Raw genomic sequence first — 288,358 nt, 5'->3', positions numbered from 1 at the left:
CGGACCCCCACAGGGCCCCCCAGCCCCCAGCAGACCTCCAGTGAGACCACCTGGCAGCTAGAGCCCCCCTCCCCCAGGGAGCCTGCAGCTTCGTCTGGCGAGTCGGGCCGGGTGTCCCCCGCCTTGCGGAGGGATGGAAGCTGGTTCATGCAGCTGCTCCACGCAGAGACCAAGAGGATGGAGGGATGGTGTAAAGAGATGGAGGCGGAGGCGGAGGAGAACGACCTCTCTGAGGAAAGTGAGTGGGATAGGAGTCAGAATGTACAGTCAATTAGGAAACGTTTTATTCTAAAGAGACTCGCAAGACTTTTAGGTAACAGAGGTTGAGTTAATTTTCTGTCTTTCAGTCCTAGGTAAAATCAGGAGTGCGGTGGGCAGTGCTCAGCTCCTCATGTCTCAGAAATTCCAGCAGTTTTACTGGCTTTGTCAGCAGAACCTGGTGAGTAATGTCACTGAAACGTTGACCCTGTGTGTGTCTGTGTACATACAGTATGTGAGTGTGTTTAAAAATATATATTCACTACCAGTCAAAAGTTTGGACACACCTACTCATTCAAGGGTTTTTCTTTATTTTTACTATTTTTTACATTGTAGAATAATAATGAAGACAAATTAACTTTTAAGAAGGCACACCTGTTAATTGAAATGCATTCCAGGTGACTACCTCAAGAAGCTGGTAGAGAGAATGCCAAGAGTGTGCAAAGCTGTCATCAAGGCAAAGGGTGGCTATTTGAAGAATCTCAAATATAACATATATTTTGATTTGTTTAACACTTTTTTGGTTACTACATGATTCCATATGTGTTATTTCATAGTTTTGATGTCTTCATTATTATTCTACAATGTAGAAAATAGTAAAAATAAAGAAAAACCCTTGAATGAGTAGGTGTGTCCAAACTTTTGACTGGTAATGTATATTGTGCTACGCTGATCTATGAAAGGAAAGAACACAGTTACATGAGCATTCCTGCATCCGCCTCTACTGTTATCATGTCTCTTACATAGAATAGCTTAGCAGTACAAGCCCAACAGGTCAGAAGCTACTGAATTCGCCATAAGAAATCTAGCACTTCTGAGATGATAGCATCTTGAACAATAAGAGACTGTGAATGTCTGTGTCACCAATGATGCACTCACAGCTCTGACTAGAATAATGAGACGCCCGCCGTTTAAATTAAGAACTATCTCCGCAGTCCACTATCTCTTCATACTTGTTTACCTCTATTCTTACTCCTCTTTATTGATCTCAGCCAAATATCCAATATTTGAGATTAAGCCGGTCTGGAGTCATGACAAATTGTATTGCTATTTTTTGCCATATGCAGCAGAAATGGCAGTATTCAGAAAAGACTGAAAAGTGCACAGGGGATTATTTAGTTTGAACTAGTCTTTTATATAGAGATTTTCTGCCTCTATTTCCCAGATAGACATTTTCCAAATAATACAGCATACACTTTCTGAACATGGATTTGAGTCCATTTGAAGAAGTGGTGTCCGGCAAATAAGAAAGAGGCTTAAGGAGATGTGTAATTGTGCTCCATTTGTCTTCCCCCCTTTTCTCTCCTGGGTAACTTAAGCCTGACTTGAACAAGCTTCCAAAGACAGCCGCAGACTCTAGCAGCTTTTTATTGTGGGAGGGGCTACAGGATTAAGTCATACTGGCACAGGCAGGGCTTATATTTCCCAGAATCCTTTAATGTGTCGGGCTTTCTAAACCACAAGAGAATCTGTATTTTAAAAAGCCAAAGGTCAAAGGTCACATAAGAGTTGAGTTGATGACCTCTGGAGTGGTATACCCTGCATGATACACTGCAGTATTGTTATGTGAATTTTTTAACAAACTATTTCAGTTTCTCTGTGCGTCTCCCAAAAGGTTGTAAGTCTTTTGGGATTTAAGTAACGGCCAGAGTCCCGGTCTGCATAGTCAGAGATATTTTGTTAGGCCTACTGCTGCTAGGTAGCTCTCTCTCTGCTCTCCCCCTCCCCTCTGTCTGTCCTTGATTGCAGGAGTGAAGTCTGGTGTGCGGGAGTCAGGGTTCCAGCTGCAGCTCATTCACCATAATCACCTCAGCCTTTAAGACCGGGTCAAACTTTCCCTCATGTCAGATCATAGTCAAGACAACCATATTTTGGAACCTGACTCCTGCCTCCGCTTCCTCCTGCCACCACCATCCTGCTCTCCACTATCGGGCCTCTCCTTTGGACTCACCACGGACACTAGGACATTACGGTACCACACCTGCCCTGACCTGGATCTGTACCCTCCCTGTAACCTGGACTTGCTCTTCCCCATTTATTGGAAACCTGGGCTATATTGAACATTATAATAAACCTGTTAAAACTTCTCTGGCTTGGTGTACTTGTCTGCATTTGGGTTCTATCCAGTTAAATCATAACAGTATGATCTGACCAACATGAACCCAGCAGACAGTAGCTCGGATACCACCCCAGAGTGCACTCAAATTTGGACTGCCATAGCCAATCAGGGCATTCTACTTGGCCAACATGATACCCTGTTTAAGACGATTGCTGAGGACAGTCAGGTGCTGCTTAATCAGGTTCAATTACTCACCAATCAAGTGTCTGCCCTTACTACCCCTTCAGCCCAGATCAGAGAGCCTTTTGTTCCTGCTCCAGAGCGCTATGACGGAACATGGGAACGTGTGGCGATTTTTGACTCAATGCTGGTTAGTGTTTGAACAACACCCCTCACCTACGCCTCAGAAAGAGCCCGTATTGCCTACCTTATCAACTCTACTAGCGGTTCCGCTCGTGCCTGGGGATCCGCGGTCTGGGAGAGTCAGTCGGACATTTGCAACGCTTACGTGGCCTTCACCACGGAGATGAGGAAGGTTTTTGACCACCCCGTACGAGGCAAGGAGGCTGCGAAGCGGTTTTTCTCTTCGGCAGGGGGCTCGTAGTGTGGCGGAGATGGCAGTGGAGTTTCGGACTTTAGCAGCAGTGAGTGGTTGGAATGACGAGGCATTACAAGGAGTGTTCATCAATGCTTTGTCTGAGACTTTAAAAGATGAATTGGTGTCATATGATGAATCGCCTACGCTGGATAATCTTATTTCACTCACTATCAGGTTGGATAATCGGATTCGGGAGCGCCGCCGGGAGAGGAGTGTTAGTTCCAAGCAACCTGTCTGTCATCAACAAACTCCTCCCTGCATCGTCCCTACGGAGAGAGCCGTGTCTTCCCGAGTCGATACGAGGAGCACTGAACCCGAAGCCATGGAGGTGGGTGGGTGCCGGTTGTCCTCAGAGGAGCGTGCACGTCGTATTCAGGCTCGGGTCTGCCTGTGTATTGTGGAGAAGCTGGTCATTTCGTTCCTTCCTGCCCAGTTCGTCCGGGAAAAGGGCCGACTCATCATTTATGGGAGAAGTTTTGGTGAGCCGAGCAGCGGATTCTTCCTCTTCTCCCCGCATTCTGCTCCAGGCATCCCTCCAGTGGCAGTCCCAGAATTTCTCTGTTAGTGCGCTGATTGACTCTGGTGCCGGAAAAGCTTTTGGATAGAGAGTGGGGCTCAACAAATGGATTTGGAGACTGTTCCTATGGACTGTCCGCTGCAGGCTAAGGGTCTAAATGGACAATTGTTGACCACGCATTACCCATCAGACTGTTCCTGTTTGTCTTAGAGTGTCGGGAAATCATCAGGAGAACATTCAATTCCATATTATCGACTGCCCACAGACTCCCCTGGTCCTTGGTATCCCTGGCTCATAAAACACAATCCACACATTGATTGGGTGACAGGTAGCATTGTTTCATGGAGCACATTTTGTCATGTGAATTGTTTGTGTTCTGCTCAGACTCCTGCCAGTACTGTGCCTCAACCTCCACTGGAGTCCATGGATCTTTCTGCTGTTCCTGACGTGTATCATGACCTGGCATCCGTTTTCTGCAAACACAGAGCTACTTCTCTTCCTCCTCACCGGCTTACGACTGCGCCATTGACCTCCAGCCAGGAGCCCCGCTCCCCAGCAGTCGCCTGTACAATCTCTCCCGGCCGGAGACGGAGGCTATGGAGAACTACATTCGGGACTCCTTGGCGGCAGGTATTATGCGTCCTTCCTGTCACCTGTAGGAGCGGGATTCTTTTTGTTGCTAAGAAGGATAAGACCCTCAGACCCTGTATTGATTACCGTGGACTTAACAACATCACCATTAAGAACAAGTATTCTCTGCCTTTGATTAATTCTGCTTTTCCCCTCCTTCATGGTGCTACCATCTTTACGAAACTGGATCTACGAAATGCGTATCACCTGGTGCGCATTCGTAAGGGTGATGAATGGAAGACTGCCTTCAACACACCCTTGGGACATTTTGAGTATCGGGTTATGCCTTTTGGGTTGTCTAATGCCCCTGCTGTTTTTCAGGCACTAGTCAATGATGTCCTTCGGGACATGTTGAATCGGTTTGTTTTTGTCTATCTGGATGATATCTTGATTTTCTCAGAGTCCTCCCAGGAACATGAACTGCATGTGCGCCAGGTGTTGCAAAGGTTGTTGGAGAACAAACTGTTTGTGAAGATGGAGAAATGTGAATTTCATGTGTCTGAGACCTCTTTTGGGGTTACATCATAGCTCAGGGGGAGCTGCGGATGGACCCAGCTAAGATCTCTGCTGTCACGGACTGGCCGGCTCCCTCTACCCGCAAACAACTTCAACGATTCCTGGGGTTTGCGAACTTCTAGGAGGTTCATCAAGGACTACAGCCGCATTGCGTGCCACTCCCCGCTCTCACCTCCATCTCACGACCGTTCGCTTGGAATGAAGGGGCCGAATCAGCGTTCGAAGAACTGAAACAGCTTCGCCTCGGCTCCCATTCTGATGCAGCGGACCCCGACCGCCAGTTTGTCGTGGAGGTGGATGCATCCGACACTGGGGTAGGTGCAGTGTTGTCACAACGTTCTCCTGAAGATAACAAACTGCATCCCTGTGCTTTTCTCTCAAGGAAACTTTCTCAGGCAGAGAGGAATTATGATGTTGGAAAAGTCGTGAACTGCTCGCGCGTTAAGCTGGCTCTCGAGGAGTGGCGACATTGGTTGAGGGGGGCGGAACAACCCTTCATCGTTTGGACGGATCATAAGAATCTGGCTTACCTCCAGTCAGCGAAGCAGCTCAACCCCCGTCAAGCCAGGTGGGCACTATTTTTTGGGAGATTCAATTTTTCTCTGTCTTACCGTCCTGGGTCACGCAACGTCAAGCCTGACGCCCTGTCTCGTGTTCATTCGGCTGTTGATACTGGTAGAACCCTGAACCCATTTGCCTCCTACCTGCAGTATTGCAGTCATCACATGTGACATCGAGGGGATTGTTAGACAGGCTCAACATCATCAAGCTGACCCTGGGAGGGGTCCTCCTAACCGGATGTTTGTCCCTGAGTCTGCTCGCTCCCAGGTACTTCAGTGGGCTCACTCGTCTCCCCTTACCTGTCACCCTGGAGTTTCGCGGACCCTTGACTTTGTGCGACGGAAGTTCTGGTGGGCCACGATGGAGGCGGACACTCGAGCCTTCATTGCTGCTTGTGCGGTATGTGCACGAAGTAAAAACTCCACCCAGGCCAGCGCTGGTCATCTACGACCTCTACCTATACCCGGCCCTGGTCGCATATCGCTATGGATTTTGTCACTGGACTTCCCCCCTCATCTGGTAAGACTGTCATTCTTACGGTGATTGATCGTTTTTCTAAGTTCGCTCATTTTTTGGCCCTACCTAAACTGCCCACTGCCAGAGAGACGGCTGATATTTTGGTTGAACATGTGTTCGCGCTCTCATGGTCTACCCACGGATATTGTCTCTGACAGGGGTCCCCAGTTTGTCTCCCAGGTGTGGAAAGCTTTCTGTAAAGCTTTGGGCATTACATCCAGCCTGTCCTCTGGATATCACCCCCAGACCAACGGGCAAGCCGAGAGAGCGAACCAGGAGATGGAGACCGCACTTGGCTGTGTCACTGGGTCTAACCCTGGGTCATGGAGCTCCATGCTCCCCTGGGTGGAATATGCTCATAACACCTTGACTAACGCTTCCTCTGGTTTGTCTCCTTTTCTGTGTGCTCTGGGTTATCAACCTCCCTGTTCCCTTCCCAAGGAGAGGGAACTTGCGGTACCCCTCGGTGCAGTCCCACATGCGCCGCTGCTGCAAGGTCTGGAGGAAGGCCAGGGTAGCTCTGTCCCGAGCTTCGGCGTACATGCAGAGGCAAGCCAGCCGTCACCGGTCCCAGGCTCCCGGTTACTCTCCTGGTCAAGAGGTATGGCTGAAGTCACGGGACCTTCCATTGAAGGTGGAGTCGAAGAAGATGGCGCCTCGGTTTATAGGACCGTTCAAGATACTGTCTATTGTTAACCCATGCGCGGTTAAGCTACAGCTTCCTGCCTCCCTACGGGTTCATTCCACCTTTCATGTTTCCCAGATTAAGCCTGTGTCGGTTAGCCCTTTGTGCCCGCCCTCTCGTCCCCCTCTCGCCCAAGATGGGTGGTGGGGTCCGGTCTACACTGTCCGGCGACTTCTGGATGTTCGCCGCCGGGTCGTGGTTTCCAGTACCTGGTGGATTGGGAGGGTTATGGTCCTGAGGAACGTTCCTGGGTGCCCAGGAGCTTCATTGTGGATCCTGCTCTGGTTCGTGAGTTTCATAGGTTACATCCTGATAAACCCTGTCGGCCGCCAGGTGGCGTCCGTGAGGGGGGTACTGTTAGGCCTACTGCTGCTAGGTAGCTCTCTCTCTGCTCTCCCCTCCCCTCTGTCTGTCCTTGATTGCAGGAGTGAAGTCTGTGTGCGGGAGTCAGGGTTCCAGCTGCAGCTCATTCACCATAATCACCTCAGCCTTTAAGACCCGGTCAAACTTTCCACTCATCGTCAGATCATAGTCAAGACAACCATATATTTGGAACCTGACTCCTGCCTCCGCTTCACTCCTGCCACCACCATCCTGCTCTCCACTATCGGGCCTCTCCTTTGGACTCACCACGGACACTAGGACATTACGGTACCACACCTGCCCTGACCTGGATCTGTACCCTCCCTGTAACCTGGACTTGCTCTTCCCCATTTATTGGAAACCTGGACTATTGAACATTATAATAAACCTGTTAAAACTTCTCTGGCTTGGTGTACTTGTCTGCATTTGGGTTCTATCCAGTTAAATCATAACATATTTATTCATTGAGAATTCTGCCATCACAATTTCAGAGTCCATCTTTTATACTCATACGTCATACAAAAAGAAATCCCTCCCCTCTGTAGGCGGGCTGTAGTTTTCCACTCTAAAACTGCTCTACTGACCTTCAGTTCACACACACACACACATATACACACATACATACACACATACATACACACACACACATATCCTACTCCCTGCATTACTCAGTTATTGCCGTTCTCACAATATTCTGCACCATGTTTTCATAACAGTTTCTCCCCTCCCTAAATTGGGAGGCCTCTTTATCTTAGTTTCTCAGTTGTCTTTGTTGTCTGGCCTAACTCTTACTCACATTGCTAAATAGTGGCTCAATGCCATAGCCTTTACTGGTCCTACACTCACACATTTCTAACACAATATACACAGTTTCAGGGTGTAATAATTAGTCATTAATAATTAATCTATCAAGTATACGTATGCTTTTGTGTATTTGTTTGCTTATACTGTCTTCTTTTTGAACCCCCAATATTGATTAAATGAGCCCAGTGCTGTCTTCTGCTATTTCCCCTCTGGGTCTCTGTGTATCTCCCCTGTGAAGTTTAAGACAGAGAGGATAAATGAGGTAGCTCTCTGTGACAGAGTGAAATCTCAGCCTGCCACAGCCTCTCCACACTGCTATGAGTCACCCATCAGGCCTGATCTGGTGCTGTGCATTCTGAACACTACCTCAGTGCCCCCCCCTCCCCCACACACACTCCCTCTACTTCCAGACCTGCCCCACCACTCAGGTAGTATTCCTGGGTTGCATGTTTCGTCACAATATTGTTTTGAATATTCGTTTTGAACTGATGCCCGACTGAACATTCTACTCAATGCATCGTCAATGACAGCTGATAAAGATTTCTTCAAAAGTGCATTACAGTGGCTTGGAAATACAATGACATTCAAAAAGAGGCAAATAATTAATAGGAAAACCTTTTGTCATCATTTTGATGTTACCAGATTGACTTTAGTATAACGTTAGCTAGCAAGCTAAGATTGAGGGGAGGCCACCGGATTTTAGCTGGCTAATGTTAGCATTGCTAGCTATTTTTGACGAACTTTGCTAGCTAATGACAACATTGCCATCTGTCTAAAGTAAATTTGACGGCAAAGTTGTTTCCGACTAAATATTTGACTACTTTAGCAATGTCATCGTATTTCCAGGCACTGTAGTGTAATTTAAACGAAACAGTAGTTAGCCTCCGTCCAGAATGACTGGATTTATCACCACTTTAGGGCACCACTATGACGCCGCCGATAGAGTACGGCTTGAGAACGTTCATAACAATGTCATGACGCGACCGAGTGACGGGGGTGCAACCTATCAATCCGGCAGCCGAATACTTTATGAATTATAGAACTACCAAAGCTTTACCTGGTATGTATGTACACGTGTACTGTAGCTCTTTGCACCACTTTATAGTGATAGTGGCCTAAACTATTGCGTTAATAACATGCAATTAACCTTTACCATGTACAGTACATGTAGTTCTGAACACTTAGTAAGTACTGCTTACTCTTTTTCCTTTCCAAGACCTTCCACTATATTAACTTCATTGTAATTCAAAGAGTGACCCAGGCCTTTACTTCAGAGCCTATATATTTAGATCTACATTCAGAATGCAGCAGTCTGAAACTCCCCCAGACAGTCGGCTGTGATATTTTTGTGCCCTCCAGCCATCCAATATATGGAGCACATCAAGTCACTGAATTAATGGGGGGAGATGGTGAGCCGGGGTCCAATGGGATGCTATGGATCTTATTTCTCAACTCTTAACTTCATAACAGAGTTGGAGATATGGATTTAGGCTATAGTCTCACTAGTATCATCTGTTGTGTCAATAGTGTGTCTGAGACACTGGCGCTCCAGCTGATTGGGACTCTGGCCGATGTGATGTGATGAATAAGACTGACTGGCAGTGAATGAAATGTGAGCCCTCTTCATGATTTCCCATCCTCAGGGGGGTTAGGAGAGATTGCCATGGATCACATTTTGTTGTGGCTCATTTCAATGAAGTGTCCTCCAAGTCCTGTAGTCTAACCATGAGATGACGATTGGAGAAAAACCTGAAATGATTGTCTTTTTGAAGTTTGACCTTCCTGCTACCATAACTTTGCTGAAACTGTATTTTTATAAAAAAAATTATATACCATAAATCCTTGCAGTTTCCTCTGTTGAGTTCTGATAAGGACATCTAGTGGAAGTTATCAGAAGTGCAACAAATAACTTACAGTCTAAAGCTTCACTGTTTTTACAGTGAACATAGAATATGATCTTGGTCTCAGTCTTAAAGTATCTGTAATTCAGGCACTGATGTGATCATCTATAACCCTTTCAGGACCCCAGTGCCATGCCCCGCCCCACCTCTCAGGACCTGGCTGGATTCTGGGACCTCCTGCAGCTGTCCATCAATGACGTCACCACCAAGTTTGACAAGCTGCAGCAGATGAAGAACAACGACTGGAGGCCCTTAGAGAATAGCCCAGAGAAGAAGGTGGGTAGCACTGAGGTATAGAGAATACAATCTATTCTTATTCTGTTGTCTATGGTGGGTAGTCTCAGTGACTGGTGAGACACATACACAGAATTAGAATCATTGTATTTCTATGGAAACAGATACAGCTACATAACGCACAGTCAGAGCCTTATTAGAGAGAGATGTGAGATTACTCAGAGCCACATTGTAGTAGTGTGGAGTGGTGCTGTTCGGTATGTGAGGTCAAATGCTTAGTTAAGCACCACTGGGTGTCATTGACATGGTGCTTAACTATGCTGATTTATACCACTGGGTGTCATTGACATGGTGCTTAACTACAATGATTTATTTTAAACCACTCAAATGGATGATATGTCAACTACTGCTTATACATGTTGAATTACAGAATAGTTTTTGATACAGTTCAGATTTTGGTTGGTCTAGTTCGTCTCTCTTTCTTCCTATGTCCAGTTGCCACCTGTCGTACCAAAGAAGTCCATGATCGGGAAGAGAGGCGTGACGCGGGAGAAGTCCCTGGACCTTCCAGACCGCCACCGCCAGGAGGCACGCAGGAGGCTCATGGCGGCCAAGCGTGCGGCTTCCTTCCGTCAGAACTCAGTGTCAGAGAGAGCAGACAGCATCGAGATCTACATCCCTGAGGCCCAGACTCGCCTTTGAGAGGATGGGAACAGGGGTCAGGGGTGAGGGGCGTCTCCCCCCTCAGACTTCCCCTCAACTAGACTCTCCTTTAACTAGCCTTTTTCTAGACTATCTACTGTACACTTCCCTCCTTTATCTGTCTCCTCATGACTTCACTGTCATCATCTTCTGAGTTCATCTCCACTCCTCGCTAAGTACGATATCGCAGAACCCCCCTCATCCATTACCAAATATGTATTAGTAAATATATATCTAAGAATTGGTTCATCATTGGTTTATCTTCTCCTTGGTTTTCCCATTATTATTATTTTTTGTTAGTTTAATAGTGTTACATGACGGAATACACAACTCCAAAAGCTCTCATTGAATCATCCTGGAATGGTATATCTGTATTTTTCAAAATTTCCAAAGTGCAGCTTTGAAACCTACCAGCAACTAGAGAGAATACAAACCCGGTTACAAATTGATGACTCCATGAAACCCCTGCAATTATCCTACTTTTGTTTCCAATTGTGTTCATAAGCTAACAAACACACAAAATGATTCAAGTGAACCTATTTGAAAGTGCAGTGCTTGAAATACCTCAACTGTGCATACCACACTGTAGCTTCTGACCAAGGGGCAGGTCATCCTTGTCTGAAATGTCTGTTTTGTGAAGTCACAGTAAGCTCTGGTTTGGTCAATGTTGTCAATGTTGGAAAATGCAGCTTTCTACCAAGTCAGGTAGAGGTCAAAGGTTCAAGTGAGCCTCATGGTAGAACATTTTATTTAAAGATTTCTGAATCAAGCTCATTACCTTTCTCCATTCCAGACTATCCCCTAGAGTTCCCGATACTGTTGACATTTCACATGTAACGACATTTACTTGAAGCAGACAACATGCACATTTTTTAAGAAGATAATTTCATTGCAGTGGGGGAAAAAATGCTGTGGAAGGTTTGCATAGAATAATGCACTTTTGCACTTCTTATAATTCTCTGTATTTCAAAGGGAAATGTACAAAGTTCACAACAGTATTGTTGTATTTGGATTGCAAGAGACTAAATTAATATTCTTAATCACATGGTTGATTTTTCACCTCGTCTCTCCATCCCTTCCTACATATCATGTTGCATCAAAATAGTACTTTTGTCATTTTTTCAAACATCTATCCCTTCCCCTAGCTGTCAACCCAGTAATAACAGTTTCTAAACAAACAACACTCAAACACACAGTAGTGACATAGTTTCATTGATTAGAACACAGCTTGAACAGTCTTGGAGACCATTTTCTTTTGTTGATTATCTACCAGACACGTGCAGTGTGTGACTGTTTCACGTTATTACCTTGTAACGGTTACTCCAAAAGGTAAATACCAAATCAAATCAAATTTGATTTGCCACATGCGCCGAATACAACAAGTGTAGACATTACAGTGAAATGCTTACTTACAACCCCTTAACCAACAATGCAGTTTTTAAGAAAATATGTTAAGTAAAAAATAGATAAGTAAAAAATAAATAAAAAATAATAATTAAAGAGCAGCAGTAAAATAAAATAACAGTAGGGAGGCTATATACAGGGGGTACCGGTACAGAGTCAATGTGCGGGGGCAATGGTTAGTCGAGGTAATTGAGGTAATATGTACATGTGGGTAGAGTTAAAGTGACTATGCGTAAATAATAAACAGAGTAGCAGCAGCGTAAAAGAGAGGGTTGGGGTGGGGTGGGGGGGGCAATACAAATAGTCTGGGTAGCCATGATTAGCTGTTCAGGAGTCTTATGGCTTGGGGGTATAAACTGTTAAGAAGCCTTTTGGACCTAGACTTGGCGCTCCGGTACCGCTTGCTGTGCGGTAGCAGAGAGAGTAGTCTATGACTAGGGTGGCTGGAGTATTTGATAATATTTAGGGCCTTCCTCTGACACCGCCTGGTATAGAGGTCCTGAATGGCAGGAAGCTTGGCCCCAGTGATGTACTGGGCCGTACGCACTACCCTCTGTAGTGCCTTGCGGTCGGAGGCCGAGCAGTTGCCATACCAGGCGGTGAGGCAACCAGTCAGGATGCTCTCGATGGTGCAGCTGTAGAACTTTTTGAGGATCCATGCCAAATATTTTCAGTCTCCTGAGGGGGAATAGGCTTTGTTGGTGCCCTCTTCACGACTGTCTTGGTGTGTTTGGACCATGGTAGTTTGTTGGTGATGTGGACACAAGGAACCTGAAGCTCTCAACCTGTTCCACTACAGCCCCGTCGATGGGAATAGGGGCGTGCTCAGTCCTCTTTTTTTTCCTGTAGTCCACAATCATCTCCTTTGTCTTCATCACGTTGAGGGAGAGGTTGTTATCCTGGCACCACACGGCCAGGTCTCTGACCTCCTCCCTATAGGCTGTCTCATCATTGTCTGTGATCAGGCCTACCACTGTTGTGTCATCTGCAAACTTAATGATGTTGTTGGAGTCGTGCCTGGCCATGCAGTCATGGGTGAACAGGGAGTACAGGAGGGACTGAGCACGCACCCCTGAGGGGCCCCCATGTTGAGGATCAGCATGGCAGATGTGTTGTTACCTACCGTTACCACTTGGGGGCGGCCCTTTTGGAGTAACCATTACAAGGTAATAATGTGAAACTGTCCCAGAGTGAAGAGATATGAGGGAAGAAATGTATCCAGCAATTTGATTTAGTGACTAATGCTTTTTGATCCCCGGCTGATAGCAAAGACATGGCAAATGTGAAGTTGGAGAGACTGAGTTGTTGAGGATGGTACTGTAAGGAATATGAGTCAATGTTACACTGGGGTTATTTTCCCCTCACTCAGCTCAGACTTGCAATCCAGGGGCCTAATATGATACTGTGATGTAGAAGTGGAGGGGACTGTAGGGTCCCTGGTTAATAATGGCAGTGACCAGGGTTTGGATCAGTTCCCATAAGAGGCTAGAGGAGTTCTGAAAAGCCTTGGGACTGGAGTTGTTGGGGTGAGGGATGAGGTGTGTTGATTTGAGGGGCTCTCTGTCTGATACTGTGCACGGTAGTGGAGACTAAAAACGTCATTACTCATGATGACAGGCTATCACATACTTGAAAAACTCTGAAACCCCTCTGCTGCTATAGGATATGGTAAAAGTCATATTACACCGATAGCCACAAGGCTGTGTCAGCATTGCCAGTCTCATTGTCGTTGAGTTATCTAATGTTACCAAGACATCAGTCATCAGGACAGGCTGATTCTGCTGCAGACTGATGTCTATTTGAGGTTGTTTAACTAATATACCTTTATTGGTTATATTTTGGGGTTATGAACCAAGTCAATGGTGTTGCTTTTTACTCCGTCGATCCAGTACTGGTTAAACAATCAATGCAACACTTACAGTAGCACTCTCTTATCTAATTGATACAATTCAAGTCTAAATTATCTATTTTTGTGACTGAGAAAATTATGATTGTTTAGATTTGCTAATAGGCTGCCTACGCCTGTCTTCTATTGTAACTGGTGCAGAGAGAGAGAGAGAGAGAGAGAGAGAGAGAGAGAGAGAGAGAGAGAGAGAGAGAGAGAGAGAGAGAGAGAGAGAGAGAGAGAGAGAGAGAGAGAGAGAGAGAGAGAGAGAGAGAGAGAGAGAGAGAGAGAGAGAGAGAGAGAGAGAGAGAGAGAGAGAGAGAGAGAGAGAGAGAGAGAGAGAGAGAGAGAGAGAGAGAGAGAGAGAGAGAGAGAGAGAGAGAGGGATTCGTTATATTGCAGTCAGAGTACTGTAATGTACCTTTCAGCAGACTGGAGTCCCTTTGTGTCCTGTTTGTATTGGAGGAACGGTCTTGTTTCGCCACTTTGCTGACGGCTTCAGAAACATGGAGTGACTGGAGGGTCACCGCGCCTCCAAGTCCACTCGCCTATAGCTCCGCAGAGACATAACCCAACTGTCACCCCCTTAGTGTCCTCCAGTCACAGTGTCCCCCAGTCACCCCCAGTCACAGTGTGGCTCAGCAGGGACTCTGACACACACGCACACGTGAACACACACACACGCACACGTGTACACACACACATACTGTTATCTCTGTCATCCTAAAATATAATGTTTTGATAGCCTTGTCCTGGGGGTCAGTTCAATTATAGAAGTTTGGAAACAACACAAATCAGATGGACATTATGACTTGTATTGCAGCATATCACAGTTGGTTGCAGGATACAGAAAAGGGTTGGATTTCCTTTCAAAATCATATCATTTAATCTTTACCTCATATTTGAATCAGTTATCTTTCTCTTCCATGGCTTAATTTTGTATAGTGACAAGTTAGCGAGTGTGAATGTAGAAACATTCCTTTCCATTGTAAGTGAAGATCTAGCTTCTGTCTGCATAAATCTATCTGAGGGATGTGATGTCATATTGTTGGAGGGAGGGAACCAACCTAGCCAAAATTACAGTGCTGCAGCTGTAGTGCACCATTGTCTGTCCCGTAGGAAGCCAGGATCTCTGTTGGCAGGTTAGCGATGTTCCCCTGCTGTTCCTACAGTTGTACGCAGACAGACGTGCAACAGTGGCAGAGAAAGACTCACACTGACACATGCTGACCTAGGGGAGGCTGGGGTCTCTGCTTTGAAGTCTAACTGCTGTTGTTCTATCATGCTGCGAGGCTGTTCTGTAGTTATAGAATCTGACAGTGGTGGTGGGCTTTTCTCATATACTGCAGTATGTGGTGACAGAGAAAAGGGCGCTTACGTAAGTGTCATCCCTTAAAGGTCCTTGGAAAGATCAACCAGACAGCCTCAAAGGCCATTGGAAGCAAAAGTGCTGATGATTGTACTCTACTGCCTCTACTGTTGAGGATGACAGGGTAAAGTACATGGTGATCACAGCACTGTATGGATTATATAGATCCGGTTTGGCTCCATATCAGCCCTGGCATCCCTGGAGGATACACACTCTGACATGAGCTCTGCTTCTTTTACAGTGTGTCGCTGAAATGACAGAGGTGTGTGTGTGTGTACTTATATGCAAATTCATCAGGGTTGGTGTGTGTGCGTGCAAGAGTGTGCGTTTGCTTCTATGAGTCTCTTGTTTGCTTTGATGGGACAGCTACTCTACTTTGGTGTTTCCTCCTCCACTCTACAGTACCATTTCCAGTTGGATTCCATCCAGACAACCCTCAATGCTCATAGAACCATTATGAATGGTGACATGGCCTAAGGTATGACAAGTAGCTCAGGCAGCGAGCTAGCAACTCACATTGAAAGCTCAAATTCAATCTAAACACAATGGCTTTAGCAGCATATTCATGCATAGCTTAGATTTTTTCAATAGTTTTTATGTCTGTGTGATGAGTGTTTGAAAGATTGAGGAAATGAAAAGTTGAATACAAAAATGTACAAGAAGGATCGGAGGAGTTATAGTGGATGTTCAGTATTGAAAAGCAGGCTGCATATTTTTTACTACCATTCCATTTATGAGAATAATTATTTCTGTACTCTGCATTTTAATTACTCATTACAGAGTTACATTTTATACATTCCACTACCAGTGCCATTTATAGAATAACAAATTGTGCCATATTCTAAAATCGTATTCTCAATCCTGCCACAGACAACCATTGGTTCTCTACTGTTGGTTAACCTTAGACCAGATCTATTTAGGGTAAGCTCCCTCTCTGAGCCCGGTCCACTGTTACAAAACTGTAACCAATGGGTTGTATTTCTCTTTATCTGGCTACATTTGCTATACTTGATCACTTGTAAGTATAACAGTACCAATTCAGTCCATTAGATGGCCCCCAAGTTCTTTTTTCGGTTATTAATGTATCATTATTTTTAACATGGGATTTATAATATTGTTTCCCCTTGATTTGTTACGCCATATCCTTTCCATGCCCACATATTGTTTCCACTGCATGTCCAAATGTGTAACCCTTGCAGAACACACACAACCAAACAGATCCAGTCTATCAGCTATAACCAGCCAAACAATGCAACCCTGTGTTCTTCCAGGCTTTAATGTCTATGGGACATTGTGTTAGCTGGTTTGGTTGAGGGTATAAAATGGCTGCTCATTGGGCATGAATTCAGAGGGAAACAAAGTATCTGGTAAATGTGGCATGTAGTTTGTTTTACATTTTATTTTATTTTGTCATCTTCATTTTGACTTCAGATAAAACCGTCTGAAACTGATACCACAGATAAAAGTAGTATTTTGTTTAGCTTCATTCTAATGAAGGCAGCAGAAAAATAACTGCCATATTCTTTAAGAAAATGTGGAACCCCCACCTACTGTAGTTTGCCTCTCTCCCCAACATGATGTATCAGTGTCTAGGACAGTTCCTCTTCATCGATGGCCACACTACTTGTTTGGCCTTGTTTTGTCTATCTGCTTTGGGACCCTAGTATTTATGAGGGGTCTTTTTTTTGCCACATTGTGGAGAAAATACGAAGATGACACACTGATACACCACTTCCTGGATCTCGGAATGTGAAATGACTAGACAAATTCAAAAGGTAGTTGTTTAGCTAAAAACTATTTTCATCTCTTGTATATCATATCTATAGTGAGGATGAATATAATGCCAAATATTCTTTATTTGTAAAGAAATATATATATATATATAATAAATATATTAATATATGATATATGCCTCATTGAAACATTTTTTTTGGGCTTTTACTCGTGTTTTGTTATCAATTTGTTCCTTTGTTGGGGTTATTTTGAAAAGCTGTTATGATAGCATGCAAAATACTGATACTGAATGTATGATTAGTTTATTCATAGTCTTTTTGTATTGACACTGTTACATTGATATGTGTATTTATTCACCTGTTTAGAAAAGATGCATTTATATATGTTTTATATGTTAAAATGTTTACTGATTTTGTCATTGTTATTATTTTTAAATCTCTGTTATTTTAAACACATCACAACTGTATTTCTGTATTTTACTAAATTTTTTCCAAATGAACACTTTGAAGATTTTGCCTCTTAAAAGTAGTTTAATCATTGCTGATATCATCTGATGTAAATACTTCTGCAATTAAATTTTTTGATGAAAAACATTTAAAAGTTTGAGAGGGACTGGGTGGTGTCTCATTATTTGCTTTTCTTCACTCCATGTAAACTAGTAAGTAGGCTACTGCATGCAGTGTAATTCAATAATTCACTAATTACTGAACTATATGATAACAATATTTTGTCAAAGGCTGGATAACTTAAACCTCAAAACGTTGCAGATGAGATGCCACCACATAAATTAGGGATTAATAACATTATGTTCTCAGGGCCAATAGAAACACAGTAATACACTTGCCTGAGTAGTGTTGACCAATAGGAGAGCATGGAAACTCATAGGGCGGGATTTCCTGTTTTCTTGCCAGCGACCAAATTGATCCCAGTGTCTGCACTACAGGTGGAGATGGGGGATATGCCATTGCAGATTAGGAGACAGCAGCTGGCAATGAATTATTGGGTCAACCTACAGGGACATGGGGTGTCTCATCCTGCGAAAGGGATTTTACAGGCATGCTGGGAACATGAGCGAAGACAGAATATGAGCTTTGGGTGGGTGGGTAATACCCAGACGAAGGAGATGGGACTGTATGGAAGGGAGTTTAGTCCAACGGTAGCTATTCCTGTAAATCCACCATGGCTACTCCTGCCTCCAGTAGTTGATCTAGAAGTGTTGGAGAGACTACAGAAAGATAGGGAGGGTGTTGATCCATCTGATTTGTTTAAGAGATGTCTGGATACTGTGTATCAGGATGTTTTGTGGCCATTTACACAGATGGTTCAAAAGATCAAAGGACAGGACGTACTGGGTCAGCATATGTAGTGCAGGAATGTGGGGTGGAAGTCAGGAAATGTATTACAGATCATCTGGCTGTATATACGGCGGAGGTTATGGCCATACTGTTGGCCCTGCAGTGTTGTGGAGGAAGTCAAGCTGGACAGAGTAGTTATTTACTCTGATTCATATGCAGTGTTGAGGGGTCTCCAGTCCTTTAGCTCACGTAGCAGACAAGACCTGCTTTATGAGGTGCTACAAACCCATGGCAGGATTAGACAGATGGGTATACAGATAAGATTTACTTGGTCCCAGCCCATGTGGGGGTGGAGGTGAACGAGGCAGTTGATGTACTGGCTAAACAAGCACTTAGTAGTGGGGATGTTGATGTTATAGTTTCAATGAGCAAGGCAGAGGCAAAAAGCCTGATATGGACAGTGATGGTTCAGAGATGGCAGGAGCAGTGGAATAGAGATACTAAGGGCAGGCATTTATTTCAAGTACAGACGAAAGTCGGGGAGGGGAGGACGGCAGGAAGGGACAGAAGAGAGTAGGCTATTTTTACTACAGTATTGCTACAGTATGGGCAGTATCAGAGAGAAAGAGAAAGGCTGAGATCTAGTATGAGGGAGAAGGCGATACAGGAAATTAGTTTAAAGAGTATATTGAGTAGAACGTCATTAGATATAGTCTAAAATATTTTGTTATCTTTTTTAAGAGCAACAGGGCTCCCTATCGTTGGCCCACACACCAGTACAGTAGGTGGCAGTAATGCACCATAACATTGGATGCCAACCGCCGATAAACCCCACCAAAGAAGAAGCAGAAGCAGAAGAAGAAGCAGAAGCAGAAGAAGAAGAAGAAATTCATAACAAGCCCGTTGCTGATCGGATCGAATATCTTCTTTGATTTCACAGTCCAACAAACTGATGTTTGCCAAGAATGAACGAATAAGGTAAGTAATTATTCTTGCTACAATGGCGATGAGTAGGCATATATGTTGGCTAGTTAGCTCGTTAGCCAAAGCCACAAACAGTCGTTTGTTTGTTTTGTGTCAGGACATTCTGTTCTGTTACAGATGAGAAACAGCATGCAATAATGTTGCAGCAAAGGTATCGCAATTGTGCCTGAGTGGACATTTTTTACAGTGTAAACAATGGTGCAATGTTTCAGATTTTAGTAAACTGGCCTCTGTTTTTCTCTGCCATGTATCAACGTATCTAGCTGATTTAGCCACGTTGTTGCATTTATCAGATTGAATTTCACTTGACACACCATGGTCAGACGATTTTCCTCGAGGAAAAAAGGTGCCCGATATCTTATGTTATCGTCTGTCAAACGAAAGAAGGTGTGAAGTCACTCACTTCTCCTTTCTTGTGCCTCTGTGTTATTTCAAACAGACAGAAGTTAACACACCGACATCACTTATCTTGGGTCAACAATAACTGATCATGTTTTTGGCTAGGTATAGAGGGTAATGTTCAAACGCCATCTAGCACATGTTGACATGTCATAACTATTTTATGAACATTGACCAATGTGTTTTGGCTTTAATTCCTTTTGCAGGGTGGTTGGCTTTAATTCCTGTCTGTTTTCCATGAGTTTGTCTACAACTCCAGCACCTGCGGAAAGTACCTGGATGTGCCTATGTTCTTCAGCTTTTGTGGTTGATGACTAACCAGTAACTAGTCCTTTCAATGATCACCGGGTCACTCAACTCTGAGAACTCCCAACAGACATCATCCATCCACTCACACAAACTAACATGACCTCCGAGCAGGCCAGCACCCTGCATGCATTCAAGGGCCCCGGCGACCCCAGTCCGGGCTACTTCTCCTGGGGCCTTCGCTTCCAGGTCATCGGCCTGGGTTTTGCCTTCTACACGGCCGTGTTCCTCCTCTCCCACCTGGTGTCCACGGCTCTCTCTCAGACCTACCGCTCTCTGCTGGCTAAGGAGAAGGTGTTCTGGAACCTGGCGGCCACACGGGCTGCGTTCGGCCTCCAGAGCATGGTGGCGGGCCTACGGGCGCTGACCGAGGACTCGGCCATGTCCAGGGACAGGGTCAGAGGTCAGGAGGACTGGTCTTGGTTCACTGTGCTCACCGCCACAGGCTTCTTTCTGTTTGAGAATGTGGCGCTGCATGCCTCCAGTGTGGTGTTCAGGTCCTTCGACCTCCCCCTGGCTGCCCATCATTTCTTTGCCCTGTCAGGGTTCGCTGGGGCGGTGGTCTGGGACTCACTAGGACATTACCTGCCCATGGTCACTCTGCTGCTGGAGATGAGCACACCCTTCACCTGCATCTCCTGGATGTTACTAAAGGTAAAGGAGTGTTTGTGTCTGTCTGGTGCCTTTCATCATATTCTCTATAAAGTATGTTTCTGTTTTGTAGTTGTTGATTGACTCCATTTGTGACACTGTACTGTTTTTTTATTTAACCTTTATTTAACCAGGTAAGCCAGTTGAGGACAAGTTCTCATTTACAACTGCGACCTGGCCAAGATAAAGCAAAGCAGTGCAATAAAAACAACAACAACACAGAGTTACATACAGTGAGGGAAAAAAGTATTTTATCCCCTGCTGATTTTGTACGTTTGCCCACTGACAAAGAAATGATCAGTCTATAACTTTAATGGTAGGTTTATTTGAACAGTGAGAGAGAGAATAACAACAAAACAATCCAGAAAAACGCATGTCAAAAATGTTATAAATTGACTTGCATGTTAATGAGGGAAATAAGTATTTGACCCCCTCTCAATCAGAAGGATTTCTGGTTCCCAGGTGTCTTTTATACAGGTAACGAGCTGAGATTAGGAGCACACTCTTAAAGGGAGTGCTCCTAATCTCATCTTGTTACCTGTATAAAAGACACCTGTCCACAGAAGCAATCAATCAATCAGATTCCAAACTCTCCACCATGGCCAAGACCAGATAGCTCTCCAAGGATGTCAGGGACAAGATTGTAGACCTACACAAGGCTGGAATGGGCTACAAGACCATCGCCAAGCAGCTTGGTGAGAAGGTGACAACAGTTGGTGCGATTATTCGCAAATGGAAGAAACACAAAATAACTGTCAATCTCCTTCGGCCTGGGGCTCCATGCAAGATCTCACCTCGTGGAGTTGCAATGATCATGAGAACGGTGAGGAATCAGCCCAGAACTACACGGGAGGATCTTGTTAATGATCTCACGGCAGCTGGGACCATAGTCACCAAGAAAACAATTGGTAACACACTACGCCGTGAAGGACTGAAATCCTGCAGTGCCCGCAAGGTCCCCCTGCTCAAGAAGCCACGTATACAGGCCGTCTGAAGTTTGCCAATGAACATCTGAATGATTCAGAGGAGAACTGGGTGAAAGTGTTGTGGTCGGATGAGACCAAAATCGAGCTCTTTGGCATCAACTCAACTCGCCGTGTTTGGAGGAGGAGGAATGCTGCCTATGAACCCAAGAACACCATCCCCACCGTCAAACATGGAGGTGGAAACATTATGCTTTGGGGGTGTTTTTCTGCTAAGGGGACAGGACAACTTCACCGCATCAAAGGGACGATGGACGGGGCCATGTACCGTCAAATCTTGGGTGAGAACCTCCTTCCCTCAGCCAGGGCATTGAAAATTGGTCGTGGATGGGTATTCCAGCATGACAATGACCCAAAACACACGGCCAAGGCAACAAAGGAGTGGCTCAAGAAGAAGCACATTAAGGTCCTGGAGTGGCCTAGCCAGTCTCCAGACCTTAATCCCATAGAAAATCTGTGGAGGGAGCTGAAGGTTTGAGTTGCCAAACGTCAGCCTCAAAACCTTAATGATTTGGAGAAGATCTGCAAAGAGGAGTGGGACAAAATCCCTCCTGAGATGTGTGCAAACCTGGTGGCCAACTACAAGAAACGTCTGACCTCAGTGATTGCCAACAAGGGTTTTGCCACCAAGTACTAAGTCATGTTTTGCAGAGGGGTCAAATACTTATTTCCCTCATTAAAATGGAAATCAATTTATAACATTTTTGACATGCGTTTTTCTGGATTTTCTTGTTGTTATTCTGTCTCTCACTGTTCAAATAAACCTACCATTAAAATTATAGACTGATCATGTCTTTGTCAGTGGGAAAACGTACAAAATCAGCAGGGGATCAAATACTTTTTTCCCTCACTGTATGGAATAAACAAAATGTACAGTCAATAACACAATAGAAAATCTATATACATGTGTGCAAATGTTGTAAGTTATGGAGGTAAGGAAATAAATATGCCATGGTGCAAAATAATTACAATTTAGTATTAACACTGGAGTGATAGATGTGCAGAAGATGATGTGCAAATAGAGATACTGGGGTGCAAATGAGCAAAATAAATAACAATATGGGTATGAGGTAGTTGGGTGGGCTAATTACAGATGAGCTGTGTACAGGTGCAGTGATCGGTAAGCTGCTGTGACAACTGATGCTTAACGTTAGTGAGGGAGATAAGTGTCTCCAGCTTCAGAGGTTTTTGCAGTTCGTTCTAGTCATTTGCAGCAGAGAACTGGAAGGAATGGCGGCCAAAGGAGGTGTTGGCTTTGGGAATGACCAGTGAGATATACCTGCTGGAATGCATACTACGGGTGGGTGTTGCTATGGTGACCAATGAGCTAAGATAAGGCGGGGATTTGCCTAGAAGTGATTTATAGATGACCTGGAGCCAGTGGGTTTAGCGACAAATATGTAGTGAGGGCCAGCCAACGAGAGCATACATGTCACAATGGTGGGTTGTATATTGGGCTTTGGTGACAAAACGGATGGCACTGTGATAGACTACATCCAATTTGCTGAGTAGAGTGTTGGAGGCTATTTTGTAAATGACATCGCCGAAGTCAAGGATCGGTAGGATAGTCAGTTTTACGAGGGCATGTTTAGCAGCATGAGTGAAGGAGGCTTTGTTGCGAAATAGGAAGCCGATTCTAGATTTAATTTTGGATTGGAGATGCTTAATGTGAGTCTGGAAGGAGAGTTTACGGTCTAACCAGACACCTAGGTATTTGTAGTTGTCCACATATTCTAAGTCAGACCCGCCGAGAGTAGTGATTCTAGTCGGGCGGGCGGGTGCAAGCAGTGTTCGATTGAAGAGCATGCATTTACTTTTACTAGTGTTTAAGAGCAGTTGGAGGCCACGGAAGGAGTGTTGTATGGCATTGAAGCTCGTTTGGAGGTTTGTTAACAGTGTCCAATGAAGGGCCAGATGTATACAAAATGGTGTCGTCTGCGTAGAGGTGGATCTGAGAGTCACCAGCAGCAAGAGCGACATCGTTTAATATAAACAGAGAATAGAGTCAGCCCGAGAATTGAACCCTGTGGCACCCCCATAGAGACTGCCAGAGGTCCAGACAACAGGCCCTCCGATTTGACACATTGAACTCTATCTGAGAAGTAGTTGGTGAACCAGTCGAGGTAGTCATTTGAGACATTTGACAATTTCGGCGGCTAATTTTTTGAAAGAAAGGGTCCAGATTGTCTAGCCCAGCTGATTTGTAGGGGTCCAGATTTTGCAGCTCTTTCAGGACATCAGCTGTCTGAATTTGGGTGAAGAAGAAGGGGGGATTTATCTGTGGTGACAGTTTCCTCGCCTCAGTGCAGTGGGCAGCTGGGAGGAGGTGCTCTTATTCTCCATGGACTTTACAGTGTCCCAAAACTTTTTGGAGTTAGTGCAACAGGATGCACATTTCAGTTTGAAAAAGCTAGCCTTTGCTTTCCTAACTGATTGTGTATATTGGTTCCTGACTTACCTGAAAAGTTGCATATTGCGTGGGCTGTTCGATGCTAATGCAGTACGCCACAGGATATTTTTGTGCTGGTCAAGGGCAGTCAAGTCTGGGGTGAACCAGGGGCTATATCTGTTCTTAGTTCTGAATTTTTTGAGTGGGGCATGCTTATTTAAGATGGAGAGGAAAGACTTTTGAAGAACATCCAGGCATCCTCTACTGACAGAATGAGGTCAATATCCATCCAGGATACTTATTATCATAGCTTATTCATTTTCTTATAGTTCAGTTGTTTTACTGGCGGACTAGACATAGAAAGCACAGATGGATTTCAGTTCCCCTTTTCTGTTTACATACTCGACACTGAGACCAGCACCTTGACATGATTTGCAACGGTGATAAATGTACAGATGGCCATTCTGAGAAAGGGGAATTTCTAAGGAGAAATAGACCCAAGTCACATGAGATTTCACATGTCACTTTTGTTCTATTTCCCAAGATGTTTTACAGTGCCTTCAGAAAGTATTCACAAAGTGGGATTAAAATGGATTTAATTGTCACTTTTGGTCAACGATCTACACAAAATACTCAACTGGCGACAGGGGTCAGCCCGCAGGCACCCGGCCCGTTGCTAGAGCGCGATGAGCCAAGGAAAGCCCTCACTGGCCAAACCCTCTCCTAACCCGGACGACGCTGGGCCAATTGTGGGCCGTCCTATGGGACACCCGGCCACGGCCGGTTGTGGAACAGCCCGGGAATGAACCTGGGTCTGTAGTAACGCCTTTATCACTGCGATGCAGTGCCTTAGACCGCTGCGCCCCTCGGGAGGCCCTCAAGACGATTTTAAGTCAAAATTATAACTAGGCCACTCAGGAACATTCAATATCATCTTGGTAAGCAACTCCAGTGTAGATTTGGCCTTGTGTTTTAGGTTATTGTCCTGCTGAAAGGTGAATTCGTCTCCGTGTCTTTTGGAAAGCAGATTGAACCAGGTTTTCCTCTAAGATTTTGCCTGTGCTTAGCTTTATTCTGTTTCTTTTTATCCTAAAAAAACTCCCTAGTCCTTACCGATGACAAGCATACCCATAACAGGATGCAGCTACCACCATGCTTGAAAATATGAAGAGTGGTACACTGTGATGTTGGATTTGACCCAAACAAAACACTGTATGAAAAAAAAAAAAAAGTATGAAAAATGTATGCACTCACCAACTAAGTCGCTCTGGATAAGAGCGTCTGCTAAATTAATATGTAAATGTATTCAGGAGAAAAAGTTAATTTCTTTGCCACATTTTTTGCAGTATTACTTAAGTGCCTTGTTGCAAACAGGATGCATGTTTTATATTTCTATTCAGTACAGGCTTCACTCTTTTCACTCTGTCATTTAGGTTAGTATTGTGGACAAACTACAAAGTTGTTGATCCATCCTCAGTTCTCTCATATCACAACTATTAAACTCTGTAACTGTTTTAAAATCACCATTGGCCTCATGGTGAAATCCCTGAGCAGTTTCCTTCCTCTCTGGCAACTGAGTTAGGAAGGACACCTGTATATTTGTAGTGACTGGGTTTATTGATACACCATCCAAAGCCTAATTAATAACTTCACCATGCTCAAAGGGATATATTCAGTGTCAGATTTTGTATTTATTTTATTTTTACACAGTTACCAATAGCTGCCCTTCTTTGCGAGGCTTTGGAAAACCTTCCTGGTCTTTGTGATTGAATATGTGCTTGAAATTCACTACTCAATTGAGGGACCTTACAGATAATTGTATGTGTGGGGTCAGAGATGGGGTAGTCATTCCAAAATCAATGTTAACTACTATTATTGAACACAGAATGAGTAAATGCTACTTATTATGTGACTTGTGAAGCACATTTTTACTCCTGAACTTATTTAGGCTTGCCATAACAAAGGTGTTGTATACTTATTGACTCAAGACATTTCATTTTTTATTAATTTAGAAAATGTTCCACAAACAAAATTAGACTTTTACATTATGGGGTATTGTGTCAGATCAGTGACACAATCTCAATTTACAAAATGTAGAAAAGGTAAAGAGGTGTGAATACTTTCTGAAGGCGCTGTACATTTGTTATAGATGACGAGGACCCCAAACACTGTGACAGTCTTTATCCCCTGCCCAATCAGTACATTTCCTTCACTAAGTATCCCTCTTCTCTCCCCTCCAGGCTGGCTGGGCGAGGACCCTCTTCTGGAAGGCCAACCAGTGGGTGATGATCCACATGTTCCACTGCCGCATGGTGCTCACGTACTACATGTGGTGGGTGAGCTGGAGCCACTGGGGGGAGATGAACATGTACGTTGCCCTGCCTCAGCGCATCCTCTTCTATACCGGCCTGGCCCTGCTCACAGTGATCATCAACCCCATCTGGACACACAAGAAGACCATGCAGCTCCTCAACCCTGTCGACTGGAACTTCAGCAACAAGCCGCCGTCCAACGGCCCAAGTGGGGAGCAGGAGGAAAAACCTCATGCGAGATAAACGAGCCAAGAACTGTCAACCTGTTTGGAGAGTTATGGGGCTCTTTTACTATGCTTGTAAAGGAGATTCATTTCTCACGAACTCTTTAGCTTTTAGTGCTTGAGGTTTTTTGAAGATTAAGTTGAACTAAACTAGTGTGTTTTAAAGGTTCTCAGTACAGGTTTTAGGTCTGCTGTGTCTCTACAAGATGTGGATGAAAGAGCTCTTGGTCTTTGGAAGAAATGTTATATTTACATTTAGCAGACGCTCTTATCCAGAGCGACTTACAGTTAGTGAGTGCATACATTATTGTTATTTTCATTTATAAAAAAATGTCATACCCCCCCCGTGGGAATCGAACCCACAACCCTGGCGTTGCAAACGCCATGCTCTACCAACTGAGCTACATCCCCTGCCGGCCATTCCCTCCCCTACCCTAGACGACGCTGGGCCAATTGTGCGCCGCCCCATGGGTCTCCCGGTCGCGGCCGGCTACGACAGAGCCTGGATTCGAACCAGGATCTCTAGTGGCACAGCTAGCACTGCGATGCAGTGCCTTAGACCACTGCGCCACTCGGGAGATAATAAGTCATCTTAATAAGTCATCATTATAAGTCATCTTACAGTTTTATAGTCTTTGCCTGACCCCTATGCCTTTGGTTAAAATTTGCTGTTTTGGTTAGTGTTGTTTTATTGCGAGGGAGTGCAGACGAACAGGGAGAAAGGTATATTATTGTTCTGTTTACTCTGTTCAGCTTCCAGCAGCAAGGTGTGAATGTGTTAGTTGGGGTGTTGGCTGGTTTGAAGTGCCCTGAGGCACCAGTGGTGTTTGCATTTACTGGTACAGTGTGTGTGGTCACTCAACCACTATGTGCTGAGCACAGACAGGTCCATGAGGCAGCAGATTTACTTGCCGAGAAGAAACACAGTGACAGACTGGGTCATTGGATCTGGCAGATGAGGAAAGTCTCACAGCTTTCAAAGGTCATTGGAAGGCAAGCAACTTTTTTCTGTATCATAAAAAAAATGCTTCCTGACTTGTTTGAGATTAGACCGTAATGTGTGCCGGTAGTGTTGCATGCTCTAATTGAATCTTTATCAATTCTTCTCATCTTGAAGAAATGGTTCCTGTGCTCCGTGGCTGTCAGAGTAGTATCTTTGATAGTGGGGTTGACTTGACTCACGTAGACTCTAATACTAAGACAGTGGATGGACGCTAACGGAGCTGTGAGAAGCATTGCTGTTTTCAAAGGATGCACCGTAGGGAGTAGACTAATAACAAGCACCACCGTGCAGGCCAAACAGACGGGCATGTTGCTTCCCTTTCTAATGGAACTACTCTCTCTACCACTGATCTGCCTGAAAACAAAGTTAGGGGATCATTCTTTACAGTCTCCTTTATGTTACGTATCTCACTGGACCTTCTGTATGCCTGCAAATTAGTCTTGAGTGGACAATTAAATCAGGTTCATTCAAGAGTCACGTGAGATGGAGTGAGTGAGTTTGAACCCTTATCCTGGTCATTTGTGTACAAAGATGTATTTCATGAATATTCTCATGGAAAATTCAGTCCTGCAGTCTAGCATTGAGTTCTTTGGAGTCAACTCGCCCACATTGAACTGCATCCAGACCGCCTTACTGTATTTCACAAAGGCTCTCTTGACTAAATGTACAAATGGAGAGGCATGGAAAACATAGAAATAGAATAAGAATCTCAATGGTTGGAACAATTGTATTTATGACACCAAGGCCTTTTGGTTGGTTTAAACAAGTTTTAATATGCATAGGTTCATGTTATGTCCAATTCCATTAAAATGTATTGCATTAGAAATTTGTATACAAATCAGTATTACATTACAGTCCCAGATCCTAGAACTCAGGCTGTTGGTTATACATAATAAGGGATGACACAAGTCATTTACATGGGAAAACCTCAACAACATCATGACAGTATTTTAGCATTCTTAATAGCTGATGTCAGACTCAGAGGGTAAAGCCCACACTGAGGAAAAGGGGCCATAGGCATCTTCTCTTATGTTTAGTTTTCTTTTATATTTTTTATTACAATATTATTTTATTCAAATTGTTGCAGGACTGAGGGCCTTTATAGACATAATTAACCTAAACTTTACTAGTTTTACTAATATTTTGAATTCGGGTTGTATTATTACAGTTATGAATTAAAAAAGTATTGCTGTTCGGTCAACTTTTGACAGTGGCACTCATAACACCATGGTGATACAAGTAATGTGGCATTGGTCACCTTTAATGGGAAGATGACTACTTATCAAGGGTGACAAGTCATTGTGGCACAGTTCCATTTGTTTCTCTAGTCCTTTCCCCTAGGTCCTAGCCTATGGCCTAGCCCTTCTGTGTTCTTTATGGTTTCTAGACATGATGCAAGTGTATGTGTGTGTGTATATATATGTATATATATATATATATATATATATATATATATATATATATATATATATATATCATGTTTTTCCCCCAATTATTTTCTACTTCAGTTTCAACATTTGAAACTTTTCTGAACTTAAATTGGCACAGTGTTGGATTTCCTTACTTAAATATATTTTACATTTCTTCTCAAGAAACCATTATGTTATGCACACTGACACATGGGTACTGTCAGACTGTCTGTCACAAATTATTAACTATAACATGAAATGCCAATAAAACATTTTAACACCAGCAGTATCTTGTAGTTTAGTAGAAAATGTATTTTATTTCTGCCTAAACCTCTCACCTACAAACACCTCGTTATATCATGCAACATTACATTTACGTCATTTAGCAGACGCTCTTATCCAGAGCGACTTACAAATTGGTGCATTCACCTTATAGCCAGTGGGATAACCACTTTACAATGTTTTTTTTTCTTTCTTTGGGGTGGGGTAAGGGGGAGTAGAAGGATTACTTTATCCTATCCCAGGTATTCCTTCAAGAGGTGGGGTTTCAAGTGTCTCCGGAAGGTGGTGAGTGACTCCGCTGTCCTGGCGTTGTGAGGGAGCTTGTTCCACCATTGGGGTGCCAGAGCAGCGAACAGTTTTGACTGGGCTGAGCGGGAACTGTACTTCAGCAGAGGTAGGGGGGCCAGCAGGCCAGAGGTGGATGAACGCAATGCCCTCGTTTGGGTGTAGGGACTGATCAGAGCCTGAAGGTACGGAGGTGCCGTTCCCCTCACAGCTCCGTAGGCAAGCACCATGATCTTGTAGCAGATGCAAGCTTCAACTGGAAGCCAGTGGAGTGTGCGGAGGAGCGGGGTGACGTGAGAGAACTTGGGAAGGTTGAACACCAGACGGGCTGCGGCATTCTGGATGATTTGTAGGGGTTTAATGGCACAGGCAGCGAGCCCAGCCAACAGCGAGTTGCAGTAATCCAGACGGGAGTTGACAAGTGCCTGGATTAGGACCTGTGTAAGGCAGGGTCGTACTCTCCGAATGTTGTAGAGCATGAACCTCAGGATTGGGTCACCGCCTTGATGTTAGCGGAGAACGACAGGGTGTTGTCCAGGGTCACGCCAAGGCTCTTCACACTCTGGGAGGAGGACACAACGGAGTTGTCAACCGTGATGGCGAGATCATGGAACGGGCAGTCCTTCCCCGGGAGGAAGAGCAGCTCCGTTTTGCCGAGGTTCAATTTGAGGTGGTGATCCGTCATCCACACTGATATGTCTGCCAGACATGCAGAGATGCGATTCGCCACCTGGTTATCAGAAGGGGGAAAGGAGAAGATTAGTTGTGTAATATATAAATCAAACATGGTGTAGGTCAGCGAGAGGTGTGCTTTACCAAGGTAGACAGAGATGCTGGAAGTAGCTGTTTATTTTAAATTGTGTAGGAGCTAAAGTCTACGATTGCATAAAAATCTGTCGTCACTTTGTCTCCTCCTATTCATAAAAACAGGAAATACTTGGGAGGTTAAAAAACGATATGGTGGAAGCTCATTAGGCTGGCTTTCACTGTCTGTTCGATCAGAGCAATGAAGGAGAGGACACGAGGAGATTACCGATTTTGTTAACGAAAAAAAAACATTATGTAACATAATTGCTACACTGATTTCTCTATGCTCTTCTTATTGGCATTGCCCCACTCACTGTGGAACAACACAACAACAAGATCACCTTCAGGGAACTCTAATACTTTTTTGTAATTACATCTTTCTTTCACATAATGACCAGTAGAATTGTATGAAAAAAACAATGTTTTGAGAAATCCTCAATCAAAAATGTATAGTTATGAACAAGTTTTAAGTTTTGCATAACATGTCCTATATTCGAACTCTCAATTTGATCATACAGGTATGTTTTCAAAATGGAATCCAATGCAATGAAGGAGAGGACAGTAGAGGAAGACATGATGTAACACACGTGCTGCATTCTTCTGTTACTGGATTAACCAGAATAATACTAACTTTCTGGAGGAAGCAACTGATTGCTCCCTGCTCTTCTTATTGCTGCTGATACTGCTGATACTGCACTCCATCTCTTCTTGACATTTGAGTACCTGTCCTTTTCATTTTGCTGAAACACTTCTGTGTTTCCTGCCACCATCTCCTCTATCTTCTCCAGCAGTTCACCCCTGTTCTCATTGATGAGAACATGATACCTGTTTCCACATTTCTCAACAAGCCACTGGAGGGCCTTCCCTTCACTCTCAATGTGCTGCTCAATGGTTGTGTCTCCCAGCCGGGCTCCATGAGTGAACAGCACTATAGTTTGACTTCAGACTCTCTCACTGAGAAGATCCAGGTGTTCCTCTACTACTCTTTTGTGTTCCTCAATTAATGAAGAATCCACTGCTATGACCAGAAGGAGAGTGTGGGGTCTTGGAGGACACAGAGACACACTGAGCACAATCTCCTGTTTAACCAGCTCAGGCGTCTTCTCTACAGGGAAATTCTTCAACCAGCCTGGAGTGTTGACCACAGTAACCTGCCTCCCTGCTACTTCTAGTCATCGTCAGGTCAAACTCTGCCCAGGAAGATGTTTCCTGCTGAACTCTTCATGCTATATCTATTTCCTAGAAGCACTATCCTCAGCTCTGAGAGATGGAGAGAGTCACCTGTCATAGAGAGAGATATTTCCACTCTGTAAAGGAGTTTATTATACATAGAATGTAAATTGTAGACATTGTTATGTGTTTGTTTGCCATTTAGGTCATCTCTACCTAAATGGCATTTTATTGTCTGTATATCTTCCCCTCTCTCTTTTCTTGTGCTGCTTAACATTTGTACCTTCACAGTCTGCTCTACCGTGTCACACTCAAAACAAAAAGTACATTTTTCAGGAGTGGTCTACCCATTATGTAGTGATATGAGGGAGTGTAATTCTGTTAATCTCTAGTTGTGTGTACACAAACAACCAAGTCTGATTTCCTCATTACACTCAGATCTTGTTTGATAAGTGAGGGGCAATAACAACAAAAACCATCCTGCATTATGTCACTCAGTCTGCTCTCTTTCACAAAACCTGCATTTTGCATGATTTTGCAGACTCTCAAAAAGCTACTGGTGAGCAGCTTTTACTCGTACCTGCAACTATGCAGGTTAGTGTGTTGCATCACTGTAGTTGGTGTTTACTGCACTGCAACACAGTTGAATAATCAAAATGCCCTAAACAGAGACTGACAGAAACTCACCCATTCTGTTTCTGCACCTTCATCAGTCCCTGTTTTGCTCTCTCTTCTTTCTTTCTCTTTTCTGTATTCTCCAGTATCTCTCTCTTTATCTCATAATGTCCTCTGTTTCCTGTCACCATCTTCTCCAGGAGCTCTGTGACCTGAGTGACATCACCCTTGTTCTCATTGTTGAGGACATGATACCTCTTTCCACATTTCTCAACAAGCCACTTGAGGTCCTCCTCTTCACTCTCAATATGCTGCTAAATGGTTGTGTCTTGCAGACAGTCCCCATAGGTGAACAGCAGTATAGTGTGACTCCAGACTCTCTCACTGAGGAGCTCCAGTTGTCTTCTACTGACGTTCTGAATTCCTCAGTGAATGAAGCATCTAACCGTATGACGAGGAGGAGAGTTTGGGCTCCTGGAGGACACAGGACACACTGAGCATCATTTCCTGTTTAAGAAGCTCAGGAGTGTTCTTTGCAGGGAAATTCTTCCACCAGCCTGGAGTGTCGACCACAGTGACCTGCCTCTCTGCTACTTCTCCCTGTCTCTTCACAGTGACCTGCCTCTCTGCTACTTCTCCCTGTCTCTTCACAGTGACCTGCCTCTCTGCTACTTCTCCCTGTCTCTTCACAGTGACCTGCCTCTCTGCTACTTCTCCCTGTCTCTTCACAGTGACCTGCCTCTCTGCTACTTCTCCCTGTCTCTTCACAGTGACCTGCCTCTCTGCTACTTCTCCCTGTCTCTTCACAGTGACCTGCCTCTCTGCTACTTCTCCCTGTCTCTTCACACACTGAGTAGTCATTGTCAAACTCCTCACTGCCCAGGATGGTGTTTCCTGCTGAACTCTTCCCACTATATCTATTTCGTAGAAGCACAATCCTCAGCTCTGAGAGAGCGAGAGAGAGAAAGAGAGATTTTTAGAGTTTAAATCACTTGTGGAAAACCATTGATTTCAAAGTTAAATAAACCATACAACTGTATGTACAAGGACTACTTTTAACAATTTACATTGCATTTATTTGACAAAAACACGTTTACTGACAGAACTGTGCAGATGCAAAGTTTCGTAGCAGAATTTCGGTAAACAGATATCTCTTGCTTAAATATGGGGATGTTTTTACTATGCTAATTAAATTGACATGTGTCAATCGAATGTAGGGTGTTTTAATCTCAGCATGACCAGTGAGACTATCCACTTGAAGCATGATGCTGTGCACAATGAATTTAATGCAATATGTAATGTATCCATGAGATGGTGCTATAGGATTAGATGAATGCTCAAGGCCTCTGGAATGATCTCAGTGATGGGTGCTCACTCATTCCAGGCAACTCTAGGGATCCAATATGGATGATGGATTAATTTGTGGTATTTTGCAGATGTAAGGGGAGCTGTCTATGACCTCATTTAATGTATTACAGATTTTGGATTATTGGTTTATGGAGAGGCTTGGCACTCGGGGAAATCACATTTTTGTCTAGACTAGATGGACATCAGCATGGAGTTAATAAATTGTTGGGAACAGGTCCTAATCCAGGCACTTGTCATCTCCCGTCTGGATTACTGCAACTCGCTATTGGCTGGGCTCCCGGCCTGTGCCATTAAACCCCTACAACTCATCCAGAATGCCGCAGCCCGTCTGGTGTTCAACCTTCCCAAGTTCTCTCACGTCACCCCGCTCCTTCGCACACTACACTGGCTTCCAGTTGAAGCTCGCATCTGCTACAAGACCATGGTGCTTGCCTACGGAGCTGTGAGGGGAACGGCACCTCCGTACCTTCAGGCTCTGATCAGTCCCTACACCCAAACGAGGGCATTGCGTTCATCCACCTCTGGCCTGCTGGCTCCCCCACCTCTGCTGAAGCACAGATCCCGCTCAGCCCAGTCAAAACTGTTCGCTGCTCTGGCACCCCAATGGTGGAACAAGCTCCCTCACGACGCCAGGACAGCGGAGTCACTCACCACCTTCCGGAGACACTTGAAACCCCACCTCTTGAAGGAATACCTGGGATAGGATAAAGTAATCATTCTACTCCCCCTTAAACATTGTAAAGTGGTTATCCCACTGGCTATAAAGTGAATGCACCAATATGTAAGTCGCTCTGGATAAGAGCGTCTGCTAAATGACGTAAATGTAATGTAAATGGGAATTGTTTATTAATTCAAACAAGAATAAATACTTTTGACTTCAATGCAATGTTGACTCTGTGAACTTACCATAGACCTATAGAATTCACGCATGTGTGAAGGAATCAACAAATGAGTATGTGTGTGTGTGTGTTTGTGTGTGTGTGTGTGTGCGTGTGTGTAGTACCTCAACTTCAAGTTTGACGTGGCAAAGTCAGTTTATGATTAGACTGTAAAGTTGGAATACTTCACACTGATAGGGACATGAAATAATATACACCAATAGTGGATCATAGTGGATAGTGGATCATTTGAAAGACAGTTTGTAAGTATGAGATTTGTATGCTTCTCTACATCCACACTGATGAAGGACTGATGCCCAGCTGGGGGAGCCGCCTAACTGATCACGTGGTACACACTGGAGCGCATGTACTTCTGCTGCGTTCATAACCAAGTAGCAAGGTGGTAGAGGTCAGCATGTGGAAGAAGTCGTAGCTCAGTGACGATAGACGAGTTTTCCACTAGTAATTACGAATTGGAGGGGCATTTAAGTGGTAAATACCACCTTCCCACTTGGTTATCAACGTATTATAAATCCGAGGAGGACCTCAGGAATGTGATTGAGGGCCTCTTGAGCCAATTAAGGCTTCGCACCGCATCTCCACCAATGACTGAGAAGGAGGCGAGGTCTTGGATGGAGTCAGATTGCATTGGGAAAAGTTTGGTTAATTTCAGTAGATAAAAAACGAAAAAGGGACAATTAATTTATAGGAGCAAAATAAGTTCATCCTCAATGTTTGACAGGGATTTGTTTGCACATATTTACTGTGGAACTAGGATAAATAACGATATTCATCAGGATTCGAAATATGGTGAGTTGTAGGTGTTGTGGAAAATATTCCCGAATTTCAAGAATGTTTGAAAGTGGAATGTCATTTTTATGATTTACAATACAGTAAATAACCAGTACATTATGTTCAGCTGTATTTGGACGGTATGCAGCGAGTGGAAGACATCTAACTTAGATGTTTTCTCTGCAAACAAAGTGAGTGGTCGTTCGTCCGGTTGCGCTGTTATAACGTGGCGAGTTGTCTTTGCCAGCATGTAAAGTTATCGGTTTGTCAATTCAGAGGCGGGTGTCTCATAATAATGTATCCTTGTGGGTTTTATTAGTTCGGCTACTATTGTAAACCTTTATGCTTGGAAACATGCAAGGACAATACAAATGAATGTATAATTGTATCTTTCTCATGCACACAGTCTTTAGTCTCTCACGGATTTCAATGTACGAAATTGGCAGGAACGTGGTTGTCACACCAATGACAAACTTGTGATGAATTGCTAGATGTTGTGTACAAACTCAATGCCGAAAGTTATGGTGCCCCTCTGTTCATTTTCAAGGGTACATGTGCATTATATTAAGATAGATTGCATAGTATCAAGTGCAACCTAAATGTAATTATGATTTTTATCCACTCTTGACCAAGACAATTAAGACTTGACAATATAAACAATACTTTCCATCAGAGTTATCACAGGTTCACTGTTTATTACTGAGTATAAACTAGTCTATAAACTAATAAACCAGGCTACTAATTATAAACTCTTTGTGAATCATAAAGTAGTTTTCTGTAGCAGTACTGTATAATACATTACCCTTTAGATTCTGATTAAGTCTAGTTTATAGATTTTTAGACTAGTCCAAAATAGTATTGGAATTCTTGAAAGATCACCAAATATAGCCAAACGTTGTACAGTGTATCATGAAGTTTGATTAAAACAGTGACTTCTTCTTTAGAAAGTGTTCGAGAGCACTCACCCCCTAACTCCATTTCAACAAATTCACTTAGTCATGTATAGCATTCCTCAATAAAGCAAGTGCATGACTCCAATTAACTGAAACTTTCTTTGGTAACACTTGTATTAATCAGAAAAGTCTAATTTTAATCAATCTGTTTGGCCAAGTTGTTAGAGTAGCCTGCCACCACGTCCGATCAAACAGTATTCCAGGAATCTATGCGCCTCGGGCCAGGCTGCTAAAAGATGGTTTAGATACGGTGAGCGCTTTGATCTGCTCTTGTATTGTCTGGCTCCATGCTTGTCCAGTTCACTTTGCATCAGCATGGGGGATAGAGTTTGGAGCCTGTGAGATTTGTACACACTATTGGTAATTCGCCAGGTCACTTGGCTGCTGTGAGTATAGATGCCCCCACCCCCGGTAATGACTCCTAAAAAGGGGTCTCTGGTATTTGGGGAGTGTGAGGACTCTTGGCTGTACCCAGGTCTACTGCAGTAAGTGGTTCTCTTGCTGAGCAGTCAGGTGAAGTGACCCTGGGCCTGTAGACAGCATGCTCTACTATGTATGACACTTCCTCCTGTAGAACAAACACCACAGGTACATCACCATCATGCCCTAAACTTCCATCTTTATTTTGGCTCAGCAGCTCTGGTTACTGGCTTAACCTTGCATGCTAAGAATGAAACCATAACTCCTTCAGCATCCCACCTAGTTTGTCCTCAGCTTCATACCAGAGGGTTTATTTCAGATTGGGGAGCCTCTGTTGCTGTTCTTTTCCTGGTTGTTATTGTCGCTCACAGATGCAGCTGGACAGAATCACTAATTTCCCAAAGTTTGTGTGTCGGGTCTGTAAGTCCATCCAGTGGGTAGGGGCTTATGGGAAAGCCTCAGAGTGTCTGGCGGAGGGTGAGAGTCAGGCCAGAGTACATAGCAGTCTGCAGAGAGGAGCATACTCCCAATTTTTCAGAGGACTGTGCGATCATGCACTAAATCCTCCCATTCACCACTGAGGAACCACTGAGATATAATGTGGATCAACACATCGCACAGCCATAGCTGGGTGTGAAACTGACTGACTGGGACTTCCTTCCTTCGTTCCGGAGGTGGACATGGGACATTTGTCACCAAAATACAGTACCAGTCAAAAGTTTGGACACACCTACTCATTCAAGGGTTTTTCTTAATTTTTTACTATTTTCTACTTTGTAGAATAATAGTGAAGACATCAAAACTATGAAATAACACATATGGAATCATGTAGTGACCAAACAAGTGTTAAACAAATATATTTTATATTTCAGATTCTTCAAAGTAGCCACCCTTTGTCTTTATGACAGCTTTGCACACTCTTGGCATTCTCTCAACCAGCTTCATGAGGAATGCTTTTCCAACAGTCTTGAAGGAGTTCCCACATATGCTGAGCACTTGTTGGCTGTTTTCCTTCACTCTGCGGTCCAACTCATCCCAAACCATCTCAATTGGGGTGAGGTCAGGTGATTGTGGAGGCCAGGTCATCTGATGCAGTACTCCATCACTCTCCTTCTTGGTCAAATAGCCCTTACACAGCCTAGAGGTGTGTTTTGGGTCATTGTCCTGTTGAAAAACAAATGATAGTCCCACTAAGCGCAAACCAGATGGGATGGCGTATCGCTGCAGAATGCTGTGGTAGCCATGCTGGTTAAGTGTGCCTTGAATTCTAAATAAATCACAGACAGTGTCACCAGCAAAGCACCCCCACACCATCACACCTCCTCCTCCATGCTTCACGGTGGGAACCACACATGCGGAGATCATCTGTTCACCTACTCTGCTTGTGTTTCTTGGCCCAAGCAAGTCTCTTCTTCTTATTGGTGTCCTTCAGTAGTGGTTTCTTTGCAGCAATTCGACCATGAAGGCCAGATTCACACAGTCTCCTCTGAATAATTGATGTTGAGATGTCTGTTACTTGAACTCTGTGAAGCATTTATTTGGGCTGCAATTTCTGAGGCTGGTAACTCTAATGAACTTATCCTCTGCAGCAGAGGTAACTCTGGGTCTTCCGTTCCTGTGGCGGTCCTCATGAGAGCCAGTTTCATGGTTTTTCGAAGTTCTTGAAATGTTCCGGATTGACTGACCTTCATGTCTTAAGGTAATGATGGACTGTCATTTCTCTTTGCTTATTTGAGCTGTTCTTGCCATAATATGGACTTGGTCTTTTACCAAATAGGGCTATCTTCTGTATACCACCCCTACCTTGTCACAACACAACTGATTGGCTCAAACGCATTAAGAAGGAAAAAATTCCACAAATTAACTTTTAACAAGGCACACCTGTTAATTGAAATGCATTCCAGGTGACTACCTCATGAAGCTGGTTGAGAGAATGCCAAGAGTGTGCAAAGCTGTCATCAAGGCAAAGGGTGGCTACATTGAAGAATCTCAAATATAAAATATTTAACACTTTTTTAGGTTACTACATGATTCCATATGTGTCATTTCATAGTTTTGATTTCTTCACTATTATTCTACAATGTAGAAAATAGTCAAAATAAAGAAAAAACATGGAATGAGTAGGTGTGTCCTAAAGTTTGACTGGTACTGTATGTATTTACCAGCTGTGAACATCTGTGTTCAGAATTGGACTCGAGGTGTGAAGCTTGTAGTTCCTTTGTCAATATTACACACAAACCACACTGGACACGTTGTGTGCGCGAGTGTTGCGAAATAAATGTACACACACTTTATTCAATCATTTGACCCACACCGCTCGCGCACATGAACGAGTGTTTGTGTAGCCAAGCGCTAAAGTAGAACTTGGTTTTATTTTAGATGCTCCACGCGCTGCAAGTCAAATAAAATAAATAAAATAATCAAATAAAATTGTATTTGTCACATGCACCGAATACAACAGGTACAGCCCAAATCAAGACTTACCGTGAAATGCTTACTTACAAGCCCTTAACCAACAACGCAGTTCAAGAAATAGAGTCAAGAAAATATTTACTAAATAAACTAAAGTCATTTTTAAAATAAAAAGTAACACAAGAAAATGACATAACAATAACAAGGCTATTTACAGGGGGTATCGGTACCGAGTCAATGTGCAGGGGTACAGGTTAGTCGAGGCAATTGGTACATGTAGGTAGGGGTAAAGTGACTATGCATAGATAATAAACAGCGAGTAGCAGCAGTGTAAAAACAAAGAGGGGGAGGGGGGGGGTTGTCAATGTAAATAGTCCGGGTGGCCATTTGATTAATTGTTCAGCAGTCTTATGGCTTGGGGGTAAAAGCTGTTAAGGAGCCTTTTGGACCTAGACTTGGCGCTCCTGTACCACTTGCCGTGCGGTAGCAGAGAGCACAGTCTATGACTTGGGTGACTGGAGTCTTTGACATTTTTTTAGGCCTTCCTTTGACACCGCCTAGTGTATAGGTCCTGGATGGCAGGGAGTTTTGCCCCAGTGATGTACTGGGCCGTACGCACTACCCTCTGTAGCGCCTTACGGTCAGATGCCGAGCAGTTGCCGGTGATGCAACCGGTCAGGATGCTCTCGAATGGTGCAGCTGTAGAACCTTTTGAGGATCTGGGGACCCATGCCAAATCTTTTCAGTCTCCTGAGGGGGAAAAGGTGTTGTCTTGCCCTCTTCATGACTGTCTTGGTGTGTTTGGGCCATGATAGTTTGTTGGTGATGTGGACACCAAGGAACTTGAATCTCTTGACCCGCTCCACTACAGCCCCGTCGATGTTAATGGGGGCCTGTTCGGCCATCCTTTTCCTATAGTACACGATCAGCTCCTTTGTCTTGCTCACGTTGAGGGAGAGGTTGTTGTCCTGGAACCACACTGCCAAGTCCCCTCCTTATTGGATATCAGGAAGATACAAACCCAAGTGGATGCTTGAAAGACAAACAAGGAGAGATTAATCAAAGATAACTAACTAAAAACAAACTAGGTTTCCCTTTTTATCTGTGGATTATTCGTTGGAGTAGAGAAACTCACGATTTTGTATGACTCCGGGTCAAAGTTGTAGGTATTTTAAACCTGCGTGTCATAATCATGTCTGGTGTGGATGGACAAAATCAACATGTGCACGATGACGCACAGGGACGCACAGGCGTGGCCGATGTAGTCAGCATGTTAGGGTGACTAACAAAACTCCTAAACACTATCTCCAGTACCAACTCTGAAGTCCGCATAATGTGTATTACTGTAAATGACTAAATACTATTGCTTCACACACTGACCTAGTGTTCTGTACTTCTGAGGACATGTTGGACTCTCGAGGCCCCAGTCTGCACTGGGTGGGTGGGGACCCTCTTTCTGAGTGACTGTGGCTGTTGTGATGGCCTCTGTCTTTAATGGGACGTTACATACTATAGCAACTCCAGTGGTACACTGTCATTTTGCCCAACAACTGCTGTGTTCAAAGGCCTAGACTGGGAGGGTTAGCCTATTTAGAAGGGAATGATTTCATCCACCTCTTCTGTGAAAATGTGTCAAATGAGTAAGATGGCTGGCCTTGCTTAGATCGTATTGGGAGACACAAAAATCAAGTAAAAAGGTATTCTGTATTTTCAGAAAAGGTCTACCGTATTTTCCGCACTATAAGGCGCACCGGAGTATAAGCCGCAGCAGCTAAATTGAATGATATTGAATGATGTGTACATATATAAGCCGCACTGGACTATAAGCCGCAGGTGTTTTAATGTTTAATTACCATATGTAAGGGTTCGTGCACAGAGGGGATTGTCGGGAAAGAGACAAACTGTCTCGCTCTCGTAATGTCTGTCTGTCTTGCTCTTGTTCTGTCTCTCGTACCACACTCGGTTCCACTTTTACTTTTGCGCGCTACCTGTCTCACTCTTTTCCGGCCTCCAGCTTTTCCTGCTGGAGCCCGCCGCTTAAAGGTGGGTGGCGCGGACCGGTCATAGAGCCCATAGAGTTAAAGTTGGTGGACTGTAACCTGTAAAATCCATATATTTAGGAGGTCTTCTAGTGGCCATTAGCTGTAAAAATCCATAGATTAGCCGCACCGTTATATAAGCCGCAGGGTCGAAAAATTGGAAAAAAGGCGCGGCTTATAGTCCGAAAATTACGGTACTTTAATATTCTGCCAGAGGTACTCTTTCTAAAGGTTAGTCACATCCTTTAAAGCACTCTCTGAGGGAGGACAAGGTCTGACATGCACTGCAATTTGTCAAAAGCTTGCTGTGTTCTTCAGTGATGGGTGTGTGTTACCTAGCACTGTTGATGACACCACAGGAGTGGATCGCTGCTGTTGTTCTGGACTACACTTCAATTTGGGGATCTCTGATTCATACTCATTCGCAGTGTAGACACTCAATAGTGCCTGATCCCTCCACGTGTCCAAATGTCTATACACCAGGGACCTACCCTAAAAAAGCCAGTGCTGCTTTAACCCTAACCCCAGGGCATGCTATTGAAGTGTATTTCCCACACCCGACACCCATATAGTGTAATTACAGCTGCTGATGTGAAACGCCATACTGCTCCTCTAGCTTAAATTGATCCCTGCATCTAGGCCAGCTAACATGTCAGAGGCTTTAGAAAGCAGCTATGAACATGATATTCAGCTAGGCAATGGTATACATTGAGTTACTGCTAACTTGCTCTGTAGATCTATTTAATTTCACCTTATGGACCCTTATTTCACAGTGTATGCAAACTGCTCTGCTATATCATCTGTTATTGCTGACAAATTAGCATCCCTAAAGTGCGTTGCAACTCTAGATTTCTAATGAGATAAATATCCAATATCCTTTAAGTTCCACTCCTTGAGGGCTGACAGACTGCATGCTGCTCTCTCATCCTCTCTCTCACGGTGGTGTTCCAAGCGCTCCTCCTCAGCATGTCATAAAACTGGCTCTGCCTGGGCCCTTGTCAACACACACAGACAGAGAGAGATAAATACAGAGAGGGGAGAAGGACAGAGAGAGCCTGGCCATTTTAGTATGCTGCAGGGCACTGTCCTCCCCAGCACAAGTGTCTTTGTCATCCCTGCCTGTTGAGTATAATGGACCACTGATTACAGTAATGCTGGCAATGGGAGATCATGACACACTGCCAATAACACAGCCATGCAGAGAGCCCAAGAAGGTGTGTCTGTGTCTGTGTGGGTGGGTCTGTGGGCTTGTATTACTATCCTCGTGGGTACCGGAAGTCCCCACAAGGATAGGACAATTCTCTCAGGTCCCCACGAGGAAAAAGGCTATTTTAGGCATAGGAGTTAGGGTTACGATGAGGGTTAGGGAAATAGGATTTTGAATGGAAATCAATTTTAGGTCCACACAAGGATAGTAATACCAAATGTGTCTGTGTCTGTGTGGAGAAGGAGAGCTGGGCCTAGAGGATTCTCTCTGCTCTCTACTGGTGCAGATGTGCGCTCCAAAGCAGGCTCTGGGTTTTGTTTGTGACTGTCGTACAATTTATAGAATGCCACTTCTCATTTAAGAGCGTTTCAGATGTTTTTGGCTTCATACAAGTATCAAAAATCTGCTTTGTCGCCTGGCTGGCTGCAGTCTTGGTTTAAAGTCTCCTAGATTGAGCTTTTATTATTATGTAGTAGTGTACTGTATGTATACGTGATAATTCCTCACGCTTTGAGAACATGTTTATTATTACTGTCATGACTGGTGTTATTACCAATGCTTTAGTGACAATTGTTGTGACTGCACTGTGAACACACTGGGAACAAAACGGCAGCATTATCTGCAGGCCCTAGATGACAGTTTTTCTGTCTGTGCATAGCTAACTACAGCGGTTTACCTGAGTGTTGCTGACTTGTAAAGACATGCTTGGCCAAGTCTGTCATCAGATGGTTCTCTTTTTTCACCCTCTGGTGTCTACAGACCAGTGGCGGCCACTGATTGTCTGAATACCCGGGGCACGAAGTGGTTGGAGTTGTCGACAAAGCAGCATGACAGAAATATGATACCAAGTTTTCGAACTACTGGTAGTTTCTTTGAGAAGATGTATAAAGCGATCTGTGCATTTGAGCAACAGCATAAATACAGCTATCTCACTCACTTTTGCATTCAAAAACGGAATGACCACTGTTGCACATGCTGCCACTGTTTTGAACAGATTATATTATATTATTTAGAACGAGCAGTCAGCTCACGAACGAATGAGTGCACCAGGGAGAATACAACAAGCATGCAATAAGTGAAAGCACATTATCTGGAGATACAGTAACTGGAGATAGCTAGCTAACATAATGTCGCAAAGCATGATGCGCTAGCCAGTAAACTTTCATTTTGAATTAACTTCATATTGAAAGACTTGAAATTGGCATGGGAGCTAACTGGCTAGCAAGCTACCAGCTAGCTGCTTATTCAAGGTAGATAACTGGTTCATTTATCCAAAATATCCAAACTATTTGTTTCTCAAAATTACTGTAGTTAGCTAATTCATTTGATCACACCTGGTTTTATGCTGTTTTAGTCCACACAACATGTCACCCTGTCATCTACAGTACAACCTGTTGAACAACATGGGAGGAGGGGGACAATAAGCCACCGTCCTACCAGATCCATGATGAGAAGGTTCTAGCTAGTGTATTCCTCTATCCTTCGACTCTTGTTTGACGTAGATGTCTGGTTTTAGGGCTGTCCCCGACAAAAAAAAAATATTGGTCGACCAGCAGTCGTCTGTTCTTTCAACCAATCGACTGGTCCACGTTTTCTATGTGTATTTTTCCATATATAGACACACCCTATGTGTTTTTAATAAAATCAACTATATGTAGGCTGCTGAGCTTGTCTGATGCTTTAAGCACACTGTGATTTAAATAATTAAGACACACAAATAACTCGAGGGAGCCAGAGATCAAGATGGCCTAACCAGAAGGAAAAATCTGTTCCCGAACCACCACCTCCCGCTGCTGCTGGCCTTCGCAGATTCTGCCATTATGTTCCTGAAGTTGTTTCATTTCTTTTATAGTAAAGTCTTCGTATCTCAAAATCATTGTAATCTGTTTAATAAAAATTATATCTAAATGAAAATTATACATCTAAAAGTACATTGCCAACTATGTATAAATAGCCTACATAAAGCCAATAAATGAAAACATTGCACACTGAAGGTAGAAAATATCCTGATAAAAATTTATCACATTGGCTACCCATGGCCTATCTGCAAGGAACTTGAAACATTGTATCAACTATCAACTTGGTCCAGCCCAAAGCTTGTGCTAACAAACTTGCAACATTGTATAAAATATCCTGGACCCTCAGGGTTTTCCAGCCCTGAGCTGAGCTCCGGCGAGACACAACTGTAGGCTATTTTGTGCAAGGGATAAGAAGTAATCAGGTAGGCCTATTTTATGATGTTTCCACCGGATCAGAACATTACATTTTTTCCCCCTTTCATGCTGAGTGGTAATCGAAAGGGAGAGAGCTGGAAAGATTTTTCAAATAGGCTACATTGAGGAACTATTGTCATTCTCAATGGATGTAAATACAGACTTTGTTTACTTGCTGTTTAAGGTGAAGAAAAAATTACTTTGAGAAGCTCCACAGTTCATTAGTGGTGGTGAGTTAAGGCGATCAGAAATACTATCACATCCCCAAATGGGCACATTTATAGGCCTACATTTATAGGCCTACATTTATAAGCCTACATTTATAGGCCTACATTTATAGGCCTACATTTGCACGCAGGCCAGGTAGCCTAGGTCTACTTGCGGAATCAGGTATGCGTCCTTACTCAACATTGACAGGAGCGCTCCAAACAAAACGCAATTAATAAATTGACAACTCGTAAATAGAATGAAATAAACCAAAATGTATTTCTCACAAGTGTAGCCTAGGTTGTGCGCTCTGCAAACAACGTGTCCATTACAGTAAAAGACTGTAATAATAATATTTTTATTTAATTATGGTAACCAAACAAACATTGTAGATGACAAATGATGGGAATTAAGGGTAAATGTACTACTGGTGATATTGGTGTGCCATCCCCACGGCCTCCGCAATGGATTAGTCCACTGAGACAGGGTGTGCCATAAGATTTAATTTTTGTTGTTGAAACTGCTCAACAATAATTTTTTAGGTCGACCAACTGCCTATCGACCAAACAATCGACCAGTCGACTAAATGGGGTCAGCCCTATCTGGTTTATCAGGTCCCAGGCTCCCATTATTATTTATTTACAAGTTCATTACAATTAGCTTTTTGCTTGTACCTGATAGAGCAGATCTAGTCTCACATGCGGAACTAAGCCATCTGGCGCGAGAGACATATTGGGAGGGAGACTAGAGCAGACCCAGAAGTTCTGACTGAACGCACATTTGACCGCCCCAGGATGGTCCATTTACTTTGTGCTGTTATAATTTATGCTAGCAGTTCCCCCTCATAGCAAATAACTGGCTAAACAATTCAAGCAATGTTCGCAAGGCTTATGAGCCTGTGGAGGCGGAGCTGCTGCTGCTGCTGGCAGTCTCTGAGGGGCAGAGTAGAGAGTAACTGATCAGCTTGTTTTACACTATGTGTACAGGTAATTGTGTATTTTCTTTGACCAATCAGAAGTGGAGTGCTGCCCCTAACGCCCTAATGGGTGGGCCGCCGCTGGCTCAGCTGCCTGCCTGCCTGCCTGCCACCGAGACCTACTTTAAAGGAATGTTTGGAGGCATCCAATAGGCCTGATGCTGTGTACTAAGCCTAGGGTGCTTACAGACAGACAAGCAGTGAGTGGTTGTATGTATATGAGAGGACTCCCCCCTTCCCCAGGGAACACGGACTAGATGCCACTAGAGGCCAGGCATGATGTCATTTGGCCGAGGTGCGTCTCGTTTCCGCCCAGCAACTAAAAGAGCTGGGAAGAATAATTCTAGGAGTCAACGGGAGGTAAATGGAGGAATCTCCAGACTTTTTAAAAAGCTGTAATGTCATTATGAGAAAGGCTGTCTGTCTGGACTTAAGTCTGTTGAGTCCTTCATTTTAAGGATTTCTGTAAAAATGAGACAATAGGTTTCATTTAAACGTCACGTTAATCAAATAGAAGACATGGGCCATCAGAATAACCATATTAAAGGTATTAATTTGGGAAATGTTTAATGCCAGAAAGGGATGTATTTATCTTTCTGCTTGAGGAAGCCCAGAGGATGAGAGCACACCTGATTGCTGCATTTTGTCTTTACCCCCTCCCTCCCCCATCTCTCCCTCCCTGCCTCCCTTCCTTCCTCGGTCACAGCTCATACAGTACTCCTGAGGATAGCAATGATGAATCATTTTATTAGCCAAATTAAGGGTGTATCCCATTCTTTTAGGATTTTTATACGTGTCTAGATCTGTCCAGTTAATCACGTCTAGTTCTTAACTTAGGCCAGTTATATTTTGTCTCCAGGACAAAGATATTCTACCTGACTGTACTCTCTGACATACAGTACAGAAGAAAACGCTGGTCTTGTGGTGTTCACATCCACTGTACTGTACTGCCCTGACCCCGTGCTGCTCTGTACTCTGGGTGGAGACAAACAGAGGAGCTGACATTATTCATAGACAAAACAAGCTTTGAGTCGCTTGTAAATGGTTTAACTTTTGGCTCTTGTTGGCATCAGTGGAATGGAGCAGTATTATTCACAGATTATTTTATTGTACTGTAAGCTTGTTTTATTATGGTGTGAATTGAATTTGAGAGCAGAAGATCTGTAACAGTATGGAACTCACTAGAACTCTACAACGAGACCTCTTATTTTATGGAATGACATCACTGCTATTTCACCCACCCTTGAGGGGAGACTGACAGACTAGTTGTATTTGATAGAAGTAGGCTAATGCAGGACTTGTTGACCCACTTCAACCTAAACTTGAAGTTTATTTTGTTTGATCTTCCATGTGTCCATTATCTATTTGTCAGACAGTGGAAGAATACACTGTCTCTCTGGTCTCATGTCTGTGCATGTCAGTGAGTTTCCTGCCTTAGCATGCATGTGACATTTCCCACCAGATGTAAAATAAGCCCTCTGTTGTTAACCCCACCCTCACTTTGACTCCTGACCCCATATACCTCTGCAAACCTGTCACTCTACCCTGTATCTGTCAGCAAATATTATGCCTTTTACAGGCTAAAAAGTATTGATCTGTAATGTGTACATGTGAACAGTACTGTACATGCAGAAGTTTATTAGAAAATAATGTTACGCTAGCCTAGAATAAGCAAACTATATTTCATAACATTCTACTGAACATCAGATAACAGCTGTTTGCAATGAATAATTGTAGCTGTTATTTACATTGAGTCATTTCCAGCTCTCATCAACAAAAACAGAGTCTAATTGACAACTGGATTATTTGTAAACTAAATGGGCCTAGTTATTCTGTGAGGAAAACTGGCTTTAAAACAATGAAAACAACTGCTAAATTTGGACAGCTGTTATCAGATGTTAATTAGAGTTGAACCTTGTAGCCGTTAACCCTGGGTTATTGCATGAGTGATCAGAGGGTGTTAAAGGTACGGTAGTAGATTATTGACTATCACTATTTGAATCAACAGGTGACCAGCTGCTTGAGAGCAGCATGGAAGCCTGAATCTAAGCCTGCTTTGAATCCTAAAGGAAGGGATGTTGAACACTCACGCAAACACACACACACACACACACACACACACACACTGGTAATGATGACCTCCCAGGGTTTTCTGTCTCCATTCGTTTTCAATCTTCCCTGCAACCTGCCCAGTCTGAAACTGCGAGGAGTAACGTCGTAACCTACAGTGGCTTGCGAAAGTATTCGCCCCCCCTTGGCATTTTTCCTATTTTGTTGCCTTACAACCTGGAATTTAAAATTGATTTTTGGGGGATTTGTATCATTTGATTTACACAACATGGTGTCAATGGTGTCCTTTAGTAGTGGTTGCTTTGCAGCAATTCGACCATGAAGGACTGATTCACACAGTCTCCTCTGAACAGTTGATGTTGAGATGTGTCTGTTACTTGAACTCTGTGAAGCATTTATTTGGGCTGCAATTTCTGAGGCTGGTAACTCTAATGAACCTATCTTCTGCAGCAGAGGTAACTCTGGGTCTTCCATTCCTGTGGCGGTCCTCATGAGAGCCAGTTTCATCATAGCACTTGATGGTTTTTGCACCTGCACTTGAAGAAACTTTAAAAGTTATTTAAATGTTCCATATTGACTGACCTTCATGTCTTAAAGTAACGATGGACTGTCGTTTCTCTTTGCTTATATGGACTTAGTCTTTTACCAAATATGGTTATCTTCTGTATACCCCCCTACCTTGTCACAACACAACTGATTGGCTCAAACGCGTTAAGAAGGAAAGAAATTCCACAAATTAACTTTTAAGAAGGAACACCTGTTATTTGAAATGCATTCCAGGTGACTACCTCATGAAGCTGGTTGAGAGAATGCCAAGAGTGTGCAAAGCTGTCATCAAGGCAAAGGGTGGCTATTTGAAGAATCTCAAATATAAAATATATTTTGATTTGTTTAACACTTTTTTGGTTACTACATGATTCCATATGTGTTTTTTCATAGTTTTGATGTCTTCACTATTATTCTACAATGTAAAAAAATAGTAAAAATAAAGAAAAACCCTTGAATGAGTAGGTGTGTCCAAACTTTTGACTGGTAGTATAGATTGAATGGTTGTAAAGATGGGGAGAGGTCTGTCCTTAATAAAGTTATGCTCTGCTTTTTTGACACCACACTCCAAAAAGCAAGTCCTGTAGGCTCTAGTTTAGTCTTACCTTGTCCGGTCATGTGTTCGAGTGCTGTAAGGAAAGACATATAGTGAGCAATATGTTTGGAACATCAAATCGCATTATCGAATCTCAATACATATAGAATGTGAGAATTGTGAGAATCGCAATACATATCGTATCGGCACCGAAGTATCGTGATAATATCGGATCATGAGGTCCCTGGCAATTCTAAGCCCTAACTTATACCATGTGACCTTACCAGGCAAAACTCTAGTTAGGCTAAAACTTGGCCATGATGCCCGGAATACCTCTGGACCAGGTGATGCTTAGGAACATTCTTCTATGCTTAGCTAATTGAATAAGTGTACAGTATATCATAGCGTGCCACCTCTGACATTCCTCCATGTGTGTGTTTCCTCCAGGGCTATGTGTGAGTGTAGAGGACCACCACCACCACCACCAGGCTGCTGAGTGAACCTGTATGCCCAGAGAAACAGCACCCAGTATGGACATCGTGGAAGACTTCCCTCCCCCGCCTCCTGAAAGTAAGTAACGCCAACATCCTCCTCTCCTCCCCTCTTTCTCGCTCTCTCTCTGACTCAATCTCTCCCAGCTCTTGTAAATCCCCCCACAGCCAATGAGAACACATGCTCTGTTTATTGTTTTCCATTCTGAGATGAGTGTGAGGCGCTACTTGGTGATGTCATTATGTCATGTCCGTTGGTGGATTTAGCTTGTCGTCCTGAGATGTTATCAGACAGTGACCGTCTCTACTTGTCCCTTTGTTACTCCCAGTGCAGTATGTGTATTATTGTTAATGTTTTTGAGTAGTCAGCTAATGTTGCTCAAACTAACAGGTCTTAAAGGCTGTTTTGGCTGATGATGATGGGGATCTATGTATAATTTTTCCGCTAGTCCTGTTGATGGTAACAGGTTTGAAAGGTCTGTTTCAGCTGACACATTGATGGTCAGTTTAGCTCCCAGAGGGCCTTTTCATGATGGGCAGAGCATGTAAACAACACATTCCTCTCCTCTGGAGCTCGTGGGCCATGGAACGAAGGAGTGAGGAGGAGGAGGACGAGGACAAGGAAGAGGAGGAGAAATGTGCCACAACTGCGAAGGGCAGACAATGTGCCTCAGTATCCAAGCCCTGGTTGAATATTGCAGCATCAGGCACACACACACACAAACGCACCGCAGGGAATGGAGCAGGCCAGAGAAATGCCTAGTCTCCAGCTGGGCAGCCACTTGCCTTGTTGCCATGGCGATGCTGGAGCACATTGTAAGCCAGTGACTCATTGAGCGGAGCAGTGTGGCGGAGCGGAGAGGAGGCACGGGAACAGAATCCATATTGTGGTTATGAATTGACAATGGGCGTTCGGGACAGGCCTAGTTCTCTCTCTGTGTGTGTGTGTGTGTGTGGTGTGTGTCTCTGTGTTTGTGTGTCTGTGTCTCTGTGTGTGTGCTAGCTAGAGAGAGTATTGGGCAGACTGCAGGCACGCACATTCTCACAGCACCAACCATCCATGGCTTCATCATTTACACTCGATCGTGACCAAATTATGGAATGGGCAATTGAAACGAATAATCTGTTCAAGCTTTTATACGAACCCTGTTACATCACATCCAGCTCTGCTTTACTTGGCCCAGCCTGTGCGTCAGAGAGTGGAGACGCACAATAATGAATATTCATCCCATGGCTCAGCAGTGAAACAGCCCTCCAGGCAGTGGCTAGCTGTGCCTTATCTTTCTAACTGGTCCAACACAGCTATTCATTATCACAGGTGGGAACAGCAGATAACACCTCTTTCCAGGTTTTCCCTCCTAATGTTCTGCTCTAGCGCATTCATAGTTTAGTTCGGGGTGTACATAGAGGTCAGAGGTCACAGTTAAACCCAATAGCATAGTCACAGACCATTGTCATAACTCCAGACTGAGGGCTAGAACACTTCCTGTCAACCCCTTAGGGAGTCATGATGGGTATTTAGACTAAATGGCTCACAGTGCTGTAGAGCTTCAAAGCCTTTTGGGTCTCTGAGTGGTTGGTCTGTGTATCAGAAAGACCGTGGGTAAGGACATATTTAGGCCTGAGGGGTTAGTAACTTATGAGTGATGTGGTTGATGGTTAGTGGGCTTAACCTGTAGCCTTACTTACCCTTGTGTATTTATATTAGACAGTGTTGTTTCTAGTAATGGCTGTCTAAATGTCAGCTTAGAGTTTACTCAATCAAACAGGAAGTACTTAGCCAGGACAGGAAATTGAATTTATGTGAATGGGGGTCAAAAGGAAAAAGGTGTCCGTCTATACTGAGAAATCTTAGTAGGAAATCTTCTCATATAGAAATCCAAAGGGGGATAGGAATTGTTACCTCTGGTTTGGTCATTCCGGAAATTGGTCCAGAACTTGGGAGAGAAAAGAGAATTTTCCTTAGTTTCTTAGCAGGAACAGTCAGGATATGAGAGTTTACCTTGGTTAACCTAGTCGTGGGGAAACTTGAATCCTGATAGGACAGTAGTGTTTGTACTGGGACTGAGTGGCGTGAGGAATCTGTGGTATGTTTAGGAGCAGAGGTGTGCCAGTTTCTGTTAGAAACGTCCGCCCGGGCCAGGGAGGTAAAGTAGCAGTCTCAGATGGGGTTGTGACCTCTTAAACTGGAGCTCCCGCCTCCCATAGGGAAACTGTGGTATAGGAATCTGGATCCAATAGGAAGTCCATGTACTTGGACTCCTGTAGAGAGAAGGGGATGTTTGAATGGGCTGAATACAGAGCATTCCTTTAATCTATTCCACCAATGAATTCTGGCTGTGTCACCTTCTGTGAACCCTTTGCCAGCATTCCAGTAGGGATTCTAATGTTATGGCTTTTTATCTTTCTTTAGGCTACAGACTTTCCTCTCCTCTTTACACCCCTCTCTCTTTATCTGGCCTATTTCACCTCCTTTATTCAGTATGTCAGTTCCTCACTCCCCTCCGCTGTCAGAAAGTACCAGAGATGTGCTCTCCACAATGCCTTTCGAGATTTGATTTGACAGGTCTTTTCCTACGCCTTACACAATTGTGTCAGTCGGTGTCCTCAATCTGTCACACGTACAGCTGAACAAACACCCTGTTACTAAACCAACACACAACCCTCCCAAAGGAACCTCATATAGCAGTGAAAAGAACAATAAACTGGAGAGCGAGATCAGGTTGCCTCTAACCCAATACCTCTGAATGAGGTCTATGGTGACATTTACATTCCATATGCATCCTCAGCACAGTTTAGGTCAGAGAGAGAAAGCCACCTCACATAGTGTTTTATGGACCATGCTTCACCCACATTCTATTGTAGCTGAGTCAGAACCTAGTCATACAGGGATGCCTGGGCCTCCTCTGGAACACTAGTGCTACATCTCAATAGTATCAAGTGGCTTTCTTTCCTCATCTCTATTCCTTCATCAACATTGATCTGAAATTAGATAAGGAAGGAAAGCCAGTTTGGATTATTGAGATGCAGCCCAGGATTCATGGGAAACACAGTTGTTTTCCTGGTCATTGGGGGTGTGACAAAACTGTTTCCTGTTTGCCTAATTGCATCGTGTGGATGATGTTAAAAATATTTGTTGGTCTGATGTGATTAATAAGGAGCCTCCAGACGCTGCATTTTATGCATTTATGAAATTGCTTCTTCAAATTATTGATAAACATGCACCTGATAAGAAACTGACTGTTAGAACTGTTAAGGCTCCATGGATTGATGAGGAATTGAAAAACTGTCTGGTTGAAAGAGATGGAGCAAAAGGAGTGGCTAATAAGTCTGGCTGCACATCTGACTGGATGACTTAATGCAAATTGAAAATTATGTGACTAAACCTAACAAAAAGAAGAAGAAACTGTATTATGAAGCCAAGATCAATGATATAAAGAATGATGGGAAAAAACTTTGGAGTACTTTAAATGAAATGATGGGCAGAAAGACATTCAATCAGATGGCTTATTCATCGCAAAACCATTTGATGTTGCCAGTTTTTTTAATGATTACTTAATTGGCAAAGTGGGCACATTTAGGCAGGAAATGCCAACAATGAACAGTGAGCCATCATACTCATGCATAGAAAAACAAATAATGAAAGAAAAGCATTGTAAGTTTGAATTTTGTAAAGTTAGTGTGGGTGAGGTGGAAAGATTATTGTTATCGATCAATAATGACAAACCTCCTGGCATTGACAACTTAGATGGAAAGCTACTGAGGATGGTAGCTGACTCTATAGCCACTCCTATCTGTCATATCTTTAATCTGAGCCTAGAGGAAAGTCTTTGTCCTCAGGCCTGGAGGGAAGCCAAAGTCATTCCGCTACCCAAGAGTGGTAAAGTGGCCTTTACTGGTTCTAGCAGAAGACCTATCAGCTTGATGCCAGCTCTTAGCAAACTGTTGGAAATGTATTTTGACCAAATACAATGATATTTCTCTGTAAACAAATTAACATACTTTCATGCTTATAGAGAAGGGCACTCAACATGTACTGGACTGACACAAATGACTGATGATTGGTTGAAAGAAATTGACAGTAAGAATATTGTGGGAGGTGTACTGTTAGATCTCAGTGCAGCCTTTGGATATTATTGACCATAACCTATTGTTGAGAACTTATGTGTTATGGTCTTTCAACCTCTGCCATATCATGGATCCAGAGCTATCTATCTAATAGAACTCAGAGGGCTTTCTTTAATGGAAGCTTCTCTAATGTCAAACATGTAAAGTGTGGTGTACCACAGGGCAGCTGTCTATGCCCTCGACTCTCTTCTATTTTTACCAATGACCTGCCACTGGGATTAAACAAAGCATGTGTGTCCATGTATGCTGATGATTCAACCATATATGCATCAACAACCACAGCTAATGAAGTCACTGAAACCCTTAACAAAGAGTTGCAGTCTGTTATGGAATGGGTGGCCAGTAATAAACTGGTCCTGAACATCTCTAAAACTAAGAGCATTGTATTTGGTACAAATCATTCCCTAAGTTCTAGACAGCTGGATCTGGTAATGAATGGTGTGGCTGTTGAACAAGTTGAGGAGACTAAATTACTTGGTGTTACCTTAGATTGTAAACTGTCATGGTTGAAACATATACATTCAATGGTTATACAGAGAGGGAGAGGTATGTCCGTAATAAATAATGCTCTGCTTTTTTGACACCACACTCCACAAAGCAAGTCCTGCAGACTCTAGTTTTATCTTATCTTTGTTGTCCAGTCATATGGTCAAGTGCTGCAAAGAAAGACCTAGTTAAGCTGCAGCTGGACCAGAACAGAGCTGCACGTATTGCTCTTCAGTGTAATCAGAGGCCTAATATAAATACTATGCATGCCAGTCTCTCTTGGCTAAGAGTTGAGGAAAGACTGACTGCACAGTTTGAAAGATATGGCAAATAGTATTCAAACAGGATGGACATCAGAAATAGATGGGAGAGGTTGAGGGTAGAGGAAGGACAGGAGTAAAAACAAACAAAATATAACTATTGTAAAATGGACCGTGTCCATAAAATGTATAAAGTATGTATAAGCTGGAAGTAGAGGCCTAAGCGTTGTTGTTCACTAGTTTACTCCAATTAGGGGAGGGGTGGTAGGGTTAGAAAGTAATAAAGGAAAATATATTTGAAAAAAAAGATATGTATGTATGCATGTGTATATGTACAGTTGAAGTCGGAAGTTTACATACACATAGGTTGGAGTCATTAAAACCAGTTTTTCAACCACTCCAAATTTCTTGTTAACAAACTATAGTTTTGGCAAGTCGGTTAGCACATCTACTTTGTGCATGACACAAGTACTTTTTCCAACAATTGTTTACAGCCAGGTTATTTCACTTATAATTCTCTGTATCACAATTCCAGTGGGTCAGAAGTTTACATACACTAAGTTGACTGTGCCTTTAAACAGCTTGGAAAATTCCAGAAAATGATGTCATGGCTTTAGAAGCTTCTGATAGGCTAATTGACATCATTTGAGTCAATGGGAGGTGTACCTGTGGATGTATTTCAAGGCCTACCTTCAAACTCAGTGCCTCTTTGCTTGACATCATGGGAAAATGATAAGAAATCAGCCAAGACCTCAGAAAACAAATTGTAGACCTCCACAAGTCTGGTTCATACTTGGGAGCAATTTCCAAACGCCTGAAGGTACCACGTTCATCTGTACAAACAATAGTACGCAAGTATAAACACCATGGGACCACGCAGCCGCCATACCGCTCAGGAAGGAGACGTGTTCTGTCTCCTAGAGATGAACATACTTTGGTGCGAAAAGTGCAAATCAATCCCAGAACAACAGCAAAGGACCTTGTGAAGATGCTGGAAGAAACACGTACAAAATTATCTATATCCACAGTAGTAAAACAAGTCCTATATCGACATAACCTGAAAGGCCGCTCAGCAAGGAAGAAGCCACTGCTCCAAAACCGCCATAAAAAAGCCAGACTACGGTTTGCAACTGCACATGGGGAAAAATATCATACTTTTTGGAGAAATGTCCTCTGGTCTGATGAAACAAAAATAGAACTGTTTGGCCATAATGACCATCGTTATGTTTAGAGGAAAAAGGGGGTTGCTTGCAAGCCGAAGAACACCATCCCAACCGTGAAGCACGGGGGTGGCAGCATCATGCTGTGGGGGTGCTTTGCTGCAGGAGGGACTGGTGCACTTCACAAAATAGATGGAATCATGAGGAAGGAAAATTATGTGGATATATTGAAGCAACATCTCTAGACATCAGTCAGGAAGTTAAAGCTTGGTCGCAAATAGGTCTTCCAAATGGACAATGACCCCAAGCATACTTCCAAAGTTGTGGCAAAATGGCTTAAGGACAACAAAGTCAAGGTATTGGAGTGGCCATCACAAAGCCCTGACCTCAATCCTATAGAACATTTGTGGGCAGAACTGAAAAAGCGTGTGCGAGCAAGGAGGCCTACAAACCTGACTCAGTTACACCAGCTCTGTCAGGAGGAATGGGCCAAAATTCACCCAACTTATTGTAGGAAGCTTGTGGAAGGCTACCCGAACGTTTGACCCAAGTTAAACAATTTAAAGGCAATGCTACCAAATACTAATGGAGTGTATGTAAACTTCTGACCCACTGGGAATGTGATGAAAGAAATAAAAGCTGAAATAAATCATTCTCTCTACTATTATTCTGACATTTCACATTCTTAAAATAAAGTGGTGATCCTAACTGACCTAAGACAGGGAATCTTTACGAGGATTAAATGTCAGGAATTGTGAAAAACTGAGTTTAAATGTATTTGGCAAATGTGTATGTAAACTTCTGACTTCAACTATGTATTTATATGTGTGTATGTACAGTACCAGTCAAAAGTTTGGACACACCTATTCATTCGAGGGTTTTTCTTTATTTTTACTATTTACTAAATTCATGTAGTAACCAAAAAAGTGTTAAACAAATCAAAATATATTTTATATTTGAGATTCTTCAAATAGCCATCCTTTGTCTTGATGACCGCTTTGCACACTCTTGGCATTCTCTCAACCAGCTTCATGAGGTAGTCACCTGGAATGCATTTCAATTAACAAGTGTGCCTTCTTAAATGTTAATTTGTGGAATTTCTTTCCTTCTTAATGCGTTTGAGCCAATCAGTTATGTTGTGACAAGGTAGGGGGGGTATACAGAAGATAGCCCTATTTGGTAAAAGACCAAGTCCATATTATGGCAAGAACAGCTCAACTAAGCAAAGAGAAATGACAGTCCATCATTACTTTAAGACATGAAGGTCAGTCAATACGGAAAATATCAAGAACTTTTAAAGTTTCTTCAAGTGCTGTCGCAAAAAACATCAAGCTCTCACTGGAAAGGAAGACCCAGAGTTACCTCTGCTGCAGAGGATACGTTCATTAGAGTTAACTGCACCTCAAATTGCAGGCCAAATAAATGCTTCACAGAGTTCAAGTAACAGACACATCTCAACATCAACTGTTCAGAGGAGACTGCATGGATCAGACCTTCATGGTCGAATTGCTGCAAAGAAACCACTACTAAAGGACAACAATAAGAAGAGACTTGCTTGGGCCAAGAAACACGCGCATTGGACATTAGACTGGTGGAAATCTGTCCTTTGGTCTGAGTTATTTCATAGTTTTGATGTCTTCACTATTATTCTACAATGTAGAAAATAGTACAAATAAAGAAATACCCTTGAATGAGTAGGTGTGTCCAAACTTTTGACTGGTACAGTATGTAAATTGTAAAGTATTTTGTTTGTAATGTATTTTTCGTTATGTGTTGGACCCCAGTAAGTCTAGCTGTCGCCAATGGTGTCGGCTAATGGGGATCCTAATAAATCAAATCAAATATATTATTCGGCTCCCGCGTCTCAGTTAGTCATTGGTTTCCTTGAACAGAAAGTAGCATGTACATTTTTCTTGTGCACAACCTCTTATGTACATTATAAGTAAAGCATTTGTTTTGTCGTAACATCACCATGTTGCCATAATATTTTCCATAATGTTTGTGTAAAGTGGGCTATCTGATGTTGTGTTGGATCAATGCGCAAATGTTCTTCAGTTCATTGAATCAATCAATAATTTGCTTTCAACATTGTAATGTAACTACCGGTAGTTGTCTTACATTACGTTTGGATTGAATTAGCAAAATGATATTCAGCTTCCTGTATTTTTTATTCTAGTATATCATTTAGCCAGGGTTCAATTGAAAACATAGACGCACCCTTTTTCTAATTACAAACCTGCATTTGTTGAAGTGATTTATATTTCACTTAGTAGAGGGTCTCAACTTGACCCACCACCCGCTTTGTGGCTATGAATAGACATTGGTGGGGGCAGGCTTTGGTGACCTCACATTTTTGGAGAGAAGGGAAAAGTCAAGCCACTACTGTGAAGAACTACATTTGAGCATAATGATTAAACTTCAATTATTCTACTTCCATATGTCTCATGTTCTCTCTCTCTCTCTATCCAAAGCCATACATAGGTAAGCTGTATTTATCGGACTCCAGCTCTCTCTTTTCTCTCTGTGATTAGTGTTGGCGGACGAGGTGCCCTATGCGGATGAAGAAGAGGGGGAGCAGTTTGAGTTTGACGACAGTGGGGATGAGGCCCCTAAGGCAGACCGGCCGCCCCTTGCTCCTCCAGCCCCAGACTACAGGGCCCAGGGCCAGGCCCAGGTCAATGGTGTGGCCCTTCACCCACAGCAGGAAGGACCATACCCCCAGCCCTCCAACCCGGAGCCCCCAGCAGCAGCAGCGACATCTGACACAGCTCCAGTGGCAGCAGCACCGGAAGCTCCAGTAGCCATGGCCACAACAGACACAGTGGCAGCAGCACTGGAAGCTCCGGTAGCCATGGCCACAACAGACACAGTGGCAGCAGCACTGAAAGCTCCGGTATCCATGGCCACAACAGACACAGTGGCAGCAGCACCGGAAGCTCCAGTAGCCATGGCCACAACAGACACAGTGGCAGCAGCACTGAAAGCTCCGGTAGCCATGGCCACAACAGACACAACAGCTCCAGTGGCAGCAGCAGAAGGGGACAAGGCTTCATCAGTCCCAGTCCCAGCTGACACAGACAGTGATTTACCCCCTCCTCCACCTCCAGAGGACTCCACTCCTGTAGGCACAGACTCTGTTAACACAGGTTAGTGAAAACAACTATTCCGTTTTCTTCTTTAGCACCTGGATGTCTGAGGATGGATCCTCTGTCTCACTGTAGACTAAACATACACAAATAATGTACCACCACAACCATATCATTGCTCCACACTGAGTGGGTGCTGTACAGTAGATGGTGTCATGCAGTCCATCCTAAGCACATGTTGTATTACCTCATTCTGACACATGCTCCATGTCAGGCTGGAATAGACATTAGTGTAGTGGAGCCCTGCCTGTCTCTCTCCTGACGCCTGATATCACTGGCTGGCTGGTTCAGGGTGGCTCCTGACATTCATCACACACAGCTTGACTCCACCAGGACTACCACTCTCTCTATCAGACTCTCAGTCAGAGGAGAGAGGCCCACCCTACTACCCCATCACCCCAGTTAGACTCACCCCACATTTCAACTAGAGACTCCAACAACCTCTTGCGAACACATACATTCCAAGCTCTTTCCTCTCTCTAGCACTCACTGCCCAAGTTGCTGTGTCTCTCCCCCTCTGACAATTACAACCCAGTCCAATTGCGAGTCCAGGCCCCTCTCCTCTCCAGTGGCTGACCAGTAGTGTTTACCCTGCAGCTTATGTGTCTGTAGTGGGTGTATGGTGATTTATCTCCTCTGACCCCAGGGCCTGAGACGAGCTCTCTCTCTCTCTCTCTCTCTCTCTCTCTCTCTCTCTCTCTCTCTCTCTCTCTCTCTCTCTCTCTCTCTCTCTCTCTCTCTCTCTCTCTCTCTCTCTCTCTCTCTCTCTCTCTCTCTCTCTCTCTCTCTCTCTCTCTCTCTCTCTCTCTCTCTCTCTCTCTCTCTCTCTCTCTCTCTCTCTCTCTCTCTCTCTCTCTCTCTCTCTCTCTCTCTCTCTCTTCCTCTCTCTCTCTCTCTCTCTCTCTCTCTCTCTCTCTCTCTCTCTCTCTCTCTCTCTCTCTCTCTCTCTCTCTCTCTCTCTCTCTCTCTCTCTCTCTCTCTCTCTCTCTCTCTCTCTCTCTCTCTCTCTCTCTCTCTCTCTCTCTCTCTCTCTCTCTCTCTCTCTCTCTCTCTCTCTCTCTCTCTCTCTCTCTCTCTGCTGTAAAACAGTAAAGACACTTCTGTCTGATTGATTGAAAGCTTAAGAGAGGGAAGGCTCACAGGCTGAGATTTGAAGTAGTGGCAGTTAAATGTTTATCTACCTGCTGTAAATCACAGTATTCTTCTTCAGTGTTCTGCAATGATCGAAAGTTGGAGTGCTTAGTCACCTAACCAATGATAGACATGATGTGGTATCATCAAATTCCACTTATGGAATTTTATGGCAGTACTTTTTAGTATTTTGCAATTGTGCAAAGTAATCTGATAACAAATTAGTTCCAGCACATTCAGAGCAGTGTGTAGCTGTGTTGTATTGATGGGGATCATTTGGGGCTAACAGTAATGTGTGTTACATTTCCATTGCAGATAAGGAAGTGTCAAGTGATGATCCTCCCCCAGCCACCCCCAGGACCACCTCCCAGAAGAAAGTCAACCCCTACTCTGTGATTGACATCACCCCCCTCCAACTACAGCAGCTGGAGCAGCAGCATGGGCCCGTCGCTTCCTCACCGGTTGAGAGGGTGGGAGGAGAGGGGGAGAAGGAGGGTGAGGGCCAGGATGTTCCCCCCGCCAGCCCCCCCTGTGTCCCCCCGGGCTACTCTGTGCCCGTGCCCTGTGGGTACGCCACCCCCTCTGGTGTGCCCCTCATCACGCCAGCCTACACCACGCCCGTCATCATCCGACACTTCTCCGTGGACGAGGACGGTAAAGGAAGAACACATCAATGGTGGAAATATGTAGAATTAGAAGGATTTTAACAGCCATTCCTACCATTCCTTCTACTCTGTTCTGCATTCATATTGCAAACCTCAGACTATCATGATGTGATGCGTTTGATATAGTGTTCCTACAATGAACAGAGCACTGAAAAGTAGGAACAGAGCACTGAAAATATGTGGTGGGAACTGTTCAAACGTATCATTCAATCTTGTTAGTGGAATTCCCCCGTCCTCTCCCCCTTCTTCACCACTGACTTTGGGATGAGAGGCCATGACACATGCATGCTCTGTACTCCCAACAAATATTTCCTCTCCTTTCTTCGCATTTTCAATGTTTTCCTAAAACCTTGCCTCAGGAAGTGGGGACTAAATTTAGCCGCTCGCTAAACTCTGTGTTGGCTTTGAGGATTTTCCTGTTTTCTCTTTAATGTTACAGTAGTAGTTAAATGTGTGCCTTGGCCAGTCTGAGGGGAAATTGCAGTGTAATTAAGCTACTCAACATGTCACAGAGGGTCACTCCTATTTTATAGTATTTTAAAAGGTATATTCTACAGTTGAAATGTTATCACATTGACTGATTGTTCCAATATACTGTAAGGCTTTTCTGTTGGAAATATTCTGTGACATGTAAACCTATCATTGCGGATAATATGTGAGAATGTATTAGATATCAGTTTATCATTGCCGTTTTTTGAATGAGCAATCTAATCTGAGGTCCTTATCAATCAATTTCAGGTCTTATTTTTATCTCTTAAATGCAAGTTTAGTTTCAGTGGTGGCTGCCCCCTGGTGGCAGTACATAAGGTTTAGCGCAAACTGCTAATTGTATGTAATGTTAGGGAAGGAGTCATCAGTGTTGATTTTTGTTCTCTCTCTCTCCCTCCAGATACTGTGGTGGGGACAGGCAACATTTCTGTTGACATGTGAGTGACTCGCCTGCCAGGATCTTTCTTCACTGATCTGCTTTATCTCATCTAGACTGGAGTTGATCTGCCAGAATTTGTGATGAAGTGGATTCTTGCTTATTTGCGTTGGAATAGCAGATGGTTATGATTTCTCTATTTTATTCAAATGTCTGCAGTGAAGAGTATCCTGCCATCAGAGAGGAGGATGCTTTGTCTAAATGGGTGTCGGACCCTGCAAACACAGCCTGGATGGAAAGTAAGTACTCATCCTCTTCTCATTTCCCAATGAGAAATACCTTTCTGCAATTTTCTGTTTATTTTACTTTCCTGTTTCCATTTGTATTTACCTAGTTTATACTTTTTGGTCTGCTTGGAACACAACAGGACAGGGATTGTAAGGTTCTGAGTCCATCCTGAATCTGTCCCGTTCACAATGCATGACTACACAGTGGTGTTCTTTTTATTCTTGACTCAAGTGAATTTCCAGACACTTCCTTCCTCTAGCTCCTTTTGAGGAACCGGGCCCTTGTGGGGTCTCTCCTCTTGACTTCCCTGAGACTGAATCCTGTCCGTTGTGTGAAGATTTATTTCAAATTGAGACCTTGTTAATTCAAACATGGTTGCGTTGTCATTTAGATCCAGATGAAGTAATTTATGATGATGTGCCCAGAGAGAACTCTGACTCCACTACAGGTTAGTGCTGTATTCCTTCTTTTTTGTCTTTCTATTCTGTCTTTCTTTCTTTCAGTTTTTCATTGTACTGTCGTTCCTCTTTTCCACAGCGTCAGGGTACTTCTGCATATTAATGTCTTTACCTCTTTTGCATTTATAAAACATAATGTACTGAAATTATTCATCAGATACATTTTATGTGCCCTTAAGCAAACTGTGTTAGGCTATACAATGTTCAGTTGATGCACTAGAAATGGCATATAGAATTCATGCCAAGGAATCTGATCTAAATATGGTCAGGCTAACTTACTGTATGTGAATACAAATTGCACCATTGCAGTTTAAAATATATTTCACCCTGATTTGAATGCTGTTCCCCTTGATTTTAACCCTTTCCCTTCCATCCCTCAGAGCCAGACGAGATGATCTATGACGATGTGGAGTTAGGAGAGGAGGGCTGCGGCAGCTCCCTGGACAACGGTTGGAGCTCCAGCGAGTTTGAGAGCTATGACGAGCAGAGTGACGGGGAGGGCCGCGGGGAGAATGGCCTGCCTGACGCCTTCATGAGAGGGAAGCCCCCACAAAGGAAGACCCATGTGTGTAAACTAAACACCTTACCCCCTCTGTCTACAGACCTGTCCGTCTGGGGAGGGAAGAGAAGGGTGAAGAGGGGGAATATACTATGCTAGAGGAAGGGGATTATATGTACTATGGGGAGTAGAAGATTGAGAGAGGATATGAAGGATATGTGTCTCATCTGGATTCACCAGGAGATGCACAAAGCTGCAGATGGACGCCACAGAACAACAGACTCTAAAGAAGGATACACTCTTAGAAAAAAAGGTTATATCTAGAACAGTGGAGGCTGGTGGTAGGAGCTATAGGAGGACGGTCTCATTGTAATGGCTGGAATGGAATTAATGGAACAGTATCAAACAAATCAAGCATATGGAAACCACATGTTTGACTCCGTTCCATTTATTCCATTCCAGCCATTACAATGAGCTCGACCTCCTATAGCTCCTCCCACCAGCCTCCACTGATCTAGAACCTAAAATGGTTATTTGGCTGTCCCCATAGGAGAACCCTTTGAAGAACCCTTTTGATTCCAGGTAGAACCCTTTTGGGTTCCATGAAGAACCCTTTCCACAGAGGGTTCTACCTGAAACCAAAAAGGGTTCTACCTTGAACCAAAAAGGGTTCTCCTATGGGGACAGCCGGAGAACCCTTTTGGAACCCTTTTTTCTAAGAGTGTCGTTTATATCAGCATCTTGAACATATGAGGAAGCAGAAGCAGTGGCACACAGTGAATGTATAATAAAATACAATATCCAGTTAAACAGAAGATGAGTAAATATTTGACATCCTCATATTTAAAATGAAAAATACTTCAGCTAATGTTAATACACATTTTTATACACTAGGATTATTCTTGTCTTCCGGCTGCACATGTTATTACTAAGCTCTCTGTAATATACAGTTCATTTGTATATTTGGTTTTGAATTGAACGGCCTGCTTGTTCTTTCAGCCCAGAGGTCTTGCCAGGGAAGTCTCAGTGTTATAACTCCGCTGGCTGCACAAAGTGACTGCTTGGCTTCTGTGGCAGAGATTGGCCCTGTTAAAGGTAGACTCAGCGAAGTGACATTGCCACGAGCAGCACCGCAGATATTGCGATGAGCGAGATGCAAGACTTTCTCAGAGTCATGCATAGTATCTGCGCATGTGAATGTTCGCTTCACGCTGTTAGAGCGTGGTAGGTACGGGACCAAAACAGCAGAGAAGGTTAACCTTGCGCTTCAACGCTCTTAGTTGTTTGCTGAAATTGACCCACTAAGCTTTGTGCATCTACATCATATCGCTGAGTCTACCTTTAAGAATAATATGTGGGTCGGGAGACAAAATATGGGTGAGGAGGCAATGCCTTAGCTGTGGTGAGGGTGGGCGGATTGGGGTGAGGGGCATGATCTTCTCTGGCTGACCACCTTCAAAGGATCCGTCTGGTAACGCGTCAAATGCTCTGCTTTTGTTTAGCTTTCTCAAGATCTGACACGCTTGAAAGAACTCTATGAGAAAAAGATGAAAGATCTTATGGCAAGCACAGTGGGAACGGTAGAGCTACAGCAGATAAAACAGAAACACGAGCAGAAGGTAAATGTCCTCATCATGGTCGGTGTCTGTCTTCACCCTCCGCTAGACAAAATAGAGCCTCCTCAACCTCCTTAACCCCTCCCTCACTGTGTCTCGCACCGACTGATTCAGACCTAGTTTCCCTTCATCCTGCTCTTATGTCTGGTGGTGAGTTTGTCTCTACTGCATTGACATGTGCCAACTGTATGGGTGTTGAGGCAACTGCATCTCCTAAGTGACATGCCTTTAGTTCTACAGCGTACTGAGACACCAGTGCAGCTGAGTTGTGTGTAGGCCTGGACAGGAGGTCCGTACAGGTTCATTTTAGTCCACTCATTGAATAATGATGCTACAGAACATTTTCAAACAAATCTATAAAAAAAAGATAGAGTTATGAAGTTATACTTTTCAGCAGAGGGTTGTAGCAGTCCAGGTAAATCTTCTGAGACCCTACCCTGGCTAATGAAAGATCCTCTAAACTACTGACATTCCCTATTTACAGGTCTCACATAGAGAGATTACAGTTAAGTACACGTCACTTCTAGCCCTTATGCATTTGTGAAAATCCTTTAATTTAGATTGACTCAGTTCAGCTGCTGTCACAGCTGCTGTCTTGCTCTGGTCCACCCTGCTCTCCCTGAGGTCCTGCTCCTGTATTTACATGAGCTGTCATATTCCCTTCTCTTCTAACACAGTTCCTATATCATCCCCTAAGAACTTCAGTAGCATGCTGTTCTCTCTGTCTGCTCTGAGTGCTATTTACTGTTGTTGATGCTACCTGAAGATGCAAAAGCTGGTGAAGGCAGCGAGAGACGGGACCAAAGACGGCTTGGAGAAGACCAAAGCAGCAGTGAAAAGGGGACGGTCGTATATCAAGACCCACTGTCATGGTAAGCGTAAGAACAGAACATGGACTATGGTCCTTAGTGCACACTAGTCAGTTAATTACACTAGTGTATCTGGGATAAATTGCAAGCACTTTACATTGTAACAGAGGAATCATCCACTAACAATGTGTATTAACCTCCTGGGTGATGCTGATCTGATTTAAGCTGACCTCCTCTCTCCTGTTTATCTCAGAGAGGAAGTCAACCTGTTTTGAGGATGAGGAGTCGGAGCTCTTCATCGAAGTGGAATGCTTCAACATGGAGCCAGTGCTCAGTCCCGTCCCTGAAGGGCTCTCACAACAACAGGTGGTGAGGAGGTGTATACTGGGCTCCATATTAGAGAGTGAGAAGAACTATCTTGATGCACTGAAGTGGATTTTAGAGGTATGTTATTTTACAGTTTATACATTTCATATAGAATTTCTCTGATTTCCTCCAGGAAAATATTTCCTACCACCCACATCCTTATAATCCTTATCCTCTCTCCTATCAGCAATATGAAAAGCCACTTTTGGAGATTGAGCCCAGGTTGCTAAGCGATAGGAAGCTGAAGGTGACGTTCTATCGTATCCGGGAGATTCTCCAGTGCCACGCCCTGTTCCAGATCGCCCTGGCGTGCCGCGTGGCCGAGTGGGACAGTCTGGAGATGATTGGGGATGTCTTTGTAGCCTCGGTGGGTTGGTGGACAAGTGTAGGAAGGATTTAGTGCTGGGGAACCTACTGTAGGAAGGATTCAGTTCCTAATGTTTCACTTTTAAGATGGCTGGAAGAGTAAACCATTTGACAGTGGTCATATGGTCAAAACTAGTGGACATAAACATTCCTTTACTCACACAATGTCCTGTACTGTGCTTCACCATTGAACACAACACTGACTGAAGCGATAGTGAAAGTTTACCATGACTCATTAGTCCCATGACTGCACACACACATCACACACACACACACACACACACACACACACACACACACACACACACACACACACATAGCTGCACTGGGTTCTTGGAGGAAGTGCTCCACCCTGGTGTCTCCGCTGCCTAGCAACCCGGTCAGGGGTCTTCAAACAAAGACTCCCCCAGTAACCCCAGTCCTCCCTCTTCCTGAGGTTTTTACTGACCCCTAACCCCTGGCACCACAACACAGGAGCAGGACACAGCATATGTTACCCATGTGCTGTGTGCCTCCTTCCCTACTGTCCTCCCTCTCTTATCCCTTGCCAGAAACACCCATCATAACACACTGCCCAACTAACAGCTTATTTTGGCCCTAGGAAGCCCCATTCCTTTGTCTGGATCCAGGTTGATTCCATTCCTGACTGTAATTGTATTGGACTCGTATGAGGTGTTAATGGCTTGCTCTCTCCCCTTTCTGTCTCTCTCTCTCTATATATCTGGGTCCCAGTTCTCCAAGTCCATGGTGCTGGACGCCTACTGTGAGTATGTGAACAACTTCAGCACAGCCATGGCGGTGGTCAGGAAGACGTGTGCCTCCAAACCCAGCTTCCTAGACTTCCTCAAGGTCAGTCAGAGCACCACTGTAAATATACAGTTGAAGTTGGAAGTTTACATACACTTAGGTTGGAGTCATTAAAACTTGTTTTTTCAACCACTCCACAAATTTCTTGTTAACAAACTATAGTTTTGGCAAGTCGGTTAGGACATCTACTTTGTGCATGACACAAGTAATCTTTCCAGCAATTGTTTACAGACAAATTATTTCACTTATAATTCACTGTATCACAATTCCAGTGGGTCAGAAGTTTACATTCACTAAGTTGACTGTGCCTTTTAAACAGCTTGGAAAATTCCAGAAAATGATGTCATGGCTTTAGAAGCTTCTGATAGGCTAATTGACATCATTTGAGTCAATTGGAGGTGTACCTGTGGATGTATTTCAAGGCCTACCTTCAAACTCAGTGCCTCTTTGCTTGACATCATGGGAAAATCAAAAGAAATCAGCCAAGACCTCAGAAAAATAATTGTAGACCTCCACAAGTCTGATTCATCTTTGGGAGCAATTTCCAAACGCCTGAAGGTACCACGTTCATCTGTACAAACAATAGTACGCAAGTATAAACACCATGGGATCACGCAGCCATCATACCGCTCAGGAAGGAGACGTGTTCTGTCTCCTAGAGATGAACGTACTTTGGTACGAAAAGTACACATCAATCCCAGAACAACAGCAAAGGACCTTGTGAAGATGCTGGAGGAAACAGGTACAAAAGTATCTACAGTGGGGAAATAAAGTATTTAGTCAGCCACCAATTGTGCAAGTTCTCCCACTTAAAAAGATGAGAGGCCTGTAATTTTCATCATAGGTACACGTCAACTATGACGGACAAAATGAGAGAAAAAAAATCCAGAAAATCACATTGTAGGATTTGTTATGAATTTATTAGCAAATTATGGTGGAAAATACGTATTTGGTAAATAACAAAAGTTTTTCAATACTTTGTTATATACCCTTTGTTGGCAATGACACAGGTCAAATGTTTTCTGTAAGTCTTCACAAGGTTTTCACACACTGTTGCTGGTATTTTGGCCCATTCCTCCATGCAGATCTCCTCTAGAGCAGTGATGTTTTGGGGCTGTCGCTGGGCAACACAGACTTTCAACTCCCTCCAAAGATTTTCTATGGGGTTGAGATCTGGAGACTGGCTAGGCCACTCCAGGACCTTGAAATGCTTCTTACGAAGCCACTCCTTCGTTGCCCGGGCGGTGTGTTTGGGATCATTGTCATGCTGAAAGACCCAGCCACGTTTCATCTTCAATGCCCTTGCTGATGGAAGGAGGTTTTCACTCAAAATCTCACGATACATGGCCCCATTCATTATTTCCTTTACACGGATCAGTCGTCCTGGTCCCTTTGCAGAAAAACAGCCCCAAAGCATGATGTTTAAACCCCCATGCTTCACAGTAGGTATGGTGTTCTTTGGATGCAATTCAGCATTCTTTGTCCTCCAAACACGACGAGTTGAGTTTTTACCAAAAAGTTATATTTTGGTTTCATCTGACCATACGACATTCTCCCAATCCTCTTCTGGATCATCCAAATGCACTCTAGCAAACTTCAGACGGGCCTGGACATGTACTGGCTTAAGCAGGGGGACACGTCTGGCACTGCAGGATTTGAGTCCCTGGCGGCGTAGTGTGTTACTGATGGTAGGCTTTGTTACTTTGGTCCCAGCTCTCTGCAGGTCATTCACTAGGATTATTGCTCACCGTTCTTGTGATCATTTTGACCCCACGGGGTGAGATCTTGCGTGGCGCCCCAGATCGAGGGAGATTATCAGTGGTCTTGTATGTCTTCTATTTCCTAATAATTGCTCCCACAGTTGATTTCTTCAAACCAAGCTGCTTACCTATTGCAGATTCAGTCTTCCCAGCCTGGTGCAGGTCTACAATTTTGTTTCTGGTGTCCTTTGACACCTCTTTGGTCTTAGCCATAGTGGAGTTTGGAGTGTGACTGTTTGAGGTTGTGGACAGGTGTCTTTTATACTGATAACAAGTTCAAACAGGTGCCATTAATACAGGTAACGAGTGGAGGACAGAGGAGCCTCTTAAAGAAGAAGTTACACGTCTGTGAGAGCCAGAAATCTTGCTTGTTTGTAGGTGACCAAATATGTATATACACAGTAAAACGAGTCCTACATCGACATAACCTGAAAGGCGGCTCAGCAAGGAAGAAGCCACTGCTCCAAAACCGCCATAAAAAAGGCAGACTATGGTTTGCAACTGCACATGGGGACAAAGATCGTACTTTTTGGAGAAATATCCTCTGTTCTGATGAAACAAATATAGAACTGTTTGGCCATAATGACCATCGTTATGTTTGGAGGAAAAAGGGGGTTTCTTGCAAGCCGAAGTACATCATCCCAACCGTGAAGCACGGGGGTGGCAGCATCATGCTGTGGGGGTGCTTTGCTGCAGGAGGGACTGGTGCACTTCACAAAATAGATGGCATCATGAGGAAGTAAAATTATGTGAATATATTGAAGCAACATCTCAAGACATCTGTCAGGAAGTTAAAGCTTGGTTGCAAATGGGTCTTCCAAATGGACAATGACCCCAAGCATACTTCCAAAGTTGTGGCAAAATGGCTTAAGGACAACAAAGTCAAGGTATTGGAGTGGCCATCACAAAGCCCTGACCTCAATCCTATAGAAAATGTATGGGCAGAACTGAAAAAGCGTGTGCGAGAAAGGAGGCCTACAAACCTGACTCAGTTACACCAGCTCTGTCCGGAGGAATAGGCCAAAATTCACCCAACTTATTGTGGGAAGCTTGTGGAAGGCTACCCGAAACGTTTGACCCAAGTTAAACAATTTAAAGGCAATGCTACCAAATACTAATGGAGTGTATGTAAACTTCTGACCCACTGGGAATGTGATGAAAGAAATAAAAGCTGAAATAAATCATTCTCTCTACTATTATTCTGACATTTCACATTCTTAAAATAAAGTGGTGATCCTAACTGACCTAAGACAGGGAATTAAATGTCAGGAATTGTGAAAAACTGAGTTTAAATGTATATGGCTAAGGTGTATGTAAACTTCCGACTTCGACTGTAGGTCTTTTTAAAATATGCTCTTGTGAAAATACAGAGATACAGCTGTGCAGAATGTGATTTCAGACTGAACAAAAGTACTTTGTGGTGCTGTATTGATTGTCCTGCACTCCATCAATCAGTAATCATTGATTGTCCTTCTCTCTCTCCACAGCATCGTCAGGACACCAGCAGTGACCGGGTCACTCTCTATGGACTCATGATGAAGCCCATCCAGAGATTCCCTCAGTTCATTCTGCTGCTGCAGGTATCTATTTCACTGTAACGTCCACACTTAGCTCCTAGAATAAATATTACACTCATCTACCAGCAGAGTGTGCCACATACTCACTACCAAAGAGCTCTGTTGTTAAAACTGCACTACGCAGGGAGATTGCTGTGTAGTGTGCATACTCTTGGGAAATCATTTCTGCTCCAGGTGCTTCAAATTATATCCTCACACATAATTGTTATGACTGAGGATAATCTTTAAGACTGCCCATTGGCCTTCTGAAAGAAGCTGAATAGTTTTAAACTGCCACTGTATGCCACTGTAGAGATGATCTGGATATGATCTGTGCTCTGTAATATTCTGAATGTGTTATCTCTCCATGCTGTATGGCAGGACATGTTGAAGAACACCCCAGCAGGTCACAGTGACAGGCTGCCCCTACAGATGGCCCTGACAGAACTGGAGACCCTGGCTGAGAAGCTCAATGAGAAGAAGATGGAGGCTGACCAGCGCTGTGAGATCAGACACATAGCCAAGGCTATGAATGAACGCTACCTCAACAAGGTATTGCTCTGGCACACACACACACACACACACACACACACACACACACACACACACACACACACACACACACACACACAATTACACTCACTCACACCATACACACACACACACACACACAGTTTTGTATAACTAACCTTGTGGGGACACACAATTCATTTCCATTCAAAATCCTATTTTCCATAACCCTAACCTTAACCCTACAGTGCATTCGGAAAGTATTCAGACCCCTTGACTTTTTCCACATTTTGTTACGTTATAGCCTTATTCAGAAATTGATGAAATATATAATTTTTTCATCAAACCACACACAATACCCCATAATGACGAAGTGAAAACAGGTTTTTAGAAATTTGGAGTCCACCTGTGGTACATTCAATGTATTGGACATGATTTGGAAAGGCACACACCTGTCTATACAAGCTTGTAGCGTCATACCCAAGAAGACTCAAGGCTGTAATCGCTGCCAAAGGTGTTTCAACAAAGTACTGAGTGAAGGGTCTGAGTACTTATATAAATGTGATATTTCCATTTTAATTTTTCATAAATTTGCAAACAAAAATAAAAACCTGTTTTTGCTTTGTCATTATGGGGTATTGTGTTTAGATTGGTGAGGGGAAAAAAACACAATTTAATCCATTTTAGAATAAGGCTGTAATGTAACAAAATGTGGAAAAAGTGAAGGGGTCTGAATACTTTTTCGAATGCACTGTAACCCTAAACCTAACCCTAGCTCCTAACACTAATTCTAACCTTAACCCTAAACCCCCTAGAAATAGCATTTGACCTTGTGGGGACTAACAAAATGTCCCCAGTTTGTTTACTATTCTTGTGGTGACTTCTGGTCCACATAAGTATAGTTTAACATGTCCACACACACCATTGATCTTCTTCAGACTATAGGGGTTCAGTGTATGTCCTCTATTACTTGATGATATTTGAATGTTTAAACAGATTGTTTCTTCTGTTGTGTGGGTGTTGAGGCCTTGACTGTATATGCTTCACATTCTTTACTGAGAATCCAGCTATCCACAAATCTGGCAATATATAGGAGATGGCTCAGAGCCTGATACGGAGGCATAACATCAATATTCCCTACTGTATAATTATTTGTCTGTTTGTCTGCCCACGAGCAAACAGCCACCCCATGGCATCTATATTTTATGGATGTGTATATGCTGCAAAGTGCATTAACTGTAACTAAAAGCACACTTATCTGTAAACTGTATGTGCTTATAATAGTATGTGTACAGTCGTGGTCAAAAGTTTTGAGAATGACACAAATACTAATTTTCACAAAGTCTGCTGCCTCAGTTTTGATGATGGCAATTTGTCTAGGTCCAAAAGGCTCGTTAACAGCTTTTACCCCCAAGCCATAAGACTGCTGAACAATTAATCAAATGGCCACCCGGACTATTTACATTGACACACAAGAAAGTCCAGTAAGCGCCAGGACCGTCTCCTAAAGTTGATTCAGCTGCGGGATCAGGGCACCACCAGTGCAGAGCTTGCTCAGGAATGGCAGCAGGCAGGTGTGAGTGCATCTGCACGCACAGTGAGGCGAATACTTTTGGGGGATGACCTGGTGTCAAGAAGGGCAGCAAAGAAGCCACTTTTCTCCAGGAAAAACATCAGGGACAGACTGATATTCTGCAAAAGGTACAGGGATTGGACTGCTGAGGACTGGGGTAAAGTCATTTTCTCTGATGAATCCCCTTTCCGATTGTTTGGGGCATCTGGAAAACACCTTGTCCGGAGAAGACAAGGTGAGCGCTACCATCAGTCCTGTGTCATGCCAACAGTAAAGCATCCTGAGACCATTCATGTGTGGGGTTGCTTCTCAGCCAAGGGAGTGGGCTCACTCACAATTTTGAATAAAGAATGGTACCAACACATCCTCCGAGAGCAACTTCTCCCAACCATCCAAGAACAGTTTGGTGACGACCAATGCCTTTCCAGCATGATGGAGCACCTTGCCATAAGGCAAAAGTGATAACTAAAAACATCGACATTTTGGGTCCATGGCCAGGAAACTCCCCAGACCTTAATCCCATTGAGAACTTGTGGTCGATCCTCAAGAGGCAGGTGGACAAACAAAAACCCAAAAATTCGGACAAACTCCAAGCATTGATTATGCAAGAATGGGCTGCCATCAGTCAGGATTTGGCCCAGAAGTTAATTGACAGCATGTCAGGGCGGATTGCAGAGGTCTTGAAAAAGAAGGGTCAACACTGCAAATATTGACTCTTTGCATAAACTTAATGTAATTTTCAATAAAAGCTTGTAATTACACTTCAGTATACCATAGTAACATCTGACAAAAATATCTCATAACACTGAAGCAGCGAACTTTGTGAAGACCAATACTTGTCATTCTCAAAACTTTTGACCACGACTGTATATTCTAAACTAACTAAATGGTATCTTCATATTAATTTCACCCTTGACACGGACCAGACTAAAAAGCTATACTAAGATCAGACACTGCTTCCCCGCAATATCTAGAGTATTTATTTCTATTTTGGGGAGTACCATAAATGTACATTGACATAAATCATAAATGAACCTTGGGGAAGACCGTTGAGGCCATATATTGCATCTGACCTCTGCGTATTTCTCCCTTATCCATCAGCTCCTGAGTAACGGCAGCCGCTACCTGATTCGCTCTGACGACATGGTGGAGACGGTCTACAACGACCACGGAGAGGTCATCAAGACCAAGGAGCGACGCCTTTTCCTGCTCAACGACGTGCTCATGTGTGCCACACCCAACGTCCGGTAAGACCCAAAGCACCAGTACCAGACACAGTACTCACCCTGGCCAGGGTTTCTACCCACAGATGGAGCACCCTCTCTGGGTATGATTCTGATCAGCTCACAGTGGAGGAGCCTGTGTCCTGTAATTATACTGTGCCTCAACACACTAGCTACTGGCTACTGGCTCTGACATGAGGATCTATAAGCTTTATGAAGAAGTAGTAGTAGTAGTAGTTTATAACATTTTTACAAGTAGGCTGTACTTGGCAGCTAAAAGCTGCATTGCAGTACACAGCACATACAGGTAAACAAATCTCAAGGTGCTTAAAAAGAAAAACAACTGGGCCTCCCGAGTGCCACAGCGGTCTAAGGCACTGCATCGCAGAGCTAGAGGCGTCACTACAGATCCGGGTTCGATCCCGGGCTGTGACGCAGCCGGCCGCGACTGGGAGACCCATGAGGCGGCGCACAATTGGCCCAGGGTCATCCGGGTTAGGGGAGGGTTTGGCCGGCTGGGATGTCCTTGTCCCATCGCGCTCTAGCGACTCCTTGTGGCGGCCCGGGCGCCTGCACGCTGACTTCGGTCGCCAGCTGTACAGTGTTTCCTCCGACACATTGGTGCGGCTGGCTTCCGGGGTTGCAGCGATGGGACAAGACTGTAACTACCAATTGGATATCACAAAATTGGGGAGAAAAAGGGAAAAAACTAAACAAAAAAATGGCCCAAAAATATTTGTCCAAAATATGAATGACATGAGTAACAAATGGAGCGACAGTCAATAAATAGCTCTAAATTGAGCAGAGGCAGGTGCAGGTGCAGGTGGTGAACAGGGGGAGCTGAGCAGCCAGATCATGTCGTCCGGGGGCAGGAAGATACCTCAAGGTGTCTTTCAGCCCGCGTCTTCTCCGTGCGGTAGGACACTTGTAGAACGAGATCGGTGCAGTTAGTTTTTTATCTCCCCATACACTCACTCAGGATACAGTACACTCATAACTTTGGAGGAATGCGACATAGTCAAATCAAAATAGCTAGCAATCTCGAAATGCTGATTTGCCATTAATTCTCAGGCAGGAAACTAAATGTAATCCAGACTAAATCTATACTCGTTTGGCATGAATCATTTGTTCAAAAAGTTAAATGATTAATACAAAAATCATAAAATTATTACATATTTACAAAATCTACAGGAGCTCTCTGCCCAGGCTGCCAAGTACCAATAGGGCGACATGATAAATGTAGAACCAGTCATGCATGAAGTACAGTCTTAGTCTTACAGTACAGTCATGCCATTTCCAAAAGAATATGCCCCGCTTTGATGTGGCATAACGTATACAGTACATACCATCCCACATACCTTACAATGGTAAACCTTTTAACTTTCTGAACATTTGTTACCCTGATTTTGTTTACACTCCCTTCTAGTATCAGTGAGGAATACACTCTATAAAATTGAATATTGATTGAAGAAACCTTTATTGGTCCCTGTGAGGAAATTCATTAGTTCTCTGCCTGCTGTATGTCTGAGTGCCTGTTCTTCTCCTCTGTATCCAGGTGCAGTGTTGATGGCAGTGGTAGTGGCAACGCCGCCCTGGGTCAGAAGTTCCTGCTGAAGTGGAGTGTCCCTCTGAGCTTTGTGGACGTAGTAGAGTTTGGCTCCAGTGAAGACATGGGCGACAACAGCCGCTTCACCCCCCAACCCCACTCTGGAGAGAAAGTGGTCGTCAATGCCAAACCAAGTACGTCCCAATGATTGGCAACCACAGAGATCTGTCACAGGGGTCTGCCTGTAACCTGCTTAGTATTGGAATAAGAGTAAGATGTGGGTAAGATGTAGTTTAGTGGTCTAGTGCCGGCAAACCGTGCCAATTATCACTTTTTATACAACGGGTTACCAACATATTCAAATAATGATTTACATATTTTCATTAAAAACGTTATTTTGATGAATTTATTCATACTATTTCATCCTTCCACAAGATATAGTCCCGACACAAATCTAGGATTGCTACCCAAGCCGGCTGGTCGTTCATTCTATTGGTTCGGTTGCTAGAGACGCGACCCAGTCGTTCGTTCTAAATGTTCCATTGCCATACTGGCTGGCAACATTCTTATCCCTTGCTTGCTAGCTAGCCAACTACGGCTAATTTACAGTCACGTCAAAAAGTGCAGCCAGAATAACAGCAAAGTAGCTGCATTTGCATTTGTTTAAGCTGTTTTCTAGAGACATTTATTTGGACACATCCATAACAATGAGCTAATGAGGCGCGATTTCGCCTGGCATAGAACATTTGCTCACTCGTCAGGACACTGTTGTTCAGAGGAGCTAGCCAACAACACAGAAAGACTGCAAATTAGCTGTACTTCGTTTAGTTTTACCTTTTTTCAATTTACATTTCTTTGGTATATATCCATAAAAATTATGCCAGCTGATTCATGATTTCGACTGGTTGAGAAACGCTGCCTGCCTGTCTGTCTCGTCCCGACTCCCGACACGTTCATTACTATGGGACAGCTGGAGATCGAATTTGAATATTGAAACAATGTTGCAAATGTTGGAGAGACAGAAAACGAAATGTTAGTCTTAAAGAAACATGCTTTTTATAGTGGAGATCAAGTTTATAAATTGCTTGGCTGGGCTGATGAGACAGTGGATTGCGCAGTCAGATGGAACAGAGTAAATAGGCATTTTAACATCATAGATGTAGCCAGTGGAAACTTGTGGAATAGACACTGGCTGGAATGCGGTTTTAACCAATCAGCATTCAGGATTAGAACCACCCGTTATATAAATTGAAATAATATGTCATTAATCTGCACAGTGGCTGTACAATGCATATACAGTACAGTACAGGCAGCAATACCTTGTTTTCTGCTGTGTATAAAATCAATACCAATGCCTCTTAGTGCTGATAATGCTTCAACACCCCCCCTGAAATATTGATGAGTTCTAGATGATTACTGTAATTAAATTAATCACTGATGTTACTGTTGGATGAATCATGGGGGGCTTTCCCTCTCAGATTATAGCGTTGCAGGGCCACACTCAATATCAAGGAGCAAAAGTTGCTTGTATATTCATTTCAGACACACCAACGACAAATGTTTAGCCATCATTTTCTGTGTGCCAGGCTTTCCCTCTCAAACCACTGAGAGACGTTTTAAAATAGTTCCAGAGAGACTGTGGTGGTTAGAGTCTTTTAAGCAGCCAGCTCCACTCTCTACTGTATGCAGGGTCACTGACTTCACTGTTCCCCTGGCCTGCTCTGGCAGCTGCTCGGCACGGCCGCTCCTTTAAACTCCTTATTGGAAACCATGCTACCATCATAACCAGACTGTATGATTTGTGGTCATAACCAGGCAGTTGCTTTTTTTAGTAAAGAACATTCACCCGTACTCCTGATTACCAACCAGGCGTGGGTAATGGGTAATGCAACGTTACATTAGTGTGCTTTTCATTTAGCTGGTGTTCAGGTGGTGACAGCAGTACACCCACTGGGGAAGGCATGGTGGATGCTGTAATAACTATGGAGTAACTATGTTATTGTATGCTAGAGGTTCTGAACGGAGGTGACAGTAGTTTCCTGTGTGTGGCAGGCTGTGACTGAGCAGACATTACCACTGCGCCGTTACACCAAGCCCTCTGATGCCGGCTTCTGTCTAACCCCTCTGTGGTGCTAGTGTGATCTACTCCAGTTGTGTGTATAAAGCCAGAGATACTCATTCTATGAAAAAGTGCTATGAAAAAGTATTTGCCCCCTTTCTAACATGGTTCCAGTAATGCCTGGCGAAAACCAAACTCTGCATTCCACAGTAAGAACATCATACCAAAGGTCTAGCGTGGTGGTGGTGTGATGGTTTGGGGATGCTTTGCTGCCTCAGGACCTGGACGACTTGCCTTAATAGAAGGAACCATGAATTCTGCTCTGTATCAGAGAATTCTACAGGAGAATGTCAGACCATCCGTCTGTGAGCTGAAGCTGAAGCGCAGCTGGGTCATGCAGCAAGACAATGATCCAAAACACACAATCAAATCTACATGCAAATTGGAAGTTTTGGAATGGCCTAGTCAAAGTCCAGACCTAAGCCCAATTGAGATGTTGTGGCAGGACTTGAAACGAGCAGTTCATGCTTGAAAACCCACACGTCACTGAGTTAAAGCAGTTCTGCATGGAAGAGTGGGCCAAAATTCCTCCACAGCGGCGTGAGAGACTGATCAACAACTACAGGAAGCATTTAGTTGGAGTCATTGCAGCTAAAGGTGGCACAACCAATTATTGAGTGTAAGGGGGCAATTACTTTTTCACACAGGGGAATTGGGTGTTGCATAACTTTGTTTATGAAATAAATGAAATAAATATGTAATTGTTGTGTTATTTGTTCACTTATGTTCCCTTTATCTAATATTAGGTTTTGGTTGAAGATCTGATAACATTCAGTATCACAAATATGCAAAAGTAGAGAAAATTAGCACTGTATATATATAGTTGTAATACCGAGGGTATGGCCTACTGTATACATACGTTGAGCCTCTGATTACAAATGGCTTTATAGTGTAATAGCCATGCCCTTTGACCCACATGCTGAGAAGAGGATGACAGTGTAGCCTGTAAATGGATGTCATTGTGCGTAAGCCTTTGTTATTTAAGAGTCCATTAGTGATGTACTGTACTGCTCTCCATCCATATTGTTAAAGCACAGGACCCTGAGTGAAGTTGACCATATGGGCCATTCCTTTTAGATTTTTCCCTCTCATTCTCTTACTCACTGAAATGCCCTTTCCTCTCTTCCCTCCCCTCCACTACCAACTGCCACCTTCATCCCCTCTCCTCCCCGAAGCCTCTTACCCACTCACCCACCCGCCACCTCTCCATCTGCCCTCTAGTCCCAGCCACAGACGGCCTGATGGGGCTAAAAACAGTCAACTAAAGCATCTGGACCCTGGGCTGACAGACAGACAGGCATGCATATTCCTAGCCAGCTGTCTAGTCCTGACCTTGGTTAGACCCCTATACATACATCCAGTAACCTATTGCCCTTAAGAGATCCATATGGACAGGACAGAAGTCTGGTTCAGCTCAGTAATGTTAGCTAATTACATTGGACATGGAGCTGGAATTGAAAACATTACAGTACGGTATGGTCATTTTTACCTGACAGAAATGGATAAGGCCATGTCACCCCCCCCCCCCCACCCCATATTTTTTCTATGACCCATATGATTTCTTTAATACTGATGAGATTTTCCTCCTAGTTAGTCCTCTCTGTGTGTCTGTTCTGGCCAGGCATTTTACGTGGAAAAAACCCCACTCTCAGCTTCTCTCCCTCTCTCCATAGTCCAGTATGTTCCGCCAAAGCAACTGGTGACCTGCCTACTAGAGGCAATAAAAAGACGGTCCAGCGTATGATGTCACAGTTCCCTGTGCTCTGCTCTGCTCTGGATGTCTATTTGCTTACCTCATGTCTGTTGTACTCAGCTTAGCTAATTGGGACCACCAGAAGAGATGGGTCAGTTACATTGGCAAAGACTTTCAAACAATAAACCGTGACCCTTTCTTCTTCTAGCTGATGTGGCACTAGTTCAGGTCAGAGCCATAGATGATTGACTGCTCTACAGGTCAGGTTCAGCATGGCCAGAGTGCTTGTCCATGGCACTCGGTCTCATTGTGGCCTATTATCATTGTTTGTCAGAGCATATAATATCTATAGTCATAGAGATGAATCATGGCCTGTAGAATTCCCATGGATGACAAGCCAACAAGCATGACTGAAGCTTATTCAGTGATTCTGCCCTGACCAGGTTCCAACCACACACAGACATCACTAAGACAGATGAGGCGGGAATATTTTAACTCCATTAGACAAGACAATTAGCTCAATAGAACAGAAACCACATCACATTTTAACATGTTTCAGAAGCTAGGACAAATTGTTATTTTTACCATACACTTGAACATACCTGAATATATTAATAAGTGGAATGATATCTTGGTACATGATGAAGAGAAAGTCCCTGAATTAGCTTCTGTACGTAAACGTACAATCTGAAGTAGCCAGTTCTGAATAACTATTTCTGTCTCCAGTGTGACCACCACCTACGTGAAGTACTTAATGCAGTGCAAACAGAGTGGAAGTTTCTCTGAGTGTCCTCTCTTGGCAGCCCTGGGGAAGAATGGAGCGGTTGCCATGGAGCTGGAACACTACGGCAGTGTGAAGGGCCATTATAGACCCCACAGAAAGTAGACTGGCAAAACCAGAGGGAGCTCCAGGAATCCTGGCGCCAGAGATTCCCATTCACATTAACCCCCTCCCAGTTCCAATGTGCTGCCTTATGAGAGTGGTAGACCACGTTTAAGTTGAAAAGTCATATGGTGAAATCATCTTTAAGAGCTTCCCTGCTTACTTGTTAGCAGACAGTACCATATGGTGCAAATCATACCGTATGATGACTTGTTGGCAGGCCTGTCTGAAAGACGAGGAGGGTCCTCCTCTCTGTGCTGCAGGTTTATTTGAGTTACAGCCTTGAGAGAAGGCTATGTGCTGGCAGAGCCTACAGGGGCCTCTCCTCTTTCTCTCTCGGAGGAGTCTGGCTCTCTGTCTGTGTCTCTTCCTGATATACAGGCTGAGCACTGACAAACAAAGCAGCCCATTGTCCCGAGCTGGACGCACAGAAACACAATAATCACTTACTTCACTGGGCCGTTGGTTCGGTTAGGCAGGGCACATCTACAAAGAAACACACACACACACACCCGCGCGATAGAGGGAAGTTTGAACCCAGGAAACTCAAGCACACACACTCTCACACTCACACACACACACACACACACACACACACACACACACACACACACACACACACACACACACACAGTTCAGAGCCATGCCAAGTTGGGAAACAGACTGACTTTGTCTGGCAGTATGTCTTATCTTACCTCCTGCTTTCAATGCAAAATAATTGCCCTTGAGATTTGTATGGCTCATATTGTTGGGTCAGTGGGTTCAGATGGGATATGGGCTCAGCTTTGTGAATCACAACTTACTTCTTTTACCAACTTTGCTTGGTAATAACACAGTTCTCTGTTGACAATGACATGATCGTTTATTGACCTGTTGTCATTGTCTCTCCTCCCAGATAAGCTGTACATGGGTCCAGGCCAGCTGTACCAGGACCTGCAGAACCTCATCCACGACCTCAGCCTGGTCAACCAGATCTCCAGCATGATCGGAAGCCTCAAGGGAAACTACCAGGTGAGCCGCATATATCGCTGCATTCATTTCAAGGCTTGTTTTCTGCCTGTGAGAATACAAGTATATTATTTGGCTGTGTATAAATGTGGCCTGAGGTTTTGATATGGGGTCCCCATTCTGTCATGTCAGGCTGTGTGTGTGTGTGAGCTCTGGTGCACAGTAGTTTCCACAGACAGTGCTGTGTAGTGCTGAGCTGTGAGACTCAACTAGCCAGTGTTAGTGATGTGTCTGTCTGAGAGTGGTGGGGGAGCAGAGACCAGGCCAGAGGCACACAGAGAGACATGTGTCTCACACACACAAGACAGAGGGGGGCTTTTGTGGTCAATTTGGAAGAGCTGGTGTGTGGAGTCAATCTCTGCTCGCCCAATGGCATGATTGAAAGCTGTAATAGATCTAGCATGCATCTGACGTTATGGGGCTATGGTATAAGCAGTGTCTTGTGTTAATAATTTATCTGACTCTCTCTCTCTGGCTCTTTTTTCTCCCTCCCTGTAGAACGTTAACGCTACGGTGGCCCATGATTGGGTGTCAGGTCTGCAGCGTCTCATCCTGAAGAAGGAGGAGGAGATCCGGGCTGCAGACCGCTGTAGGATCCAGCTGCAGCTGCCTGGCAAACCGGACAAGTCAGTGTCTGACACACACCACTGCTGTCTCACACACATAGACCTCACACCCACCACACCGCTGTCTCCCTCTCACTCACTAGGTTAGGCCCCTATGTCCTCACTCCCTCACTGTCCCCTCTCACCATCCAGGAATGAGCACAGAGTGTTACCATCACGGTGGATAAACAACTTTAATTTTGTTCTAATCTGATCTCAGGGGTATGATTGAGTCTGTTAGAGCGCTCTGCTTTCTGCTGTGGATCAGTGTGTTTTAGCTCCTCAGAGAAGACCGTGCAGCTGTTTCATCAACTCATTACTATAGGAGAGTGCTCCCTCCCTCCACATGGTCCCTCCTGGACCTAACCGGCACCTTGTTTACTCATGCTGACCCCTCACACCCCAGGGCATCACGTTTAGAGATACAACTCTGCTGCTCTCATTCCTCTCTGATCCCCCCATCTAAAAACAACACACTCCAGAGAGAGAGAGACAGAGATGGAGAGAGGGAGTGAACGGGAAGTTGCATGCCAGAGAGATCCTTCTGTGATGTGGTATTTACGTTGGCTGTCATTAGCTGTTATAATCATCGTTGTCTTCAATTATTCACAGCCCTGTCTGCTGTCAGAGAGCAGGATCACATGTCCCTTCAGCTGTTAGGGTCATCTGACAGCACTGTGTTGTTCCTCTGTGTAATCTGGGGATGTGGGAGATATGTAGGCTGTATTCAGAATCAGGATCACTGAGCAGTTGCATAAATGTTTGAAAATAGAAATGATGCTGAAGTGAATGTTAGGAGGCAGAAAAGTAGTGCACTGTAGGGGTTATTGACTTGAAATAAAATCAATGTTCATTCACTCCTACCATACCAACATGTTTGAATACACCCCAGTGTTCAATCTCAATGCACTGTGGGCTCTGAGCAACACACTGTATAATGGATACTGTCACTGTATCAACACTGCTCTCTCTCTCTCGCTCTCTCTACTGTATCATATCTCTCTCTCTGTCTCTCACTCTTTCTCCTCTGGGCAGGTCTGGCAGGCCCACATACTTCAGTGCAGTGTTCAATACATTCTCTCCGGCCATCAAACAGTCGTGGATCAGTAACCTGCAGATGGCCAAGCTGGCTCTGGGTACGTCTACTCTGGCCTCAGTCACAATCACAGACCCAATGCTCTGTCTGTTGACATTGGATACTTTGTGTTCCCTATTGCTTCTCTCCACTGCCTCTGTCACTTTGTAGTTCCATAGAACACTGTAGTAGTTGTATGCAGAGGGACTGCCTCTCTGCTCTTTTTCCACTTGTAAATGTTTCAAACTGCCACTGGCTTCGTGGCTCACTTCCAAATTTCAGGTTCAGTTGCATAGCAATGGGTATTTAAAAATCAATGTTTACTAAGCGAATATCATTAGTTCAAATTCACTTTTCCAGTTCTGTGGTCTCCTGACTGTAAAATGGATCATTAAGTTATAAAGCCTGAATCTGGTGTGTAGATTATAGAATCAGGTGTTATGTAACATATTTGGAAATGTAATATTTACCGGTTTGAATTTAGGATCACTCCACACTGGACATAGTGTTCCTCTTAGAAATTAAATTACTCTGGTAGGGACTGTTTATGTGTGTGTTTATGTGTGTGTTTGTGTGTGTGTTTGTGTGTTCGCTAACAGAGGAGGACAACCTGCAGGGCTGGTTCTTTGCGGAGGATGATGGTAACCAGATCAAGAAGCAGAAACATCCTCTTCTGCTCAAGCAGATGCCTGTGGTCATGTCCAAACTACAGGAGTTCAAGGTTGGCCTCCCCTCCCCCACACAGCCTCTTTCTCTCTGAGCCATGGGCAAAGTTAATGGCTCCATGTACAGAGTACACATCCCATGACTGTATGAATCATTTGTTACAATGCCATGTAGGAAACTACTACAAACTCCATACACATGTGATGTGAAAACTGTGTCTGTTCCTTCTGTCTCTGTCAGGTGGAGTGTGCCGTCCATAACCCCGAGCCCCACATCAACATAGAGAGCACAGCAGACACCCCTGCTCTGGGACACGGCTGTGTGTGGGTGAGGACACCTGGATGTTTTATTTTCTAAAACATATACCTTTATGATTTGTACAGTATGGACACCCATGTGCTTCATTGCATAATAACAAATGTATATTATATCAATGATCGCTTATGTTTCTAGCCAGAGCCAAGTGTTGAGAGTAGACATCTTACTCATCATCAGCTATAAAAAAAAAAAAAAGCTTTCTTCCACTCACACTGAGATTTACATGAATAATTGAACAGAGGCCCTTTCATTCATTAGTGGTATGTTTACTGTATGAATCAGTTTACTCCACTTAGTGCCTCTTAGCTGGGCGGCGCACAATTGGCCCAGCGTCGTCCAGGGTAGGGGAGGGAATGGCCGGCAGGGGATGTGGCTCAGTTGGTAGAGCATGGCGTTTGCAACGCCAGGGTTGTGGGTTCGATAAAATAATGTATGCGCTAACTGTAAGTCGCTCTGGATAAGAGCGTCTGCTAAATGACTAAAATGTAAATTATTATTTATTATTAAATGTAAATGTATTTACTTCACAGGGATAAAACATTCACAATACTATGTCTCCCAATGTCCTCCAGTGATTGACTGTTCCCATTCTCAATGAAAGCAAACACTTTTTTCTATTGTAAATGACTCACTGTTGGCCTGATTGAGAGGGCCATTATGTCCCTCTACGCTCCTATTGGTCAGTCTGCTGTGCAGCTTTCTGCTGGAGTGGTTAAAAGCATTGTAAAGGTTTGTTGTTGTGATTGTTGTTTTTCAAACTTTCTCCATTTTATCACAACCCCTTGAGGGATGAGGTCAGAATTGAAAAGCTCTGTAAAAGGTTTTTATTTCCTAGCTGGGGCATAGAATCTTTCCTGGTCAGGTCATGTGGACAGGAAAAACTCCTGTCCCTCCTCCTAAATGTTACTACTCTTATCCCTGTTCAGGTGGCGAGCTGCACCAACCAGATGGGTCAGATAGCCATCGTGGCCATGCAGAACTCTAGCCCCAAAGTGACCGAGTGCTTCAATGTGGAGTCACGGATCCTGTGTATGGCCTACGTACCCATGGAGCAGAGGACCCAGGAGAACGGGGAGGGGAACCCTGAAAATAAACACTCCTCAGCAGGGAAGACCAGTGATACCCCCACGGTCTGTCTGGGCATGGAGGAGGGCAGGTATGTGTGGTTTTACATCCACAAGCCTAATTAACAAACTTACTATAAGCCTACAACAGGTCTTCAGCTCAACTGCAATACACAGGGATCCAAATAAATCAACTGATTTAGTGATTTGATTGAATTATAATTTCCTCTTACAGTGCATTCGGAAAGTATTCAGATCCCTTGACTTTTTCCACATTTTGTTACGTTAAAGCCTTATTCTAAAATTGATTAAAGAAATGTTTTTCCTCATCAGTCTACACACAATACTCCATAATGACAAAGCGAAAACAGGTTTTTAGAATTCAGACCCTTTTCTTTTATTTCTTTTTTTGCTAACATTTCTAAAAACCTGTTTTTGCTTTGTCATTATGTGGTATTGTGTGTAGATTGATGAGGAAAAAAATTTAATAAATGTTTTTTTTAATTTATTTTTTTACATTTTTTAGTCATTTAGCAGACGCTCTTATCCAGAGCGACTTACAGTTAGTGAATACATTTTTTTTTTTTTTCATACTGGCCCCCCGTGGGAATCGAACCCACAACCCTGGCGTTGCAAACGCCATGCTCTATCAACTGAGCTACATCCCTGCCGGCCATTCCCTCCCCTACCCTGGACGACGCTGGGCCAATTGTGCGCCGCCCATGAGTCTCCCGGTCGCGGCCGGCTGCGACAGAGCCTGGATTCGAACCAGGATCTCTAGTGGCACAGTTAGCACTGCGGTGCCTTAGACCACTGTGCCACTCAGGATACTGTGTATGGCCTACGTACAAATGTTAGAATAAGGCTGTAATGTAACAATGTGGAAAAAGTCTAGGGGTCAGAATACTTTCCGAATGCACTGTACAGTTGAAGTCGGAAGTTTACATACACTTAGGTTGGAGTCATTTAAAACTCGTTTTTCAAGCACTCCACAAATGTTTTGTTAACAAACTATAGTTTTGGCAAGTCGGATAGGACATCTACTTTGTGCATGACACAAGTCATTTTTCCAACAATTGTTTACAGACAGATTATTTCACTTATAATTCTCTGTATCACAATTCCAGTGGGTCAGAAGTTTACATACACTAAGTTGACTGTGCCTTTAAACAGCTTGGAAAATTCCAGAAAATGATGTCATGGCTTTAGAAGCTTCTGATAGGCTAATTACATTTACATTTACGTCATTTAGCAGACGCTCTTATCCAGAGCGACTTACAAATAGGTGCATTCACCCTATAGCCAGTTGGATAACCACTTTACAATATCTTTTTTTTTTTTTTTTTGAGGGGGGGGGTTAGAAGGATTACTATCCCAGGTATTCCTTAAAGAGGTGGGGTTTCAAATGTCTCCGGAAGGTGGTGAGTGACTCCGCTGTCCTGGCGTCGTGAGGGAGCTTGTTCCACCATTGGGGTGCCAGAGCAGCGAACAGTTTTGACTGGGCTGAGCGGGAACTATGCTTCCGCAGAGGAAGGGGAGCCAGCAGGCCAGAGGTGGATGAACGCAATGCCCTCGTTTGGATGTAGGGACTGATCAGAGCCTGAAGGTACAGAGGTGCCGATCCCCTCACAGCTCCATAGGCAAGCACCATGGTCTTGTAACAGATGCGAGCTTCAACTGGAAGCCAGTGGAGTGTGCGGAGGAGCGGGGTGACGTGAGAGAACTTGGGAAGGTTGAACACCAGACGGGCTGCGGCATTCTGGATGAGTTGTAGGGGTTTAATGGCACAGGCAGGGAGCCCAGCCAACAGCGAGTTGCAGTAATCCAGACGGGAGATGACAAGTGCCTGGATTAGGACATGTGCCGCTTCCTGTGTAAGGCAGGGTCGTACTCTCCGAATGTTGTAGAGCATGAACCTGCAGGATCGGGTCACCGCCTTGATGTTAGCGGAGAACGACAGGGTGTTGTCCAGGGTCACGCCAAGGCTCTTCGCACTCTGGGAGGAGGACACAACGGAGTTGTCAACCGTGATGGCGAGATCATGGAACGGGCAGTCCTTCCCCGGGAGGAAGAGCAGCTCCGTCTTGCCAAGGTTCAGCTTGAGGTGGTGATCCGTCATCCATACTGATATGTCTGCCAGACATGCAGAGATGCGATTCGCCACCTGGTTATCAGAAGGGGGAAAGGAGAAGATTAGTTGTGTATCGTCAGCGTAGCAATGATAGGAGAGGCCATGTGAGGATATGACAGAGCCAAGTGACTTGGTGTATAGGGAGAATAGGAGAGGGCCTAGAACTGAGCCCTGGGGGACACCAGTGGTGAGAGCACGTGGTGCGGAGACAGCTTCTCGCCACGCCACCTGGTAGGAGCGACCGGTCAGGTAGGACGCGATCCAGGAGTGAGCCGCGCCGGAGATGCCCAGCTCGAAGAGGGTGGAGAGGAGGATCTGATGGTTCACAGTATCAAAGGCAGCAGACAGGTCTAGAAGGACAAGAGCAGAGGAGAGAGAGTTAGCTTTAGCAGTGCGGAGAGCCTCCGTGACACAGAGAAGAGCAGTCTCAGTTGAATGACCAGTCCTGAAACCTGACTGGTTTGGATCAAGAAGGTCATTCTGAGAGAGATAGCAAGAGAGTTGGCTAAAGACGGCACGCTCAATAGTTTTGGAAAGAAAATAAAGAAGGGATACTGGTCTGTAGTTGTTGACATCAGTGGGATCGAGTGTTGGTTTTTTGAGAAGGGGTGCAACTCTCGCTCTCTTGAAGACGCAATTGAAGACGCAATTGACATAATTTGAGTCAATTGGAGGTGTACCTGTGGATGTATTTCAAGGCCTACCTTCAAACTCAGTGCCTCTTTGCTTGACATCATGGGAAAATCAAAAGAAATCAGACAAGACCTCAGAAAGAAAATGGTAGACCTCCACAAGTCTGGTTCATCCTTGGGAGCATTTTCCAAACGCCTGAAGGTACCACGTTCATCTGTACAAACAATAGTATGCAAGTATAAACACCATGGGACCATGCAGCCGTCATATCGCTCAGGAAGGAGACGCGTTCTGTCTCCTAGAGATGAACGTACTTTGGTGTGAAAAGTGCAAATCAATCCCAGAACAACAGCAAAGGACCTTGTGAAGATGCTGGAAGAAACAGGTACAAAAGTATCTATATCCACAGTAAAACGAGTCCTATATTTACTTTTTTAGTCATTTAGCAGACGCTCTTATCCAGAGCGACTTACAGTTAGTGCATACATTATTTTTTTTATTTTTTCATACCCCCTGTGGGAATCGAACCCACAACCCTGGCGTTGCAAACGCCATGCTCTATCAACTGAGCTACATCCCTGCCGGCCATTCCCTCCCCTACCCTGGACGACGCTGGGCCAATTGCACGCCGCCCCATGGGTCTATATCAACATAACCTGAAAGGCTGCTCAGCAAGGAAGAAGCCACTGCTCCAAAACCGCCATAAAAAAGCCAGACTACAGTTTGCAACTGCACATGGGGATAAAGATCGTACTTTTTGGAGAAATGTCCTCTGGTCTGATGAAACAAAAATAGAACTGTTTGGCCATAATGACCATCGTTATGTTTGGAGGAAAAAGGGGGTGGCTTGCAAGCCGAAGAACACCATCCCAACCGTGAAGCACGGGGTGGCAGCATCATGCTGTGGGGGTGCTTTGCTGCATGAGGGACTGGTGCACTTCACAAAATAGATGGCATCATGAGGAAGGAAAATTATGTGGATATATTGAAGCAACATCTCAAGACATCAGTCAGGAAGTTAAAGCTTGGTCGCAAATGGGTCTTCCAAATGGACAATGACCCCAAGCCTACTTCCAAAGTTGTGGCAAAATGGCTTAAGGACAACAAAGTCAAGGTATTGGAGTGGCCATCACAAAGCCCTGACCTCAATCCTAAAGAAAATGTGTGGGCAGAACTGAAAAAGCGTGTGTGAGCAAAGAGGCCTACAAACCTGACTCAGTTACACCAGCTCTGTCAGGAGGAATGGGCCAAAATTCACCCAACCTATTGTGGGAAGCTTGTGGAAGGCTACCCGAAACGTTTGACCCAAGGCAATGCTACCAAATACTAATTGAGTGAATGTAAACTTCTGACCCACTGGGAATGTGATGAAAGAAATATAAGCTGAAATAAATCATTCTCTCTACTATTATTCTGACATTTCACATTCTTAAAATAAAGTGGTGATCCTAACTGACCTAAGACAGGACATTTTTACTAGGATTAAATGTGAGGAATTGTGAAAAACTGAGTTTAAATGTATTTGGCAAAGGTGTATGTAAATTTCCGACTTCAACTGTATGTGCAGAATATGATCATATAAAATGTTCCTCTCTTTTGTCTTCCTCTGCAGCATCATAGTCTATAAGAGCAGCCAGCGATCCAAGAAGGTCCGTCTCCAACACTTCTTCACCCCAGACAAGTCTACCGTGACCAGCCTGGTGCACAAGAAGCAGTGTTTATACACTGGCCTAGTGAACGGCTCAGTCACCATCTACTCCAGTGCACAAGGTGAGGCCTGTTCTGAAGACTCTGTCTGTCTGTATGTCTCTTAACAGTTGATTTTTGTTACGTTTAATTTAAATAGGTATACTATACGATGGTACTAGCTAAATTGGCTTAACCAAACATAAAATACGAATTTATTAGAATTAATAGGTGTGTTTATTTTACAGTTCATTCGGAAAGTATTCAGAACCCTTGACTTTTTCCACATTTTGTTACGTTACAGCCTTATTCTAAAATTGATTAAATTGTTTTTTTCCTCATCAATCTACACACAAAACGGAAATATCACATTTACATAAGTATTCAGACCCTTTACTCAGTACATTGTTACATTTACATTTACATTTTAGTCATTTAGCAGACGCTCTTATCCAGAGCGACTTACAGGAGCAATTAGGGTTAAGTGCCTTGCTCAAGGGCACATTTACGTCATTTAGCAGACGCTCTTATCCAGAGCGACTCACCAGTTGGTGCGTTCACCCTATAGCCAGTGGGATAACCACTTTACAATTTTGGGGGGGTAGAAGGATTACTTTATCCTATCCCAGGTATTCCTTAAAGAGGTGGGGTTTCAAATGTCTCCGGAAGGTGGTGAGTGACTCCGCTGTCCTGGCGTCGTGAGGGAGCTTGTTCCACCATTGGGGTGCCAGAGCAGCGAACAGTTTTGACTGGGCTGAGCGGGAACTATGCTTCCGCAGAGGAAGGGGAGCCAGCAGGCCAGAGGTGGATGAACGCAATGCCCTCGTTTGGGTGTAGGGACTGATCAGAGCCCGAAGTTACAGAGGTGCCGTTCCCCTCACTGCTCCATAGGCAAGCACCATGGTCTTGTAGCGGATGCGAGCTTCAACTGGAAGCCAGTGGAGTGTGCGGAGGAGGGGGGTGACGTGAGAGAACTTGGGAAGGTTGAACACCAGACGGGCTGCGGCATTCTGGATGAGTTGTAGGGGTTTAATGGCACAGGAAGGGAGGCCAGCCAACAGCGAGTTGCAGTAGTCCAGACGGGAGATGACAAGTGCCTGGATTAGGACCTGTGCCGCTTCCTGTGTAAGGCAGGGTCGTACTCTCCGAATGTTGTAGAGCATGAACCTGCAGGAGCGGGTCACCGCCTTGATGTTGGCGGAGAACGACAGGGTGTTGTCCAGGGTCACGCCTAGGCTCTTCGCACTCTGGGAGGAGGACACAGCGGAGTTGTCAACCGTGATGGCGAGATCATGGAACGGGCAGTCCTTCCCCGGGAGGAAGAGCAGCTCCGTCTTGCCAGGGTTCAGCTTGAGGTGGTGATCCGTCATCCATACTGATATGTCTGCCAGACATGCAGAGATGCGATTCGCCACCTGGTTATCAGAAGGGGGAAAGGAGAAGATTAGTTGTGTATCGTCAGCGTAGCAATGATAGGAGAGGCCATGTGAGGATATGACAGAGCCAAGTGACTTGGTGTATAGGGAGAAAAGGAGAGGGCCTAGAACTGAGCCCTGGGGGACACCAGTGGTGAGAGCACGTGGTGCGGAGACAGCTTCTCGCCACGCCACTTGGTAGGAGCGACCGGTCAGGTAGGACGCAATCCAGGAGTGAGCCGCGCCGGAGATGCCCAGCTCGGAGAGGGTGGAGAGGAGGATCTGATGGTTCACAGTATCAAAGGCAGCAGAACTGAGCCCTGGGGGACACCAGTGGTGAGAGCACGTGGTGCGGAGACAGCTTCTCGCCACGCCACTTGGTAGGAGCGACCGGTCAGGTAGGACGCAATCCAGGAGTGAGCCGCGCCGGAGATGCCCAGCTCGGAGAGGGTGGAGAGGAGGATCTGATGGTTCACAGTATCAAAGGCAGCAGACAGGTCTAGAAGGACAAGAGCAGAGGAGAGAGAGTTAGCTTTAGCAGTGCGGAGAGCCTCCGTGACACAGAGAAGAGCAGTCTCAGTTGAATGACCAGTCCTGAAACCTGACTGGTTTGGATCAAGAAGGTCATTCTGAGAGAGATAGCAAGAGAGTTGGCTAAAGACGGCACGCTCAATAGTTTTGGAAAGAAAAGAAAGAAGGGATACTGGTCTGTAGTTGTTGACATCAGTGGGATCGAGTGTTGGTTTCTTGAGAAGGGGAGCAACTCTCGCTCTCTTGAAGACGGAAGGGACATGGCCAGCGGTCAAGGATGAGTTGATCAGCAAGGTGAGGTAGGGGAGAAGGTCACCGGAGATGGTCTGGAGAAGAGAGGAGGGGATGGGGTCAAGCGGGCAGGTTGTTGGGCGGCCTGCAGTCACAAGTCGCAGGATTTTATCTGGAGAGAGAGGGGAGAAAGAAGTCAAAGCATAGGGTAGGGCAGTGTGAGTAGGACCAGCAGTGTCATTAGACTTAACAAACGAGGATCGAATGTCGTCAACCTTCTTTTCAAAGTGGTTGACGAAGTCATCCACAGAGAGAGAGGAGGGGGGGCGGGGGGGGAGGATTCAGGAGGGAGGAAAATGTGGCAAAGAGCTTCCTAGGGTTAGAGGCAGATGCTTGGAATTTAGAGTGGTAGAAAGTGGCCTTAGCAGCAGAAACAGATGAAGAAAATGTAGAGAGGAGGGAGTGAAAAGATGCCAGGTCGGCAGGGAGTTTAGTTTTCTTCCATTTCCGCTCCGCTGCCCGGAGCTCTGTTCTGTGAGCTCGCAATGAGTCATCAAGCCACGGAGCTGGAGGGGAGGACCGAGCCGGCCGGGAGGATAGGGGACACAGAGAGTCAAAGGATGCAGAAAGGGAGGAGAGGAGGGTTGAGGAGGCAGAATCAGGAGATTGGAGGGAGAAGGATTGAGCAGAGGGAAGAGATGATAGGATGGAAGAGGAGAGAGTAGTGGGAGAGAGAGAGCGAAGGTTGCGGCGGCGCATTACCATCTGTGTAGGGGCAGAGTGAGTAGTGTGGGAGGAGAGCGAGAGAGAAAAGGAAACAAAGTAGTGGTCGGAGACATGGAGGGGAGTTGCAGTGAGATTAGTAGAAGAGCAGCATCTAGTAAAGATGAGGTCAAGCGTATTGCCTGCCTTGTGAGTAGGGGGGACGGTGAGAGGGTGAGGTCAAAAGAGGAGAGAAGTGGAAAGAAGGAGGCAGAGAGAAATGAGTCAAATGTGGACATAGGGAGGTTGAAATCCCCCAAAACTGTGAGGGGTGAGCCATCCTCAGGAAAGGAACTTATCAAGGCGTCAAGCTCATTGATGAACTCTCCAAGGGAACCTGGAGGGCGATAGATGACAAGGATATTAAGCTTAAATGGGCTAGTGACTGTGACAGCATGGAATTCAAATGAGGAGATAGACAGATGGGTTAGGGGAAAAATTGAGAATGTCCACTTGGGAGAGATGAGGATTCCTGTGCCACCACCCCTCTGACCAGATGCTCTCGGGGTATGCGAGAACACATGGTCAGACGAGGAGAGAGCAGTAGGAGTAGCAGTGTTTTCAGTGGTAATCCATGTTTCCGTCAGCGCCAGGAAGTCGAGGGACTGGAGATTAGCATAGGCTGGGATGAAGTCAGCTTTGTTGGCAGCAGAACGGCAGTTCCAGAGGCTGCCTGAGACCTGGAACTCCAGGTGTGGGGTGCGTGCAGGGACCACCAGGTTAGAGAGGCAGCAGCCACGCGGTTTGGGGGCGTTTGTGTAGCCTGTGCAGAGAGGAGAGAACAGGGATAGGCAGAGGCATAGTTGACAGGCTGTAGCAAATGGCTACAATAATGCAGAGGAGATCGGAATGAAATGAACTAAACATCTGGGACAGTAGAGAGCAGGGCCTCCCTCACCAAAAACTTCTACTTCTAACAACTATAATTGTTTCACTGAACCACCCGAACAAGAACTCTACCAACTTCCACCTTTAGAAATCAGAATTGTTGTGAACCACAGCGGTTCAATGTTTAAAGGAATAGAATCAACCCACTTTATTCAGCTAGCTAACTATGACACCATAGCTAACTAGCATGCTAGCATCCAAAAACACACAGTTTAGCACCAACACTTGCATCCAAAAACACACAGTTTAGCGCCAACACTTGGTCACAACAAACCACCAATAGTGTGTTAACACACTAAGCAGATAATTCGTGTCCGTGTCTGTTGGCTAGCTAGCAATGGCCACTGTGTTGACCTTGTTTGAAGAACGGCTAGCTAGCTAGCTCGTGCTACCCCGGCACCGCCGAACAACAATGCCAACCCACAGTAACTAACCACAACAGCCCACGATGCCTAGCTATGACGCCATAGCTAACTAGCATGCTAGCATCCAATAACACACAGTTTAGCACCAATACTTGGTTACAACAAACCACCAAGAGTGTGTTAACACACTAAACAGATAATTCATGTCCGTGTCTAGTTTCTTTCGTAACGCAGCAAAAAATTAAGCGTTGGTTAGCTAGCACATTAACATTGGAAACAACTCTCCACCGTTGCACTAAACAGATAATTACCAATAAACGTTACCAGTAGCTACCCGCTAGCTAGCTAGCATACCAAGAGTGTGTTAACACACAAAACAGATCATTCATGTCCGTGTAAAGTTCCTTTCATAACGCAGCAAAAAAAAATTAAACGTTGGCTAGCTAGCTAGCACATTAGCTAGCACATTAACATTGGAAACCACTCTCCACCATTGCACTAAACAGATAATAACCAATAAACGTTACCAGTAGCTACCCGCTAGCTAGCTAGCCTCGTGCTTCGCCGGGCTCCGCCGTAACAATACTTAAACAACTTACCTACAATAATTGCCTACGGAAACCTACAATAACTACCTAAATAAACTACCTACCTACGATCTAAATACATGGTTTAAGCTTTACTCAACACCATATGAGAAGCCAAGCTTACCTCCTGCTAGAGAAAAACACAACCTCTCCCGACGAACGCCGAAGCACCAGCGATTACAGCCTCAAGTCTTCTTGGGTATGACGCTACAAGCTTGGCACACCTGTATTTGGGGAGTTTCTCCTATTTTTCTCTGTAGATCCTCTCAAGCTCTGTCAGGTTGAATGGGGAGCGTGGCTGCACAGCTATTTTCAGGTCTCTCCAGAGATGTTCGATCGGGTTCAAGTCTGGGCTCTGGCTGGGCCACTCAAGGACATTCAGAGACTTGTCCCGAAGCCACTCCTACGTTGTCTTGGCTGTGTGCTTAGGGTCGTTGTCCTGTTAGGTGAACCTTCACCCCAGTCTGAGGTCCTGAGTGCTCTGGAGCAGGTTTTCATCAAGGATCTCTGCACTTTGCTCCGTTCATCTTTCCCTCGATCCTGACTAATCTCGCAGTCTCTGCCGCTGAAAAACATCCCCACAGCATGATGCTGCCACCACTATGCTTCACCGTAGGGATGGTGCCAGGTTTCCTCCAGACGTGACGCTGGGCATTCAGGCCCAGAGTTCAATCTTGGTTTCATCAGACCAGAGAATCTTGTTTCTCATAGTCAGAGTCCTTTAGGTGCCTATTGGCAAACTCCAAGCGGGCTGTCGTGCCTTTTACTGAGGAGTGCTTCCACCTGGCCACTCTACCATAAAGGCCTGATTGGTAGAGTGCTGCAGAGATTGTTGTCCTTCTGGAAGGTTCTCCCATCTCCACAGAGGAACTCTGGAGCTCTGTCAGAGTGACCATCGGGTTCTTGGTCACGTCCCTGACCAAGGCCCTTCTCTCCCGATTGCTCAGTTTGACCGGGCGGCCAGCTTTAGGAAGAGTCTTGGTGGTTCCAAACTTCTTCCATTTAAGAATGATGGAGGCCACTGTGTTCTTGGGGACCTTCAATGCTGCAGACATTTTTTGGTACCCTTCCCCAGATCTGTGCCTCGACACAATCCTGTCTCGGAGCTCAACAGACAATTCCTTCAACCTCATGGCTTGGTTTTTGCTCTGACATGCATTGTCAACTGTGGGACCTTATATAGACAGGTGTGTGCCTTCCCAAATCATGTCCAATCAATTGAATTTACCACAGGTGGACTCCAAGTTGTAGAAACATCTCAAGGGTGATCAATGGAAACACGATGCACCTGAGCTCAATTTCGAGTCTCATAGCAAAGGGTCTGAATACTATGTAAATAAGGTATTTCTGTTTTTTCTTTGCAAACATTTCTAAACCTGTTTTCACTTTGTCATTATGGGGTATTGTGTGTAGATTGATGAGGAAAAACCTTTATTTAATCAATTTTAGAAAAGGCAGTAACAAAATGTGGAAATAGTTAAGGGGTCTGAATACTTTCCGAATGCACTGTATATCCAGGTAGGTTTTTCTGTGTTTATTTGAAATGGTCAGATCTGGAAAAAGTCAACTTTTGCTTGCTACTGTGCGTTCAGTCCAACCAATAAACATGAATAGAGGAACAGATTCAGCCTCTCTTGGAGGAAGACCATGACCTTTTCTCAACTAGACAGTTGACGGGAAATGGGGTGATGCTGGGTTGCTGGGTAGACTCACAGAGAGGCTGTTAAGTTTGTGTGTTGACCCCGTCCCTGTGGCTTCCAGGGCTAATCACCAGTGTGTCCAGTGTATTAACTCTGCTCCAGGGCCTGGGCCTCTCTCTGAGGCTGGCTGGCTGTAATAGGTCTCACAACGGTCTGTCTCCATGGAGCGTGGCCTGGTTGCCTGGGAGAAGTCGATAATCTTCTAGCTAGCGCTGACCTATTTAATATCCTGATAGAGCTAGCACACTGTCAGACACACAGTATTCTCTCTCTCTCTCTCTCTCTCTCTCTCTCTCTCTCTCTCTCTCTCTCTCTCTCTCTCTCTCTCTCTCTCTCTCTCTCTCTCTCGGTGCTTGTATCCATGTCTGAGTCTCTTTCTCTCTCATAGTATGAAAACACTTGTTTTTGAAGGAGTAAAGTGCATTTAGTCACAGCAACATGACCACATTAAGACAGGATGGTGAGACGCTACCATTGCCAAAGGCTTGCTTAATTAATTGTAGTCTCATCATGACTCAGAACTGTAGTCGCTCTAGGAAAGTTCTTGAGGTTTTTCTCCATCACTGGAGAAAAACAGCATCAGAGAAGAGATGGAGGTACACTGTAGTTATCCATTTTCTCTGTGCCTTGCAGATCTGTCTGTCTCTATGTTGGTATTGGTGCCTGCTCTGCATGACACTGGTTCTCTGTGGCACCAGTTGGTCATTTTATCTCATTTCTAGCTCTGAGGTCCAGTTCAGAGATGATTAAATGCCACAGAGTGTCAGGTGGTTTTATTCTTACATTTCAGTCAGCTACTTATTTTGATCTGTGAGAAGTCAAGCCAGCCAAACATTGACTTCAATGGAAAACGAAATCCAGTCACCAGTTGGGGTTCAGCCTTGCTCCAACTACATTCCCAGCTAAGTCACCATCAGAGTATTTATTTACATATCCGGATGTTGTGAGAAGGAAACGTGTGGAAAATCCCTGTTCGAAATCCAGGTTGAGTAAATATGCCTTCCGTCCAACTACCGGGCAGGCTGTATCATATCATGCTGTGTGAGAGAGGGATAGAGGATATACCTGTATCCGCTAGAGGGGAAAGTAAGAAGGGAAAGTATCCTCCTGATCCTCAGCCAGCTCAGTAAAGCCAGTAAGGGAATGATGCAATGCTGAAGGAATGTCCACTTTGGTTCCACAGAATGTCACTGTTTTCATGTAACTTCTTTCCTCTAAACATCAGATTATTCCTTTGTTCTCCATGCAGCAGATTCTATTATATAGTATATCAGAAATATTGCGTTTGGTTTGACTGAATGGAAAATCTGAGTTGGTGACAGCCCTGTTCTCCGCTATTATTTGGCTCCCTCAATGTTGTCACTGAGAGACGAGATGGAGATACACTGTAGTTATAAATGACAATTGAAAGTGTTGTTATTTAATTTGCATACTTGTTCTTCTACATGTGTGACAGAAAAGTGTTTGTGTCCCAGCTCAAGTTTGAACTTGAAATGATGAATCATCCTAGCTTCAGTGGTGAAACTTGTGCATCCATGTCCTAGCTAATGCTCTTCCAGTGCTTTTGTCACACTGAGTGGGCTCACAGATGCTATAAGCATTTACACTGAGTGTACAAAACATTAGCAACACCTTCCTAATATTGAGTTGCACCCCCTTTTGCCCTCAGAACATCCTCAATTTGTCAGGGCATGGCTCTACAAGGTGCCGAAAGCGTTCCACATGGATGCTGGCCCATGTTGACTCCAATGGTTCCCAAAGTTGTCATGTTGGCTGGATGTCCTTTGGGTGGTGGACCAGCGTTGCAGTTCTTGACACACTCAAACCGGTGCGCCTGGCACCTACTACCATACCCCGTTCAAAGGCACTTAAATATTTTGTCTTGCCCATTCACCCTCTGAATGGCACATATATCCATGTCTCAATTGTCTCAAAGCTTAAATATCCTTCTTTAACCTGTCTCATCCCCTTCATCTACACTGATTGAAGTGGATTTAACAGGTGACATCAATAAGGGATCATAGCTTTCACCTGGATTCACCTGGTCAGTATATGTCATGGAAAGACCTGTTCCTAATGTTTTGTACACTCAGTGTATATTATGATCCCATTTCCATTTGAAAGGAACAGCAGCAGAGAAGGAACCATAAGAAGTAACCCCCCCAGTATAAGCCTAAATAGAAAACTGTCATTTAAGTAATGAAACGTGTTTTGACAAATAAATTCTTTCACATTGATAATGCCATCATCATTAGGTAAGTCGAAAGAAATAATAATATAGCAAAATGGCACTGCATGCTAGAGTTGCAAAGCCTGCAGACTCATATAGTATATGGCACTATCTGTATGGCCACAGTTCCACAGCTTGAGTTCCACGTGTTTAGCTCTGCTGGGGCTGTACTCTGCCTGCCTGTGGCAGAGTGATTGTGGTAGGTCTTGTCACACTGCAGTAGGCACAGCCCTATCTGAATCCCCAGCCAGACCTATTCTGTCACACTTGTTCTTCTCTTTGTTTATGTGTGTGAATGGCTCAGCAGAGACCGCATGCCATCACCAGCCAGTCAAGGAATAAGGACATGGCATGTAACATCTCTACATACTGTATATTTTGTTATCATAGTGCAAGGTTTTATGCCTTGACGCTTTGTTTTCCTTTGGTTATCTTTTTGGCAGCATGTCTTTCAGTATGAGATGTATATCTATATGTAGATCTATCTACTATTCTGACACACACACACACACACACACACACACACACACACACACTGCAGTCTGATTGGATGTTCCCAAGAAGTCACATTGACATGATGGAATGTGAAAGAACTGGTTTTTGTTGACACGCTGCAACCGAGGAGAGGAAAGTTACATAAGACTGACTGGGAGGGAGAATGATGTTTAAACACAGTTTTAGTCTTGTACACTTTAGCATTTCTCTCTCAATCTCTCTCTGTCCTTGTTACACACACACACACACACACACACACACACACACACCTTGGGATTATTATAATAATAAACACAAAGCAGTGTCTTTAATCCACCTTAGCCCGTACTTCCCTAGTAATTACTATACCCCAGAAAGAATCTCCCCACTCCTCCCGGTATGGCACCACACCTTTCAATAGCTCCCTTTGTCAGTTCCCTTAAACAAACACAATTGGTGAGTCCTCTAATGTATCCTGTAGTAGATTGGCTTAGCTAGTTGGGGGTCTGGAGGAAATGAACTCCTTATTCAGAGTACTTCTGAGCTCCTTGAATTTTGTTTAAGGATTTAATCCTACAATTTCTCCCTACACTTCTATGTGTTCTTGATCTGTTGCAATCGGGTTCTAAACTGAGGGAGGAAGATGAAATGTGTTAGCTATATTTATAATGTACTCGGTGTTGGGTTTTCAGTACCCAGTGTTGGGTTTTCAGAGTGCTGTCCTGGGCTCCGTAGCAGTAGGCAGGCAGCAGTATGTAGGATGTGTGTGGGTTGGCTCTACAGACGACTAACGCCTCTCAGTACATCTATATTAATTGTGAAACCTGTGAAATCATCAATGGCCTCTCCAGCGTTATGAGGATCAGAAATGCAGATGACATTTAGAGGGGTTTTCTGCAGCTAATGCATGCATAATCTGAACGACCATATCTAACAAACACATTCATATTCTTGCATAGGGATAGTTGGTCTTCCAGATTTGTAGTGATCTGCCACTGTATTGCACTTGTAGCAGATTTGTATGAAGTGTATGTGTATGCTTGTGTTTCAGATGGCTCGTGGAATCCAGACTCTCCTAAGGTGCTGAAGCTGGGGGTTCTGCCAGTGAAGGCCATGCTAGCTGTGGAGGAACACGTCTGGGCTTCCTCTGGAGGACAAGTCTTCATCATCAGCACTACCACACACACTGTGGAGGTATTTAACCCATCTCTAGCCAATCTCTTTATCTCACTTACTGTATGGATCCCTGCCTCCCTCTCTGTCTCATAACTTTTGATCTGGAGGATGGGTCCCATGACTGCACAGACACACACACGCGCGCTCACACAAACGTCAGAGGTACTGTATCTTTCCGACCTCTAATATCTTATAAATGTCCCCTTTCCTTTCTCATGTCTCATCTATATCTGACCCAGTGTCTCTGTGTTGTTCAAACAGGATACTGAGGCTCCGGTGTGAGAGACAAAGCACAAATGAAATATCCTAGCTGGTTCCCAGGTTTATGAGAAAGTCACGTAGGCCACACTCATGAGGTGGTTTAGAGACAATATGTTTTATTACAGTTCAACTGCTGCAAAGTGGGGTGGCCCAACGTGCAGCTCCAATATACTATTCAAATATTATATTTAAAGCCCTCTACAAAATGACATCAAGAGGTCTTCTCATTGCATTATACAAATATGTAGGATTTGAATATGAAGATTGTGATAACCTCTGAATGACCTCTTGATCTGTTCGTTTAACTCTTATTAAAATGGAAATGATTTGTCCACAACTCATTGGTGTTGCAGAGATGTGGGTGTTGGTGCATTCATCACATTTCTGTTCTAAGACTCTACCATCCCACACCATGCATCTGCTCTGCTCTGTCTCTCTGAGGCATAGCTGGTTCTGGTAGCTTTACTCGTAAAGATACAGCGCTATCAAACTGTTGATGTTGATACTTTATATTGCTCCCTGATATTAACTGTCAAACCACCAGAGGAGACCAGGGATTCCCAAACTGCTTTGGCCCACGACCCCATTTTGAAATCTGAAAATTCTCACAACTCCAACCATGTGAAATAAAATTATGTAATTAACAGCTGATGTTAACTAAGAGCGTCTTCATTAATTGGAGCTATAGCAGTCAATTGCAAAACATTCTAACAGTATTTCTGATTGTATTCTCAACTCATCATCATATACTTTAAATGTGGGGCTATGACAGTGTTACTAATGGTTTTCTTTGAGACTGTGGTCCCAGCTCTCTTCAGGTCATTCTCTTATCTCACCACCGCTAATGAGATGGGTGTGGCTTGATGCTTGTCGCGTCTGAGCTTCTCAAAGTCAGGGGGTGTGGTCGACAGCGCACACCTCATCTCTCCTGTCACATCCAACCTGAATCTGTATTTTTTTTTATGCAGACGAGAATACTGAATCAGCGTACTCCTCCATAGTGACCCGTGAATGTGTTGTCTGCAGCATTCGGTCACATTACAGCTCGATCATCTGTTCGATTTCACTTACCGTCAACTGAGCCATGATCACAGTCAAACGGATTTAGCTGATTCGGTCACTCATCTATAGAATTAGTTTGTATTTCCCCTGCATGCTTACGTTCAGTTTGTTCAGTTTCCCAAATACAGTGGGGAGAACAAGTATTTGATACACTGCCGATTTTGCAGGTTTTCCTACTTACAAAGCATGTAGAGGTCTGTAATTTTTATCATAGGTACACTTCAACTGTGAGAGACCGAATCTAAAACAAAAATCCAGAAAATCACATTGTATGATTTTTAAGTAATCATTTGCATTTTATTGCATGACATAAGTATTTGATACATCAGAAAAGCAGAACTTAATATTTGGTACAGAAACCTTTGTTTGCAATTACAGAGATAATACGTTTCCTGTAGGTCTTGACCAGGTTTGCACACACTGCAGCAGGGATTTTGGCCCACTCCTCCATACAGACCTTCTCCAGATCCTTCAGGTTTCGGGGCTGTCGCTGGGCAATACGGACTTTCAGCTCCCTCCAAAGATTTTCTATTGTGTTCAGGTCTGGAGACTGGCTAGGCCACTCCAGGACCTTGAGATGCTTCTTACGGAGCCACTCCATAGTTGCCCTGGCTGTGTGTTTCGGGTCGTTGTCATGCTGGCAGACCCAGCCCCGACCCATCTTCAATGCTCTTACTGAGGGAAGGAGGTTGTTGGCGATACATGGCCCCATCCATCCTCCCCTCAATACGGTGCAGTCGTCCTGTCCCCTTTGCAGAAAAACATCCCCAAAGAATGATGTTTCAACCTCCATGCTTCACGGTTGGGATGGTGTTCTTGGGGTTGTACTCATCCTTCTTCTTCCTCCAAACACGGCGAGTGGAGTTTAGACCAAAAAGCTCTATTTTTGTCTCATCAGACCACATGACCTTCTCCCATTCCTCCTCTGGATCATCCAGATGGTCATTGGCAAACTTCAGATGGGCCTGGACATGCGCTGGCTTGAGCGGGGGGACCTTGCGTGCACTGCAGGATTTTAATCCATGACAGCGTAGTGTGTTACTAATGGTTTTCTTTGAGACTGTGGTCCCAGCTCTCTTCAGGTCATTGACCAGGTCCTGCCGTGTAGTTCTGGGCTGATCCCTCACCTTCCTCATGATCATTGATGCCCCACGAGGTGAGATCTTGCATGGAGTCCCAGACCGAGGGTGATTGACCGTCATCTTGAACTTCTTCCATTTTCTAATAATTGCGCCAACAGTTGTTGCCTTCTCACCAAGCTGTTTGCCAATTGTCCTGTAGCCCATCCCAGCCTTGTGCAGGTCTACAATTGTATCCCTGATGTCCTTACACAGCTCTCTGGTCTTGGCCATTGTGGAGAGGTTGGAGTCTGTTTGATTGAGTGTGTGGACAGGTGTCTTTTATACAGGTAACGAGTTCAAACAGGTGCAGTTAATACAGGTAATGAGTGGAGAACAGGAGGGCTTCTTAAAGAAAAACTAACAGGTCTGTGAGAGACGGAATTCTTACTGGTTGGTAGGTGATCAAATACTCATGTCATGCAATAAAATGCAAATTAATTACTTAAAAATCATACAATGTGATTTTCTGGATTTTTGTTTTAGATTCCGTCTCTCACAGTTGAAGTGTACCTATGATAAAAATTACAGGCCTCTACATGCTTTGTAAGTAGGAAAACCTGCAAAATCGGCAGTGTATCAAGTACTTGTTCTCCCCACTGTATGTCTGTTACATAGGCAAGGAGACATATTTTCTTTTCATTACACAAAGTCAGTTTTTTCATCAATTGGGAATGACAACAATTCCTCTCTCATTTAGAAAAATCTTTCCAACACTTCCCCTCAATAACCAATTTTTTTTTACTAAAAATAAACAACTGAAATATGCGTTTACATAAGTATTCAGACCCTTTACTCAGTACTATGTTGAAGCAACTTTGGCAGCGATTACAGCCTTGAGTCTTCTTGGGTATGACGCTACAAACTTGGCACACCTGTATTTGGGGAGTTTCTCCCATTCTTCTCTGCAGATCCTCTCAAGCTCTGTCAGGTTGGATGGGGAGCGTCGCTGCACAGCTATTTTCAGGTCTCTCCAGAGCTGTTAGATCGGGTTGAAGTCCGGGCTCCAGCTGGGCCACTCATGGACATTCAGAGACTTGTCCCGAAGCCACTCCTGCGTTGTCAGTATGAAAAATGTATGCACTCACTTAACTGTAAGTCGCTCTGGATAAGAGCGTCTGCTAAATGACTAAAATGTAAATGTAAAAATGTGTGCTTAGAGTCGTTGTCATGTTGGAATGTGAACCTTCGCTCCCCAGTCTGAGGTCCTGAGAGCTCTGGAGCAGGTTTTCATCAAGGATCTTTCTGTACTTTGCTCTGTTCATCTTTCCCTTGATCCTGACTAGTCTCCCAGTCCCTGCCGTTGTAAAACATCCCCACAGCATGATGCTGCCACCACCATGCTTAACCGTAGGGATTCAGGCCAAAGAGTTCAATCTTGGTTTCATCAGACCAGAGAATCTCGTTTCTCATGGTCTGAGCGTCCTTTAGGTGCCTTTTGGCAAACTTCAAGCGGGCTGTCATGTGCCTTTTACTGAGGAGTGGCTTCCGTCTGGCCACTCTACCATAAAGGCCTGATTGGTGGAGAGCTGCAGAGATGGTTGTCCTTCCGGAAGGTTCTCCAATCTCCACAGAGGAACTCTGGCGCTCTGTCAGAGTGACCATCGGGTTCTTGGTCACCTCCCTGAACAAGGCCCTTCTCCTCTGATCGCTCAGTTTGTCCAGGCGGCCAGCTCTAGGAAGTGTCTTGATGGTTCCAAACTTCTTCCATTTAAGAATTATGGAGGCCACTGTGTTCTTGGGAACCTTTTAATGCTGCAGACATTTTTTGGTACCCTTCCCCAGATCTGTGTCTTGACACAATCCTGTCTCGGAGCACTACGGAAAATTCCTTCAACCTCTTGGCTTGGTTTTTGCTCTGACATGCACTGTCAACTGTGGGACCTTATATAGACAGGTGTGTGCCCCTCCAAATCATGTCCAATCCAATTGAATTTACCACAGGTGGACTCCAATCAAGTTGTAGAAACATCTCAAGGATGATCAATGGAAATAGGATGCACCTGAGCTCAATTTCGAGTCTCATATCAAAGGGTCTGAATATTTATGCATTTCTAAAAACCTGTTCTGTGATGCCGCCAGTTGCTCTCAGTGTATCAATTATAGCTCAGTGGGTGTATCATACAAAGCATCTATACGGCAGAAGGGAGACACATTCATAACTAGAATGCAGAGGCCTGCTCACCGTCCCGTGATAGATGGAGCACCATCTGTGCAAAAGCCTACCATTTGATCCCATGGAATTTGTTTTTTGGCAATATAGCCACACGGCATCCCCTGTGCTGTTTCATCCTCGGGAATCGTGAGACCGAAAAATATGTCCTTGTGAATAGCATCCCCCGACATTTAGCGAACTAAATTCAATGCATCTCAGCCCTCACAGCTAACCTCCATTTGGAGAGAATAAGGTGGGGAGTTTTTGTCGTTCAGTCAAAGTTTCCTCTTGATTGCTAGCTATAGCATCAATTCTTAGTTTCAGTGTTATCTGACAAAGGTATTGATGTGAGTTTCTGTGCCTCTGCCTCCCACCACATTGTTTTCACCATATCAATTGCGGTCGGTAATATCAAAGTCTGCAATAGTGTATGGCTTCATAGCGAAGCGGGCTTAGCCATTCACCGTGGGAAGGATTCAAGTGCAACGGTAAAGTGCAGCCTTTTCCTACGATTTAAGGGCACTCTCTGGTTGAATTTTAACTTTTAGATTTGAATAATTTTCATTTAGATTTTTAAGGTTACATTACAATGAGTTTGAGAGACAAAGACGATATTAGATATATATATATATTACTTTTTTTACCAGGATTTTGGAAATTCTCAAGCGACCCCATTTTAATATCAGGTGACCCCACATGGGGTTGCGACCCCTAGTTTGGGAACCGCTGTATTAGCAACTTTTCAACTACTTTTTAGCTACTTTGCAAATCAAATGAAATCAAATTGTATTTGCCACATGCGCCGAATACAACAGGTGTAGACCTTACAATGAAATGCTTACTTACAAGCCCTTAACCAACAATGCAGTTTTAAGAAAAATAAGTGTTAAGTAAAAAATAGATAAGTAAAAAATAATTAAAGAGCAGCCGTAAAATTAAATAACAATAGGGAGGCTATATGCAGGGGGTACCGGTACAGAGTCAATGTGCGGGTGAACAGGTTAGTTGAGGTAATATGTACATGTGGGTAGAGTTAAAGTGACTATGCATAGATAATAAACAAAGAGTAGCAGCAGCGTAAAAGAGGGGGTGGGGTGGGGTGGGGTGGGGTGGGGGGAACAATGCAAATAGTCCGGTTAGCCATTATTAGCTGTTCAGGAGTCTTATGGCTTGGAGGTAGAAGCTGTTAAGAAGCCTTTTGGACCTAGACTTGGCGCTCCGGTACCGCTTTCCGTGCGGTATAAGAGAGAACAGTCTATGACTAGGGTGGCTGGAGTCTTTGACCATTTTTAGGGCCTTCCTCTGACACTGACTAGTATAGAGGTCCTGGATGGCAGGATGCTTGGCCCCAGTGATGTACTGGGCCGTACGCACTACCCTCTGTAGTGCCTTGCGGTCGAGGCCGAGCAGTTGCCATACCAGGCAGTGATGCAACTAGTCAGGATGCTCTCGATGGTGCAGCTGTAGAACGTTTTGAGGATCTGAGGACCCATGCCAAATCTTTTCAGTCTCCTGAGGGGGAATAGGCTTTGTCGTGCCCTCTTCACGACTGTCTTGGTGTGACTTGAAGCTCTCAACCTGTTCCACTACAGCCCTGTCGATGAGAATGGGGGCGTGCTCAGTCCTCTTTTTTTCCTGTAGTCCACAATCATCTCCTTTGTCTTGATCACGTTGAGGGAGAGGTTGTTATCCTGGCACCACATGGCCAGGTCTCTGACCTCCTCCCTATAGGCTGTCTCATCGTTGTCGGTGATCAGGCTTACCGCTTTTGTGTCGTTGGCAAACTTAATGATGGTGTTGGAGTCATGCCTGGCCATGCAGTCATGGGTGAACAGGGAGTACAGAAGGGGACTGAGTACGCACCCCTGAGGGGCCCCGTGTTGAGGATCAGCGTGGCAGATGTGTTGTTACCTACCCTTACCACCTGAGGGCGGCCCGTCAGGAAGTCCAGGATCCAGTTGCAGAGGGAGGTGTTTAGTCTCAGGGTCCTTAGCTTAGTGATGAGCTTTGAGGGCACTATGGTTGCATCACCGCCTGGTATGGCAACTGCTTGGCCTCTGACCGCAAGGCACTACAGAGGGTAGTGCGTACGGCCCAGTACATCACTGGGGCAAAGCTCCCTGCCATCCAGGACCTCTATACCAGGCGGTGTCAGAGGAAGGCCCTCAAAATTGTCAAAGACTCCAGCCACCCTAGTCATAGACTGTTCTCTCTGCTACCGCACGGCAAGCGGTACCGGAGTGCCAAGTCTAGGTCCAAAAGACTTCTCAACAGCTTCTACCCCAAGCCATAAGACTCTGAACAGCTAATCATGGCTACCCGGACTATTTGCACTGCCCCCCACCCCATCCTTTTACGCTGCTGCTACTCTGTTAAGTATTTATGCATAGTCACTTTAACTCTACCCACATGTACATATTACCTCAACTACCTCAACTAGCCGGTGCCCCCGCACATTGACTCTGCAACGGTACCCCCCTGTATATATAGCCTCCCCTACTGTCACTTTTATTTTACTGTATATATAGCCTCCCTACTGTCACTTTATTTTACCTCTGCTCTTTTTTTCTCAACACTTTTTTTGTTGTTGTTTTATTCTTACTTTTTTTGTTTAAAATAAATGCACTGTTGGTTAAGGGCTGTAAGTAAGCATTTCACTGTAATGTCTGCACCTGTTGTATTCGGCGCATGTGACCAATAACATTTGATTTGATTTGTTGAACGCTGAGCTGTAGTCAATTAATAGCATTCTCACATAGGTGTTCCTCTTGTCCAGGTGGGAAAGGGCCGTGTGGAGTGCAATAGAGATTGCATCATCTGTGGATCTGTTGTGGCGGTATGCAAATTGGAGTGGGTCTAGGGTTTCTGGGATAATGGGGTTGATGTGAGCCATGACCAGCCTTTCAAAGTACTTCATGGCTACAGACGTGAGTGCTACGGGTCTGTAGTCATTTAGGCAGGTTACCTTAGTGTTCTTGGGCACAGGGACTATGGTGGTATGCTTGAAACATGTTGGTATTACAGACTCAGTCAGGGGCAGGTTGAAAATGTCAGTGAAGATACTTGCAAGTTGGTCAGCGCATGCTCGGAGTACACCTCCTGGTAATCCGTCTGGCCCTGCGGCTTTGTGAATGTTGACCTGTTTAAAGGTCTTACTCACATTGGCTACGGAGAGCGTGATCACACAGTTGTCCGGAACAGTTGATGCTCTCATGCATGCATCAGTGTTGCTTGCCTCGAAGCGAGCATAGAAGTAATTTAGCTCGTCTGGTAGGTTTGTGTCACTGGGCAGCTCGCGGCTGTGCTTCCCTTTGTAGTCTGTAATAGTTTACAAGCCCTGCCACATCCGACGAGCGTCTGAGCCGGTGTAGTATGATTCAGTCTTAGTCCTGTATTGACTCTTTGCCTGTTTGATGGTTTGTCGGAGGGCATAGCGGGATTTCTTATAAGCGTCCGGGTTAGAGTCCCGCTCCTTGAAAGCGGCAGCTCTACCCTTTAGCTCAGTGCGGCTGTTGCCTGTAATCCATGGCTTCTAGTTGGGGTACGTACGGTCACTGTGGGGACGATGTCATCGATGCACTTATTGATGAAGCCAATGATTGATGTGGTGTACTCCTCAATGCCATCGGAAGAATCCTGGAACATATTCAAGTCTGTGCTAGCAAAACAGTCCTGTAGCTTAGCATCTGCGTCATCTGACCACTTCTCTGTTTGTTGAGTAAAGGTGGTCTAAAAAAATCCCAGAACCACACGGAGGGACCTAGTGAATTACCTGCAGAGAGCTGGGACATTTACATTTTTTTACATTTTAGTGATTTAGCAGACGCTCTTATCCAGAGCGACTTACAGGAGCAATTAGGGTTAAGTGCCTTGCTCAAGGGCACATTTACGTCATTTAGCAGACGCTCTTATCCAGAGCGACTTACAAAGTAACAAAGCCTACCATCAGTAACACACTACGCCGCCAGGGACTCAAATCCTGCAGTGAAAGACGTGTCCCCCTGCTTAAGCCAGTACATGTCCAGGCCCGTCTGAAGTTTGCTAGAGTGCATTTGGATGATTCAGAAGAGGATTGGGAGAATGTCATATGGTCAGCTGAAACCAAAATAGAACTTTTTGGTAAAAACTTAACTCGTCGTGTTTGGAGGACAAAGAATGCTGAGTTGCATCCAAAGAACACCATACCTACTGTGAAGCATGGGGGTGGAAACATCATGCTTTTGGGCTGTTTTTCTGCAAAGGGACCAGGACGACTGATCCGTGTAAAGGAAAGAATGAATGGGGCCATGTATCGTGAGATTTTGAGTGAAAACCTCCTTCCATCAGCAAGGGCATTGAAGATGAAATGTGGCTGGGTCTTTCAGCATGACAAAGATCCCAAACACACCGCCCGGCCAACGAAGGAGTGGCTTCGTAAGAAGCATTTCAAGGTCCTGGAGTGGCCTAGCCAGTCTCCAGATCTCAACCCCATAGAAAATCTTTGGAGGGAGTTGAAAGTCTGTGTTGCCCAGCGACAGTCCCAAAACATCACTGCTCTAGAGGAGATCTGCATGGAGGAATGGGCCAAAATACCAGCAACAGTGTGAAAACCTTGTGAAGACTTACAGAAAACGTTTGACCTGTGTCATTGCCAACAAAGGGTATATAACAAAGTATTGAGAAACTTTTGTTATTGACCAAATACTTATTTTCCACCATAATTTGCAAATAAATTCATAAAAAATCCTACAATGTGATTTTCTGGATTTTTTTTCCTCAATTTGTCTGTCATAGTTGACGTGTACCTATGATGAAAATTACAGGCCTCTCTCATCTTTTTAAGTGGGAGAACTTGCACAATTGGTGGCTGACTAAATACTTTTTTCCCCCACTGTATAGTACGTTTTGCAAATTCATATCATCCACAAATTAATACATACCATACGAAACGTAACATATCATACTAAATGGAGTGTCTTGAATTTACACAGAACAAAAATATAAACGCAACATGTAAAGTGTTGGTCCCATGTTTCATGAGCGAAAATAAAAAAATCCCAGAAATGTTCCATAAGCACAAAAAGCTTATTTTGCTCAAATTTGGTGCAGATGAGTATTTCTGTCTGTAATAAAGTCATTTTTGGAGGTAAAACTCATTCTGATTGGCTGGGCCTGGCTCCCCAGTGGGTGGGCCTGGCTGCCAAGTGTGTTATTTCCTTATATGAACTGTAACTCAGTAAAAACTTAGAAATTGTTGCATTTTGAGTTTATATTATTGTTCAGTATACATACAGAATAATACGAAATGCTCTGAGACCAGGTTGAGTTATCTATGTTTCTAGGTTACTAATTCTGTTTGGCCCAATATCTGTGATGTCACCTGCACTTGGCTTGGCTCTGGTTTAATTGTGTTAGAGAGGTATAGTGGAACCTGGGAGGGGTCTCTCTCGCACCTTGTCCCCCTCGATCCCTCTGCCCCTCACTCCCTCTGCCCAGGCCCGGAGCGTTTGTGGGGTTCCCTGACTGTCCCGCCACAGTCCGGTTCACCAGCACCTGCTGTCCGTCCTGGAATAGCAATGCTCCGCCTCCCCTCCTCCAGCACGCAGTGACTCATAATCCCGTTAGCTTCATTAAGCTCATTACGGGTCTAACTGCCTGTCTCTCCCCAAGGCTTACACCCTGGAACCTACATGGGAAAAGAGTGATGGAGAGAGTGAAAGAGTGATGGAGAGAGAGAAAGAGGGGCAGACATAAAGGGAAAGAGTGGGAGAGACTGAGGTGAAGAGGAAGAAGAGAGACGTGTAGAAAGGCAGGAGGGACGGAGAGACAAACAAAGAAAGGGGTCAGAGGGCGGCAAGAAGGAAGATATTGAGGCTAGAGCAGGTTAAAGGTCACCTGGGAGGTTCACTGACACCCTACCTGAACTTGTTGTCACTACTGGAACCCTGCTGCGAGGCCAAGTAGAGTTTCCGTTCATTAACAGGGTTGAGGAGGGAGGTCCCATGCCCCACAGCTGATAGCTGTAGTAAAGGGCCTCCAAGGTACTGGGCTGAGAAAATCACAGTGAAATTACTTAAAACAACAATATCCACGATATATATAAACACTGCTCAAAAAAATAAAGGGAACACTTAAACAACACAATGTAACTCCAAGTCAATCACACTTCTGTGAAATCAAACTGTCCACTTAGGAAGCAACACTGATTGACAATAAATGTCACATGCTGTTGTGCAAATGGAATAGACAACAGGTGGACATTTTAGGCAATTAGCAAGACACCCCCAATAAAGAAGTGGTTCTGCAGGTGGTGACCACAGACCACTTCTCAGTTCCTATGCTTCCTGGCTGATGTTTTGGTCACTTCTGAATGCTGGTGGTGCTTTCACTCTAGTGGTAGCATGAGACGGAGTCTACAACCCACACAAGTGGCTCAGGTAGTGCAGCTCATCCAGGATGGCACATCAATGCGAGCTGTGGCAAGAAGGTTTGCTCTGTCTGTCAGTGTAGTGTCCAGAGCATGGAGGCGCTACCAGGAGACAGGCCAGTACATCAGGAGACGTGGAGGAGGCCGTAGGAGGGCAACAACCCAGCAGCAGGACCGCTACCTCCGCCTTTGTGCAAGGAGGAGCAGGATGAGCACTGCCAGAGCCCTGCAAAATGACCTCCAGCAGGCCACAAATGTGCATGTGTCTGCTCAAACGGTCAGAAACAGACTCCATGAGGGTGGTATGAGGGCCCGACGTCCACAGGTGGGGGTTGGGCTTACAGCCCAACACTGTGCAGGACGTTTGGCATTTGCCAGAGAACACCAAGATTGGCAAATTCGCCACTGGCGCCCTGTGCTCTTCACAGATGAGAAAGCAGGTTCACACTGAGCACATGTGACAGACATGACAGAGTCTGGAGACGCCGTGGAGAACGTTCTGCTGCCTGCAACATCCTCCAGCATGACCGGTTTGGCGGTGGGTCAGTCATGGTGTGGGGGTGGCATTTCTTTGGGGGGCCGCACAGCCCTCCATGTGCTCGCCAGAGGTAGCCTGACTGCCATTAGGTACCGAGATGAGATCCTCAGACCCCTTGTGAGACCATATGCTGGTGCGGTTGGCCCTGGGTTCCTCCTAATGCAAGACAATGCTAGACCTCATGTGGCTGGAGTGTGTCAGCAGTTCCTGCAAGAGGAAGGCATTGATGCTATGGACTGGCCCGCCCGTTCCCCAGACCTGAATCCAATTGAGCACATCTGGGACATCATGTCTCGCTCCATCCACCAACGCCACGTTGCACCACAGACTGTCCAGGAGTTGGCGGATGCTTTAGTCCAGGTCTGGGAGGAGATCCCTCAGGAGACCATCCGCCACCTCATCAGGAGCATGCCCAGGCGTTGTAGGGAGGTCATACAGGCACGTGGAGGCCACACACACTACTGAGCCTCATTTTGACTTGTTTTAAGGACATTACATCAAAGTTGGATCAGCCTGTAGTGTGGTTTTCCACTTTAATTTTGAGGGTGACTCCAAATCCAGACCTCCATGGGTTGATACATTTGATTTCCATTGATAATTTTTGTGTGATTTTGTTGTCAGCACATTCAACTATGTAAAGAAAAAAGTATTTAATAAGATTATTTCATTCATTCAGATCTAGGATGTGTTGTTTAAGTGTACTTTCTGACTGATACCATTAGAACAGAGACAGGGACTGTAAAATGCCCTCAGTCATATTTGGCTTCGTAATAAGGGAGACCAAGGCAAGGCAAGTTGATATCAAACTGTGGATCTGTGAGAAGCATACACCACTTTCCTCAGAGCTCATGTTTTGACTAAAGTTGATGTCGCTATTGTGCCCAACAATCATGTGAATCAAAACACAATGACCACCTTTCTGATGTTTACGATTATGACACTTGGAGTAACATGGTGGATAATTCAATTCTGTCTTGTATAATTTATTTATGGTTTCTCAAAACAATCCCTAGCCATAACAGTCAGTAATAATAAGATTAGCTCTACTGTTTAAACTCTACCATTACTAGGACCATGGTGGATGTTGACATACAGTACATGGCTCAGCCTCTTAGCAGGCTTACTGTCAGTGTGTTGTCACAGCTCAGACAGAACAGTACAGATGATCTCCTGTCTGTCTCCACCCTCTGTTATCACTGGGAACGTTGTATAGTACCTTATGGCCACTCCTCAGTGACTTAGTGATGTGTACATATACTGTCATGCTAAAGACAACCATGTAAAAAGGCATTTCCTGATCATATAAGGACACTGCGATAAACCCTTTGATTTGAGATTGTTAAAGAACTATGATTCTTTCTGATTGGTGGCTTAGTAGGGTTTGTTTCCCACTACTCTAAAGATATACAGTGGTGTGCATGCTAATGTTTACTCTCAAAGCAATTGAAGAACTGAGCGATGCAGTATATAATTTCCCCTCTTCCTGTCTTCCTCTCTCCCCCTGTCAGAGGCAGCTGGAGGCCCACCAGGAGGAGGGCATGGTGGTGTCCCACATGGTGGTGGCTGGAGTGGGCATCTGGATAGCCTTCAGCTCTGGGTCCACCCTCAGACTGTTCCACACGGAGACCCTGGAGCATCTACAGGACATCAATATCGCTACGCCTGTACACAACATACTGGCTGGTAAGATACATGATAACATTACCACACCTGTACACAACATACTGGCTGGTAAGATACATGATAACATTACCACACCTGTACACAACATACTGGCTGGTAAGATACATGATAACATTACCACACCTGTACACAACATACTGGCTGGTAAGATACATGATAACATTACCACACCTGTACACAACATACTGGCTGGTAAGATACATGATAACATTACCACACCTGTACACAACATACTGGCTGGTAAGATACATGATAACATTACCACACCTGTACACAACATACTGGCTGGTAAGATACATGATAACATTACCACACCTGTACACAACATACTGGCTGGTAAGATACATGATAACATTACCACACCTGTAAAACATACTGGCTGGTAAGATACATGATAACATTACCACACCTGTACACAACATACTGGCTGGTAAGATATAATTATCACCATTGTCACACAAGATACTCTAGTATAGTAAGACAGACATTATTGCCAGCCCTGAAAACACATTGTCTCTAACAAAGTAGAACACAGCATCCTACAAAAATACCCATTCAACACCACCCACCACACACTCAAAGGTGAACCTCACCTTCAGGATATCAGCATACAGCAGCACTGTTTCCATCCTCAGCCCACAGTACTGTGATTTATAATACAGATTCAGTGATACTGTGGCCTTATCAACTCTGCACAAACCACCAGTACCCATGTCATTTTGTTCTCTCTGTGTGTCCTCCAAAGTCATTGATTGGATCCTTATGGTGGACTGGGAATGAACCGTTTATTTTTTTAGCAAGAACAGAGCAGTCCTCTCAAAGTAGAAATTGATTATTTTTGACAGTCAGTCGTCATGTACTTGTGTGTTTTTCTCCAAATATCCAAGGGCTGCCTGGCTCAGTGCCTGTCTGTAGAAAGATCACAGTCCGGTGTGTGGATAGATATAGAACACTGTGTGTGTCCTCTGTGGTTGTGTTGTGACAGGTTGGACATATTTTGGTCCTCTTCTTCAAAGGGTCCTGGAGTAGACAAAGACCTGGGAACCTCTCATTCTGTTCCTTTATTGGACCATCACTTCATTTGACATCATCAAACAAAATTCGATTTTGATATAGACGGAGTGTACAAAACATTAGGAACACCTTCCTAATATTGAGTTGCACCCCCCTTTGCCCTCAGAACAGGCTCAATTCATTGGGGCATTGGGATACTGACCCATGTTGACTCAAAAGCTTCCCACAGTTGTGTCAAGTTGGTTGGATGTCCTTTGGGTGGTGGACCATTCTTGATACACACAGGGAACTGTTGAGCGTGAAAAACCCAGCAGCGTTGCAGTTCTTGACACAAACCGGTGCGCCTGGCACCTACTACCATACCCCGTTCAAAGGCACTTTGTCTTGCCAATTCACCCTCTGAATGGCACACATACACAATCCATGTCTCAATTGTCTAAAGGCTTAAAAGTCATTCTTTAACCTGTCTCCTCCCCTTCATCTACACTGATTGACGTGGATTTAACAAGTGACATCAATAAGAGATCATAGCTTTCACCTGGATTCACCTGGTCAGTCTATGTTATGGAAAGAGCAGGTGTTCATAATGTTTTGTACACTCAGTGTACCATTGTTTGTGGGGATTTGTTGTTCCTTTAGTCTGTTCTCTATTAGCATATGTTTTGGGTATAGGTGAGGGTAGACATGTTTCACCTGCCTTGAGGAGTTGTCTCTTTCCTGCCACATTACACAATAATGTTGCCAGATGGACCATCTTTAAGTGGTGTTGTTTGGAGGTTTACTCTTTAGAAGCTGTTACCAATGGAGGCTGCACCAGGTGCTTATCAGTAGGTAGAGATACCTTAGTATCCTGTCACACAGAGAAGACTGAGAGAGTCCAAGATCAAGTTAGCTCAGTAGGAGTATAACATGTTCTGTGGTCAATGTTGCAGTTAAAACTGTTTAGTCATGAAGGGTGAGTAGAGATCAGTCAGACTTTGTAAAACTCCTTTGGGTTGGATAAAGGTTCCCAGTCCACAGTAAGCTGTGTTTTCCCCAGCGCTGGGCTTGGAGTTTTGGGTAATACCCTCTGGATCCAGAGTTGGATTTAGCTCAAGCTTCTAGGGGGGTGTGTGGCCATGAAGACAGCCAACAGGAGTTGTGTCTACAGTCAACATACTATAATAACAGTGTGTATTTAGTAAGAAGTAATAGTACCCCCTGTGTGTCGCAATCCCATGCCAGCGCTATGATGTATGTACAGTGCATTCAGAAAGTAGTCAGACCCCTTTACTTTTTCCACATTTTGCTACATTACAGCCTTATTCTAAAATGGATTAAATAGTTTTTTCCCCTCATCAATCTACACACAATATCCCATAATGAAAAAGCAAAAACAGGTTTTTAGAAATTTTAGCAAATGTATTAGAAATAAAAAATTGAAATATCACATTTACATAAGTATTCAGACCCTTTACTCTGTACTTTGTTGAAGCACCTTTGGCAGCGATTACAGCCTCAAGTATTCTTGGGTATGATGCCACAAGCTTGGCACACCTGTATTTGGAGAGTTTCTCCTATTCTTCTCTGCAGAAGGATCAAGGATCTCTGTACTTTGCTCCGTTCATCTTTCCCTCGATCCTGACTAGTCTCCCAGTCCCTGCCGCTGAAAAACATCCCCACAGCATGATGCTGCCACTACCATGGTTCACCGTAGGGATGGTGCCAGGTTTCCTCCAGACGTGACGCTTGGCATTCAGGCCAAAGAGTTCAATCTTGGTTTCATCAGACCAGAGAATCTTGTTTCTCATGGTCTGAGAGACCTTTAGGTGCCTTTTGTCAAACTCCAAGTGGGCTGTCATGTGCCTTTTTACTGTGGAGTGGCTTCCGTCTGGCCACTCTACCATAAAGGCCTGATTGATGGAGTGCTGCAGAGATGTTGTCCTTCTGGAAGTTTCTCCCATCTCCACAGAGGAACTCTGGAGCTCTGTCAGAGTGACCATCAGGTTCTTGGTCACCTCCCTGACCAAGGCCCTTTTCCCCCGATTGCTCAGTTTGTCCGGGCGGCCAGCTCTAGGAAGAGTCTTGGTGGTTCCAAACTTCTTCCATTTAAGAATAATGGAGGCCACTATGTTCTTGGGGACCTTAAATGGTGCAGAAAGTTTTTGGTACCCTTCCCCAGTTCTGTGCCTCGACATAATCCTGTGTCGGAGCTCTACGGACAATTCCTTCGACCTCATGGCTTGGTGTTTGCGCTGACAACTGTGGGGCCTTATATAGACAGGTGTGTGCCTTTCCAAATCATGTCCAATCAATTGAATTTACCACAGGTGGACTCCAATCAAGTTGTAGAAACATCTCAAGGATGATCAATGGAAACAGTATGCACCTGAGCTCAATTTCTAGTCGCATAGCGAAGGGTCTGAATACTTATGTACAGTTGAAGTCGGAAGTTTACATACACTTAGGTTGGAGTCATTAAAACTTGTTTTTCAACCACTCCAAAAATGTCTTGTTAACAAACGATAGTTTTGGCAAGTCGGTTAGGACATCTACTTTGAGCATGACACAAGTAATTTTTCCAACAATTGTTTACAGACAGATTATTTCACTTATAATTCACTGTATCACAATTCCAGTGGGTCAGAAGTTTACATACACTAAGTCGACTGTGCCTTTAAACAGCTTGGAAAATTCCAGAAAATGATGTCATGGCTTTAGAAGCTTCTGATAGGCTAATTGACATCATTTGAGTCAATTGGAGGTGTACCTGTGGATGTATTTCAAGGCCTACCTTCAAACTCAGTGCCTTTTTGCTTGACATCATGGGAAAATCAATAGAAATCAGCCAAAACCTCAGAAAAACAATTGTAGACCTCCACAAGTCTGGTTCATCCTTGGGAGCAATTTCCAAATGCTTGAAGGTACCACGTTCATCTGTACAAACAATAGTACGCAAGTATAAACACCATGGGACCACGCAGCCGTCATACCGCTCAGGAAGGAGATGCGTTCTGTCTCCTAGAGATGAACGTACTTTGGTGCGAAAAGTGCAAATCAATCCCAGAACAGCAAAGGACCTTGTGAAGATGCTGGAGGAAACTGGTACAAAAGTATCTATATCCACAGTAAAACAAGTCTTATATCGACATAACCTGAAAGGCCGCTCAGCAAGGAAGAAGCCACTGCTCCAAAACCGCCATAAAAAAGCCAGACTACGGTTTGCAATTGCACATGGGGACAAAGATCGTACTTTTTGGAGAAATGTCCTCTGGTCTGATGAAACAAAAATAGAACTGTTTGGCCATAATGACCATCGTTATGTTTGGAGGAAAAAGGGGAATGCTTGCAAGATGAAGAACACCATCCCAACCGTGAAGCACTGGGGTGGCAGCATCATGCTGTTGGGGTGCTTTGCTGCAGGAGGGACTGGTGCACTTCACAAAATAGATGGAATCATGAGGAAGGGAAATTATGTGGATATATTGAAGCAACATCTCAAGACATCAGTCAGGAAGTTAAAGCTTGGTCGCAAAAGGTTCTTCCAAATGGACAATGAGCCCAAGCATACTTCCAAAGTTGTGGCAAAATGGCTTAAGGACAACAAATTCAAGGTATTGGAGTGGCCATCACAAAGCCCTGAGCTCAATCCTATAGAAAATATGTGGGCAGAACTGAAAAAGCGTGTGCGAGCAAGGAGGCCTACAAACCTGACTCAGTTACACCAGCTCTGTCAGGAGGAATGGGCCAAAATTCACCCAACTTATTTTGGGAAGCTTGTGGAAGGCTACTCGAAACGTTTGACCCAATTTAAACAATTGAAAGGCAATGCTACCAAATACTAATTGAGTGTATGTAAACTTCTGACCCACTGGGAATGTGATGAAAGAAATAAAAGCTGAAATAAATAATTGTCTCTACTATTATCCTGACATTTCACATTCTTAAAATAAAGTGGTGATCCTAACTGACCTAACACAGGGAATTTTTACTAGGATTAAATGTCAGGAATTGTGAAAAACTGAGTTTAAATGTATTTGGTTAAGGTGTATGTAAACTTCCGACTTCAACTGTAAATAAGGTATTTCAGTTTATTTTTTATTTTTATAAATTTGCAAAAATGTGTGTAGATTGATGAAGATTTGTATTTATTTAATCTATTTTAGAATAAGGCTGTAACGTAACAAAATGTGGAAAAAGTGAAGGGGTCTGAATACTTTCCGAATGCATTGTGTGTGTGTATGTATGTATGTATGTATGTACGTACAGTGGGGAAAAAAAGTATTTAGTCAGCCACCAATTGTGCAAGTTCTCCCACTTAAAAAGATGACAGAGGCCTGTAATTTTCATCATAGGTACACGTCAACTATGACAGACAAAATGAGGGAAAAAAATCCAGAAAATCACATTGTAGGATTTTTAATGAATTTATTTGCAAATTATGGTGGAAAATAAGTATTTGGTCAATAACAAAAGTTTCTCAATACTTTGTTATATACCCTTTGTTGGCAATGACACAGGTCAAAAGTTTTCTGTAAGTCTTCACAAGGTTTTCACACACTGTTGCTGGTATTTTGGCCCATTCCTCCATGCAGATCTCCTCTAGAGCAGTGATGTTTTGGGGCTGTCGCTGGGCAACACGGACTTTCAACTCCCTCCAAAGATTTTCTATGGGGTTGAGATCTGGAGACTGGCTAGGCCACTCCAGGACCTTGAAATGCTTCTTACGAAGCCACTCTTCGTTGCCCGGGCGGTGTGTTTGGGATCATTGTCATGCTGAAAGACCCAGCCATGTTTCATCTTCAATGCCCTTGCTGATGGAAGGAGGTTTTCACTCAAAATCTCCACGATACATGGCCCCATTCATTCTTTCCTTTACACGGATCAGTCGTCCTGGTCCCTTTGCAGAAAAACAGCCCCAAAGCATGATGTTTCCACCCCCATTCTTCACAGTAGGTATGGTGTTCTTTGGATGCAACTCAGCATTCTTTGTCCTCCAAACACGACGAGTTGAGTTTTTACCAAAAAGTTATATTTTGGTTTCATCTGACCATTTGACATTCTCCCAATCCTCTTCTGGATCATCCAAATGCACTCTAGCAAACTTAAGACGGGCCTGGACATGTACTGGCTTAAGCAGGGGGACACGTCTTGCACTGCAGGATTTGAGTCCCTGGCGGTGTAGTGTGTTACTGATGGTAGGCTTTGTTACTTTTGTCCCAGCTCTCTGCAGGTCATTCACTAGGTCCCCCCGTGTGGTTCTGGGATTTTTGCTCACCGTTCTTGTGATCATTTTGACCCCACGGGGTGAGATCTTGCGTGGAGCCCCAGATCGAGAGAGATTATCAGTGGTCTTGTATGTCTTCCATTTCCTAATAATTGCTCCCACAGTTGATTTCTTCAAACCAAGCTGCTTACCTATTGCAGATTCAGTCTTCCCAGCCTGGTGCAGGTCTACAATTTTGTTTCTGGTGTCCTTTGACAGCTCTTTGGTCTTGGCCATAGTGGAGTTTGGAGTGTGACTGTTTGAGGTTGTGGACAGGTGTATTTTATACTGATAACAAGTTCAAACAGGTGCCATTAATACAGGTAACGAGTGGAGGACAGAGGAGCCTCTTAAAGAAGAAGTTACAGGTCTGTGAGAGCCAGAAATATTGCTTGTTTGTAGGTGACCAATACAACAAAGTATTGAGAAACTTTTGTTATTGACCAAATACTTATTTTCCACCATAATTTGCAAATAAATTCATAAAAAATCCTACAATGTGATTTTCTGGAATTTTAATCTCAATTTGTCTGTCATAGTTGACGTGTACCTATGTTGAAAATTACAGGCCTCTCTCATCTTTTTAAGTGGGAGAACTTGCACAATTGGTGGCTGACTAAATACTTTTTTCCCCCACTGTGTGTGTGTGTGTATATAGTATAGTGTTTAGTTACCCTCTATAGGTTGCTCCATCAATTGATGCTGTTACCATAGTAACACACTTATTGCTACAGAGTCCTTTAACTTGGTGAAATCATAGCTACGTTGTTTGAGTATTGCCACGTTCACATGCTATCGGAAACTCGGAACCTCTGGGAAACTCGGGATCATCTTTCTACAACGACTAAGCAAGTAGGAAATGTCAAGAGTTTTTCTAGTTCCGACTAACACGTGAACGCGGCATAATGTTAAGCAATCTGTTTGACAACTTCTGTTTGACCTCATTGGTAGTAAAGCTCGCCTCAAACATCACAACGGGCCAAATAGTCGGGAATGTGATAATGAAACAGACGAGAGTCTGAGGATCAGAGACAGCTGTGTTGTGAATAGTAATCTGCTGTCAGAGCTCTGTTCTACATCAGTCTATAGAGGAATAGTCATAATCTCTCTTCTATCTGTAGCTGGTGTTTAATATTACTACAAGAGCGCAGGAGTTTTGGGGGTTGATCCTGTATATTGTCAGTTGCAGCTGTTGGCCCCCTATCATCAGTTCTACTATAGTAAATGGAGCCTTGTTGTTATAAGGGGTTTGGGAGGTTTGTCGGGTATGTTGTCATGAAGGGTTTATATCCAGCTAGTTACAGTTGTCCACTTTTCCTCTCTGACGCTGTACAGTATTTTGAAGATACCGTCCAGTCGACTGTTTTGATTTCAATTTGTATTATTTTAAGCTTGACTCTGCCATGGAGTGTTTCTTTTTATATAGTGACAGCTGCTGTGGCTCTGTTTGTGTGTGTGTGTGTGTGTGTGTGTGTGTGTGTTTTGTGGTCACCAGTAATGACTAGCCTACAGGAACACATCACAGTCTCCTTTTAAAAGCATAATAAACAGTGCTATCATTAGCTGAGTTCTGCCCATTGTTTAGAAGCCCTAGACTGTGTGTACATAGTTGAGTATTTTAGGGGCCTCATCCATTATTACCATAAGGTTTTGTGTAGCCTATAAAATATTTACTTTGGAATTTCATCAAAGAGAGATTAGCCACAACAAAGTCCCATAATATTTGATAACTAATTTAAGCATTCTAATGTAATGTATTTCATTACAGTAAGGGACACCATAATTGGCCTGACAACTCAAACTTAATTCTTCCTCTGATCTATCGTTCGCTACATACTTCAGTCTGAGACTGCCATGATTGAAGTTATTTGTGGTGAAGTCAAAATGAAGGGGTGTTGTACAAAACAAAGTCATCAGCAATTGGATAATCTCTAACCAATCAGAGTATCAAAGCCAATTAAGAATTTTCGAAATGTCGCTTTACCCACGTGTGTTCTGGCTCTGGACCGACCCATTGTTTTCTGGGACCAATCAGACAGTCTAGAATGGATTTCCATTCTATAAATCGCCGGGGAGGTACTCGGATCCAGACTCATTGCGGAGAAGAAACGAACGTCCGTAGGCGTGGTGTAGCGATTGGCCAGAGCAATGAGTTTGGGTAGCCAGGCAATACCATCATATCATGGCTTCAAGTTGCACAGTAAACCTTGTTAAATCTTGGCATATGTCCCATCATGCATGCTTTAGTTGCATATTCAATAGTGCTTTGGTATTTGATTAGGCAATTTAATCAAGTCTTGCATAAACATAAGGGTCTCTAAGGGATCACTTTGTGGTTGTTTGTGGAAAAGCAAGAGAGTACACTTTCGTTCAGCACAGCATGCTTTGAATATCCAGTCAGTAACTTAACCTACCCTGCACCTTCTGAGAAACTCAGCCCAACACCCAGTCCTGATGTTGAGCAGTAGAATGGCTTTTAACAGAGATGTGAATGATAAAGCCTGTCTGGATTACTTATTAACTAATAAGAGGCATCAACCACAGAGGAAGTTTCTCTGAAGGAGAGACCTCAGACCAGCGACTTGAAATCCTCTAGGCCAAGCCTGTGTGCATCACATTACGGTCTGTGTGTATTACCAAAGAGCTGACTTCCTCTGATAACAGCAATGGGTTAATGCCCTATCTACAGTATCTCTCTGTCATGGTACTCTGTTTGTTTTCCTCCTTTAATCTCTTCCAGTGGACCATCCAACTGATCCAACCCCCATTGTACCACCCTGCCAGTTCTCGTCAACCACGGTCTAAACTAGCGGCCTGCACAGGCTAAACATGTGCATGTGATTTGTCAGGGCAAGTTCAGATTTCTCTCCGTGGAGGGAGTTGTATTGTATGCCCCTGCAAGCCTGGATTTGGCTTTTCCACAATGTTCCACCTTGGCACTTATTTAATTGTTGGCAGCTGCTCTCAGATTGATTGACTAGGCCAGAGAATGTGTTGTTTCTGCAGAGCCTGCGGACTCTGACTGTAGTACCATTCAAGTCGTTTGGATGCAAGAGGATGGGACGATCAATACCTGTTTAGAGTGGAGGGTGATGGATGCTGTGACTTTATATTCTCTGCATCGCTACATCCTGATGTACTTGAGTTATATTTTTCAGGCTGAAGAGGTGACTCCAGATGCACCCTTACATACTGTGGGAACAAACTACAGGAACACAGACAGACTAACTACATACTATTTGTGTATTTAGAGGGTTTCAGAAGTCCAATGGGTATTTATGTGAACTAGTTTTCTCAGCAGTCTTTAGTGTCTGAGACCCTATTGCAGACCTCCTGCAATGTGTCTTGTTTCAGGAAACACAGGTTCAGACAGGGGGTTCACAGTTGCCGGAGGGGGTTCACAGTTGATAGCATAGAATTGAGTGATTGAGTGTGAAATGTCCTCAGTGTTCAAGGTGGGGTTGTCCTCCTCCTCATGCTAGCTCATGTTGGAACGATTCCTCATAAATCCTTTGATTGCACTGAGGAATTCCTCACAGGTATTTCGCATAACTGTGGTCTCTTTGGCTGTAATTCGGTTTTAGCTATGTCCAATTGAATTTCATAGTGATTTCTCAAACACATGCTTTGGTGATTACTTACGATACCTCCTCTGCCCTTCCTTAACCCTTTACCGGGTTGGGTTTGGTCAATTTCAATTTGGAAAAACTTTCTGAAAACCTTCCAAAAACCACCCTCCAAATACAGTTTGTTCCCACGCTGTGTCTTTGATGTTCCCTAGACCAGTGTTTCCCAACTCCTCGAGTACCCCTGGCCCAAACAGCACACATTTTTGTTGTAGCCCCGAACAAAAACACCTGATTCAACTTGTCAAGGGCTTGATGATTAGTAGTAGAATCAGGTGTGCTTGGCCGGGGCCACAACAAAAATATGTACTGTTGGGGGTACTTTAAGACCGGAGTTGGGGAAACACTGTCCTACACTCTTAGAAAAAATGATTCCAAAAGGGTTATTCGGCTGTCCCCATAGGAGAACACTTTTTGGTTCCAGGCAGAACCCTTCTGGGTTCCATATAGAACCCTCTGTAGAAAGGGCTCTACATGGAACCCAAAAGCGTTCTACCTGGAACCAAAAGGGTTCTTTCTACCTGGAACCAAAAAGGGTTCTTCAAATGGTTCTCTTATGGGGACAGCCGAAGAACCCTTTTAGGTTCTACATAGCACCTTTTTTTCTAAGAGTGTAGAGGATGAGTCTGTAGTGAGTGCAGGAGAGGGGTGTCCGTATCAGCGGCTTTGTCTGGCCTGACCTAAATACCCAGCCATGTGGACACTAATGGGGACAAACATGTGGAGCCAGTAAACAACACCTCCAGCACCTTCATCACCACGTTGGCCCTGGGACTGCCTGGAGACAGGGGCCTGGAGACAGGGGCCTGGAGACAGGGGCCTGGACACAGGGGCCTGGACACAGGGGGAGAGACTGTAGTGCTATATTTGTATTTATTATGGATCCCCATTAGCTTCTGCCAAGGCAGCAGCTACTCTTCCTGGGGTCTAGCAAAATTAAGGCAGTTATACATTTTAAAAATACAATACATTCATAACAGATTTCACAACATATTGTGTGCCCTCAGGCCTCTACTCTACTACCACATATCTATAACACAAAATCCATGTGTACAAAATCCATGTGTACATGTGTGTATAGTGCGTATGTAGCCTCTCTGTCTCTGGTTCCAGACTTTGGTCTGATATGAACCATCTCTTAGTGAGATAGGATCAGTGTTTTATATCTAACCCACCCCACTGCTAGTGTAATATCAGTGTAGTGTACTGTAGGTCATATGTTTTCTATCTGCACCACCTGCTGTAATCCAGCGTGCTAGTTGTGGGGGATAAGTGCAGATCAAAGCAGACCTCTGGTGTGGGATCAGGAACAGGCCCGGTCCGTGTTGATGCTGGTTCAGGTTTATTTTGGTTTGGCCTATGGGTGGGGAACTTCATATATTATGAAAGGAGAAGGTCGAGAAATGTACCCCAGTCTGTGTGTTTCTGGTAATCGGGGGCCCTCATTATAAGCACATGTGCGGCGATGGGTTATGCTGCTCTGTTCTCTGCTGGATGGGTAGTTTAGTGACTAAGACTGGCTGGCTGACTCTGGCTGACTGGCTAGCACTGTAGACTCAGGACTGATGTTCCTCAGAGGGGTGACCTCTGGAGGAGCTAGGGGTCAGGCAGAGATCAGCGGATGATTTGGCCAAAGCCCTGGGGAATAATGGGAGGGAGAGGACTCAGCTACACAGCTCTAGCTGCAGTGTATGATGGGTAATGCCACTCACAACTGGAGCCTTGACAGACTTTCTCAAACAGTCATACCATACTCCGTCCGTAATGACGGTTTTGTCAAAATGCATTTGCATGAACAATTATTGGCATTGTTAAACATGTTACGGGTATTCTGGACATTTGTCTGTTCACTCTTTGCAGTGCTGCTTGTTCCCATAGTAACGCTTATTGAGGAGTGCCAAGTTCCACATAATAAGTCACTAAACGTTGTTCACTAGACGACACAATTTATCACCTCCTCTAAAAGGTGCTGTTAGCGTAACAATTACTGTGTTTACAGTATAAAGTGACATTTCATACTGAATTGATTCGTGACAGGGGGAGGACCGGACACACACAGCCCTTTCTGTCCCAGCGCGCGCCAGGCTTTCTGAATAGAACCACAGTTGCTTGCTTAATTACGACATTACGGTTCACTCGTTCTCGATTTACATAACACTTTTGTGTTTGTTTGTTTGTTTGACTCAAAGCGGACTATAATGGTGCTCTTTTTGGTGAAAAGAGCTGTTATTATTTTTGCTCCTCTTTCGGTTGCCGGGACACCATTGGCTGTTAAGCGGTATTGCCATAGTAACCTCCACACACACTAAGCAGAAATACCTCCCTCCCTGTTACTGTCCCTCGGCTCGCTGGAAGGGGCACATTAACTGTGTTCTTTCTCATTTCTAGGAGATTTCTGAATGTAAATACCTACTTATCTCCTACTGTGTTAAGCCTGACCCCAGAAATCGTTAAGGTCAACTATTAACTATCAACCTTTTTTTCATAACTTGAAAAAAACCACTGTTTAGAACGTTTTGTGCAATACTACAGCCCCCTGGATTACTGCTCCAAACAACAGAATTGAACACAACCTCTGCAGATTCAGTATTGATGTGTTGGTTCTATTCTGTCCATAGGGAACCAGAGGGTCTCAGTCAGCAGTCTGCTGGTGTGTCATGGTCTGCTGCTGGTGGGGACCAACCTGGGGGTGACAGTGGCCCTCTCTGTCCCCAGACTACAGGGAATCCCCAAGGTCACAGGTGGGTGCATCTTCCCTGAAGATTATTCCAGATTATCTAAAACTCCCAATGAGGAATTATATGGCAATCCATCCATTTGGTGTCATAGTTTGGGGGTAAAGGAAGGGATTTGGGAACCAAGTGCTTTAAGGACTTTGCCATTGTAACTGGAGCACAACATAGGTTAATGGGCCTCAGTCATTATCCTTCAGGTCCCAGCCCTGCCTTCTGTCTCTTAATTGATATGACTCAAAGCCAATTTCCGTGTGCCTCTGGTCTACTGAATTCTTAGTCTCTGGAGGCTACTGCTAAAAGCGGGCAATTTCAAACACATATGTAGTTACTAACAGTATTTTCCAGTGACTTTATATGGAGTAATGTGTGTCTGGATATTTGGCTGTCGTAGGACGGGGCATGGTATCCTTCCACGCCCACCGCGGCCCAGTAAAGTTCCTCACCATGGCAGCCGCCGTGTGCAACCGGCCCTCCGGCAACCCAGGCAGCCCAGGCAGCAGCCTACCTAGCCAGCCAGGGGACACCCAGGACAGGGAAAAGGCCCAGGCCTCCCCACCTCCAACCCCAAGCTCCACACCCGCTCTGGCTCCCACCCAGGGCCAGGGAGTGTGGTTTGGGGAGGCAGGCTGCACCTCCATGGCCATCCAGGACTCCCTGTCGTCCTCTTGTGGCTCCCTGGCTCTGTCCCAGGGCTCTCTGGAGCACGGGCCCGAGGACGGGGCCATCTATGACCTGGTCAATGATCCGGCCCACCACCAGAGGGGCAGGAGGGTCCAGAAGGTGAACGTCAGCTCTCTGCTGGTGGTGTCGGGTGGGCTGGGTCACCACAGGGTCAACAGGAAGACCAAACAGTCCCGTCAGGAGGAGACTGTGTCCACCATCATGGTGTGGCAGATCCCTCTACTCAACATGTGAGAGACCTAGTACAGTGCAACAAGGTGAGTGGGGCCGTAGTCACTGTAGTAGTCAATAGTGTTAATGGTTTAATAACCACTCACACGACAATAGTAATAATCCTGTCATTCTCTCACTTTCTCCTCAGACTGAGGATGCTGCAGGTCCTACTTGAAGTGAGTAACACTCGACTAAGTGACACTTGACTCCAAAGGATATCCATTAATTCCCATGGTTGTCTGGACTTTGGGATCAATCAACTCAACTATGTGTCTTATAATGAGAAATACTCCAGAGGGCATTACATGAATAATGGCAAGAGTTTCTGATATCTCCCACCCAGTGACCTTTAGCCTTCTGTTCATGTGGGACATTCCCATTGGGTAATGGGTACTAATGGATCAATACAATCTAACCACTTAATAATGGCAACTGACTTTGCTTACAGCATTCAATACCTGGACCGTTAACAACATGGTGGAAGACGAATTCAATGAAGAGAACATGAATATGTAGAAAAACCACTGAAATGTCCTTAATGTTATTCTTATTATGTTATTTTCATAGAGGACCAATGAAATGTTACTTGTCTTCAGTTGTTATAACATGGCTAATATATTCTGTGTTACTGAGACATTGGGCCAGATCATCAGTGTTGATGACACAATAATTGTATCTGGGCTAATCACGTAGACAGACATCAGACATTCCCATTTTCCTATGTGGACAGAGTTTGAGGAAAGCCGGGCAAGGTGACTTTTCATCTCTGTTGCTTTGAACAATGTCTACTATGACACTTCCACTGTTAGGAACAGGCATTCTTTGGGGCCAAAGCCTTCTTATGAGCATCTCCATTGGCCAGTCTATGTTCTATAAATTGGGTCTGTTAATAGATATGTTAACTTGTTTGTTATTGGGTCAAGGAGAGATCCTTTGTCTGCAATGGTGCCCTTATTTCATTGGTACACTGAAGCTTAAAAGTGTCCTTATGTTGTCATCAGGAGGCTATGGACCGTGAGTGGGTGCTGATATGAGGTATGATGGGACTTCCTGGCTGGCCAGGTTTCCTGTAGATCCTAAATGGAGGGAGAGTCACTAACTGTTACCAGATTAAAATAAGGGGTTGTTCCTTGCCCAAATACATTTTTTGTCACTAAAGGATATTTTAAAAAAATGAATCTAAAGCGTTATAATTGTGTCCCATTTTGTATGTATTCTGTTGTGTATATTAACAAATCTATACATGTTTTATTCAGCAGCTTTGTGTATGTTGTATTTACAAACTGTCGATTTGTTTTCATCTAGTTTAATGTATGCATGCTCAGCCTGCTCACCTTATTTCAACCAAAAACCTGCACTATTTCAAATATGCTGCCAGTATGTATAGCCTCGGTATTTGGTCCAATACCAACTCTCCACACCGAACAACAAGGTTATTTATGTCAGGGTTTCCCAAACCGTCTTCATGCTGCCCACATAGTGTAACACAATCATGTTCAAATGTATTACTGTATTATCTATATTAGCAAAAATATATTCTAGAAGTTGAAGTTTAGTGTCCCTGCCTTATCCAAATGATTCCCCTTACGTCATATTTTTCCAGTAATAGCTTATACTGTAAACGCATGTACTGTATAGTGTACCCAAACATTTTCCATAGGATGTCTAATTTATCTAATGTCCTGATGACTCTTCTGTCTTGGGGGTAAAGGTCAACCAGAGTCTAAGTAGGCAGCACCTCCGTAACACACAGTATCTAGGGCCCTGCTTTTTGCGCAATCATGTGACACCTGGATTTTAACTATTATTTAAAGCTTTTTCATCACTGTCCCCTTTTCTTTTTATGTCAGATGGTCCAGCACCATCCTCAGACAACTGCTTTCATTCTTGGTGTAATTCAAATTTCTCGATTAGGCTTCAAATACAGGCTAAAATCTTGCCATGTCACATGATTGCGCAAACAGTAGGGCCCTATCACCACAGAGCAATCCCAGGGTTGTGTCCTGTCTGACTGTGTTGTCATTCACACTGGGAGACAGCCTTGACTTACACACACACACCGTTTGTTTTCCCTGACCCTGCATGGTATCCATGGAGACTGTCCATGATCCATGTCAGCATGGCTGTGTGTGAGTGTGATTTCTCTCCTCACAGCGTGTTGTGTGTGGCATGTCTGCTCCTCAAGATAATACTGAGGGACAAACATGCATTATATTCTGAATGGAAGGAAGATAGTGAATCCTTAAATGGAGTGGATTTGTTTTGTTGTGGCTATGGCATGCTTTCTCTCTGTGCTCTCTGGGTTCATCATCTGTCCCAGGCAGGAATGCTGCAGTTTAATCCATGGCGCTGATTGTACTATGGTGCCCTTGTGTTGGCCCAGGGTGGCTCCTCTATTTTTATACACTATATATACAAAAGTATGTGGGCACCCCTTCAAATTAGTGGATTTGGCTAATTCAGCCACACCCGTTGCTGACAGGTGTATAAAATCGAGCACACAGCCATGCAATCTCCATAGAAAAGATTGGCAGTAGAATGACCTTACTGAAGAGCTCAGTGACTCAACGTGGCACCGTCATAGGATGCCACCTTTCCAACAAGTCAGTTCGTAAAATGTCTGCCCTGCTAGAGCTGCCCCGGTAAAGTGCTGTTATTGTGAAGTGGAAACGTCTAGGAGCAACAACGGCTCAGCCGCAAAGTGGTAGGCCACACAAGCTCACAAAACGGGACCGGCGATTGCTGAAGTGCGTAAAAATTCTGTCCTCGGTTGCAACACTCACTACCGAGTTCCAAACTGCCAATGGAAACAACGTCAGCACAAGAACTGTTCGTTGGGAGCTTCATGAAATGGGTTTCCATGGCCGAGCAGCCGCACACAAGCCTAAGATCACCATGCGCAATGCCAAGCGTCGGCTGGAGTGGTGTAAAGCTCGCCGTCGGCTGGAGTGGTGTAAAGCTTGGACTCTGGAGCAGTGGAAACGCAGATGCCAAGAGAACGCTACATGCCACAATGCATAGTGCCAACTGTAAAGTTAGGTGGAGGAGGAATAATGGTCTGGGGAAGTTTTTCATGGTTTGGGCTAGGCCCCTTAGTTCCAGTGAAAATAAATCTTAACGCTACAGCATACAATGACATTCTAGCCGATTCTGTGCTTGCAACTTTGTGTCAACAGTTTGGGGAAGGCCCTTTCCGGTTTCAGCATGACAATGCCCACGTGCACAAAGCAAGGTCCATACAGAAATGGTTTGTCGAGATTGGTGTGGAAGAACTTGACTGGCCTGCACAGAGCCCTAACTCAACCCCATCGAACACCTTTGGGATGAATTGGAACGCTGACTGCGAGCCAGGCCTAATCACCCAACATCAGTGCCTGACCTCACTAATTCTTTTGTGGCTGAATGGAAGCTAGTCCCTGCAGCAATGTTCCAACATCTCGTGGAAAGCCTTCCCAGAAGAGTGGAGGTTGTTATAGCAGCAAAAGGGGGACCAACTCCATATTAATGTCTATGATTTTGGAATGAGATGTTCAACGAGCAGGTGTCCACATACTTTTGGTAATGTAGTGTATGTACAGTGCCTTCAGAAAGTATTCACACGCCTTTACTTTTTCCACATTTTGTTGTGTTACAGCCTGAATTTAAAATGGATTTAGATTTTGTGTCACTGTCCAACACACAATAATCCTAAGCGGAATAATGTTTAGACATTTTTACAAATTCATAAATGTGAAGCTGAAATGTCTTGAGTCAATAAGTATTCAACCACTTTGTTATGGCAAGCCTAAATAAGTTCAGGAGTAAAACTCTTAGTGCAATAATAGTGTTTAACATGACTTTTGAATGACTACATCGTCCCCACACATACAATTATCTGTAAGGTCTCTCAGTCGAGCTGTGAATTTCAAATACAGATTCAACCAAAAGACCATGGAGGTTTTCCAATGCCTTGCAAATAAGGGCACCTATTGGTAGATGGGTAAAAAAACTTAAAAAAACAGACATTGAATATCCCTTTGAGCATGGTGAAGTTATAAATTACACTTTGGATGCTGTATCAATACACCCAGTCACTACAAAGATACAAGCATCCTTCCTAACTCAGTTGCCGGAGAGGAAGGAAACCACTCAGGGATTTGACCATGAGGCCAATGGTGACTTTAAAACAGTTACAGAGTTTAATGACTGTGATAGGAGAAAACTGAGGATGGATCAACAACATTGTAGTTACTCCACAATACTAACCTAAATGACAGAGTGAAAGAAAAAAGCCTGTACAGAATACAAATATTCCAAAACATGCATACTGTTTGCAATAAGTAAAACTGCAAAAAAATGTGGCAAAGAAATTAACTTTTTTTCCTGAATACAAAGTGTTATGTTTGGGGCAAATCCAACACAACACATCACTGAGTACCACTCTTCATATTTTGAAGAATGGGGGTGTCTGCATCCTGTTATGACTAAGGAGTTTTTTTTGGGATAAAAATAAATGGAATACAGCTAAGCACAGGCAAAATCCTTGAGAAAAACCTGCTTCAGTTTGCTTTCCAACAGACACTGGGAGACATTCACCTTTCAGCAGGACAATACCCTAAAACACAAGGCCAAATATACACTTGAGTGTACCCCTTTTGCCCTCAGAACAGCCTCAATTCGTCGGGCATGGACTACAAGGGGTTGAAAGCGTTCCACAGGGATGCTGACCCATTATTATTATTATATTATGTTGATTCCAATGCTTCCCGCAGTTGAGTCAAGTTGGCTGGATGTCCTTTGGGTGGTGCACCATACTTGAAACACTCGGGAAACTGTTTAGCGTGAAAAACCCAGCAGTGTTGCAGTTCTTGACACACTCAAACCGGTGAGCCTGGCACCTACTACCATACCCTGTTCAAAGGCAATTAAATATTTTGTCTTGCCCATTCACCCTCTGAATGGCACGTCTCAAGGCTTAAATTCCTTCTTTAACGTGTCTCCTCCCCTTCATCTACACTGATTGAAGTAGATTTAACAGGTGACATCAATAAGGGATCATAGCTTTCACCTGGATTCACTTGGTCAGTCTGTCATGGAAAGAGCAGGTGTTCCTAATGATTTGTCCACTCATTGTACACTGGAGTTGCTTACCAAGACGAGTGGCCTAGTTACAGTTTTGACTTAAATTGGCTTGAAAATCTGGCAAGATTTGAAAATGGCTGTCTAGCAATGATCAACAACCAATTTGACAGAGCTTGAAGAATTAAAAAAAGAATAATTTGCAAAGGTAATTCTAACATGTATTGACTCAGGGGTGTGAATACTTATGTAAATTAGATATTTCTGTATTTCATTTTCAATACATTTGAAAAAGATTCTAAAAACATGTTTTCACATTGTCATTATGGGGTATTGTGTGTAGATGGGTGAGACATTTAAAAAAAAAACTATTTTGAATTCAGGTTGTAACACAACAAAATGTGGAATAAGTCTAGTGGTATGAATACCCCTTTTAACCCTGTGATGAAAGTGGTTGTTTTGCTGGTTTTTAACGGTTTCTATTCTCACAAATTTAAGGGAAGCACTCGTTTGTGCATTGTTTTTCTCTATTCCATTTGGGTCATATTTAGCATTTTTGCAAAAGTCAGATTTGCAATAATTTGAAAGACTGGCCTGAGGGAGAGAGATGCTAATGTACAGTCCTTTCGGAAAGTATTCAGACCCGTTGACTTTTTCCACATTTTGTTACATTACAGCCTTATTCTAACATGTATTTTAGAATTTTTTGCAAATGTATTAAAAATAAAAAATATTCAGTATTCAGATCCTTTGCTATGAGACTCGAAATTGAGCTCCGGTGCATCCAGTTTCCACTGATCATCCTTGAGATGTTTCTACAACTTGATTGGAGTCCACCTGTGGTAAATTCAATTGATTGGACATGATTTGGAAAGGCTCACACCTGTCTATATAAGGTGCATGTCAGAGCAAAAACCAAGCCATGAGGTCGAAGGAATTGTCCGTAGAGCTCCGAGGCAGGGTTGTGTCGAGGCACAGATCTGGGGAAGGGTACCAAAAATTGTATGCAGCATTGAAGGTCCCCAAGAACACAGTGGCCTCAATCATTCTTAAATGGAAGAAGTTTGGAACCACCAAGACTCTTCCTAGAGCTGGCCGCCCAGCCAAACTGAGCAATCGGGGGAGAAGGGCCTTGGTCAGGGAGGTGACCAAGAACCCGATGGTCACTCTGACAGAGCTCCAGAGTTCCTCTGTGGAGATGAGAGAACCTTCCAGAAGGTCAACATCTCTGCAGCACTCCACCAATCAGGCCAGACGGAAGCCACTCCTCAGTAAAAGGCACATGACAGCCCGCTTGGAGTTTGCCAAAAGGCACCTAAAGACTCTCAGACCATGAGAAACAAGATTCTCTGGTCTAATGAAACCAAGATTGATCTCTTTGGCCTGATGCCAAGCATCACGTCTGGAGGAAACCTGGCACCATCCCTACGGTGAAGCATGGTGGTGGCAGCATCATGCTGTGGGGATGTTTTTCAGCGGCAGGGATTGGGAGACTAGTCAGGATCGAGGGAAAGATGAACGGAGCAAAGTACAGAGAGATCCTTAATGAAAACCTGCTTCAGAATGCTCAGGACCTCAGACTGGGGTGAAGGTTCACCTAACAGGACAACGACCCTAAGCACACAGCCAAGACAACGCAGGAGTGGCTTTGGGAGAAGTCTCTGAATGTCCTTGAGTGGCCCGGACTTGAACCCGATCGAACATCTCTGGAGAGACCTGAAAATAGCTGTGCAGCAACACTCCTCATCCAACCTGACAGAGCTTGAGAGGATCTGCAGAGAAGAATGGGAGAAACTCCCCAAATACAGGTGTGCCAAGCTTGAAGCGTCATACCCAAGACTCGAGGCTGTATTCGCTGCCAAAGGTGCTTCAACAAAGTACTGACTAAAGGGTCTGAATACTTATGTAAATGTGATATTTCCGTTTTTTTAAATATATTTTTTATATATAAATTAGGGGGGGGGGGACGACGACAATTTAATCAATTTTAGAGTAAAATGTGGAAAAAGTCAAGGGGTCTGAATACTTTCCGAAGGCAACCATAGCCCATGGTTTACAAGGCAGGTTGAAGCAATGTTCTTCCTTTCAGACTAAACTATTATGGGATGTTGTAGCATACCAAGCAGAAGGCAGTAGCCTAGTACATTTTAATGTGGACACATTGGTCTTTAGAGTTACAGTACCCCACTAGGGGAAACACAAATGTGTCCGTTTTCTAGTGAACAGCAGACTTGTTACCGGTTGGGTTGCTTTTGAAGTACAGTGGCATGGAATTAAAATCGGGGCGTTTGTATAAGAGGCGGTAGTAGGGTTTTACCAATGACAGGCTTATAACGCTCGCAGGGGCTCAGATCGCTGAGTTTCCCTCGTGGCAAATCGCGCACAACGCATGTGAAGGAATGTCGCATCTTCACCTCGGGTTGCCTCCAGCAAACCCTACAGATGGGGATAGCCATGTCTGTGTGTGTGTGTGTGTGGGGGGTTAATACTGAGAGGGGGGTGTGGTCTACTCTAGATCAATAACCGTCGGACTGTAGTCTACTGTAAAAGTCAAAACAGAGTCGGAGCAGCGGAGACAGAGAACACTGATCCATGCTGGATTGATTTTAATCCATGTATCGGGGAAATCCGACATTTGATGCTCTATGCTTAGCTCAGACGCACCGTTGAGCTGCAGGAGGAAATTGGCGACATATTTGTTGTGGATAGGTACTCTGAAAGACTGAGGCCTGTAATAACTGTTTGCGTTTTGTTTCGGACAAGACGTAGCTACAGCAGATTTTCTCTAATGAGTTTTGAAGGAATAACAACGATCCATTTATCCGGAGACTATTTGTCCTGGAGCTTAATTAACAAGTGATATGTCTCTAATGGACGTGGAATGAAGGACTTTTCCACATTAACGAAATGTCCTCTATATATGAGGGAAAAGACAGCCGTCTTGCATTTGAGGTTCTCCTATTTTCAGGATTGGGGGTACCTTGCATAACTGGGCTTTGTGTGTGAGAGAATGATGAGAGCAGTCCATTGAACTGCGCTGCCTGCATCTAAAGACGTAAGTTGGCTATCCTATAAAAAATAATAGCATCAAACCGATGTTTTATATTAGTCTAGATGCAGTACCATTTCCATCATTAATGACGATTTAGCCTAACTGTAAATTTAGTCTGGAATAATTGCATGCGTTTCAGTTAGGCTGTATTGCGCACAAGGTTCCCAATTTCCATTTCTTAACATTTCATTGTGATGAATTAATATATTAATCAATTTTTATTAACCTATGACACAATTTGACAGCGTAATGTGCGCTTGGACGGATTTCCTTATCCTGCCTTATCATATTCAAAATGAATCTTATCTAGCAGTCACTAAAACCGTTGTGAAGCAAGCAAGAATAACTAAGTACTTCCGGAATTTTGGAATCCTTCAGAATAAGAGTCCCGTTCTGTATACTTGTTTTGTTTATTTATTTTTTGGGGGGGGAGGCCGGTAGAGCAGCTTTAAGATTACAGCTACAGTATATTGTAGGTTCTATCAATTTCATTGTTTGCATCATTTCTAAGCCCCCTTATTTTTTTTTATATATGTTTTATTTTCACTACTTTTTCCCCCCTACCATGCCATCCCTACCCTAATTGGAGTAGTGGTCCTCTGTAGCTCAGCTGGTAGAGCACGGCGCTTGTAACGCCAAGGTAGTGGGTTCGATCCCCGGGACCACCCATACACAAAAAAAAAATGTATGCACGCACGACTGTAAGTCGCTTTGGATAAAAGCGTCTGCTAAATGGCATATTATTATTATTATTATTATGAGTAAACCAACAGACAACAATACTTCTACCACAGGAGGCTAGTGGCACCTTATTTGGGGAGGATGGGCTCGTGGTAATGGCTGGAGCGAATGAGTGGATTGGTATCAAATACATCAAACACATGGTTTGATGCCATTCCATATGCTCCGTTCCAGACAGTATTATGAGCCATCCTCCCCTCAGCAGCCTCCATTGACTTCTACTGCTACTTACATCTATTTCACTCACATCTACGGTACCTGTAGTTAAATAATTATACATATATTCCTAACTTCCTCTTCAAGTGCTGGATTTCTCCCACAGCGGCCAATCCACCATTCATTCTGATCTTAACTCCAACCTTCCAAGGTCCACGGATTAACCCATCTTTCCCAGTATAATGCCATTTTGCAACACATCCCTCCATTTTACTATGATGTCTTCTGAGGGTCCTGAACCTCCCTATTTGTAACATTTCTACCAATATTGCCCTAAATATAAATACTTTGCTCAAGAGTATAATTATATTTCCCAGACTGATAGTGTTTTTTCAGATCCCTGCACAAAGCTGACTGTTCAATGCCCCATGTATTGAGCTTTCTTTTTGTAGCAAGTATTTTATATAATAGCTTAAATTGAAACAAATGGATTGATGTGTCAATTGGTTTTTAAAATGTCAGTTCATAGACCCGATGCCAAGGTATTGGGACATCAATCTGTTCCCAACTGACTTGAATTGTATACGGTATTGCTGTCAAACCTTTTGACCTTAAGTAAAACTGATACTTTTTTTGATTTATACTAATAATTTAAGCCATTTATTATTTTTTAAGAGAGACTAATTATTTAATTTGTTCTTTAAATAATTGTCTCTTCCAATTTTGTGGCAGAGCCACAATTAGTTGGTTATCATTTTGTGTTGAGCATACACCTCCATACACTGTTAGTTGTTCTTGTTTACAATGTCCTTGTAAACATTATACCCTTCTTGTAAAACTACAAATGTTCTCTATCAGTATATTGTTTAGCCATATTATTTGCTGTAATATTAGATCTGCCTTTTCTTTTTATTTCACCTTTGTTTAACCAGGTAAACCAGTTGAGAACAAGTTCTCATTTACAACTGCGACCTGGCCAAGATAAAGCAAAGCAGTGCGATAAAAACAACAACACAGAGTTACATATGGGATAAACAAAACGTACAGTCAAAAACACAATAGAAAATCTATATACAATGTGTGCAAATGTAGTAAGTTATGGAGGTAAGGCAATAAATAGGCCATAGTGCAAAATGATGACAATTCAGTATTAACACTGGAGTGATGTGCAGAAGATGATGTGCAAATAAGAGATACTGGGGTGCAAATGAGCAAAAATAAATAACAATATGGGGATGAGGTAGTTGGGTGGGCTAATTACAGATGGGCTGTGTACAGGTGCAGTGATTGGTAAGCTGCTCTGACAACTGATTCTTAAAGTTAGTGAGGGAGATAAGTGTCTCCAGTTTCAGAGATTTTTGCAGTTCGTTCCAGTCATTGGCAGCAGAGAACTGGAAGGAATGGCGGTCAAAGGAGGTGTTGGCTTTGGGGATAACCAGTGAGATATACCTGCTGGAGCGCAGACTACGAGTGGGTGTTGCTATGGTGACCAGTGAGCTAAGATAAGGCGGGGATTTGCCTAGCAGTGATTATAGATGACCTGGAGCAAGTGGGTTTGGTGACGAATATGTAGTGAGGGCCAGCCAACGAGAGCGTACAGGTCACAATGGTGGGTAGTATATGTGGCTTTGGTGACAAAACGGATGGCACTGTGATAGACTACATCCAATTTGCTGAGTAGAGTGTTGGAGGCTATTTTGTAAATGACATCGCCGAAGTCAAGGATCGGTAGGATAGTCAGTTTTACGAGGGCATGTTTGGCAGCATGAGTGAAGGAGGCTTTGTTGCAAAATAGGAAGCCGATTCTAGATTTAACTTTGGATTGGAGATGCTTAATGTGAGTCTAGAAGGAGAGTTTACGGTCTAACCAGACACCTAGGTATTTGTAGTTGTCCACATATTCTAAGTCAGACCCGCCGAGAGTAGTGACTAGTCGGGCGGGCGGGTGTAAGCAGCGTTCGATTGAAGAGCATGCATTTAGTTTTACTAGCGTTTAAGAGCAGTTCTGGAGGATGAAATTGAAATTGTAGCCAACTCTGTATGAGGAGCATACTTTAAATAGGGATCCATTGTCAGTCCACCAAAAATGTAAGGTTATAAATTGCAAAAAGGCAAAGAGCCCACTTTTAAAGATAGAAAATTGTGTACGATGCAATATGTATGTCCAATATGAAAAAACTATTGGATTTAAGCCAACTGGCCAATCTTTTTAAGGGCCGCAAAATGAGCACCGACGCTCCTCTGGGTGTAAACAGGTTGGATTTGGAAACCACAAGTGCTGAGTAGAATGGACCCTCCTTTTACAGCGACACAACGTACAGAAAATAGTGTACGGTGCAATATGTATGTCCAATATGAAAAACGTACTGAACATCATGCAATACGAATGGGCTAATTAATAATACATTTTAAAGTGTTTTCTAAAGTTGATTATTATAATTATGATAATTATTGTATTATTAATATTGTTATTACTATTATTATTAATAGTTGCATTTAAATAATGTTTTGTTATTTGTATTACTGTTGTTACCATGATAACTATCTAGTAATCATTACTTTTAATGCTGTTAACAATAATGTCAGTGCTATAATATTATTTGTGCTATATAAGGCGATTAACTTTTTTCCCTTTTTCAAATTGTTGAAAAAAAATCTAAGTCTGCTAAAATTTCCTCATAAAATGTAACTAATTTCAACCCTTTGTGTATAATTTTTTTTATTGCGAGACTTTTATTTTGAAGGGAAATCGCCGAGGTCAAGGCCTTATTCTTGCTAGGTCTTGCTTATTCTTGCTGGTGGAATGGAGGTGCCACCGAGCATGCGCCTTAAGTGTCCTTCTCCCACGACGGTCGTGATAAACATAAATAATCGGTTAGGATGATCATCCAGTAGGTCATGTAGGTTAACTGTTAATATCTACAATAATTCACTTGGTACTCAATTCACACTGTCTACACTGTCTAATCTCTTTAATAGCACTAGAATTAATACTTTCCTGCACAACAAGTGTCAAATGTGCAATTAGACCCTATAATAATATCTATATATTTAAAAAATATATATGTTTTCACTAAGTTTCTTTTACAATAGAGTTTAGTACATTTGGAGAAAACATAAAAGCTACTCCATAAATCTCTGTAGATATGGCAAAGTAGGCTCCATTTGTTACTTGTGGAGTAAGGGCGCCCCTCAGAGTTTTCCAGTTGCATTGGCAACAATTTACATGTTTTAGTTCTTTGAAACGTTCATGTTTCAATATATATTTCTCTTCTCCCCTAACGTGCCAAATAGGTTCAAGGGACAAGACCTGCCAAGATCTGTTGGAGTGATTCCAGAAGACTGTGTTGGATTCTCCTCCCTATGATCACTGACGATCTGGACTACCACTAGCTCTGATCAGACAGGATGAATGACAGACCGAGGCAGACAGGAGGGGTGCACACGGTGGAGGCAGATGTCATCTTTCACCACCCCGTCTGCTCCGACCTCCTCTCCTCCCCCTCGTATGAGGACGGGGGTGTCTGTCCCCTCCCAAGGAAGCAGGAGGGGAACACTAATGCTCCAGACCTGGGATTCGTACTGGACAACCAGGAATTCTGTCAACAGAACACACCAGTTACAAAGGAGTACATGTTGGATGGTGGTACGGTGATTGGGCATCATCACTTTGACCGTCCACAGGGTGATGGATCACATATCTCAAATACAGATCAGTTTCACATTACTGATATTTCTCATCAAGCACATACATCTCACATACCCAAGCTTGATGCTGGTAAAGACCAGAACTGTACTCATGGCAGAAATGGTATCAGTGAGGATATGAATGGAGCGAGGGCAAAAGTGCCCTGCAATGTGGGTCCTTCTCTATGCTTCAAGGGAGATGCCAGAGAGGAAGTGGAAGGGTCCCTGGCCCTCTGCAGAGAGAGCATAGTGAGGAGTCAGTGTCACATCACAAATGTCACCGCCTCCCCGGAGCAGGGGACCGCTGCGCCTGACACTCATTGTATCACCGTGGGCAACCAGCCAACCGTACAAGAGCTGGGGCGCTTCTTCAGCCACAGCTCTCCCACAGAATATGACACATTGTGTGGACAGTCAGGGCTTGAGTCGAGCCAAGGTTGCAGGGGCAGTAGTGGCCATGGTGGGGTCAGTAACACAATGCCTAAAGAGGAGCCAGATTTAGTGATCGAAGTCGGTGGCCAGAAAATCAGTGTTCACAAGTCTGTTCTGGCAGGGAAAAGTGACTATTTCAAGGCTCGTCAGTCAAGAGACATCCTGAAAGTGAAAGGGCTGAACTACAAGACCCTGACCATCCTGATAGACTATATCTACACCTCTCGGATGAATATACACAAGGGCAATGTGGTAGAGGTGATCACAGGAGCTAAGATCTTACAGATCCCATGTGCCGTCCAAGCTGCTATGGACACCATGTCAGAGCAGGTCACAGCAGAGAACTGTTACGAGATTCTAACTATCGCCAAGAAGCAACGACTCAACGAACTGAAAGAGACGGCCTATCGCTTCATGAGTGACAACTTCCTCCAGATCCTGCAGGACCCAGCGGTGTACGGGCGTCTGACGGGGTCGGAGAGGGATCTGGTCCTGAAGAAGAGAATGGAGGGGAAGAGGTCCCTGATGGTCGCTGAGATCAACGATGTGTTTGACCGTGTCGGGAGCCGACCTCAGAGTCGGTGTAACAGTCGACCACAGAGCCCTCTGTCCGTGGCATCCTTCGAGGAGAACCACATGATTTACTACTTCAACGAGGCAGCCAATGACTGGAGACCTCTGACTCTGATGCCAGAGGACATTAACACTAAAGGCTGTGGGATCTGCACCATGTACAACTACCTGTTTGTGGCCGGTGGGATAAAGGGATTTGGGGATAAGGGCAAGGTCTCAGACAAGGTATTCTGTTACAACCCCATCTCTAACCGCTGGAGCGAGGTTCGACCACTCAACCAGGCGCGGTCGCAGCTCAAGCTAGTGTCTATGGAGGGTAACTTGTACGCCATAGGAGGGGAGTGTTTGTTCACAGTAGAAAAATACGATCCTCGGACTGATAGATGGACCACTGTGGCTCCCTTACCCAAAGGGGTGTTCGCTGTGGCCCATGAAGCCACCACCTGTAACGGAGAGCTCTACGTCTCTGGAGGGTCTCTGTTCTACCGTCTCCTAAAATACCACCCTAAGAGGGACGAGTGGCAGGAGTGCCCCTACAACAACAGCAGGAAGAAGTCAACCGACATGGTGGCTCTGAAAAACTTCATCTACAGGTTTGACGTCAACCGTGACCAGGGGGTCACTGTGTTCAAGTACAACACCATAGTGAAAATGTGGCACGACTGCGCATCGCAGTGGCAGGGCAGCCCTTTGCCGTTCAGGTGTGCCGTCATCGGAAACTGCATCTATTGTGTGAACAAGACTCAGACTCTGCAGTTTGTAGTGGAGGAGGACGGCTCTTACTTTGTAGAGGAACCACTGAAGCCACCACTGGAAGCTAAGGGCATACTGTTCCCTTTCATCCTCAGTCTGCCTGAGAAGACTGACAGATGAATGTGATGTGACCATGTATCACTGATGCTACATTACAGAAGCCCATCAATGTAATATAGTGGACCTTAAAATAAGATGAACATTTTCCAGCTTTATTTTCCCCCTGTCCAGTGTACCTGCTCGTAATGGATTGTGTTTCTTTGCATGGCGAGTTTACAGGACAAGCCTTAACAAGGACTACTTTTACATGTTGAATGAGTGCAACCAGAAATGCATGACTGTACATAATGAGATAATGACACATACTGTATAGTAGTTTTGTTGTTTGTTGCATTTCCCTGTGTTCAGTTTGTATTGTGCACTTTTGTAATTGAAGATAGTTAGAATAGATATTGTTTTGAATATTGTTAGCTGGCTGGTGGCTTTTAGCCAAAAATCTAACATCAGAGTTGGAATAGTCTGAATGAAGGGACAGTTGAAGTATGTTCTGAGTGAATGACACAGCTGGCACACACAGGTCCTATATGCAAATGAAACAAGCAAACACATAAACAACACAAGGCCTGCTACAGTGGTGATGTCTGCTCTATGAAGAAACAGTGGGAGGGCTATAACATTCACACAGCACCAAGGCCTGATACCAGATCTGCCCTTGACATTACTTCACAAGGCCATTGAACAGCAGGAGTACAATAAGCCACATGTATCTTCTACAATAATTATATTCTACTATTATAGATCATCAATGAATAATGTTGAAGAGCACAATGCAATTATTTATTAATGCATTCCCACTGGGCACACACTGGTTGACTCAACGTTGTTACCACGTCATTTCAATGAAATTACATTGAACCAATGTGAAATAGACGTTGAATTGACATCTGTGCCCAGTGGGTTAGGTTCAAAACCAGTACCCACCTATTCATTCAAAACTACTACCCAACTATTCAGATCCATTAAACAGCCTTCCAGGTTGTGTCAAAGACGACACTCTACCCGCACATATCGTTTTGTGATGTACATGAATCCGAAGGTGAATTCTTGCAGCACAAGAGTGGTGTTTTTAACTGATCCTGGGGATCGGGTTTGGTTACTGAGATTGATTGAAACAGGCCTTAGGTGTGCACTAGTGTTTACAGAATGCAGGATTGAGTCAGCATAGATATGAGGGATGGTGCTCACTGCTTACTGCTCATTCTTAGGCCTAGTACTTTACTATCACATTTACCAAAGACAAAATAGTCTGGTTTTATACAACATATCAAACCCTTTCAGATATTTCACTAAATAAATCTATAGTAAATATATTTGGGTGATAATATCCTAGATCAAAAACACTCTTATGACCTCTCTAAAATTCACACGCAACACTTGTATTAGCAACAATATATCACTGTTGCTGTGAAAACAAGGGCACCACAGTCGCTGCTACTCTGTTCTTTAACATTCTTCAGAGAAGTGAGGAGTCATTTCTTGTATGCAGGACAGGGGAATTTGCCCTTGTCCTACCGATAAGAAAATGCTATTATGTTGTCATCTCCCACAAGTATTTGATGAGCCAGCCAGAAAGACTGTGACCGGCATACATAGTATGTACTTTCGGATACTGTTCAACTGTCTCTCAAGTACTTGACTATTTCATTGTAATTTATGATGATGAAGCCGTTTGCCCATATTAGATGATGTATATCTACTTTGGTGTGTAGCCATGGCCTGTCAGTTTTATTTCATCTGTTTATAATGCATTTAATCATCTCATCCACACAGCATTTAGTAGGAAGCACACTTTGCATCAACTTCAGCTCAATGTTCATCTGTTCTGCTAAGATATGCCTAATCTTTTTTGCATTTACAATATTGGAAATGGGTCCAATAACACTCCATCTCCTTGCGCTTCATTAGGAATTTGACATATTTGTTTGCTTTTAGCAATAATACATCAATTGGGAGTTATGTTAATCTGTGGGATTTGATTCAGTGGAATTTACTTAGTGAACAAAATGCTACTACCACATTTGGTAACAGTATCCTCGCGAGGCTGTTGTAACGGTTGTGACTGAGTAGATGTGGTTGGACTTATTCGTCTGGTATTTTGCTTGAAAGTACAGTGTTGGTTGAAGGCTTTCTTACTGATAATTAGCATGTTAAATAACAGCTAACAAACTAACTGTTGGATGATGTATTTCAGTCAAAACTAAGTGCTGCAAATAAAAAATATTTAGTGTCTGAAATAAGTTTCAGTATCATTCGCTATAGTGTGTTTTGAAGTATGGATGGAGAGGTCCTTATCACTGATTAATTATTATAATTATTGGTACAGAAGCACCAACTACTGCACAATGACTGTAAGTAACACTGTGTCTGTCACAACATCCTCTGCTTGTAATTTCTCTCTTGAATGAAAACAGATTAATTGACTGTAATAATACCAGTCATAACTGAGTTCTGTATTAATACATTATTATATTTGCTCCCCTTAGTGAAAATATATTATTCTCTCCTATACAGTGCTGAGGCAGAACGTTGGTGCTGTTGCTGCTGCTAAAGCCGGGTGACTTCAGCAGGTCCTGCTGTCTCGGCATCATCTCCTCTGTACACCTCAGGTCTACTGTCAACAATCTCTGGACTACGAAACGTAGTCTTAGAGAAGTAATTCACGTATCTGGACACTGTTGGCTCCTCCTATTTGACAATTCATTTTGAAATATTATGAGTAAATGTACATTTCATAATTAGGGCTAGAAGTTTTTCCTGACCATAACCTTTTTCTTGGTTAAGTCATGTGGTCAGGGAAAACTTGCACCATCAATAATGTACAATGAAACAAAATATGTTGTTAGATAGATTGCTAACCCTCATACAGAAGAACTACAGTGTAGGTACCAGTGTGTTACCTCAGAGAAAGGAGGCAGGATGTCGGCCCACTGCTTGATTTCCTGTGTGGAGCGGTCGATGGTGACGTTCATGATGCTCTTGCATGTCTGTCTGGTTGAGCGCTTGGCCAGGGGGATGACGGCCAAAACAAAACAGGCTGCCACGTTCAATGCCCCGGCAACCACAAAGCCCTGGTTGTAGCTTCCTGTCATGTCATTCATCCAACCTGACCGGGACAACAACAAATGTATGACTGAGACTTCAAACAACAAGGGTATGACTGTTACTTTTATCATCATACTACTTTTATGATGTTCTTTCATGCAAAGACAGTGATGCAACCTCTGTCTGCACATCTGCCAAAAAGATGTGTTTGACGTTTGATCCGATTCAGTCATTGTTTGGTTGTACTGACATGGCTAACACTCCTCCAACTTAAGAATAGTGTGAAAGGTGGGTGCGTGATTAGTCCCCTCCTGTACTCCCTGTTCACCCACGATTGTGTGGCCGCGCATGACTCCAATGCCACATTGTTTGCCAGAGACACGACGGTGGTAGGCCTGATCACCAACGACGATGAGACAGCCTATAGGGAGGAGGTCAGAGACCTGGCAGTGTGGCGCCAGGACAACAACCTCTCCATCAACATCAGTAAGACAAAGGAGCTGATCATGAAGGTAGGAAACAACATCTCCACTTCGCTGATCCTCAACACTGGGGCCCCACAAGGGTGCGTGCTCAGCCCCCTCCTGTACTCCCTGTTCACCCATGACTGCGTGGCCAAGCAAGACTCCAACTCAATCATCAAGTTTGCAGACGACACAACTGCACCGCCCACAACCGCAGGGCTCTCCAGAGGGTGGTGCGGTCTGCCAAACGCATTACCGGGGGCGAACTACCTGCCCTCCAGGTCACCTAAAGCACCCGATGTCACAGGAAGGCCAAAAAGACCATCAAGGACATCAACCACCCGAGCCAATGCCTGTTCACCCCGCTATCATCCAGAAGGCGAGGTCAGTACAGGTGCATCAAAGCTGGGACAGAGAGAATGAAAAACAGCTTCTATCTCAAGGCCATCAGACTGTTAAATAGCCATCACTAGCACATTAGAGGCTGCTGCAGCCTATTGAAATCACTGCCCACTTTAAGAAATGGAACACTAGTCACTTTAATAATGTTTACATATCTTGCATTACTCATCTCATATGTATATACTGTATTCTATAATTGTTACGTTCTCCCCTCGGGTGTAGTTCGTCTGAGGAGGAGACGTAAATGCCTGGGCCTGCGCACACAAGGTAAACTAGATGAAGGTGGGAGAAATGTGGTGTGTAATGAACTAAAATAACCAGACAACAACCAGATTTCAAGGTTAGCCCTCGGGGGATGTTTAGTAATGTACTTAAACAAAATAAACAACACCCATAAAGAAACAACAAATCAATCAAATAAACCAGGGAAGGTAAGAGAAGGGAATATTTGGGAACGGGGTCCAATTAATGAAAATAAACAAAAGGTCCCTCCTCTTCTACACACCTAAACCTGCCTATCACACTCTAACCCTAACCCACTTTCCTACCTGTTTACCAAAAATACAGGGGTGACACCCGCCCGGCTAACCTAGTGTGTAAAACAATGGGTTATCTACGAGTGAATGTACACCCATGGGCAGAACTACCTTTCCCTTCTCCAGGACCTAGGTAGGGTGGAGTACATCAGGAGGACAGGCTGGAACACAAACAAAGATAAATTAACACAGCCAAATAACAAGTGTCCTCTCCCCTCTTCTTCGAGCTCACATGGCAAACAGGTATACTCTCGTCAATCAGCTACAGCAGCCAGGACTCCGGACCGAAGCCCACCATCGTCAGCCGCAACTCAGCACACCTGTAATGCCCAGAACACACAAACACACTACAAAGGAAAATGGGGAGAAAGAAAAATACGTCACACATAACAATAATATTCTACTGTATCTTAGTCCATGCCGCCCTGTCATTGCTTGTCCATATATGTATATATTCTTAATTCCATTACTTACTTAGATTTGTGTGTATTGGGTACATGTTGTGAAATTGTTAGATATTACTTGTTAGATATTACTGCATTGTCGGAGCTAGAAGCACAAGCATTTTGCTACACCCGCAAGAACATCTGCTAAACACGTGTATGTGACAAATACAATTTGATTTGATTTGATTTGGACTACAGGAAATGGAGGGCCGAGCACACCCCCATTCACATCGATGGGGCTGTAGTGGAGCGGGTCGAGAGCTTCAAGTTCCTCGGTGTCCACATCACTGAGGATCTATCATGGTCGAAACACCAACACAGTCGTGAAGCGGGCCCGACAACGCCTCTTCACCCTCAGGAGGCTGAAAATATCTGGCATGGGCCCTCAGATCCTCCAAAGGTTCTACTGCTGCACCATTGAGAGCATCTTGACTGGCTGCATCACCGCTTGGTACGGCAACTGCTTGGCATCTGACCGCAAAGTGCTACAGAGGGTGGTGCGGACGGCCCAGTACATCACTGGGGCCGAGCTCCCTGCCATCCAGGACCTCTATACCAGGTGGTGTCAGAGGAAGGCCCTAATATTTGTCAAATACTCCAGCCACCCAAGTCATAGACTTTTCTCTCTGCTACCACACGGCAAGCGGTACCAATGCACCAAGTCTGGAACCAACAGGACCCTAAACAGCTTCTACCCCCCCAACCATAAGACTCCTAAATAGTTAGTGCGGGTAGCTATTTGGTTAACTATTTAACTATCCGCATTGACCCTTTCTGCACAAACGTTTTTGACTCATCACATACGCTGCTGCTACTGTCTTTGTCTAGATATGTACATATCTACCTCAATTAACTCGTACCCCTGCACATTGACTCGTGTACATCGACTCGGTACTGGTATATAGCCAAGTTATCGTTACTCATTGTGTATTTATTATAACTTTTCTATTATTTCTTTATTTTCTTTCTCTCTGCATTGTTGGGAAGGGCCCGTAAGTAAGCATTTCACTGTTAGTCCACACCTGTTGTTTACGAAGCATGTGACGAATAACATTTTATTTGGTTTGGTACAATAACATCAGCTGCAGTGAACCTACCAGCGAAGGGCGGCCCCAAGCAGCTGACAGCGTTCACCGTGAGCATGAACCCCCAGGCCATGGGCATTTTCTCTGCCCCCATCAGGTCAAAGGTCAGGACAGGGAGCAGGACGTAGTTGCCAGCATCAGCAATCCCCAGGAACAAGCCAAAGGCTGCCAGAGAGACGTAGGATTTGAGCAGTGGGATCAACATGTACAGCAGACCTGGCACCGCAGGAGGACACACAGGAGGAGACCGGTCTTAGGTTGTGTACGGTCTGCAGCATTCACCTTGTACATTTGACTGGAGCACAGTCGTGACAATAATCGCCACACTCTCTTGTGTTGTATTGCTTTACTAACGGTCATAGTGACTGAGGTATAGGAGTAAGGGCAACCCACCAACACCAAAGACAGAGGCCTGGTTAAAGTACAGCCTGTTGATTCTCTCTGAGTCACAGATCCATCTGAAGATGATCCAGGAACAGCATGATGTTAGTGGCACTTTGGACTGGGATTTAAACATGCACACACAAACATGTTTGTTTTAATATCCTTGTGGGGACCAAATAATTGATTGCCATTCAAAATCCTATATTCCCTTAACCTAACCCTAACTCCTAATCCTAACCTTAAACCTACCCCATTAAGTCTGGAAAATGTCCCTGAATTGTCCTTGTTTTACTATCGTTGTGAAGACTTCTCGTCCCCAGTAAAACCAAAAACACACACATACAGGTATCTATCTATTTACTGAATGTATCCTGTACAGGTAGTACTAAGGGTATTTGTTGTCAGATTGTTACATCACAATAGCATCCCTTCCCTCTTTTTTAACCTAAACTACATTCACTCATCTTTGGGGTAAAGAATGAGTCAAATTACAGAATGTTTCCAAACTATAATGTCGTACTGTTGCAACTGAGCCTTCAGTTGTTTACATCAGTATGTAACTTACCAAGTGGACATATGGAATGAAGAATCCAAATTTACACAGTCCATTGGCTGCAACCCATATCAGAAAGACTGTCTTTCCACAGGCCAAGGTCCACAACAAACTTCTTCAAGGGAGAGTTCTTCAAATTATCCACCACACTTCTGGTGACACTTTTCAAACACATTTGGAATTTAAATCACTCATAGCCCATCAGCAGCACATACTGTAGCTTTTGAATATATCACATTTCTGTTTGAAAGGGTACACAAGGGTGCGCTCAGTCATGATGGGGTAAATGGTCCCATTACTGTATGCTCATCATTTTACATGGGGACCTGCAATGTAATAAAGAAATTAAAACTGTTGTGGGTCTGAACGTCCTGCAGTACCTTTGGGGTTGAGTGGCAGATAGGTGAAGCCGGTGATGACACAGATAATCATGAGGCCTGAGAACACTTGGAGACTCTGCCTCCAGCCCAGGGTGTCGATGAGGTACAGATGGAGCTGGGTCTGGACCAGGGCCCCTGCTGCTCCTCCTGACATCACTATCCCTGTGGCCAGGGAACGCTTGGAGGTGAAGTACTGGCTCACCATGATCATACCTGCCCCACAGGAGGAGGAGGGAGATGGAGGTGAGATGATGTGTTAGCTGTCCTGGCCTTGTGAATACAACAATGACCTACCCTCTAATAAGCTACAATATGAACTAGAAAAGTTATGGATGGAAGTGTCAGTGAATCCATAGTGTAACTAACTGCTAGCTAATGTCCTCCCTCCCCTGTACCAACCTGGGGTGAAGGCAAAGCTGGAGCCCACTCCAGTGAGGAAGCTGTGTGTGAAGAACAGCGATCCTAGATTGGATGCATAGGACGAGTACACTATGGAGATCATGATGATGAGGGATCCTAGAATGGAGATCTCTCTGGCCCCGTACCTGACTGACAGCTTCCCAGACAGGGGCCCACAGATCATGATGAAGCCGTAGCTGATGGAGCCAACCCATGCTACAGGCCAGCAGAGAGTGGGTCATAAGGTTAGGTAGCTAGCCGGTTTCAATGTATCTACTCTATAGCATGTGTAGGTCATTCATGCAGTTTGATAACTACTTGTTTATTACAGGTTTATCACCATTTACACATATCATGATCACAAAATCACTTTTGTAATACAAAATAGTTGTAATGTGTAGTTATAACAGTTGAGTTTACAGTGTAATGTTGCATTTTTTCAGTCTGAAAAACAGTTATTAACGGTATGTGACGCTTAGTGTAACTTGCCTGTTTTGGAACTTGTCTCCCCAAACTCATTGAGACTGATGAGCTACACTCCGAAGGAGTTGTGGTATCCCAGTACCAGGACATTATAGAGGAACGATGATAAGACAATCACCCATCCCCATCCTCCGGTCGGGGGAGGGCTTGATAGGTGGGGGTCTACGATGCTCGGGTTCCTCGGAGTAAAACCTCCTGAAGGGAATGGCAATCCGGAAGATGTGCATCTTGATGCACAAAATACACGGACCTAGGGTGCTGCCCAGCTTGCCGTGTTCGAAGAGACCTCTCGAGGGCTAAATAGTTCTGTTTGACATCACAATTGCCATACAGGTGTTGCCCACGTAATTTACGCACTGAAGGCCACTGGTCCGTTCATTCTAAATGTCTAATTCTATGCCATAGAGATCCTTTTAAATTACATTCGAATTCCTAATTCTATGTTCTATGCACAGGCCACTACCAGCTCAACTTTTGTTTGAACTTCATATCCATTGACTAAAAGACTAATAGGCTGCATTGTAATACATTCGGATATTTATTTTCAGGAATTGATTTCCATTTTTCTTATCAATTGCAAATCGACTTTTTTTAATTTTTTTTTTATGGTTTTCCAGACATAGAAGCTGTTTAGTTTATATTTTTTGTGTATTTTTTTGGTGGTTTTTATTTTATTGTACCTCTTTTTACGACTATTGCTGTACAGATGTTGATGATGTGTGTTCAGCAATTTAATTGGTCTCCAGTCCATTTAATCTGACGTTATTTTGAATAGAGTAGTGGCAGATGTCATCGCGAATAGGATGGATCACATGGTTACGCATAGTGCGTGTGTGACGTAGTAGGTTAATGGCTAGAAGATGAAGAGAAGATGTCTACTGCCATCCGAATATAGCAGAAAATAAAAACATCGACCCAATTCGTTCTACACTCCTTGCAATCATTTAGCGGTCTAGGCTACAACCACTGCATGGTATTGTTGCATAACGGGCACAATGGCTGTGGCAAATGCGAAACAAACGGTCCTAAATCCGGTAAGAGGCTTTTTACTAGACTACCCCTATTATACTCACATCTTCACAGCGAGACTCTCCCTTTCTCTACTAACGTTATAGGAATAAAAACATATTAGTATACCACATGCATGTTGTTGTCTTCAATAGGTCTATGTGCAGTTATGGCCTTTATCGTCTGTCGTTATGCAGTCATTTCGTTGTATAATTGTTGGGCCGAAATGCTGTTGGCATGTTTAACGATTTTATAGGATCTGGTGTTTCAATAATGGGATATAAGATATTGATAAATAATGCTATAGGCCACACACACACACACGGCGAATATGATTTGATTATGTTTGCCTACATATTTTGTCTTTATTAAGCCCATCTGACCCCTCCATCCAGGTGATTCCATTCACTGGGGCCATACCTGGGGGCCTACACCCTGGGGAGATGGTCCTTATCCAGGGCACTGTTCACAATGATGCTGACAGGTATGTGATAATGATAATGGGCGGCAGGTAGCTTAGTGGTTAAGAGCGTAGTGCCAGTAACCGAAAGGTCACTGGTTCAAACCCAGAGCCGACTAGGTGAAAAATCTGTCGGTGTGCCCTTGAGCAAGGCACTTAACCCTAATTGCTCCTGTAAGTCGCTCTGGATAAGAGCGTCTGCTAAATGACTAAAATTTAATTTAAATTTGTTGTTTTCAACCCTATCCCTAGCTTCATGTCCACATCCTGGTTGAATCCTAACCCTCAACCACAACCTTAACCCTAGCTTAATGTCCACATATCAGTTCAACCCTAACCCTAGCTTCATGTCTGCATCCCGGTTCAACCCTAACCCTAGCTTCATGTCTGCATCCCGGTTCAACCCTAACCCTAGCTTCATGTTCACACCCTGGCTCAACTAGAAATAATATGTTTACCCAACAAACAAATACATCAGTTCAACCCACTCAAAAATAATAATTTTACCCAGCAAAGAAATATGTTTAGCTAACAAAAAATATCAGTTCAACAAAAAAATGTGTTTAGTGTGACTTCAGTCAGAGACCCTGACTCAAGTCCCCACCTCAGCCTTAAGACATTTAGAAACTCTTCTCTATTACATACCAATGTGGTAACTGCAGGTTCCAGATGGACCTATCCTGTGGCACCAGCACTAAACCTCGTGCGGACATCGCCCTCCACTTCAACCCCCGTTTTAAGGGATCGCTGTGCGTTGTTTGTAACTCCCTGGTGCAGGAGAGTTGGGGCAGGGAGGAGACCCTTCAGAAGCTGCCCTACAGACAGGGAGCAGCCTTCGAGACTATCATCCTGGTCCATGATGATGTCTTTAAGGCAAGTGGACCAATGTCTGGGAGTTACCTTATTTACCGTACCCATGTTTAAGGTGACCTAACCAGGAAATTAGGCCACATACAGGAAAAACTCCCTATCCTACATTTGCTTGCACATTCACTACTGTTGAGTCAAAAGAAGCTAGTATAGTCATGCAAAAGTCAAGCAACTCTAATGTAATGGATTTTTGTGATCCTGTGTGAATGCTGTTCTCCTTTGTACCTGCAGGTGGCAGTAAATGGTTCTCATTTGTTAGAATACAAGCACAGAATCCCACTGGACAGGATTGACACATTTTCTATATCTGGGAAAGTCAAGGTGCGCGCCATTGGCTTCATACCAAACTCAGTAAGTACCCCCTCCAATACGCTTACTATAAGTCCATAGAATAGATCATGTTTTCAGCTCGCTCTATAATGAATGTCTTCATTATTATTTTCTCCTGTAGGCAATATACTCAATCTCAGGTGAATCAGGTGACCTGGTGAGTTGTGTGTTATATTTGCCATAAACTATAAAGGATAGATCTATATTAGGCAACATGACCAATTGCATCAATATGTTGATAAGTGTACAGACATGGCCTATATCGGATGCATTTTCAGAGTCTCCCTTACAAAGGCAGTCTACTGAAAGGGGTGAGTCCAGGACAGCACATCACAATCAAGGGACAGGTCAGCATGTACCCACACAGGTAAGCAATTGGACAGTACTGAGTATTTAAACCATGTTCCAAGAAACTAGACAGTGTACCTTTTGAGGGAGTGTGTACTGCCCAATGCCCACTATCCATGACATCACAGGAGGCTGCTGGAATGGAGCAAATGTAATGGCATCAAACACATGGAAACCATGTGTTAAATACCATTCCACTAATTCCGCTCCAGTCATTACCATGAGCCCGGCCATCCCAATTAAGGTGCCACCAACCTCCTGTGCATGACAATGTAGAATAACCTGCATCATTGTTTTTCTGATGAACCTCTGTCTGGCAGCTTCACTGTGAACCTCCGCAACAACAGCAGTGAGAACATCGCTCTGCACCTGAACCCCCGGATGAAGTCGGCCATGTTCATCAGGAACTCCTACCTGAGTGAGTCCTGGGGACCAGAGGAAAGGGAGCTTCCCTTCTTCCCCTTCTCACCTGGGGAGTACTTTGAGGTATGCTTACTTTGTTCAGCTGGATGCTGTTTCTAAATAAGCGGTTCTCACACCATCTGCACATCGTGTTACCTGTATTATTGGAACTCTTACTAGTCTTTTTCACTGCAAGTACTCTCTCTGCCCCAGATGCTGATCCTCTGCCAGCCCCACCAGTTCAAGCTGGCGGTGAATGGCTCTCACCTGTTGGACTACAGGCACCGGGTGCAGGACCTGAGCACCATCAACCAGCTGGAGATCATGGGTGACCTAGAGCTGATGGATGTCAAGCTGTGGTGACCCATGACAGAGGCAAAGCTAGGCTACGCCCCAATGGGCTAAGCTAAGCCATATTCTGGATGACAGGCCCGTTTACAACTCCCCCACCCTGGGCAGTGAGCAGTGCTTGAGCCGGCTGGTGTTGAACTGGCCTGATTGTGGGCTCCAATGTCTGAGCCATGAGGTTTACAGCTGAGGTAGCCTTGGATCTGTTCGAGTGGATCCACAGGATTTTACAGTCAATATACTTGTATGCACTATCTGGTGCAATGTGTAAGGGAATCTGGTATGTGTAATGACAGGAGTATTATAGAAACAGACTCGTTTACACCTTGCTCTAACCTGGACAGGAGTATTATAGAAACAGCCTTGTTTACACCTTGCTCTAACCTGTGGGTTTTGTGATCTGATCAATATGATCCAATCACTATTTTATCAAGGTTTGTCATGTCTACACATGGTATTAAAATGTGTCTCTTATCCGTCCACTGGGTCCGCATTGTGACCGGATTTCCTGGTCCCTCCCTTAATTCTTTCAAATTAATTAATTAATTTTAAGACTATTATTAATGCCATAAGTCAATGGCGCTACCTGTCAATGATTTAGAGGCTGGTATGATGATGATGATGATTTAAATGGTTTGACCCTCCAGATCTGTTTACAATTGCTTGTCTGACTACCTCTGGAGGTGCGGGAAGATATGATCACAATGTGTCTTTTAATCAGCTACATCAGTCTAAAAATGTGGGCACAATCAAGACAAATGTTAGCACCAGGTATAAACGGGGCTATAAACTCATTGGTGGAAGGCCATAAAATGTCCATTTACATTGACCCTGATTTGGAAGGGCTCTACTAAAATATATCTTGGAGCTGCACTATTTTTCATCATAAAATTAAATGCTTAAGCCTAATCACTAAAATAATCCATAATAATTCTCATTCATCCATCTCAGGTTTTTCAGTGCTGAAACAAATTATAGGATGGTTACAGTTGTTGCTTAACACTCAGAATATATTTCTCAGGAATATGAAAACCCTGACCATATTTAATGTTCTGTACCTGAGGGAACATGTGGCTATTTATTTACCCTCTGTAGGATATGTGCTTCAAATATCATCCAATAGATGGTTTAAAGAGCATACATTAGAAAGGCAATATGACCTGAAAGGTTACATCACAAGGTCAAATACTCTTTCATGTGAAATCGCAGAAATGGCCAAATCAAGTTGACTAAGCTCACCCACCATATGACCTAGGGTAGGCTTCAATCTGTATCTCCGAAGTATCGCGGAAGATCCGAGATATAGCTTGATTGAAATGCAAAGGCAACGTTCATGGAGACTGCATTGGAAATTACGTTTACATTTTAACACCGCTCTTCCGCGATAGGGATTAAATCCAGCCCCTAGTCTAGTGCACTTCAATCCAAGCACAACTACAATAAAGGGTAAAACTAATTGCACTGGTTGGTGATGGTTCCAATGAAAATAATAAGGGCTGGATTCAATCTGTATCGCGGAAGATCCAAGTTAAAATGTAAAGGTCATTTCCGATTGAGCCGACATATGCAGCGTTTACCGTGAATGCAGTCTCAACGAACACGAGAACATTGCCTTTAAATTTTAAATCGAGCTATAACGTGGATCTTCCGCGATACTTCTGTGATACGGATTGAATCCAGCCCTAAATGTGTGCTAATCAATTAGTGTTGTATGTATGACTGTATGGCGAATACTTTTCTTGCTTGGCCAAAAGTCCAGCGCTATAGCGCGCTTGTAATTTAAAGGTAATTTCCGATTGAGTAGACATATGCAGCGTTTACCGTGAACGTAGTCTCCGCTAACGTGGGAACATTGCCTTTACATTTCAATCGCGCTATAGCGCTGAACTTCGGCGATACGGATTGGATTGAGCCCTAACCATTTGAGAGCTGGTAATTCCTGCCACCTCTATGCACGTTCTTTCAGTCAAGCATTTCACCCATTTTCAGCCTTATTATTTAGTTAATCAATTCTGTTTCACTGCTGAGATGTCATGCTAGTGATGCCTACTGTTTCCTTCTGCTGTAACCTACATTATATGAAGAATCTACTGTATGTAATGCATTATAAATAGTTAATGTGCTTTTAAATAAATGTATGATGATTGGGTTAATTTTTCTATTTGTTCATCTGTCTAGCAGGTCCTCATTTACCTGTGATATCTATGCACAGCAGTCAACTGGCCCATTTTTCACACTCAAAACATGCAGAAGAAAAGGCACTAGTATAAGCAGAGAGATGTATAGCTCCTTTTCCCATCCGAAAGGCGGTACCCTACGCAGGACAATGTTCCCAAATGGAATCAAGGTTCGAAATGATTATGTTTTAGTCAAATATATCCGTTTAGGCTTCTTGCGTTCAATTTGCAGTCAAATTATACATTTTTGTATTATGTTCCGGCCCCCCGACTATCTGCTCAAGAAGAAATTGGTGTAATGTGATGCTTTCCCGATGAGCAGTGGTTTCCTATGGAGTTTGCTTTGCTACATAAAAAAATCCACGTAGCTTGGGGAAATGCAATTAGTTCTGAAGTAAGCCTATACCACAAGTCACTTCTTGACGTTAGCGTACACAAAGAGGTGAGTATGTCTGCTGGTGACAGAGGGCCCTTGTTTTCCTCTGTATCTCTATGATGCTGTGGCTGGAGGTCCCAAGGCCTCAGAACCCTGATGAATGGACCATTACAGGACCCTTGAGCAGGACTCTCCCTCAGTACATCATGTAGAATGATTTTATACTGATTTTGTGCTGTTGAATCGTTTGTGTTATTCTCATTTAGCTACACTTACCAAAGGCACTCGTCACAAGGCTACCATTAAATACCTACCGAAGGATGTGTGACGTGATAACGCATTGCTTTCAACTGGTCACCTTGAGGCTTGGCTTCAACAGATAGAATCTAGTTCCTTAAAAATATGTGATTTTATTAATATATCCACAGGAAATATAACTTGAGGAAAAGAAATTACCTTGGTATGGCACAACAATACAGAATCTTATTAACATGTAACTTAAAAAAATTTATGAATTAAATGATATGATATGCAACATGATGACAACTCTTGTTTGGTGATTGACTGTAAACCAGAATCTCATCAGATAGAAAGGCAAAGACCCTGTCCATCAGTGATCAACAAGCCATAGTCTGTTGTACAAAAAAGAAATGGCAGACCTGTGATTCACCACAGAAATAAAGCAGCTTTTCTTTAACATGTTAGGAATAACTGTCACAACACAACCTCTTTTCCCCCTTTAAATAGCTGACACACAGCCATACTGTACATACATCCACCACTCCTTTCCTTTGTGTGTCCCCCTCCCAGGACAGTAGACTATGCTTCAGTCGAAGACAGGAGCACAGGACAAGCACAAGTCCCCTGGGCCCTTCACCGGCAACAACCCCCGCTATGATGCAGTTTGGCAAGTCGTTGGCTTAGGAGAGAAGGTCCCAGTTCAGTTCAGTTCTGCTCTCAGCAGCCAAATAATACCACAGTCTTTTAGAGGCTCAAGTCCTGTGATTTTAAATGAAGGAGAGGATATTGGTTACAGGCATTTAGGGTTGAGACGACCCACTGTTTGGCACAGGTGTGGATGGAGGAACTGGGGGGAGTGTTTTAGGGATGGACGGATATTTGAGTGAACTCCCTGTCAGACAGAGCTGAGTTTGACCAGGCCTCTGACAGAGTCCTCGTGTAGAGAGTCCTGGCTGGCTGGGTTGTAGAAGCCCTGAATAGTGTGGCTGTGTCCCAGCGGGCTGCCGCAGGGGAGCATGCCCGGTGGCGAGGGGGCTTCCTCGGGCGTGAGGAAATGGTGGTGGCCGCCGTCCGTGTGGTGGTGGTGGAGCGCTTCGCTGTGGTCGTTCCGGAGGGGCAGCATGCCATTGTCACAGCTGAGGTTGGGGGTGGAGCTGGGGGGTGTAGGCTGGCCCCCCAGCGGCAGGGCTCCAGAGCAGGGACCGCCTAACGATGTCCTGCCCGGTAGAGAGGCCTTGTCTGTGAGGATGACCGGCTCACTCTGCATCAGGGGCGTGGCGGCGGCCTGCAAAACGAATTTGGTGCTCTGAATGCACTGGTCTTGATCACACTGAGACGGGATAAATGGAGAAGGGTCGGAAAGGAGGAAGAGAGAAAGAGAAGGAGAGATATGGAGGAAGAGAGAGATGGAGGAAGAGAGAAAGAGAAGGAGAGAGATGGAGGAAGAGAGAGATGGAGGAAGAGAGAAAGAAGGAGAGAGATGGAGGAAGAGAGAAAGAAGGAGAGAGATGGAGGAAGAGAGAAAGGAGAGAGATGGAGGAAGAGAGAAAGAAGGAGAGAGATGGCGGAAGAGAGAAAGAAGGAGAGAGATGGCGGAAGAGAGAAAGAAGGAGAGAGATGGCGGAAGAGAGAAAGAAGGAGAGAGATGGCGGAAGAGAGAAAGAAGGAGAGAGATGGAGGAAGAGAGAAAGAGAAGGAGAGAGATGGAGGAAGAGAGAAAGAGAAGGAGAGAGATGGAGGAAGAGAAAGAAGGAGTAGAGATGGAGGAAGAGAGTGACAGTGAGAGTAGGGAGAGTAATAAGACGTGAGACAGAGGAGATGTGGGGATAGAAGAAGAAGGAAAACAGATGAGAAAGGAGGAGCAAAAGGTTAACATGAGGAGTGTAGTGAATGAAATAGAGAGAAGAGAAAAAGAGAAAAGATCTTGTTAGTAACCTTGTTAGAATGCACAGTAATCCAACACCAGAGAAAAACACACTAGGGCTGACCCCACTTAGTCGACTGGTCGATAGGCTGTTGGTCGACAGAGTTCTTTAGTCGAGCAGTAGCAAAACATTTTTTTATGTTATGGTGCACAAGACACCTGTCTGATTGGCACCAGTCAGAGTGGACTGATCCATTGCGGATGCCGTGGGGATGGCACAGTCCATCACTAAGACATGCTACTGAAATTGTATATGGTTATATTATGTACAAACAATGGTGCAACACTAATAATAATGTAACAAATGCATTTTCTCCCACGTTGGATATATCAGTGCACTGTTGAATTGGCTCATTTTCCTAGACCATGTTGCTATGTGCATAATAGTAAAGTTCATTCATCATATTGGTGTTGAGAACAACGAGGCGGAGGCAGCAGCGGAGTGAGGAGACGAGAAAACAGCTCTTTCCTTAATAGTCTAAGAAAAGTGAGGAGAGAGGAAAACCCAACTTAATTAGGACTATAATCAATAGCCTAACTGTTAAATGTGCCTGACTTTATGAATCATCCATATATATCTACAGAAATAAGACAGATCCTGCTTCTGTTGCGTGTTTGAGTGTTTGTTTAATAGCCTACTGATTCTGTGAGCTCCAAACCTCACGCAGCCACAACATGTCGGATAAAGCAATTTCACAAATGTGGCTGTTTTTAATCTTTGCTATGCTGTAATAAAGGGCTCTCTGGTATTTACACTGTTCCAAAAGGTCAGAAAAATTATATTGTAATCTAAAAGCACTTGTTTGTCACACATAATGCGCAGCTCTCACTCCTATACCCTTCTTTTTCTTCATCTCCTACGATTGATCATCATTATAATAATAAGTAATGTCATTATCATTAGTAAGCTTAGTACAGCAGCCTTGAGCTGTAGGCCTAGAGTGCATCCTGTTTAGCGGTCTTAATACCTTAACTTACTTAGGCCTATATTTCAATATATAGGCTACTGTATCAATCAATCATTCTTACGTTCGTTCATGTCATCACACAGCATACGAGTCATTCATGTTTTGAAATGCAATCAAGCATTTTAGTTTTAAAATGAAATAAAGCGACCCCTGAATAATTAGCGTTAACAATAAATAAACCGTTCCTTGTCGGCAATTACATTCACGAATGCAAACAAATGTTTTTTGTCTTTGCTGTAATAAAGGCTATACAAACTTAGAACAGACTCTCTGGTACGATTCTAATTTATGTAGTGTTGTTTACATTGTTCTAAACGGTCAGATGTTTATTTTATTTTAATCTAACAGCACCTGTTTGGCACACATAATATGCACTCAGCGCTATCTCCAGTAGTTTCCACATCTAAATCAAATTTATTCCACACATTGATTTCCACTTTCCCTCCTGAGCAACCAGTAAACATTCCCCCGTTTCGAGTTTATTTTTCTTGTCCTCTGCATCCATTTTGCGGTCATGTGTTATGTTTTGTTTTTTTAAGGGGTGGATTAGCTTTAATATTGCAGATAGATTGTGGGTTCTGTCAATGTAATTGTCTGCATCCTTTCCAATCCCCCATATATATATTTTTAAAAATATTTCTTCCTTTATTATTTTACCCTAATCCTACCACTCCTCCCCTAAGTGGAGTAAAATAATGGTCAACATTACTTAGGCTTCTACTTACAGCTTATACATACTATATACATTTTACGGACACTGTATATTTTACATCAGTTATCTTTTTTTATTTGTGTTTATTTGTTTTTAGTCCCACCCTTCAGCTACCCTCAACCCCTCCCATCTATCTCTGAAAACCATCCAGTTTTGATTTCTAATTGCCATATTTTTCAAATGTGCTGTAATGTTTCACAAAAGTACTGAACCTTTCTATTCTCATAGCTTCTACAGATTGTAAATTAAAGATTAATATTTTTACTAAAAGTATTATATTATTGATTGATTGACTATGGCTTTTCAAGTCACCCAGGAGTGCTATTTGCAGAGTTAGTTCCAGGTAAATGTTGCAATTCTTCAGCCATTCCTGAACCTGTGACCAAAAACAAGTTACATATGGGCAGTACCAAAATAAGTGATCTAATGATTCTGTCTCTTTGCAGCAAAATCTGCAGAGCTGGGATGGTTGTATCTCCCATATACATAACATTCTATTGGTTGCATAATGTTGTATAATAATGTAAATTGAAAAACAATGTTTTGAATCCGGCGTTCTGTGTATCAGTTCATAAACCATGTGCCATGGAATCGGCACATCGAAAAATATATATTTCAAACTATTTTGCAACCTGTATGGTGCAGCTGTCAATTTCTTTGTCCTTCAATTAAACTGATGTGATTATAACTAATTTATTGATGTGATTATGATAGGCTATAGGTCAGGCCCCATTAGTCACATAAAGAGAACAAGGATTGAGGGAATAGGGAATGTTTTTCCTAAACAAATGAGGGATTTCGGTAACAGAACTTTTCAGTCAGAAATGGCTGTAATTATGTTGCAGCTTCAGCAACACGGACAGCACGATAAACACTGTTGATGTTCTGTGGCGGTCACTGCAGCAGGCAGGAGAGAGGGGCAACGGTTGCTAGTCACAGAGGCACTCGCTGTCTGAGCCTGGCCCGGCACAATCAAATCAACTGCGGTCGGAATCTCTCTAGGGTCACTTGTGTGTCTTAATTATTTCATCAAACAGTGTGCTTAAAGCATCAGACAAGCTCAGTGCCTATAGTTTTTTTTTTTAAAACACATAGGGCAGGGTTCCCCAACTGGCAGCGGTTTTATTTGCCCCCAACATTTTTGTTGTTGTCGGGGACAGCCCTAAAATACACAGTATTCAATGTGACTCAAATGCATAGTGAAGTCAATACATGGAGTTGAAACAGCAGGCCATTAAGTCAGCTAATGATTTAGCTCTGTATCTCTGTAACCTAAATAGTGTCCATGTAAATCAAACATCTAAATGGACTGGGAATCAGCCAGCAGTGCACTGTTGTTTTAGCCATTGAACTAAATGAGTCCTTGTCTAGCCTATCTAATAATAAGGACCCTGGGCCTAAACACCTCCCTCTGCAACTGGATCCTGGACTTCCTGACGGGCCGCCCCCAGGCGGTGAGGGTAGGCAACAACACATCTGCCACACTGATCCTCAACACGGCGGGCCTCTCAGGGGTGCGTGCTTAGTCCCCTCCTGTACCCCCTGTTCACCCACGACTGCGTGGCCAAGCACGACTCCAGCACCATCATTAAGTTTGCCGACAACACAACGGTGGTAGTCCTGATCACAGACAACGATGAGACAGCCTATAGGGAGGAGGTCAGAGACCTGGCAGTGTGGCGTCAGGACAACAACCTCTCCCTCAACGTAAGTAAGACAAAAAGGAGCTGATCGTGGACTACAGGAAACGGAGGGCCGAACACCCCCATTCACATCGCAAAACTGAAGGCAGGCAGAGTGCACTCAGACAGACAGAGACACAGAGAGAGAGAGCGAGAGACATTTTGATTTGAAAGTGATAGAAGGTCATCTGTCCCTCACATCTCAATCATCTGTCTGACTAAGCATAAACTAGGTTAAGAGTGTTTGTTTTAACTTAACAAGTTTATTTGATCACTTTCATATCAGTCAATCTCCTTTTATGAGCTTGGCTTCTTTTATAGCCACTCAGACAACTTAACCCCTGGACTGAAACTGTTTTGCTAGCCAGTACAGTAGCTAGATAGTAGTTCTGCTCCTAGAAGCCTGGCACGAGAGGCTATTCTCACATGGCAGGCTCCTAGTCTCTTCTTTGAAGCATAGCTACTGAAGGAGAATGCTCCAGCCAGTAGGCATCATCTGTATAGGAGGCAGAGATCTGAGCGCTCACTGACAGAGCCCTTATTGTCTCCAATACTGTCTGTCCGCTGGTACCAGCCAGGCCTGGCGACAAAGACACTTTTCAAAGAGCATTATACACAGGGATGAGAACATTAACAGCCAGGGCACCGGCCCCACCCCACCCCACCAGACAAACAGACATTGGGAGAGAAGAGAGACGCTGGAATCTACAGTACATTAACCTATTGGAAAACCATGGATACCGGTAGCTGAGAAAGCGTCACACTGTATTTGCCTCTTAGACCGACAGGAGCAAGGTCCATTTGGAGAGATCCTTTAACGTGGGCTATATTTCATCATGATTAGTTTAGCCCCAATGTCAGCTAGTTAAGATCGAAAGCTTCTCTTTGACAAATGCACAAATGAGCTCCACAATCCCATCACTTTTCCAAATCTAATAATAAGGGCCAGCTTTGGCAAAGTTGCACTCCTTAGGTTACTTTCTAAAAGCATTTATAAAAAGTTTTAGCTCCATACTGCCCTTTGGAAAAAGAGGCATTATTTACTAATGAGCTTTGACTATCTACTTGGCTGTAATTACTTTAGAGGCTGGGGAGGGTGAGTTGCAGGACAAGGTTGGGTCTGGGACTGCTGCCCACTGTTCTGCCCAGGTGTGGGTGAAGGAACAGGAGGGAGAAGAGCCAGCTATTTCCCAAAGCACTGGCTGTCATTACCCATGTTGGCATGCTGCTCTGTGCTAGGAGCCTGTGAGGTATTGAAGTTGAGCTCTGAATTTTAGCCCTGGTCATGAACCGGTCATGGTCAGCAAACTACAGGAAGAGCAGCTGGCACAGCGCTAGGGAGAGAAGAAACACAACTAACCAACCCTGGCCTAGCCTAGCCTGAACGAAGCCCTGCATGTCTGCTCTTGATCTGCCTGACTGACTGACTGCATGACAATCTGACGCACATTTAGGATATATCTTAAGTGATTCAGGCAATTAAATGATGACAGCTGTCTAAACATTGATTCATTCTAGGGCTCTTCAAGCTAGATTATTAGTTTGACACATAGGTGAGAAGCATTCTATTAGTCATTTGTTTAATGAATTAACAATCACATGCCAAGTAGACACCACAGAGATACTGAGAGAAAGTGAAAGTCTGAAATGAGTTGTGTGTGTCATCATCCATTACTCGACAAGAAATGATCAAGTTGAAACAGCAGTCCATAAAATTCCTGAGTCTATATTTGTACCGCTCTGTAGTCTAAAAATAGCTGCCAGCTACAACAGAAAAGGAGAAAAAACATTACAAAATGAGATAAAGATGTGCTGGTAAGAAGTAGAGAGAAAACGGACAGCGAGAGGAAGAACAAAGCTGATGGTGTTTTAACTAGAGGCCATGGCCACTGTTCTACATGCCACGTCGCCCACAGATACTGTTCTCCCACGGTTCTCTCAGTCACTTCCTGACTGGGGCCTAATGTGACGGATGGTGTAATATGACATGACGTTATCCTTGTAATCTGTTGCAATGGTGAAGAAGCTTCTCTAGATCAGCCTACAATGGCTTTACAAAACAGATACATTGAAAAAACAGCAATACTCTACTGTACAGTACTGTCTTGTCCACACTCGATGATTATTAGTTCCCAATTTGCCTACGTACATTGACAGACTGCCTTTCACTATTACAAATCAAATCAAAGTTTATTGGTCATGTACAGTCGTGGTCAAAAGTTGAGAATGACACAAGTATTGGTCTTCACAAAGTTTGCTGCTTCAGTGTTTTTAGATATTTTTGTCAGATGTTACTATGGTATACTGAAGTATAATTACAAGCATTCCATAAGTGTCAAAGGCTTTATTGACAATTACATTAAGTTTATGCAAAGAGTCAATATTTGCAGTGTTGACCCTTCTTTTTCAAGACCTCTGCAATCTGCCCTGGCATTCTGTCAATTAACTTCTGGGCCACATCCTGACTGATGGCAGCCCATTCTTGCATAATCAACAATGCTTGGAGTTTGTCAGAATTTGTGGGTTTTTGTTTGTCCACCCGCCTCTTGAGGATTGACCACAAGTTCTCAATGGGATTAAAGTCTGGGGAGTTTCCTGGCCATGGACCCAACATTTCGATGTTTTGTTCCCCGAGCCACTTAGTTATCACTTTTGCCTTATGGCAAGGTGCTCCATCATGCATTTTCCATCACCAAACTGTTCTTGGATGGTTGGGAGAAGTTGCTCTCGGAGGATGTGTTGGTACCATTCTTTATTTTGGTCTGGAGACATGCTTGGCCAGTCCATCACCTTTACCCTCAGCTTCTTTAGCAAGGCAGTGGTCGTCTTGGAGGTGTGTTTGGGGTCGTTATCATGTTGGAATACTGCCCTGCGGCCCAGTCTCCGAAGGGAGGGGATCATGCTCTGCTTCAGCATGTCACAGTCATGTTGGCATTCATGGTTCCCTCAATGAACTGTAGCTCCCCAGTGCCGGCAGCACTCATGCAGCCCCAGACCATGACACTCCCACCACCATGCTTGACTGTAGGCAAGACACACTTGTCTTTGTACTCCTCACCTGCTTGCCGCCACACACACGACACCATCTAAACCAAATAAGTTTATCTTGGTCTCATCAGACCACAGGACATGGTTCCAGTAATCCATGTCCTTAGTCTGCTTGTCTTCAGCAAACTGTTTGCGGGCTTTCTTGTGCATCATCTTTAGAAGAGGCTTCCTTCTGGGACGACAGCCATGCAGACCAATTTGATGCAGTGTGCGGCGTATGGTCTGAGCACTGACAGGCTGACCCCCCACCCCTTCAACCTCTGCAGCAATGCTGGCAGCACTCATATGTCTATTTCCCAAAGACAACCTCTGGATGACGCTGAGCACGTGCACTCAACTTCTTTGGTCGACCATGGCGAGGCCTGTTCTGAGTGGAACCTGTTAAACCGCTGTATGTTCTTGGCCACCGTGCTGCAGCTCAGTTTCAGGGTCTTGGCAATCTTCTTATAGCCCAGGCCATCTTTATGTAGAGCAACAATTCTTTTTTTCAGATCCTCAGAGAGTTCTTTGCCATGAGGTGCCATGTTGACCTTCCAGTGACCAGTATGAGGGAGTGTGAGAGCGATGACACCAAATTTAACACACCTGCTCCCCATTCACACCTGAGACCTTGTAACACTAACGAGTCACATGACACCGGGGAGGGAAAATGGCTAATTGGGCCCAATTTGGACATTTTCACTTAGGGGTGTACTCACTTTTGTTGCCAGCGGTTTAGACATTAATGGCTGTGTGTTGAGTTATTTTGAGGGGACAGCAAATTTACACTGTTATACAAGCTGTAGACTCACTACTTTACATTGTAGCAAAGTGTAATTTCTTCAGTGTTGTCACATGAAAAGATATACTCAAATATTTACAAAAACTTGAGGGGTGTACTCACTTTTGTGAGATACTGTACATGGGACAGCAGAGTTGGCTGTGTGTGAGTGCGAGTGTGTTTGTGAGTACAGGAGTATGTGTCTGTATGAGGTGTGTGTGTGTGTGTGAGCTTGTGTGTGTTTTGTGTGAGTGAGTCTATCTTTGTCTCGTACTACAGGAGATGGCGTGATGGCTGTTCAACAGTATGATGGCCTGGAGATAGAAGCTGTCTTTCGGTATTTACATGACGACCAACTATGATTCAACGGTGCTATATTTCAATGGAAATTATTTATCCTGTTTAGTCAAGCAAACACATGCACATTCTCTTAAGTTGGTGACTAAATATAGATTTAGTTAGTGGCGACACATTTCAATGGTTCCCTGTGAAAATTAATAACTGTAGTATGTTACACATAACAATAACAACTGGTCCTAACAGATGGACTCTATTTCTACATGTGATAAAGCGATGGAATGTCAAACCTGTCTCCCAGCCAGCACAACCAGCTCAAGTATTCAACAGTTCCAGATGGCCATGACACATCTTTAGAACAACTCACTAAAACCAGAGCTACCATCCGGGACACTGGATTATTCTAACAGCCTATTGGATGAAAGTTCTGAGGAGTGTAGCGAGTAGTGACTGTTCATTAGAATGTAGGAGAAGGGAAACCGTCCTCTTTCTTCCATTCCCTGCAGGACTGGTGGGGTGAGGTTGACATTTACACTTCCACTCCCTTTGTTCTGAGACACTCCAACACCAATTACACTGTCTGCTGACAGGGCATTGTTTAAGTCAGACTCACTCCACCAGGGTACTGTAGGACCCTTCTCTCTAAAATAGCATTTATTCTCATTTCCTCTCCCCATGTCTGTTACTGTCTCTCTCCCCTGTCATCCCTTTCTTGCCATCTATCCATCAATCTGTTTTTGCCATGCCAAAACCTCCCAGCACAAGAGTTAGATTGTCAGCATGTCCAGTCAGTCTGCCTGATAAACTTGTGGGAAGCAGAGGGGGAAAGAGAGTGCACTGCACGAGCACAACACACGTCCCTCCCTAGGGATCTCAGAGATGTCAGAGAGGGGGAGAGGGGGAGAGTGTGACGAGGGGGGGGGAGCCAAGGAGTCACACAGCATGAGCACGGTCCATAATGACATTGCATGTCGCGCACACACACCAACACCCACCCACCCAGCCCCTCCTCCTCCCTGCAGCTGACCTATTTCCCAGCCATAATGCCAAATCACTGAGCACCATGGGTAAAATCTGTGTGAATAATAACAGAAACAATCCACTATTTGGAATCCCAGCAGTTGACTTGTTCCAATCTGTTGACCAGATATGGAAATGAGATTGGCAAAATAGATTTGGCTTTTTAGATTGAGAGGAGCTGGAGGGAGAGAATGAGAGATTAACAGCCTTGTCAGTTGGCTTGCTAGCTTGGGATGAGGGGAGCAGTGGTATTTATTCATCAATCCTAACTGGGGGAAAAGAAAGAGAGAGAGCGAGAGAGAGACTCTAAACCTACTCTGCCCTTGACCCCATCGCGTGGAAACAGGGCCATGGTCCAACTCTAAACCAATTACCAATGTTGATGATTGCAATAATACACCATGATGCTGCTGGTCATCATAATTCCCCAGAGTTTGATTGGGATAGTTTATCTATCTAGATGGCAAGGCAGACAGTAGAGCCGTTTGTTTACAGATGAAAAAAAGAGCAGGATATAAGACAACAGCTAGACAATCAGGCTACTATGAGAGGAGAGCTGGAGAAGCTGGCACTGCCACACAATCAGGGCCTGGCACAGCAACCGCTGCCATACCCTTTCCTGGGTTTTTCAGGTTGAGTCAGCCAATGATGATCACTGTGCAGCCACCCTCCACTCAAGGCCCGGAATGGCTGACCCAATGATATCACTGTTCAACATGCTTGATCTTTCATAAGGAACCTATAGCTATCTAATCTTCAAGAGGCCAAGTGATATATGGTAATAAAGGCAATACATAAGCCATATTAAGATGGTGGGTGTGGTTTGGTTTGGTTTGCACTGACATGGTCATAAGTAGGTTTGGAAAAGACACAGAGTGGAGAATGGCTCACCATGTGGCTCTGTGATTGGGTGGATCCATACATGGTGATGCCATTGGTTGGCGGGGTGGGCTGCGGCGTGTCTGATTGGACAAAGCCTCTTCTGTCGATGAGACTGAGGAGAGAGAGAGAAATATCTGAGAAAACCATTCAATAATATCAGAATATTTTAGATCCCTTCCTCGACAAGTGAATACGGCTACAGCCCAAGTCTATTTCAATTCTGTACTTTGAGGCAAGGCAGACACTTGTGAATTTGCAGAGATTTGTGAATGAAATACTTTGCTTTCCTTGCAGACATCCTTACACAATGTAACTCAATGTTTATTTTTATTTTTTAGTCATTTAGCAGACACTCTTATCCAGAGCGACTTACAGTTAGTGAGTGCATACATTTTTCATACTGGCCCCCCGTGGGATGTTAAGAGGATACAGAATACAGATGAAATTAGATGACTTTCTGAGAGTCAATACTGTGAGTGAATAGGAGGGCCAAAAGAACCACACAGAGAAACCCACTAAAGGAGCGTTGTATCTAATGTTTCACTCTGTATGCAGGCTCTCCTCTTGGTATTCAATCATTTAGGTCATACAACGATCAGCGGAGTGAATCATTATCTCTGTTCTATCATTACCATTGCTGGGCTGGCACATGGCTGGTTAGACATGAACCTGCTGAGGTTAAGCAAGATGATTGTCTTATAGTGTGTGTGTGTGTATATTTTTGTGTGGCTGAGCACGTACAGTAGCAATCAAAGGTTTGGACACACCTACTCATTCAAGGGTTTTTCTTTATTTTTACATTGTAGAATAATATTGAAAACATCAAAACTATGACATGTAGTAACCAAAAAAGTGTTAAACAAATCTAAATATATTTTATACTTGAGATTCTTTAAAGTAGCCACCCTTTGCCTTGATGACAGCTTTATACACTCTTGGCATTCTCTCAACCAGCTTCACCTGGAATGCTTTTCCAACAGTCTTGAAGGAGTTCCCACATATGCTGAGCACTTGTTGGCTGCTTTTCCTTCACTCTGCCGTCCGACTCATCCCAAACCATCTCAATTCGACCATGAAGGCCTGATTCACACAGTCCCCTCTGAACAGTTGATGTTAAGATGTGTCTGTTAATTGAACTCTGTGAAGCATTTATTTGGGCTGCAATTTCTGAGGCTGGTAACTCTAATGAACTTATCCTCTGCAGCAGAGGTAACTCTGGGTCTTCCATTCCTGTGGCGGTCCTCATGAGAGCCAGTTTCATCATAGCGCTTGATGGTTTTTGCGACTGCACTTGAAGAAACGTTCAAAGTTCTTGACATTTTCCGGATTGACTGAACATCATGTCTAAAGTAATGGACTGTCGTTTCTCTTTGCTTATTTGAGCTGTTCTTGCCATAATATGGACTTGGTCTTTTAGCAAATAGGGCTATGTTCTGTATACCCCCTACCTTGTCACAACACAACTGATTGGCTCAAACGCATTAAGGAAAGAAATTCCACAAATTAACTTTTAAGGCGGCACACCTGTTAATTGAAATGCATTCCAGGTGAGTACCTCATGAAGCTGGATGAGAGAATGCCAAGAGTGTGCAAAGCTGTCATCAAGGCAAAGGGTGGCTATTTGAAGAATCTCAAGCATAAAATATATTTTGATTTGTTTAACACTTTTTTGGTTATTTCATAGTTTTGATGTCTTCACTATTATTCTACAATGTAAAACATTTTTAAAATAAAGAAAAACCCTTGAATGAGTAGGTGTGTCCAAACCTTTGACTGGTAGTGTATGTGTCTAAGGATGCATGTGTGTTTGTATAAGGGGGTGTGTGGGTATGTGTAAGCACATAGAGAGACTAAGTCACGGGCTAACCGTGTAAGGCAACATCCATTCATCAACATGGAGGGGCTGTGTGTTGATATGAAACAGTAACAGCTCAGCTCTAATGGAATGTGTGTGTGTGCAGGGTAATCAGTAACAGAGAGCCTGTTGACTCAGAGCTAGCTAGTCTCTTACAGAAATTCACCAGACAGGCAGGTGGAGGTGGAATTGTGAAAACTGAAGACAAATAGAATGTACACACACACAGCTGCCCCCCTCCCTTGCCCACCACCTGCCCAGTGAGTACTGTCCCTTGCCACCCAGTAGAGTCATTACCAGTGAGTAATGATGTGGGCAGTGGAGGCTGAGTTGGGACTGTTACACAGAGTGCAGGCAAACACACTGACAGGCCCAGAGCTAAAAGCTTTTTTAATTTCTCTCCACTGTTTATCCCCCGGTTCCCCCTGGCCCTGTACATATGTTTTACCTAGAAGAGACTGTCTTGCCTCACTGTTAATAACCTGCTACAGACGCACTGTACCATGCCTTTTAGACGTGTCCCAAATGGCATCCTATTCACTATAGAGCCCTATGGGCCCTAGTCAAAATAAGTGCACTACATAGGGAATAGGGTGCTATTTGGGACACAGCTTAGAGTTAAACCACCCGGTCAAGCCACAGAGGAGGTTCTGCATGTCGTGTTGTCTCGTCAGAGATGGGAAACCTGGGCTGTAAAGATAAGGGGAGATAGAGACTGAGTAAGTGTGAAGAACCAGAGCCTTCACCACAGAGAGTGTGTAGATTGTGAGGGGAGGCACTTAGGGTGTTGGGAGAGAGACAGAATGAGACCATAGGTCGTAACAGTCATGGAATGGGGTTTCAACTATGAGTTATACACACAGTGAGGTAATCCAAATGAAAAGGTTACATTGATGATGTGTCTGAATGCAAATTCTGTCGAGAAGGAAGTGTTGGATAAGACCAGCTAATAAGCAACCAATGGCTATGATTCTATAGATACAATGACTATGTGCATAGTTTGAGAGGTGCTGGAATCCTTTGTACTATCAGAGGTCTGAATGAGAAAAGCTGCATGCAGATGATTTCACAGCAGCAGCTCTCTAGAGACATCAAGATGAGCTCTGTGTGACAGACCTATTTTAGCTTTCTGACAATGCAGCAAATTACAGTCACGGGAAAAACAGTTTTCTCCTAGAATGAGAAGAACTATTGGATTTGAGATTTCTCTATGACAGAGGATGATTGCGTGCCATATGTTACATTCTGAGTAACTCCAAATATACAGAGCCAGATAATGTCAGACTCACATGCAAACACAGGCCTGTCCTTACCTGGGTGGTAGGGGTCCACACAGCGCTGCACAGCAGTTGGTGAAAATGTTTCCGTGGCTGTAGGGGTTATAATTGTCTTTCCCTTTTTTAGACGACCACAACCCTTTTATCTGAAACAGAAAAAGCCACAGTCAGAGCAGTACACGAGGGGTTAAAAACATCTTTGTATTTAAAAGGGAAGATCAATTTTCTCAGACTTTTGTCCGGGGGAACATTCGGTTCCTTCTGTATGTGTGTCTGTAATGTCCCAGGCAGCTCTACAGTGGTGAGTGATGAGGCAAACTGCCTGGAAATAAATGAGATCAGACTCAGATCTGGCTGTCTTCCACTAAACTCAACCATCCACTAGAGGAAAAACACAAACTGCTGCCTGGGTTTAGTAGTGTCTGTGTAATCTGGTAGGAGACAGGAGAAGGCTGGGGGTTTAGTAGTGTCTGTGTAATCTGGTAGGAGACAGGAGAAGGCTGGGGGTTTAGTAGTGTCTGTGTAATCTGGTAGGAGACAGGAGAAGGCTGGGGGTTTAGTAGTGTCTGTGTAATCTGGTAGGAGACAGGAGAAGGCTGGGGGTTTAGTAGTGTCTGTGTAATCTGGTAGGAGACAGGAGAAGGCTGGGGGTTTAGTAGTGTCTGTGTAATCTGGTAGGGAGACAGGAGAAGGCTGGGGGGTTTAGTAGTGTCTGTGTAATCTGGTAGGAGACAGGAGAAGGCTGGGGGGTTTAGTAGTGTCTGTGTAATCTGGTAGGAGACAGGAGAAGGCTGGGGGTTTAGTAGTGTCTGTGTAATCTGGTAGGAGACAGGAGAAGGCTGGGGGTTTAGTAGTGTCTGTGTAATCTGGTAGGAGACAGGAGAAGGCTGGGGGTTTAGTAGTGTCTGTGTAATCTGGTAGGAGACAGGAGAAGGCTGGGGGTTTAGTAGTGTCTGTGTAATCTGGTAGGAGACAGGAGAAGGATGGGGGTTTAGTAGTGTCTGTGTAATCTGGTAGGAGACAGGAGAAGGCTGGGGGTTTAGTAGTGTCTGTGTAATCTGGTAGGAGACAGGAGAAGGATGGGGGTTTAGTAGTGTCTGTGTAATCTGGTAGGAGACAGGAGAAGGCTGGGGGTTTAGTAGTGTCTGTGTAATCTGGTAGGAGACAGGAGAAGGATGGGGGTTTAGTAGTGTCTGTGTAATCTGGTAGGAGACAGGAGAAGGCTGGGGGTTTAGTAGTGTCTGTGTAATCTGGTAGGAGACAGGAGAAGGATGGGGGTTTAGTAGTGTCTGTGTAATCTGGTAGGAGACAGGAGAAGGATGGGAGTACGGATGAACCCTGCAGGTACTGGATGTCTTACACATGAGAACTTCAGCAATTTAAGAGAAATCCAGTTAAACACTTACCAATCCTCTTAACTCGTGAAGCAGAGAGAGAGTGTGTGTACATGTACTCACATCTTCGTTTGTGGTCTGGTTGGAGCTGATCAGGTATGTGTGGAACCCAGACAGCCCCACTATGGACCAGATAGAGAAGAAACACACCACCACCTCCAGCACAGTGACCAAAGGGTTAAGGAAAATCTGACACACACACAGTCAATATGCTACAGCTCAGTAACAGGTGCATGGTATTGAAACAAGTTTGCTTCAAACCCTCTCCTTGCCCCAACCTGGGCTCGAACCAGGGACCCTCTGAACACACGAAGCATCATTACCTATCACTCATGCAAGGGGTAAATATACTTCAAGGTCTCAGAGCGAGTGACATCACCAATTGAAACGCTACAGGCGCGCACAGCTAACTAGCTAGCCATTTCACACCGGTTACGCTCTCTTATTGACAGACAGAGACAAACACACATCCGCTCTCCCTCCCTCACATACACACATCAAACACACAGAGCAGAAGAAAGGACATGTATACACATAGTACTAACAGCAGTAATGCCTGTCCTTTCTCTAGCTAGCCTGGCCCTCTGTTCATTTGGTAGTACAGTGGAACAGTGGTCTCAAAGAACAGGAGCAGCAGGATCGGAATCGGGATCAGAATCAGGAGCAGCGGCAGATCAGTGTTAGGGCTGGGCGATATGGCCAAAAGATGGCAGTATTTTTTTTCACATTTCTGACGATATTTTATGTTTTTTGAATAATAAGTCCTAAATTTGCTGGTGCGTGATCCTAGGGTGGCAACACATATATTAAGTGATTTTGATGGGTCTTTCTCCATAGTTTTTTTTATACTGTTCAACTAACTTAAACCAACAATTTCTGCATTTTCATCCATTTCTGCATTTCCTGAACTCATTTGAGATAATTTCCACACTGCCACGTAGGGCTGCGTGATATGGGCAAAATAATCTAGGCCTTGTGTTTTTATTATTTTTGTTTGTTTGTATTTTACCCACTTTTTCTCCCCAATTTCGATCTCCCCAAGGTCGAGTCATGCGTCCTCCGAAACATGACCTGCCAAACCGCGCTTCTTAACACCCGCCCGCTTAACCCGGAAGCCAGCCGCATCAATGTGTCGGAGGAAACACCGTTCAACTGACGACCGAGCCAAGTAAAGCCCCCCCAGCCAAACCCTCCCCTAACCTGGACGACGCTGGGCTAATTGTGCGCTGCCCTATGGGACTCCCGATCACAGACGGTTGTGATACAGCCCGGGATCGAACCCGAGTCTGTAGTGACACCTCTAGCACTGCAATGCAGAGCCTTAGACCGCTGCGCCACTCGGGAGGCCCTAGGCCTTATTTTTTACCAAATGTTGCAATTGCGATATGACTCACAATTTAGATCAAAACACTTGGGTGAACTATTGGAATCATGGAAATAGAATGCTTATTCCAATTCTATAGTTAGAATATAATAGTGGGCACTTCGAATACAGTGTTTGACATGACACCAAATGAAAATGCCAGGGAGGAGTAATTGTGACAGGTTAGGAACCAAAGTGTTGGTCAGTGTTTCCTAGGGGTCCCTATAATATTTGGCTACATTAAATGTTCTCTTAGCTACTTTATGGTTTCCCGGACACAGATTAAGCCTAGTCTACTCTATGTAGCTAACATATTCATATAGCTTTATGTAGCTAACATATTCATATAGCTTTATGTAGCTAACATATTCATGCTATGCCTATTCCTCTTTGATTTAGAAGATACTATTGCACAAACACAATGCTGATTTAGGCCTACACCATTACTGCTATCAGGCTGTATAGCTAGCTACGTTTACTCTGACTCAGAACATTTATTAGCTAGCCAGCTAAATAGCGTTAGCGGCTAACGTGATTCAGCCACAACTTGCTAAGAAAAGACAAACTGTTTGCAGATGTAAGAAACACAAACTAATAGTGTAATTATAGAACGCTTGTGAATTTATATTAAGAAGCAAAGGAACAGCATCGTTGTCATCAACATTGCTGCATTCATCATGCAGACTGAACGCAAGTGTCTCGTGGTTGAGCAACAACAAATGCGCTCCTTGAGTGACAGGGGGCAGGACTAGGTCTGTGTGGAAAGCGGCATGGAGAGAGAGAGAGAGAGAGAGAGAGAGAGAGAGAGAGATGACTCAAGTAGCGGAGTAAACTTTAAAATGGACGTTACAAACGGTGTATCACATTTAACAAACTAAACATTCAAATACCGTTATAGAAGGTAAAGTAAAAACCCAAAATCGGTCTGTGCATCTATACCGGTATATTGTAAAATAGGGTATACTGCCCAGCCCTAATCCGAGTGAGAGGAGTTATGCAAAAGTGCTTCCCCTGGACTGCTGCTACTACTGTCATTCTGTCCTGACTCCTGAGCCAGCCTTGCATACACACACAGCCACCAGAATATATACACTAAAAGAAAAGAGACAACACACACGTACACACCACACACAAACGTACACACACACGGGCAGGACAGAGTTAATCCAACTACTGTCTCCTCCATGATGACTTTCTGCCCCTTCTGCGGTCTCTCAAGGACAAGCAAAGGATGTCATCATTCACATACAGGAGACTGGTGAGATAGATGTTATCAGACCTCATTCCCCTGCCTGCCTTTTTAAAGCGCTGAGATGCTGTACAACATTGGGCTGCTGTGTTATCAGCTGAACCTGCCACGTGGTTCCTCACCAGAGGGCCTGACGTGCTTCTTATCTCCCTAAGAGAGGAGAGAGCAGCAGCTGCAGCATGCCTACAGACAAATGAAGCCCTACAGTCAGAGATACAGACACTCACACATCAAGCAGCCTGGCTGGCAGATTATAGATTACCCTAGGGCCGGGTCGTTGAAATGGAGAATACAGTCTACAGTTGTCTGGGAGATGAGGGGTGACTAGCGACACACTAGTAGAGGTTACAGAGAAATCATAGAAGAGTTCCATGTTGAGGATTTGCACTTTTGTTGCTGAAAACTGAAAAGCATTCTAATAAATAAAAAATAAATCTATTGTAATAACTATTTGATCTATGCAGAAAAAAATTGCCTGGCCGTAAAATAAAAGCAAAACTACTGTTCCTCTGCAGTTGTACAGAGACTATGGGTTGGCTAGCAGCTAGCTTCTAGTAGACGTTTGAATAGTAGTGGCCACAGGGTCAGCCACAGGGTCAGCCACAGGGTCAGCCACAGGGTCAGCCACAGGGTCAGCCACAGGGTCAGCCTCTTCACCCCAGGCGGCTGTCAACCTCTCGGAGGACACAACAAGACAAATCCTGCTGTTTGGAACACAACACCACTGAGAGAGGGAGGGAGGGAGGGAGATAGGATTGAGAGAGAGAGATACTGTACAGAGAGATAGAGACAATTTAGATGGAGAGGGAGGGAGGGAGCCACATAGAGGCCAAGTTGAGACAGCATTCATGCACAGCAGAGCTGAGGAACAGAACAGGTCACAGCATGGAAGAGGCAGGGACTGGTAGGAGAAGGGAGAAGAGAGGAAACACACAACTTGCATCCATCACACCATTGTGAGAAAGGATATCTGGCAGGAGTGTCTTTGAGTGCGTTGAGGAACCCTTCTCGATGGGATCCTGCAGTGAGAGACAAGAGGAGAGAGTTTAATAACAGTTAAACATTCGAAATAATCTAAAACTTCAATCAGAAAAAAACCTTTAGACTGAGTGAGGTGAAAGGTCAGCTGCAGAGCTTGGCTTTGAATGGAGCTAAGCCAGATGTACTGTAGGCTGCTAGGGGATCGAGCCCAATACCCTCAAAGCTGACAACATACAACAATACCAGTTGGAAGGTCAAAATACCATGGCACCTACAATATATCTGACACTATGTTAGGGAGTGAGAGCCCTTCTCAAAAAGAGACAACATCGTTAGTCTACAGCGAAATGTTTTGACTAATAGGCTAGGATTATGAGAGCAGCAGAAGGGAACCTGTCTGTATTGGCACCCAAGATGATGATAAGCCTTCAGAGTATAAAGTGGCTTCCAGCTCTCCCTGTGCTGTGTATAGGCCTACACAGAATAATGCAGGGCGGATTGGATATCATACACCATAAACACTTAGTAGCTTTTCTATTCAGTCAGCAAGTTTATGCTGAAGCTGAGCAAGACAGAGCGCACCCACTTTAATTGCCATTCCATTTTAACTGCCATCTGGGATACAGGATAGAGAGAGTGGAGGAGAAGGAGCACAATCCAATACGGCCGTCTTGCCTAATTCAGTCACCAGAGACATTGATCTCTGTGCTGCTCGTCTCATCCATAAAAGTGACAGGTGTTTCTCGCTAGGTGCCCTTCACAGCTACTCTGAGAGGACTACTGTAATTATATGGGCTGTACAGGAGAGAGGCTCGTTAACCTTGTTATAGTGACGTGGGCCGACTCAATCTAACACTTTGTAAACAGAGCAGACTTCTCTTCAGAAGGAGATTAGAATGTATATTTCGCCCACAAAGTCAAATTCAAGAGAAGGATACAAAAGGAGATCAACTGAAGAGAGAATTCTCTGTTGGTTCATTTGTGACTTTCGTTCTTTTCTCCATTTGTTTTCCCAGCTCAGCAGTCATCCATCCACTCTCCCTCACCCACACACAGACTCTACTATCTGCTCACTCTGGGGGGGATGGTAAGGAGCCAGAATACTGCTGGGCTTCACAACGCCCGCCCACTTAGAGCCTGCTGGCTAGCTGCTCTGACACAACCAGAACCAGGAGGAAGAGGTGTATATGGGTTACTTACGTAAGATGACATGTGTGATGACGAAGGCGAAGATGAAGATTGTGAGGAAGGAAAGGGAGAGGATGAACATGTAGAAGAAACGGTAGTTCCTCTTCCCAACACAGTTCCCCACCCAGGGACAGTGGTGGTCAAAACGCTCTGCGGAGGGAGAGAGAGAGAGAAACTCGCATTAAAGACACATTAAGCAAGCGCAATGATGCTTGGGAGAGAGAGATACACAGCGAGAAAGGGGGAGGGTGCAGAGAGAGAGAGAGAGAGAGAGAGAGAGAGAGAGAGAGAGAGAGAGAGAGAGAGAGAGAGAGAGAGAGAGAGAGAGAGAGAGAGGGAGGAGAGAGAGAGAGAGAGAGGGAGAGAGAGAGAGAGAGAGAGAGAGAGAGAGACAGAGACAGAGACAGAGACAGAGAGAATGACAGAGACAGAAAGAATAAGCTGTAGCTGGAATTTTTATATTGAGCGTACTAGAGCTTTGAGACACTGCCTACCCGCCAGCGAGAGGAAGCTGGCTACAGTCAGGTAAAAACGCTGGTAGAGGCATTACATTTACATTTTAGTCATTTAGCAGACGCTCTTATCCAGAGCGACTTACAGTTAGTGAGTGCATACATTATTTTTTTACTTTTAATACTGGCCCCCCCGTGGGAATCGAACCCACAACCCTAGCGTTGCAAACAACATGCTCTACCAACTGAGCTACATCCCTGCCGGCCATTCCCTCCCCTACCCTGGACGACGCTGGGCCAATTGTGCGCCGCCCCATGGGTCTCCCGGTCGCGGCCGGCTACGACAGAGCCTGGATGCCTCTGAAATACAGCAGTGCATTCAAAGACACACAGTATGTAAGCCACACCCACACACAGTTCACTGTTTCCACCTTGATAGCAAATTAAAGGTTGCTATTTTTAGGTAAAGTGCCTGTCCCTGGGGTGGGTGGGTAGGCGGGCGCGCGCACACACACACACAGCAGTGTGCCTTCTTGGTACCTTAACCACACTCTTACCTAAACCACCCTGGCAGAATGTGAACTGTGATTATAATGGAAATTATCCATATTCCACATTACATCTAAATTACAGGAAGTGAGCCTTCCCTTTGAGCCCTGGCATGATTAGCTACTGTTTCAGACTGCTGCTGCTGTCTATTCAGTAGGTCTGTGAATGAGTGGTACTGTGGGCACATGGATAATAGCATCCTGAGAGACCTCCATTAGGGACTTGTGTGACTGTGTGAGGACTTGGAGCTGACAGGAGGCAAATGACCACTATAGTAGAGTCAAGTGTGCCAGTACTGTTACCATGTAGATTGCTTCAGACACCACTCAGTACTGTTACCATGTAGACTGCTTCAGACACCACTCAGTACTGTTACCAGGCAGATTGCTTCAGACACCACTCAGTACTGTTACCATGTAGATTGCTTCAGACACCACTCAGTACTGTTACCATGTAGACTGCTTCAGACACCACTCAGTACTGTTACCAGGCAGATTGCTTCAGACACCACTCAGTACTGTTACCAGGCAGATTGCTTCAGACACCACTCAGTACTGTTACCATGTAGACTGCTTCAGACACCACTCAGTACTGTTACCAGGCAGATTGCTTCAGACACCACTCAGTACTGTTACCATGTAGACTGCTTCAGACACCACTCAGTACTGTTACCAGGCAGATTGCTTCAGACACCACTCAGTACTGTTACCATGTAGACTGCTTCAGACACCACTCAGTACTGTTACCAGGCAGATTGCTTCAGACACCACTCAGTACTGTTACCATGTAGACTGCTTCAGACACCACTCAGTACTGTTACCATGTAGATTGCTTCAGACACCACTCAGTACTGTTACCAGGCAGATTGCTTCAGACACCACTCAGTACTGTTACCATGTAGATTGCTTCAGACACCACTCAGTACTGTTACCAGGCAGATTGCTTCAGACACCACTCAGTACTGTTACCATGTAGATTGCTTCAGACACCACTCAGTACTGTTACCATGTAGACTGCTTCAGACACCACTCAGTACTGTTACCAGGCAGATTGCTTCAGACACCACTCAGTACTGTTACCAGGCAGATTGCTTCAGACACCACTCAGTACTGTTACCATGTAGACTGCTTCAGACACCACTCAGTACTGTTACCAGGCAGATTGCTTCAGACACCACTCAGTACTGTTACCATGTAGACTGCTTCAGACACCACTCAGTACTGTTACCAGGCAGATTGCTTCAGACACCACTCAGTACTGTTACCATGTAGACTGCTTCAGACACCACTCAGTACTGTTACCAGGCAGATTGCTTCAGACACCACTCAGTACTGTTACCAGGCAGATTGCTTCAGACACCACTCAGTACTGTTACCAGGCAGATTGCTTCAGACACCACTCAGTACTGTTACCATGTAGACTGCTTCAGACACCACTCAGTACTGTTACCAGGCAGATTGCTTCAGACACCACTCAGTACTGTTACCAGGCAGATTGCTTCAGACACCACTCAGTACTGTTACCATGTAGACTGCTTCAGACACCACTCAGTACTGTTACCAGGCAGATTGCTTCAGACACCACTCAGTACTGTTACCATGTAGACTGCTTCAGACACCACTCAGTACTGTTACCATGTAGACTGCTTCAGACACCACTCAGTACTGTTACCAGGCAGATTGCTTCAGACACCACTCAGTACTGTTACCAGGCAGATTGCTTCAGACACCACTCAGTACTGTTACCATGTAGACTGCTTCAGACACCACTCAGTACTGTTAACAGGCAGATTGCTTCAGACACCACTCAGTACTGTTACCAGGCAGATTGCTTCAGACACCACTCAGTACTGTTACCATGTAGACTGCTTCAGACACCACTCTTTCAATATAAATAAAAGACTGAGAAGGGCAAAAAAGAAATGGTGGCTTTGATGTTTGGTGATGAGGCTGTGTGCGCACACAAGCGTGTGTCTGTGTGCACGTCTGTGTGTGTGTGTTATGAATCTCACAAAGCCAGATTTCAGTCTCAGAGAACCTAATGTCAGGATTCAGTTCTGGCAACATGCCTCCAAGATATGCCTGGGCATGCATGAATACAATACAATACAATACAAGGTGCATTTCGGAGCTTAGCTTTAAAATGTTGTGAAAACAATCGATATTTGGAACACTATCCAAATACACAGCTTTGGGATATTTGCCATTTAAATCTCCATGCTAGGAGCTATGTCAAGATAATCAAGAATGTGCATGCTGTATGAGGGAGCTGGGAGAGGAGCTTAAGGAAGAGAAAAGTAAACAGAGAATGTTATGAGTAGGGCTGTGACCGTCATGGAATTTTGGATGAAGGTTATTTTTCAGCCAAATGACTGCGATCACCGTTCTAATCGTTTGAATAGCAAAAAACAAACAAAAAAACAAGCACATTTTATCCTCTTCTCAGCTCTTCTCCGCTCCTGACTACATGTGCTGCTGCAGGGAGACGCGCTGCCTAGGCAACCGAAGGCACCTAGCTGAAACAAGGAGCAACAAAGTTTAATCACGTTGTAAAGAGTCCATGACACGGAAGGGATGATATGGAGGAGAGGAGATAAGGAGTTGGCAGGGCGGAGGTGTATGTTTCATGATGAACTACTCATGGTGTGATTGTGGTAACGTACATGAACTCAAGTCCTTTTGTTCTCCCGATTTGAATACCAAATGCCGACAGCATTACCTCCCGAGAGAATTCTCTTCGGTCATCGTCACGGTCGTGTATATTCCCCCTCAAGCAGACACCGCGATGGCTCTCAAGAAACTACACTGGACTTTGTCCAAACTGGAAAACACATTTATTGTAGCTGGGGACTTTGATAAAGCAAATCTGAGGGAAAAACTACCAAAGTTTTATCAACACATCGCCTGCGCTACTCGCTCATCGAGGACTCTTGACCATTGCTACTCCCCCTTCCGGGACGGCTACAAGGCCCTCCTCCGCCCTCCCTTCGGCAAATCATTATTACGCCTCCATTCTGCTCCTCCCTTCCTATAGGCAGAAACTTAAAACAGGATGTTCCTGTGGTAAGGAAATCCAATCAATCTTTATTATTATTAGCTCTCGTTCTCCATGGCTTTCGTGAGTAAGACATTTAAGCGTATTAACCCTCGCAAGGTTGCTGGCCCAGACAGCATCCCTAGCCGCGTCCTCAGAGCATGTGCAGACCAGCTTGCTGTAGTGTTCACAGTCATATTCAATCTCTCCCTATCCCAGTCTGTTGTCCTCACTTGCTTCAAAATGTCCACCATTGTTCTTGTACTCAAGAAAGCGAAAGGTAACTGAACTAAATGTCTATTGCCCCGTAGGACTCACTTCTGTCATCATGAAGTGCTTCGAGAGGCTTGTTAAGGATCCTATCACCTCCACCTTACCTGACACCCACTAGCGGTTGAGAAAAGCCCTTGGCCAGTCACAGAATCTCAGACAAGCCAGACAGCGAGAAGCCTAGAGAGAACATGCTCACTGCTCATCTGGAAGAGAGAAGCAAATCCTCCTGCTTCTTCCTCCACTGCTTCAGGGAGTGGCCTGTTATTCCACTACAAAAAGATAGGGAGAAAGGGACAGACAGGCTGCACTGCAGGGGGGGAATGAGGGTGGAGAAAGGGAGATGGAGGAGGATGGGAGAAAGATGTTCAGTGAAATCAATGTCCCTCCTCTGAGTGTTGTAAAAGCTCCAATCTCCCCACAACAGAACACACCTGGGGGGGGGTGTGATTCAGAGCGAGTTATGAAACGAGGGGGGGGGGCTCCAGATTTCATAATAACAGTTGGGTCATCCATCTTTCTCTGCTCTGCTAGGCATTAATGAGCCCATAAATCCCTAGCCATATGGGGTCTCAGGAAAAGAACAGGAGAACACAACAAGAGGGAGGCTGTGTCTCTGTGGAGGCTGAGCAGTGATCACTGAGTCTCAGGAGGGAGGAACGGCTGGAAGGCGCATGCTTCATCTGTCGAACACCATAGAAGTAGATACATCTTAACATTCCTATGGAGGAATGTTACTCCCCATGACATGACATAGCTTTTAGCTACGTGTATACAGTGGGGGGAAAAAAAGTATTTAGTCAGCCACCAATTGTGAAAGTTCTCCCACTTAAAAAGATGAGAGAGGCCTGTAATTTTCATCATAGGTACACGTCAACTATGACAGACAAAATGAGAAAAAAAATCCAGGAAATCACATTGTAGGATTTTTAATGAATTTATTTGCAAATTATGGTGGAAAATAAGTATTTGGTCACCTACAAACAAGCAAGATTTCTGGCTCTCACAGACCTGTAACTTCTTCTTTAAGAGGCTCCTCTGTCCTCCACTCGTTACCTGTATTAATGGCACCTGTTTGAACTTGTTATCAGTATAAAAGACACCTGTCCACAACCTCAAACAGTCACACTCCAAACTCCACTATGGCCAAGACCAAAGAGCTGTCAAAGGACACCAGAAACAAAATTGTAGACCTGCACCAGGCTGGGAAGACTGAATCTGCAATAGGTAAGCAGCTTGGTTTGAAGAAATCAACTGTGGGAGCAATTATTAGGAAATGGAAGACATACAAGACCGCTGATAATCTCCCTCGATCTGGGGCTCCACGCAAGATCTCACCCCGTGGGGTCAAAATGATCACAAGACCTAGTGAATGACCTGCAGAGAGCTGGGACCAAAGTAACAAAGCCTACCATCAGTAACACACTACGCCGCCAGGGACTCAAATCCTGCAGTGCCAGACGTGTCCCCCTGCTTAAGCCAGTACATGTCCAGGCCCGTCTGAAGTTTGCTAGAGTGCATTTGGATGATCCAGAAGAGGATTGGGAGAATGTCATATGGTCAGATGAAACCAAAATAGAACTTTTTGGTAAAAACTCAACTTGTCGTGTTTGGAGGACAAAGAATGCTGAGTTGCATCCAAAGAACACCATACCTACTGTGAAGCATGGGGGTGGAAACATCATGCTTTGGGGCTGTTTTTCTGCAAAGGGACCAGGACGACTGATCCGTGTAAAGGAAAGAATGAATGGGGCCATGTATCGTGAGATTTTGAGTGAAAACCTCCTTCCATCAGCAAGGGCATTGAAGATGAAACGTGGCTGGGTCTTTCAGCATGACAATGATCCCAAACACACCGCCCGAGCAACGAAGGAGTGGCTTCGTAGAAGCATTTCAAGGTCCTGGAGTGGCCTAGCCAGTCTCCAGATCTCAACCCCATAGAAAATCTTTGGAGGGAGTTGAAAGTCCGTGTTGCCCAGCGACAGCCCCAAAACATCACTGCTCTAGAGGAGATCTGCATGGAGGAATGGGCCAAAATACCAGCAACAGTGTGTGAAAACCTTGTGAAGACTTACAGAAAACGTTTGACCTGTGTCATTGCCAACAAAGGGTATATAACAAAGTATTGAGAAACTTTTGTTATTGACCAAATACTTATTTTCCACCATAATTTGCAAATAAATTCATTAAAAATCCTACAATGTGATTTTCTGGATTTTTTTCTCTCATTTTGTCTGTCATAGTTGACGTGTACCTATGATGAAAATTACAGGCCTCTCTCATCTTTTTAAGTGGGAGAACTTGCAAAATTGGTGGCTGACTAAATACTTTTTTCCCCGACTGTATACAGAGCACACAAACATGCAGAAAACAAACAAACGGAGAGATAGAAAAAGATCTGCACACATAGGCAAACACATTTGCACACACAGGAGTACATACATACAGTGAGGGAGAAAAGTATTTGATCCCCTGCTGATTTTGTACGTTTTCCCATTGACAAAGACATGATCAGTCTATAATTTTAATGGTAGGTTTATTTGAACAGTGAGAGACAGAATAACAACAAAAAAATCCAGAAAAACGCATGTCAAAAATGTTATGAATTTATTTGCATTTTAATGAGGGAAATAAGTATTTGACCCCTCTGCAAAACATGACTTAGTACTTGGTGGCAAAACCCTTGTTGGCAATCACAGAGGTCAGACGTTTCTTGTAGTTGGCCACCAGGTTTGCACACATCTCAGGAGGGATTTTGTCCCACTCCTCTTTGCAGATCTTCTCCAAGTCATTAAGGTTTCGAGCCTGACGTTTGGCTACTCGAACCTTCAGCTCCCTCCACAGATTTTCTATGGGATTAAGGTCTGGAGAGTGGCTAGGCCACTCCAGGACCTTAATATGCTTCTTGTTGAGCCACTCCTTTGTTGCCTTGGCCGTGTGTTTTGGGTCATTGTCATGCTGGAATACCCATCCACAACCCATTTTCAATGCCCTGGCTGAGGGAAGGAGGATCTCACCCAAGATTTGACGGTACATGGCGCCGTCCATCGTCCTTTTGATGCGGTGAAGTTGTCCTGTCCCCTTAGCAGAAAAACACCCCCAAAGCATAATGTTTCCACCTCTATGTTTGACGGTGGGGATGGTGTTCTTGGGGTCATAGGCAGCATTCCTTCTCCTCCAAACACGGCGAGTTGAGTTGATGCCAAAGAGCTCGATTTTGGTCTCATCTGACCACAACACTTTCACCCAGTTCTCCTCTGAATCATTCAAATGTTCATTGGCAAACTTCAGACGGGCCTGTATATGTGCTTTCTTGAGCAGGGGGACCTTGCGGGCGCTGCAGGATTTCAGTCCTTCACGGCGTAGTGTGTTACCAATTGTTTTCTTGGTGACTATGGTCCCAGCTGCCTTGAGATCATTGACAAGATCCTCCCACGTAGTTCTGGGCTGATTCCTCACCATTCTCATGATCATTGCAACTCCACGAGGTGAGATCTTGCAAGGAGCCCCAGGCCAAGGGAGATTGACAGTTCTTTTGTGTTTCTTCTATTTGCGAATAATCGCACCAACTGTTGTCACCTTCTCACCAAGCTGCTTGGCGATGGTCTTGCAGCCCATTCCAGCCTTGTGTAGGTCTACAATATTGTCCCTGACATCCTTGGAGAGCTCTTTGGTCTTGGCCATGGTGGAGAGTTTGGAATCTGATTGATTGATTGCTTCTGTGGACAAGTGTCTTTTATACAGGTAACAAATTGAGATTAGGAGCACTCCCTTTAAGAGTGTGCTCCTAATCTCAGCTCGTTACCTGTATAAAAGACACCTGGGAGCCAGAAATCTTTCTGATTGAGAGGGGGACAAATACTTATTTCCCTCATTAAAATGCAAATCAATTTATAACATTTTTGACATGCGTTTTTCTGGATTTTTTTGTTGTTATTCTGTCTCTCACTGTTCAAATAAACCTACCATTAAAATTATAGACTGATCATTTCTTTGTCAGTGGGCAAACGTACAAAATCAGCAGAGGATCAAATATAATATAAATATAATCAAAAATAATTTCCCTCACTGTACATACATACACACACAAACACCCACTTCACCTTCAGTCCGCCCACCCTCCCAGCATGTGTGGCCCACACAGTGACTCACCGACACAGTTGTCACAAAGGCTGCAGTGAGAGGCACGCGGTGGTCTGAAGATCTTACAGGTGAAGCAGTACTTGAGCTTGACCGTCTGCCCATTGATGACCACCTCTTTCGTCCTGGGGGGCGGCCGGTACCCCGAACTGGAGCCCTTGGCTACGTCTGTCAGGGAGAATCATTAGACTTAATCATCTGGAAATTAAATTGCAGTCTGCTACTTTTGACAAACAATACACTTCAATCCTCATTCATTGTCATGCATTTGAAGAGTAGACTAGTTCCAACATATATACGGTATGGGAGGAGGGTACTACAGTCCTGCACAAAGCTGGCACTGTAGAGCGTTACAGGGTCTCCGTCCATACAAGCCTCTACAGGATCCAAAGTCAAGTCAAAATGGAACTGTCACAATAAACTAGACCTATTTGTTAGTAGTGTACTGGTCATGTGAACAGTAGAATGAAAAGCCTTTTAAAATGTTGGTTCATTACTAAATTCATGTCTGGCTCTGAAAGCAGAAAGAGAATCAGAACTGTTCAGCACCTGCTCTCCTGACGTCACACTGTGACTCATCTATTCTGACCTGCTCAGAACAACATGCACTTCACTCTGCACTCCGCTCACTGTAAATGTCTCAGCTGGAGGAAACCCAATTTGGCAAGTCACAGGTTATTTTCTCAGCAGAAATAAATAAAATAAAATCCCTCATAGTGGTAAATGTAGTAAAACGGCGTTGCAGCAGGGAGGATGATCACGATGAGAGAAATTGCTGTGTGGATGATTATGTAAAAATGATGATGTAGGGTATTCACCCATAAAATGATTATTTCATTCAAATGTATTGATTCAATAGAGAATTGCATCAGAAAAACAATAGTCCAAACCCTATGTCTCTACCATATATGGTTCAAAGGTTAGACGATTTACTTGATTTACTAGATGAATTTAGCATGTTTAGAGTGAATGGAATTTCATCACAGGCATGATCAAAAAGTGGTCACTGCTCAATAGAACTCTGTGGCGCTGCTCCGCGGCAGAACGGCGCTTACTTCGAATGACAACTGACAAGCTAACTAATGGCTGCAGGTTTCTGAGTGAAAACATGGGCTTTTACTAAATGAAATCCGCAGAATACAAAACACATTTATTTACACATTTCAATATCAACCCTCCGCGAAGACAATCTGTTCCTATTGTTTATTTCAAGTATTTTCCTTTAAATCGCCATAGAAACACCCCCTCAATGTAGATTGATCACCAATAAAACCAATGAACGCCAAGGATCTGGAGATGAAAATGACGTGGGTATCAAGTTGATTTTGATTGGTCCAACATGCGGAAACACCTCCAAATGGTACCACCTCCCAAAGCCAAATATGGAAGAGATACAACCAAGAGAGGCGTGGTCTAAACTAGCAATGGTCACAGCGAATTAACGTTATTTCATCAACACTGTCAAATACAAGTACAGATGAAGTCGGAAGTTTACGTACACCATAGCCAAATACATTTAAACTCAGTTTTTCACAATTCCTGACATTTAATCCTAGTAAAAATTCATTGTCTTAGGTCAGTTAGGATCACCACTTTATTTTAAGAATGTGAAATGTCAGAATAATAGTAGAGAGAATGATTTATTTCAGCTTTTATTTCTTTCATCACATTCCCAGTGGGTCAGAAGTTTACATACACTCAATTAGTATTTGGTAGCATTGCCTTTAAATTGTTTAACTTGGGTCAAACGTTTCGGGTAGCCTTCGACAAGCTTCCCACAATAAGTTGGGTGAATTTTGGCTCATTCCTCCTGACAGAGCTGGTGTAACTGAGTCAGGTTTGTAGGCCTCCTTGCTCGCACACGCTTTTTCTATAGGATTGAGGTCAGGGCTTTGTGATGGCCACTCCAATACCTTGACTTTGTTGTCCTTAAACCATTTTGCCACAACTTTGGAAGTATGCTTGGGGTCATTGTCCATTTGGAAGACCCATTTGCGACCAAGCTTTAACTTCCTGACTGATGTCTTGAGATGTTGATTCAATATAGCCACATAATTTTCCTTCCTCATGATGCCATCTATTTTGTGAAGTGCACCAGTCCCTCCTGCAGCAAAGCACCCCCACAGCATGATGCTGCCACCCCCGTGCTTCACGGTTGGGATGGTGTTCTTCGGCTTGCAAGCCACCCCCTTTTTCGTCCAAACATAACGATGGTCATTATGGCCAAAAAGTTATATTTTTGTTACATCAGACCAGAGGACATTTCTCCAAAAAGTACGATCTTTGTCCCCATGTGCAGTTGCAAACCGTAGTCTGGCTTTTTTATGGCGGTTTTGGAGCAGTGGTTTCTTCCTTGCTGAGCGGCCTTTCAGGTTATGTCGATATAGGACTAGTTTTACTGTGGATATAGATACTTTCGTACCTGTTTCCTCCAGCATCTTCACAAGGTCCTTTGCTGTTGTTCTGGGATTGATTTGCACTTTTCGCACCAAAATACGTTCATCTCTAGGAGACAGAACGCGTCTCCTTCCTGAGCGGTATGACGGCTGCGTGGTCCCATGGTGTTCATACTTCCGTACTATTGTTTGTACAGATGAACGTGGTACCTTCAGGCATGTGGATATTGCTCCCAAGGATAGTTTGTTAACAAGAAATTTGTGGAGTGGTTGAAAAACTAGCTTTAAATGACTCCAACCTAAGTGTATGTAAACTTCCGACTTCAAATGTATATTAAGGTTATAATACTGTAGAGAACAATCTAATGATTATTTCTATGTGATATATAATGACATTGGGCAAAGAAAACAAAGTTTTGACATTAATTTCATAGCTCCCTCTTGAATTGCCCCGTTTTTCTCTACATTCTAGAGCAGTGAGTGAACCCTATATGATCATTTGAAAAGCACAAAAGGTATAACTGCCATGCTTGTTTCTGTAGCCCTCTCTCGTGTGGGAGTGTGTGTGGGAAAGTGTGTGTGTGGGTGGATCATTGCGTGCCTCTAAGCACAGTGGCCGAGCTGGAGTGGTGTGTGTGCACAACTCAACAGGAGCACTCTTTTCAGCCCATGTTCAACGTGATCAATGCACTCCCTCCATCTTCTCCTCTCCTCCTGTGTACAGAACGAGAGATAGTCAACCAGGAGGTGAGTGAATGAGTGGGAGGAGAATTAGCAACTCTAAATCCGTCAAAGAGAGCTTCCAACAGAGAGTAGAAAGGTCAGGTGATGTTGCTGAACTGAACTGCATGCTATTCATACTGCGTAGAACAGTAACACACACTGTAATGTACTGTGCTCAATAGAGACCCATCATCATTATTCTATTTTCATTGTATTGACGTCTATGAAAACATCATGTCCATAAATGCCATTCAAGGCCATCAAGCCGCCTCTAAAATGTGAAGCGTCACAGCATAATGACTGTATAAAAATCACATCTAGCCTCACATACATTAAAACAGCTCCCTAGTTCTCCATTATATGTCTTTCAAGCACTACGACACCGTCTGTGATGAACAGCTAATGAAATGTTCATGGACTGACTGGGCATGGAGCCCAGACTACTGCTGCTGCTTCTTACAAACATAACTCACTCATTTCACTCAGCTAGACCACCAAAAAAAAAAAAAATCTATACAGTTACATACTGTAATAGCATTTTTGGACGATATTATAGAGATATGACTTTTTTTGCTACTGTAGGTAGCGTTAGCTAGCGCTAGTCGGCTGTACCTGTGCCAAAATTCCAGTATTTTTATCCTATAGCTTGTTCTCCATCTTTTTAAAAATAGTGAACCAAAATGTTTTCAGAGAAAACTCATTTTCTCATGCTCTCGTCTCTCTGCAGCAGACATATAGTGAGCAATCCTTGGGCAGGCCGCCTAAGCGCTTTTTCGGGTCGCTTAGTCCAAATGGTGTAAAAAATATATGTTTTATAATATAATCTTTCAGAACTAACAATCACCAAAATAAAAGCTAGACAAGTCAGGGAGAATTGAAAATTCCAAAAACAATGAATTTGCGGTATTCATTTTGTTATGCTTGAGCAAAGGACCACAGCATTATCCGTGGCAAAATGCATAGAATTGCAGGAAACTGGCTTTAAAATTGCAAAATGTTCTCTTAGCTCCATTGAATAATATGTAGAATCGCAGGAAATTAGCGTTAAAACTGCAACATTTTCTCTCAGCTGCATGGCAAAATGTGTACAATTGAAGGAAATTAGCTTTAAAACCGATGGCTGACCGCGCTCATTGCCAAACCCCAATCCACGTCCCCTGCCTCGCCCACCACTTTTGAGCCAGAAATAACCCTGGTTTGGAACATCAAAATTGCAATAAAACCGCAGTATCTAATCACAATACATATCGTATCGACACCTAAGTATCGCGATAATATCATTTTGTGAAGTCCCTGGCAATTCCCAACCCTAACCACCAGCATCAACTGTAAAGCACTGTCTAGCTAAAACTGTATCAACATGTACTGTAAGCTGAACGATTAATAGACAAAGGAGGAATAACATTGAGTGTAGCCTAATCCTTTTCTATTGTACTATTGACTGTGAAATAAACATTCACCTACTTCTCTCTCTCTTGTCTAAAATATCAAATCTAAACGCACAAACACACCCAGGCAAATACTGAAAGCTCTAAATGTCTGGATCTCAATAGCTAGTGAGGTTAAAGGCCATGCTGATTTATGATCAGTGCTGGGTGTGTTTGTGCTGATCTATGATCAGTTTTGCCTTTTACATAGATCATAATAAATATAATTATGGACAGATCCTAGATCCACACTCCTACTCTGAGAGGCTTTGTGGATAGGGCCCAGGGCACCTGTATCCTCATGCATCACTTGGAGCCAGATCTGCTGACAGCAGGTAGGCTAAACAAGTTGAACCACCTTTACAAGGAAAGAATCCCAACTAATTTCTCTAAATTTCTGTGAAAACAAGCCTCTACATCAGCCAATGATGTGCTCCTTCTCCGCTCTCAGCCACAACTTCTAGTTTATGTTCACACTTCAGACACCTCCAGGAGGAAACGGGATGTCAAATTAGCTTTTCTGCTGACTGGGAGTGTTTGTATAAGGTGTGATCCTAGCCAGAACATTTAATATTTCACAGATTGGATCTAGTAGTTTTTCTGTCCGAGACAGAGAGGATGGAGTTGGAAGGAGGAGGGTAGTGATAAAAGGGGTTGATGAGGGAGGGCAGTGGTACAGCTTAACCAGCACACAGAGAGGCAGAGACTGAAGGAGGATTCAATGTCGGCCAAAGCATCCAGCCAGCCCCATCTCGACGGGGTATAAAGAGAATGTAATTGCTATCCTGCAGGGATAGGGAGGTGATGGGGAGAGGATGAGAACAGGGCATTAGCAGATGGACCTTCACTCACAGACAACACAAAAGAACACTGACCGCAGGTTTAATAAGACCCCTTTATTCAAGAAAGACTCTGGACTTAAACTATGAACAAAGAGAAGGGTAGCCTGTACAGACAAGTGCTTACTTCTGATTTCTGAAAGTCAAGTCGACATCACAAACAAGTAATGGGATAATAATAAGTGATATTTGTGATCTCGATTTTCCCCCATTACTTTCACACCCCTGGGGAGCAAAATATGAATAACCAGCCAAACATTCCAGACCCCATTTTATCTTGACAAGCCCTGGAGTTGTGTGCCCTTAGAGCAGTTGGCGTCAATTTTAAATAATCACATTAGAGGCTGCTTTAAAGGAGACTTCACATGAATGTGCCATTTACATCACTGCAGATATGAGAAAGGGGACAAGGAGAAGAAGCTCTGTTATTTATTACTATTGAGGAGCATCCATCCTCTGTACAGGACAGACAGGACTTCCCAGGCAGATGCTGTTGGTTCCTGTACGTCTGCATGACGAGAGGTAATGAGGCCCATGAGCCGCACAGGGGGACTAGGAGAGCACAGCCAGACACACTATCCCTGAGTAAGCACTCACTCTGCCTCTCAGATACAGGCATACTGTACAGTGGTCTGTGAGAGAGAGAGAGTGTGTGTGTGTGTCCAGTATGCAGAGGCAAACAGTAGACAGGGGCCTTCGGTAACAGCAGAGGCCAACCCAGGCCACTAATTGCACTTATGGTTTCCTTTCTCCCTTTGTCTGGTCCCATTGGGTAAATTCAACTGGCTGTAATTAATATCCCAGCAGCAGCATTAGAAGCAGCAGCTCTATTCATGGGCCATGCGGCCACATCCAGAAGACCTCATCAGAGCCCTTCTATCTCCCCGTCAGGAGGACTAATCATAATCCTCAAGACAGGCCAACAAAAACTCTGAGAGAGACCAGAGAGACAGGAAACCATCTCCCAGAGGAAGCCTTCACTGGCTGGACATAAAGGGAGTGAATACACATTAAAATGCAGAAATAGGCTATCGAACTGGAGAAAAATATTATGTAAGGTGGGTTTTATTAAAATGGTGTGTGTGTGGTATGTGTGCTGGTTGCATAACATAACTCCTGTCCTGGATAGAGGCTTCGGCAGGCATTTAAACTGTTAGTTGAAGGAAACTTTCCTCTTCAGTGGGTAACAAAGAGCAGGTTTCCTAATGGTGATAACGCTGAGCATTTACTATGACACACACACACTCTCACAAACACTCACTTCCTATCGCCGCAGGAACACACCCTTGCTACTTCCCCTCGTAACTCTGGGCCACAGATTGCTGTGTGTGTGCGTGCGTGTCAACCACTAATATCCAACCGCCATTGTAACATTAAAAGGATAAGATGTGCTTTTAGCGATTACAGTTCAAAAAGGAATACAATTAAACAAGATTAACTTTACTGAAGTGGAAATACAGCTCTGTAAAGTAGGGCTGAGTTATTTTTGTGCAAAAGGGTTTCTTTCTGGACTGTTTTGAAACCATTACTCAGCCCCAAGATGACAGTCTGTCCTAAAGGGTTCAGTGAGCTTTCTGATATTCCATTCCACCCTGTTTTGCTTAGTTTTACCAATGAAAAACTGTGAAGGATTTTTCAGTTCAGTACATTTCTGGGGAACTTCCCAGAGAAGAGTATCGGGTTTAAGGACGTGACGAGGGGTAAGGGAAAGGGAGTGTCTAGCCCACAGAGACCATCAATCTAGGCTTTAGCCAGAAGAACACCTCGCTTCTCTTCCAACTCCTCTCAGAGGACATTACTTTTAGGCCTATATTCCTCCTCCTTCCCTTTCTCAACATTATAGACCTACAGCCTAACTGATCTCAAGTTACAGGATTGGTGAAAGTATTATGGTGGAGACCTATCCAAGTCTGTCAGATTAAAGAAATCCTTACGCAGGGGTTAGGGATAGTGCACAGTTAAAGTATTCCCTATTCAACCAGGGCCACTGTGTGGTGTGTAATAAAGGTAGGCCTATGTGTACTGATACGGTGGTGCTGGTGCTCGGGTGGAAACAGCATAGTATGGTTCCAGCTTACTGTAGTAATTGGGTAATGGAGTGGGAATGGGATGAGAGTCAGTAGCCATGGTGTGGACCTGGCAGTAACATTCTGCGAGTACAGAGTTCATCGACGTACACACTGGATAGGGAGGGGTGAGAGACAGAGATAGTAACAATCAATTCAATATGGTTGTTCAGCTAATTAATATGATTATCAAAACATACGCTAATTAATAAACTATACTGGGCACACCCCAAACCCTCTCATTCCCCCCAAAAAATATCATGCAAGTGGGTGTGTTTAGGGGGGCGCGACAGTGCATTTTTATATGATGATGCAAGCAGCCTGAATACCAACTGTAACAAGGACCTAACCGCTCACATACAATTTGTCCGTCAACTATGACAGACAAATTGAGAAAAAAAATCCAGAAAATCACATTGTAGGATTTGTAATGAATTTATTTGCAAATTATGGTGGAAAATAAGTATTTGGTCACCTACAAACAAGCAAGATTTTCTGGCTCTCACAGACCTGTAACTTCTTCTTTAAGAGGCTCCTCTGTCCTCCACTCGTTACCTGTATTAATGGCACCTGTTTGAACTTGTTATCAGTATAAAAGACACCTGTCCACAACCTCAAACAGTCACACTCCAAACTCCACTATGGCCAAGACCAAAGAGCTGTCAAAGGACACCAGAAACAAAATTGTAGACCTGCACCAGGCTGGGAAGACTGAATCTGCAATAGGTAAGCAGCTTGGTTTGAAGAAATCAACTGTGGGAGCAATTATTAGGAAATGGAAGACATACAAGACCACTGATAATCTCCCTCGATCTGGGGCTCCACGCAAGATCTCACCCCGTGGGGTCAAAATTATCACAAGAACGGTGAGCAAAAATCCCAGAACCACACGGGGGGACCTAGTGAATGACCTGCAGAGAGCTAGGACCAAAGTAACAAAGCCTACCATCAGTAACACACTACGCCGCCAGGGACTCAAATCCTGCAGTGCCAGACGTGTCCCCCTGCTTAAGCCAGTACATGTCCAGGCCCGTCTGAAGTTTGCTAGAGTGCATTTGGATGATCCAGAAGAGGATTGGGAGAATGTCATATGGTCAGATGAAACCAAAATAGAACTTTTTGGTAAAAACTCAACTCGTCGTGTTTGGAGGACAAAGAATGCTGAATTGCATCCAAAGAACACCATACCTACTGTGAAGCATGGGGGTGGAAACATCATGCTTTGGGGCTGTTTTTCTGCAAAGTGACCAGGACGACTGATCCGTGTAAAGGAAAGAATGAATGGGGCCATGTATCGTGAGATTTTGAGTGAAAACCTCCTTCCATCAGCAAGGGCATTGAAGATGAAACGTGGCTGGGTCTTTCAGCATGACAATGATCCCAAACACACCGCCCGGGCAACGAAGGAGTGGCTTCGTAAGAAGCATTTCAAAAGGTCCTGGAGTGGCCTAGCCAGTCTCTAGATCTCAACCCCATAGAAAATCTTTGGAGGGAGTTGAAAGTCTGTGTTGCCCAGCGACAGCCCCAAAACATCACTGCTCTAGAGGAGATCTGCATGGAGGAATGGGCCAAAATACCAGCAACAGTGTGTGAAAACCTTGTGAAGACTTACAGAAAACGTTTGACCTGTGTCATTGCCAACAAAGGGTATATAACAAAGTATTGAGAAACTTGTTATTGACCAAATACTTATTTTCCACCATAATTTGCAAATAAATTCATTAAAAATCCTACAATGTGATTTTCTAGATTTTTTTTTCTCATTTTGTCTGTCATAGTTGACGTGTACCTATGATGAAAATTACAGGCCTCTCTCATCTTTTTAAGTGGGAGAACTTGCACAATTGGTGGCTGACTAAATACTTTTTTCCCCCACTGTATACACACAAACATATAAATATACATACATACACACCACACACAAAAATGTGGGGCTCAAAAGCCCTGAATGACGGCTCGCCACTGCTTCCTACCTAAGCAGTCAGACTTCTCCTTCCATTACAAGGACATTATGAACATACTGTTTGATGTTAGCACATATGGAGATGTACAGACAACGTGTGAAGACATCAAGTGTGAAGCCACATGATGTAAAGAACACATGGTAACCCCTGGCAACGGCACACTGGAGAATTCTGACAGTGAATTAAAAAGAAATCCTGGTTGAATTCTGAATCCACATTCCACCATGGGGGAAGTCAGTCTGTGGATAATGTGACACACTGCTATATCCTACCTCTGCATAACGCACTGAAGCTGAGAGGAAAGAGACTGCTGTGGATGACAGAGAGCTCCTACCATTCACACACACCTTTATCAGCACCTCTCACTCTCTCCATCTCTCTTCCCTGTTCTCCCTGAGCATCTCTCTCTCTCTCTCTCTCCTCTCGCTCTTTCCCCTTCTCCCTGTGAGAGTTAATAACCTCAGAGTGCCTTAGAGAGGAGAGAGGAGCTACAACGGATTAATGGAGGGTGGCTGTAAAGAGCTCCACAAGCCCACTTACACTAACAGATCGGATCAAGCGGAGGGCTTTAGAACCCACTTCATTCTCACACTCTGCTCCAACCGGCCATTGTTCAGATTCAAACAATGGAGCCAATGTATCAATTAGTGTTGGGGGGGAGGGGGGGGGGATAGATAGTTACATATCGTGATATTCTTTTGGATTATATAATATTAATACTTTGACTCCAAGTATCGGTAGCATTAGCTAGCTCTAGTCGGCTGTTCCTGCGCAAAATGGTATTTTTCATCCTATAACTTGTTCTCCATTTTAAATAGTGAGCAAACATGTTTTCAGCAGTTTTATTTCCATTACTGATCAAAACTCATTTTCTCATGGCTCTCTCTTGTCCCTCTGCAGCAGACATATGGTGAGCAATATGTTTAGAACATCAAATCGTAATAAAATCGCAGTATTGAAACATATAGAATCGTGAGAAACGCAATACATATCTGCACCTAACTATCATGATAATATGGTATTGTGAGGTACCTGCCAATTCCCAGCCCCAGTATCAATGTGACAGTAGTGTAGGGGAATACAGTAACGCAGGCTGTGTTTTAGAGCTATGCTGATCAGATGTTAAGTGAGATTACCACTCATTCGGTAAGGGTTTGAGGCAGTCTTGCTGTTGAGAAAGTTTGTGTTGAGTCCGTGTGTGTGGCAAGCAGTTCCTCACTCTGGTTCAGTGAGACAGGTTCTATGTCCTCACTCTGGTTCAGTGAGACAGGTTCTATGTCCTCACTCTGGTTCAGTGAGACAGGTTCTATGTCCTCACTCTGGTTCAGTGAGACAGGTTCTATGTCCTCACTCTGGTTCAGTGAGACAGGTTCTATGTCCTCACTCTGGTTCAGTGAGACAGGTTCCCTGTCCTCACTCTGTAAATGAGGCAGTCTTTCTTGGCTGTTACTCAACTCTCTCCCTCTCCTCCTCTACCAGAGCAGCTATCAGTCAATCAGACTCTGGAACCGTATCTAGCCACAAAATACTAACTAAAATGTTGCCAAAATTTTGCAGGAGCAAAGAGAAGAGGTTCGTCATCGAGAGTTTTCTATTCCATATTCTAGTATAACTTGTATCTTGATAGAAACCTGGGTGTCAGTCAAACACAAACAGCACTGTAGAAATCAAATCATGCCCAGTCACAACATGTGGAGGAAACCATTTACATTTACATTTACATTTTAGTCATTTAGCAGACGCTCTTATCCAGAGCGACTTACAGTTAGTGAATACATATATTTTTATACTGGCCCCCCGTGGGAATCGAACCCACAACCCTGGCGTTGCAAACGCCATGCTCTATCAACTGAGCTACATCCCTGCCGGCCATTCCCTCCCCTACCCTGGACGACGCTGGGCCAATTGTGCGCCGCCCATGAGTCTCCCGGTCGCGGCCGGCTGCGACAGAGCCTGGATTCGAACCAGGATCTCTAGTGGCACAGTTAGCACTGCGATGCAGTGCCTTAGACCACTGCGCCACATTTGGAGCGCATCCTCTGAAGACTAAAGACATGTATGACAGGCAGACAAGAGTACAGCGGTGACACTATGACCCTGGTTCCACTGCTCTGGCTCTCCTCCACTCTGCCTGTAAGAGGATGGTCTGTCTGCCAGCGTGGGCAGCAGGAGAATAGCGGGATAGAAGGGTGGGAGGATGGAGAATGATGGAGAAGAGAGCTGTGAACTATAAGTAGAGCCCGCCTGCTTGAATGCATTTCAAATCAAATCACATTTTATTTGTCACATACACGTGTTTAGCAGATGTTATTGCGGGTGCAGCGAAATGCTTGTGCTTCTAGTTCCGATAGTGCAGTAATATCTAACAATTTCACAACATATACCCAATACACACAAATCTATGTAAGGAATGGAATTTAAGAATATATACATATATGGACTAAGATACAGTAGAATTTTATAGAATACAGTATATACATATGAGATGAGTAGTTTAAGATATGTAAACATTATTAATGTGACTAGTGTTCCATTTCTTAAAGTGGCCAGTGATTTCAATAGGCAGCAGCAGCCTCTAATTTGAGAGACTGCTAGTGATGGCTAATTAACAGTCAGATGGCCTTGAGATAGAAGTTGTTTTTCATTCTCTCGGTCCCAGCTTTGATGCACCTGTACTGATCTTGCCTTCTGGATGATAACGGGGTGAACAGGCAGTGGCTCGGGTGGTTGATGTCCTTGATTATCTTTTTGGCCTTCCTGTGACATCAGGTGCTGTAGGTGTCCTGGAGGGTGGGTGGTTTGCCCCCGGTAATGCGTTCGGCAGACCGCACCACCCTCTGGAGAGCCCTGCAGTTGCGGGCGGTGCAGTTGCCGTACCAAGCGGTGATACAGCCCGACAGGATGCTCTCAATTGTGCATCTGTAAAAGTTTGTGAGGGTTTTAGGTGCCAAGCCAAATTTCTTCAGCCTCCTGAGGTTGAAGAGGCTCTGTTGCGTCATCTTCTCCACACTGTCTGCATGGGTGGACCATTTCAGTTTCTCAACAACACACAGCATGCACTCAGACGCACATACACACGCACAAACAATCACAAGCATGGATTATTTGATATCTCAGCAGCATTGATGGAAACCCTCTAAATAATCATATAGTGTCCGGTTGCACCCAATAAAAGCATTAAATGTCAGTGCATCCTCATCCTCAGCATATTAATCTCCATCATACACACAGTATCCATCTCCTCTGCAGGGAGAGGAGCAGGACTTTAGCATGGCCATTGGCTTTAGAAACATCCGCTGACATTTACTGGCTAGCCTATAACTCGGTCTCTGGCACGCACAGCAGAAGAGACCGGAAGGGAAGAGAAATATCCTGCCTGGTTCCGGTAATGAGAGCCTTTGGAGTTGGCATGCTTCCGCCTGGAGGATGCCAGTCTCTCAGTCTCTGCAGCGTTGCCACGTCTGACCAGGGCCTGCACTGCTAACCATGGCAGACAGACAGAACATGATGCATGGAAAGACGAGCTGCAGTAACAACAGTGGTGATCAATATAACAGCGGAGGCTGACTGTGCTGAAGAGTTCCCGTTACAATGCTATTCCTCAGTTCACAGTCACACACAGAGCAGGGACAGGACAGGTGCCCATTGATTTACACAGCAGGATTTATCCACTGAGCCCTTTCCTCAAGAGAAAGTTGAGGACAGAACAGAACAGGACAGAAAACGCAACACTTCCTGTAATTGGACACACTGCATCCCAGACATAGGGCAGCATTGAAGAGGCACCTTGTTCTGTCCCATTCAGTATGTAGTTTCACAACATATCAATACCAGAGGTGAACTTGAGCCCTGTACCACTTTGAATAGAAGACAACACCATTACTTATTAATGAGGGTGCTGGGAATAAAATAACCTCCAGTTCAGTTGCGGTCAAACATTACTTCACCATGTGATCTTGTCTAATTTAGCCTGACTGACTGTCATCTTTCCAAGGAGTAAGGAAGAACTTACAGCACACGCTCTGATAACAACATAAGCTAAACAACATAACACAAGCACTTGAGCCGGAGACTAATTGGAGAGTGTGCACTCCATGACGCCAATCATCAGTAGAAGTTGGTATCATTTTGAGGACCACACAGGTACACTAAGACAGTAGTTCCCAACCTGGGGCTATCCACACGGGGTACTTGGAAAGACTCATAAGTCCATAGGCCTACTGGTAAAATGCACATGAGGGGGTACTTTGTGGGTGCTCCGGACAGAGCAAAATGTTATTCGGGGTACAGTAACCAAAAGATTGGGAATCATAAGAAGGTTCATGTCCGTTCTTATATTCTAATACCTAATTCTATGGTTTTAATGTTCCACAGTCAGCCCAGGTCATATAGTGCCACTACACTATGCCAATACTGCTGTAGTATCCATTATACACTGAACAAAAATATAAACGTAAAGTGTTGGTCTCATGTTTCATGAGCTGAAATAAAAGATCCCAGAAATGTTCCACACGCACGAAAAGCTTATTTCTCTCAAATGTTGTGCACAAATTTCTTTACATTCCTGTTAGTCACCATTTCTCCTTTGCCAAGATAATCCATGCACCTGACAGGTGGCATATCAAGAAGCTGATTAAACAGCATGCTCATTACACAGGTGCACATTGTGCTGGAGACAATAAAAGGCCACTAAAATGTGCAGTTTTGTCACAACATGCCACAGATGTCTCAAGTTTTGAGGGAGCGTGCAATTGGCATGCATGTCTGCAGCTATTGACAGAATTCAATGTTCATTTTTCTACCATAAGCCGCATCCAACGTCGTTTTAGAGAATTTGGCAGTACGTCCAACATGCCTCACAACCGCAGACCACATGTAACCACGCCAGCCCAGGATCTCCATATCAGGCTTCTTCACTTGCGGGATCGTGAAAGACCAGCCACCTGGACAGCTGATGAAACTGTGGGGTTTGCACAACTGAAGCTCATCTGGGAAGCTCATCTGCGTGTTCGTCGTCCTCACCAGGGTCTTGACCTGACTTGCAGCACGGCGTCGTAACCAACTTCAGTGGGCAAATGCTCTCTTCGATGGCCACTGGCATGTGTGTTCTTCACGGATGAATCCCGGTTTCAACTGTACCGGGCAGATGGCAGACGTCGTGTGGGTGAGTTATTTGCTGATGTCATCGTTGTGAACAGAGTGTCCCATGGTGACAGTGGGGTTATGGTATGGGCAACGAACACAATTGCATTTTATTGATGGCAATTTGAATGCACAGAGATACCCTGACGAGATCCTGAATGGCCCATTGTCGTGCCATTCATCTGCCGCCATCACCTCGTGTTTCAGCATGATAATGCACGGCCCCATGTCGCAAGGATTTGTACCCAATTCCTGGAAGCTGAAAATGTCCCAGTTCTTCCCATGGCCTGTATACTCACCAGACATGTCACCCATTGAGCATGTTTGGGATGCTCTGGATCGATGTGTACGATAGCGTGTTCCAATTCCCGCCAATATCCAGCAACTTCGCACAGCCATTCAACAGCCTGATCAACTCTATGCGAAGGAGACGTGCTGGTCACACCAGATACTGACTGATTTTATGATCCAAGCCCCTACCTTTTTTTTTATGTATCTGTGCCCAACAGATGCATATCTGTATTGCCAGTCATGTGAAATCCATAGATTAGGGCCTAATGAATTTATTTCAATTGACTGATTTTCTTTATATATATATATATATATATTATTTTCCTTTATTTAACTAGGCAAGTCAGTTAAGAACAAATTCTTATTTACAATGACGGCCTACACCGGCCAAACCCAGACAAAGCTGGGCAAATTGTGCGCCGCCCTATGGGACTCCCAATCACGGCCAGTTGTGATACAGCCTGGAATCGAACCAGGGGGTCTGTAGTGACGTCTCAAGCATTGAGATGCAGTGCCTTAGACCGCTGCGCCACTCGGGAGCTGTAACTCAGTAAAATATTTGACATAGTTGCATGTTGCATTTATATTTTTATTCAGTGTATTTACCATATTTACCATGCTTGTTTCCATGTTTATATATATATATATATACACAGTGGGGAGAACAAGTATTTGATACACTGCCGATTTTGCAGGTTTTCCTACTTACAAAGCATGTAGAGGTCTGTAATTTTTATCATAGGTACACTTCAACTGTGAGAGACGGAATCTAAAACAAAAATCCAGAAAATCACATTGTATGATTTTTAAGTAATTCATTTGCATTTTATTGCATGACATAAGTATTTGATACATCAGAAAAGCAGAACTTAATATTTGGTACAGAAACCTTTGTTTGCAATTACAGAGATCATATGTTTTCTGTAGGTCTTGACCAAGTTTGCACACACTGCAACAGGGATTTTGGTCCACTCCTCCATACAGACCTTCTCCAGATCCTTCAGGTTTCGGGGCTGTCGCTGGGCAATACGGACTTTCAGCTCCCTCCAAAGATGTTCTATTGGGTTCAGGTCTGGAGACTGGCTAGGCCACTCCAGGACCTTGAGATGCTTCTTACGGAGCCACTCCTTAGTTGCCCTGGCTGTGTGTTTCGGGTCGTTGTCATGCTGGAAGACCCAGCCACGACCCATCTTCAATGCTCTTACTGAGGGAAGGAGGTTGTTGGCCAAGATCTGGCGATACATGGCCCCATCCATCCTCCCCTCAATACGGTACAGTCGTCCTGTCCCCTTTGCAGAAAAGCATCCCCAAAGAATGATGTTTCCACCTCCATGCTTCACGGTTGGGATGGTGTTCTTGGGGTTGTACTCATCCTTCTTCTTCTTTCAAACACGGCAAGTGGAGTTTAGACCAAAAAGCTCTATTTTTGTCTCATCAGACCACATGACCTTCTCCCATTCCTCCTCTGGATCATCCAGATGGTCATTGGCAAACTTCAGACGGGCCTGGACATGCGCTGGCTTGAGCAGGGGGACCTTGCGTGCGCTGCAGGATTTTAATCCATGACGGCGTAGTGCGTTACTAATGGTTTTCTTTGAGACTGTGGTCCCAGCTCTCTTCAGGTCATTGACCAGGTCCTGCCGTGTAGTTCTGGGCTGATCCCTCACCTTCCTCATGATCATTGATGCCCCACGAGGTGAGATCTTGCATGGAGCCCCAGACCGAGGGTGCATGGAGCCCCATCCTTGTGCAGGTCTACAATTTTATCCCTGATGTCCTTATACACAGCTCTCTGGTCTTGGCCATTGTGGAGAGGTTGGAGTCTGTTTGATTGAGTGTGTGGACATGTGTCTTTTATACAGGCAACGAGTTCAAACAGGTGCAGTTAATACAGGTAATGAGTGGAGAACAGGAGGGCTTCTTAAAGAAAAATTAACAGGTCTGTGAGAGCCGGAATTCTTACTGGTTGGTAGGTGATCAAATACTTATGTCATGCAATAAAATGCAATTAATTACTTAAAAATCATACAATGTGATTTTGTGGATTTTTGTTTTAGATTCCGTCTCACAGTTGAAGTGTACCTATGATAAAAATTACAGACCTCTACATGCTTTGTAAGTAGGAAAACCTGCAAAATCGGCAGTGTATCAAATACTTGTTCTCCCACTGTATATACAGTGGGGGAAAAAAGTATTTAGTCAGCCACTAATTGTGCAAGTTCTCCCACTTAAAAAAGACGAGAGAGGCCTGTAATTTTCATCATAGGTACACGTCAACTATGACAGACAAAATGAGAAAAATCCAGAAAATCACATTGTAGGATTTTTAATGAATTTATTGCATATGATGGTGGAAAATAAGTATTTGGCCAATAACAAAAGTTTCTCAATACTTTGTTATATACCCTTTGTTGCCAATGACACAGGTCAAACGTTTTCTGTAAGTCTTCACAAGGTTTTCACACAACGTTGCTGGTATTTTGGCCCATTCCTCCATGCAGATCTCCTCTAGAGCATTGATGTTTTGGGGCTGTCGCTGGGCAACACAGACTTTCAACTCCCTCCAAAGATGTTCTATGGGGTTGAGATCTGGAGACTGGCTAGGCCACTCCAGGACCTTGAAATGCTTCTTACGAAGCCACTCCTTCGTTGCCCGGGCGGTGTGTTTGGGATCATTGTCATGCTGAAAGACCCAGCCACGTTTCATCTTCAATGCCCTTGCTGATGGAAGGAGGTTTTCACTCAAAATCTCACGATACATGGCCCCATTCATTCTTTCCTTTACACGGATCAGTCGTCCTGGTCCCTTTGCAGAAAAACAGCCCCAAAGCATGATGTTTCCAACCCCATGCTTCACAGTAGGTATGGTGTTCTTTGGATGCAACTCAGCATTCTTTGTCCTCCAAACACGACGAGTTGAGTTTTTACCAAAAAGATGGTTTCATCTGACCATATGACATTCTCCCAATCCTCTTCTGGATCATCCAAATGCACTTAATCAGACGGGCCTGGACATGTACTGGCTTAAGCAGGGGGGACACGTCTCGCACTGCAGGATTTGAGTCCCTGGCGGCGTAGTGTGTTACTGATGGTTGGCTTTGTTACTTTGGTCCCAGCTCTCTGCAGGTCATTCACTAGGTCCCCCCGTGTGGTTCTGGGATTTTTGCTCACCGTTCTTGTGATCATTTTGACCCCACGGGGTGAGATCTTGCGTGGAGCCCCAGATCGAGGGAGATTATCAGTGGTTTTGTATGTCTTCCATTTCCTAATAATTGCTCCCACAGTTGATTTCTTCAAACCAAGCTGCTTACCTATTGCAGATTCAGTCTTCCCAGCCTGGTGCAGGTCTACTTTTTGTTTTCTGGTGTCCTTTGACAGCTCTTTGGTCTTGGCCATAGTGGAGTTTGGAGTGTGACTGTTTGAGGTTGTGGACAGGTGTCTTTTATACTGATAACAAGTTCAAACAGGTGCCATTAATACAGGTAACGAGTGGAGGACAGAGGAGCCTCTTAAAGAAGAAGTTACAGGTCTGTGAGAGCCAGAAATCTTGCTTGTTTGTAGGTGACCAAATACTTATTTTCCACCATAATTTGCAAATAAATTCATTAAAAATCCTACAATGTGATTTTCTGGAATTTTTTTCCACAATTTGTCTGTCATAGTTGACGTTTACCTATGATGAAAATTACAGGCCTCTCTCATCCTTTTAAGTGGGAGAACTTGCACAATTGGTGGCTGACTAAATACTTTTTTTCCCCACTGTATATATATATATTGCTATTGAGGACTGATTCTCAATTTACTGGCATGGTTAAATAAATAAATGAAATATATGGCTGATGTGGCTGTTTCTATCACATTACCTTGAACAGGTTCAACGGATCACATTTTGTTTTCCTCCTTTATTCTATTTCACCTTTTGACGGCCTGTCTCCCAGCATTGCTGTTCCCCCGTGGAGTGTGTGTATGGTTCTTGACAGAGCAGAGTGTAATGTGTGATAGATCGCACTTCAGGGACCTGATAATCACATCACCCTCTATCGCCTATCAGCTGGCCACCGCAGGACACCCTTCACACGGACACAGGGAGCCCTCACACCCCCTCTCCCTATCTCTTTCCTCTTTCCAAGACCTCAGTATCTGTCTCTCTTTAATTCATTCTTTCTTTGCCGTGTTTCCTTCTGCAAATTGCAACTGACCACAGAGCCATAATATAAACAAAGTGGAACACAGCATGCAGAAACTATAAGCTAAATTCCTTCCTCCTCCCACACCATGAAGGGCGCTGAGGCAGGGAAATACCCCGCTTTCAAATCAATAAAAAAATGCTTTATTGACATGGGAAACATGTTTACATTGTCAAAGCAAATGGAATAAACAATAAAAGGGAAATAAACGAGGAAAATAAACAAAATCAGTAAACATTACACTCATAAGTTTTACAAGAATATCGACATTTCAAATGTTCTATTATTGTCTATGTACAGTGTTGTAACAACGTGCAAATGGTTGAAGTATGAAAGGGAAAATAAACAGATAAATAAGTTGTATTTACAATGTTGTTTGTGCTCCACATGGTATTTCACCTAACCGATATGGGAGTTTATCAATGTTTGATTTGTTTTAAAATTATTTGTGGGTCTGTGTGATCTGTGGGAAATGTGTCCCTAATGTGGTTATACATTTGGCAGGAGGTTAGGAAGTGTAGCTCAGTGAGCACTTAGCCTGTCTTCTATTGAGAGCCAGGTCTGCCTGTGGCGGCCTCTCTCAATAGCAATGCTATTGGTTGCTCTGTTTTTTGGTTGATTATTTTCAGTGTATCAAATAGTTATCTTATACCTTTTTTATAATTTGGTTGGGTCTAAATGTGTTTCGGTCCTGGGGACCAGCTGGCTGAGGGGACTCTTCTCTAGGTTAATCTCTCTGTAGGTGAGGGCCTTGTGGTGGCATGTGTGGGCATCACTTCCTTTAGGTGGCTGTAGAATTTAACAGCTCTTTTCTGGATTTTGATTCTGGATTTTGATAACTAGCGGGTATAGTCATAATGCATTGTTTGGGGTTTTGCGTTGTACACCAAGTATATTTTTGCAGAATTCAGCATGCAGTCTCTCAATTGGGTGTTTGTTCCATTTTGTGAATTCTTGGTTGGTGAGTGGACCCCAGAACTCACAACCATAGAGGGCAATGGGTTCGATAACTGACTTAAGTATTTTTAGCCAGATCCTAATTGTGATGTTGAGTTTTATGTTCCTTTTGATGGCATAGAAGGCCCTTCTTGCCTCGTCTCTTAGATCGTTCACAGCCTTGTGGAAGTTACCTGTGTTGTTGATGTTTAGGCCGAGGTAGGTATATTTTTTTTGTGTGCTCTAGGGCAACGGTGTCTAGATGGAATTTGTATTTGTGGTCCTGGAAACTGGACCTTTCTTGGAACACCATTATTTTTGTCTTACTGAGATTCACTGTCAAGGCCCAAGTCTGACAGAATCTGTGCAGAAGATCTAGGTGCTGCTATAGGCACTCTTTAGTTGGGGAAAGAAGCACCAGATCATCAGCAAACAGTAGACATTTGATTTCTGAGTCCAGTAGGGTGAGGCCGGGTGCTGCAGACTGTTCTAGTGCCCTCGCCAATTCATTTATATATGTGACCCACCACCTGGATTCGCTCCTATGTAGCAACATTTGAAATTGTGTTTTTTACATTGGATTAAAGTAGAGACTCCAAGCTAGAAAGTGGTATATCATACACTGCAGTTGAGGAACAATGGAAAAGTAATTCTGTTTTGAAAGTTGATAAACTTGAGAAAATGGCCCTTGAATGTGTTGGTACACCTACTGGAGAGCTCCTCTTTGTCTACACCCATTCAGCATCGTTCATACCCTCTTAAGTCTTAGCCCCACCCATATCTTTAAGGATTCACGTGAGGCCATGTGCTAAACAGAGTGAGTAGTATTGTAAAGAACCAAAGATTTCAAGACTAAAAGTGGTAAAAGTAGTAGCCTGCAATAAGGAAAAACTCCAAGTAAAAATACACCATCTAGTCCTTGGCCTATATCCTAATCTGACTTTGGTGCAAGTCATGTTGTTCTTCACATTACCGTCTCTGATTTTATTTGATATAGTGTGTGTTTACCAAAGTTTATTTGTCACATGCACAGGATACAAAAGGTGTAAACGGTACAGTGAAATGGTTACTTGCATAATAGAAATATCAAAAACAGAAAGTGTCCAGATACAAATATTTTATATGACGCTTACCCAGATACACTTTTCTAAATTGATGGGTCATGTGAAATAAATGCTATAACCACCCCCCCAGACACATCTAGCTAAGTGGATTGGTCACTGTTGTCTATACATGTACACATGTTCATGAAATACAATTAATGGCCGTAATCATCCCCAGACACACCTGTATAACTTGATGGGTCATGTAGTCATCTGGCAAAGTGTAGTCTTTTGTTTAGACATGTAGCTAAACAATGAACCGACAGTCCCACTCCTCTTCAATGGCTGTGCGAAGTTGCTGGATATTGGCGGGAACTGGAACGCGCTGTCGTACACGTCAATCCAGAGCATCTCAAAACATGCTCAATGGGTGCCAAGTCTGGTGATTATGCAGGCCATGGAAGAACTGGGACATTTTCAGCTTCCAGGAATTGTGTACAGATCTTTGCAACATGGGGCTGTGCATTACCATGCTGAAACATGAGGTGATGGCGGTGGATTAATGGCATGACAATGGGCCTCAGGATGTCGTCACGGTATCGCTGTGCATTCAAACTGCCATTGATAAAATGCAATTGTGTTCATTGTTCGTAGCTTATGCCTGCCCATTCATTTACATTTTACATTATTTAGCAGACGCTCTTATCCAGAGCGACTTACAGGAGCAATTAGGGTTAAGTGCCTTGCTCAAGGGCACATCGACAGATTTTTCACCTAGTTGGCTCGGGGATTAGAACCAGCGACCTTTCGGTTACTGGCACAACGCTCTTAACCACTAAGCTACCTGCCACCCCATAACCAACACCACGGGGCACTGTAGTCACAACGTTGACATCAGCAAACCGCTCGACCACACAACGCCATACACGTTTGTCTGCGGTTATGAGGCCGGTTGGACGTACTGAAAAAAATTATGGTAGAGAAATGAACATTCAATTCTCTGGCAACAGCTCTGGTGGACGTACCTGAGGTCAGCATGCCAAATGTACACGCCCTCAAAACTTGAGACATCTCTGGCATTGTGTTGGGTGACAAAACTGCAGTGTCCTTTTATTGTCCCCAGCACAGGGTGCACCTGTGTAATGATCTTGCTGTTTAATCAGATTCTTGATATGCCACACCAGTCAGGTGGATGGATTCTCTTGACAAAGGAGAAATGCTCACTGACAGGGAGGTAAATCAAATTTGTGAGAAATATGCTTTGTGTGTATGGAACATTTCTGGGATCTTTTGTTTCAGCTCATGAAACATAGGACCAACACTTTACATGTTGATTTATATTTTTGTTCAGTGTAGGTTGAATGTTAGCTAACATTAGGCTATAACTAGCAAAACTAGCAAATGGGTTTCTGATTCGAATAATATTACTACACAGATCATACATGTAACGTTAGCTAGCGAGCCAGCAAGCTAACGTTTGCTAACTAGCAAACAGTACGCTTTAACTTGCAATGAAAACAACTTTCTGACAAAATTAGAAACGCATAATATTTGAAAATGTAGCTAGACCCTTACCCGTATACGTGGATGAACGCTTCACGGCAGACTGGAACCATTTAACTCTGTTTTGTTTGTATCTACATTGTTTGGCCAGCATTGTGTCAAGTCGCTCTGGTTCACACTGACCGTGGCGTGTACAGAAGGTAGCCCATCACAACTGATTTGTCGATAACACCTGCTAAATTCAGGGCATCAATGTTGTTGAGAAAAGTAGCAAAACTTTTGCAGTTCTCGATGGCTAACGTTCTATCTTTCAAAAAAGCTGCGGTAGAAAGGATTATCAACACATACTTGCCCATTTTAACTGCACACTTGTTTTTCGTGTACATTGATTATATAATGTAATATGCTTTCACCCCAACACCACTTTCCATCAATTTGTATAGCAGACCCTCAAGCCAAATTGAGTCAAAAGCTTTTTTGAAATCAACAAAGCATGAGAAGAGTTTGCGTTTTGTTTGTTTGTCAATAAGGGTGTACAAGGTGTATATGTGGTTTGTCGTACGGTATTTAGGTAAGAAGCCAATTTGACATTTGCTCAGGACATTGTTTTCACTGAGGAAATGTTGGAGTCTGCGGTTGATGATACTGCAGAGGACTTTTCCAAGATTGCTGCTGACGCATATTCCACGTTAATTATTGAGGTCAAATTTGTCTCCACTTTTGTGGATTGGGGTGATCAGACCTTGATTCCAAATATTAGGGAAGATGCCAGAGCTGAAGATAATGTTTAAGAGTTTAAGAATAGCAAATTTGAATGTGTGGTCTGTATATTTTATCATTTTGTTTAGTATACCATCAACACCACAGGCCTTTTTGGGTTGCAGGCTTTGTATTTTGTCCTGTAGCTCATCCAATGTAATTGGAGAATCCAGTGGGTTCTGGTAGTCTTTAATAACTGATTCTAGGTTTTGTAAATTAGCATGTATATGTTTTTGCTCTTGGTTCTTTGTTATATGGCCGAAAAGATTGGAGAAGTGGTTTATCAATACATCTCCATTTTGGATAGATAACTCTTCATGTTGTTTGTTTAGTGTGTTCTAATTTCCCAGAAGTGATATGATTCTATGAATTCATCAAAATCAATGAGCTGTTTTCTGTCATGCTGTTCTTCCTTTTTCTTAGTGCTTTTCTGTGTTGTGTTCATGTTTCACTATAGTGAAGGCATTGGATAGGTTTCTCAATTTCTTAGGTTTTTGCATTTTTAATCAAACCATTTTTCATTGTTAGTTGTCTTAGGTTTTCTGCTGGAATTAAGATTTGATATATTAGCTGATAGTTCAAATATATTGTTCAGGCTTTCCTACTGCTAAATTTACACATTCACTATTGCAGGAAAAGATTTTGTCCAGGAAATTGTCTAGGAGGGATTGGATTTGTTTTTGGTCAATTGTTTTTTGGTAGGTTTCTACACTACCCTCCTTCAAGCTATAGCATTTCTTAATAGTGAGCAGTTTGTTCGGCTTCGATGCCTCATGATTGATTATTGCTCCGTTCAAGTAGATTGTGATTTTGCTGTGATCTTATAGAGGTGTCAGTGGGCTGACTGAACGCTCTGAGAGACTCTGGGTTGAGGTCGGTGATAAAGTAGTTTACAGTACTACTGCTAAGAGATGAGCTATAGGTGTACCTACCGTAGGAGTCCCCTCAAAGCCTACCATGGAATATGTACATACCCAGCGTGCGAGAGAGCTGCAGGAGTTGTGACCCGTTTTTGTTGGTTGTGTTGTTGTATGTCTAGGGGGGCATAGCTCTCTTTCTCTGTCCCTCTGTGACCCAGTCCCTCCACTATTCCAGAGGAACCAGATCCATGACTCAATATGCCTATATTTAGTCATTCACTCACCCCAACACCAGACCTGGTCCTTTGAACCCACGGCTCATTACCTTCAACAACACTAGCTTTCAAATGGAATCAAACTGATCAAAATCAACTTAAAAGAAACATAACCAAAATATGGTGAACAATAACAGCTTTTGGGTGTGATACTGTGTTTTCTCGTTATCTTTCATAGGCCCGGGAGTATGTTTCAAACATCAACACTGCTAGACAACGTAAGCTTGTAAAAATAAAAACACACACATACATTTGAGTTGGAGTGGTGGCTGTATCAGCCCATTTAGAGACTGGCTGCCAGACTCTGGCATTTTCCCACAACATATTAACCCAGGCAGGGAGGGAGATGATGACAGTGAGCCTCTAGTCTGTCTCGGCACAGTTACAGCTCTGTTAACACTGACAGTTAAAAACCATCATCAGCTTTATAACACCATACACTGTAAAGGAAGAGACTATTTCATACCAGCAGCAGAGTGGGCTGTGGAATGCTAATCAATCCAGTGAAAAAGAGCAGACATAACACACCATGTTATGTCAACACTGCATACACACATGTTCTCATAATGCTGTGAAGCACAGAGAGAGAGATCAAGAGAGAGAGAGAGAGCTCCACTAATGAGAGAAGACGAGGCTTGCTCCTCCTCAGAGACTTGCAGTCAGTGTGTGTGTGGTTATGTAAGGATGCTTCACTACTGGAGGAGAGGACAGCATGGCTGTCTTGGCTGAGGAGGGACAGGAGCAGTACAACAGTCTGGAAATGTGAGGAATGAGCCCTGACGTACGTGTGTGTGTGTGTGTGTGTTTGATGGAAAGGGAGATGGAAGAGTTGGTGAACGACAGAGATTAATGTAATATAGTGACAGAAAGAAAGATAGAGGGGAAAGATGGATCGAGAAATATAAAGATTGAGTGAAGACGGAGAGATAAAACAAAGAAACAGAGAGAGAGTCCAGAGCAGAGGATCTGGATTAGGATAAGAGCTAACAGATGTGCTCTAATGCATCTGCATGTCATCCAGCCATGCCTAGAGCATTACAGGGAGGGAGGGAGGGGGGAGGAGAGCGAGAACCAGAGTCGCAGAGAGATGGCATTTAAAAAGGGGCAATCAGCAGTTGCTACAGCCATTTCTAGACTTATAAATTAATTACATTTACTCTTTGATTATTTTATATTTACTCAAGAATATAACTTATAAATGCCTCATGATCTCAGTTGAACTGTCCTACCCCATCAGAACCCAAAATATAAGCTTGTTTTACTCCAATGTTTGCAAACAAAGTAAATGTTAACAAACACTGTATAGCCTCAAAACATAGTCAAAACTATCATTTTGATATCATGGATGGTCAGTCCTTGCATCCATAGCGGTCTATGAATTTGAGAGTGATTACATTTCTCCAGCCCAATCCCTCAGCTTTTTACCAAAACAGTGGCAGTGAATGCGCTTTGTTATTGTTTAAATAGCTGATTGGACCTTTAACAGGGATTTTTCATCTCTCCTCACTATCAGAAAAACCAGTGACCTTTTTCTGTCAGTAGGTTGAACCTGGCATTCCTGAAAAAGGAGCTATAGCCAGTAACCCGAGGGCCTGAGGTGGTTGTATGGGTAGCACTAGTCAGGACTGCAGCTCTAACAAACTTGAGGAATGCTCTGTACTTGGGCTGGATGGGTATAGCGTGGCCCAACATGCTCCTAAAATCATCATTGTGCAATAGCTGGATCCAGAGGTTTCTATCAAGAAAAGGTAAATAGAAAGTTCTGGCTGGATCTAGCCAGCAGCAAATCAATGCTTGGTACACCAATACAGATATACACTTGAATCTGAGCATGAGGCAATTTGTTTGGACGCTGACAATGGCAGACATGGGAATGGTAGTGGTAGGTGCTCCTGGGATAGACTACAGCGCTGACAGAGCCACTGCGCTGAAAGATCATGGGAAATGTAGTTTTGAAGAGGTGTAATGGGTTCACAAGTTCCCACAGCAGATGCAGGGCAGAGTTCATCCAGAGTGCATCCTCTGATGCCAGGTGGTCATTATTCATTCAGCATCAAGCCCTTATCCACACATGCAAGACAGACACTGACACAGAAAAACACATGTTGACATTAACTGAAGGAGGAGCAAGTGTGTTACCTCCCCTCCCTCCCAAAGCTTTTAAGTCTTCAAACAAGATTAATACAAACATCACAGGGCCGGCAGTCAGAGAGGGCAGAAGAACAACTCCTGAATCAGAGTCCCAGAATAAGAGCATAATACACTGTGTATACAAAACATTAAGAACACCTTCCTAATATTGAGTTGCACCCACTTTTTCCCTCAGAACAGCCTCAATTTGTTGGAGCATGGACTCTACAAGGTGTCGAAAGCATTGCACAGGGATGCTGGCCCATGTTGACTCCAATGCTTCCCACAGTTGTGTCAAGTTGGCTGGATGTCCTTTGGGTGGAGGAAACTGTTGCGCGTGAAAAAACCAGCAGCGTTGCAGTACACAAACCGGTGCGCCTGGCACCTACTGGCACCTAAATATTTTGTCACCCTCTGAATGGCACACATACACAATCAATTGTCTCAAGGTTTAAAAATCCTTCTTTAACCTGTCTCCTCCCCTTCATCTACACTGTTTGAAGTGGATTTAACAAGTGACATCAATAAGGGATCATAGCTTTCACTGGTCAGTATGTTATGGAAAGAGCAGGTGTTCTTAATGTTTTGTACACTCAGTGTATATAAAGGAGTTAATGTATATAGACTATCATATAAGAAATTCACAGGAGGAAAGTACAGTAGCTAGGTTCCACCAGAAGCTGCTGAACATGAGTCTATCAACAGTGAGAGAAAGGATATAGGCCTATCCCTTCCAAATGTATTTATTGTCTTAAAGTTGATCACGTCTCGTGTCAAAGGTGAGGTCTCAATGAAAGATGGAGAGCAGAGCGAGGAGGTTTGACTTTGTGTCTGCTCTCTTATCTCTCTCACACAGTTGTGACTCTGGAGATGTCAGAGGAGTAGGGGAGTTCCTCCTGGCTCAGCCCACAGCAGCAGAAGAGGCATCAGACTGTCAGAAGCTTGCTCCATAGTGAGATATGATGACCTGTGACCTGCCAGGGGCCAACCGGCACACCACCCCCGAGGGGGAGAGGCATCAGTCACACAGCTAACAACATGACCACTGGTCAAGGCATAGCAGATGGAGGTCAGGGAGAGAGGGAGGGTGGAAGGAGAGAGGGAAGGGGGTGAGACAGTGAAAGATATGGGAGGACATGAGAGAAGGTGGGAAGGAGGCAGGGAAAGAAGAGGGAGGAAAAGAAGGACGTGTGCGAGACACGTGTGGGAAGGAGTAGGGATGTGACAAATGGAATATTTTTCATAACGTTTAAACTGCCATTTTTTAAAATCGGTTTTCTGTTAAAACTGTTAAAAATTCATAAAATTCCACGTGTTTGGGTCTCAAGGTGAGTCCATTTCAGATGGTTAAGCATTGCACCTGTACTACCCATTACTGTACCTTAATTTCCACCTCACAATGTTTACATTTCCTGATTTTGTAATGCCATACAGGACTTTGCTGCTGTCGCTTGCCTTTCTCTGCCATTTTTCCAACTGTTAACGACGATGACGTAGTGGTGGAGAGTCGACTCCAAAATAATTGATTCCTCAACTCCTTGCACATCGACTCCCGGTGTCAACTCCCATTTTTGAGTGTCAAGATTGGATTCAGTATTTTGGGGATGGAGGAGACTGATTAGTTGCTGCACTTCCGAGAACACAAACACTTGCATCTTTCATAGCGAGCTAGCGAGGGACGGAGAGAGAGGAGAGGGGCACAGTATAGGCAGGTCAGCCACCAGTCATACAGAATCAGAACTGTGCACTAGGCCTATCTATCGGCAATCAACAGCAATGGAATTCTGTACCTCGCAATTTCTTGGCTTGCAATATCACGCAACAAGGCCTATCATCAATGAATAGGCTTTTGAGATGAGCGAGATCTGCGAACGTGCACGGGTTTGCGTCACGCTGTTCACAGCGTGGTAGCCAGGGCACTAAAACAGAGAGGTTGAGCTTCGCGCTTCAACGCTCTTAGTTGTTTCTGAAATTTAACCACTATGCCAGGGCTATTAAAAACTCTTACCCTACGAGGTCCAGAGCCTGCTGGGTTTCTGTTCTACCTGATAATAATGAATTGCAAGCACCTGGTGTTCCAAATCTAAATCAGTCCCTGATTAGAGGGGAACAATTATCAAATGCAGTGGAACTGGCTTCGAGGTCCAGAGTTGCGTTTGAGGGCACTATGCTGTTTACTTTTTTAAAAACGTAGGTTAGGGATTTTTCTTAACGTTAAGGATCCCAATTTCGTTTAAATGTTTTAACTTTCACACCCCTAGGAGGGAGTGTTTGTGAGACAGGGATGATTGTGAAGGAGGGAGAAATACAGTACATGGAGCTAATAGGGAGGTCTTCTTACCGATCTGTCTCTCCAGGTCTGCAGCCTCGTCAGGTGTTGCTCGGGGCAGGACCCCCGGGTCACTGAAGCTGGTCCTGAAGAGAGTCCCCAGCACAAAGACAAACAGCACACCCCCTATCACTGGGATGGCTGGGGTGAGCTGCACCGACAGGAAGGGACAGCTAAGGGAGAGAGGAGAGAGAGGCAGAGTTAGACTCATACAGATCTTCAGTGTATGCAAGTACTGAAGTATTCAAAGCAGGCTGCACTAAGTCAAACACTTGACCATCATGAGAATCGGTGGCACGTGTTTGCAGGCCAAGAAAGTGTAGGTTCGGAAGTGGGTATGGGTGAGCAGAAGTGAGGCATTCTGTTACTGTAAGTCGGACACTTACTATGAAAAACTGTACTATAGAGTTGAGCCTTGCTCACAAAGTTCTCTACCACACCAGGCATGATGTGACCACTGTAGGCCAGGAATATAAGGAAGAGGGACTGCACCTGATCAGACTGGTAAACCGTTCATAATGTCACATACGTGTCAAAATGTCATTAACAAAACACTCAACATTGAACTGTGCCCAAATTCACAACATAGAGGGAGAGGTGATCCTAAACATGCATTATTGTCTCTCAGAGAGGATTGATTGTTGTGAGGAGGCAAGATGACATGGAACAGGGCACAGAGAGGTGAGGGGGCGCCATTATTCTATTAGTATGATGTTCAACAGCAGGAGGGGAAATGCCTGCAACGGGAGGACAAGCATTACTGCCTTTCACAGAGCACTTACGCTACTTACACTCTCATTCATTGATTGTGGTTTGAAAGTCAATGCCAAGCAAAATCCCATTCGATCATAAAGGCCACGCTATGGCCTCTAAAATGCAGTGATAGTGATAGGTTGCTGAGAGTGGTAAGTGGGTGAGAGGTAGCATACATCCCTGTGTGTGTGTGTGGACAGAGGTGAGACGAGAGGTAAAACTATCTATAGTCACGTTTTACATCAGTCTTAGTTCGCACTATGTGAGAACCTGAAAACATGGCATGCTAGGAAAGACTAGGTAATAGGGGTGTAGATAACATGTCACTCATGTGCAAGGTTCTACGTGGTCTAAATAACTAAACTGGCTAGTTTGCCTGTCTGTAAAGAACAGGGTGGCCTCTACGTTCATCCTGCTGCTCTGATTGGATAGAGTGAAGTTGTATTTCTCCATCCACTCGCTTAATAATTTCTCCCGATCACTTTTCCTCCATGTTTTTGGTCTGATAATATAGATTGCTGCTGCCTGCTGCTATGATAAATCACACGGCGAGGACGTTTGCTATTAAGCTATAAATGTGTATAATAAGCGGGGCAAGTGTAAAACTAAAAGATGAAAACGCTGAGTGACAGCCAACTTGTCTGCCCGCTGCAAGTTGAGGGAGGACACAGAAACACACACACACCTCCACGCACTGCTTCTAATCTGCAGCTTTTTTGCAGTGAGGTATTTTGCCAACATCAATTTAGGCATATTAAAACATGTTTTTTTCTCCGATAACGAATATAATCTGATCTGACTTCAAACTGTCAATTTCCGGATACGATTACGAGTATGGCCATGTCAGCACAACCCTACTAGGTAAGCAAAGATCTTGTGAATCAGGGAGCTGTGGTGGTTGACTATTCAGCAGAAGCATGTTCCTTCCAGGCGGATGTAGGTCATCCTGAATGTATAACCATCACCCTTCTCCAGATGGCAACACCTTGGGAGACCGCTGTGCTGCAGAGCCAGGGTGGAAGCCAGGGACAGAGGGTGGGAGCCAGCACTCCCACCAACCTGGCCACACTATTATAAGCCTGCCATTCTTTGGTGCTTGAGTGGAGGATGGGAGTCCAAAGCTGAAGCTAAGGATCCACCAATGTTCAAACAATGGCTGGTAAAAAAGTAACCATCTCAGCTTTCAGATGATCTCACGTCGACTAGCCAAAATGAATACAGCCAAAACTATACAAAAAATGTGGCCAGGATGTGAGAGGTGGGTATTGATCGCCAGATTGGGGGTGTGACTGACAGAATCTTCCGATCCACTGGCTGTTCTTCTCCTTGTGTGTATCAGGTGTTTGTATCAGGTGTCTGCATGTGCCTGGCTTGCTGGCCTGCCCCGCCCCCAGGGCACACCCTGGTCCATACCCATCCCAAGTTCCCATCCCTCAGTAGGGCTGCTGCCAGGCCAGCTGGAGGACAGTACATCCTGTAGGCCTTATTAATACCACGACTGGGCAGCAGTTGCTGCCTCCAGCTGGCTAACATGCCAAATCGCCTAATTGGGACCTGCTATAGAAAGTGATAGTGAAACAGCGAGAGTAGCTCCTGTTTCACCAAGGTCCCTGAGCAGCAGAGAAAAATGAGATCCCACAGAAAGCGAGGGTAAAAGTAGAGCCATGTGGATGAAACATGGTGGTAGTGTCCTCTGTCCTGTTGTCAGGGACATCAGCTAGGGTCTACTTTGCACAATGATGGGATAATAGCAGGGCTGGCTGGACTAATATCCCACTGTTCCTGTTCTGCCAGAGATGGACTGAATGTGATCTGCTGTGTGCTTGGAAATTGTGTGTGTGAGTTACAGACCAGTGGCAGGTCATAGTGAAAATCTTTCTACAGCTCATCCAAGGGTGAGCATACCAACTCACTGACATCAACACCCTCTCTGACACAGTCTGGAGATCAAATCAAATCACATTTTATTTGTCACATACATGTGTTTAGCAGATGTTATTGCGAGTGTAGCGAAATGCTTGTGCTTCTAGCTCCGACAGTGCAGTAATATCTAACAAGTAATATCTAACAATTCCACAACATATACCCAATACAGACAAATCTAAATAAGGAATGGAATTTAAGAATATATACATATGGACAAGCAATGACAGAGCGGCATGGACTAAGATACAGTAGAATATTATAGAATACAGTATATACATATGAGATGAGTAGTGCAAGATATGTAAACATTATTAAAGTGACTAGTGTTCCATTTCTTAAAGTGGCCAGTGATTTCAATAGGCAGCAGCAGCCTCTAATGTGCTAGTGATGGCTAATTAACAGTCAGATGGCCTTGAGATAGAAGCTGTTTTTCATTCTCTCGGTCCCAGCTTTGATGCACCTGTACTGATCTCGCCTTCTGGATGATAGCTGGGGTGAACAGGCAGTGGCTCAGGTGGTTGATGTCCTTGATAATCTTTTTGGCCTTCCTGTGACATCGGGTGCTGTAGATGTCCTGGAGGGCGGGTAGTTTGCCCCCGGTAATGCGTTCGGCAGACCGCACCACCCTCTGGAGAGCCCTGCGGCTGCGGGTGGTGCAGTTGCCGTACCAGGCGGTGATACAGCCCGACAGGATGCTCTCAATTGTGCATCTGTAAAAGTTTGTGAGGGTTTTAGGTGCCAAGCCAAATTTCTTCAGCCTCCTGAGGTTGAAGAGGCTCTGTTGCGCCTTCTTCACCACACTGTCTGCGTGGGTGGACCATTTCAGTTTGTCAGTGATGTGTACGCCAAGGAACTTGAATCTTTCCACCTTCTCCACTGCGGTCCCATCAATGTGGATAGTGGGGTGCACCCTCTGCTGTTTCCTGAAGTCCACGATCATCTCCTTTGTTTTGTGGTGTAGCAATGGAGTTGCAGAGAGACGGTGACTATGAATGCAGACAACCCATTACATGATGAAGCTCTCATTCCCATGAGTTAGTACAGACCCAGCGGATCCCCCTCCACCTCTGTCTGTTGAGAGATCATGTCGTTCTGAACACAGCTGTCCCTGTGGGGAGAGATTACAGTGAGGGAGATGTACTCCAGAGGCCTGCTCCTTCCCTGCCTGACGATGTAATCCATTACCAGGCCAAATCCCCCGAGCCAAGCTCGAGTCCTGCTAGAGCTGGAGCTTTAGATCTATAGCCCATCACCACCATGACCATGACCCTGCAGTATAGCAGGCCTGAGTGGAACTAAGGGTCATTCACTCTGACATGTTTACATGTTTACATGTTAGTCATTTAGCAGACGCTCTTATCCAGAGCGACTTACAGTTAGTGATTACATCTTTTTTTTATACTGGCCCCCCGTGGGAATCGAACCCACAACCCTGGCGTTGCAAACGCCATGCTCTATCAACTGAGCTACATCCCTGCCGGCCATTCCCTCCCCTACCCTAGACGACGCTGGGCCAATTGTGCGCCGCCCATTAGTCTCCCGGTCGCGGCCGGCTGCGACAGAGCCTGGATTCGAACCAGGATCTCTAGTGGCACAGTTAGCACTGCGGTGCAGTGCCTTAGACCACTGCGCCACTCAGGAGATAATAGTAGTCCAATAGTGTGTCCATCAATCCAGTGCCGTTGTCAGCTTTTAATTATGGAAACCGCTAAGCAAGTTGGAATGAAACTACAGTTTCTGCTGTTATCATGTGGATGGTACAGATACCTGTGGACCCTACCTGCTCCCTCTGTGGGAGGGTTAACCCAGGCTAGGATGAGCAGAGTGATTGTTCCTTTCTGCTCTTGATGCATCCAGGGCTTGTTAAACAGTAGAGATCCCTGCACTGAGAGCTAATCTCCACAGCCTTGGAGAGAAACAAAGGTCAAATTGCTGTTGTGTTGTCATGGTGGAGCGCCAGAAAGGAACAGAATGTATGTACTATTTATATGTGGCTTTTTTGGCTTGATTGCAGGAGGGGAAATAACAAAAAGACACCCAACCGATTCAGCTCACTTATCCAGGGTCCAACACACAGCCCCTACAAAACCATGAGACAACTACTGTAGGTAGGCGGTCTGGTTTTCACATAGCTGAACAGATAAGTGGATCAAACAAAGTCAAAATCAATTGTGTCATATTAAAAAGTGAGCTTTAGTTCTCAGCGCATCAAGAAAACAACAGACAACCAGAGGCCACACTAAGCTTATACTGTTATTGTTTTGGGATAGGCTATTATCACTACTGATGTAGGATTTTAATTTGATCACTCTTTTGTTGCTGATAATTTTCCTGCACCGCAGGAAATGCAGATGAGCTTCATGATTTACATAAATTCACTGAAAACACTCAATAACACAAGGTTATATTAATAACATTATTGCACTTTTTATGTAGCCAAATTTTGGCCAGCTAATCGCTACAGGATTATTTTGCTGCGACAATACTGGTCAAATTAAGATTCTAGATATGTAGTAGTACACCAGAGTGGGCAGAATAATACATCTCACAGATGACCTGAATCTCTGGTCCCTACCGCCAGTATTTCTCCTTGCTCTGGAGAGCTCACACAGTAATGGAGGGTGATAAAGCATTCTGACCCATAAGCACTCGTGTGTTTATCCCTGTCAATGCAGGCCAGATGCAAGGCTTGCTGATTGATTCAATTTACAACACACAGCAGGCTGGAGAGGCCTAATCCCTGCCTGTTTTGCTCCAGCTAAAGTGAAGGGAACCCCACAGGACCTGCTGTGACATGAAATCCATTCAAGGTGAGCTGGTCTCATCTGTAGGGAATAGACAAGGTTTAACGGTTCAACGCCTTAGAAAGAGACAGGTGCCTGAAAATGTAAGACATGAAGAGCTAAGGGAATCACGACGAGCAGTAAAACATGGTAGGCCTAATTGTTTGAAAAGCACTAGGTTACACTACTGACCAAAGCGGTTTGACACAAAAAATCAAATGCATTGAGTGGAAAGGTTTCAGGGGCAGTCTCTCAAGCCCTACACTGTGAGTCCATTTAGCCAGAAAAAGCAGACAGAGACATGACAAATCTCTAGGAAATAAAAATGAATGTCCAATGTCATTACTGGAGCTCTTTTCTTCTACCCATTCAGTCTGATTGATCACACATCACATTGATGAATCCAGCAATTACCAGAGGTGAGAAATCACTAAGAATGTGAAGCGCTTTACAAGGCTCAGGTGAGGAAATATCTCCACAGCCCATCTCTGCGAAGCAAGGTTGGCGTAGCTTTCAAGTAGTCTGTGTCTCATCCTAAGAATTTGAAAGCATTTCTGTTCTGTGCTTTTCATGTCAAAGTGTTCATGATGTTCTGACCCAAGGACAGCCAGAGGGTAATTAGTGAAGCTTTTACAGACTGTAGGCTATGTTGGCCAGGGAAACCACCGCATAAAACCCTTGGACAGTTTGTTTGTTCTTTGATGACTTGTATTAAATTCCAAACCACTTAAGCCTGTCACGTATCCTAAAATATAACTCATTAACATGACATCATGGTTGAGGGAGGGAGGCAAGCCTGCTTTGGCTCGAGTGTTTAGCATGTCGAGGTAACAATTGATGCCAACTGCATGAAAATAATTGTATCTTCTTTAGCATAGCCTAACATGCTGGTTAGGTGTTTTAACCACTTGTGGATGGAGTGATCAAACATTGACTTTCTATTTTAAGTTTTGTCAAGCTTTTATGAAAGTACACAAAAAATATAACACACACAACATGCAACAATTTCGAGTTACAGTTCATATAAGGAAATCAGTCCATTGAAATAAATTCATTAGGCCCTAATCTATAGATTTCACATGACTGGGAATACAGATATGCATCTGTTGGTCACAGATACCTTTAAAAATTGGTAGGGGCTTGGATCAGAAAACCATATTAGTATCTGGTGTGACCACCATTTGCCTCATGCAGCGCGACATCTCCTTTGCATAGAGTTGATCAGGCTGTTGATTGTGGCCTCTGGAAGGTTGGCCCACTCCTCTTCAATGGTTGTGCGAAGTTGCTGGATATTCTTTGTCCTCCAAACACGACGAGTTGAGTTTTTACCAAAAAGTTATATTTTGGTTTCATCTGACCATATGACATTCTCCCAATCCTCTTCTGGATCATCCAAATGCACTCTAGCAAACTTCAGACGGGCCTGGACATGTACTGGCTTAAGCAGGGGGACACGTCTGGCACTGCAGGATTTGAGTCCCTGGCAGCGTAGTGTGTTACTGATGGTAGGCTTTGTTACTTTGGTCCCAGCTCTCTGCAGGTCATTCACTAGGTCCCCCCGTGTGGTTCTGGGATTTTTGCTCACCGTTCTTGTGATCATTTTGACCCCACGGGGTGAGATCTTGCATGGAGCCCCAGATCGAGGGAGATTATCAGTGGTCTTGTATGTCTTCCATTTACTAATAATTGCTCCCACAGTTGATTTCTTCAAACCAAGCTGCTTACCTATTGCAGATTCAGTCTTCCCAGCCTGGTGCAGGTCTACAATTTTGTTTCTGGTGTCCTTTGACAGCTCTTTGGTCTTAGCCATAGTGGAGTTTGGAGTGTGACTGTTTGAGGTTGTGGACAGGTGTCTTTTATACTGATAACAAGTTCAAACGGTAGGTGCCATTAATACAGGTAACAAGTGGAGGACAGAGGAGCCTCTTAAAGAAGAAGTTACAGGTCTGTGAGAGCCAGAAATCTTGCTTGTTTGTAGGTGACCAAATACTTATTTTCCACCATAATTTGCAAATAAATTCATTAAAAATCCTACAATGTGATTTTCTGGATTTTTTTTCCTCATTTTGTCTGTCATAGTTTACGTGTACCTATGATGAAAATTACAGGCCTCTCATCTTTTTAAGTGGGATAACTTGCACAATTGGTGGCTGACTAAATACTTTCCCCCCCCCACTGTATACCCCGGTATGGTACAGAAACGGTATGAAGATCTGGATACCGCCCAACCCTAGCACAAAACACATCATCCAATATCTCACCCCATGAACGCCCTCCTGACTGTGTAGACTAAATGCTAAGTTTACTGACAGACAGTAAAGGAGTGTGCTTCCCTAGAGTGTATGATGAAATTCATTCCAACAAACCAAGTTAAAGGGGAGTCCGTGAATTCAGCTTTAGCTTTGATATCGAAATTGTAGCAGCAAACAAGATAGACGTCATTACAGCGTAGGGAGACAATTTGTCTCTTGGCATAACTTTCCTCTTAGTTTTCAAGACATGTTTTTTATGTGGTTTAGCACAAAGGGAATTGAGTTACTTTTTCCCTGCCACATGTCATTACACAGAAATCTGATAAACATTACAGCAGTCTGACGATCATCGACTGAGTTGTTTTGTGTATTTGTGCATGACTTAATGTATGATGTTGCCTAAGGGTAATATTCCAGCACCCCACCCAGTTTACGTTCCGTACAGTGATCAGGTTCTCAGAGCAGGCTGTTTTAGCCCATGTTGAAAGGTTTAGACTGAAATCTAAACATGTCTGTATAACTCTCTCACTGAGCTGCTTCTAATATTGTTCTAAGTCTGCACTGGTCCAGGATATTTCAAACACAAGAACAATGATCACGATAAAGGTCCACTGTCTCATGCAAACTAGGCATACTGAATGTGGTTTCTCATACCAAGAATAAAGAAAATTATATCCAAGTAGCCCAAAGTCCCTGTATTTCTCTACATGAGCGCTCTGGGAATAGAAATAAAACATTTCCAACCGTGGGACAATGTTCTGCCCTGCATGAAGTTATGACTGACAAATCAAAACAGAGAATACAAAAATAAACAAACTAGGTCACTTATCAAATTCTGTGCAGGAAAGGGTGAACTTGTTTCTTGGCCTGTGAGATCAGTGTGTGCAGAGGTCAGTGATAGCAAAAATCATGAGTGAAGCAGTTGGTCCATTTTGACCAGAGCAGCAAAACTCTTTCCTCTTCTAGGGCTTGCTCACGACACATTCCAGTAGTGTGACATCTCCAATAGGATGCTATTGTAGGGTAGAGTCCTGCATCAGGTTAGATACCCACGGTTCCCTGCGGTTGACCCGCCCCCCCCCCCCAAAATAAAAAATTGATAAAATAAAATCAGCTGGCGGGTGGAATTAAAACATTTCAACCCGTGAGCCGGCTCGCGGTTCAGAACAATTATTTTGCGGGTCGTAAATGTTTTAAAATAAATCTATTTTTTGACAAACCCAAGAGCTAGTTGAATTGTGTTGCGAAAACCATTAGGCTATGTGAGCGGTGAGGCAGACATAACCTAGGCTACCAGCCATGCTGCAAGAGAGCGGAACAGGGAACTGTCCATTAGTAGGCCTATTGTGTGGAGCTGAAACATCAACATTTGTCCACATGCAGATAAATATTCCCACCCGCCACGCGACAATACATTGCCAAGTAAATTTTCCCTGACTCCTAGCTCAGGCGAAATAGAATAAATAAAAAGAACGTTTATGATGGTGAAATACACTATCATGGAAAGTCAAATCCCCGGTTCGGAACGATTTTGGAGGACAACAACCCGGTAGATGTTTACACAGCCTGGAGAAGCGCAAGCAGGTACAGTGAGGGAAAAAGGTATTTGATCCCCTGCTGATTTTGTACGTTTGCCCACTGACAAAGAAATGATCAGTCTATAATTTTAATGGTAGGTTTATTTGAACAGTGAGAGACAGAATAACAACAACAAAATCCAGAAAAACGCATGTCAAAAATGTTATAAATTGATTTGCATTTTAATGAGGGAAATAAGTATTTGACCCCCTCTCAATCAGAAAGATTTCTGGCTCCCTGGTGTCTTTTATACAGGTAACGAGCTGAGATTAGGAGCACACTCTTAAAGGGAGTGCTCCTAATCTCAGCTTGTTACCTGTACAAAAGACACCTGTCCACAGAAGCAATCAATCAATCAGATTCCAAACTCTCCACCATGGCCAAGACCAAAGAGCTCTCCAAGGATGTCAGGGACAAGATTGTAGACCTACACAAGGCTGGAATGGGCTACAAGACCATCGCCAAGCAGCTTGGTGAGAAGGTGACAACAGTTGGTGTGATTATTTGCAAATGGAAGAAACACAAAAGAACTGTCAATCTCCCTCGGCCTGGGGCTCCATGCAAGATCTCACCTCGTGGAGTTGCAATGATCATGAGAATGGTGAGGAATCAGCCCAGAACTACACGGGAGGATCTTGTCAATGATCTCAAGGAGGCTGGGACCATAGTCACCAAGAAAACAATTGGTAACACACTACGCCGTGAAGGACTGAAATCCTGCAGCGCCCGCAAGGTCCCCCTGCTCAAGAAAGCATATATACAGGCCCGTCTGAAGTTTGCCAATGAACATCTGAATGATTCAGAGGAGAACTGGGTGAAAGTGTTGTGGTCAGATGAGACCAAAATGGAGCTCTTTGGCATCAACTCAACTCGCCGTGTTTGGAGGAGGAGGAATGCTGCCTATGACCCCAAGAACACCATCCCCACCGCCAAACATGGAGGTGGAAACATTATGCTTTGGGGGTGTTTTTCTGCTAAGGGGACAGAACAAATTTACCGCATCAAAAGGACGATGAACGGCGCCATGTACCGTCAAATCTTGGGTGAGAACCTCCTTCCCTCAGCCAGGGCATTGAAAATGGGCCGTGGATGGGTATTCCAGCATGACAATGACCCAAAACACACGGCCAAGGCAACAAAGGAGTGGCTCAAGAAGAAGCACATTAAGGTCCTGGAGTGGCCTAGCCAGTCTCCAGACCTTAATCCCATAGAAAATCTGGAGGGAGCTGAAGGTTCGAGTTGCCAAACGTCAGGCTCGAAACCTTAATGACTTGGAGAAGATCTGCAAAGAGGAGTGGGACAAAATCCCTCCTGAGATGTGTGCAAACCTGGTGGCTAACTACAAGAAACGTCTGACCTCTGTGATTGCCAACAAGGTTTATTTTTTTTTTTACATGCGTTTTTCTGGATTTTTTTGTTGTTATTCTGTCTCTCACTGTTCAGATAAACCTACCATTAAAATTATAGACTGATCATTTCTTTGTCAGTGGGCAAACGTACAAAATCAGCAGGGGATCAAATACTTTTTTCCCCTCACTGTATTTGTTTACAATATTTCAGTGAATTATCAGTTAATTATTTCATTAATTCAGGCTTTCATTCATTTAGACTATACAGCGGTCATATCATGTTTAAACCTGTGCAGCTGATAAACCTTTGAGTAGCTATTAGCCTACTAAATAAATGTAAGCTACTTTTGCAGCCTATAGCCTATTCGATTCTAGAAATTGATTATTTAAGTTTCAATTAAACTACTTCGACCATCTAAACAATATTGAATGTAAAGGTATTGTTTTGTTATGTCGGCTATAGGCTTTCATTAGGTAAGAAGGCTTTTTTTCCAAAGCAATTTGAGTTGTCAATGTGCCGCATCGTGAAAATAAAACAGGCCTATCGTTCTTAATTCATGGCATGGTTTCCTTTCATCCAAATGTTGAATAGACATGCAGACAAATTCATTCATGCAGGGAATGGAATTAGCCTAATAGCCTACTACTCTGGATTCATAAAAATAATTACATACATTTATGTTATTTGTCGGATCATGGATCGGCTCTCGGAACAACTATGCAGGTGGGTCGGGTTGCGAAGAAAAATCTGTCCTGATGTCGGATATCGGGTGGGGCTCGGAATTGTTGTGGCCGGCGCGGGGTGGGTGCGGCTCAAAAAAACTGACCCGTGCAGGACTCTACTGTAGGGTAAGACAGGGGTGGGTGACACAGTAGATGTCCCACTGGGTTGAACGATGGCAGTGTAGAAAGGACAGGTCCCCTAGAGACAACTAAATGCTCATTCCGGCTGAGAGATTGGGTCCAGAGAACACTCACTAGTCATGTAGCCTAGTACATGGTCGTCACTAGTTACCACAGCCAAAGTCATAAACCCCACCTATTTCTTCAATTGATATTCTTAAAATGTGATTTAACCCTAAACCCTAACCTTAACCACACTGCTAACCTTATGCCTTACCGTACCCTTAAATGAAGACCAAAAACTACATTTTTGTTTTCATAGTTTCTACGATATCGCCAATTTTGACTTTGTGGATGTGCTATCTAGTAGAAACCCTAGTACATGCATGTGTGCATGTGTGATAACAGTCCTCTTTGACATAATAATAATAATAATAATATGCCATTTAGCAGACGCTTTTATCCAAAGCGACTTACAGTCATGCGTGCATACATTATTATTTTTTTTTGTGTATGGGTGGTCCCGGGGATCTAACCCACTACCTTAGCGTTCCAAGCGCCGTGCTCTACCAGCTGAGCTACACATGTTTGTGTAACCACTTGTGTTACCTATTATACAACTTGATTGACTATTTTACAGCACTGTTATTTATAAATTGACAGTCTGTGGCAGAATACAATATCGCTGACTGAATGGAGCATATGGACTTTAATTGTCAAATGGAGAATGGCGCTGTTGTCGAGGTAACAAAGACTGGTCATACACATGCTTCACATGCTGAAGTCATAAAGAGACAACAGTGCACTGGCATTTGCAGACAATGCTGGTCTTGACATTTCAGTCTTGTTATTGTTTTCATTGTGTAGAGACCGTCCATCCCCTCACCAGCATGTCTCCAATTAGAACACATCTATGGTGGAATAGCACAGTGTTTGCAACTATGGTGACCCAGAAGGTTAGTCCATGTTGGCATTCTCTACCAAGCATACCGATGACTCAGTCCGGGAGTAGGGCTGATGACTCAGTCCGGGAGTAGGGCTGATGACTCAGTCCGGGAGTAGGGCTGATGACTCAGTCCGGGAGTAGGGCTGATGACTCAGTCCGGGAGTAGGGCTGATGACTCAGTCCGGGAGTAGGGCTGATACTCGGGAGTAGGGAAATAGTGGTGGTAGGGCTGATGACTCAGTCGAGGGTGACAGGGATGACTCAGTCCGGGAGTAGGACTGATGACTCAGTCCGGGAGTAGGGCTGATGACTCAGTCCGGGAGTAGGGCTGTGGCGGTCATTACATTTTGTCAGCCGGTTATTGTCATGCAAAAGACTGCTGGTCTCACGGTAATTGACCGTTAATTATCAAACACGTGTAGTATCTTCCAGGCCTACAAGCCAGCTGATGCGCACCTTTGCAACATCTACATTTTTTAAAAGTCTAATAAATCAATTGAATATACACCATCACAATAAATGCATTATTTATTTTAGGCAGGTCTAAAGAAACATTATGATATGAAGAAAATGTATTTCAGAAGAACAGAATATGAGTTGGCCTACTGTATGTTATCTGGCTATGCACCATGCCATAGGCAGTAGGCTTGTTCGTTTAACAGATAAGATACACTTATAAGTTCCATGCCATTATTTTATATTATATGATTTTATAGTAAGAAGAATATAACTGAACTTAGCTGAATAAAATCAAAACAATATTTTTCCCATTCCGGAGTGAGTGCTATGTGGCTATGTCGAGCGTGAAGGTGATCATTTGAAAAACAGGTCCTATACGATAGTTGTGAATGATAAAAACCTTAGAATATCTTAGAAATCAAAACATATATGGGCTGCATGATGCGACTATAGGCTATTGATGAGAAAGTAGCAAAAAAGATTGCGCTCTGTTCCTTGCCTCAGGCTGCACAGCTGTTCTTTCATCAAGTGATCGTATTTTCACCCATCAGACTATTCTCAATTTAATCTTGTCTTTACTAATATGTAACATTTGTTTAGAATTACCCATTATCAAATGAGCAAGAACAGGGGCAGGGGAAAAAATACGTCCTCTGTATGCACTCGAACAGCGAATGGAAGCCGGGTGCTTTCCCGCCGGTCTGTTTTTTAATGCTGCCTGGCAGGCTACATCGGTTTTAAAGCGGACCATGTGCTTAATATGAACAGCTGAGAAATAAATATAAAAACACTTATTTCACTCCAGGCGTTAACCACTTTTTGAGGAGCATGCTCTCGCTGCGCGACAGGTGATATTCCGTCCAAACTCTTTATGCCGTGGGCTCTCCAACCTTGTTCCTGCAGCTACCCAGTGCTTACTTTGGGAAACCAAGTGAAATCTGTTCGGGAACATCAATACTAAAATGTTTTTCGCAACAAAACATTTCACTAAACAGTTGACTGCCCGTCTGCGCGCTCAAGAAAGGAATAAAGGAGAGAGAGGAGGAGATGGAAACGCATGGTGGTGAGATATTCTGTATAGCTAAAGTTAAAGTCACCAAATTAATTATGAAAATAAAAAATCCCTATTACTAGGCTATTCAAAATCGCCCCGCATAATCAAGGAACCAACTGCATCGCCTAGGGCTATACGTTCTCTCCCAGACTCGTGGATAGACATTTTGGAGCATAGCATAAGGTAACCAGTCCATCCTCAAAGGCGATTACTCAAATTTGTTTCATTTTGGAGTATAGGTTGGACCAATTATGTACCAAAGACATCTTCAATCAGTTTTGTTTTATGTTTTGCTGCCATGCGTAATATGTGGTAGGCTATGTATTGTAAAGTGGCACAATCATTTTAATTCCGTTTTTTTTTTTGGGGGGCGTATGCATAAGCTCTAATATGTGTATGGGTGTTTTGAATTAATAATCACTGTAGAAAGCTGTCCATTTCGTTGCGTTAGGCTTTGAAACAACATCCACAACAACCATGTTTTACACTCAGTTTCAACCTGCTTTTGAACTTCTTTCTTCAAATTGATCACAGTGAGGTGAGTTTTAAAAGCATGATACTGTTTATACGTTTTTGATGTGATTTTCGATTGCATTTGCATTGATGTCAAAGTGGTTAGAGGGACAATATAGACCTGAGTACCAGGCCATTAGGACCTGATGGTCGTTAGCGAGTTGGGTTCTACCAACGCATGTCCAGACTACATAACAGGAGATTACCGCAACTCAACAGTCACATGGAATTATGCTGCGGTCATGACTCATGACTGCCGGTGTGGTGGTAATACGGTCACTGCAACAGCCCTATCCGGTACTGCAGTTGTAAAAACTAACAAAAAACAGATTCAAGGAATTGCCGCATAGCTAGGCCACCCAATCACCCAAAATAACAAAGAGTTCAGTCTAAACCTGCAATCTTATTGCCCAGAGTAACTCAAGGCAGTGTCACTAAATCCTTTGCCCACCCTTCCAAGTACTTAAGAGAGACCTCACAAAAGTGAAACAACAACGATTTCAGGCATCATTAAATCGGGTTTCAGGAGATCTGATCGCAAACTGTGGCGGGGTCAGACCCGGTGCCTTCTGACAGTCTTTGGACGGGTTGTTAACTGGAGTCTGATTCCAGGGAATGATGTTCCACATTTCCCTCCATGCATGGTGCACCAAGCCTCAGGTATGTTTCGTAAATTTTTTCAATGTTTTAGCACTAGTTTTCCGCCTCCCTCGGCTTTAGGGTCAAACTGCCTTCTCACACACACACACACACACACACACACACACACACACACACACACACGGACGCACCGACACACCGACACACCGACACACACACTGACGCACCGACGCACACACACACACTGACGCACCGACGCACACACACACACACACACACTGACGCACCGACACACACACACTGACGCACCGACACACACACACTGACACACACACCCCTGGAGTTTATCCATTGGGTATTATAGCACTGACCTACTTTATCAGGAGGGAAATATTCCATCCCAGAAATGATTGGTCTCCAATGAACAGCATACCAGTAGAACAATTACACCCACAGAGCCCTCTCAGCTTGCACATGTTCTCCAGCTCTTTCTCCGATCGCTCCACTCAACTCCCTCAGAGCCCACTGCGAGTGCTGGTAGCTGGTGAGGCGAACCAATGCTCAATCTGGAGGCTTAGCCTAATTGTTATGGAGACCTTTCTTTCTCTTTTCTATGCATGAGGAAAGCCCATTCACATAATTCTGAGATTGACAACCAAAGAGGCTATCCAGAGTTAACTAGTTAGGGCAGAGGATTTGAGCTTGTCAATTCACTGCGACTGTGGCTTGAATTATAGCTGTGGGCTGTCAAATTAGTGAAAGGGAGTAGAGGGTTTTAACGATAACAGTGTGGGAATACACTGGCTTTAGAGGAATGTTTCATCCATGACAAAAAAATAACATTTAATCACAAACCAACTGAGGGGTCCCGAAAAATGACATCACCATCTAAACTTACATTTGCACAGAGGAAATTGGCTGCTTTTGAATAGCAGAGTCAATTAAAAGTTCATGACAGTTCACTGTAGGAATGCAGGAAGGGAGCACATCATGTGACTAACTTCCTAACATGATAGATGACAAAAACATTTTTGGGCTGTACGCAACAGAAGCTAAACACAGCCTTAATAGAATTTCACTGGCAGATTTGATTAAATATTTTTCTCATTGTCCCAAAAATGTTTAGTCCTAATTTAAGAGGGATTTAGAAAGATAATTGAACTTCAGGCTAATCAACTTATGATCTGAAACTCAAAATACAGTATGTTAGACAGCCCATAATCAAAGGATGTCAATATGACTGTGAATGATACACTGAAACATTAGTGCGAAATAATTATGTGCAGGCTTAACGCAAACTGTACAAAACCATATGTTACACTAAAGCCTAATGCAAGTTAGCCTACTGCTCATTGAATTTGACAGCTCAACACTTGAGCAGAGCTCACAGGCTTGAACGGGATGGAGGATGATGTGGGTTAGGATTATGCACTGCTGCGTACCATATGGGGAGAGTTTATTTGAGTTTCGGAGCTTGCCACCACTTTCAATTTTAAAAGCTTCAGACGTAAACATGCATTTACATTCCATGTGTGACATCTTGACTCCATCGTATGTTTACCACAAGCAGACTGTTTCCTGCCTTTCACCAGAGGAACCTCCACGTCTGGTGCCATCATGTTGAAACGCTGAAGTTCTACAGAAGTGACATCAACCCATCAGTCAAAAACCCCAACACTGCTTCAGACCAGCCTATGGCCTAGATAGACAGTTCAACACTCCTTGTCTAGGCTAATGGTATGCATAACACTAAGTCTCAACTCAATCTTCCAGTTTTAACTGACTGTCAACATCACATAAACACAAATTATACTATAGGTACACATCACCCCTCTGCAATATAAACAAACAGTTGGGTAATGAATCAAAGGACACAAACAAAATGAATGAACTTCGTCCTCATTACTATAACTGACGAATTGAACACAGCGCTGTGAGCTTAGCGGTTTGAGCCAAGAGGTCAAAGGCCAACAAAACACCAGAGATGCTTGAATCTGAGCCAGGTCCACTTCCCCTCCTCCAACCGACACTACAGTCTACAGACATTTAACATTCATTTGTGCTGTTTTCAGTAGGAAGCAATACCGTTCTGAAACAGGAAGAGGAAGCCAATTAACAGTCAATCAGGGTTCTGTTTGAGCACAGTCTCTTGGAAATACTCTGAACGTGAGCCAGGAGTGTCAGTTCAACAGCAATAGACCCTGGAGAGTAAGTTCATTATCACCAGGGGCATCTCGCGCAATATCTTTTACCTCAGTGAGGTGCCTCAAGGTCTTCCCACTCATTTTGGCTCCAGCTTAGAACAATCGCAACAATAACCAGACCCAGGTTACGGTTATGACGTCCTCCCACATGTCCCCTATACATTATCCACCCCTTTCTCACAGATCTTAAATGGAAGGCTCCCATTTTACCAGTGTACCTACATTGTCCAGCAGACTAATGACAATTATCGCCTACACTCACAGGACTGCATCTCCTTGACGGTGCCTAAAGCATCATGTCCACCAGATGCGTCAAACTCTTGCCGCACTAGACTGTGGTGCATTTACTATTTTCAACTTGTGCGTTGCTTAACCGTGCGGTGGTACAAACAGAAGTTCATAAACAGTCAAGCCTGTTAGCTAACTACAAAGCTAACCACTGCTATATACGGTTGAAGTCGGAAGTTTACATACACTTAGGTTGGAGTCATTAAAACTTGTTCTTCAACCACTCCACAAATTTCTTGTTAACAAACTATAGTTTTGGCAAGTCGGTTAGGACATCTACTTTGTGCATGACAGAAGTAATTTTTCCAACAATTGTTTACATTCAGTTTATTTCACTTATAATTCTCTGTATCACAATTCCAGTGGGTCAGAAGTTTACATACACTAAGTTGACTGTGCCTTTAAACAGCTTGGAAAATTCCAGAAAATGATGTCATGGCTTTAGAAGCTTCTGATAGGCTAATTGACATCATTTGAGTCAATTGCAGGTGTACCTGTGGATGTATTTCAAGGCCTACGTTCAAACTCAGTGCCTCTTTGCTTGACATCATGGGAAAATCAAAAGAAATCAGACAAGACCTCAGAAAGAAAATTGTAGACCTCCACAAGTCTGGTTCATCCTTTCAGCAGTTCAGCAATTTCCAAACGCCTGAAGGTACCACGTTCATCTGTACAAATAATAGTACACAAGTATAAACACCATGGAACCACGCAGTCGTCATACCGCTCAGGAAGGAGATAAGTTCTGTCTCCTAGAGATGAACGTACTTTGGTGTGAAAAGGGCAACTCAATCCCAGAACAACAGCAAAGGACCTTGAGAAGATGCTGGAGGAAACAGGCACAAAAGTATCTTTATCCACAGTAAAAACAAGTCCTATATCGATATAACCTGAAAGGCCGCTCAGCAAGGAAGAAGCCACTGCTCCAAAACCACCATAAAAAAGCCAGACTACAGTTTGCAACTGCACATGGGGACAAAGATCGTACCATTTGGAGAAATGTCCTCTGGTCTGATGAAACAAAAATAGAACTGTTTGGCCATAATGATCATCGTTATGTTTGGAGGAAAAAGGGGGTGCTTGCAAGCCGAAGAACACCATCCTAACCGTGAGGCACGGGGTGGCAGCATCATGCTGTGGGGGTGCTTTGCTGCAGGAGGGACTAGTGCACTTCACAAAATAGATGGCATCATGAGGAAGGAAAATTATGTGGATATATTGAAGCAACATCAAGACATCAGTCAGGAAGTTAAAGCTTGGTCGCAAATGGGTCTTCCAAATGGACAATGACCCCTAAGCATACTTCCAAAGTTGTGGCAAAATGGCTTACGGACAACAAAGTCAAGGTATTGGTGTGGCCATCACAAAGCCCTGACCTCAATCCTATAGAAAATGTGTGGGCAGAACTGAAAAAGCGTGTGCAAGCAAGGAGGCCTACAAACCTGACTCAGTTACACCAGCTCTGTCAGGAGTAATGGGCCAAAATTCACCCAACTTATTGTAGGAAGCTTGTGGAAGGCATTTCACATTCTTAAAATAAAGTGGTGGTCCTAACTGACCTAAAACAGGGAATGTTTACTAGGATTAAATGTCAGGAATTGTGGACAAACTGAGTTTAAATGTAGTTGGCTAAGTTGTATGTAAACTTCTGACTTCAACTGTAGCATACCTAAGAAATTGCCAGCACCTAGCTCCCACTTCCCAGCTAATTATTTCACATTCAACTGACCAGGTAATCCAATCGTATTGGCAATGTGTCTCCCTGCAGCATTTTTTGCATGGAGGTCCCAGCAGCAATCGGCACTTTGGTCAAACAAGGCAGGGAACCCAGAGTCAGCGAAAATGACCTTCTCCATGCTGCAAACCATTCTCCAGGCTTGCAAAGCACATGTACGTCAAGTATGGAAAATGCGGACGAGACATCTGGCAAAAACATACAGCAAAACTCATGCGCATCTGGTGGACACACGCCGTAAGGCCCGTACAGAGCTAGGTAGAAAAGTGTACATGGAACGAGCTACAAAAAGGACTTAAACTACAGGAGCTCGTCTCCTTCAATTATTTTAGTTCGATTTTACCCAATGGTGAAAAATGATTTAGGGGGTTGTCAATCTTTTGACCCCTACACTAGTAACCAAAAGGTTGCTGGTTCGAATACCAGAGTAGACAAGGTGAAAAATCTGTCGATGTGCTCGAGCAAGGCACTTAACCCTAATATGCTCTGGGGCGCCGTACTATGGCAGACCGTGTAAAACAACACATTTCACTGCACCTGTATGTGACAATACAAAAAAAAAGTTTTTTTGTTGAACCACTCCTCCCCAAAACCAATATGCCTGTTCAATGTGTGTAAAGTGATGTTTTTAAACTGTAGTGCTTTATGTTGTAAATGTTTGAAACTTTGTGTGCTACTATTTTGGCCAGGTCTCTCTTGCAAAATAGATAAAGTATTTCATCTTCCCAGCAGCTTGTTGTGAGGAGATGTGGCGATGCACTTTCACAGTTGCCTAGTGCCTACGTTTCATCCCTTCAAGTCACTAGACCCCCCCCCCAGGAACTAGACCCGCCCCCCCGGAACTAGAGTACTAGGCTGTAAAAGGCTTTAGAGACGATCAATACCCTCTGATCTACTACAAACAGCCTGTCAAACACAGCACGAGGAGCATCCATCTCTAAAGCCGAGTAGCATCTTAAGAATAGGGGGGGGATGACAAAATGTGCATAAGTGGGAAGCTATGCATAACTGCTTGCATGAGAAGAGAGTTGATGCTTCCCTTTAGATGTGTTTGTTTTGTGAGAGGTGAAGGCAGACGATGTAGTGCAAGAGATTCTGCTATGTGAAAGATAGCTAAAGCACTGAATGCTGCATTTGCAGGACAGAATGAAAATGATTAAGCAGGCTAGTTAGCTATTAAGCAAGTTAATAAAAAACATTGCTGAAAGGTCCATTAATTACTCTGAGAGTAGCCCATTAAAACCGCAGCCTTAGTGGCCTTTAGCACAGGGTATTCATTACTTTTTAATCTATAGCCTATGGATTCAGAGCTTTGTCAGCGTTATGTTTAATTGCATTCTCGTTGCACTTAATTGCATCTACACAAGGGCAGGGCATGAACCTACCCTGGCTGAAGTCTGTCAAGCACAGTGAAAGCAGTTATGTATTAGTTGTCATGTCCTCATGTTGTTTCTCACATTACTTGGGCATGATGTGCTCCCAGCGGAGCAAAATCAAAGCTTTGCAGAGCAGAAGTGTGTGTGCATGTGCACACGCGTGTGAAAATCCTTCCAAATGTGTTAGTATAAGCCGCCGACACATGCAATGCACTCAATTACCCCCATCCAAGTGAATGGGCATGGGTAGAATGAGAAGGCTGTGTGACACACATTGGGGACCAGAGGTCAGTGAAAGGCTGGGGGTGTTGGGATGAGAAGGAACACTGAACTTGATTCCTGCCTGGTTGGACTGAGCATAGCTGACAGATCTGACAGAGTAGCCTCTCGCAATCCACAGGAAAGAGACAGAAACAGGAAAGGAAAGTGCGTGACAAGGAGTGACCTGCGAGAAACGATCTAATGTCCTAAAAAGGGAAATGTTTGGTAAACACACAGATGTGACTGGATGATCTTTAGCATAGCTTAGGTTAGTATTCTACCTCCCTTCGTCCTGGTTCAATTATCAGTTATGCAATGCAGGTAAGTGTGTCAATAAAGTCCAGCTTATGAAATGTACAGTAATGGAAAGCAATTTCAACTCTTCTACGGTTGGGGATGTAGTGAAAGGCAGGTTATTGTGTATGTTGTTCAAAATGGCAGTTGTGGTTTCTTGCTGATTCCATGTGAGACTTGATGTAGGCCTAGAACAAACCCCCCTCTTCAGAAAAGCTTTCAACAAGGCCTTAGTCTCAGGAAAGCGTGTGCTTTATTGTCAGGAAAGTGTGTGTGTAATGCAGGTGTGGTTGTTCCGCTCCAAGCTGCTGCCTTCAGGAGGTTCAGCCAAACTTTTTCCACAATTCACCAGCATTAGGCTGCCACCGATGACTGACTTACCGGTTACAGGAGTTCTGCCTTTGTATAGTCCTCCAAAACATATTACCTTCTCTCTAAGCACTGGGCAGAACTAATAAGATACATAAAGAGGATGCATCTTATGTAATACTGTAATAAAAAATACAATTTCCAACATTCTTTCCTGGGGGAATTTTGACCTGCAGTATTCTTTGAAGGAGTCCGTTACACTAATTTACTACTAATGCTTTGCCTGGGGTGTTCAATTAGGTATAGCCAATCTGCAAACAGTCTCTGAAAAGGAGAAGTTCACAGTTTTAGCTTTGGACAAAGAGCTATATTACATAAATGCAGCAAATGTTGTCAGACTCAATAATTGAAAGGCTATATCAAATGAAAGTCGAGTTGAATCCTATTCCACACCCCACTGAGTTACCGTGCCATCCTGTCAGAGCTAAATGACTGCTACCTGCTCAGTCACAGGCAGGCCATGCAAATGAGAGAGCATGATGATTCACTACAGGGTTGGATAGCTGCAACAGCTGCTCTACGGGATCATTTGCATAATGACAGAGCACTTCAGCATGATGAGAAAACAGAACTTAAACAAATTAGCATGCCCTGGCATTAATGCTGATGCGGGGGTGGAGAGTAGCGTTATGATCAGAAGCTCCACTGGTGGTGTGATCACGTAGAGATGTTATTTGCGTTGGTTTCTAATGCCCTGCTATGATGGGGACTGAAAACTGTGATCTAGGCCCACCTGTTTTGTACAGCTCTGAGCTCAGACTGTAATGGAAGTGGTAGAGGTGGTACAAGCAGATAAGGCTCTCTTATTTGTGGATGGCAACTTAAAACCACACTCGTAGTAGCACTGCCTGCCATTGAAAAAGGCTTGTCAAGAGGGAGCTATGATGAAGATTTAGTTGTCCTTACCTCTCCTTTCCTCAAGGCAATGTTTCTGTCCCACTCTCCTCTATCTCAAGTGGAGACTCAAAGAACTTAGTGCTGATGGCAAAATCTCTTTCCTGTTGCCTCCCCTACTTCACAGCAAAGCTTACTCACTATTCGAAAACTGCTGAGCTTTTAGTCAATCCTAATCGCATGCTTTAAAGCGGTTTATGAAGGCCAGTCAGCGAGGCAGGCACTGAGGCACATACTCTGGGAATGTCCCCCCCCCTCCACATGGACTCACTCCTCAGACACAGCAGAGAGCTGCAGCTGTTAGGAGCCAGGATGCAGAGCTGGATTAGATTATGGTAAGGAGAGCTTGGGGGTGTGTGAGTGGACAAGACTCCCACATAAAAACCACACTGCACACACTCACCATAACACAACGGGTTAAACATTTCCATTATATTTACACTGAACAAAAATATAAAAACGCAACATGCAACAATTTCAATGAATTTACTGAGTTACAGTTCATAGAAGGAAATCTCAGAAGCTCCCACAGCTGAAGAAGACGGATGTGGAGGTCCTGGGCTGGTATGGTTACACGTGGTCTGCCAAATGTACAGCCAAATTCTCTAAAACGACGTTGGAGGCAGCTTATGGTACAGAAATTAACATTACATTCTCTAGGAACAGCTCTGGTGGACCTTCCTACAGTCAGTATGCCAATTGCACACTCCCTCAAAACTTGAGACATCTGTGGCATTGTGTTGTGTGACAAAACTGCACATTTTAGAGTGGCCTTTTAGTGTCCCCAGTACAAGGTGCACCTGTGTAATGAGCATGCTGTTTAATCAGCTTCTTGATATGTCACACCTGTCAGGTGGATGGATTATCTTGGCAAAGGAGAAATGCTCACTAACAGGGATGTAAACACATTTCTGCATAAAAAATGTCTGGGATCTTTTATTTCAGCTCATGAAACATGGGACCAACACTCTACTGTGTCTTGCATGATTCTCAGAGTGAAATAAAGCAACAGTTATAATAGCAACCATACTTGTCTGAGCAGCATAAACTACACACACAGAGAGACAGAGAGACAGGGAGCGAGCGAGCGAGCAATGTTCCTCGTGTTCTCCAGTCGCTGAATATCGCCTGCTGTCTCTGCTGATTTGCTACACGTCCTGACACAATCTGCATCGAAACTTGCAGCGCCTTTTTCATTTGTCCACATTTCTTAGCTCAAAAGACAATCCACCATCCATCAACGCTGGCACAGACACACACACACACACACTCAAACGCAGGCACACACAGCTCCAACCACAGACTTGCTGCCCTTTAATAACTAAGCTTATATTCAGTGTAGATTAGACAAAGATCATAGACACAGATCATCTCCTTGCACAACAGAAAATGCTGTGGAACTAGGCCTATAGTACTTTCTAAAGAAAATGAACTATAGTTGCTCAAAAGTACTACTTTTTCTGGGTAAAACTTTAACAAAACAAGGGGAAACGGGGGACATGTGCAAGTTGTAACAACAGGACACATGGGAGTCTGGGAGAGAGCAACAGAACAGAATAATAAATAGATCGGAGTCTGCCTTTCACTAAGAGGGCTTACCATACATGCATAGCTGAGCATCTCTCTGAGATGGGGACAATAAAGAGGGATGAGGAAGATATCTGCTTTCCTGCTGCCTTGTATCCGTCTCCATCCCAGGCTTTACTGCTTCATAACTACATCTCTGCTTTCTCTCCCCAGCTCTCCACATGAGACCAACTGAAAGAAAGTCTGGAGAAAGCAGAGGAACAATGGCTGATCTCACCAGGACCTCTAATCAGAGTTCAAGGCCAGTGTTAGAATGACAGTCAAGTCCCTGCTGTTGGGCAAGAAGAGGAATTCCTGGTAATTACACTCATGTCCTGCTCTGATCATTAGAGAAGTCCTGTTAGGGACAACACACCATCTTGATACAGTGTTTATGAAGTAGACCGAGGAATGAGGGCTTAGCGTTATGACAGCCAGGCAGGCATCAATAGGGATTAGGCTAGAAGTTTACCACAATGCCTTGGGCTCGGCTGAGACTGGCAGAGGGTGAAAGGTAGGAAATACACTGCAAATCTAAAACACATTAGAGTTGAGGACAGCAGTTGAGTACTGTACTGACTAGCACCCTGTCTGATAGATAGCTGGTTCCTCTCAGCTGAACAGAGGGGACAGAGAGGACAGTCAGGAGGACTCCAATGGCCTGAGGGGCTGGAGAGAGACAACAGTACGGAGCTCTCTGTATATGAGCTCTGTCGTCCTCCGGTGTTCCTGTGAACTGAAACCTGCAGTCATAACAAACATAGGCAGCAGGCGACACAGAGAGGGGGCTGTGGTTCCACTGTGTACGCAGGCAGGCAGGCAGGAAATGATGCCCTGAGGGGTGTCTATCACCAGAAAGCAGCTGGTATCCTCCAGGTGTGTGGATGGTGGTCCTTGTGTGGGGACCAGGCTATGCCGCTTGCATCTACAGTATACTGAACAAAAATATAAACGAACATGTAAAGTGTTGGTCCCATGTTTCATGAGCTGAAATAAAAGATCCCCGAAATGTTCCATTCAGACAAAAACCTTATTTCGCTCAAATGTTGTGCACAAATTTGTTTACATCCCTGTAGTCCTTTGCCAAGAGAGTTTTCATCTATATTTTTCGTAGCCGTCTATTTACCACCACAAACCGATGCTGGCACTTAGACCGCACTCAACGAGCTGTATAAGGCCATAAGCAAACAAGAAAATGCTCAAACAGAACCAGCGCTCCTAGTGGCCGGGGACTTTAATGCAGGGAAACTTAAATCCGATTTACATTTCTACCAGCATGTCACATGTGCAACCAGAGGGAAAAAAACTCTAAACCACCTTTACTCCACACACAGAGACGCATGCAAAGCTCTCCCTCGCCCTCCATTTGGCAAATCTGACCATAATTCTATCCTCCTGATTCCTGCTTACAAGCAAAAACTAAAGCAGGAAGTACCAGTGACTCGCTCAATATGGAAGTGGTCAGATGAAGTGGATGCTACGCTACAGGACTGTTTTTCTAGCACAGACTGGAATATGTTCCGGGATTCATCCAATGGCATTGAGGAGCATACCACCTCAGTCACCGGCTTCATCAATAAGTGCATCTACGACGACGTCCCCACAGTGACCGTACGAACATATCTCAACCAGAAGCCATGGATTACAGGCAACATCCACACCGAGCTAAAGGCTAGAGCTGCCGCTTTCAAGGAGCGGGACACTAATCCGGACACTTGTAAGAAATCCCGCTATAACCTCAGACGAACCATCAAACAGGCAAAGTGTCAATACAGGACTAAGATTGAATCCTACTACACTGACTGACACTCGTCGGATGTGGCAGGGCTTACAAACTATCACAGACTACAAAGGGAAACCCAGCCGCGAGCTGCCCAGTGACACAAGCCTACCAGATGGGCTAAATTACTTCTATGCGCGCTTCGAGGAAAGCAACACTGAAGCATGCATGAGAGCGCCAGCTGTTCAGGACGACTGTGTGATCACACTCTCCGTAGCTGATGTGAGCAAGACCTATAAAAATGTCAACATTCACAAGGCTGCGGGGCCAGACGGATTACCAGGACGTGTACTCAGAGCATGCGCGGACCAACTGGCAAGTGTCTTCACTGACATTTTAAACTTCTCCCTGACAGAATCTGTAATACATACATGTTTAAAGCAGACCACCATAGTCCCTGTGCCCAAGAAAGCAAAGGTAAACTGCCTAAATGACTACCGCCCCGAAGCACTAACGTCGGTAGCCATGAAGTGCTTTGAAAGGCTGGTCATGGCTCACATCAACACCATCATCCAGGAAACGCAAGACCCACTCCAATTCGCATACCGCCCCAACAGATCCACAGATGACGCAATCTCTATTGCACTCCACACGGCCCTTCCCCACCTGGACAAAAGGAACACCTATGTGAGAATGCTGTTAATTGACTACAGCTCAGCATTCAACACCATAGTGCCCCACAAATCTCATCACTAAGCTAAGGACCCTGGGACTAAACACCTCGCTCTGCAACTGGATCCTGGACTTCCTGACGGGCCGCCCCCAGGTGGTAAGGGTAGGCAACAACACAGCCACGCTGATTCTCAAAACGGGGACCGCTCAGGGGTGTGTGCTTAGTCCCCTACTGTACTCCCTGTTCACCCACGACTGTGTGGCCAAACACGACTCCAATACCATCATTAAGTTTGCTGACGACACAACAGTGGTAGGCCTGATCACCGACAACGATGAGACAGCCTATAGGGAGGAGGTCAGAGACCTAGCAGAGCGGTGACAGAACAACAACCTCTGCCTTAACGTGAGCAAGACAAAAAGAGATGATCGTGACCTACAGGAAAAGGAGGGCCGAACACGCCCCCATTCACATCGACGGGGCTGTAATAGAGCAGGTAGAGAGTTTCAAGTTCCTTGGTGTCCACATCACCAACAAACTATCCAAACACACCAAGAAAGTCATGAAGATGGCACGACAACGCACTTTTCCCCCACAGGAGACTGAAAAGATTTGGCATGGGTCCCCAGATTCTCAAAAAGTTCTACAGCTTCCCCATCGACAGCATCCTGACTGGTTGCATCACCGTGTGGTTTGGCAACTACTCGGCATCCGACCGTAAGGCGCTACAGAGGGTAGTGCGTACAGCCCAGTACATCACTGGGGCCAAGCTTCCTGCCATCCAGGACCTCTATACTAGGTGTCAGAGTAAGGGCCAAAAAATTGTCAAAGACTCCAGTCACCCAAGTCATAGACTCTTCTCTCTGCTACCGCAAGGCAAGCGGTACCGGAGCGCCAAGTCTAGGTCCAAAAGGCTCCTTAACAGCTTCTACCCCCAAGCCATAAGACTGCTGAACAATTAGTAAATGGCCACCCGGACTTACACTGCTGCTACTAGCTGTTTATTATCTATGCATAGTCACTTTACCCCTACCTACATGCAGTGGCGACCCGTCATTCATGGCAGGTGTGGCAGATCCCCACCTGTTTTGAGCCCCACCTGTTCAGCTAAGACATTTTTTTAAATAATAATTGTTGCCTGTTTTGAATGTTATTTTGGCATTAATACGTGTCACATATCAGTTAAAAAGAAAATAAATAAATCTAGTTAATAAAGCCACATACAAACAAACAGTCTCTTTTTTGCTTTCTTGAGTAAGGCAGCTCCAAAATGCAGGTGTTTCAGCCTAGCTCAGTGCTTTCTGTGGTGGTGGGGCAGCCAACGGAAAATACGGAGCGTAAGAGTTGGCAATGTTCTCTAGTTGCGCCGTGATTGGCTCAGTGTTCTGTCACTCATGGGGACACTACGTCACCACTAAATCTACGGGTAGAGGTAGAAAATTCAAGTCCCTTGGGTGCTGCCATAGAATTACATTAGAAGTGCCCATCCAAGAAGGCTCAAGGTCATTGTCCACAGATAAAATTACGTCAAATCACATATCTACCATAGCTTTGACTGGACTGAACATGTCAATGTCATACTTTCAAAATCTTAGCTAGCAAGCTAGACAAGCAATCATCATCATGAATCACGTCGACAATCTACTGGCAAAACATTTTCAATCCTTGTCATATGAAGATAAATTATAGATAAAACGTATCTGTGCTCAACGGCCTTTGGACATAAACATTACACAACAAGTTGGAAATCGCAAATTCAACAATGAGTGGTTTGGAAGGAATCAGTGGCTACCTGCAAGCATTGCAAAGCAATCACTAGCCTGCTATTCAGTGGAGTGAGTGTGTGGTCCAAGTCTGGGTTTAAGGGTCTCTTTTCCAAGCTTAAAAAGGATAAACGTTCAACACCATGGGCCAGAAAAGGTTGAATACATTGGCCATGCTGTCAATCCAGCATGACTTCTGCCCATTGAAAACATCACATCTCAGACTTCAGTGAGTTCAAGACAACTGGGAACTCTGAAAAAAAAAAATCCAAGTCGGGAACTCAGCCCTCTTTCTAGAGCTCCGACCTGAAGATCACTGACGTCATGATTCAACCTTATTGTTCCCAGTTGTCTTGAAACCACCATAAATCCAGAGAATGCCAGACTTTGATGACAAAGTTTGATTACAAATTGTGCCCACAAGAAGGACTACCGTGCCACCTTCCTGTTCAAGTGAGCACAGCACAACAAGGCGAGTCCAAAAATGTATTGTATACTGCTGCATAAATGATGTAATATACCAGGGAGATATGTATACTGTAGCTAAGAAAGTAATACTAAGTGTATGTTTTGTAGTAAGCTGTTAGTAGCCCATGTGCCTCACCCTAATAATTTGGTCCCTTTTCCCCCTCATAACTTAGCCTACTGTTCTGACTTGGTGGTGCACATGTAGCCAATAGCTTGCTTTAGAGAAATATAATCATCGATATATTGTAAGAGCTTTCATTGTCTGCTTATATGCCCCCTTGTACATTTCAAAAGTGCTGAACAAATAGTTACATTGACTACGTCCGTCCTAGCTCACTCATTGTCTTAATCGAAATCACGGATTGCCTCTTATCCGCTCGTCGTCCCCTTATGCCATAGTTTGTACATCTCAATTGTCAGTAGAAACCACATTTGTTGAAGCTAGTCAGCCATATCAGCTATGTTTTTTTTAAAGGCAGTAAATGAGGCTGAATGAACTGCTTCGCTGCCAGACAAGGCTCTGCTGATAGCCAGGTGTAGCAGTGGGAAGGATTTACATTTACATTTACTCCATGGTGCTGAAAAGAAAGTTCTGCTTTTGGGACAACTTTATGTAGGCCCTAACCGTTTGTGGGCACCGTTTGTCACCGTTATAGTGCAATTCATGTATTGTTTAGTGTTGTGTAGTGACTTTCCTGGCATGTATAAAAAATAAATAATTGTTGACTTTTTCCCACCAAGATTTACATGTTAAAATCGCCACTGCCTACATGTAGAAATTACCTCGACTAACCTGTACCCCCACACATTGACTCGGTACCTCCCGTATATAGTCTTGTTTTTATTATTTTGTGTTACTTTTTATTTAATTTTTTACTTTATTTTTTACTTTAGTTTATTTAGTAAATATTTTCTTAACTATGTCTTTAACTGAATTGTTGGTTAAGGGCTTGTAAGTAAGCATTTAACGGTGTTGTATTCGGCGCATGTGACCAACAAAATTTCATTTGATTTGAAGATAATCCATCCACCTGACAGGTGTGGCACCTTGTGCTTGGGACAATAAAAGGCCACTAAAATGTGCAGTTGTGTCACAACAGAATGCCACAGATGTCTCAAGTTGAGGGAACGTGCAGTTGGCATGGTGACTTCAGGAATGTCCACCAGAGATGTTGCCAGAGAATTTAATGTTAATTTCTTTACCATAAGCCAATGTTGTTTTAGAGAATTTAGCAGTACATCCAACCGGCCTCCCAAACGCAGACCACGTGTATGGCGTTGTGTGGGAGAGCAGTTTGCTGATATCAACATTGTGAACAGAGTGCCCTATGGTGGCGGTGGGGTTATGGTATTGGCAGGCGTAAGCTACGGACAACAAACACAATTGCATTTTATCGATAGCAATTTGAATGCACAGAGATACCGTGACGAGATCCTGAGGCAAATTGTGAGGGCCATTTTTTTTATGGTATCTGTGACCAACAGATGATATCTGTATTACCAATCATGTGAAATCCATAGATTAATGAATTTATTTCAATTGACTGATTTCCTTATATGAACTGTAACCTCAGTAAAATGTTTGAAATTGTTGCAGGTTGCGTTTATATTTTTGTTCAGTACATACACACACACACACACACACACACACACACACACACACTACCGTTCAAAAGTTTGGGCATCCCGGTGTCGCCGCTTCACTGTTGACGTTGAGACTGGTGTTTTGCGGGTACTATTTAATGAAGGACCTGTTTCTCAAACTAGACACTAATGTATTTGTCCTCTTGCTCAGTTGTGCACCGGGGCCTCCCCCTCTTTCTATTCTGGTTAGAGCCAGTTTGCGCTGTTCTGTGAAAGCAGTAGTACACAGCGTCGTACGAGATATTCCGTTTATTGGCAATTTCTCACATGGAATAGCCTTCATTTCTCAGAACAAGAATAGACTGACGAGTTTCAGAAGAAAGTTATTTGTTTCTGGCCATTTTGATCCTGTAATCGAACCCACAATTGCTGATGCTCCAGATACTCAACTAGTCTCAAGAAGGACAGTTTTATTGCTTCTTTAAAATCAGCACAACAGTTTTCAGCTGTGCTAACATAATTGCAAAAGGGTTTTCTAATGATCAATTAGCCTTTTAAAATGATCAACTTGAATTAGCAAACACAACGTGCCTTTGGAACACAGGACTGGTGGTTGCTGATAATGGGCCTCTGTACGCCTATGTAGATATTCCACAAAAAATAAGCTGTTTCCAGCTACAATAGCCATTTACAACATTAACAATGTCTACACTGTATTTCTGATCAATTTGATGTTATTTTAAAATGGACAAAAAAATTGCTTTTCTTTCGAAAACAAGGACATTTCTAGTGACCCCAAACTTTTGAACGGTAGTGTCTATCTATCTGCGGAAAGAATTAAGAGACCACTGCAAAATGATCAGTTTCTCTGGTTTTACTATTTATAGTAAAACATGTATGCACTCACTAACTATAAGTCGCTCTGGATAAGAGCGTCTGCTAAATGTAAATGTAAAAATGTATAGGTATGTGTTTGGGTAAAAATTACATTTTTGTTTTATTCTATAAACTACTGACAACATTTCTCCCAAATTCCAAATAAAAATATTGTCATTTAGAGCATTTATTTGCAGAAAATGACAACTGGTCAAAATAACAAAAAAGGATGCAGTGTTGTCAGACCTCGAATAATGCAAAGAAAATAAGTTAATGTTCATTTTTAAAACAACACTGTTTTAACTTAGGATGAGTTCAGAAATCAATATTTGGTGGAATAACCCTGATTTTCAATCACAGCTTTCATGCGTCTTGGCATACTCTCCAATCTTCCACATTGATGTTGGGTGACATTATGCCACTCCTGGCGCAAAAAATTGGCATCCATCTTCCTCTTGATCACATTCCAGAAGTTTTCAATGGGGTTCAGGTCTGGAGATTGGGCTGGCCATGACAGGGTCTTGATCTGGTGGTCCTCCATCCACACCTTGATTGACCTGGCTGTGTGGCATGGCGCATTGTCCTGCTGGAAAAAACAATCCTCAGAGTTGGAGAACAATGTCAGAGCAAAAAGGAAGCAAGTTTTCTTCCAGGAAACAACCTTGTACGTGGCTTGATTCATGCGTCCCTCACAAAGACAAATCTGCCCGATTCCAGCCTTGCTGAAGCACCCCCAGATCATCACCAATCCTCCACCAAATTTCACAGTGGGTGCGAGACACTGTGGCTTGTAGGCCTCTCCAGGTCTCCGTCTAACCATTAGACGACCAGGTGTTGGGCAAAGCTGGAAATTGGACTCATCAGAGAAGATGACCTTACTCCAGTCCTCTACAGTCCAATCCTTATGTTTTTTTGCAAACCTCAGCCTGTCTCTTCTTTGCTTCTCATTGATGAAGGGCATTTTTTCTAGCTTTGCACGACTTCAGCACTGCCCCTAGGAGCCTGTTTCGAACCGTCCTCGCCGTGCACTTCACCCCAGCTGCCATTTGCCATTATTTTTGTAGGTCACTTGATGTCATCCTACGGTTGTTAAGTGACATTCGAATGACTTGGCGGTCATCCTGGTCAGTAGAAAATAATTTCCGCCCTCTGCCGGTCTGTAGCTTTGTTGTCCCCAATGTCTGCTGCTTGACCTTGTGATAGATTAATTTGTGTATTAAAAATAATGACTAAAGGATTTCACCCCAAATACAGTAGAAATGTGTATACGATATTCAAATTATCATGTAGTGTCAACCCACTAACAGAGGGGGTACTAAACATTCAAGGGTAAAGAAGAAGGCGGGAACTGTTTAAGAAAGCCACCTAAAGGTGGGAGGAGCATAGTGCCTTTGTTTGTCAAGAAGTATAAAAACAGTATGTATGTGTTTTTAGCGCCAGAGCTCTCTCCATGAATAAATATACAGATAATACTTGTTGGTTGTGGACCTTGAATCATTGATGATTAAAACCAGAGCCTTACAACCTCTGGTAATGATTCAAGCTTAGGTTGAATTAGAGATAGAAATTCACATGACAGATTGGTCCTTCGAGCCGGATCTTAAATACATCTTTATCGTTCTGAAGACACCGAAACCTGTGCACGGGCGGGTGATAGCATCCGTGAATGAGTCCTGGCCTTCGACGTTAAGGTTATAAACAGGCCGGTGATTACTCTTTATGAACGATAAAGACGTTAACGAGTTTGACAAATTATTTGAATCCAAACTACAAGGAAAAGGTCAGTAATTTATATTCATGGTTTTTGGTGAAATGATTTGAACTTGTATAAGAATAGTGATTCCTGTGAAAGGGCAGAGAATAGTTACCAAAGTCAAAGGAAGTAATAATTATTACGAAACAGGGAGGGTCCGCAATTGATCCTAGGTAAATAGCTATTACAAAAATAAACTAGTCCGAAATGACATGGAGTGAATTGCAATCACAAATGTAAACTAGTTAATATTGTCATTGTACGAATTGCAGTATGACAGTATAAACAGGGAAATAATTATCATCGTGTGAGATGGATGTGTCGGGAGTAGCGTATACGACTGGGGATTTGAACTTTGCAAACAAGTTTAGCAAATGATTGTATAAGGTCGTATATGTGTGAGACTTAATCCATCGGGAGACGTGATCATTATTTCAAGGAAGGAGAAAAAAATAAGTCGCGTGAGAAAAATTGGGTAACTTACTCTTTTCATGAAACCGGAGTTTTAAATAGAAACTCTGGGTTAGGGGTTAAATAATTTTAAATGGTTAATTACAAAAGCAAGAGGCGCACTAAGATATTAGCTCCTACGAAAATAATTCGGGAGTGAATTATTTAAAAAACAAAAAGGGGGGGGGGGATTTCTTATTGTTCCACCATGGGAAAGACATCTTCTAAACAAGTCCGAGAATTAACGGGAGATGAAAGATATATGTTAGGAAGAGATCGAAGAAATATGTTTTATGGATCCATTTGGGAGAAGAGGTATGGATTTATTGGGCATCTCGATGTTGCAAAGTTAGAAAATATGATTACGCAAATGCATATCAACTGTGGAGCAAATGTTAAAAAAACAGCGAGCGGAGGGGCTAGAGACAGCGAGGGTATGGCTTTTTGAAGCGCGAAGGAGAGAGGAAGGAGAAAAGAAAAAAAAGTTAGAGATGCAGAGAGAAAGGGATATACAGAAAAAGGAAGTTTCAGGACCTCCCCCAGAGCAAAGAGGTTATATCCAGAGTTGGTAGAGCAAGCTTGGAAAGAAAGCCCAGATGATACCGTTGTCATGTGTTAAAGAAGATTAGGGGTGATCCCCGTCCCTCCCCCACCACATGACGGCCAAGCCGGAATGTTGGAAGGGCGGGAAGACGGGGGGCAGAGTAAAGAGGCCAGTGAAGAGAACAAAGAGGGGGAAGTTTTACAAAAGGAAATAGTCAGGTTAAGGGTAGAATTAGATAGAGAGAAAGAGGCAGGAAAAACTAGGGAGAGTAAACACAGAGAGTTTAAGAACAGGGAGTTAAAAAGATTAGAAAACTACAATAAGCCAGGGAAGAAAGAGTGGTTAGATGATGAGGAAGGGGATGACCAGTACCCTTTGATAGCCTTGCCGAACCCAAGGGCTGGGGAGGAGCATGCACCAGACACACTGGATGTATATAGGGCATGGACACAGCGAGATGTAGTGAGAGCTGTAGAGGGTGTAGTGCACCCTAAGACAGGAATAGAGGGGTTCAGGAGGGATTTGGAGAGTCTAGCAGCAAGCTTTAAGTTAAACACAGGGGAAATTGAGAGGGCAGTCAGAACCCTAGTTGGGAAAGATTGGGCAGCTGTTCGGGGGCAGTGGGTTGCAGGGGATGCCAATGGAGCAGTCCTACCATGGGCAGATGATGGGCAATATGTTGGGAAAATAACTGAATTGTGTAATAATTTAAGGGAACATTACCATCGACATGCTGACTTCTCCAAAGTACATGAATGTAAACAGGAAGACAGTGAGACCATCAGCCAATACTTAGAGAGACTGAGAAATGTATTTAATGCAAATAGTGGGATACCTGAGCCTCCCCAAGGGCAGGGTAATGATACTCTGTACCATCAGCAGTTAAAAATAGCATTCCTTAGTGGAATGAGACCAGAAATAAGCAGGAATATTAAGAGGACTTTAGTGGGATGGGGAACTACATCGTTAGCCGAGGTCAAGAGATATGCAATCCATCATGAGCAGAATAGTAGACAGGATAGAGTAAGAAAGGAACAAAAGGGAGCAGAGTATTTAATGGCTACTCTAGGGGAGATAGCTGGTAGAGGTAGAACTCCAGAAGAGGGGGGAGCGAGGCTTCGCTCTTTCCTGCCCTATGGGAAAGGAAGTAGGTGCTTTAACTGTGACAAAGAAGGACACTTTGTAAGGGAGTGTGAGGGGCCGTGTAAATACTGTAACGAGCCAGGTCATAACTATCGCGGCTGCGGCAATAAAAGAAGAGGCAAGCAAAATAACCGGGGGGGGAAAAGAGAAAGGGCCTACAAACACCCACCACCCAGTTCCGGTAGGGAGGAAGAGGAAGATGAGGCATGACTAGAGCAAGGGGAAGATAGTAAGACAGATAGTGAAGGAGAGGGGTCAGAGGATACCATTGATACGGGGTGTGAAGTGTTTGAATTGGAAACGATTGAATTGGCTCTGCAGCAAGAACAGAAACCATACCTCACCTTAACAATATTGGGGAAAAATATTAAATTATTGTGTGACACAGGGGCATGTCGCACAGCGATCTGTGTAGCCGACATACCCAAAGGAATTAGAATTAATGGGGAAAAAATCATGGTACACTCGGCCTCGGGCCATCAATTTATAGAGCGATTATCGGCCCCGGTGACTTTAAAACATGAAGATTCAGGGGGAGAGGTATGCATACCTGTACTTGTATCAAGCCTGTGTCCGGTCAATTTGCTAGGAAGGGATGCCATGACTCAGTTGAACGTAGCTGTAAAGCCAACGCTGAGGGGTATGAAGGCATATGTCGTAAGGGATAATATGGTATTGAGCGGGGAGGGAAAACCATGCTATTGGTATAGCCAGGATCTGCTAAGAGGGGGACTCACAGACATACCGAAGTCACTAATAGACCTAAGTAATGAGTTAGTGATTGGATCAACCAAGATGACAGTAGATGACTTACACTGTACATTATGGTGTAATGAGCACCCAGGCCCTAACACAGATTATGAGGAAGAATTGTTAAAAACCACAGAAAAAACAATTGGGTTAAAATGGGTTCACTATGATAAAAAACGGGCAGCTGTAGAGGTGGAGTTAGGACCACAAAGCCAGAGACTGTACAGAGAAAGGTGGAGCCCCCATGTTTCCCTTGTGAAAGAACCTTCAGAGGAATGGTTATCACTAGGTAAATGGATAAAACAGGGGAAAAACATCACTGACTGGCAAAATACACCAAATGGGGATCAGTATAGCCACTCCACGGGGAGATATAGAAGAAAATTGAATTGGAGAGCAAAAACCCAGCCCGGGGTCCACCTGGAGACAAATTTTAACGGATGACAGGAAGAGATTTTCTTAACTCAGGAACAGGAGGATGAGTTGGCAGCAATTCCGTTCAAATTATGGTCACAAGGACCAGCCGATGTGGGACTAATTAAGGGGGTAGCTCCAGTACAAGTGATTCCTCGATCCGATCATAGACCATACCAAAAGCAATACCCTATGAAACCAGAAGCAATAAAAGGGATAACACCTACATTTGAGCATTTACTTAAGGGAGGGGTGATAATTCCTGGAGATTAAGCACAATGCAACTCTCCAGTATTTCCTGTTAAAAAGGCGGCACCTAGCGCCGACTGGAGGATGGTAATGGACTTGCAGGGGGTTAATAGAAATATAATTCCCAGAGCTCCATGTGTACCAGATCCACATACATTGCTGAACCAATTGAAACCAGAAAACTCCTATTTTACAGTGATAGATTTAGCTAATGCTTTCTTTAGTATCCCAAGTTCATCCGGATAGTCAGGGGTGGTTTGGCTTTACTTTTCAGGGAAGGAAATGGACATACGCTAGGATGCCTCAAGGCTACTCGGAAAGTCCTACAATCTTTGCCCAGGCTATAACTAGGAATTTGGGAAAGTTTGAACCTCAGGAGGGAAGCCAAATGTTAGTTTATGTAGATGATATTCTATTGGCTAATCCCACTCAGGAGGGATGTAAGAGGGATACAATCCAATTGTTAACCTTCCTGGCAGAACAGGGACACAAAGTGAGCAAAAATAAACTTCAACTTTGGCAGAGCGAGGTGATTTACCTAGGACACGCTATAACTCAGGAAGGACGAATGTTAAACTCATCCAGGAAAACTGCTATACTTGAAGCACCAAAACCATTGAAAAAAAAACAAATGATGAGCTTTTTGGGGATGATAAACTACTGTAGAGCTTGGGTACCGCATTATGCACTACATACTGGGAAGTTAAGTGATCTTATCTATGGGAAGGCAATGGCAGCCCATGATGAAATCATTTGGAACTCTGAGGCGGAGGAACAATTTATAGAGATAAAAAAGTTGCTCACTTCCCAAACAGCCTTGGCTTTTCCTAGATATGACAGGCCTTCTACCCAGACGGTAGATTGTAGGGAGGGATATATGACATCGGTTGAGACTCAAAAACATGGGGATAAGAACAAACCCATTGCATATTATTCATCTAAATTAGACCAGGTAGCACAAGCAATGCCACTATGTTTACAATCTGTGGTAGCTGCAGCTCCGGCAGTGCAAGATTCGGCATCAATCGTTTTATACCACGATTTAACACTAACGGTTCCGCATGCAGTATCCATACTGTTGTTGGAGCATAAAATGGCCTATATGTCACCTGCTAGACATTTATCTTGTATGATAATCCTGTTAAATATGCCTAATTTGACCATTGAACGGTGTACAACTCTAAACCCCTCTACTCTAGTTCCTATTGCGACAGATGGCAGCCCACATGATTGTATAACTGAAACTGAGAAACTTGTGTTGCCAAGACCTGACTTAAAAGACCTAGCCTTAGTGGATGGGGAAGTGACTATGTTTGTTGATGGTTCATCTAGAAAAAACCCTGATGGTACGAATGCTACAGGATATGCAGTTGTAACAGAGACTGACGTCTTGGAAGCTGTATCATTACCTAGAAATTATTCTGCACAACAGGCAGAGATAGTGGCTCTCACTCGGGCATGTCATTTGGGTAAAGGGAAAAAGGTTACTATTTACACCGATAGTGCCTATGCATTTAATACAGTACACGTATTTGCTGCACAATGGAGAAACAGGGGAATGGTAACCACTTCTGGCAAAACCATTACACATGCCCAGTTAATTTTGAATCTTTTAGATGCTGTACTCCTACCAGAGAAGTTAGCTATCTGTAAATGTGATGCTCACACTAAAGGTGTAGATAGCATAAGCAACGGCAACAGAAAGGCAGATGAGGAAGCGAAAAGGCAGGTGTCAAACCACAATCACCCACATACTTACATCTAAAAGAGGAGGTAGACATTGATAAAGCATTACTGATAGACAGCCAGTTAAGAGCACCGATGAAGGAAGTGAGTAGATGGGAGAAAATGGGAGCAGTCAAGAAGGGGGAAATGTGGCATCAAGGTAATTTACCTATATTACCAAAATCTCTGTTTAGATATGCAGCAATTTTGATACATGGGCAAAGTCACGTATCAACCGGGGGGATGGTGGAAATAATTAGAAAGCACTTTGTAGCGTACGGGATAACAAATTACTTGAAAAAAATTTGTTCTAGGTGTGTTATACAGTGGGGAAAAAAAGTATTTAGTCAGCCACCAATTGTGCAAGTTCTCCCACTTAAAAAGATGAGAGAGGCCTGTAATTTTCATCATAGGTACACGTCAACTATGACAGACAAAATGAGGGAAAAAAATTCAGAAAATCACATTGTAGGATTTTTAATGAATTTATTTGCAAATGATGGTGGAAAATAAGTATTTGGTCAATAACAAAAGTTTCTCAATACTTTGTTATATACCCTTTGTTGGCAATGACACAGGTCAAACGTTTTCTGTAAGTCTTCACAAGGTTTTTCACACACTGTTGCTGGTATTTTGGCCCATTCCTCCATGCAGATCTCCTCTAGAGCAGTGATGTTTTGGGGCTGTCGCTGGGCAACACGGACTTTCAACTCCCTCCAAAGATTTTCTATGGGGTTGAGATCTGGAGACTGGCTAGGCCACTCCAGGACCTTGAAATGCTTCTTACGAAGCCACTCCTTCGTTGCCCGGGCGGTGTGTTTGGGATCATTGTCATGCTGAAAGACCCAGCCACGTTTCATCTTCAATGCCCTTGCTGATGGAAGGAGGTTTTCACTCAAAATCTCACGATACATGGCCCCATTCATTCTTTCCTTTACACGGATCAGTCGTCCTGGTCCCTTTGCAGAAAAAACAGCCCCAAAGAATGATGTTTCCACACCCATGCTTCACAGTAGGTATGGTGATTCTTTGGATGCAACTCAGCATTCTTTGTCCTCCAAACACGACGAGTTGAGTTTTTACCAAAAAGTTCTATTTTGGTTTCATCTGACCATATGACATTCTCCCAATCCTCTTCTGGATCATCCAAATGCACTCTAGCAAACTTCAGATGGGCCTGGACATGTACTGGCTTAAGCAGGGGGGACACGTCTGGCACTGCAGGATTTGAGTCTGGCGGCGTAGTGTGTTACTGATGGTAGGCTTTGTTACTTTGGTCCCAGCTCTCTGCAGGTCATTCACTAGGTCCCCCCGTGTGGTTCTGGGATTTTTGCTCACCGTTCTTGTGATCATTTTGACCCCACGGGGTGAGATCTTGCGTGGAGCCCCAGATCGAGGGAGATTATCAGTGGTCTTGTATGTCTTCCATTTCCTAATAATTGCTCCCACAGTTGATTTCTTCAAACCAAGCTGCTTACCTATTGCAGATTCAGTCTTCCCATCCTGGTGCAGGTCTACAATTTTGTTTCTGGTGTCCTTTGACAGCTCTTTGGTCTTGGCCATAGTGGAGTTTGGAGTGTGACTGTTTGAGGTTGTGGACAAGTGTATTTTATACTGATAACAAGTTCAAACAGGTGCCATTAATACAGGTAACGAGTGGAGGACAGAGGAGCCTCTTAAAGAAGAAGTTACAGGTCTGTGAGAGCCAGAAATCTTGCTTGTTTGTGGGTGACCAAATACTTATTTTCCACCATAATTTGCAAATAAATTCATAAAAAAATCCTACAATGTGATTTTCTGGATTTTTTTTCTCAATTTGTCTGTCATAGTTGACGTGTACCTATGATGAAAATTACAGGCCTCTCTCATCTTTTTAAGTGGGAGAACTTGCACAATTGGTGGCTGACTAAATACTTTTTTTCCCCACTGTATGTGCACAAAGTAATCATCAAGGAAAGCAGAGAGCACCAAAAGGGGAATTTCCCCAGGCCAGATATCCATTCCAACAGTTGGAAATTGATTTTATAGAACTTGCAAGAAGTGAAGGGAAAAAATGGTGTTTGACTGTGATAGACAAGTATACCAAATGGGTAGAAGTCTTTCCAACCTCCTCCGCTGATGCATTCACAGTAGCTAAAGCTTTATGTCAGGAAATAATCCCTCGATTCGGATTGCCAGAAACTATTTATTCCGACAATGGGTCTCACTTCGCCAACCAGGTAATAGATAATATTGGACAGAAGTTACATATTAATATGAAAAAACATTGTTCATATCATCAGGAATCAGCGGGTTTGATTGAACGCACTAATTCGACGATTAAATCACGTTTAAGAAAAACGCACATGAGTACAGGAAGAAATTGTGTACAATGTCTACCAATAGTATTAATGACGATTAGGGTAACACCGGATAAAGATGGGTTATCCCCCTTTGAAAAAGTGTTTGGGAGACCATATAGACCATATATAGTTAGGCAGACTAGAGGAGGCAGATATAGAAGTAGAAGGGACGTTGGCGGGACATATGAGAAGACTGTTCATTAACCAAACACATATGTCAAAGATTCTGTGCCCCACAGGAGAACTAAAGGAGAGGGTAACCCACTCTATCCAACCCGGAGACTGGGTGTGGATACAATCCCTAAAGAAGAAAGACTGGAAGCAGCCCCGTTGGGAAGGCCCCTACCAGGTTCTATTGGTCACCGCCTTTGCCATTAGAATAGCAGAGAGAGGAACCTGGGTCCATGTTACCCACTGCAAGAAGGTAGGACCACATACAAGCACCGCTTAGCACACGCAGAGTTGACGAGCGGAACTGGGCCACAGGGTCCGGGGGTCACCTCTGTCAACGAAGATCTCCTACCCAGACCTATCATCACTGTAGTGTGTTCCTAGGGTGTGAGTATGGGGTGGTACCGAGCAGAAGGACTCAAGACAGGAGAGGGTTGGCGGTTTTTGGGAATATGGGTGACCCTGAGCTGCATCATAGTCTCGGCAATAGTCGTGGTAGGTCGAAATCCACCACCACCTCGCACAAATTACGCTATGGCCTTACCATTATTAAGAAATAAAGGGAAAGCGACCCGACATACTGACCGTCAAGGGCGAGTGATCTACAAAATAGGAGTCAGAGAAGGGTGGGGAGTAAGATTCAAAATTATGATTAGGGATCTTATCAGAGCGGATAAGCAAGCAACATGGGATTATAAGATCCCGTTGTATTTATGTTCAGCTCCCTCGGCGGATTGTTCCTGGGCTCAGGTATTTAGACATACTGGGGGAAGGAGATATGAGACGGGGGGGGCTGGACGTCCAGATGGAGGATAAGAAGGTATAACGACATCCCCACGGAGATGGTAGTAACGATAGTAAAGGTCACTAAAGAGGACATGAAAAGAACTTACTGGGCTTGCGCGGACGTATACGGACGGGATACTTGTCTAAGATTACATTTAATGGAGTCAAAAGATATAGAGGGAGCAGGTACTGTCATTAATCCATTAATGGCAATAGACCGAGTAAATCAGTCAAGGGATGACGGAGTCAATTTGACTAACCCGTCCACTATGAAAGATTTTCTCCTCCAAGAATGGAACAATGGGGAAGTGGAGGGGGTCCCTGATGAGAATCTCTGGTTAAAGTGGATGAAATACACCGCTAGGGCCTTGGGGAGACCAATTGTTATGCATGCTCCATTGGGCGACCGACAATGTTGACCGCCCCAATGCCAAAGGCAATGTTTCCCTGTGTATTAGACCTGGGGTCCAATCAAAAAGAGCCCAATTGCACAGGGATTGGGCTGGCAAAATTGACATACTCGGCCAGCCCACCTAGATTCACTTTAACTCCTGGCGAATACCAGTGTTACAGACATAGAAATGGCACCCGTAACTTGGGTGATTTTGATGGCTGTAAGGAGATAATTAATGTGACTGATTTAGATAAGGAAGGAAGGAAAAAAATTAGGAACCTAACCATCCCTCTGACTGATGTGTGGTGGGCATGCACTAAAAAAGGGAGCATTCGGCAGACATTACCAGAGGGATGGGTGGGTACTTGTGCACCAGTATTGTTGGTCCAGCCTGTAAGAATTAGTCATCAAAGACCAGTGACAGGAAGAATAATCAGAAGGAAAAGGAATATAGGTCAGGAAGGAAATAGCCCCATTTGGATAGATGGTATAGGCATCCCCAGGGGTGTTCCAGATGAATACAAAGCTATGAATCAGATATGGGAGGGGTTTACCACAACATTTTTCTGGTGGGTGACAATAAACAAAAATGTGGATTGGATTAATTATATCTATTACAACCAACAACGATTTATTAACCAGACTAGAGATGCAGTAAAGGGGATCTCCGAGCAATTATCCGCCACCTCACTTATGACCTGGGAAAATCGGTTAGCTCTGGATATGTTGCTGGCAGAAAGGGGTGGAGTCTGTAAAATGGTGGGGGGCCATTGTTGCACATTTATCCCTAACAACACCGCACCGGAGGGGACGGTGACCAGAGCTCTTGCAGGATTAACTGCGCTAAGTAAAGAATGGGCTGAAAACTCAGGAATTAGTACATCTTGGACAGGATGGTTTGATACCATGTTTGGTAAATGGAAAACCATAGCAGCAACCATCTTAGGGTCAGTCAGTGTTTGTATGGGGAATTCTTGTATTATGTGGTTGTTGTCTTGTTCCCTGTGTCCGAGGATTGGTGAGCAAGGCGTTGGTGAATGCAGTATCTCACCAAATGATAAGAGATGGACCGACTCCGGACTCTGACCAGGAGAGCGGGAAATACGATCCTCCAGGCTTGGGGGATAACGACGACTTTGACCCTGAAAGACCGCAATTGGATGAAACGTTTATTGGTTCTGATGTATGAAGGTCATAGGGAAAATCCTAAAAAGAAGACCTATGATTGGAAGTAGATAAATAGAACTGATCTCTGAGATTAAACATGTTTGTAAATACATTTATCCTGAAGATGAAACCATTTAGTCAAAAGGGTGGATTGATAGTCATTATTTTTAATACACAAATTAATCTAAAGGATTTCACCCCAAATACAGTAGAAATGTGTATACGATATTCGAATTATCATGTAGTGTCAACCCACTAACAGAGGGGGTACTAAACATTCAAGGGTAAAGAAGAAGGCGGGAACTGTTTAAGAAAGCCACCTAAAGGTGGGAGGAGCATAGTGCCTTTGTTTGTCAAGAAGTATAAAAACAGTATGTATGTGTTTTTAGCGCCAGAGCTCTCTCCATGAATAAATATACAGATAATACTTGTTGGTTGTGGACCTTGAATCATTGATGATTAAAACCAGAGCCTTACAACCTCTGGTAATGATTCAAGCTTAGGTTGAATTAGAGATAGAAATTCACATGACACCTTGTTCTTATGAACCGCCATTTTTGAAATCTTAAGGATGGAAGCAACCTGACGCTCACTGTATCCCTCTGCCAGTAAAGCCAGAATTGAACCCTTCTTTTCCTCACTCAAAACTTCCCTTTTTAACTCTTTTGGCATGGTCAATAGTTCTTTTTTATTAATATTACTTTTGAGGTACTATTAGCACTGTTTTTGCCATCCAGTTGGTCCTATTGCAACAGGATAGTGATGACCACAGCAGTGGTTTTTATACTTTTCCTCGTTAAATAAGATTTGGTTCATGTGATCACCTAATCAGTACCTAATTCAGTAGAATGAGGTGTGCCTGTGTTGGAATTCAACAGACACTGGAATGGAATGGCTGTCATACATGTAGAGATGCTGATTTAAGAAACATTTGCAGTGGTCTCTTAGTTTTTTTCAACAGCTGTATATACACTGCTCAAAAAAATTAAGGGAACACTTAAACAACACAATGTAACTCCAAGTCAATCACACTTCTGTGAAATCAAACTGTCCACTTAGGAAGCAACACTGATTGACAATACATTTCACATGCTGTTGTGCAAATGGAATAGACAACAGGTGGAAATTATAGGCAATTAGCAAGACACCCCCAATAAAGGACTGGGCAACAACCCAGCAGCAGGACTGCTACCTCCGCCTTTGTGCAAGGAGGAGCAGGAGGAGCACTGCCAGAGCCCTGCAAAATGACCTCCAGCAGGCCACAAATGTGCATGTGTCTGCTCAAACGGTCAGAAACAGACTCCATGAGGGTGGTATGAGGGCCCGACGTCCACAGGTGGGGGTTGTGCTTACAGCCCAACACCGTGCAGGACGTTTGGCATTTGCCAGAGAACACCAAGATTGGCAAATTCGCCACTGGCGCCTGTGCTCTTCACAGATGAAAGCAGGTTCACACTGAGCACATGTGACAGACGTGACAGAGTCTGGAGACGCCATGGAGAACGTTCTGCTGCCTGCAACATCCTCCAGCATGACCGGTTTGGCGGTGGGTCAGTCATGGTGTGGGGTGGCATTTCTTTGGGGGCCGCACAGCCCTCCATGTGCTCGCCAGAGGTAGCCTGACTGCCATTAGGTACCGAGATGAGATCCTCAGACCCCTTGTGAGACCATATGCTGGTGCGGTTGGCCCTGGGTTCCTCCTAATGCAAGACAATGCTAGACCTCATGTGGCTGGAGTGTGTCAGCAGTTCCTGCAAGAGGAAGGCATTGATGCTATGGACTGGCCCGCCCGTTCCCCAGACCTGAATCCAATTGAGCACATCTGGGACATCATGTCTCGCTCCATCCACCAACGCCACGTTGCACCACAGACTGTCCAGGAGTTGGCGGATGCTTTAGTCCAGGTCTGGGAGGAGATCCCTCAGGAGACCATCCGCCACCTCATCAGGAGCATGCCCAGGCGTTGTAGGGAGGTCATACAGGCACGTGGAGGCCACACACACACACTACTGAGCCTCATTTTGACTTGTTTTAAGGACATTACATCAAAGTTGGATCAGCCTGTAGTGTGGTTTTCCACTTTAATTTTGACTCCAAATCCAGACCTCCATGGGTTGATACATTTGATTTCCATTGATAATTTTTGTGTGATTTTGTTGTCACCACATTCAACTATGTAAAGAAAAAAGTATTTAATAAGATTATTTCATTCATTCAGATCTAGGATGTGTTATTTTAGTGTTCCCTTAATTTTTTTGAGCAGTGTATATACACAGTTGAAGTCGGAAGTTTACATATACCTTAGCCAAATACATTTAAACTCAGTTTTTCACAATTCCTGACATTTAATCCTAGTAAATATTCCATGTCTTAGGTCAGTTAGGATCACCACTTTATTTTAGGAATGTGAAATGTCAGAATAATAGTAAGAGTGAATGATTTCAGCTTTTATTTCTTTCATCACATTCCCAGTGGGTCAGAAGTTTACATACACTCAATTAGTATTTGGTAGCATTGCCTTTAAATTGTTTAACTTGGGTCAAACGTTTCAGATAGCCTTGCACAAGCTTAACACAATAAGTTGGGTGAATTTTGGCCCATTCCTCCTGACAGAGCTGGTGTAACTGAGTCAGGTTTGTAGGCCTCCTTGCTCGCACACGCTTTTTCAGTTCTTCCCACACATTTTCTATAGGATTGAGGTCAGGGCTTTGTGATGGCCACTCCAATACCTTGACTTTGTTGTCTGTAAGCCATTTTGCCACAACTTTGGAAGTATGCTTGGGGTCATTGTCCATTTGGAAGACCCATTTGCAACCAAGCTTTATCCTGACTGATGTCTTGAGATGTTGCTTCAATATCTCCACATAATTTTCCTTCCTCATGATGCCATCTATTTTGTGAAGTGCACCAGTCCCTCCTGCAGCAAAGCACCCCCACTGCATGATGCTGCCACCCCCGTGCTTCACGGTTGGGATGGTGTTCTTCGGCTTGCAAGCCACCCCCTTTTTCCTCCAAACATAACGGTGGTCATTATGGCCAAACAGTTCTATTTTTGTTTCATCAGACCAGAGGACATTTCTCAAAAAAGTACAATCTTTGTCCCCATGTGCAGCTGCAAACCGTAGTCGGGCTTTTTTATGGTGGTTTTGGAGCAGTGGCTTCTTCCTTGCTGAGCGGCCTATCAGGTTATGTCGATATAGGACTCGTTTTACTGTGGATATACAGTGAGGGAAAAAAGTATTTGATCCCCTGCTGATTTTGTATGTTTGCCCACTGACAAAGACATGATCAGTCTATAATTTTAATGGTAGGTTTATTTGAACAGTGAGAAACAGAATACCAACAACAAAATCCAGTGTTTATACTTGCGTACTATTGTTTGTACAGATGAACGTGGTATTTTCAGGCGTTTGGAAATTGCTCCCAAGGATGAACCAGACTTGTGGAGGTCTACAATTCTTGGCTGATTTATTCTCATTTTCCCATGATGTCAAGCAAAGAGGCACTGAGTTTGAAGGTAGGCCTTGAAATACATCCACTGGTACACCTCCAATTGACTCAAATGATGTCAGTTAGCCTATCAGAAGCTTCTAAAGCCATGACAATTGTCTGGAATTTTCCAAGCTGTTTAAAGGCACAATCAACTTAGTGTATGTAAACTTCTGACCTACTGGAATTGTGATATAGTGAATTATAAGTGAAATAATCTGTCTGTAAACAATTGTTGGAAAAATTACTTGTGTCATGCACAAAGTTGATGTCCTAACCGACTTGCCAAAACTATAGTTTGTTAACGAGAAATTTGTGGAGTGGTTGAAAAACGAGTTTTAATGACTCCAACCTATGTGTATGTAAACTTCCGACTTCAACAGTGTGTATATATACAGTGGGGAGAACAAGTATTTGATACACTGCCGATTTTGCAGGTTTTCCTACTTACAAAGCATGTAGAGGTCTGTAATTTTTTACATAGGTACACTGTGAGAGACTGAATCTAAAACAAAAATCCAGAAAATCACATTGTATGATTTTTAAGTAATTAATTTGCATTTTATTGCATGACATAAGTATTTGATCACCTACCAACCAGTAAGAATTCCAGCTCTCACAGGCCTGTTAGTTTTTCTTTAAGAAGCCCTCCTGTTCTCCACTCATTACCTGTATTAACTGCACCTGTTTGAACTCATTACCTGTATAAAAGACACCTGTCCACACACTCAATCAAACAGACTCCAACCTCTCCACAATGGCCAAGACCAGAGAGCTGTGTAAGGACATCAGGGATAAAATTGTAGACCTGCACAAGGCTGGGATGGGCTACAGGACAATAGGCAAGCAGCTTGGTGAGAAGGCAACAACTGTTGGCGCAATTATTAGAAAATGGAAGAAGTTCAAGATGACGGTCAATCACCCTCGGTCTGGGGCTCCATGCAAGATCTCACCTCGTGGGGCATCAATGATCATGAGGAAGGTGAGGGATCAGCCCAGAACTACACTGCAGGACCTGGTCAATGACCTGAAGAGAGCTGGGACCACAGTCTCAAAGAAAACTATTAGTAACACACTACGCCATCATGGATTAAAATCCTGCAGCACACGCAAGGTCCCCCTGCTCAAGCCAGCGCATGTCCAGGCCCGTCTGAAGTTTGCCAATGACCATCTGGATGATCCAGAGCATGAATGGGAGAAGGTTATGTGGTCTGATGAGACAAAAATATAGCTTTTTGGTCTAAACTCCACTCGCCGTGTTTGGAGGAAGAAGAAGGATGAGTACAACCCCAAGAACACCATCCCAACCGTGAAGCATGGAGGTGGAAACATCATTCTTTGGGGATGCTTTTCTGCAAAGGGGACAGGACGACTGCACCGTATTGAGGGGAGGATGGATGGGGCCATGTATCGCGAGATCTTGGCCAACAACCTCCTTCCCTCAGTAAGAGCATTGAAGATGGGTCGTGGCTGGGTCTTCCAGCATGACAACGACCCGAAACACACAGCCAGGGCAACTAAGGAGTGGCTCCGTAAGAAGCATCTCAAGGTCCTGGAGTGGCCTAGCCAGTCTCCAGACCTGAACCCAATAGAAAATCTTTGGAGGGAGCTGAAAGTCCGTATTGCCCAGCGATAGCCCCCGAAACCTGAAGGATCTGGAGAAGGTCTGTATGGAGGAGTGGGCCAAAATCCCTGCTGCAGTGTGTGCAAACCTGGTCAAGACCTACAGGAAACATATGATCTCTGTAATTGCAAACAAAGGTTTCTGTACCAAATATTAAGTTCTCCTTTTCTGATGTATCAAATACTTATGTCATGCAATAAAATGCAAATTAATTACTTAAAAATCATACAATGTGATTTTCTGGATTTTTGTTTTAGATTCCGTCTCTCACAGTTGAAGTGTACCTATGATAAAAATTGCAGACCTCTACATGCTTTGTAAGTAGGAAAACCTGCAAAATCGGCAGTGTATCAAATACTTGTTCTCCCCACTGTATATATATCCAGACAGCACTCCACTGACCAGAATAGAATTCGTAGGCTATTGAGTCGGTTGTGCTGTTGTTCTTTTCTGTGATGAAAGCTCACAACCAGGCTTGTTCTTGGGTTATGACAGCAGCAGTAACAGCATTGAGGTGAGTTTACATTGTCAAGTCTCGCTGAAAGGTTGGTGGAAGGCAAGAGGTCAAAATCTCTCACATAATGCAGAGGGCTACTAATGCAATGGAACTGGCAGCAGGTCAGGATTTGCAGAAATTACAACACAAAAAAAAGTTGTTTAGAAGGGCATGACAAGTGTGATGTAGCAACAAACATAAAAACCATTGCTGTGACATACAGTGCATTCGGAAAGTATCCAGACTCCATTATGTTACGTTACAGCCTTACTCTAAAATTAATTAAATAAATGTTTTTCCTCATCAATCTACACACAATACCCCATGATGACAAAGAAAAAACAGGTTTAGACATTTTTGCAAATTGATAAAAATAAACAGAAATACCTTATTTACATAAGTATTCAGACCCTTTGCTATGAGACTCGAAATTGAGCTCAGGTGCATCCTGTTTCCATTGATTATCGTTGAGATGTTTCTACAACTTTATTTGAGTCCACCTGTTGTAAATTAAAATGATTGGACATGATTTGGGAAGGCACACACCTGTCTATATAATATCCCACAGTTGACAGTGCATGTCAGAGCAAAAACCAAGCCATGAGGTCGAAGGAATTGTCCGTAGAGCTCCGAGACAGGATTGTGTCGAGGCACATATCTGGGGAAGGGTACCAAAAAATGTCTGCAGCATTGAAGGTCCACAAGGACACAGCGGCCTCCATCATTCTTAAATGGAAGAAATTTGGAACCACCAAGACTCTTCCTGGAGCTGCCTGCCCAGCCAAACTGAGCAATCAGGGGAGAAGGGCCTTGGTCAGGGAGGTGACCAAGATTCCAATGGTCACTCTGACAGAGCTCCAGAGTTCCTCTGTGGAGATGGGAGAACCTTCCAGAAGGACAACCATCTCTGAAGCACTCCACCAATCAGGCCTTTATGATAGAGTGGCCAGATGGAAGCCACTCCTCAGTAAAAAGGCACATGACAGCCCGCATGACAGCCCGCTAAAGGACTCTGACCATGAGAAACAAGATTATCTGGTCTGATGATAGTCCCCTGTAGCTCAGTTGGTAGAGCATGGCACTTGCAAAGCCAGGGTTGTGGGTTCGTTTCCAACGGGGGGCCAGTATGAAGATGTATGCACTCACTAACTGTAAGTCGCTCTGGATAAGAGCGTCTGCTAAATGACTAAGATGTAAGATGATGAAACCAAGATTTAACTCTTTGGCCTGAATGCGAAGCGTCACATCTAGAGGAAACCTGGCACCATCCCTACGGTGAAGCATGGTGGTGGCAGCATCATGCTGTGGGGATGTTTTTCAGCAGCAGGGACTTGGAGACTAGTCAGGATCGAGGGAATGATTAACAGAGCAAAGTAGAGATCCTTGATGAAAACCTGCTGCACAGTGCTCAAGACCTCAGACTGGGGCGAAGGTTCACCTTCCAACAGGACAACGGCCCTAAGCACACAGCCAAGACAACGCAGGAGTGGCTTCGGGACAAGTCTCTGAATGTCCTTGAGTGGCCCAGCCAGATCCCAGGTTTGAACCCAATCTAACATCTCTGGAGAGACCCATCCAACCTGACAGAGCTTGAGAGGATCTGCAGAGAAGAATGGGAGAAACTCCCCAAATACAGGTGTGCCAAGCTTGTAGCGTCATACCCAAGAAGACTCAAGGCTGTAATTGCTGCCAAAGGTGCTTCAACAAAGTACTCAGTAAAGGGTCTGAATACTTATGTAAATGTTAAATGTTCAACATTTTCTAAAAACCTTTTGTTGCTTTGTCATTATGGGGTATTGTGTGTAGATTGATGAGGGGAAAAAACAATGTAATCAATTTTAGAATAAGGCTGTAACGTAACAAAAATGTGGGAAAAGTCAAGGGGTCTGAATACTTTACGAATGCACTGTACAGAATATACCCAGGGCTTGATCATGCATACAGAACGCACACAGTGAGAAAAGCTGCCGCTCTGAGTGAGCAACAACATCCAAGGTAGGAGGTAGAAGCAGATTGTTATCTTCCTAAGCACCACAGGAGGTTGGGTGGCACCTTAATTGGCGAGGACGGGCTCATAGTAATGGCTGGAACGGAATAAATGGAATGGTCTCCAACTCATCAAACATGGCTTCCATGTGGTTGATACCATTCCAATCACTCCATTCCAGCCATTACTATGAGCCGTCCTCCCCTCAGCAGCCTCCTGTGCTAAGCGCTGTCTGGCTCCTGGACCACAATGAGTGATTAGTCAGGAGGACTAGCAGGGGAAGAATGACTGACTGGTCCAGAACAGTGCTGCTGAGACATCCCTCATGCTAATAGCACTGAGTGTCTAAATATAATAATAATAATAATAATAATAATAATAATAATAATAATAATAATAATAATAATAATAATAAGCCATTTAGCAGACGCTTTTATCCAAAGCGACTTACAGTCATGTGTGCATACATTTTTACGTATGGGTGGTCCCGGGGATCGAACCCACTACCCTGGCGTTACAAGCGCCATGCTCTACCAATTGAGCTACAGAGGACCACATATGCTCTCCCCTTGTACTCCATGGGACCTGGCAGTCACTGAGGGCCATTTCACCATATTAAATATAGTAATAAACAAGAAAAAAAAAGAGAGAAAATGGTTGAGAGAGAGAAAGATGCATGCCTACAACAGAAACCTCTGTTGTTTAGCATCTCTTACCAGCTAAGTGTGATCAGTAACAATGAGAGAGAGGTTGTCTATAACAAATATGCTAACGAAACTGAAATTAATTTATTTGGAAGGACTGACCACCTCAGGCTTATATTGATTCTACATGAATGGACATGTATCGTATGATAGATTCATTCAAACACAGACCCTGTGATGACAGAAACTAGAACAGCCACACCTTTTCAAAAGAAACCAGACAGGTGTTACCATGATTAGTAACTCAGGAGACAAAAGGACATCAGGTGGGCTGTCCCTGTCAGTAAGTGTGATGCATGAGAGTTAAGACAAATAGCCTATGCTATCTACACCATATTGATTGCTATGAGAGACTTCCAGAAAAAAATTCTGAGACTAAACATTAAAGCTGAGCTAACAGAACGAAAAGGCTTTATACCACACTGCCAACTCCTAGACGAGATGCTGCTCAATGTGACAGCTCAAGGTGAAAGAGCACCTTGAGGGAGAGTGAGTGAGGGAGCCTGTCTCATCCACATACAGGCTACCACTGGCTAATCAACAGTGACAGGTTGGGCCATAAACCCTGGCTCTTTGTTAGCTACAGCCCCAATGCCCTGTTCATAGGCAATGTGAGCCAGGCCAAAGGATGGCGAAATTATAGGGCAAAACCTTTAGCTACTTACTCAAAAGTGAAGAAGAGTCCGCTTGTGATGAGAATGAGGATGAGGGTGAGGTAGAAGACCCCTGTCTGTCTGGCCATCATGATCCTCCCATTGCAGTAAAATTTATTCCGCCCTGGGAAGGCTTGCCACTTCCTCCTCTTGGGGGTCCTCTTCTTGTATGGAGTCTCCATCGGGGTCGAGCTGCGAGTGCTGATCTGGCTGTATTCGCACTCTCGCATAGGCTCAGCCACCCCGAGTTGCAGCATCAATGGCCACTCAGTGAGATCCCCCCACAGTTGAAGCAGTCCAGGGCCAGGGGGCAGGAGCACCGCTGTAATGAAAGCAACAGAACTGTGATATTAGCCTACTGGAAAGAGAGTGGTCTGATTATAGCCTGGTCCCGGATCTGTGTGTGGTGTATACAGTCAACTCCTATGTTTGTTGTCATGCCAGACAGACAATGAATAGGCAAAACAATATAAACAGATCTGGGATCAGTCTGATTATAGGATCACATTCAATGTTTTGCTGATGATGTTGAAATTATCTAGTATAGGGTTAGCTTGCTACCATTTTAGAGTTCATGTTTTATCAGCTAGCTAAGGTTTTATTAGTTTATGGGCTATAGTGAGTTTATATAGCTAGTTAAATGACGAGCACACAAACGTTTCCAGCATGACAGCCATACCTACTTGGATATCCATCTTACCACTAACTTACTAGGCTACACAACTAACTAGCTAACGTTAAGTAGTTGGCGACCAGTGACAGCTTCTCACATGCTTCAAACTTTTCACTAGCTAGCAACTAGCACGCTTGCAAATAATGGTTTAATCAAACATACTTAGCTAATAAGTCTTGGCCCTAGCTAGCTAACTGAACTAGCTAGCTAACTACCTACCCAGCATTACCAAATAAACAAACGTTAACTAGCTAGCTTGGTAATGTTACCTACAAAATCACCCAGCAACATTACTTTACTATTGGCTAGGTAGAGACAGCTAACGTCAGCTAGTTGGCAAAAAAGAAAATGCAGCCAAGTAACTAGATCTAGTTAGCTAGGCTAACGTTAAAATGTAATGGGGCAAACTTTTAAATGTTCTGTCGTTTCCTGTGAGCCAACACCCGTTCAGTCACCAAGCATTACGGGCACATCCCCAGCCGCATACCATCACAGAAACCCTCCAGTTTTGCCACCCCTCTGGACAGCTCACCAAAGAAAGTCGACACTGCTGGTCCGCCACCTTTTCCGCTCTCCTTATCCTTGTTTGTTGCGAACTGCAGTCGAAACCAATATTATTCTTTCTCTCGGAATTACAAAAGGCTTATGACTGGTATTAAAATATCAAACGCTTCAAACATGGAAAGTCAGAGGATAGGCTGGGTCTGGGTCGGTCCCACGCCACACCACTTCAAATTCAACCGCAGCAGAGAGACAGCGCTAGTAATTTTCAGACATGCTCGCGCGTGATACGAAAGATCAGAACGCCGCTTGCAGGTCTAATTTCCATCTACAGATTTGCTAAATCTGGGGATATTCCCATAATTCTGTCACGTACTCGTTCCCACCAAGGCTGCTGAAACATCAGGATATCCCACTGTGTTTGTTCGGAACGTAATCACACTGTTGTCTCCATCACGTTGCGCTGCTCATCGCAACTAGCAAACAACAACATACCGCGCACACAACCCGCCCTCCTGTAAACGCATTTTTCTTCGAGTGAATTTTTCGGCAGACTAGACGCTGTGTTGAGTATTGCTGCCTTTTGCAGGTCGGAGTGCATATTGCACATTTTTATCACAAGAGAAGGGGGACATTTTCAATTGCACCACCATCTAACCCTGCAACTTACCTATATACTGTCTATCCCCAAAACCCACCCCACTATTTTGGCCCTAAACGATCCTACACCAGGCCATCAGCCTGGGAGGATGGAACCCCTTCTCTCAAAACTCCCTGTAGATCTTCTGCACTAAAAGCTCTCACACCCAAATATGTATCTGCTGCTGCAACTACCACACCTATCTTCTGTGATGTCCGCTCCATCCATGCAGTGCAGTTAGTCACCATGTCTATAATAAAGCACTGCTCTGCTTTCTTGACATAGCTATCAACAAAACAAGTCCTACAGGCTCTAGTTTTGTCGCCCCGGGACTACTGCCCAGTCATATGGTCAAGTGCCACAAAGAGGGACATATGCAAATTACAGTTGGCCCAGAACAGAGCAGCACGGCTGGCCCATAAATGTACATGGAGAGCTAACATCAATGACATGCATGTCAATCTCTCCTGGCTCAATCTAGAGGAGAGATTGACTGCATCACTACTTGTATTTGTGAGAGGTATTGACATGTTGAAAGCATTGAGTTGTCTGTTCAAATGACTAGCACACAGCTCAGACATCCATGCATAACCCACAAGACATGCCACAAGGGGTCTCTTCACAGTTTCCAAGTCCAGAACAGACTCTGGGAAATGCACAATACTACACAGAGCCATGTCTACATGGAACTCTATTCCACATCAAGTAACTCATGCAAGCAGTAAACTCAGATTTAAAAAACAGATAAAACTACACCTTAGGGAATAACGCAGACTGTGAAGAGACAGACAGGCACACACACACTAGCATACACAATCTACACACACGTACATTGCAATATTGTTTTATGTTTGTATTATAAATGTTGTATTGTAGATATGTAGTGGTGTAATAATGTTATATGATGTACTGTTACATTTGTTGTGTGTGATGTAAGTGCCTTAATGTGTTTGGACCCCAGGAAGAGTAGCTGCTGCTTTGCCAGCAGCTATTGGGGATCCCTTGAAATACAAATACAGACACAAGAAATCCAACCTTACTAAAACTCATCCTCTCTGGATCTCTCTGTCTCTTTAGGCCTACTCCCTGGGGGGCTCCCACTCAAAGCCCTCATCCTTGGGCTATCCTCTACTCTCCTTACATTTACATTTTAGTCATTTAGCAGACGCTCTTATCCAGAGCGACTTACAGTTAGTGAGTGCATACATTATCATTTTTAAATGTGTATATATATATTTTTTTCATACTGGCTCCCCATGGGAATCGAACCCACAACCCTGGCGTTGCAAACGCCATGCTCTACCTACTGAACTACATCCCTGCTGGCCATTCCCTCCCCTACCCTGGACGACGCTGGGCCAATTGTGCGCCGCCCCAGAAGGTTTTCATCAAGGATCACTCTGTACTTTGCTCTGTTCATCTTTCCCTCGATCCTGACTAGTCTTGCAGTCCCTGCCGCTGAAAAACATCCCCACAGCATGATGCTGCCACCACCATGCTTCACCGTAGGGATGGTGCCAGGTTTCCTCCAGATGTGACGCTTGGCATACAGGCCAAAGAGTTAAATCTTGGATTCATCAGATAAGAGAATCTTGTTTCTCATGGTCTGAGAGTACTTTAGGTGCCTTTTGGCAAAATCCAAGCGGGCTGTCATGTGCCTTTTACTGAGGAGTGGCTTCCGTCTGGCCACTCTACCATAAAGGCCTGATTGGTGGAGTGCTGCAGAGATCGTTGTCCTTCTGGAAGGTTCTCCAATCTCCACAGAGGAACTCTGGAGCTCTGTCAGAGTGACCATCGGGTTCTTCGTCACCGCCCTGACCAAGGCCCTTCTCCCCTGATTGCTCAGTTTGGCCGGGAGGCCAGCTCTAGGAAGAGTCTTGGTGGTTCCAAACTTCTTCCATTTAAGAATGATGGAGGCCACTGTGTTCTTGGGGACATTCAATGTTGCATAAATGTTTTGGTACCCTTCCCCGGATCTGTGCCTCGACACAATACTGTCTCAGAGCTCTACGGACAATTCCTTCGACCTCATGGCTTGGGTTTTGCTCTGACATGCACTGTCAACTGTGGGATCTTATATAGACAGGTGTGTGCCTTTCCAAATCATATCCAATAAATTGAATTTACCACAGGTGGACTCCAATCAAGTTGTAGAACCATCTCAAGGATGATCAATGGAAACAGGATGCACCTGAGCTCAATTTCGAGTCTCATTGCAAAGGGTCTGAATAATTATATAAATAAGGGATTTCTGTCTTTTATTTTTAATACATTTGCAAAAATTATGATGGAAATTATGCCCTGTTAGATCCTGAATTCTAGTCTACCATGTTTACTTCAACAGCGGAGTCATATTTGTAATATTTGTCATATTTAAGTACCCATAAGGTAGTCCAAACCAGCTGTCATACAGACATGCCCCCTAATGCCAGCCTCGTCATATGATGCTGCAAGTTCCTGAGGTCCTGCTTTGGTCATGGTGATGTCATTTTCCCGGGTTTCTCACTCCCCCATACCACCTACACACCATAGACATCCTTAACATCTCCTAGTCTGAACAATGCCTCTGGCTTCCAGCTTGATTCACTCAATCACTCCCACTGTCCTACAACCATCTCCTTGTTCAGTCAATGCTCCTCTTTCACAGGCAGGCTTAGAGAACTCTCTATCTGAGTCATTGGGCATACATACGTATTATCAACAGGGCTCTCAGCGGTGAGAAATATACTCAGAGAGAGCACAGAAAGTTGTTTTTCATGTACTGTATGAGAATCTGAGAGGGCGTATATCACTACTTTCCTCGATTGAGTAGAAAAGAGGGACTATTAAAAGCGTTTTAAATTAGTTCTGAGAATTGAAAAAGAGCTCAGTCTGCTCAATAGACTCTCAGAGTAGTGGTACACATAGCCTATATAGCATTCTGTATGGCTTTAAAGACATCTCCACAGGTTTCTCATTCACAACACAATGGAATTACAATTTTATGTTCATAGTGAAATGTGGGTATAGTGCCTTTAGAAATTATGCATAGCCCTTGACTTATTCCACACTTAGTTGTGTTACAGCTTGAATTCAAAATGGATGAAATTGGTTTTTTTCTCACCGATCTACACATAATGACGAAGTGTTTTTAGAAATGTTAGCTAATTTATTAACTACAATGTTGTTGATCCATCCTCAGTTTTCTCAATTCACAGCCATTCAATTCTATAACTGTTTTAAAGTCACCATTGGCCTCATGGAGAAATCCCTGAGTGGTTTCCTTCCTCTCCGGCAACTGAGTTAGGAAGGACGCCTGTATCTTTGTAGTGTCTGGGTGTATTGATACACCATCCAAAGTGTAATTAATAACTTCACCATACTCAAAGGGATATTCAATGTCTGCTTTTTTTTTCATCTACCAATAGGTGCCCTTCTTTGCGAGGCATTGGAAAACCTCCCTGGTCTTTGTGGTTGAATCTGTGTTTGAAATTCACTTCTCAACTGATAATTGTGTGTGTGGGGTACAGAGATGAGGTAGTCATTCAATAACCATGTTAAACACTATTATTGCAACTTATTATGTGAGTTGTTAAGCACATTTTTATTCGTGAACTTATTTAGGCTTAATAAAGGGGTTGAATACTTATTGACTCAAGACATTTCAGCTTTACATTTTTTATGAATTTGTAAAAATTTTGAAATACATAATTCCACTTTGACATTATGGGGTATTGTGTGTGTAGGCCAGTGACACAAAATCTAAATGTAATCCATTTTAAATTCAGGCTGTCACACAACAAAATATGGAAAAAGTCAAGGGATGTGAATACTTTCTGAAGGCACTGTACATATTTACTGTACATATAGATTGAGCAGCAGTCTCAGGAGGTATTGCCATATAACACATTTCCAATCAAACAGCATTTGGATGTTATAATCCTAAACACTTTCATACTAGTGGATTATATCATATGAAACGTATATACAGAATGATGAGGCTGACATAGTGGATAAAGCTGTTGTATGCATTCTCAAAAATCTGTACCAAGCCATGGATGTTTTCAATGATTTCTACTGACCCTTAATCCACGAGGTCAGATTTTAAATCCTGGACTCGCAGCATGGTTGACCAAAGTGCTGACATATGATTACGTTTTATTTGCCTTAGAAAATGACTGGATATGATATCCCTTTCCTCCAGTTTAAGAACAACATGGGGCTGATTTAGAATCTATCTGGGCCTTTGTCCAGGGATGTATTCTAATACATAATAGAAAGGGAAGGATGGTATGTGCTGTGACCAAGTCCATTCAGTATCAGAGTTGTCAAACATAATCAATACCCACTGGGCACACACTGGTTGAACCAACGTGGATTAGATGTTGAATTGACATCTGTGCCAATTGGCTAGTCTTTGCGTGAGGATGTGATGATAGAATTAGCATTTACATTCAATGGGGTGAACACACACATTTGTTTAACTAAATATACCAGCGTTTCCCAAAAAAGTGGGTTTTGCCTAACACTACACAGCTAATTCAAATGATCAAAGCTTGATGATTAGTTGATTATTTGAATCAGCTGTGTACTGCTAGGGCAAAAACCAAAACGTGCACCCCTTGGGATCCGAGGACCGAGTTTGGGAAACCCTGAAATATACAAAGAATCCCCATTTCACAGACTGATTTCCCCCACAAGATATTCAACAACTACACACATGCAAACGCTCACACACACATGCTCTCACACACACACGCACGCACCCACCCACCCACCCACCCACACACACACACAGGCTGGTGGGAGGGAGCCGGCCAGGTCAGCAGCAGCTCTGGCACCACTTCCAGCCTTGCTGTCAGAGCTATGACTCAGCCACTCAGAAGCAGCGCTGTGTGGGAGAGGCCTACTGCTGTGGTGGTGGGCCCTGAGTGAAAGTCAGCCACCAACGCTAAAATCCAATACATTTACAGTACAACTACCCACGTTCCGACACAATCTGTGCCATGTTCTACATTCTGAACTAAGGTATCTTAAATGGTGCTCTGAATCATAGTATTTCATTCAAACATGCCAATCTGCTTACAATCAACCAACACAGACTGCCAAAGGACAGGTACAGTAGTTAGAGAATTGTAAGGAAGGACATTTTAGGTATACGAAGTACCTCACAGGCACTATTATAGAAAAGTATATAGTGTGTGTTCATATCTGCTTTCCCAGTTTGGCACTGCAGAAGAAGCCTTATAATTGTCCCTTTAAAATCAAACCTGAAATGAGATGATGACGTCTAATGAGACCATCCGTGTCAGTAACTGGAATGGTGTTATTAAGGCAGTTTAAAAGAAGATCATCAACTATCATCCAGAGGGCAAATTACAATTTTGGGAAAGATGTAAGTGCTTTATTTGAGCAATAAATAACCACAGAGGGTAAGCTTGAAAAACAGGTTTTTCTCAGTCCGATTTGCTTACCTGACCCCCACATTTATCAGTGACGTTGTGGACAAGGAATGATTGATATGAAGTCACGAGTCTTGTGCTGAGTCACACTAGGTAGAGGGGGCATACTGCACATACAGAGAACGTGGCCTAAATCACATAGAGCAGTCAGCATCATGTCATTTCATCCAATTTCATCATGATTGTGATTGTGGTTGGTGAGTGTGCAGATCAGAAAAATGCAACCAGGTCTCAGAGCATTTCGAATTATTCTATATGTAAATTGGAGACACTCCATTTAGTATGATATGTTACGAATAATGAAAAATGTATGCACTCACTAACTGTAAGTCGCTCTGGATAAGAGCGTCTGCTAAATGACTAAAATTTAAAATGTAAAATGAATAAAAATGTGTATTATATGTTACAAATTTGCAAAACGTACAACATGTTACGAATTTGCTAAAAGTACAATATGTTACGAATTTGCAAAACGTATAATATGTTACAAATTATAGCTAGGTGGTTAATGTTAGCTAGCTGGCTAATGTTAGCAAGGCTAGGGGTTAGGGTTAAGGTTAGGGTTAAGTTTAGGAGTTAGTTTAAAGGGTTAAGGTTTGTGTTAGGGCAAGGGTTATCTAAAAGAGTTAAGGCTAGGGTTAGGGTTAGCAAACATGCTAAGCAGTTGCAAAGTAGCTAAAAAGTAGTAAGTAGTTAAAAAGTTGCTAATTAGCTCAAATGCTAAAGTTGTCCATGATGGCTATGCACACTCTTGGATTGCATCCTACCTGGCAGGCCGCTCCTACCAGATGACATGGAGAGGATCTGTGTCTACACTACGTACTCTCACGACTGGTGTCCCCCAGAGCTTGGTTCTAGGCCCTCTCCTCTTCTCTCTATACACCAAGTCACTCGGCTCCGTCATATCCTCACATGGTTGCTCCTATCATTGCTATGCGGATGACACTCAACTACTTTTCTCCTTCCCCCCCTTCTGACACCCAGGTGGCGACACGCATCTCTGCGTGCCTGGCAGATATCTCAACTTGGATGTCGGCCCACCACCTCAAGCTCAACCTCGATAAGATGGAACTGCTTTTCCTCCTGTGGAAGGACTGCCCGCTTAAAAACCTTTCTATCACGGTTGACAACTCCACAGTGTCGCCCTCCCAGAGTGCAAAGAACCTTGGCGTGACCCTGGACAACACCCTGTCGTTCTCTGCAAACATCAAAAGAGTGACCCGCTCCTGCAGGTTCATGCTCTACAACATCCGTAGAGTACGACCCTACCTCATACACGAAGCGGCACATGTCCTAATCCAGGCACTTGTCCTCTCCAGTATGGACTACTACAACTCGCTGTTGGCTGGGCTCCCCACTTGTGTCATCAAACCCCTGCAACGTATCCAGAATGCAGCAGCCCGCCTTGTTTTCAACCTTCCCAAGATCTCCCATGTCACCCCGCTCCTCTGCACACTCCACTGGCTTCCAGTTGAAGCTCGCATCCACTACAACACCATGGTGCTTACCTACAGAACAACCTTACACCCCAACCCGAGCAATCCGTTCTGCCACCTCAGGTCTCTTGGCCCTCCCACCCCTACGGGAGGGCAGCTCCCACTCAGCCCAGTCCAAGCTCTTCTATGTCCTGGCACACTTAACCAGCATTTGCACTTGACCCCCACCCCACCCCCCCTTCTAGCTCTGACTCTACTGATAGCTACGTTATTGAGGAAAAATGTACTTAAGTAACCATCTGTCTTATTTAACCATACCAAACGTAACATATCATACTAATTTAAGTATCCCGGATTTACGATTACTATATTACTAATCTGTGAGACCAGGCTGGGAATATTATGAGTTTAGGTCAGTTTGAAGGGTTGCTTTACAAGTGGGCTTCAGCAGTGATTGTAATGTTTCTGGCATATTTGTGTGTGTTTTTTCTTTTCAATTGAGAAACAATAATAGTAAGTTGTTGATGTTTGTTTTATTATCCTAAGATTGTCTGAACACAAATGTGATTTTCCTGTGTTTTATATATATTTCCACATTATGTGGTTGGAATAATACTGTGAAATTGTGAAAATGATGATAATGCCCTTTTAGTGTAAGAGCTGTTTAAAAAGACAGCCTGAAATTTCAGCCTGTTTTGGTGGGATGGAGTTTTGGCCTGCCTGGTGACATTACCAGGTGGTTAATTAGTTAATAGACCAATAAGAAAGAGAGTTCCAAACCTCTCTGCCAATTACAGCTAGTTTCCCGTTTTCCTCTCCCCAGTCAGACCACTCCCAGACAGTCCTAGCAAAATTGATGACACCCTTCAAACCAATGAGGGTTTGGAATTTTTAAAGCCAATTATCTCACAATCATCTTTTTGCAGATAGAACCTTACAGTCCCAAGCTCTCAAATAGTCAATGTACATTTTATTCATAACATGTGGAACATAGAGTATAAAGATGTATATCAAGTCAAAGATAGTCATTAAGTCAGATGAAAAAAAGCAGAATGTACAATGAGTTGTCAAATATTTTGTGTGTTGTGGGTTCTTTTCTGAGTTTTATTTTTGAACTACATTGTCTTGGCTCAAAAATATACCCATTTACATGAATGGAGGACATAAAATAAAAGAAATATATTCACAAGTTCTGTAACCTCAGCTAGTTGTCCCTGACCCTGGCACTTCCACATTTGATCACCAAATATTGTTTTGATCAGCTTGAAGCTATAGTACAATGCGTACAGGAACATTATACATACAGAGACCTACACAACCTCCAGGTTCAAATATTTGACCCCAATAACAAAATATGTATAATAACAATAACAAATCTCACCAATAATAAAAAGTAGTTGTAATAATCAGAAACTTTTTTTGATAGTGAATGTAGAGAGTCAACCAAAACTCAAAGAAAAGTGAAGGTGGTTCCAATGTACAACAGTCTATATACAGTACATAGTGCCAACTTGGGTTAAAAAGCAAATGAAACAAATGCAATACAAGGGCTTAAGATACGGTTCCTTTGTGAAAGTTGACTCCCAGATGTAGTAGCAATGATTGACAACAATGAAGCAAGTCAAACATTTGACACTGTTAAAATGAGGACAATATTTTCAAATTATTCTGATTGGCTGATGCAACACTGCCTACCCATGGTCAAAATCGCATATTGCAAGTGCCATGAACCGACAACTTGCACTACGCCTATTGCACAATTTCTCCAGCAATGGAAACATTTACATGTTTGTGTAAAATCAGTGTTCTCTTTTTCTGAAAGTGTGGCAAGTTAAGTTTTATCTACAATATTTTTCACAATTTAAATAAATATGATCTTTGTAAACAAAACAAACCACATACGGTCAATACAGATATAAACATTTATACAATTCCAAAACATTTCAAAAGAGAAAAATGAAATGAAAGAATCCTCTCCTAAATCTGGCACCAGCTTTGATCAAACAAAATAAAACAAAGGAAAAATGTGTATATAAACAATATACATTTAAACAACAGCAGGTATTCAATATCAGTATTAAAATCATCTTTCAAATCCCAAAACCAAAGCGTTCATGGGGGAAGAGGAGCTATATATATTTATATAATGTTAATATATATATATATAAAAAAAAAAAGATCTTCCATTTCATTTAAATAAAAATATAAAACCACAGAATAACGTTTTCCTCTCATCGTCTCTCTGTCCATCTCTTGGCTCAGGTCCGTCTATCCTCCTGTCATAATTTTTTTACAAACTGAAAGAGTACTTCAGATATGATGCTGGCCACCCCCTGGTTGAGCACAGAGGAGATGGAGATGTCCAGGAGTCGGCCCTCGTACAGGACAAACTCTGGCCTGTTCTCCTCCACCTTGGCCATAGCCAGCAGAGCATTGGCAGCCCGACACATCATGTTAACGCTGGGAGGCTCCATGGGTGGATGGTGGACCATGTGCAGCAGGCTGTGGGGGTTCTGCTGGTACTGGGCTATGCTCACCCCATCCTCCAGGAAGCCCATCAGGTTACCCACGCTGCTCTTCTGTACGGCGATGGCGCGTGCTGCCGTAGAGTCCCCCTGTGCCAGGTTGGATAGGGTGGCCACGGCCATCTCGCGGTACACCTGGTTCTTACGCTGTCCCACGTAACGCACCAGGATGGCGTAGAGCTTCTCCTGGCGGCTGAAGGGCGGCGTGGCCAGCAGCAGGTCCACGTTGTTGTCCTGAATGCTCAGCTTGCACAGGCACTCCAGCACCAGTCTCTGGGGGGTGAGGGGCGAGTGGGGGGTGGCTGAGGGGAAGGGGTCCTGGGCCTCGGCAGAAGGGCACACCATCCAGTGGAGCAGGCCGTCCAGGATGGGCAGGCAGATGGTCTCAGGGTAGAGGGACAGGTCCAGCTGGCCAGAGATGTTAGCCAGAGTGACCAAGGTGTTCTCCCTGAGTGTAGTGAGACAGTTCCACCACCACTCGTCCTTACTGCAGGCCAGGCCCCGCTCCTGCACCTCCTCTCTCTGGTAGCTAGGGGGCGTCCTCTTCCTCTCTGGGTGCTGGTGGTGGAGCAGCAGCAGTCTGCCCAGGATCAGCACCAGGCCTGGGTGACGGGACATGTCTGAGTCATTCCCAGGGATGAAGGAGAGGCTGCGGATGATGTTGGACACACAGAGGCAGCGTTTGGCCAGGGAGTCCTGCCAGTGGGAGGCCGTGGAGAGGGGAGCCTCGTCCAGACAGCGGGGCTCGTCCTCTAGCAGGGTGATGTGCTGGTGGCCCCCTCCCTGGTGCAGCCTGAAGGGGTAGGTGGGGGCAGAGTGGGTGGGGTGGCCCTCTGACAAAGCCCCTAACCGGGCACACAGTATATCATCGATGGTGGCAGTGATACCCTTCTCCGTCTGCTTTCCCCCCTCCTCTGTGTCCTGATCTTTATTGAGACTGGCACATTTCTCTCTCTCTCCCTCCGTCATGTCAGGGTGCTCTCCCCTGCGCTCAAAGTGGGTCTGGATGTGGACAGTGGAATCCCCCCCGCCTGCCTGCCAGTGGAGCAGTCCGCTAGTGAACTCTGTCACGTGACCCAGCTGCTCGGTCATGTCCTCAATCAGGTCCTCTTTGTGCAGGATCTTGATGGGGAATTTGTCGTACTTGCTGGCCTGTTGTGGCCTTGGCTCGGGCTCTGAAGGAGGCTGATAAGGAGAGTCTTCCTTACTCTCAGCTGAGGCTTCCTTACTCTCGGTTGGCTTTTCACTCTCCTCTTCCTCTTCCTCTTTCTCTTTCTCTTTCCCCTCTTCTTTCTCTCCATCCTCTTCTTTCTCCCCCTCTTCCTTCTTCACCTCGGCTTCAGATTCCTCCTTCATTCCCTCAGGGGCTGGTTCCGTTGCACTGGGGGGTGACATCACCTCCACTGTCATTTTCTTTGTGATGTCAGCAGGTTTCTCCTCCCCCTTCTCCACCTCCCCCCTCTCCACCTCCCCCCTCTCCATCTCCTGTTCATGCTCAGGCTCTGGTTGGCTGTCCTCACAGTCGATCTCAGGTTCAGTCAGCTCCTCCCCCTGGTCACAGGCTTCAGCCCCAAGGAGGCTCTTTTGGCCGATGGTCCCTATCTCATACTCCTCCAGGATGCCAAAGATCTCCATCACACAGCGTCTGAAGTACTCCACTATCAGCTCCAGGAAGCCAGGCAACTGCAGACACAGCAAAATAACAAATGTCATTAGGGCTTTGGTTTTGAAACACTTCAGCGTCCCTTAATATCTACAGCGTAGTCTGATAATGATGTGTTGGTTTGTGTTGGGGTGGAGAACTGTCAAGCATGACAGAATGTAAATCATTTCAGAGTGACATCAAGTCCTGGTATGGTTGAGAACAATAGTAAGAGAAGAGTAGAGTGTGTAGAGTGTCTCCAGTTACCTGTGTGAGGGTGAAGGAGGCCACAGTGCTGTCGTCATACAGCAGGATGTTGATGGTGTCCAGGGCCCAGGTACTCTCACCCAGCAGACCTGACTTCAGAGACATCATCACTCGCCACGCCTCTGGGGTTCCTGTGGAGAACACAGGGGTTAGAGGAGAAAGGTTTGTAATTAATACCTGTCACAGATATCAAGACGATCACCGTAATCCCAATGCTAGTTTGACTTTACAGGAAGTTAGAAAGACTTGTTAATCTCTTACCAGTGTCCTTTGAGGTAATTTTGCGACGTGGCTTGAAAAGGGGCATGGTGGCCTCTACAGATCCTAGAGGGTAGTTGAGATCTCTCAGCAGGTTAGGTGTGACCTGGCTTGGGTGCCCATTACCCTGCCCTGGCATGGGCATGCCCGGTTTGCCCGGCATCTTCATGGAGCCCATAAAGACAGCTTTGTTGGGGGACATGCGTGCCTCCATGGAGCGCTGGAAGGAGCCGGGACTGGGGGCTCGGGGTAGGTGGTTGGCCATGGAGGGGGAGGTCTGGTAGGCAGAGGGGGGCTGGCGGGAGGACATTGGGGTCATACCACCTGTCATGTAGGAGGACTGGCGATGGCCTCCGTGTCCGAGCCACTGACCATCCTGGATGGGTCGGCCCTCCAAATCATCTCCTCTCCCCATAGGACCATATGGCTGTACCTGGGAGGGTGCCCCCTGTCTGTTGGGGTAGGGATAACCCATGTCTGTCCTGGAGGGCCACATGTTGGGCCCCTGGGGTCCTTCCACTCCGTTGTTGGCGGGTGGCCCCCCGGACATCATCTGGGGGCCCATGGAGTGCTGGGGGTGCTGACCCTGGCTAGAGGCCTGCATGCGCTCCCGGCTGTAGGGGGAATGGTAGGGGAACTGGCCCTGCATGGGCCTTCTCTCAGGCCCAGAGTAACCAGTGGTGTACTGGTTGTACATGTCAGGCTGCTGGCCCCTATACTGCATGGCATACATCTCCCCCTCGTGTCTCTTTGCTGGGGGGCCGTACATCTCCCCCTCATGTCTCTTGCCTGGGGACCCGTACATGCCCTCCATGGGGCGCTTGTAGCCCTGTGGAGAAGCAAAAGATTCCAAGGTGATTATTTTATTCCAATAACAATCAATACTAAACCAATCATAAAACTCTGCTGTGCCTGTATCACAAGGCCTGCTCAATGAGCTCCTTAGTGTGTCTGTCTCTCACCTGTTGTTGAGGGTACATCCCTGAGGGGTGTATTCCATATGGCATGCCAGGGTACTGTTGCCCATAGCCTTCGTGTCTGCAGAGGAGGAAATCAATGAGTCGCTGATGAACAGAAAGGACATTTCTAGACATCAACACAAACACAAACACTATTATGGTGGATGGTGGTGCTCCTCACCTCTGCTGGGAGGGGTATCTGTTGGGAGAGTATATGCTGCCCTCGCTGTTGGACGGTCCCATGTTGCTCTGGTTCCCGGGGGGGCCCATGGTCCCTTCCATCCCCATCACATGGTCTGGTCTGAAAGACAGACAGTCAAGCCATCAGTTTGCATGAATACATGTAAACAAGGCAGAATTGGTTTCTAAACCATGTCTGATCAGTTCAGATCTCTGGTGCCCCTCTGCTTACCTCCTGTCGTAGCATGGTCCATATGGGTACTGGGAGCGCTGGCCCATGGCTGATGGAGGCCTGCCGTACATCTCCTGCATGCCACCACTGGGCATCTGGCCTGGCATGTAGGGCTCACCTCCTGCCACTGTGGAGAATGACCAGAGGAACACAGTATGAATGGATAGTTTGCTTGAAACACTGTGTTGTTGACGTAATGGTTTATTCACTAGGTGGCACTAGTCTCCTACTAATAATCTCTTTCAGCATGATCAGGAAATCCTGCAATGTGCTGTGCTGACAACCCAGCTAAGTTATTCACTCAGAAACAACATTTCTCATAACCCAGCTTCCAAACTCCAATCATCCTCTGCTCTCAGAGGTGAACAAATCCAAATTAACAGTCAGTCAAAACAGCTGTTGCTCCGAAAGACAGGGAAAAAAAACAGCATAGGTAAAAAAGGTCAAATGGAAAGATGAAGTTAGGATGAGAGACAAACAATGACATCAGAGGGATTAATACATGTATAAAGGTAAAGTGCCTTTGACAAAAAGGCTTGATGTTCCAGTCACAGCAGTAAAACACAGGCATCTGTCCCGCTCTGTAAACCATCAGCCAGCCTGCCCGGCACGGCCATGTGCTCAGACAAACAACTAACCCAGAAAATAACCACCAACAACCCTAGTAGAGGACACAAAGTGCCCATCGCACTGCTGGAGTTCCAGTTGTAAGTTCCTGTAAAACATTACAATAACGTTTTTTTAATTGTAAATTGTTGTCACAGGCGTCAGGCGTGATGTTCTTAAAAAGTTCTGAGAAAGTCGCAGGACTATGCTCTGCATATGCCATTTTTGTACAACTCATCAGCTTATTGCTGTGTACTGCATGGTGGTAAGTCTGTGCCAGCGACTGGGTCCATGGTCTACTCACCCTTTCTCATGCCAGCGAAGGGGTCCTTCTCGTACTGCATCCTCATCATCATGTCAGGGGGCATGTTGACCCCCTGCTGGTACGCACCCCCAGAGCCCCCCAGGGGGAGAGAGTTACGCTTCTGGAAGGCCGGGTCGCTCACCTCTGAGAACGGGTCCTGCACACTCACCACACTGCTCCTTGAGACAGAGGGAGAGGGGGTAAAAGGTGAGGATCTAGACCAGGGCTGTCAAAATCAGTTTTCCCTGGGGGGCGCATTCGGTCTTCAACGAGGTCCGCAGGGCCACACTGAAAATGTGCCATATTTCCTTGCTGTCAAAATTAGCTAAAAATAGTCCATTGTTCTTGGAATTTATTTTGGGTGATTTTGAGTGAGCTGGACACGGTCAAGAAACTGTGTGAATCAAGGTCCATTATCATTTCTACACAGTTTCCATTAGGTTTTAGTCATTTTAAAGAATATTGAGTTCGTTTCCCTCACAGTTTTTTTATTTTTTTACTCAAACCACCCGCAGGCCGGATTGGACCCCTTCGTGGCCCAGATATGGCCCACGGGTCATATGTTTGACACACCCCTAATCTAGACACTTTAACATACCTACAGTGACTTTTTCCACATTTTGTTACGTTACAGCCTTATTCTAAAATTGATTAAATTGTTTTTTCCCCTCATCAATCTACCAACAATACCCCATAATAACAAAGCAAAAAAGTTTTTTATTTTTTTATTTTTGCAAATATATGAAAAATATATATTTTTTAATATCACAGTATTCAGACCCTTTACTCAGTACTTTGTTGAAGCACCTTTGGGAGCGATTACAGCCTTGAGTCTTCTTGGGTATGACTCTACAAGTTTGGCACACCTGTATTTGGGGAGTTTCTTCCATTCTTCTCTGCAGATCCTCTCAAGCTCTGTCAGATTGGATGGGGAGCATCGCTGCACAGCTATTTTCAGGTCTCTCCAGAGATGTTTGACCAGGTTCAAGTCCGGGCTCTGGCTGGGCCACTCAAGGACATTCGGAGACTTGTCCCGAAGCCACTCCTGCATTGTCTTGGCTGTGTGCTTAGGGTTGTTGTCCTGTTGGAAGGTGAACCTTCACCCCAGTCTGAGGTCCTGAGGGCTCTGGAGCAGATTTTCATCAAAGATCTCTCTGTACTTTGCTCTGTTAATCTTTCCCTCGATCCTGACTTGTTTCCCAGTCCCTGCCACTGAAAAACATCCCACAGCATGATGCTGCCACCACCATGCTTCACTGTAGGGATGGTGCCAGGTTTCCTCCAGACCTGGCGCTTGGCATTCAGGCCAAATAATTCCATCTTGGTTTCATCAGACCAGAGAATCTTGTTTCTCATGGTCAGAGAGTCATTTAGGTGCCTTTTGGCAAACTCCAAGCGGGCTGTCATGTGCCTTTTACTGAGGAGTGGCTTCCGTCTGGCCACTCTACCTTAAAGGCCTGATTGGTGGAGTGCTGCAGAGATGGTTGTCTTTCTGGAAGGTTCTCCCATCTCCACAGAGGAACTCTGGAGCTCTGTCAGAGTGACCATAGGGTTCTTGGACACCTCCCTGACCAAGGCCCTTCTCCCCCGATTGCTCAGTTTGGCCTGGAGGCCAGCTCTAGGAAGAGTCTTGGTGGTTCCAAACTTCTTCCATTTAAGAATGATGGAGGCCACTGAGTTGTTGAGGACCTTCAATGCTGCAGGCATTTTTCGGTACCCTTCCCCAGATCTGTGCCTCGACACAATCCTGTCTCGGAGCTCTACGGACAATTCCTTCAACCTCATGGCTTGGGTTTTGCTCTGACATGCACTGTCAACTGTGGGACCTTATATAGACAGGTGTGTACCTTTCCAAATCATGTCCAATCAATTGAATTTACCACAGATGGACTCCAATCAAGTTGTAGAAACATCTCAAGGATGATTAATGGAAACAGGATGCACCTGAGCTCAATTTCGAGTCTCATAGCAAAGGGTCTGAATACTTATGTAAATAAGGTATTTCTGTTTTTTATTATGGGGTATTGTATGTAGATTGATGAGAAAAATGTTTTATTTAATCCATTTTAGAATAAGGCTGTAATGTAACAAAATGTGGAAAACATCAAGGGGTCTGAATACTTTCCGAATGCACTGTATATGGTATGTATACACACATACACTCTCAGCAGTGAGAGTGCCGGAATGAGAGGGGATCATGGTGTACCTGCTGGCTGGGATGGGGGTGACCTGTCCCTGTCCCTGGGGGGTGGTGGCTGGGGTGAGGGGCTTCAGGTCACCTGACATCTCTGCCATGGAGCTGCTGCCTGATGACTGGGGGGTCTGGGGACCCTGAAGAGACCCTGAGTTAGCTGTTGGAAAGCGAGAGAGAGAGAGAGAGAGAGAGAGAGAGAGAGAGAGAGAGAGAGAGAGAGAGAGAGAGAGAGAGAGAGAGAGAGAGAGACAAAGAGAGAGAGAGAGAGAGAGAGAGAGACAAAGAGAGAGAGAGAGAGAGAGAGAGAGAGAGACACACAGAGAGAGAGAGAGAGAGAGAGAGAGAGAGAGAGAGAGAGAGAGAGAGAGAGAGAGAGAGAGAGAGAGAGAGAGAGAGAGAGAGAGAGAGAGAGAGAGAGAGAGAGAGAGAGAGAGAGAGAGAGAGAGAGAGAGAGAGAGAGAGGGGATGAGTTCAGAGAGAGGGGGGACCCAATAAATCACCTTTATTGGGTCAAAACCCTACAGTACATAAACATTCAAACCTCAGACGTCATGCACCACCATGCTCATGTGTAGCAGCCTGTAAGAAATACTGACATTTGAGAGAGCGAGAAATGGAGAGAGAAATTGAGTGAGAGAAATGTAGAGAGAGAGAGGATAGAGAGAGAAATGGAGAGAGAGAGAGAGGAGAGAGAGAGTGAGAGAAATTGAGAGCGAGAGAGATAACATACATAACATACAGTTGGTTATAAAATGAATCGGAAATCTCCTATGGAGTCCATTAAAACAGTATTGAGGAACTGAGAAGCACTTCCACACTGCCATCCTATGCCAAGCCTCTTTGATCTTTATAGAGACCAGCGAGGGGGCTGAAGAGCGGGGGGGGTTGGGTAATGGCCAAAACCTCTCTGAGCGAAGTCAGTTCAGATGGCCCTGAAATCCCATTTCCAGTGTTTCCCTTATTCCAAGTAACAACCATGCCACAGCCATGGCCAAGGACAGGGGTGACATATGTGAGGCCTGGCAGGGGGACCAGCACCCCCAAATCCTTTTAGCCTATCAGAGGGCCCGCTGGGGCCTATCTCACTAACCACGGCATTAACACGAGCACCTGCCTGCCGAGAGTAGAGGGGGAATGCAGGGACTGCTAAGGAGGAGCCGGAGAGGAGGAGGAAGAGAAGAAGAAGAGGGGGAGGAAGAGAGGGAAACAGGAGGAAGAGAAGGTCTCTGTGGGAATAGTTCATTGGAGACCGTGGAACTCGCCGCAGTCGCTGTGGAGAGCTTTATTTTGCAGCTTTTTAAAGATTTCTTTCCATTTTTGGGAGGGTGAACTCGGTGAAGGGTTCATGGGGAGGTTACGGCTGAGGGCACAACTGTAGTTAAAACACGGGGGGGGTGTAAGGGCGAGGCTCACCCACATGCAGGCTGTACTGTACTATACTGTATTGTGCACTCCCTACAGTATATCAGAGAGAGGAACAGACTACTGTACCGGAGACCCGACCATGCTACACTTCACTCAGGGGTAAGGTAGCTAGCATGATATGAAGCTAGTATCATACCATATGATGCATAAATTATATGATGCCATAGCTATGAATCTTTCAGCGCATAGGAATATGAAATGATTGAAGGTCTGTAACAACACAGGAAACTATGTAATGCCACGCCACATCACACATGAAGACCCTACAAAGCGAAAGAGGAAAAAGGCATGTATGAAGTAGGAATGAAGGAAAACATGATGGCTAGTTTTAGTAGATAAGAGATGCTGGATATGTGAATGAGCGTTTAGTGTAACAGCTCCTCTGAAACAGCCTCCATGGCCTTTCTCTGCACCGCACGCCTCCAACAGGAATAAAGAATGTCTTTAAAAATTCATACTACTTCTGAATTATTCAACAATACCCCCTGCCTCCACATCAGATTAGAGGGTGGAGGGAGAGAAGGGAAAAGGGGATACCTAGTCAGTTGTACAAGTGAATGCATTCAACTGAAATTTGTCTTCTGCATTTAACCCAATCCTTCTGAATCAGAGAGGTGCAGGGGGCTGCCTTAATCGACGTCATCGGTGCCCGGGGAGCAGTAGTTGTTGGGAGTTAACTTCCTTGCTCAAGGGCAGAAAGGCAGATTTTTCAACCATGCCAGCTCGGGGATTCTAACCTTTCGGTTACTGGTCCCGAGGGCTATGCTTGCAGTTGGGCTGGGAGAGAGGGAATGAGGGACAGAGGGGGACCAAAGGAGGGGGCATGGGGGGGGGATTCTCCTTTCTCTAGGATATCCCCTCTGCTCCATAGCCAAGGGCCAAAACAACACTTTGAGCAACTCAGAAAGTAAAGAATGGACCCATCCCTCAGATGCCGCAGGCAGACAGGCAGACAAATAGGCAGGCAGACAGACAGACAGACAAGCATATAGACAGACAGAAGGCAGGCAGACAGACAACACTGGGAGGGAGGGAGGCAGGCAGGCAGGCAGGCAGGCAGGCAGGCAGGCAGGCAGGCAGGCAGAAAGTAAGGCAGGCAGGCAGACAGGCAGACAGACAACATTGGGAGGGAGGGAGGGAGGGAGGGAGGGAGGGAGGGAGGGAGGGAGGGAGGGAGGGAGGGAGGCAGGCAGGCAGAAAGTAAGGCGGACAGAGACAGACAGACAGACAGACAGACAGACAGACAGAGAACACTGGGATGGAGGCAGGCAGGCAGAAAGACAGGCTAGGAGGGAGAGAGGGAGGGAGGGAACGGACATTTACACAGTGTGAACTCAAGTGTCCTTTATTCTACATTCAGAGAGAGAAATGAGGGAGCGAGAGAGAGAGAGAGAGAGGTGTGTGTGAGTGTAAAGGTTGATGACATAAGACAGAAAGTGCTGGCTCACAGGTACCGAGGGCTATGCTTGCAGTTGGGCTGGGAGAGAGGGAATGAGGGACAGAGGGGGACCAAAGGATGGGGCATGGGGGGATTCTCCTTTCTCTAGGATATCCCCTCTGCTCCATAGCCAAGGGCCAAAACAACACTTTGAGCAACTCAGAAAGTAAAGAATGGACCCATCCCTCAGATGCCGCAGGCAGACAGGCAGACAAATAGGCAGGCAGGCAGGCAGGCAGACAGACAGACAGACAGACAGACAAGCATATAGACAGACAGAAGGCAGGCAGACAGACAACACTGGGAGGGAGGGAGGCAGGCAGGCAGGCAGGCAGGCAGGCAGAAAGTAAGGCAGGCAGGCAGGCAGGCAGGCAGGCAGGCAGGCGCAGCAGCAGGCAGGCAGGCAGGCAGGCAGGCAGGCAGGCAGAAAGTAAGGCAGGCAGGCAGGCTGACAGACAACACTGGGAGGGAGGGAGGGAGGGAGGGAGGGAGGGAGGGAGGGAGGGAGGAGGCAGGCAGGCAGGCAGGCAGGCAGGCAGGCAGGCAGGCAGACAGGCAGGCAGGCAGGCAGGCAGGCAGAAAGTAAGGCAGGCAGGCAGACAGACAGGCAGACAGACAACATTGGGAGGGAGGGAGGGAGGCAGGCAGGCAGAAAGTAAGGCGGACAGACAGACAGACAGACAGACAGGCAGACAGGCAGACAACACTGGGAGGGAGGCAGGCAGGCAGAAAGACAGGCTAGGAGGGAGAGAGGGAGGGAGGGAAGGGACATTTACACAGTGTGAACTCAAGTGTCCTTTATTCTACATTCAGAGAGAGAAATAAGGGAGCGAGAGAGAGAGAGAGAGAGGTGTGTGTGAGTGTAAAGGTTGATGACATAAGACAGAAAGCGCTGGCTCACAGGTATGTGTGTCAGTGTGAATAGAGGTTGACTGGAGGTCAGCGTTGTTTATATCCATGACTCCACCCTCATTAATCATTCTCAGGGGGATCCCCCTCCCCTCCTCCCCTCCTCCGCCTCCTCCCTCCCAACACTACCTCTTTGCTGCTTAACAGCTTTCTCTACTCTGTGACATCAACAACTAGCTGTCAACTATACATAGAGTGAGTCAGTGAAGCAGGCAGCCAGGCACCTGGGAGCAGAGTGGATGGCTGGATAGATAGAGGGATGGTTAGTACAGTAGGTGTTAGAGACAGATAGACAGATAGACAGATCGGGCCAACATGAGGTCTCTCCTGTGTTAAGAGCACAGTGTGGACGCGGTTCTCTCTCCACTTCAATCAATCAATCACACAGCACTATGTCATCTAAGTGGAGGTAAAAGCGACTGCTCTGGTTCTTACATTTACACATATTCTATTTCAGTGCATGTTCTATTTCCAGTAAATAGATGCACTGACCTGGCTCAAAATGAAGGTCAGTATTCATATCAGAAGGTTACGTCTCCATCAAGAGGCTAAGAGGATGGGATGCAGAAATATGCCTGAGTAGGTATGTGTGTGTGTGTGTGTGTGTGTGTGTGTGTGTGTGTGTGTGTGTGTGTGTGTGTGTGTGTGTGTGCGTGTGTGTGTGTGTGTGTGCGTGTGTGTGTTAGCGTTAGCGCTAGCGCACGTGTCTGTGTGTGCGTGCTGAAGGCAGATACTCCTCTCCACCCCTTTAGCAAAAGCAATCTGGTGTGACTCAGGCAGGTGAGGTGCTGGTGTTCTATTTAAAAGGCAGGGTAAGTCACTCTTCTCATCACCGCGCTAAATTAGAGATGCGACCTTCACGCTCCAGCTCTCTCTCCTTAGCTGAGCACAGTAATTGTGCTTAGAAACACAGTGTCAGGGACAACATGCAAAACAAAGACGTTGTCTTATAAACAGCATAGCAGCGTAACCCAGAATTACATTACTTAACATTTTTAACACTGCAATCAAATCAAGCCATATCTCTGCTTAGAGGTGATGTAACTTGTGATAATATCTGGGGAACCTCATTAATTGCTTGTTTTTGATGTTGATCAAAATGCTATTCCAAGACGCTATACCAGCCCAAGAAAAGGCACACATTCTCCCATCTAGTAAGACTATCTTGCTGGTGCATTGAAGTCAGCATACAGTATAGTTTCACCTGATACAATGCAAAATCATCATAATCACCACCACCATCATCATCAGTGTCAGTGCCGGTCCTTACCAGGAGAGGGCGGCTGCACCTTGGCCTGCTTCCTGTTGTCCCCCCCAGTCCCAGTGTTGCTGTCGGCCGGCTGGTCCTCTCCTCGCTCCACCTTACACTCATAGGCAAACAGGTACTGGATGTACTGCTTCTTCAGACAGCTGGCTGAGCTACTGGAGGTACCAACACTCAGGCTGGTGGACAGCTCACGCCACTTCTTGTTCTTGTTCACCTGGAGGGGAGGGGATGGTATGGAGGAGAGGGGGGATGGGGAGGGAGACAGGAGAGCATTAACACAATGGCATGTTAGTCCACTTTATGTATCCTGGCTTGAAACTACTAACCAGTTGCTTTGCCCCACTTCAAAGCTACTACCAAATAAGTGATATTGACGAGTCTAATCAACCACATCGATAGTGTATAGCGCTACAGTATTTCAGTCCAGCAATACATGAGAAAAAAACATTTCAGTCCTGTAAGACATAAAGCAGTATATTTCAGTCCTGTAAGACATAATGAATGAACTCAGTGGTTGTCTCTCACCATGGCCAGGCCCCCTATCTCCCTGACAGCCATGTAGAGTCTGCAGAGGTCCAGGGGTTTCTTGCCCACTGCGGGAAGGTGGGGGACAGGTGTACCCCTCTCCTCCATGAAGGACAGGTACCGGTCCACCCAGCCACGCCTCTCCGGCTCCTCACCCATATCATACAGACGAGTGATTAGCTCGTTTGTCATGGTGGACGAGTTCAGCTTCTGAGTCGGAAGAGAGATATGGAATTAGCTCCAACCTTGCAAACTTACACAACTACTTAAATCAGTCATCGTACAAAAACAAAAAAAACTAAATAAAACATTGGAAGATAATGGTTAAAATGTAAGGAACCATGTCATACAGGGCTGGAGGGAGTCTTTGGCCAGACGGGGCTACTGATGCTGTCACTGTCATCGCCATGGTAGGAGGACAGGCTGGCTGGGCTGGGGGACAGGGGAGAGGGGACAGGCATGGCACCAGGGGTGGTGGGCTGGGAGATACAGTGGGATACACTGTACCCATCCTGAAACAGAAACAGAGAGAGAGAGAGAGAGAGAGAGAGAGAGAGAGAGAGAGAGAGAGAGAGAGAGAGAGAGAGAGAGACAGTGAGAGAGAGAGAGAGAAAGAGAGAAAGAGAGAGAGAGAGAGAGAGATAGAAAGAGAGAGAA

The 288,358-nt window shown here is 44.2% G+C and overlaps 8 protein-coding genes across 16 annotated transcripts in view; 5 read left to right on the top strand and 3 right to left on the bottom strand.

Annotated features, from left to right (window-relative positions):
* The window catches only part of LOC121539155 (disks large-associated protein 2), a 138,143-nt gene extending 126,426 nt beyond the window's left edge, over positions 1 to 11,717 (top strand). Inside the window, exons 8-11 of the mRNA XM_041847446.2 lie at positions 1 to 238; positions 348 to 439; positions 9,529 to 9,684; positions 10,138 to 11,717. The exon at positions 1 to 238 is cut by the window's left edge and continues 205 nt beyond it. Coding sequence (XP_041703380.1) covers positions 1 to 238; positions 348 to 439; positions 9,529 to 9,684; positions 10,138 to 10,344 — 693 coding nt within the window. The 3' untranslated portion in view covers positions 10,345 to 11,717. The remainder of the gene's footprint in view (positions 239 to 347; positions 440 to 9,528; positions 9,685 to 10,137) is intronic.
* Positions 11,718 to 18,899: 7,182 nt separating this feature from the next.
* Positions 18,900 to 26,597, top strand: LOC121538767 (protein CLN8). The gene is made up of 3 exons (XM_041846929.2): positions 18,900 to 19,009; positions 19,621 to 20,374; positions 25,984 to 26,597. The coding sequence occupies exons 2-3, from the start codon at positions 19,820 to 19,822 to the stop codon at positions 26,296 to 26,298; spliced, it is 870 nt and encodes a 289-aa protein (XP_041702863.1). The 5' UTR covers positions 18,900 to 19,009; positions 19,621 to 19,819; the 3' UTR covers positions 26,299 to 26,597.
* Positions 26,598 to 34,764: 8,167 nt separating this feature from the next.
* Positions 34,765 to 126,702, top strand: LOC121539156 (rho guanine nucleotide exchange factor 10). Of its 2 annotated transcripts, XM_041847447.2 has the most exons (29): positions 34,765 to 34,906; positions 48,914 to 49,036; positions 57,523 to 58,137; positions 59,584 to 59,922; positions 60,823 to 60,859; positions 61,018 to 61,097; positions 61,478 to 61,534; positions 61,925 to 62,109; positions 63,546 to 63,662; positions 64,426 to 64,531; positions 64,722 to 64,912; positions 65,022 to 65,201; positions 65,933 to 66,049; positions 69,255 to 69,347; positions 69,705 to 69,875; positions 72,508 to 72,653; positions 74,185 to 74,369; positions 79,766 to 79,881; positions 80,377 to 80,504; positions 81,519 to 81,619; positions 82,158 to 82,279; positions 82,465 to 82,551; positions 83,469 to 83,698; positions 87,983 to 88,140; positions 98,291 to 98,433; positions 111,464 to 111,638; positions 124,142 to 124,264; positions 124,650 to 125,196; positions 125,301 to 126,702. In XM_041847447.2, exons 2-28 carry the CDS (start codon positions 48,973 to 48,975, stop codon positions 125,171 to 125,173), a joined length of 4,590 nt encoding a protein of 1,529 aa, XP_041703381.1. In that variant the 5' UTR covers positions 34,765 to 34,906; positions 48,914 to 48,972; the 3' UTR covers positions 125,174 to 125,196; positions 125,301 to 126,702. The 2 variants fall into 2 exon arrangements, with proteins under 2 accessions (XP_041703381.1, XP_041703382.1); XM_041847448.2 differs by lacking the exon at positions 63,546 to 63,662.
* Positions 126,703 to 132,692: 5,990 nt separating this feature from the next.
* LOC121539157 (kelch repeat and BTB domain-containing protein 11-like) lies at positions 132,693 to 141,923 on the top strand. The gene is made up of 2 exons (XM_041847450.2): positions 132,693 to 133,265; positions 137,454 to 141,923. Exon 2 carries the CDS (start codon positions 137,568 to 137,570, stop codon positions 139,722 to 139,724), a length of 2,157 nt encoding a protein of 718 aa, XP_041703384.1. The 5' UTR covers positions 132,693 to 133,265; positions 137,454 to 137,567; the 3' UTR covers positions 139,725 to 141,923.
* A 3,623-nt stretch (positions 141,924 to 145,546) lies between these two features.
* On the bottom strand, positions 145,547 to 148,535 carry LOC121538768 (monocarboxylate transporter 2-like). The gene is made up of 2 exons (XM_041846930.2): positions 147,356 to 148,535; positions 145,547 to 147,169 (listed from the first exon to the last, which is right to left on the bottom strand). Exons 1-2 carry the CDS (start codon positions 147,537 to 147,539, stop codon positions 146,922 to 146,924), a joined length of 432 nt encoding a protein of 143 aa, XP_041702864.1. The 5' UTR covers positions 147,540 to 148,535; the 3' UTR covers positions 145,547 to 146,921.
* A 143-nt stretch (positions 148,536 to 148,678) lies between these two features.
* LOC121538769 (galectin-8) lies at positions 148,679 to 152,078 on the top strand. Of its 2 annotated transcripts, none has more exons than XM_041846931.2 (8): positions 148,679 to 148,872; positions 149,242 to 149,330; positions 149,969 to 150,179; positions 150,408 to 150,527; positions 150,628 to 150,663; positions 150,785 to 150,873; positions 151,175 to 151,340; positions 151,470 to 152,078. In XM_041846931.2, exons 1-8 carry the CDS (start codon positions 148,834 to 148,836, stop codon positions 151,617 to 151,619), a joined length of 900 nt encoding a protein of 299 aa, XP_041702865.1. In that variant the 5' UTR covers positions 148,679 to 148,833; the 3' UTR covers positions 151,620 to 152,078. The 2 variants fall into 2 exon arrangements, with proteins under 2 accessions (XP_041702865.1, XP_041702866.1); XM_041846932.2 differs by having other exon boundaries at positions 149,220 to 149,330.
* A 2,473-nt stretch (positions 152,079 to 154,551) lies between these two features.
* LOC121539158 (palmitoyltransferase ZDHHC14) lies at positions 154,552 to 265,970 on the bottom strand. Of its 5 annotated transcripts, none has more exons than XM_041847452.2 (10): positions 265,440 to 265,970; positions 264,292 to 264,601; positions 212,324 to 212,484; positions 183,454 to 183,609; positions 175,010 to 175,147; positions 173,799 to 173,847; positions 170,280 to 170,382; positions 168,859 to 168,968; positions 165,700 to 165,802; positions 154,552 to 155,727 (listed from the first exon to the last, which is right to left on the bottom strand). In XM_041847452.2, exons 2-10 carry the CDS (start codon positions 264,534 to 264,536, stop codon positions 155,293 to 155,295), a joined length of 1,500 nt encoding a protein of 499 aa, XP_041703386.1. In that variant the 5' UTR covers positions 264,537 to 264,601; positions 265,440 to 265,970; the 3' UTR covers positions 154,552 to 155,292. The 5 variants fall into 5 exon arrangements, with proteins under 5 accessions (XP_041703386.1, XP_041703385.1, XP_041703388.1 ...); XM_041847451.2 differs by having other exon boundaries at positions 265,485 to 265,970; XM_041847454.2 differs by having other exon boundaries at positions 154,552 to 155,682; positions 265,485 to 265,970.
* A 7,950-nt stretch (positions 265,971 to 273,920) lies between these two features.
* The window catches only part of LOC121539159 (AT-rich interactive domain-containing protein 1B), a 280,445-nt gene continuing 266,007 nt past the window's right edge, over positions 273,921 to 288,358 (bottom strand). For all 3 annotated transcript variants that reach the window (XM_041847456.2, XM_041847457.2, XM_041847458.2), the window contains 11 exons: positions 288,052 to 288,213; positions 287,702 to 287,911; positions 287,180 to 287,390; positions 282,150 to 282,294; positions 279,944 to 280,122; positions 279,034 to 279,160; positions 278,803 to 278,922; positions 278,625 to 278,700; positions 277,666 to 278,491; positions 277,405 to 277,535; positions 273,921 to 277,178 (listed from right to left, as the gene is read on the bottom strand). In XM_041847456.2, coding sequence (XP_041703390.2) covers positions 275,250 to 277,178; positions 277,405 to 277,535; positions 277,666 to 278,491; positions 278,625 to 278,700; positions 278,803 to 278,922; positions 279,034 to 279,160; positions 279,944 to 280,122; positions 282,150 to 282,294; positions 287,180 to 287,390; positions 287,702 to 287,911; positions 288,052 to 288,213 — 4,116 coding nt within the window. In that variant the 3' untranslated portion in view covers positions 273,921 to 275,249. The remainder of the gene's footprint in view (positions 277,179 to 277,404; positions 277,536 to 277,665; positions 278,492 to 278,624; positions 278,701 to 278,802; positions 278,923 to 279,033; positions 279,161 to 279,943; positions 280,123 to 282,149; positions 282,295 to 287,179; positions 287,391 to 287,701; positions 287,912 to 288,051; positions 288,214 to 288,358) is intronic.

The sequence above is a fragment of the Coregonus clupeaformis genome, chromosome 25, assembly GCF_020615455.1.
Source record: "Coregonus clupeaformis isolate EN_2021a chromosome 25, ASM2061545v1, whole genome shotgun sequence".
In the NCBI taxonomy this organism is placed as follows: Eukaryota; Metazoa; Chordata; class Actinopteri; order Salmoniformes; family Salmonidae; genus Coregonus; species Coregonus clupeaformis.
The sequence above is the reverse complement of the archived record's forward strand: the minus strand, read 5'-3'. Positions and strand labels throughout refer to the sequence as shown.

What these genes read in the sequence shown, in the direction of transcription:
- LOC121538767 (XM_041846929.2), top strand. Translation starts at nt 19,820, where the DNA reads ATGACCTCCGAGCAGGCCAGCACCCTGCATGCATTCAAGGGCCCCGGC. An exon ending in TCTCCTGGATGTTACTAAAG is followed by an intron (nt 20,375 to 25,983) that starts GTAAAGGAGTGT and finishes TCTCCCCTCCAG; the next exon opens with GCTGGCTGGGCGAGGACCCT.
- LOC121539156 (XM_041847447.2), top strand. Translation starts at nt 48,973, where the DNA reads ATGCCCAGAGAAACAGCACCCAGTATGGACATCGTGGAAGACTTCCCT. An exon ending in CCCCACAAAGGAAGACCCAT is followed by an intron (nt 62,110 to 63,545) that starts GTGTGTAAACTA and finishes GCTTTTGTTTAG; the next exon opens with CTTTCTCAAGATCTGACACG. An exon ending in AGTTCATTCTGCTGCTGCAG is followed by an intron (nt 69,348 to 69,704) that starts GTATCTATTTCA and finishes GCTGTATGGCAG; the next exon opens with GACATGTTGAAGAACACCCC.
- LOC121539157 (XM_041847450.2), top strand. Translation starts at nt 137,568, where the DNA reads ATGAATGACAGACCGAGGCAGACAGGAGGGGTGCACACGGTGGAGGCA.
- LOC121538768 (XM_041846930.2), bottom strand. Translation starts at nt 147,539, where the DNA reads ATGATCTGTGGGCCCCTGTCTGGGAAGCTGTCAGTCAGGTACGGGGCC. An exon ending in CAGCTTTGCCTTCACCCCAG is followed by an intron (nt 147,170 to 147,355) that starts GTTGGTACAGGG and finishes CCTGTGGGGCAG; the next exon opens with GTATGATCATGGTGAGCCAG.
- LOC121538769 (XM_041846931.2), top strand. Translation starts at nt 148,834, where the DNA reads ATGGCTGTGGCAAATGCGAAACAAACGGTCCTAAATCCG. An exon ending in CAGGTGAATCAGGTGACCTG is followed by an intron (nt 150,664 to 150,784) that starts GTGAGTTGTGTG and finishes ATGCATTTTCAG; the next exon opens with AGTCTCCCTTACAAAGGCAG. An exon ending in CACCTGGGGAGTACTTTGAG is followed by an intron (nt 151,341 to 151,469) that starts GTATGCTTACTT and finishes TCTCTGCCCCAG; the next exon opens with ATGCTGATCCTCTGCCAGCC.
- LOC121539158 (XM_041847452.2), bottom strand. Translation starts at nt 264,536, where the DNA reads ATGCTGCAACTCGGGGTGGCTGAGCCTATGCGAGAGTGCGAATACAGC. An exon ending in GGACTCTTCTTCACTTTTGA is followed by an intron (nt 212,485 to 264,291) that starts GTAAGTAGCTAA and finishes TCTCTCCCTTAG; the next exon opens with CTGTCCCTTCCTGTCGGTGC. An exon ending in CCTTTGTGACAACTGTGTCG is followed by an intron (nt 175,148 to 183,453) that starts GTGAGTCACTGT and finishes CTCCCTCCGCAG; the next exon opens with AGCGTTTTGACCACCACTGT.